The 288,358-nt window shown below is 36.4% G+C and overlaps 2 protein-coding genes, 1 non-coding gene and 1 pseudogene across 7 annotated transcripts; 3 read left to right on the plus strand and 1 right to left on the minus strand.

Annotated features, from left to right (window-relative positions):
- Window positions 1-15,085: 15,085 nt before the first annotated feature.
- Window positions 15,086-130,836, plus strand: VRK2 (VRK serine/threonine kinase 2). 3 transcript variants are annotated; one of them, XM_044264004.1, is made up of 14 exons: window positions 15,086-15,222; window positions 16,952-17,092; window positions 59,801-59,850; window positions 60,560-60,629; window positions 62,254-62,341; window positions 64,700-64,805; window positions 65,997-66,089; window positions 95,649-95,781; window positions 104,037-104,157; window positions 106,449-106,507; window positions 110,700-110,866; window positions 116,012-116,173; window positions 116,461-116,520; window positions 130,462-130,836. In XM_044264004.1, the coding sequence occupies exons 2-14, from the start codon at window positions 16,957-16,959 to the stop codon at window positions 130,765-130,767; spliced, it is 1,551 nt and encodes a 516-aa protein (XP_044119939.1). In that variant the 5' UTR covers window positions 15,086-15,222; window positions 16,952-16,956; the 3' UTR covers window positions 130,768-130,836. The 3 variants fall into 3 exon arrangements, with proteins under 3 accessions (XP_044119939.1, XP_044119940.1, XP_044119941.1); XM_044264005.1 differs by having other exon boundaries at window positions 16,955-17,092; XM_044264006.1 differs by lacking the exon at window positions 116,461-116,520.
- Window positions 130,753-222,041, minus strand: FANCL (FA complementation group L). Of its 3 annotated transcripts, none has more exons than XM_044264007.1 (14): window positions 221,900-222,041; window positions 207,151-207,209; window positions 204,976-205,036; window positions 201,851-201,907; window positions 196,459-196,559; window positions 182,078-182,174; window positions 177,340-177,408; window positions 140,447-140,597; window positions 134,111-134,194; window positions 133,583-133,628; window positions 133,427-133,508; window positions 132,493-132,609; window positions 131,175-131,246; window positions 130,753-130,874 (listed from the first exon to the last, which is right to left on the minus strand). In XM_044264007.1, exons 1-14 carry the CDS (start codon window positions 221,993-221,995, stop codon window positions 130,839-130,841), a joined length of 1,128 nt encoding a protein of 375 aa, XP_044119942.1. In that variant the 5' UTR covers window positions 221,996-222,041; the 3' UTR covers window positions 130,753-130,838. The 3 variants fall into 3 exon arrangements, with proteins under 3 accessions (XP_044119942.1, XP_044119944.1, XP_044119943.1); XM_044264009.1 differs by lacking the exon at window positions 221,900-222,041 and adding an exon at window positions 220,635-220,857; XM_044264008.1 differs by lacking the exon at window positions 221,900-222,041 and adding an exon at window positions 220,359-220,465.
- Window positions 154,144-154,931, plus strand: LOC122915834 (annotated as a pseudogene).
- Window positions 171,129-171,234, plus strand: LOC122916638. Its single transcript, XR_006386264.1, has one exon. It is a non-coding gene; the product is annotated as a U6 spliceosomal RNA (small nuclear RNA).
- Window positions 222,042-288,358: the final 66,317 nt, after the last annotated feature.

Raw genomic sequence — 288,358 nt, forward strand, 5'->3', positions numbered from 1 at the left:
GCTAAGAGACACTCAAAAACCTTTCTCCTGCCCTTTGCAGATCACTGGCTCCTTGCATTAGCCTATGCAAGTTGTGCCTCCTTTATCTAACTTTTGCTCCCATATCCTGGTCCCTTTTCATCTAATTTATAAGTTGCACAAAATATTCATCAGTTTGTAATGGTCCCTGTGATTTCAGTATAGATGACTACTCCTCATGCATTAAATAGTGCTCAATAAAACTATGTGTAAATGAAATAAAATAAGACTCTACCGGGGGATTTTAATACTTCAACTATTGCAAGTCTTCCCTCTTCCAATGTACTCTGTCTCACTTGTTCCATTACATCACGGAGATGTGCAAAGTGAAAATTGCCTGGTACATTTTCCCTTCTGAAATAGTAATGGAAAATCTTTGAATTGCTGAGATTATTGGAATGTCTATTACCTAAGAGCAGGTGCTGTCAGTGAGACCAGTAGGGTGTGTGTTTGAGTGAGAAGGGGTGTGGGGTGGGATGGTTTAGTGTCTAATTTATGTAACTAATTTCTATAATATGAAATCATGCTATATATTAGCTAAAAATTTTTGATGTAACTCCTGAAGGTTAGGGACCCACAATACTCTTCCAATGAATATAAAACCATGAAAAATAGGCAGGTTCTATAAATAACTTGGAGGTCATGAGCACAGCTTGTCAGTACTGGCATATGCAGCATTTTAGAAGAGTGAGTAATGTTCTGTCTTATTTTTAGAATTTATTGACTTCAATGGAATAAAAGACTATTTAATAACTTTTCTTGTAGGCTGATGGGAAAAAGGAAATCTTTGTTGACTACAGAAGAAACATGAATCTGCGCATTTTAATGAGTTTAGGTAACCTATGGTTGTATAGTTGTAAACTTTTATTTAAACAAAGTAATACTAAGTTAAATAATTGTACCATTTTATGCAAATTAAGGGTGTCTTTTCCTTCCTAACATTTTGCCATCCTAATTGTCTAACACCGTAATTCCTTCATACTAAAAATGTAAGGGCACCAGTCTGGGATGCCCAGCGACTCAGCAGAATGAGACAAAAACCTTTATATCAAATCCAAGGTATGATATAAAGATCAAATGCCTCTCTATCCAATCCCACAAACATAAATGATATCCCACAGTATTCAAATTACATCCAGAAAAGGAACAGAAATGAGTAGCAGTGAGAAGACTTTTATTGAGGGAGAGCAACAGGTACAACTGATAGCAGAACCTCTAAAATGACTGAATATAAATCCAAAGTAGTGTCTTAAACAACAATAGGGGCTTCAGAGTTAAAGAAAACAGTCAATTATATAGCTAGTCAACTATATAAATAATTACTTTTTGTACATCTGAGTCAATGGATATAAATAGGGACCCCAGTACAGACAGAAATATTGACAGAACTTTCTTACAAGTGTTTCAGGTGGAAAAAGAATACTGGCTCTAATCTATGGGATTTATAGAAGTGTAAGTATCCAACATGGGAGGGTGACCAAAGACAGGATAATAGAAATGGTTATATTGATAAATAGGAAAAAAAAAAAAATCTGTGCTCTGAACAGAAATATGCTTGTATTTTCATGAATATGGTCAATATTTTTAAATAGAATCTAGGAAGAGGAATTGAGTGTGGCTACGTTTTAGCAAAACATGACCAGTGCTACAGTATTTGTCTACTTGGTGGAAGAGAGAAAAATACCATGACCAGGGATTTCAAATGAAGAACTGTCTAGTAAGAAATTGTTATTAAACAGAGCTCAAATAACACCATAATCTAGGTCTTTAATCTAAATGGGAAATGTCTCACCAGCTATTTTTAGAACTCAGAGTGGGGGAAATTTTTTTTTATTCTTGAGACTTCTATTGATCCCGATTTAGTGCTTTGTACTCCAGGGCTCCCAGAGAGAGGTGACACTTAAGAGTGACAAGTAATGACATCATCTCCTGGTGGTGTTGTAGTTCCTATTTATTATAACTCTATATCAAGGGTTAGAATGATATATATATATATATAATTCCCTTAAAATCCTGACAAGCTCTATGGAAACCGATGAGCCATTTTCTATTCCCTATTACAAACCAAATACAGGAGAAAAATAAAAGGCAAACCTCCAGGTATGAGGTTATTACCTAATTTGCATTTCCAATTTTCTTTCACCTTCAATATCTCTTATCTATTTGGTCCACTTCCACCACTCTTCTCTGTCTTAGTTCATCCTCCTCACAGTCAACACTGGACTTAAGCTCTTGGAGGTCTCTGACTTTCCTCTCTACCATTGCTTAGATGGGACCATTTTGCTTTGTATCAATTCAAGTAGAAACTGACTTTTACAAAGGGAGTTTTTTTTTTTTTTTAAGATTTTATTTATTTATTTGACACACAGAGAGAGATCACAAGTAGGCAGAGAGGCAGGCAGAGAGAGAGAGGGGGAAGCAGGCTCCCTGCTGAGCAGAGAGCCTGATGTGGGACTTGATCCCAGGACCCCGAGATCATGACCTGAGCCGAAGGCAGAGGCTTAACCCACTGAGCCACCCAGGTGCCCCAGCAAAGGGAGTTTTAATAACAGTTAAGAAGAGGGTATTTTTACATTGACCAAATGTACGGTTGACCAAAAGCAAATAGTATGGCTGACAGAGCTTGCAGGATCCGGGCCTTATTTTCTTGTCTTTTACACTCTTTTCTTGTGACCAGATTAAATATTTGTATTGCTAGGCTAAGGCAGATAAGACTTCCTCCCTTTTTATATCCTCCTTTTTTATATAAGGTTCTTGAATTTTTGCTTGTTTGTTTGTTGATTTCGTATCAGAATGGCCATTTCGGTTCTGGGCTTTGCTGATCTCCTGGTCTACAATTATCTTTTACTGTTGACTTTTATTTCTTACAGTCATCTGACTATTCCTTGACCATCTGGATAGAGAAGGCCCATCCCCTATCTGGCCCTTCACAATCTTTCTGTGGTTCTGAAAGAAACACCCCACACTTATCATTGTTGTGTGAGTTTTCTAAATATTATTTGGGTTCTAGAGTCATTGGTCTGGTCTTCTAGTCCAAACACGTGAATAATCAAACCTTCAGAGGTACTCAGTACTTCAGTACTCAAGCTGGGAGTCACTCCCAGCTTGCAAATCATCCGTTTCTGATGTACAGAATGTATGAGCATAATAACATAGCTGTGGTTTTATGCCACTAAATTTGGAGTGGCTGTCACTCCAAATGGTAACTGAAACAACAGGGGGCAAAAATTTTGGAGTTCCTAACACATATATTGCATTTAAAGCTTTGGGACTAGATGAAATTTAAAAAAGATCAATGCCTGTGCCCTGAGTAGAGACTGAGCAGAGACAGACTAAGTACATTGGATTTAGAAGGAATAGCCAGGGAGCTAAAAGAGCATTCTAGTGTCGTAAAAGTCCAAGAAAGAGAACTGAGATAGGAAGTGACACATTTTTTGGTAATGAGACTGAGAACATGATTGTCAATTTCCTCCCTTCCATCAGAGCGACTGACTTCTGCTGGTTGGTTTCAATGATTGACTTCAGTAGGAGTGGAGAAAAAAAAAAAAAATCATTGAAGTGGAGAGGTCAAATAAAGAAAACTTTAAACACATTTTGAACTGAAGTAAATATTTAAAATAATTACTTAGACTTCAGATCATTAATGCTCACCACCGTATCTTCAAGCTGTCATTTCCATAATCAACAGGCAATCCAAATGATAGCCAGGTACATCCCAATTTTTCCAGGCCCTTTCCTAAATTTTCTACATATTTGCTCCATAAAAGCACCTTGTGTTTATATTCTCATGGCTACCTTGGACTGCAGCTTCTTCAAGTGCCATCTCTGATCTGAGTCATATATGCTTGGATATGGACTCTTCAGTTTACACACTCATTCATACAAACTGAAAAAAATTAGAAGGAAGGTAGAAGAGGAAATTAGATCATAGCAACCAAAACAATTTTGAGTAGAACAGTAGACATCGGACTTGATTAATCCTTTGTCCATTCGATAACCAATGTCTCCACAATGACCTCTTACCCCATCCACTATCCAGTCTCACACCATCTTTCTTGATCTCTCTTCCACCCATTGTCTTGCTTTCTCCTCTTTCCTCCTGGAAAACTCTAGGAACTCCACATTATTTCTCAATTCTACTGAGCAACTGTCCCTTCAAGGTGTTCAGCAAATGAAATTCCCTTCCACAGGAGGTGGTATGGTCATGAATAGATAGAAACTTTGTCCTTACTTTTGCTTCATTTTAATGTTTTTATCCCCAGGTTTTTGGTTACTTTACTCAGAAAGTTTTCCTGGTGTATGTTCTGACTTTTGCATATTTGAAAATATTGCTATTTTTGCCTTCATGCATAAGGATAACTTGACTGTTTTAGCATTCTAAAGTCACAGTCATTTTATTTACAACTCTGTGGTTGACACTCCTTTCCTTCTTTCACTTAGTGTCATAGAGAAAAATCTCTGAGGCCGATCTAATTTTGCAAGTAAGTAGATTTTTGCACTGATATTTTTTGAATGTTTTCCCTCATCATTGAAGTTCATTATCTATCCTTTCCTTTGAATTTTCAAAGAATTTTATAAGTTTATCTTCTACATAACTAATTTTGCTTTTTCAGATATAACAGATTGGGTTAATTTCATCTTTGGTTTATAATTTAGAAGTATGTTTTTTAATATCGCTCTCTCTCTCTCTCTCTCTCTCTTTTTGGTATAAGAGATTTTTTTTTCCCTAGAATATTTGTGGTAGTCAGAATGATGACCTCCATTCCCAAAGATTCCAGGCTCTAATCCCTGGAAACCAAACTGAGAATATGTTACTTTATGTGGCAAAAGGTACTTTGTAGATAATGATTATGTTAAGGATCTTGAGATTTGAAGATCATCCTGGATTATCTGGGTGAGCTCAATTTAATCAAAAGGATCCTTCTAAGAGGAAGCAGGAAGATCAGAGTCAGAGAGAAACATTGAAAGATGCTACTACACTGCTGGCTTTGAAGATGGACCATGGGCCACAAGAGGATTTGGAGGCAGCCTGTAGAAGCTCAAAAATTCAAGGACATGGATTCTTTCCCTAGAGCCTCTAGAAGGAGCAGAGACCTACTGACACCTTGATTTTAAAATTTCTAACCTCCAGTCTGGTAAGAGAATACATTTTATTACTGAACTCATAATTTTGTGGTAGCTTGTTAAACAGTAACAGGAAATTACTACATATTATCTTTAATTTCATAGGTAAAAATATCTCCTTTGATCTTATGGTACTTATGAATAAAAACATTTTAGAATGGTTTTCTGTTTGTTATAATCACTTTATTTTTAAAAGAAGGTAGTTTTGATTTTTCAGAGAAGGAATGGAGTCTAAATTATAGGATCTCTCTGTAAGTATGGTAATTTTTCTCAGTTTGGTCATCTACAGATGACCTAATCTTATAAGGAAAATAGTAACAGAAATAGTTTTTGTTGACCTGATATGATTTCCTACTAGTGATAAATGAAAAAAGTTACAATATAATAGTGTAATTCTGAAGTCATCCCAAATATCAAGGTTTCTGGAATAACTTTTACCTCTAACAGAGAAATAAAGTAATTCAAGCTCTGATCCAATGTGAGTGTAGATAATGTAGTTGTTTCCCAAATAATTTCTGACGATTCCAAGTTAGTTCTTATAAATTTTATTGACCACTGACCATCTATCACTATGAACCATTTAGAGAATAGTAACTCAGTAGCTACGGTGATCTTAAAACATAGATAGTATCATGTCATTTCTTTGTTTAAATTCTTCAGCAGTTCCTCATTTCACTTAGGAAAAAGACAAAAACGTTTAGCTCACAAACTGTAGCATTATTTGTCCTCTGCCTACGTCTCCAGGATCATCCATTGCTGTCGTCTCTTACCATTGTCCTTTTGGGGCCCTAAACACACCTACTTCCTTCCTACTTCAGGACTTGGCATATATCCTTTCCTCCATGAAGTGTTCTTCTTTCCCTTTTCTGCCTCCTAAAAACCCTTCATCCTTCAGGTCTCATTTTAAGTGTCATTCCCTCAGAGGTTTCCCATGACCTTGCCTGCCAGTTGGAATGAGCTCCTCCTATTACAGCTTCAAATAGAATCCTATAAATTTTCTCAATGATTATTTAATAACTGTCCCCTCCAAAAGGCTATGACTTTGAGGAAGGTAAGCATTCTGCCTTTTGATACAATCCGTCTCCTGAGCCAAGCTCAAGTACTATCTGAGTAAGTAAACGAATCTGCATTGCTGTTTCTGGCTTCTCCTTGGGGACTTCTGGCCATTTCATTTCACCCTCCTTTTATTCCATGAATTTGTCTTTGCTCCAGGGCATGAACACCACCCCTCATCTTTGTTTTTCATTCCCTAAGTCAGTGCTCAAGGAAGACTGACACCAGGTGGCAGGTTTACTGGGTTGTTTGTTTTTTTAAACTTCATTTATTCATTCAGAATATTCACTGAGCAGTTATCCACCAGGCACTATTAGGAATGTCTGGTGGTTCTCTCTTTGTGTGGGGAGCGAGGGCTAACAGTGCCAGCTCCCTGCTCCATGAGGCCTTTCAGCACCAGTGATGTGGTCCAAATGTTTTGTTCCACATGAGTGAAGTTGTGCTCCTGATGAGGCAATGCATGAATTTCACTTTTAACCCTAATACTTCTAAATTTCAAAGGATGGTGGTGTTAATTGACCAATGTTTCCTTTATGGCATGATAGATACACTGCTCTTTTAAAAGGATGTTTGACATTGATACTCCATGCTCTCCTTCAATATAAATCCATCTGTATAACTTCGAACAGAAATGCCTCCAAGTTTCTTTATGTGGCCAGTATTCATTTTTACTTTCTGGTGTTAACGTAGAGTTGTTTTTCCTCTTTCCCTTTTGTAAATGTTGTATTGCAATCAGAATTAGAGAGCAGGGAGATAAAAGTCTGCTCTTGTCATTACCTTGCCCAGAAGCTTCCAGTGATTTCTTCACCAAACTATGGTCTCCATACATTCTCTCTTCTCCGTTATCTATTTATCAGTTTATTTTTCTTATGAGTAGGAACTGCGTTCTAGGTAATTATTGTGTATATTAAGAATTCAAGAGTATCCACATGGCATAAAATATCCTCTAATAGATTGTCCAGATAGCTGCAGAGGAAGATTTCATGATGCTAGCAACATTTGCATTTCATAGTTGATTGAGTACCCTTGTGAAATGAAGGAGCACTGTCATGAATACTTCACACTGTTGGTTCACTCCAATATATTGGCATTTGAGTGTTCATCACCCTTATCGAATAAATTCAGCATTACTAACTTCCCTTCCAGTGAATGGGATTTTTGTGGCCTTCTTCTCCATAACTTGGCAGAAGAGAAGAGAGAAAGCTCCCTGAGATATAAAAGTGTGGTAGAATTCTTCCATTTTATAAGTGAATTCAGGTAGCATCGAATGAAACCCAACCGCATATGTGTGGAAATATGAAACACCAGGTATGGATAACATTCAGGTATAAAATGACATTGCTGTGTAAAAAACACTCTCCTCAAAATGGACTTTTTCTTTTGAACTGAATCATTGGAGGATAATCTTTTAAAGAAGAACTTCTGACACTGGTTAGGGCTGTTTTCCATTAGAATGACTTCATAGGATTGGCTTATAAATATCCTCTTAAATATCCTTGATGCCAGACACAGCTAAATAAAGCATGGTCCTTCCAGAACCAAGACCAACACAATATATCATTAATTTGTGGTTCCAATTGTTACTTTTTCTCACCTACTATAGATCATAAACAAAAAGTAGAATATACGTAACACTACATTTCATTTTCCACCAAGAAAAGTGAATATCTTTGATTTATTATTTTGACCCTTCATATTGAAAAAGAGAATATGTATCCCCTTTAAGTGCTTATATTCTACTGGGAACCTAATTATCTTCCCTTAGAACATTTTAAAAAGCAAGTGTGGTAAGGCAGTGGGTATACCATTAATTTCATTTTATAGAGATAACAGGCGTCGAGTTTTCTTTGTTGTAGTAGATAAAACACACCATAAGTCTGCAGTGAAATATTAATCTACTCCTGGCTTTCCTATTCCACATGCTGAGATAACCCAGTGTTATCAGTATCAGGATGGTTTCTATCCTCCATACCTATTCTATGTTCCTACCAATAAAATTAATACAAACTTATATACATATATATGTGAAAGTATATGTGAAATATGTGAAAATATCTGAGATAAGATAAGAAATGAACTAAACCTATTATAAAATTACTATAATCAAAAGAATGTGGTACGGGCTGAGGAATAGACCTTTTTCCTACACACCTCTCTAAACTCTGGGTGGCTAACACGCATGAGCAGGTAGGGTTAGGCTCTTGCTTGAGTTGCCAGGGATTCTCCCATTTTCTGTAGGAGCACTGTCCAGCAGAATTTTCTATGATCATGGAAATCTTCTATAACTGGTTCTGCCCAACTGGTTAGCCACTAGCTCCATGTGGTCACTGGGCACTTGAAATGTGGCTCATAAAACTAAGGTATTGAATTTTTTATTGTGTTTAATTTCAATTCATTGAAACGTAAGTGGTTGCAAGTGATTTGTGGCTATTTTTTTTAAAGATTTTATTTATTCATTTTGACAGAGAGAAATCACAAGTAGACAGAGAGGCAGGCAGAGAGAGAGCGGGAAGCAGGCTCCCTGCTGAGCAGAGAGCCCGATGCGGGACTCGATCCCAGGACCCTGAGATCATGACCTGAGCCGAAGGCAGCGGCTTAACCCACTGAGCCACCCAGGTGCCCGATTTGTGGCTATTTAATGGGACTGCACAACTCTCTAACTTCAAACCCAAACTCTTGATTAAGCATTTAAGATCTTCCATACTCAACCCGCGCTCAAAGCCTATAGGACCTAAGAATCCAAACCGAGGATGGTAGGGCTGCAGGTATGTGAAAAGCCAGCCTAAAAGCATGCTTACATCACACGTGGGAAAACTGTCCTCACCTCTTCGTTGAATACATCATCGACTCTATTGTTACTGAAAACACAGCTTCTGCTTAAAAATCATTCAGCCAGTTCCCCTTCCTCTTTTTTCAGCCCATATTTGTGATTACTGCAGTCATATTAGTTAGAAAGAAGGATGTAAAGTGTGAATATAGTCTTGTGGCTAGTTAACATTTTATGATGTTTGCATTAGGGAATGGAGAGCGTAAGGCTAACATCATGTTGGCTAGCCATATCAGGTTTTACCACATTTAATTGTTTGAGAGATAATTTGGTGCATATTTACTTCTGATTGTTTGGCAGCAGGGCCCTACTAATTAATATCTCTGGAAAACAATTTATGAAGCCTGTTGACATTCTGACAGATGACATTTTAAATTAATTTTTTGTGTCCTTGACTTTCACTTATATGGACAATCAAGAACTATGATTTGGGGTCAATAAGTTGAGACCTTGTAATGGTGTTATATGGAAAGAATGCAAAAGACATAGATATTTGGTATGATTGTATATCTGATAGCTTTGAGATTCCATTTATCTGAATACTATTATTTTCCGAATATCTTTGTCAGTAACTGGTTAGCTCTCCAGGGATTGTGCGTTTATGAGTGTGAATGGCCTCCTGATTTTTATAAAACAAAAACTAGCTCTTCTTTGGCAGGCAAAATGCTTCCAGTGAAGTGATCTCTTTTTCTCACATTAAATTACAAAGATTGGATTTTTCTAAATGTTTTGTCTATGCAACATCTTTAACACTTTAATTGATTTGAAATGATCTTGGCCTTGTAAAGCATGCTCACTGAATGGCTAGGTTTTTCTTTTTTCTTTGAACCAGTACAAGCATTTCACAGCACCTGGTTCTTTGAAAAGCAGAACCCAAGCCATACCTACAATGTTGGCATACCGCCAAGAAAGTCCTTTTGTGTGTGTGTGTGTGTGTGTGTTTGTGTGTGTGTGTGTGTGTGTGTGTGTGTGTGTGTTTGTGTTTATGGTGAATCACTCATAGTCTCTAAGATCTATCAAAATAGCCTTGTTTGAAAACCTTGTTTTACCTATTTTTTCTTCTTCAGATGACTCACGCTTAAGTGCTTCATGTCTAGATTCTCTTTTCTTTCTTGTTTCTCATCGTGTTCATTCAGAAGACGCTCTTTCACTAGTTCCAAAATTTGTATTTCTATATTCTGTCAGTTTTCATCTTGAAACATACACACAGCAATATGCTCTGAATCATAAAATTCTGCATTAAAACCTAACACTTAAGAAAACCCCACATATTCTCAATACAGGTTTACCTGCACTTCTGTTCCCATTTTTATTTATGACAACTTTATTAACATTTTAAACTCATTGCTGCTTGAAACTTTATTTCATCTGTTAGGAAGATTTTGGCTGCAAGAAACATGAAAATCAATGCTAAGAGGCTTAAGCAATAAAGACACTTAACACTTCTCGGAGGAATCTGAAAAGTATGGTGGCTTCAATGTCAGTTGAATGAGTGATTCAATGAAGGTCTCAACAACTCAGATTCTTCCTGTCTTTCTCCTCAGACATTCTTTTAAGTCAATTTCGCTGTGGCATAATTTACATGTAATAAAATTTATAAATCCTAAGTGTACAATTAGGTAAGTTTTTACAAATGTATACTTATGGAGTCACACGACAGTCAAGAAATTAATCATTTCTGTCATTCCCAAAAGTTCCACAGCCCCTTTGCCATCCATTTACCCCTTCAAACGAGTCCCTGGGAATTTCAATAGAATTACACAATACGTACTCTTTTGTGTCTTCTTTCCTTTCTGTAACATCACACTTTGGGGATCTATTCAGGTTGTTGCTTGTATCAGTAGTTTATTCCTTTGTTATTGCTGAGTGATATTCCACTTTTTATTGCTGAGTGATTATCTGTTTACTACTTGATGGGAATTTGAGCTGTTTTCAATTTTTGGCTATCACCAAAGAAGCTGCTATAAATCGCTAAGAAAAGTTTTCATGTAGATACAGGTTTACATTTCTCTTGGGTAAGCACCCACGAACATGAATGCTGGGTCATATGCTAATTTTACATTTGATATGATAAGAAACTGACAAATTGTTCTCCGAAGTGAATTTAACACTTTGGAGCCTCACAAGCGAAGAGAGTTCTTCTTATTCCATATTCTTACCAAAACTTGGTATTTTTCTTTTTTTAAGATTTTATTTATTTATTTGACAGAGAGAAGTCACAAGTAGGTGGAGAGGCAGGCAGAGAGAGAGAGAGGGAAGCAGGCTCCCTGCTGAGCAGAGAGCCCGATGCGGGACTTGATCCCAGGACCCAGAGATCATGACCTGAGCCGAAGGCAGCGGCTTAACCCACTAAGCCACCCAGGCGCCCCAAAACTTGGTATCTTAACAGGGCTTTTGAAGAGCAAACATTTTTAATTTTGATTAAGTTAATTTAGGAACTTCTTTTTTTAGGCTTTCAGCTTTTGGGGTACATTCTAATTACAGAAAGTCAAAAGATCACAAAGATTTATAAAATCTAAGAGCATAAAGGATTTATCCCAGGTTTTCTTCCAAAAGTTTTATAGTTTTAGCTCTTGCATTTAAATTGAGATCTATGATCAATTTCAAGTCAAGTTTTAAATGAGGTGTGAGGTAAGGGTTGATTTTTTTTTTTCTTTTATTCTTCCTTTCTTTTTCTTTTGGATATGTGAATAAGTATTCTAACCTTATTTGTTGGACATTCTTCCATTTCTGGTGTATTAAATTTGTAATTTGTACCCTCATGGTCATAAAATGACTGCAGAAATTTTAGGCATCACATCCAGAATGATAACCAGAAGAGAACATCTCTTTATAGAAAGTGTCCAGAAAACTTTTCTTTGCCTCTACCTATACTTCACGCATACATACATACATACACCCAAACCAATCACTGGGAAGGTAATGGTACCATGATGATTTGTGTATTCATTTAATAAGAAAATGATGTGTTTTTTCTATTTGCATCATAGGGACTGGGAATACAATAGTGATTTTCAAACTTCCGAAATGTTGCCTGTTCTCATGGAACATACAATTTGCTGAGGAAGACTATTTGTCTATTTTCTAAATAAATAAGTTACTTGTATAATATGTTGTTGTACAATGCTAAGTACTAGGAGGAAGAAGGAAAGAGGGCTATAAAGTATTGTGGGTAGGTTAGAATTTGAGATTGGGTGGTTAAAAAAGGTCTCCCCAAGTTGACTTTTGAATAAAGACCTGAAGAAAGTGATAGGGTAGTCCATACAGATACAGACTGAAGAATGGTCCAGGCAAAAGGAAAAGTGCAGAAGTCCCAAGAACAGCAAGGAGACCACGGGTGGTTGGAGAAAGTAGTAGGAAATGGGGGAGATGGGGGGCAGAACATGTTGATCATTACAGATAGCTCATTCTCAGCCAGGAACAACTCTGACATTTATAAAAATTGGTAATTGTTGATTTTGGCCATCATAACTGGGTGGGGTGGGACTGCTGGGGAGGCCAGATAGATGCTAAATCTCCTGCAATGCTGAATATCCTAAAGGAGGTAGACCGCCTCCTGCCCCTCCTCCCCCTCTCGATAAAGGATCATCTGGCTCACATGTCAATATGGCCAAGGTTAAAAAACACCATTTTAAGTCATAGTAAGGATTGGCTTTTATTGAATGACTCAAAATGACACTAAAGTGTTTTCAATAGAAGAAAGATCTAATTTAAGCTCCTAAAGAGATCATTTAGCTGTTTTCTATGATATTCAGACTGAAGGCCTGGAAGGGTAGAAAATAAGACAGCATTTAGGAGGGTACTATAATTGCCCTGGAAAGCCATGATGGTTATTGGACCAGGATGGTAGCAGTAAGGATGGGGAGGACGGATAGATTCTAGATATATTTTGAAGGTTTGAAGGCTAATAGATTTTACCAACTACTCTAGACTAAATGTTTGTGTGCCTCCAACATTTCTGTCTTGAAAACTAATCCCCAATGTGATAGTCTGAGGAGATGGAACCTTCGGAGTTGATTATTAGGTAATAACATTTCCAGCCTTCAGAAGTGTGAAAAATAAATCTCTGTTGTTTATGAGCCACCTAGTCTATGGTATTTTGTTACAGTGTCCTGAATAAAGACACAAATGTACTCCATATATAGGTGAAGACCGGAGCCATGTATGACCCTCCAGAGTAATCTGTTGTAGCTGGTGCTGGAGCTGCATCTTCCCAAAGAAATTAACCTGGGGAAGTGGGTAGAAACCTGAACAAATTTGGAATGGGAGAAAGAATGTCCATATGGATATTTGGCTAAACAACCAATAGCATCTGTCACATATGCATTTTACGGAAATAAGAATGGACATTGTTGGATTAGTGAATCACTACCTTAAATGATGCAATTATTCCACACATAGACTACTGAACTTCTTTAAAAAGTTCAGTATTTATTTGTTTAAAGATTTTATTTATTTATTTATTTATTTGAGAGAGAGAATGAGTGAGCAAGCAAGAGAGAGAGAGAGAGCGCGCGCACATGGATACGCAGATGAGCCAGGGGAGGGGGCAGAAGGAGAAGAGGCTCCCTGCTGTGCAGGGATATTTTTCCGCACTCCAGGACTTCATCCTGGGGATCATGATCTGAACAGAAGGCAGCCGTCTAATCTACAGAGCCACCGGAGTGCCCCTAAAAAGGCTTTTATATCCACAGCACTAAGTGCTTTAAAATGTTTTCTCATGCCATCTTTCATTTAGTGACAGATGTAGGAAGTCCTAAAACCTTATTCCATCAAACTCATTAAAGGACTTTGATTTTCCTTTCAGTTTGCATTCCAAGTATTTACTCTCTTCCTACATAGGATGTTGATATATTTGATTATTGCTTTTGGAACATTTGTTTTGTCTACCTGAAAATATTAGAAGCTCACTATGAGTCTTTATTACGTGTTAGAAAACCACTTAATAATTTCTCTCACGTATCATCGTAATGTTTTAACTAATAACCTGCTCAAGAGCCTCCCTTTGACCAAATTCTACTCAGGCTTCCCAGAACTCTTTTTCACCGAGGGATGGCTATTGACGTCCATGTCCTCTCCACATTGTCAAGTTTCAGTAAGAATCCTCTTAAGTCAGTTTAGCCCAAATCCCGACTAACCAGAGCCCTCTGTATCTAATGGAGCTCCTCATCCTTCGCCATCCCCCGGGTGAATTCTGAACACCTGGCCCTGACTTCAGCAAGATTTCTGTTAACTCAGTTTAGCCAGAATACTCCCTATATCTCTGACATTTCTTCTTAATAATTTTCCATCCACGGACCCCCACCCCTTGGCTATAAAGTCCACTTTTCTTTGCTGTCTTTGGCACCGAATGCAGATTTCTCCCACTGCAACAGTTTGCAATAAAGTGTTCTTTACCATTTTAATGAGTGTTGTTATAAATTTTTTCTCTAACATACCTTATAACCTAAGAAACTGCGGTTATTTCCAGTTCACAGACAAACAAATGGAAGTTTTGTGAAATAATTACGTTTAGTCAAGATTATCCAACCAGTCAATAGGTCTTGCGCCAGTCTGTGTCTGAGACCTGGAACAAGGAGGTCTCAGGCCTCCGGGCTCACACCAGGCTTCTTGCCCTGGGAGGGCCTGACTAGTGCGACGAGTTGCGGTAAGTGCTCAGTAAAGACTCGCCCACTGATTTGGAAACTTTGGGGACTGGGAGAGTGCGGGAGGCCATAAACTCCTCCTACACAAATGCACGGAAGTGGTCTGGTGGCTCCTTGTGCAGACTCTGGAGGGCCAGGGTGTGTGTGCGGCAATCACAGAGCCCCCTTTCCCGACTGAGACCCCGCTCGCTCTTCCCCTGGGCGTCCCGTTCGCGGGCCTTAGGCCTGCGTCTCCGGCCAGAGCCTGACGGCGCCGGGCTCGCCGCGCGCAGGCGGCGCGGGTGCGGGGACGTCCGCCTGGGCCCTTCCGAGAGCCGGCTCGGGCGGGGCCCGCCTCCCCGCGGGATTGGAGGCCCGTGGCCCCGCCCGGCCCTCAAAGCCCGCGGGAGACGCCTTGCGCGGCCTGGCGGCAGGGGAAGCCCGGGGCCGGACCTGGGCGTCGGGCCGAGCGGCCCTTCTGCGTCCCGCTCTCCGCCTGCCCCGCCGCGCCGCGGGAGGAGCTGCCGTCGGAGTGAGCGCCGGAGCCTCCCCGCCGAGGCAGGCCCGGCTTACGCGGTTGGTCGCGCACTTTTTCCCCAACTCGGAGCGAGAAGCGGCGCCCCCTCCAACCCGCGTTCGCCCCGAGCGCCGGCGGGCGGTGTTAGGCGCGGGAGGGGGTCGGGTTCCGCGTTCCGCCGGTGCAGGGAGAGCCGGGGGCGGGAAGGTGGTGCAGACGCCGGCGGGCTTCGCGGCGGTTCGGGCCGGAGCCGCCGAGAGGAGAGTCGGGGGCAGGCGGGTGGTGGGCCGCACTGTGCCCCCCGCCCGTGCCACGGCCCGTCCGAGCCCGGGCCTGGCACGTGTTCAGGCCTCTGGACACCGGTCTGTCCCGGGCAACTCGTGTGGAGCGATTAGCATCGTAGCCCTGGGAGGAACCCCCAAGCAGAGGGGCTCCCTGCTGCGGCCGGCCTTGGGAGGAGGCCGCCGCTTGCCCCTGGGAACCCCGCCCAGGATGTGCAGTTTCAGCTCTCAAGTTCTGATGCCACGGACTTCCCTCCGAAACTGTGTTTATGCCCTGCTGCAGAGTTGTTCTTTGAGGACTTTGGGTTTTAAGTCCGCAGATGCGTTTTGGACACCAGTACGTATAAAGTATTGGCCAAGGGGAACCACCAGAAAACTACTTGAGGCGTAGTTCACCGAGTAAATTCTCTGCTTCCCTTGTGGCTGTGTTAGGAGGGCAGGTGACTGTGGTTACAGGTTTCTGCTGTGTTCGTTTGCTCTGAGACACTGATGCTAAGTTAAAGAGAGCAGGACATTGGATTAAAGTCAGTGAAAGAGGGAAGCCTTATTAAAAGGAACAGAAACTTTATCATTCAGAAAATGGAAAAGATTATACAGCGAAAACTTTACATTAACTTTAAAAGCACTCACCAGTTGAATTTTTTTTTTTTTTAATACTTAGAGGATTGTAATTACCTTCACATGTAGATCAGTTTCAGGAAGATATGCTGCGTGTGTGTGTGTGTTTCCCTATGCAGTTCTCTCTTCCAACTAAAAGTCTTTCACTGTGAAATCCACAAACCTTGTACACATGTAATTGATTAATCTCTAAAGCGGGGCAATTTTCAGTTTGGTGAGGGTGGGGAAGAAACAGGGTATAGAGAAAGAGAAAGACAGGATCTAAAGAAACAGAGACTAGTGTGCTAACCCTGAAACTGCCCCGTGGCCTTGTGCTCTGAGAAGTTATGTATCCACGAAAATTCTGGGCTTACTTAACAAATATTTCCTGAGTACCTGCTCTTTGTCCGTGATTTGACTCCCTGGCTTGGTGATATTTGTTGCCGTTGTCCATGTTTTCCTAATCCAAAGCTGTATTCTCTCCTAGTGACCAAAGACCTCATCTTTGATGCTTAACATTCTCAATGAAAGGAGTATTTGCATGTATATGATATTTATTTTCTCCTTGTCATTGGGAATTGTAAACTCATCTCTTAGAATGTATTCTGCATTGTTAGTGGGTATTATAGACTCCCCTAAATGAATTTTGGACATATTAAGTTCACATGTGAAGTTCACAAGATTTGTTTGTTTTTTAATATCAGTCTTTCTTGGATTTCAGCGTTGTAACATATGTGAGATTCCGATTTGAATATAGTATGTGGGTTTTTTCAAGTCCAGCTGATCTCATAACCCTAGTTTGTAGGAACCTGGGAAAGTGCCCTGTGGAAGACATTTTGAGAAATGTATTTTAGTTGGACTTTTTGTTGTTTTTATTTTTAATCACTTATCTCAGCCTTTCTGCCAACAGAAGTGATGCCACCAAAAAGAAATGAGAAATATCGACTTCCTGTTCCACTTCCAGAAGGCAAGGTTCTGGATGATATGGAAGGAAAACAATGGATGCTGGGCAAAATGATTGGCTCTGGAGGATTTGGATTGATATATTTAGGTAAAGTATAAGTTACCAGATATTCTTGTATATGTGACTGCAACTGTGATCATTTAGTATTTTGACAATTGAAACTTTGAATTATAATAGAATTCATAAATGTATTTTATTAAGTAACTGAGGATCATTAAAGTTTACCAGAATGTCTGGTTTAAGCCATGATTGAGCCCATTTCTTGCTGTGCATGACTTCTGGAAGTCCTTCCAGAACCTAGTTAAACAAAGTCCACCAGACAAATGCTAGTGTTGTTTTTTGAGTGTGTCTTTTCCTGGAAACATTGCTTTTTATAGCTCAGAAACTACACTTTATAAATCCAGACACTCTGTGAATCTTTATCATTAATATTTAAGTAATAGAGGGTTGTGGTCATTTCTTAACTAGGCTTCACTAGAGAATTGAGTCTTAATACCTCAAGGCATCTGTTGTATGCAAGGAAAGAACTTCTCTCCTGTGCATCTAGATGGTACTAGTTATTTGCTATCCTTCATAAATGAGAAAATAGACACAAAAACAAAAAATTATTTTTTGTGTTCTTTGGTATAGGTAAGGAATTCTAGTTGAATATATTTTTACACTACATTTAAAAAGGTTTAAATTATACTGAATTTAAAAGGATCGTTCAGGGCTACCTTACAACTGTAGTTTAATGATCAGAACACTCCATTACATGACTGGATTTAATGAATAAAATAAGATAAATATTAGTGATTAAAAAAATTACCCTCAAGGATAAATTCTCCTAAATGGATTGACTCATTACATCTGTTCTTATAGGAGTTTAAGAAGCTGGTAAAAGACCTCCACTGGGGGAATCTTGGATTCCTCCCTCATTAAACATTTCAGACAGTAGGGAAGGAAAGACTTTCCCTCTACTCTTCCTACGTTCGAGAGCTGGATTTATAAAATTAACTGACAGCAGGAGAAAAAGCTACATGAAATTACTAATTTTTGATGTTATGCATGGGGATATGGAGAAAAAAAAGTGAATACCCCAAAAAGCAGTGAGATATGAGAACTTATATACTGTCTTAATAGGGGAAAGGGACAGGGGATGGAGGTCACTTAAAGGACCGTAGATGATCTTTAGGAAAGATGAATGGGCCTTTAAGAGAATAGGTGGGGGATTTGATAGTTTGTGACAAAGCTTGTCTGGGAGTGGTGTTAATTTCTAATCTCTTGTGATAAGAGTTTTATCTGGTTGATGAAACTTCCCTGGAGGGAACTTAGAACAATTGAATCTTTTTTGGAGGATCTGTCTTCACGTAAATAAAGGGAGTTCAGAGAAAGCCTTTCCCTGTACTTCTTCCTCCTTGCACCCTCAGCCCCAAATAATCCTTACGGAAGAGGCATAGTTTAGAATGGCGTATTTCACCACAGTTCGCAAACATGTTTCATGTTTGGATGGATAAAGCTCCTTTTTTGATATAATTGTCATTTTCTAAAAAAGATTTTATTTATTTACCTGAGAGAGAGAGAAAGAGCAAAAGAGCATAACAGGGGAGAGGGTCAGAGGGAGAAGCCGACTCCTTGATGAGCAGGGAACCAGATGTGGGACTTTCCCCGGACTCCAGGATCGTGACCTGAGCTGAAGGCAGTTGCTTAACCAACTGAGCCACCTAGGTGACCCGTAATTGTCATTTTGAACAAATGAATGAAATTCAGTAAAAAGATAACTTATTAATCATCTCAGGGTCTAATCAAGTTGGCAAGATGAGACCAACACACACAAAATTGTATGGCTTAGAGAAAAGTTTCCTCCTCAAACGAGTCTGAACTTGCTCGAAAATTGCTGTGATTCTGAGTAGTAGGTTGAGAGTGCCATAAGCAGCACTGTTCAGGAGAAAGGTTATGTAAGCCACTTATGTAATTTAAAATTTTCTAAGAGAACCATTAAAAAGAAGAAAAAAAAAGATGAAATTTATTTCAATTATATATATTATTTAATCCAATATATCTAAAATAGTATTCCAATGTTATTAATATTTTAAAAAAGAAATTATTTTAGTTACAGTCTTTAAAATCCAGGATTTACCCAGTCACATTTCAAGAGCTCAATGGCTACATAGAGCTAGTGGCTACCATGTTAGATGGTATAGGTAAAGACCATAAAAGTGTATGTGGAGTCCACAGAGAGTAGATTCTTCATAGAGTAAGTGTGGATGGAGACTTTGAATTAGAGAGTTCTCTTGTACAGCAAAGAGCTAAGATCTCTGGTATACTGTCTTGACTCAAAGTAGAGATAGGAAGTTGAATAAATTTTTGTTGTCACTGAGCTATAGCCTTGGAGCTCAAGGCTTATCAGTTATACTTTTAGATTTCTAATTGAATTATTTGAGTGATTTCAAAGAAGTACAGAAAAGCATAGATTGTAATGCTCTTATTCCTTTCCTTTTTTTAAAAAATGGAAATACATAAAATTTTAATATGTATTTAAGTGGTATTTTAAAAATTAAGTATAGGCCTATAAATGTGGTTCCTGTTGTGAAAAAGAAATGTGCTCATGGGGCACCTGGGTGGCTCAGTGGGTTAAGCCTCTGCCTTGGGCTCGGTCATGATCCCAGGGTCCTGGGATCGAGCCCCATGTTAGGCTCTCTGCTCTGCAGCAAGCCTGCTTCCTCCTCTCTCTGCCTGCCTCTCTGCCTACTTGTGATCTCTCTCTGTCAAATAAATAAATAAAGTCTTTAAAAAAGAAAAAAAAAGAAATGTGCTCAGGCATGTGATCTATTTGTCCCTATTTAAATATAAAAAAAAAAGTCTTTGCTGCTTTTAGTCTATATCATGTATCATTTACTTATTTTTTCTTACTACCAAAATAATATGTTTTACAACAATGTTGATTTTAAAATTTATTTATTTATTTTAGAGAGGGGAGAGAGAGAGAGAGCATGAACCAGAGGGGAAGAGAGAGAGGGAGAGAGAATCTTAAGCAGACTCCACGCTGAGCATGGAGCTCAACACTGGACTAGATCTCATGACCCTGAGATAATGACCTGAGTCAAAACTCAGAGTCCTATGCTTAACTGACTGTGTCACCCAGGTGCCTCTGTTTTAAAAACAATTGTTAAGACTCCATATATTATACTGGACCCTCTACTACCTGAATGTTAGAACCTGGATCCTGGGAATGCAAGCAAGCGCACAAAACTGGGGAAAGATTTGAAGAAATGTTTAGCTATTTTGAGGTAGAGGCTCCATACTTCAGAATATATAATAAAACTGCGTGTTTCAGCGTGCCATCTAGAGTGGCACTTGTGAATCATAGGAGCAGCTCTTTAATGAGATACCATCAGCAATCAGTTCATTCAACTTAGTTTTTACTATTTTCAAAGCCATCTAAGCAAATGCATATGAAATTATGTCACATTTTTGCACTTTACCAGGTTTCTCATCATTTCCTGTACATAAGTGAAGAAATTTAGGTTTTCCTTAAGAACACCTTTGTGTGCAGCTACCTCCTTTCCATATGTTCTTTGTAGATAGACTGTTTAGGTAGACACTTCCTCAGGGTTTGTTGCCTGAGGCTGGGAAGAAACTGGCCACCTTGTCTAATTCATTGTGCATGTTCAGCTGTCTTCTAGCTTTGAGATCAGGAGTCATCCGCTGAGAGTCAAGGGGAAGGGATGGGAATTTTGCTATTTGCTCTTGACTTGGACAAATGTGCCTATAGCATTAATAGAAATAGTTATAAGAGGGAAAGGGAAAGGTCTGACTATAAGAACAAAGCCAAGGTTCTTTCTTTGTATATGAAAAGAATCAGGGGAGGAAGCTGGTTCAGGGAATGGAAAAATTGCTGTCATTTTAGTATCAATTAAGTGAAAAAGTTTCTAAACTTCCAGGGAAGGAGAGGGAACGGAGTTTGAATTCTTCTTTACTGCGAGGTGTGACACAGAAGCAAGCAAAAAAAAAAAAAAGGGGGAGAATTGTATAAATGAGGACATGGGTTTTGATGTTAGGCAAATCTGGATTGAATTCTGACGTCAGACTGAAGAAACTCAGTGACTCCCACCTAGTCACAAGACTTTGTTTCTATTCTGTATCACTGAGATAGTAATAATTGTGAGGATTAAATGAAGTAATATTTTTAAAGAACTTGGAGCTTAGTAAGCCCTTAAATATAATTTATTTTTTTATTTGGAAAATTCTATCCTAATGGATTACCTGAATCCTAGGTTCAGTGTCTGGTGCCACAGGGGTTTAGGAGGTGACAAGGACACCCACTGGACGGATTTTCTATTTATCCTGCCATGGATTGTGATAGATTTAGTTACCAAAGTCATAAACTAAGAACATCAAAAATGCCATTGGAAGACTATGACATTTTACTTACTGACCTAAATATTTTTACCCCTAAAATTTATAATAGTGGCCATGGTGACATAGTAAAAAGTTCTCATTTAAGTTGTATCTCATGTACTTCAGATAGGGAAGGTACTGGGTTTCAGAAATTAGTCAAAACAAATCCAGAAAAACAAAGTTATATGTAATAAACTTAAGCTGAATTCCTTTGAAGGATTATATGAGTAAAAACAAAAATGATTTATCTGTGGAAGTTTTAGTTTTTTTAAAGTGGCGCATAGCGATGACCAGTTAGCATCTTTGGAATGTCACACACAGAGTAGATGTTCAGTAGTTATTTGCCTGAGAGATTGAGACTGAGGTTGGGATATTCAACCTACACAAGCCAGCCTTCTTTATTCCCTTCCATAATTACAGATGTCACCCCTTAATTCCAGCCTGTAATTTTACAGAGGTACTATTAGTTTCAAGAAAAGCCCAGACAATTATTATATCATCTGACAGAATCTATATATGTTTTTTTCGCCATAAATCAATAGCATTATTTTTATAAAGAGTACACATTATTATAACTAAAATTAAACTCTGGTGAGGCCTTAAGATCAAATCACTTATCCATGGATAAATGTATGTACATTATCTAGGTGATAGTCATACATTTCTTGGGTCATGTTTTCAGCTTAGCTCTATTTCATTTTAGAAACATAGAAGAAAAGCTTTTTTTGTTGTTGTGTTTGTTTTTTGTTTTTGTTTTTGTTTTTTTTTGAGGGGAGTGAAGAACCAGAGTAGCCTGAGTAGGATTTTTAGAAGTTATCAAAGTTTAACTTACTTTTTGGTAAGAAAACAGGCTTCTATTTTTGAAGAAATAGAAAAGATAATTTATGCATGTGTAGTTTTTACTTACTTTACTTTTTTGTCTGTAGTAATGGATTCATTGTGAAGATACGTAGAATAATGTTCAGAAGAGTCCAATGAGGGCTGCCTGGGTGGCTCAGTGTGTTAAGCCTCTGCCTTCAGCTCAGGTCATGATCTCAGGGTCCTGGGATCGAGTCCCATATCGGGCTCTCTGCTGGCCAGGGAGCCTGCTTCCTCCTCCCTCTCTCTCTCTCTGCTTGCCTCTCTGCCTACTTGTGGTCTCTCTCTGTCAAATAAATAAAAATCTTAAAAAAAAAAAAAAAAGAAGAAGAAGAAGAGCCCAATGATAATGCAACAGAGTGGAGTAACTGGAATGCTTAGTGCTTTATTATACGTCGCTATATTAAGTGTTATTTTGGCAGTGTCTTATGGAGAAGGCTTTGGGATAAGCAGTTAGTCTTCTCTGACGCAACACAATGTTATGGTGGCACTAGGATTGTAACTAGAAAATTTTGCCAACAATACTGTGGGGGGTGAAAAGAAGGAGGAAATAAGCAGGAACACTGGAAACATGGTGTAGAAACATAGTATATATGGTAAAGTAGTTATCAGACAAAGGTGTGGAGAGAGATACAAGAGGAGAGAATCTCTGGGATTTTCGAATTCAGTACATTTGTTAGACCTTTATACAAGAAGTAAGAGTCTGTAGGAGACATTTTAATTTTGTATTTGCTATCCATATGCTATCAATTTTGAATTTTTAGAGAAAGAGGAGTGTTTATGTGCCAATCAGTCAGGAAATCTAAATATTTACAGAGGTTTGGGTTCTTTGTATGAAAAGAGAAAGTTCTTCTAAGGCTTAGCTTTTGCTTTTTCATTTTGATAAGTGTCTGATCTTCTTTTTATCATATATTATGGTTCTTCATTTTTAGCATTTTTACTGTCAAACTCTTGTGCCTTCAGGGAAGTTTTACAAACTGCTGCATTCTTCATTGATTTATATATTATGTTTCTTCTACTGCACCTGTTACTATCTTGTAACTGTTTATAGTGGTCAAGGTTTTAAAATTTGAAACCTATTGCTATAGGGAAATTTCTTCTTCATGAAATGAGCTCACCTCTATTGCCACACAATAAAAGAATCCTCAGCTTTTGAGAGCTTCTGGCTTCCTTATGAAATATGGATAGATTTTGCTTCTGAAGTGTTTGGTTGCTTGTTTTTTTTTCCTTTCGACATGGAAGAAGAGGAATAAATAGTAGATACGGTCTTTCTTTTAAGACACTGGGATATCCATGTTTATAAAATACAGGAGAGGAAAATTAAACTCTGAAGCTCTAAGCATGAGAATCCACTAGAGAACAGTTATGGGATGATGGAAATTTGTCCACCATTCACACTTAATGATACAGAAGTGTTTATGGATTTTAGTACTTCTTAGGTTCTTGGTTTTGCAGTTAATCCTTCTTCAGAATGTTTGTCCCTTGTAACTCCCATACATGGACCGAATATACTCTATAATATTCTACACGAAGAAGTGTTTTAGGAGAAAAGACAGAAAACCTGGCAATTATTTCAAGACAGTTGTTGAAGGTTTCCTCTGTTTCTTTGAAAATAATGGACTTCAGTCCGTTAGACTTTGCTGTAATGTCTCCAATCAAGTAATCCTTGAGGAAAATGCTTCTGTAGAAAGACATCCATCGAAGGCCAGAAACATCTACAGATGCAATGTGATCCCAAGCAATGAAGCATGTGGCCCTTCATTGGCATTATCTGATAACAGGAGGATCTTCTGGCAGAAGAGCTGACTTTTGCTGCGTTCTGCATGCTGCCCCTCCAAACCCATCTTTGATTGGCACCTATGCCCTATTGAAACTGGCATCACACCTTCTGAATGGGCACAGTGCCAGGCTAGCAGATGGGTATGGGCAAAAGCATGCCAGAAACCCAGTATGTGCATCAAGTTTAAGTATTAGGGGCCCAAACTCTCATCCAGGGATATAAAAACTGCAGTCTGTTGAGAGCTTTTTGTGCTTAAGGTTAAAGGACATGCCATTTCTATTCCAGCTTAGAGGTTGATTAATTTTGAAAGTCAAACAGGAGCTCCTGTGGCTGTGTCAGCCACAATTCTATCTTTGGTGAATGAGAATGACTACTTCATGTAGGGAAGCGAAAGTATTGTAATGAAGTTTCCAATGAGAGTTTCTCTCCTGCAAGTGCCTCCAGCACTTAAGCAGCATGCATTCAGTGGAGATGAATATTTCTATTCTCCAGCAGAGCCAGGTGCAATCAAAGCCAGATCTTCAACCTGCTGCAGTAAAGAACCCTAAATTTAGAAAGGGCAGGCAAAGTTTGGAAGAACTCCTTGGTGGCAGCTCTCACCGTGAGTTGATGAAGCTTCATCTAAAGGAGATGAAGGAAAAAGTCCAAACAAAAAACCTTCGGAATACTTGGGCCTGAAACCAAGAGATCTTCAGCAAACCCAAGGAAAAAGTTTAGTCCTTTATCCTCAATGCAGAAATGCTCCTGAATTTTATATCAATAAAAACTTAGTTTACCAAAATGTTAGAATCAACTTAATGCATAAGTAACAAAGTTTTCTATTCTAACATTTATTTCATTGCATGTCTATCATGTATATAAACTTCACTTCTTGAATAATGGATTTTGCATAAAATTGAGTTCTAAATATCATATTCCTTATGATCGTCTCACACCAACTACGGAACTGGGCAAAAAAAAGTGGGGGGGCCATCATTCCTTGTGATCACTTTAATCCTATCCCCTAAATGCTCTTAAATTTACAGGAATGCCTCTAAGGCCAGCTGTGGCCAAGAGAAGCTTTTCCTAATCGCCTTATCGCCATTGCTTTTTCTTTTCCACTGTGTAAACTTTATCTATGGAACAGATTCCATGAGACCGTTGTGAATACTTCAACGTATTCAAAACATATAACTGCCACAAATTAAACTACTAAAACTAAAGCTGGTGCGTTGTAACTGCCAAGGAAAGCTGGCACGTCCCTCTGTCAGACTGCGGGAGAGTGTGCCATACAGTCCTCAGAAAACACAATTCATCCAGAAGCACTCTTGTCACTTGCTCTGATATTAAAACAGAGAAAGTGACATTAATTAAAGAAGTGACACGAGCCAACAAAGGCAATGAAATTCTAAGCTTTGGCTCATGTGCAGACCTTATTCCAACTTACTCCGCTTAGGTATTGTGGCCGTTTCTGGAGGAGCATGGCTACTTTCCCCCTTCCTCCTCGCATCTCCCGGTTCGGAAACATCATTTGCAAGCAACTAAAATTTTATACCCAAGGTTGGACTAGCCAATCGGTGCACTGGTAGTTATTGCAGGGCTTCCCAAAATAGGAGTGTGATGGCATGTGCTGCATTTACTGCACTGGTAACTGCACAAGGAGAACAACAACTAGAGGCAGAGGAGAGCTGGTCTAACAAAAAGGCAAGCCACAGCTAAACGGAGCGGGGTACCTACGTTTGGTAGGCTGGGAGCTGGGCAGTCTGGTGCTCGGATGTCTGTGAAAACAAATGGTGGCTGGTGGCCCTTAGGAAAATGCTAACATGCGGAAGAGGCAAGCACAACCTTCCTCTCTTTGTTTCCCTGATGTGTTCTTTCACAGTGCCTAACTTGTGTTCATAGGTTTCATAGAACTCTTCATGTACTCTTGTATTTGCCAGGCCCCCATTCTAGATTGTAAACTCCTTCAGGCCTTCTCTCCGAGTGCCAAAGTGAGGCCTTGCATCCAATAGTTTTTCAAAGATGATTGGTCAAATTAACTCTAGAGCTAGTCTATTTTGGGGGGAAAAAATTGGCCCACAAACTGGTTATCGGAGATGAGATTTTGTATATTGTATAGACTATAACATGCAGTATGTGTGTAAGGCCTGGACTTTTAGATTTAGAGACATTATTTTGTATATTTTGGCAGGCAGAGAAGTATCTGTTCATTTTTTTTATAAGTATATTTTTAAAATATAAGGAGCCAGGTGCTTAATCCATAGATTATAGGATTTATTAGAAGAAGTCTACTTTGCTAATGCATAGTGTCAGGAGTCAAAAAATGGACCTCGTATTGAAGACGGTTTTGTATCTAGACAAAACAATTCTGAGTAGCACTTAATTGAATTCATCCAGAAGCTCCTAATAGCAGATCTAACAGCAAGTATAAACTTTTGTGGAGGAAATGGATGGATGTTGTTTGTTGTTAAATGGATTGATTTGTAGGCATGTAACATGCATAAGAAATCTGCTTTTCAAAGAATGTAAACACAACTTTAACAGAAAATAAATTATTGGAATTTCTTCTAATTCAAATGAATGAAAGGTTTGATTAAGAGTTTTGTACATAGTCAGAAGCTTTTGTTACTGTTTCTGGGTATAGGCATTTTATATTTGAGATCAGGAATTTTCTGTCTGTGTAATTAGTCATGAGGTTTAATGTACATTTTTCATATCAGGCAGACAATGGCTTCAAAGAGACAGCAATGCTGCAAAGGAGCAAGAAAAGAAGGCCAAAGTTGACACACACAGAGGCAAAACAGTGTAAGAAAAATCAACACGTTTTGCAAAATCAATCATTGAAAATGTGTCAGTGTTCAGGAGACTGCCTTTAATTTGCAATCCAAGTGAAAAAGAGTATTTAAATATGAGAGGCAGTATTATTGAGCCCAGCATGCCTGCTACCACTTGTTTGACTAGCTCAGAATAGAACACTGAGAGGCAAGGGCTCAAAGTTAAATGAACATTTATACATTTTAAAATCAAATGAAAGATTCAGAGTATATTCATGAATTAAATTTTTTTTCAGAACCCTAAATTTAATCAGCTGGAATTACTTTTAAAGTGTCATTCTATTTAACTTTTGGGAATGATGAATTTGCCTTCTAATAGGGATGCTGTATTTTATCATGAAGATGAAACAAACTGTCTTTTGTTAATTATTCCCCAGAGACACTGGCCATTTTTCTCATCTATGCTTAATGTGGAGTTAAAGCAGCTTTCCCCAAATTTATTTCAAGCAAGAGCATTTGGAAGCTACAACATGTATGAAAGAGGTTCATGGAGAGCATAGCTTCCATTGTAGGTGTTCTGAGTGCCACCTAATGACATTCTTAGAGGTAATGTTACCAAAGCCTCACTCGGCAGAGAACATAGAAAAGTAGAAAGAAAGAGCGAGCAAATCTGCAGCAAAGAGTATCAGATGAGTCCTAATGTGTCTGTGGCATCCGATAACTGCCATGGATAGTTCTTGAAATCCTTATTAGGCAATCATTGTCAACATCAACTACTACTGAGATATCTCACGTAGTGTGTGCCAAGCTCTGTGTTAAATGCTTTACATGCATTATTTAATTTAATTCTCCCAATAAACTAATAAGGAAGATAGGGAGGCTTAGCGGGAGGTTGAGTAATTTACTTGCATGCCACAGTTTTAATAATTGTCTCCATCTGCATTTGAACCCAGGTCTCTTTGCTCTACTGATTGATGTCCTTTGTCAAAGAACACTTTGAATTTATGCTAGCCAGAGAAAATAGTTGCAAACGACATGCTTTTGACATACTTATTTCTAAAATAACCGTGAAATATCTAATTGATAGTATTGGCAGCTAATTTAAGAAATCTGTTAGTGGTGATGCTGATAATGGTGTCATTTTCATTCAGATTGACAACTTGAGGTGTAGAGCGTCAGTGATATGTTTTTAATATTAAGTTCACAAAATCTGTGGAAGAACATCTGATATTTATAGTAAATCTAATCCTAAGAACTGGAAAAATACATTAAAAATGTCCTATACTTAGGTCAAACAATATTTTTGGGGAAAAAAAAGTGAGGATAGTCAACCAGTAGTGCATACAAATTAGTTAGAAAGATTTGGTGGATTTTTTGCTTTTTGACAAATGAGTAATTTTATGCATTTATTTTGAGTCTAATAAGCAGCAGGAAAATCAAAAGAAGACCCTTTAAATCCCTGTGATACAATTTTAAATAGCACCATGTAAAAATAGATATTTTAACAAATTATTCATGACCATGTCTCTTCATTGGAATAATAAAGATATGGTATTGAGAAAACTATGTCTTTTAAGAGTAAAACAAGACAAAAAAATAATATTTAGAAGTGGAATCTTGATAAAGAATATGTTTTCATATAGAATTTGTTCAGATACCAAAATATGTAATTTATAATAGTTTTTAGAAAATTATTTAATTCCTTCAAGATATTATTATATGATAGTGATTTATTACAAATCTATAAATGACTTTATTAAAAAATTGTAACATTTCATGCAGTGTCTTATCTTTAGGTATTTTTGGTGGAAAAAGGTATTTAAAAAGTATTGCAATGCTGTGTTTTTATGCTAGGATCCCCTTTTCTTTGGAGTATATACATAGCAAGGGAAAGAATGAACAAAATATAATACTACATTAGAATATTTGTTTTTGAGCACTTATGGTGATAGGGGTTATTAATTTCAGTTTTTTGAAAATGTGAAGAAAAGCCATTTATCATACTTGATCTTGTTTCTATTAAAAGATCACGTGTTCCAATGCTAGCATAGATCTCCAGTGTCAAATGTATTAAAGTTGAGAATGAGTATTTGTTATGTAAACCTTTCATCTTACAATGTGTTAGGAAGACGGTAAAGGAGAAGTAGTAAGACCCATTTAAAAAATCCCTACATGATACATTTCAAGAAAAAAAGCAAAAGAAAGTTGTATATCTAATGAGCAAATTTTGCCATGTGATGAAAAGGGGAAGAAAAAAGTTATGTAGACTCTATAATATCAGAATTTCTATTCCAGCAGAAAACTTCTGAACAAGTATAACTGTTCAGAAATTTAGTGTAACATAAATTGAATGCATTATGGAATATTTGTAAAAATAGAGGTTTTTACTGGGAGAAGGACATTTAAGTTCTTTCTGACCCTGGAATTCTGTGAGAGCCTAAAACATGGATAGAGGCTTTATAGAAAGAATTGACTTAACTGAGCAAAAATTAGTTGTACTATTAATGAACAAGCAAAGCAAATCTGTATTAGACAAAAATGACCTAAAGAGATCCTCAAGAAGAAAAAATAATAGCACTATTATCTATGTAATATATCTTTGGATGATAAGTATCACATGAAAAGGTAAAGACCTGCAAGATAAAGACCATAATTAAAGAAAAGATTTCCCTTATTTGAAACCTAATTTCAGCATGAATATTGGAAAGTGTTTCAAAGGGACACCTGGGAGGCTCAGTCAGTTAAGCCACTGCCTTCGGCTCAGGTTATGATTCCAGGGTCCTAGAATCGAGTCCCGCTTTGGGCTCCTTGTTCTGCGGGGAGCCTGCTTCTCTCTCTACCTTTGCCTGCTTGTGCGCTGGTGCATGGGCATGCTCTCTGACAAATAAATAAAATCTTAAAAAAAAAAAAAAGTGTTTCAAAAAGTGAGGGTGGTTTTTTTACATAGTTCTTACATAGGTTTTTAAGCTAAATACAAATTTTACAATATGATTTTAGGAAAGGAGGACAAGAACTATGTTAGCCCTTAATTCATAGGCTGAAAATACAAAGACTTCATAATAACTAAGAGAAATATGGCTATCATTCCAGTATACTGTCTGGCCAAATTAAATGTCTCTTAAGAGATAAGAGGGAGCATTTGAAATCTGAGAAAATCTGAAATCATTTTATAACAGGTTAGCATGAAGGTAAACTACACTTGAGAGTATATAATTGAAAGAGACTTATAAGAGGTAAATGAATGAAAATATTAGATTTGATGATACAAAGTACAACCAGCTTAGTAAAAATCGTTAAAAACATAGAATTTTATAATGTAATCCACATTTCTAAAGTAGCTTAATAAACCACAGTTAGGAATTGTGGAGTTAAAAGTCAAAGTTAAATTGCATCTCAATCCTTCAAGCAAGCTCAAAATGTATTTACTTAGTAATGATGAAAATATCTCAATTAGAGTGTATCAGTGTTGGGTATTTGAGAAATAGGTAAATGTATTGAAAAAAAAAATCTCCCGTAAAATATGAAGTATGTACCACTACCAGTAAGGAACTGGCAAAGAAGCACAAAGTAGAGTTACGGAGCATTGGATTGTAATACAGTTGCCAGTTACTATATTAGATAAAAAATAGTCTGAAATCCTTTACAGAGTATCATTGCCAGAAATACATTATCTGTTGTCAAAAGAGAAGTACTTTTTTTTTTTTTTTTTAAAGAATTTACTTATTTATTTGAGAGAGTGAGTGAGCAAGCGGGCATGGGGAGGGGTAGAGGAAGAGGGAGAGGGAGAGAGAGATTCTCCAGCAGATTCCATGCTAAGCGTAGAGCCTGATGTGAGGCTGGATTTCATGACCATGAGACTCCATGAGATCGTGACCTGAGCTGAAATCAAGTCAGGAGCTTAACCAACTAAGCCACCCAGGTACCCCACTCCAAAAGAGAAGTAAACAATGAAATATACCTTAAAAGATCAAAGTTTTTCATGCACATGTAATTAAAGAGTAAAATAAGCAGGTTTTTTGTTTGCTTTACATTCAGTAGTAAAACCACTAAAAGAGCTAAACAAGGACGTTATAGAATGGCAGAAGTTGGGGCTGCTGGGTGGCTCAATTGTTAAGCATCTGCCTTCGGCTCAGGTCATGATCCCAGGGCCCTGGGATGGAGCCCCGCACTGGGCTCCCTGCTCAGCAGGAAGCCTGCTTCTCCCTCTCCCACTCCCTCTGCTTGTATTCCCTCTCTTGCTTCATCTCTCTCTGTCAAATAAATAAACTAAAAAAAAAAAAAAAAAAAAAAGGCAGAGATTTAATAAAGCCAAGTGAAAATGTAATGATAGAATTTAATATGACCAGAATTCTACTGTTTATGCTTAAACAAAAGAGAGAAAAAATATAGCAGACATTTAGTAAGACATTATTGCAAATGTAGTTATGACTGATGGTGTTCTAAACAAACTCAGGAGATGACAAGTCAGTTACCAGTGGGTCTTCACAGTTATCTGTAATGGAGCCCCGTCCACAGATGAGATGGGTAGGGTCTCTGGTCCCTCCACACATGTTTCAACCTGAGCATTTCTGCTTTGATCTGTGTGTCAAATTTTTGAGGAACATTCTATCACTAAAAGAGTTTGAAAATAACTGTGCTATATAATATTTAATAAGCTATACTGTTGAATATGCAGTTAATAATTTATATTTGAAGGAAATTTAATAACCTTATAAAGAATAAGCTTTTTTTTTTTTTTTAACCGACTATACAGGAACTCATTTAGAAAATTAGGTGTGTAGTGATATAGTAAGAATTTTAAAATTTTTATATGTCATAGTCTTGGGATTCACTGCTGAAAATAAATACTAAGGATCAACTTGTTTGTTCTGTTTTGTTCTTCTCACTCATATTGTCTCCAGTTTCTATATATTCAAATTGTGTTTATTTGAAGTCTCACCTTCCACATGAAGCCTGCTGTTGTTATCCCTTTTGTATTTTCTGCCAATGTTGTACACTATATATTTGTTTTCAAAATCATCTTTTGCCTCTTTTTGTCATTAAGCATATTCTACTTCATGTTATGATTATACATTGTGTCTCTTTTTAAATATCATTTTAAAATTGATATAGAGAAAAATTGAAAAAAATTTCACTTGTGTACATCTCTATGGATTTTACCATTCCACAACAGGGTAGAGAACAGGTTCATATCCCTAAAATCTTCCTTCAGTTACACCCTTTCCTTAACTCTAACCAGTGGCAACCAATGATCTTTAAAATTTTGTCTTTTGAAGAATGTACAGAATTCCTACCAGTGGGATCAAACAGCATGTAACCTTATTTTTTTTTTAAGATTTTATTTATTTATTTGACAGAGATCACAAGTAGGTAGAGAGGGAGACAGAGAGAGGGGGGAAGCAGGCTCCCCGCTGAGCAGAGAGCCCGATGCAGGGCTCTATCCCAGGACCCTGAGATCATGACCTGAGCCGAAGGCAGAAGCTTAACCCACTGAGCCACCCAGGCGCCCTGTAACCTTTTGAGATTAGATTTTTTTCACTTATCTTAGTGCCTTTGAATTCATCCACATTGTGTATATCTGTACTTCATTTCTTTTTTTTTTCCATTTTATTTTTTTTCACTCTTCCAAAATTCATTATTTATGCACCGCACCCAGTGCTTCATGCATCACGTGCCCTCCATAATACACATCACCAGGCTCACCCAACGCCCCATTCCCCTCCCCTATAAAACCCTCAGTTTGTTTCTCAGAGTCCACAGTCTCATGGTTTGTCTCCTATCTCCCTTCTCCTCTCCATCTCCCAGTGTCTTCCATGTTATTCCTTATGCTCCACAAGTAAGTGAAACAATATGATAGTTGACTTTCTCTGCTTGACTTATTCCACTCAGCGTAATCTCTCCCAATCCTGTCCATTTTGATATAAAAGTTGGATATTCATCCTTTCTGATGGAGGCATAATACTCCATTGTATATATAGACCATATCTTTTCTTTTTATTGCCAAGTGGAATTGTACTGTATGGATGTACCACAGTTTGGTTATTCTGCCATTGAAGGACTTTTGAGTAATGTGATTCCTTCAACTTTGTTCTTTTTCAAAATTATTTTATCTCTTCTAGTTCCTGCCTCTCTATATACATTTTTAAATCAATTAACCTGTATTTATTTTAAAAAAATAATACAGAACTTTGCTGTGATTTTGGTTGGCATTCAGTAAAGTCTAAAGATAAATTTAGAGAGAATTGACATTTTTAAAAAAGATTTATTTATTTGACAGAGGGAGATCACAAGTAGGCAGAGAAGCAGGCAGAGAGAGAGGGGGAAGCAGGCTTGCCGCTGAGCAAAGAGCCCAATGCAGTGCTGGATCCCAGGACCCTGGGATCATGTCCCAAGCTGCAGGCAGAGGCTTTAACCCACTGAGCTACCCAGGTGCCCTGAGAATTGACATTTTTACTCTGTGGAGTGTTCCAATACAGTATGCTTCTCCATTTCTTTAGGTCTTTCATTTCTTTCATCAGCATTTTATAGTTTTTAGCATAATTGGTCCTGTACATGTACTGCTAGGTGTATATGAAAATTTTGTTTTTCTTTCTAAATTTTTGGTTCTTTAGAAAGTGGCATTGTTTGTATAATTTTGGTTTCCAGTTGTACATTATTAAGATATATAAATAGGTTTCGCACATTGACTTTATCTGTCCCTCCCCCCCTTATTTATTCTAGGATTTTCTTTCTTTTTTTTTTTTTTCAGATATTTTTTGGATTTTCTATATGGATAGTTGTGTCTTCTGCAAATAGGGACCACTTTATTTCTTCCTTTCCAATCTATATGTCTTTTAATTATTTTTCTGGCCATGACTTCTAGTACTTTATTGAATATGAATGATAATAATGGCTGTCCTTGACTTGTTCCCAGTTCTGGGGAGGAAGTTTTCAGCCTCTCATCATTTAATATGATGTTAACTATAGGTTTTTTTGTAGATAGTCTTTATAAAGTTGAGGAAGCTCTCCCCTAGCATAAAGAAAGGTTTTTTTAAATTTGTTTTTTTAAGGTGAATGGGTATTAAATTTTGCCAAATGCTTTTTCTGCATTAATTATTATTGTGTGGTTTTTCTTATTCATATGGTGGATAATGGTAGTTTGCTTTTTTTTTTTTTTTTCCCCTCCATCAGTGTCACTTGGACCTTTGGTCTGTAGTTTTTTTCCTTCTTTCTACTGATTTTGTCTGGTTTTGATTTCAGGACAGTGCTGGATTCATAAAATGAATTGTGAATTATTCCCTCCTTTTCTGCTTTCTGGAAGTGAATATTTGGAATTGGTATTATTCCTTTTTTAAATGTTTTATAGTATTCCGCAGTGAAGTCATAGGGCTTAGGGATACTTTTTTTCAGAAGTGTTTTTTTTTTTTTTTTTTTTTTTAACTTGATTTTACTTGCACTAGTAGTGTTAGCAGTAATTTGGTTGTTTTCATCTCAGGTAACTTTTGGTAGTTGGTGGTTTTTAGGGAATAGCTCCATTGAATCTAAATTGTCAAATTTATATCTGTAGAGTTGTTCATAATTATACTTTAATTTTTAAAATTTTATTTATTTATTTATTTATTTGTCAGATTGAGACAGCACAAGCAGGTAGAATGGCAGGTAAAGGCAGAGGGAGAAGCAGGGAGCAAGGAGCCCGGTGTGGGACTTGATCCCAGGATGCTGGGATCATGACCTGAGCTGAAGGCAGCTGCTAACCAACTGAGCCACCCAGGCGTCCCATAATTATACTTTTTTTTTTTTCTTTAAGATTTTTAAAAATTTATTTATTTGACAGAGTGAGACACAGTGAGAGAGGGAACACAAGCAGGAGCACTAGGAGAGGGAAAGCAGGCTTTCCACTGAGCAGGGAGGCCAATGCGGGGCTCAGTCCCAGGATGCTGGGATTATGACCTGAGCTGAAGGCAGACGCTTAACGACAGAGCCACCCAGGCGCCCCACATAATTATACTTTTAATGTCAACAGGTTGTATAGTGATGTTCCCTCTTTCCTTCCCTATATAGATTATTTTTATCTTTTCTCTGTTTTTTTTTTGCCAGTCATGATATGGGTATATCAGTTTTACTGAGCATTTCAAAGAAGCAGCCCTTGGGTTCATTGATTGATTCCATTGTTTTTCTGTTTAAATTACATTGATTTGTTTTTTCTTTATTATTACCTTCCATTTGCTTTGGGTATAGTTAGCTCTTTTCCTAGTTTGGTTAGATAGAAACTTATTTGAACCATTCTTCTTTTGTAACCTAAGTATTTCATGCTACAGTTTCTTTCTAAGCCCTTTGTTGGTGGCATCCTAACATTCTGATACTTTGTAATTGTCTTATATATTACCACTGTATTCACTGAAAATCCTCCAGACTATAATATAGTTTTTATTTCAACTATGAAATATATTTTAACTGAAGAGAATCATAATCCATTACATTTCCCCAGGTGTTTACCAATTTTTATTTTCTTCTTTTCTTAGTAGTGTACTTTTCTTTGTATAATTGTCTTTTCTCTGAATATCTTTCTCTAGCAATTCTTATATAGCAGTTCTGTTGGCTATGGATTCTTTCAGTTTTTCTTCACTTGAGAATGTCTTTATTTTGCCTTAATTTCTGAAGAAGTTTTTGGTGGATATTGGAGTGACAGCTTTTTTTTTTCCCCCCCCGCAAGACTTCAAACGTGTTGTGACACTTCGTTCTGGTGTTCATGGTTTCTGATGAAAAATCCAGTCATTTGAGTCATGTTCCTCTCTACTTAATGTACTGTTTTACTCTGGCTCCTTTCAAGAGTTTTCTTTGTTTTTAGCTTTCAGCCATTTGATTAGATGTATCTGGGCATTGATTTCTTTAAGTTTATCCTGTTGGGGATTCACTGCACTGTCAGTTTTTGTATATATAAAACTTGGAACATGTCAGCCATTATTTCTCAAGTATTTTTTCAGCACCACACTCGTCTTTATGTCTGGGACTCCAACACCATGAATGTTAAAATGTTTTGTTGTGGGACACCTGGGTGGCTCAGATGGTTAGGCGTCTGCCTTCAGCTCAGGTCATGATCCCAGGGTCCTGGGATGGAGCCCCACATTGGGCTCCCTGCTTGGCAGGGAGTCTGCTTCTCCCTCTCTCTCCCAACTGCACCCCCCCCCGCCTTGCGCTCTCTCGCTCTCAAATAAAGAAATAAAATCTTTTTTTTTAAAGAAATAAAATCTTAAAAAAAATGTTTTGTTGTTGCTACCTACAGGTTCTTGATGCTCTGTGCAATTTTTCTGTGTTCTAGCTTGCTGCTTTTCAAGTTGGATAAATTTCTATTCATCCATTATCAAATTCAATGTTGTTGTTGTTGTTTTTTCACTTGTCGTCTCCATAATCCTATTGGGCCCATTCGTGAATTTCTTTTTTCTTTTAATATTTGGTCATTATGTTTTTCAGTTCCAAAAGTGCCATTTGTCTTTCCTTTGTATCTTCTATGTTTTTACTACACTGGTATATGTCCATTTGTGCCAAATGTGTTTGCCTTTACTTGGTAGAGCATTTTTGTAACAGCTACTTTAAGGTCTTTGTCAGTTCCAATATCTGTGTATAATTTTGGCATTTATTTGTGGTTTATTTGTTAACTAAAGTCCATAATTCACATTAATATTCACTTGTACAGTTTTATGGGTTTCGACAAATGCACAGTTCATGTATCTACCATTACAGTATCATAAAGAGTAGTTTCACTGCCCTGAATATCCCCTGTATTCCATCTATTTATCCCTCTTCCAGCTGCCCCTAAAATCCTGGAAACCACTGGTTTTCTTACTGTTTATAGTTTTCCTCTTTCCAGAACTATGTATATATGGAACCATACATTATGTAGCCATTTCGAACTGGCTTCTTTCACTAAGCAATATGCATCTAAGTTACCTTTGTATCTTTTCATGGCTTAGTAGCACGTTTCTTTTTATTGCTGAATATTTCATTGTGTGGCTATATCACAGATTGCTTATCCATTCACCTGTTAAAGGGCATCTGTGTTGTTTCCTGTTTTGGGCAATTACGAATAAAGCTGATATAAGCATTCATGTGTAGGTTATTGTGTAGATATAGTTTGCAGCTCCTTTGGGTGAATATCTAGAAATGTGATTCCTGGATCATGTAGTAAGACTGTGTTTAGCTTTGTAAGAAACTATTAAACTGTTCTCCAGAGTGACTGTACCATTATGCATTTCCACCAGCAACGAGTGAGAGTTTTTCTTTGGTTTGCTTTGCTTTTTCCTTGTGAATGAGAATTTCTATTGCTCCATATCCTTGTCAGCATTTGATAATGGTTAGTGTTTTGGATTTCAGCCATTTCTAATAAATGTATAATTTTAATCCTACTGTTGTTTTAATTTGCAATTCCCTAATGACATATGATGTTGGTCATCTTTTCATAAACTTGTATGCTATCTGTATATCATCTTTCTGGAGATATATTTTTCAGATCTTTTGCCTATTTTTAAGTGGATTGTTGATTTTCTCATCATTGAATTTTAAGAGTTCTTTGTCTATTTAGGTTATGAGTACTATTTATCAGGTGTATGTTTTGCAAATATTTTGTGTCAGACTGTGGGTGGTTGTTTCATCCTGTTAATGGTGTATTGCAGGGCAGAAATGTTCAGATTTAATGAAACCCAGCTAAACAGTTTTTTCTTTCCTAGATTATCTTTTGGTGTTGTATTTAAAAACATATCACCCTAGTTCACCTAGATGTTCACCCATGTTATATTCTAGAAGTTTTATAATTTTGTGTTTTATATTTAGGTCTGTGAACCATTTTGAGTTAATATTTATGTAAGGCCAGTGTCTACATTCATTTTTTTGCTTGAGGATGTCCAGTTCTAATGCTGTTTGCTAAGACTACCACTCCTCTATTGAGTTGCCTTTGTTCTTTTGTGAAATCAGTTGGCTGTATTTGTGTGGGCCTATTTCTGGACTCTTTATTCTGATCTATTGATGTCTTTGATTTTTCCTCATATCAATATTGTACATATTTTGTTAGATTTATACCTAAGTATTTTGTGGAGATTTTTTTCAGCTGTATCTCAATACAGCTGACAAAATTATAATATATTTAAAGTGTACAATTTTAATGTTTTGATATTCATACAGATTCCCACAATTGAGTTAATGCATATATCACCTCACACATTGCTTTTTTGTTTTTGGTGAGAACACTTATGTTCAGCTTTCTTGACAAATTTCAATTATACATAAGGTGTTATCAACTATATTACATATATTATATATAATATATATTATATGCTGCATATGTTATATACGACCGAGTTATATATATCACTGTATTATACATTAGATCCTTAGAACTTATTCATTTGTAACTGAAAGTTTGTAATATCTTGCCAGTCTATCCCTACTTCCTCCACTTCTCAGCCCCTGGCATCTCTCATTCTACTTTCTGTTTCTGTGAGTTCAACTTTATTATTATTTTTTAAAATTACACATATAAGTGATAATATGTAGTATTTGTCTTGCTCTGTCTGTCTTATTTTACTTAGCATAATGCCCTCCAGTTTCATCCAAGTTGTCATCCACGGCAGGATCTCCATTTTATAAGGTTTAATAATTTTATAAGGCTGAATAATATTTCATTGTATATATATTTTTAATCCATTCATCCATTGACAGACACTTAGATTGTTTCCATGTTTTGGCCATGTGAATAATGCCCCAGTGAACATGAGAGTGCAGATATCTTTTCAGGATAATTATTTCATTTTCTTTGTATATATACCCAGAAATGGAATTGTTGGACCACATGGTAGTTGTGTTTTTAATTTCTCAAGGAACCTCCGTACTGGCTCCATAGTGGCTGAACCAGTTTACATCCCTACCAACAGTGTAAAAGGGTTTCCTTTTCTCTATAGCCTCAGTAGCAAGACTATTTCCTGGCCATTCTAACAGGCATGAGGTGAAATCTCATGATTTCAATTTGCATTTCCCTTATTAATGATAATGAGCATCTTTCCTTGTATCTATTGGCCATTTGGATGACTTCTTTGGAAAAAAGTTTCAGCTCCTTTGCCTATTTTAAAATTGGGTTATTTGGTTGAGTTGTATGAATTCTTGTATATTTTGATATCCCTCTTTGAATATGTGGGTTTAAAATAGGTTTGCAAATGTCTCTGCCATTTCATACCTAGCTTTTCCATTTAGTTGATGATTTCCTCCATTGTGCAGAAGTTTTTAAGTTAGATATAGTCCCACTTGTTTATTTTTGCTTTTATTGACTTGACTTTTGGTGTGAAATCCAAAAAAATCATTACCAAGATGAATATCAAGGAACATACACCTATATTTTCTTCTAGGTATTTTATGATTTCAGGTCTTACACTCAAGTCTTTAAATCCATTTTGAGTTGATTTTTGTATATAGTATAAGATTGAGATTCAGTTTGATTATTTTTCATGTGGCTACCCAGTCTTCCTAACACCATTTATTGAAGAGCCTATTATTTTCCTCATTATATACATTTGGCTCAAAATATAATTTGGTCAAAAATTAATTGACCATGAATGCCTGGGTTTATTTCTAGGCAATCTGGGCTAGGTACCATTGATTTATGTGTCTGTTTTTATGCCAGTACCATGCTGTTTTGATTAATATAGCTTTGTAATGTAGTTTGAAATCAGAAGTGTGATGCCTCCAGCTTTGTTCTTTTTACTCAAAATGCTTTGGCTAGATAGAGTCTTTTGTGGTTCCATATAAATTTTAGGATTTTCTATTTCTGTTAAATATGCCATTGGAATTTTGATAGGGATTGCACAGCAATCTGTAGATTCCTTTGGGTAGTGTGGACAGTTTATTCTTCCCATCCATTAGCACATAATATCTTTCCATTTATTGTGTCTTCTTCAATTTCTTTTATCAGTGTTTTATGGTTTTTAGTGTACAGATTTTTCATGTCCTTGGTTAGATTTATTCCTAAATAATTTATTCTTTTCGATGTTATTGTAAATGAGATTGTTTTCTAAATTTCTCTTTCCAATAGCTCATTGTTAGTGTATAGAAACACAACTGATTTTTGTGTATTGATTTTTTATCCTGCAACTTTACTGTATTTATTAGTTCTAGTAGTTGTTTTGAGGAGTCTTTAAGGGTTTTTCTATATATTATCATGTCATTGACACAGACAATTTTACTTTTTTTCTATTTGGATGCCTTTTATTTATTTTTTCTTGCCAGTTGCTCTGGTTAGGATTTCCAATACTAAAATGAGTAAAACCAGTGAGAGTGGGCATCCTTGTCTTGTTCCTGATCTTAAAGGAAAGCTTTATGCTCTCACAGTTTGGTATGATGTCAGATATCTGCTTCTCATAATTGACCTTTATTATTTTGAGGTATGGTCTTACTGTACCCAGAGTTTTGAGAGGTTTTCATTACAAAAGGGTGTTGAATTTTGTCAGATGCTTTTTTGGTATCTGTTGCTATGATCTTCTGACTTTTATCCTTCATTTTGTCAATGTGTGAATTGCATTGATTGATTTGTCTATGTTGAACCATCCTTACATTTCAAAAATAAATCTTACTTGATCCTGGTGTATGAATCTTTAATGTACTGTTGAATTCATTTTGCTAATATTTTGTTGAGTACTTTTATGTATATGTAAAATATGCAGGGATATTGGCCTATAATTTTTTTTTCTTGAAGTGTCCTTGTCTGTCTTGATCTTTTCTATTGTCTTCCCAATCTCTCATTTATTTCCACTTTGATCTTTGTTATGTCCTTCTTTCTACTAAATTTGAGGTTGGTTCTTTTTCTAGTTCCTTGATGTATAAAGTTAGGTTGTTTATTTTAGATTTTTTTTTTCTTAGGGTACAAGCTGATTGTTATAAACTTTCCTCTTAGAACTGCTTTTGCTACATTCCATAAGTTATTGATATGTTTTCATTTGTTTCAAGTTTTTTTTTTAAACTAGAAAGTATACTTTATTTTTTATTTATTAAATTTTTTTATTTGAGTATAGTTGGCAACAATGTTACATTAGTTTCAGGTGTACAACATAGCGATTCAACTTCTTTATAGGTTATGCTCTGCTTACCACAAGTGTAGCTACCATCTTTCCAGATACAGTGCTATTACGGTACTATTTACTGTATTCTCTATGCTTGTCTTTTATTCCCAGGACTTAGTCATTCCATAACTGGAAGTCTGTTATCTCCCACTTGCCTTCACCCATTTTGCCCATCCTCCCACCCATATTCCTTCTGGCAACCATTACTTTGTTTTCTGCATTTATATTTTTGATCTGCCTTTTGTTTTATTCATTTTTTTTATATTCCACATATGAGTGAAATTACGTGGTATTTTTCAGTCTTTTATTTCACTTTCATATCCTCTAGGTCTATCCATGTCTTGCAAATAACACAATCATCCTTTGTTATTGCTATGTAATATTTGTGTGTATTTGTGTGTGTGTGTAAGTCTATACCATATCATCCTTACCTATTCAGCCATTGATAGACACTTAGATTGCTTCCATATCTTGGCTATTGCAAATAATGCTACAATAAACATAGAGTTGCATATACTTTTTTTGAATTGGTGTTCTCATTTTTTTTGGGTAAATACCCAGCAGTGGAATTATTAGATCATGTGGTATTTCCATTTTTAATTCTTTGAAGAACCTTCATACTGTTTTCCACAGTGGCTATACCAATTTACATTCCCACCAACAGTGTCTAAAATTTTTTTTTTTCTCTCCATCCCTGCCAACATTTGTTATTTCTTGTTTTGATTTTAGCCATTCTAACAGGTATACAGTGATATTGCATTAAGGTTTTGATTTGTATTTCCCTGATGATTAGTGATGTTGAGCATCTTTTCATATGTCTATTGGACATCTGTGTCTTTTGGAAAAATGTCTAAGTCCTCTGCTCATTTTAATCAGATTGTGTGTGTGTGTGTGTGTATTGAGTTGTATGTTATTTTTTTCCTTTTTTAATTCTTTAAGCTATTGGTCATTTAGGAGCATATTGGCCAGTCTCCATATTTTTATAAATTTTCCAGTTTTCCTCTAATAACTGATACCTACTTTTGTACCATTGTGGTCAGAAAGGACACTGAATATGTCAGTACCATTATCACATTTCTTAAATTTTTTAAAAGAAATTTAGTCTTTTTATGTCACTTAGCTTGATTTATCTTGAAGAGCGTTTCATATGTGCTTGAGAAGCCTGCTATTGGAAGGTCTGTTCTGTATATGTCTGTTAGGTCCATCCTGTTTAATATAAGATTGAAGTCCAGTGTTTTTTAATTGACTTTTTGTCTGATGATTTATACATTGTTGGAATTTAGGATATTGAAACCCCCTAATATCCTTGTATTGCTGTTTCCTCTTTCAGATATGTTAATATTTGCTTTCTGTATTTAGGTGTGCCTATGTTGGGTACATAAATATTTATAGTTGTTATATTCTCTTAATTGATCCTTTTATCATTACATTGTCTTGTTATAGTTTTTGGTTTAAAGTCTCTTTTGTTTGCTAGAAGTACAGTGTTTCCTGCTTTCTTTTGGTTTCCATTGACATAGAACATCTGTCTTTTTCATCCTTTCACTTCCATTCTCTGTATGTCTTTAAAGCTGAAGTGAATCTCTTATAGGCACTATATAGTTGGATCTTTTTTTTATATATATACTATTCAACCATTCTGTGTGTTTTGGAAACCATTTACATTTAAGTCCATTTACATTTAAAGTAATTATCGATAGTTATGGACTTAACTACTGCCATAGTTGTTTTCTGGCTCTTTTCTAGTTCTTTTGTTTCTTCTTCTCTTGCTCACCTCTCTTGTGAATTGACTTTTTTCATAGTGCTGTGCTTTGATTGCTTTATTTTTTGTGTATCTACTATAAGTTTTTGTTTATTAGTTACCATGAAATTTATGTAAAACATACTTATAACTCTGTTTTAAGCTGATAATAACTTTGAAAATATTGATAAGATGTTCATTTTACACTCCCTTTCCCCAGATTTTATGTTTTTATTGTCAAAATGTACATGCTTTTGTTGTTTTTATTCATTAACAAATTATTATAGTTTTTTTGTACTTTGTCTTTTAATGTTTATGCTACAGCTATAAGTAATTTACCATTTATTATTATAATCTTAGCATATTCTGAATTTATCTGTATTTTTTATCAACTAATTTTATACTTTCATATATGTTCACTTTGAAAATTAATGTCCTTTTGTTTCAACTTAAGCACTCCCTTTAACATTTCTTGTAAGATGAGTCTAGTTGTTATGAACTCCTTTAGCTTTTGTTTGAGAAGTACTTTATCTCACCATTAATTATGAAGGACAAATTTGCAACTGGAGGATTCTTGGTTGACAGGTTTTGGTTTTTGTTTTTTCCCTAGCACTTTGGATATATCATCTCACTCTTTTCTGTCCTGCAAGACAGGATACTATTAGATTTATGGGAGTTCTCTCGTACATAGAAAATTGTTTTCTCTTGCTGTTTTTAAGATTCTGTCCTTGTCTATAACTTTTGACAGTTTAATAATAATGTATCTCAGTGTGGGTCTCCTTAGATGCATCTTGTTTGGTATTGTGGTACTTGGGTATGGTGTCTGTTTCTTTCCGCAGGTTAGGGAAGTTTATGGCCACTTCTTTGAATACGCTTTCTGCTCCTTTCTCTTTTCTCCTTCAGAGACCCTTATAGTGCATGTAATTGTCAGCTTGATGGTATCCCATAAGTCCCTTAAGCTATCTTCACTCTTTTTCATTTTTTTTTTCCTGTTGCTTCTCCAATGTTATGACTTCAGTTGCCCTGTCTTTGAGTTCATTGATCCTTTCTTCCATTTGATCTAGTCTGTTGTTGAACCAACCTCCCTATTGAATTTTTTCGCACTTGATTTTAGCCAAAAGGCTGAGAAGCGATGTCTATTGAAGTTTTTGTTGTTATTATATTCTACAGCTCTATAATTTGTGTTTTGAAATTTTTTTTTGTTTTTTGTTGAAATCTTACTTTATTCATACATTGCTCTCTCTTGAGATCATTAATCATTTTTATGACCATTATTTTGAACTATCAGGTAAACCACTTATCTCCTTTTCAAAAAGATCTGTTTCTGGAGACTTGTTTTTTTGTTTGGAAAGTTTTCCACTGTTTCTTTGTTTTCTTTGATTCTCTTTGTTGGTTTCCCTATGTTAGACAGAACAGCTATCTCTTCCAAATATGACAGAGTGGTCTTGTGTAGGAAATGAATCTTGTTAGTCATCCCTGCTCAGGTTCCTACTTTATTGTTCGTGCTGATGAACAATGTCCTAGCTGCTGTTTTGTTTGTTTGTTTGTTTGTTTTTAGTAGCCCCCAGTACTTGTGAGTGTGCCAAGACCTGTCAGTGTTCCAGAGAGGAGGATCACAGTGAGGGTCCCTTATGATACATTTTTCTCATTACCCTGATGTGTAGGAGTAGCTCAGTGAGTTTCTGAATTCTATACATTTGCATTCTTGGGTGGAGGGGAGCTCAGCAGCCTCCTATGTCACCCTCTTGGGTACTCCTCCATTTTCTTAAAGTAAAAATTTAATTTCTTAAAAAAATTTTTCTTCTTCCAAGATTTTATTTAGATTCAAGTTAGTTAACATATATTGTAATATTAGTTTCAGGAGTAGAATTTAGTAATTCATCACTTATATAGTAACACCTAGTGCTTATCACAACTGCCCTCCTTAGTGCCCATCCCCATTTAACCCACAGTCCCCAGCAATATTCCGTTTGTTCTCTATAATTAAGAGTCTCTTATGGTTTGCCTCCCTCTCTATTTTTATCTTATTGTTCCTTCCCTTCTCCTGTGTTCATCTATTTTGTTTATTAAATTTCATATCTGATTGAAATCATATGGTATTTGTCTTTCTCTGACTTATTTTGCTTAGCATAAAACACACTAGTTCCATCCATGTTGTTGCAAATGGCAAGATTTCATTCTTTTTAATGAGTAATATTCCATTTGTGTGTGTGTGTGTGTGTGTGTGTGTGAGAGAGAGAGAGAGAGAGAGATATCTTTATCCATTCATCAATCGATAGACATCTAGGGTCTTTCCATAATTTGGCTATTATTATATATTTGGCTGCTATAAACACTTGGGTGCATGTAGCCCCTTTGAATCAGTGTTTTTGTAGCCTTGGGGTAAATACCTAATAGTCCAGTTGCTGGGTAATAGGGTAGTTCTATTTTTAACTTTTTGAGGAACCTCCATGCTGTTTTCCAGAGTGGCTGCACCAGTTTGCATTCCTGCCAACAGTCCAAGAGGGTTCCCCTTTCTCTGCATCCTACCGACACCTGTTGTTTCTTGAGTTGTCAATTTTAGCCATTGTGACAGGTGTGAGTTGGTATTTCATTGTGGTTTTGATTTGTATTTCTCTGATGATGAGTGTCTCATGTGTCTGTTACCATTTGTATGTCTTCTTTGAGGAAATATCTGCTTCATGTCTTCTGCCCATTTCTTAACTGGATTGTTTATTTTTTGGGTGTTGAGTTTGATAAGTTCTTTATATATTTTGGATATGAGCCCTTTATCCAATGTGACATTTGTAATTATCTTCTCCCATTCCTTAGGTTGACCTTTAGTTTTGTTGATTGTCTCCTTCACTGTCAAGAAGCTTTTTATCTTGATGAAATCCCAGTGTTTATTTTTGCTTTCATTTACCTTGCCTCTGGTGATGTGTCTGGTAAGAAATTGCTAAAGTTGAGGTGAAACAGCTTACTCCCTTTGCTCTCCTCCAGGAATTTGATGGTTTCCTGTCTCACATTTAGGTCTTCCATCCATTTCTAATTTACTTTTTATTTAGTTTTGCAAAAAAGTAGTCCAGTTTTCTGAACACCATTTATTGAAGAGACTGTCTTTTTCCCATTAGATAGTGTTTCCTGCTTTGTCAAAGATTAGTTGATCATATAGCTGTGGGTCCATTTCTGGGTTCTTTATTCTATTCCATTCTATGTGTCTATTTTTGTGCCAGTACCATAATACCTTGATGATTATAGTGTTCTAATATAGCTTGAAATCCAGAATTGTGATGCCTTCAGCTTTTGTTTTCTTTTTCAACATTGCTTTGGCTATTTGGGGTCTTTTCTGGCTCCATACAAATTTTAGAATTGTTTGTTTTAGCTCTGTGAAAAATGTGGTGGTTTTTTTTTGTTTGTTTTGTTTTGTTTTTGTTTTTGTTTTGGTACAGATTGTTTTGAATATGTAGATTGATTTGGACAGACTTTTTACAATATTTGCCCTTCTGATCCATGAGCACGGGATGATTTTCCATTTCTTTGTGTCTTCTTCAATTCCTTTCATAATTGTTTGGTAGTTTTCAGAGTACAGACATTTTACCTCTTTTGTTAGGCTTATTCCTAGGTATCTTATTGTTTTGGGTGTAATAGCAAACGGGATCAATTCCTTGGTTTCTCTTTCTGCTGCTTCATTATTGGTGTGTAGAAATGCAACAGATTCCTGCACATTGATTTAGTATCTGAGACTTTGCTGACTTCATGGATCAGTAGCAATTTTTTGGTGGAGTCTTCCAAGTTTTCTACATAGGGTATCATGTCATTTTCAAATAGTAAAAGTTTGACCTCTTCCTTGCTGATTTGGATGTCTTTTATTTCTCTTTGTTTTCTGATTGCTGAGACTAGGACTTTCAGTACAATGTTGAAGAACAGTGTTTGGAGTGGACATCCATGTTCAATTCCTGACATGAGGGGAAGATTGCTCAGATTTCCCCACTGAGGATGATATTAGCTGGGGGTCTTTCATATATGACTTTTATGATACTGAAGTGTGTTCCTTCTGTCCCTACTTCGAGGGTTTTTATCAAGAAAGGATGCTGTATTTTGTCAAATGCTGTTTTTACATCTGTTGAGAGGATCATATGGTTCTTACCCTTTCTTTTATTAATGTGGTATATCTCCTTGATTGATTTGCAGATATTGAACCACCCCTGCAGCCCAGGAATAAATCCCACTTGATTATGGTGAATAATCCTTTTAATGTACTGTTAGATTCAGTTAGCTAATATCTTATGAGACTTTTTACATCCATGTTCATCAAGGTTATTTGTCTATAATTCTTCATAGAGGGATCACTGTTGAGTTTTGGAATCAAGGTAATGCTGTCTCCATAGAATGAATTTGGTATTTTTCCTTCCATTTCTAGAAGAACAGGTATTAATTCTTCTTGAAATGTATGTTAGAATTCCCCTGGGAAAGAGGGGGATTCTTACTGGGAGATTTTTTTTTAAAGATTTTTTATTTATTTATTTGACAGAGAGAGAGATCACAAGTAGGCAGAGAGGCAGGCAGAGAGGGAGGAAGGGAAGCAGGCCCCCTGCAGAGCAGAGAGCCTGATGTGGGACTCGATCCCAGGACCCTGAGATCGTGACCTGAGCCGAAGGCAGTGGCTTAACCCACTGAGCCACCCAGGCACCCGCTTACTGGGAGATTTTTGATTACTGATTTATTTCTTTACTGGTTACAGATCTATTCAAATTTTCTATTTCTTCTTGTTTCAGTTTCATGGTTTATATGTTCCTAGGAATTTATCCATTTTTCCATATTGTACAATTTGTTGGTATGTAACTGTTCATAATATTTCTCATATTTCTGTGTTGTTGTTTGTGATCTCTTTCAATTATGATTTTATTTATTTAGGTCCTTTCTGTTTTCTTTTTGATAAGTCTGCCTAGGGGTTTATCAGTTTTGTTAATTCTTTCAAAGAACCAGCTGCTAGTTTAATTGATTTGTTCTGTTTTTATTTCTATAGCATTTATTTCTGCTACTGTTTTTATTTCTGTAGAATTTATTTATTTATTTACTTCACTTTTGCTGGTTTTAGGCTTTATTTGCTGTTCTTTTTCTAGCTCCTGTAGGTGTAAGGTTAGGTTCTATATTTAAGAGTATATTTTCAGGGATCATTTCTATAGTTTCTTTTCTTGATTCTGGAGAAAGGCCTGTATTGCTATATACATGCCTCTTATGACCACCTTTGCTGCATCCCAGAGGTTTTAGACTATCTTGTTTTCATTTTCATTTGCTTCCATGTATTTTTTTTTTAACTTCCTTAATTTCCTGGTTAACCCATTCATTCTTTAGTAAGATGGTCTTTAACCTACATGTATTTGAGGCCTTTCCAAACTTTTTCTTGTGATTGACTTTGAGTTTCATAGCATTGTGGTCCGAAAATATGCATGATATGATCACAGTCTTTATTTTACTGGTTGAGAGCTGACTTGTGGCCCAGTATGTGATCTCTTCTGGAGAATGTCCCATTTACACTCAAAAAGAATGTGTATTTTGCTGCTTTAGAATGAAATACTCTGAATATATCTGTAACATCCATCTAGTCCAATGTGTCATTCAAATCCCTTGTTTTCTTGTTGATCTTCTGCTTGGATGGTCTGTACACAGCTGTGAGAGGGATGTTAAAGTTCCCTACTATTATTGTATTATTATCAGTGAGTTTCTTTAAGTTTGTTATTAATTGATTTATATATTTGGCTGCTTCCAAGTTGGAGGCATAAGTATTTACAATTGTTAGATCGTCTTGTTGGATAGACTTCTTTATTATGATTTAGTGTACTTCATCTTTTATTACAGTCTTTGGTTTAAAATCTAGTTTGTCTGATGTAAGTGTGGCTATTCCAACTTTCTTTGATGTCCGCGAGCATGACAGATGGTTCTCCACCCCCTTACTTTCAATCTAGAAGTGTCTTTGAGTCTAAAATGAGTCCCAGCGTATCAATGGGTCTTGGGGTTTTTTTTATGCATTCTAATTCCCTTTGTCCTTGATTAGATCATTTAGTCCATTTATATTCAGAGTAATTATTAATAGGTATGAATGTATTGCCATTGTATTACCTGTAAAGTCATTGTTCCTATAGATTGTCTTTGTTGCTTTTGGTCTCTTTCCCACTCAGAGGGTCCCCTTTAATAGTTCTTGCAGAGCTGGTTTAGTGTTCATGAATACCTTTAATTTTATATTGTTTTGGAAACTCTTTTTCTCTCCTTCTATTCCAAATGACAGCCTTGCTGGATAAAATGTTCTTTTTTTTTTTTTTTAAGTTTTTTTAAAAAATTATTTATTTATTTAACAACAGAGATCACAAGTAGGCAGAGAGAGAGAGGAGAAGCAGGCTCCCCACTGAGCAGAGAGCCTGATATGGGGCTCGATCCCAAAACCCTGGGATCATGACCTGAGCGGAAGGCAGAGGCTTTAACACACTGGGCCACCCAGGTGCCCCTGGATAAAGTATTCTTGGCTGCATATTTTTCCCATTTAGCATGTTGAATATATCCGGCCACTCTCTTATGTCTTGCCAACTTTCGGTGGACAGATCTGCTACTAACCTTATTTGTCTGCCATTGTAGGTTAAGGACCTTTTTTCTCTAGTCATTTTCAGAATTCTCTATCTTTGCATTTTGTAAGTGTCACTATGATAATGTTTTGGTGTTGACCTGTTCTTGTTGATTTTGAGAATTCTCTGTGCCTCTTAGACTTGAATGCCTGTTTCCTTCCCAGGTTAGGGAAGTTCTCAACTACAATTCATTCAAATAGACTCCCCACCCCCCACCCCCCACCCCCCAGCCAACTCCCTGCCTCTCCTTCTTGCTCTTCTTCTTCTGGGACTCCTGTGATACAGATACTGTGTTTAATGGATTTGCTCATTTCCCTAAGCCTGTAGTCACGACCTAATAGTTTTCTTTCCCTCTTCTTTTCAACCTCATCATTTTTTATAATCTTATCTTCTGTATCACTTATTCATTCCTCTGCTTCTTGCATCCTCATGATTACGTCTGTTCTCTTTTACATCTCAGTTATAGCTTTTTTTATTTCAGCCTGACTAGTTCTTATGTCTTTTATCTCTACAGCTGTTTTGAGCAAAGCCCTGTTTATGATTTCTTGTTAGTCCTTTTGTGGAGAATTCCTCCATCTTGTCATGTCTAGGTTTCTGTCTTTTATGTGTTATGAAAGCTTGTTGTGTTTCCTGCTCCTCTGAGTAATGGAGCTCATTACTCATTACATAAATTACTAATGAGCTCCATTACTCATTACATAGATTACTCCTCAGAGTAATTTTTGCTTTATTAAAAAGGGGTTATATGCTGTCCAGGTCTTGGCACTTTAGGAAGTGTTTCTGGTGTATGCTGTGTGTACTCTGCTGTTATGTTTTGGCTGTTATTTCCCACAGGTTAGTCATTTGCTGAGTTCCTCCTTGCAGTGGGGATGTTTGGGCCTTTAAATAGGTGTGCTTCAATTTGTTTGTTATGATAAACCTGATTTTGGGGGGAAAAAAAAAGTGCCTGTGCCTGGGTTACTGCGTTGGTTAAACGACTTGATTTCACCTCAGGTTGTGATCTCAGGATTGTGATATTGATCCCCATGAGGGGGTTCCACACTGGGCATGGAGCCTGCTTGAGATTCTCTCTCACCTTCTCCCTCTGCTGTTCCTCTACCCCTCTTAAAAAAAAAAAAGGAAGAAAGAAAAAAAAAAAGTCCTGATCCCAAAAAAAGAGAAAAAGAAAAGAATAAAGAAAATAAGCTGACAAAGACTTATAAGTCTGCTTCCAAAGAAAAAGCAAAAAGCAAAAAGAAATCCAATGCATTAAAAAGGAAGAAACAAAGATAAAACTGTAAGCTTGAGTCCAAAAAAAAAAAGAAGGGGGAAAAGAAGAAAAGAAAGAAAGAAAAGAAAAAAAGGAAAGCCTGGTCTTACTTTCTGTAGAACTGAAGCCGATGCTTTGGAACACTGTGATCAGTATACTTGGTACATGCAGGGGGCTTGTGTTGGTCCTCTGGGGGAGAGGCCTACTTTGCTGCCTCACAGTTAGACCTGCTCTAGTAAAAATGCCCCTGCAGAGCTCAGGGAGGCAGAGTTTGGTGTAAGTGGCTCCACCCTTCACTGGGGGTGCCATGTTGCTCACTGAAGTTGGACTTTGCTTGTTGGTGAGGGGTGGGTGGAAGATGGCGTAACCCTGCTTTTAGTCCTGGGGAGGGGAACTCACAGCCCCTGCTGCTCAGGAAGCCCTCACAGAAAAGCAAACAATCTCCCCTCCTGTTCCCCAGACCTCCTTCAGATGCCTACCTTCAATCTGGATGGACACATGCCTGGGCCTTCAGCATGCCCCATACCACAATTCTCCTGTGTTTTATCTCTGGTGCACAGCTGGGATTCAAAACTCCAAATCTTAAAGAACCCAGCAAGGTGTGGACCTGCTCCCCTCCCCTAAAAGAAGAACCTCTCAGTGCTGTGCCTGGAGCCACTGTCATAGAAAAGCAGTCCCATGGGCATCCCGGTGCCTGGAGTCTATGGTGAAGTTCTGGAGAAAGCTGCAACCAGGTTATCGGCTCTCTGTATCCTCTTCTTGTCCTCTGCTGAAGAATGGCCACTCAGTGGTGCCCACTGGGTCCCTTGTCCTTGGAGAAACAATATACCCTCTTCGAACTGTACCCAAGGAGAGGGAATGTTTTCTCCCAGTGCCACCCAGGACATCCCCACACTGCACTCCCAGGCCACTTCTCCCTCTCCCCAGAGTACTACTGTCTGCCTGGCTTGACTCTGGCAAATGGCATAGACTTCTAAAACCTCAGAATTTGAGCTCCAATGTTAGCAAAAAACTTGCCATAATCAGTTCCTCCTAATTACCCAGTCAGGGGTCCTGGGGGAGTTCTTCCTTGGACAAACCTGTTGTGCTGTTGTGTCTCCCCTTTTTTCTCTGTCCCCTTTCCACAAAAAGGGCTCCCAGCCCCTACCTGGCAATGTGGCTTTTCTCTCCCCTAATTCATATCTCTGAACCTTGCAGCTTCCACATTCTCTCCTTCTAATTGTGCAGACTGTTCGGTTCATCCTCAAATTTATTTCCTAGTTGCTCAAAATGTTTTGATGCCAATCTAGCTCTGTTTGAAGGACAAGGCAAGATCAGGGTCCCCCCGCCAAACTACTCCACCATCTTAATTCCACCTTAAAATTTAGTTTCTAAGTACTGCTTTCATTCATTAAATTATTCATCAAATATTTAATGAATGCTTACTAGACCCTATTTGAGGTGCTTGGGACACATCTAAACTAAACCAAGTTTTTCTTTTTGCAGTTTTCATGATCAGAGAAAAACAACTAATAAATATGTAACTATATGCTAAATAGTTTCAATATGATATTTTTAGTATTCAGTCCTGTGTATTTTCTAAATTCCTTTGTGATTTCTTCTTTGGCCTAGGGTCTAGGCAATTATGGTCACAGAATGTAGCTTAATAATCCTTATTCTTTGATAACTTGAGGAAGCCTGCTTTCTGAGTAAAATTGTGGGCAGTTAAAAAATTGTTTTATGCATAAAACAGTTGAAAAGAATGTATATTCTTTAGTTGTTATTTTATGTGGCCTTTAGATAAAAACTGTTAATTGTATTATTTTAAGTTATTTTTGTCTGCTTGACTATACATTATGGATTTGTTTTAAAATATTCCATGATTTTTGTGCTTTTTCATTTTTTCCCTGTACTTGTAGTGGCTTTTGATTGCTATATTATGAAGGTACATTATCAAATGCTTTCAAGTTTATAAATTTAGTTTTTATATTGAATCTTTTTTTTCCATTGAATTATTTTTTTTAATGATTAGGTTGGACTACCTTTATATCTAGTAATTCTTCTTTGCTGAGATTTCTATAATTTTGTGAAAATAAATATTCTAGCCTTTTTTTCACCTGTTTTGGCTAGTTTACCTTTTTATTTTCTCTGCGTCACTCGGTTTTAGTTGTGTTTCATAATTAGTATACATTTATTTATTTTTCTCATGATCTTATTGTTTCTCATCTGGTGAATTTAGTCTACTCAAATTACTGGTTTTTCACACCTAAGGTGTCCATGATTTTAAGATACATCATTTTTTTATATGTCGAGTCTCCATTAGATGCTTAAAATTTCATAATTTTCTTCTTCTTGAATCATTCTTTTTGTGTTTATGTAAGATCTGCTTTATATCTAATACCCATTAGTGCCCCTTAAACTATGACACATACTTTTAAAATAGCCTTACATATGCAACTCATAGAGCACTCAGTGTTGCAGTCCTATCTTAAGGAACATTTTTTTTTTCCACTACTATCAAGTTTATGTCCCATTTTTCTGTTTTGGGCTGGTTAACTAATTTTTCTTCATGCGCAAATCGCTATAAATGACCATTAAATGTAACATTAATACTACCAGCAATGTGCACGACTCAATTGGAGTAAAGACCAATAGACATCTAGGTCTACATGTGTGACTTGTGTGGGCAGCAAAACTGCTATGTGGTCAGCAGCAATCATATGATGTCCTCAGTTAGTAGGTGCATTCAAATGTCAGAGGTAATGATATATGAAATACTGGTGTAAAATTGTTATAAAATTGATAATTTATTTCATTTTATATTTACCTTTTTTTTTAGAGAACCTATTCTTTCCTGATCTTCTATTAGATTTTTAGGTTTTCTTTATTCTTTTTTCTTTACTGATTTTGAAGTTCTGGATTTTATGTCTATTATTTTAATGGTTACCTGTAAACTCAATGCACTCTCTTGATTTAATAAACTAAGAAGCTAATCAGTGTCTTCACTTTTCTCCTGGATAAATACATGGCATTACAACACTATACCTTTAGACACCATTTTCCTATTTTGCACATTATTTTTGTCCATTGTTTTTAGTGTACCTTATTCTAGGTTGATGGTTATTTTCTCTCAGCATATGAATATGATGTTATTCAATGTCTTCTTACTGCCTTGTTTCTATTGAGAAGTCTGTTGTCACTTCATATGTCTTTTGTATGTAAACTAATCTCTTCTACTGAGTTGTTTGTTAGAACTTTGTCTTTAGTGTTCTGCAGTTTGACTATGGTGGGCTGGAGTACAGATTTATTATTTATCTTGCTGGGGACTTATGATTCTTAAATCAGAGGATTCATGACTTTTATCAGTATTTGAAAGTTATCAGATAATATTTATTCAAAAGTGCCTGTCCTCTTCTCTCTGTCCTCTAGTTCTGGAGGTTTTTTTTAGAAAATTGTGTTTCTGTCACGTATTACATTGATGTTTTATAATTTCTTCTTCGTATTTTATGTCTCTATATTTCTGTGTGGTGAATTCAAGATTATTTCCTCAGATCTAATTTGTTTCATTGTTCTCTTAGGTTTTAAATATACACTATTATATATGTATTGCATATATTAATATTTAGAAAAGTGCATACAACATACACATATAGTTTATTAAGAAAATATATCTAATAACAAGATACAATCCCCATCTGGGTCAAACATATAATATATCAACATAATCAGCACTCTAGAAGCTCTGACGTCTCTTTTCCACCTAAGGTAGGAACACTGTCTAGACTCTTTACGATTTTTGTTTTACTGTTTTTCATTATAGTTGTGTGTGTGTGTGTGTGTGTGTATCCATAAGCAAATATAATTTGTTCGTCGTTTTTAATTTAAATAAATTGAATCTAAATATACATTCTGTTTTGTGTTTTTTCACTCAACATTGTATCTAAGAAATATCTGTATTACTATTGCATCTGTATTTCATTCATTTTTTCCTACAATGTATTTCATACTATGACTGTAATACAGTTTTTTACACATTCTACTGAAGATAAACGTGTATGTAATTGCCAGCATTGGACTATTCCAAAGTCATACTTACTTCCATATTTCTTCTTGGAGTTCTTTTTTTTTCTTTTTAAAATATTATATTTATTTATTTATTGGTCAGAGAGAGAGAGAGAGAGAGAGCACAGTTGGGGGAATAGTAGGCAGAGAGAGAAGCAGGCTTCCTATTGAGCAACGAGCCTGATGTGGGACTCAATCCCAGGACCCTGGGATCATGACCTCAGCCAAAGACAGACACTTAACCAGCTAAGCCACCTAGGTGTCTTGAAGTTCTGATGTATTTCGTGTTTTTGGTCACTGTCTCTTAGATCTCAGATGTTTTTCGAATTACAACCAGTTCATTTTTTCATAGAATGTTTTGCATTGTTTCTTATACTACTGCTACTTTGTGTCTGTTACCATTTCAAGCAGATATTTGAGCTATATGGGAGGTCTGAATTTCTTGGGATTTATGCATTTTGTTTGCTTTCTTTCCTGTTTTGTGGTGTTGGACCATTGACTCATCTTTATCCATGCTGTATCTCTGGCAATCATGTGGGTCCAGTGAGTCTCTTGAAGATTTGTTTCTTTTGCTTCTGCAAGGCTTCTGGGATCATTTGGTTCCAAATCCTTGTACCGTACTGTTTTGTAAATTTGAGCCTCAGATTCCTGAAGGCAGCTTCGGAGTAACAAATTATCAGGAAAGACTACTTCCTCATACTCAGGGTCTAAGCTTCAGAAGGTAGGGTTTTTCATAATTGTTTTTCTTTCTGTGTTTGACAGTGGTGAAGTCTTGTCTATCTGTCTTTTTTTCCCTTCTCCTTTCCTTCCTTCCTTTCCCTTTTTCCTTTTCTCCTTCTCCCCACATCTCCCCATTTCTTTCTATCTCTTCTTTAAATGTTTCATACTACTGAAGATGTAGGCCTTGGAAAATCTAACTTTATGTGACGAACATAACTTCAGATCTCTGCCTATTGAAGCCCCAAGGACTTGTTTTTTCCCCAAGAGGGCTTTAACACTAATATCCTTGGCTACCCTGAGTGGGCAGCCTCTTTGGGACCTGGAGCATGGCCTAGAACATTAGTGCTCAGGTACATTTATTTCCCTCTGGTTTTTATTTATTTTTTAAAGATTTTTAAAATTATTTATTTATGTGAGAGAGTGAGCACAAACAGGGGAGAGTGGAGAGGGAGAAGCAGGCTCCCCACTGAGCAGAGAACTGATGTGGGACTCAATCCCAGGATTCTAAGATCATGTCTCGAGCCGAAGGCAGATGCTTAACCAACTGAGCCACAGGCAACCCTCCCTCTGGTTTTTAGATTTCTCTTTGTTTTGGGCTTCCTGTTTATTTATTTAACTAGATCAACTCTTCATTTATAAGAAAGTTTGACTTATTATTTTTGGCATCTTCTTTATTTTATAGAAGAAGGTTTTCATTTATCTAGCTACTTTATTGACATTCTTTATCAGATGCCATCTGTGTTGTCTTTGGTTGCCAGTGTCAGAAACTCAAATGTATTTAAGCAAACGAGGGATTTATTAACTCTTATAAAAGAATTATAGGGCTTTTTTAAGATTTTATTTATTTATTTGACAGAGAGAAATCACAAGTAGATGGAGAGGCAGGCAGAGAGAGAGGGAAGCAGGCTCCCTGCTGAGCAGAGAGCCGGATGCGGGACTCGATCCCAGGACCCTGAGATCATGACCTGAGCCGAAGGCAGCGGCTTAACCCACTGAGCCACCCAGGCGCCCCAATTATAGGGCTTTTTTGACTTCAGGTATTGATAGTCTAGAGCTTAAGCACAGTCAACAGGGCCCTTTCTTCCTGCCTTAACCTTACATTTTTCAGTGTTGGATTTGATTCTCAGACTTCATTTTCCATTTAGCTGAGGAAAATGATTTCTAGGATTTGGTATCCTTATAGCTTATGCCCTCTTGAGTTACATAGGATATATATAGGAAATAACTTTTTGCCTAGTTGGGGCGTGCTGCTCTTTCTGAACTGGTTACTGTGGCCAGTGGGCTTGTATATTCCAATTAGCTAGGTTTGGTCATCTACCCAAATCTGAGATGTAAGGGCAGATATACTGTGTTAAGCAGCCCTACAAGATTGACATGGGTAGAGGGAGGTTTGGTTCCTCAAAGGAAAAACCAGACAGAGTTCCCAATGAATAGAAAAAAGTGCTAGGAGGACAGATTATCTTATATGTGCAGTATGTGTTTTTTAGGCAGCTCATCGGACCTCAGGTTAGGAATGTAAATGAAGATGTGAGACTGCTATAATTTCAAAACTATCCCTATCTGTGATTGATCATTCTTTTCAACCCTGAATGGATTAATTAGCAGTAACCTACCAAGCAAGATCCCTTTCCCTCCTTTATCAAGTCCTAACAATTTCACTTTCTGAAATCTCTGCGTCTCTGGAATCTGCTCATTTTTTTCTAACATTGATAGTGTGGTCCAAGCTATACTCCTCTTTCTTCTGATCTATTGAAATTAAGTCCTTACTGATAGGTCAGTATCTACTCCGGTTCCCCTTCAGTGTGTTCTCCACACTGTGGTAATGGGATCTGTTTAGAATGCAAATCTAATAATGTGTTTCCTGTCCTCCAATGACACCTCAAGTCTTTAAAACCTTTCATTTGGCAGAAATTATTAACTAGATTTACATCTGGCCCATCATCACTTCTCCAACTATTCTTGCTCAATGATCCCCTTTTATATAAATTAAATTATATATTCTCTACCTCTCCCTTTTACATTTATTATAATTACAGTTTTGCACTTGTGTGTGAGTATTTGATGAATGTCTGATTTCTCCATTAGACTATAAAAGCAGATACCATGTCTGTTTTCCATTATCTTTTAATTTCACTAGCTAGAACATGGCTTGGCTACAGTAGAAAATAAATATTTATTTCATTAATTAACTGATTGATTACCATAAAGAGATCTCCACTGTAACTGAGACAATTTATTTGTTCAACATCCATCTCCAAGAGCTTTCTAGTCAACTGATTTTGGATTTAGGCCCTCCAATATAATGTGACTTAGAAGTTTATGGAGAGTATTATGTAGTTATCAGAACAAGTGGGGGGGGGGCACCTGGGTGGCTCAGTGGGTTAAAGCCTCTGCCTTCAGCTCAGGTTGATCCTAGAGTCCTGGGATGGAGCCCCGCATCGGGCTTCCCCCTCTCTCTGCTTGCCTCTCTGCAAACTTGTGATCTCTGTCTGTCAAATAAATAAATAAAATCTTTAAAAAAAAAAAAAAAGAACAAGTGTGGGATGTTTTGAGTATCTGTCAACACATAGGTTCATGCAAAATAATGCGAAAGGCTAGAAAGGAGTAGGGCTATAAGGATTGAAATCAGCAAGGAGTAGCCCATTGCACTGGTTAGATATCTCTTTTCCCATTAGCACCCAAATAAGTTACTTATCTAGTTGAAAACCCCAATTTTTCTTTTGTGCTTTTCTGCTTGTATCTGTTGAGCTTGATGATTTCTTTCCTGCTGGGGCCACTTGCTTTTAGGCAAGAAGCAGGAAGTTTCCACCAACTTATACCTCAGGAAGCCAAGAGCCTTGCCCAGCGTCAGTACTGCAGTAAGTGGACCGGGATTGGGGCAGGGCCGTTTCTCCCCAGGCTTGGGTACCATCCCGGTAAAAATAGTTTGCCATAGGTAAGAAGAAAGGCTTTTCTTACCCCTTCTTCTTTAACAGCACTGGAACCCTTCTTCTATGTACACTCTCTTTAGTTTTTTCTTGCTTAAGATATAGATCATCCATTCCTCCTGCAGTTCCCTTGGGACTACTGCATGGGTGACAGTGGAATGACTTTACGTGCATCAAGGTGAAAAGGTAAAAATTACTTGATATAAATAAGTTTGGTTTCTTTGGCAAGAGCTCTGGGTTCATAGTTTACATCTAATATCAGCTGAGACTTGGGTAATAATTTCTTCAAATGGTTGATAGCAGGCAGACATAAAAATGTTTGGAGAACAGTTAAAGTTGTGCATGAGTTGGCACAACCATAAAGTGGGATTGGTATATTTTGGTAAATTTGTGATTTTTAAATATCTATCATGTGAAAAAGAGAAAAGCTGATGGAGTTAGGAGAAAGGAGGAAATGTTAGGGATAATCATAACCAGATAACTATAACCATAACCATAACCAGAGGACAGGTCTGGTAAGCTTACTGAAAATAAACTTGAAGAATTGATCTTATTCTCCATCTGTTAGGTGCTGATATTTAATCATATTGAGGACTAGTTCCACATTCCTTTCACTCTCCTTTAAACATCCTACTAACCCTTGTCACAGTGCCTTGCAAATTCTGGCCTCATGATAAATAACTGTTGGTTAGTTGAAGGAATGAATGGAAGAAGAATGAAGGGGTGAATGACAAGATTCTCAACTTTCACAGTACAAATAAATATATGCATCAACTTACCAAGATTTGAAAACTGTGACTTCTTAATAATTTAGATAATATAGATGAAAGGATTGATTTGATCTAAAAATTTGAACAGTGGAATTATCAGAAGTTTGATTACTATATCTAAAATACAAGGGGCACCTGGCTGGCACAGTTTGGTAAATCATGTGACTCTTGATCTCTGGGTTGTGAGTTCGAGCCCCATGTTAGCCATGAAGCCTATTTAAAGAAAAAGTAAAGAAGAAATTTTTAGAAATGCAAATAGCATATAATAAAATGAAGTTAGATAACTTGAAATGATGCTTTTTAGGAGATAATGTATTCCTTAATGTAGGAATGATTGATTGCCATGTTCAGAAAATGATTTTTTAAAGATTTATTCTCATTCTCACTTGATTTTTTTTTTTTTTTTAGAATTTTGCCACATAGAAATTGTTTTGAACTTTCCGGTTAAGATGAATCAGTTTTCATTTCTGAATGATAGATTTTAGTTTAATAAAATGGAACTTAATAAAATTGAAATTGATTAATAAAATTTTATTATTTATCATATATGGGGGTTAATGCTACATATCTAGAAAATATTTCTCCCTATATTTGGATTTGCAGGTTTAATATATGTCAGTTTTCATGTTTAAATATTTGAATATGATGTATGGCAAAGTGTGGGCTATGGTATCAGACTGAGTTTCAGTCCCCAGTTTGCACTTCTTAGTGAACAAATTACTCAATTTCTCGAACTTTAGTAGTATCTTGTGTAACATGAAGATGATACCTACCAGAAGAGGTTCTTGGAAGGATGTAGTAAATGAAGATATGTAAAGTGTTTAGCACAGTGTCTGGGATATAGTAGATATTCAGTAACTGGGAACAACTACTTCTCTACTCCACTCTGTGTCTTTTTTCTGCAGCTTTCCCCACAAATAAACCAGATAAAGATGCAAGACATGTAATAAAAGTGGTAAGTATCACTCTTAAATTTATATTATATATATATATTTCACTTTTTTGTTTTCTGCTTTATTCCTGGTATCTTTGATTTAGCTTTTATGATCTTATCAACAAATGTAGTGTTATGGTATATTTTCACATTATTAAAACGTAAAGGCTGGAGAACTTTGTTTTTCTGTGTTGGCATTTATCATTTTTGTATCCTATCTAGCTATCTCTCCTTTTCTTTCTCCCTTTCTTTCCTCTTTATTCTAAATGGTAAGGTCCTTAAAGGCAAGGATGAGGTTTTACTTTTGTTTGTATCCCCTATGCCTAGTACAATGGATGGAATATAGTAGATACTTAGTAAAGGTGTCTTGTGTGAATGAACCCCAGGCTAGTTTGTAGTGTATCTACATGTTGGTAGACACTGACTATCTGTGTATATGTGTGTATACAATTTTCATTGCTTTTAGTAAGTTTTTTCCATAAAAAGATTACTTTCTTGGCTAAGATTGTGTAGATAGCATTACAGTATATTAAATTTAAACATGAGATTCTCCAAGTTTATTTAGTGCTTTTCTGAGATTTTTTAGTGGAAATTTGATGCCTGTGTTTCTAATAAATAATTCAAGCACTATTTATATACTATAAATATATACTGATATTTTCATAGTTGAAATACCAAATCTATCCTTAAGATTGTTTTTGCCTAATAAAATTATTCTTTTCTTTTATAGGAATATCAAGAAAATGGCCCATTATTTTCAGAACTTAAATTTTACCAAAGAGCTGCAAAAAGAGACCATAGTAAGTAAATTTAGCAAAGCAAGCTACTTCCATATGCATATATATATACATATATATATGCACTAAAGTGAATGTTAATATTTTTTCTTTTTTTCTGGGCTTCTGGAAAATTATTTTCAATTAGAAATTTTATTATAATTTATATAATTAACTGTTACATAAAAGTAGGATAGATGCTTTGTAAATGTTGGTATTATATACACAGTGAGTTATATATTTGATATCAATATTATTTTTTTTTAAGATTTTATTTATTTATTTGACTGACAGACATCACAAGTGGGCAGAGAGGCAGGCAAAGAGAGAGAGGAAGGGAAGCAGGCTCCCCATTGAGCAGAGAGCCTGATGCGGGGCTTGATCCTAGGACCCTGGGATCATGACCTGAGCCGAAGGCAGAGGCTTTAACCCACTGAGCCACCCAGGGGCCCCAGAAATCAGTATTATTTCCACTACTTTATGTGCAATGTCAAGTTGTTGGTCTAAGCTACCAAGAGTTCTCTAAGTATAAAGATAGTAGAATGAAATAATTTGTAGGAAACCATTTGGAGTCAAAGATTGTAAAGAAAAGATATTAAAATGGGTGGTAGATATATAAACAAAAGGGATGTCCATAGAATGGATTAGTGTAAGATATATGGAAATGTTTAAACATTAAAATGATTTAGACCGTGAGTTAAAAGTGTTAGAAACTTGATTGTTGGGAAAGTAACTGGAGCTGGAAATCATATGTAAAAACCACCAGTTAGAGGAACTGAATGTAAAATGAATGTGAGCAAGCTGAAGAACAGCAGTAGCATTTTATAAATAGAGCTCTCAGGAAGTTAATATAAATAAAAATGACAATAGTCAAGGTCTTCTGCATTGTTTTGGAAAAAGAATGATAAGACTAGCCTCAGTAATTAACTTTGTTTTCCTTAATAAAACCTTCTAAATGTTATGACAGTAGTCTTTACTAACTGTTTAAACTATGTCAGGGTGACAAATAGAATCCATTAAACTTGATTGTTTATTGTAGAGCTGTCATACTTATTAAACATATATGGTAGAAAAGTGGGAAATAAGCTACCTGACGGTGTCAGTGGATTTGATTTTTTTTTAAACTAAATTTAATCAAAGCAGTTTCTGTATAATAATTTCATACTGAGATGATTTTTTTCTGCCCAATTTCTATTTTTTCAACTACCATAGCTTTAAATTTTTAAGTAATGGAAAAGAAAAAGCTATCTCTTTACTGATTCTTTGGTACTTAACATATGTTCTATTTCATTTTATTTTAATTTTTTGAACATATGTTATATTTTAAAATTTAACATATAAGGGAATGAATTTTTTTCATAAATAGAAACACTTGTATATGTGATGCTAATGCATTTTATGACCATGACTACTTTTGTTTTGGTTATAGTTGCTTTAATTAAAAATTTCTGTATATGTTTTTATGTTAATTATAGTGATAAATAGAATTTGAAGCCACTAGATAGATGTATTTGATTCCTTAAAATATTTACTAGAAAGGTCTGATTTCTGTTTAGGTTAGCTAACTAAGTTTTAGGATCTATGAAAAAGTAAGAAATAACATTTCTAAAAATATATATCTTTTTTCCTATTAAATTTGCCTTTATAGTCGAAAACTGGATAGAACTCAAACAACTTGATTATTTAGGAATTCCTCTCTTTTATGGATCTGGTATTACTGAATTCAAGGGAAGAAGGTAAAATGGAATTATTTTTATTGAGTTTCATTCAATGACTATGTCTTATGTGCTCTAATACCTTTGCTATGTAACAGATTACCCAAATATTTCATTGTAGCTTATAACACTACTATCATCTTAGTTTCCATGGGTAGCCAACATGGAAGTTACCCATGGAAGTTATGGTTTCCCCAGATGGTTCCAGCTCAGGACTTCTGAGGATGCAGTCAGCTGTCTTTTGGGTTGCAATTATCTCAGGACCTGATTGGGGATGGATCTGTTTTCAAGGTCACTCGTGTGGCTGTTGGCAGGTCTAAGGAAATCTGCTTCTAAATACACTCATGTGATTGTTTGCGGGCCTCGCTTCCCCAGGCCTCTCAACAGGTCTCTCAGTAGGGCTGCCTCAGTGTCATAAAGACATGGTAGCTGGCTTCTCCTAGAGCAAATAATTGAAAGAGAGTGGGAGACAAACACACACACACACACACACACACACACACACACACAGGAGCATGCATCCAAGAATAAAGCCATAAATTGAATCTTCAGAATTTAAATAAAAATTTGGAAAAAAAAAGTTAACATTCAGTGCAATATTGGTTTCAGGAGTAGAGTTCAGTGATTCATGACTTACATAGAACACCCAGGGCTCATCAAAGGCGCCCTTCTTAATCGCCATCACCTGTTTAGCTCATCCCCTGCCCACCTCCCTCCATCAATCCTCAGTTTGTCCTCGTCATTGGGCGCGTGGGTGGCTCAGTGGGTTGAGCCGCTGCCTTGGGCTCAGGTCATGATCTCAGGGTCCTGGGATCAAGTCCCGCATCGGGCTCTCTGCTCAGCAGGGGCCTGCTTCCCTTCCTCTCTCTCTGCCTACTTGTGATCTCTGTCTGTCAAATAAATAAATAAAATCTTAAAAAAAAAAAGAGTCTCTTATGGTTTGCTTCCCTCTCCCCACCCGCTTCCTCTGTGTTCATCTGTTTTGTTTCTTAAACTCCACATGAGTGAAATCAGGTGGTATTTGTCTTTCTCTGACTTATTTTGAATCTTGCAGTGATGTCACATATTTCCACTATCGTCTCTTTGCTAGAGGCAAGTCACTAAGTCTACTCCACACACGAGAGGAGATTTAATTAAGCTTTGTCTCTTGAGAAAAGGTGCAACAAAGAATTTGTAGAATATATATTTTTTTAATTGCCACATATGGCTAGTCCTCATATATAAATAATTGACTAGTGATTTTTAAAAAAGAAAAAAAATCAGTTTGTTAGGTTCCCCCTTTTAATAGCCTTTTAAGAGAGGTGACGTCTTTTTCCCTAGGTGAGGAGATAGGCTCAATGGTCAGTGCTTTGTTCAAATGGTCTTTAAATGCTGTCAATAAAAATAAAATGAATGATCAGTAATCTTGGAACAAAGTAAAGGGCTGTTAATAGAGGACTGAGTGGCTGAGTGGATCGAGGTATGTCCATATCATGTAATATTATGCAGCCCATTAAAGAAACCAGTTAGAGCTATACCAGTTGGTTTGGGAAGATTTCAGCGAAATACTAATGAAAAAAGTATGATGCAGTAAAGTGCATGTAATATCACATTTTTGTAAAACAAGGACAAAAATTCCTTTATGTCTGTCTTCATGTTTTTATACATAGATAAATGCAGACTGATGTGGGCATGTAAGTGAAAGGAAGAAAAGGGACAGAGGTGCCAAACAGAAAAGAAGTACACTTTTTTAAAAAAAGGTTTGTTTATTTATGAGAGAGAGAGAGAGTGTGTGTGGGTGAGTGTGGGAAGGAGAGGCAAAGAGAGAGGGAGAGAATCTCAAGCGGACTCCATGCCAAGTGCAGAGCCTCAATCTCATGATCCTGAGATCACAACCTGAGCCAAACCAAGAGTTAGACTAGACATTCAACCAACTGAGCCACCCAGGTGCCCTGAAAAGAAGTACATTTTTAAAAGTCATGTTTATAAGCATGTAGAGAAAGTAAAATATGATTTATAAGATCAAGAAACAAATGTAAATAATATTCTGTGTATGGGCAGATAATTTGTTCAAGGTCATAGTGAGAGGATGATGAAATCAAAATGAATCAAACTGAGGACTCTTTAATTTAGAAAGAACATTCTCTTTTCACGATCTACGAGTGAGCACGTTTCAACATAGCGTTTTCTTCTACTAGAAACTAACTGCAGAGTAGATACTGACTTGTATCTTTCTTAAAAGAACAGCAAGATTATTAATGTACATTCGTTCTTTAATGGTTCGGATTGCAGTGCTCTTCATTGTTAGGTTGGGGGTGTTTTTCCTTGTTTCAGATTCATAAATAGGCAGTTTCAAGCACTGCTATCTTAAGATCTCTTTTTGACGTCTCCTTCTTATAGTTACAGATTTATGGTAATGGAAAGACTAGGAATAGATTTACAGAAGATCTCAGACCAGAATGGTACTTTTAAAAAGTCAACTGTCCTGCAGCTAGGTATCCGAATGGTAAGAATGAATGACTTATTTCACATGCCTCATTTTCAGATTATTTACTTGTTACGATATACAAATCGTTGCCCTTTGTGGAATTATCAGAGAATGAAGGATTATTGCCCTAGAAATGTCAGTTATTTAGAGTAGAGGCTATTTTGGTGAAATTGATAACAGTGGGCTCTGTAAGTGACAGAATGTGCTGTGTTTGGCACTACAAACTCAATTAGGCATTGGTTCTACAGTCTGATTTTTTTCCCCTCACAGCTTTGTTTAACATATCAGAACAAGCTTGCATTGCTATAAGAATAACCTCTCTTTTGTCGGTTATATTTATAACAATGCAAACTATGGCAAAATATATTATTTTCCATACTAAACATGTGATGGTATAGGGGTGCTATAAAGTTTTTATTATGAGTTTGGGATGGTGGCAGTAATTAGTATGGCAATGAATAATACATACTTTGCCAAATAAGAAGCAATGAAATCTTAATAGCACCCATGCACACATTTTGTTTATACCACATATTTGTCTTATCTTGTTTGTGTTTGGTTTGCCCAAGCTCCATTTTCTTTTTTCCATTTTAAATAGAATGAAACTGCTCGCACCAGGTCAGGATGTGGCAAGTAGAACTCGTTAATTTTCCCATTCATCCATTCATCCATTTAGGCAGCCAGCACATGTTTATTGAGCACTAGGCGTAGGTAACATGCAAGGCTCCAGGGCTTCAAAGATGAAGCTAAGGTATTTTCTGTTACTGTCCAGAGGGAGAGTGCCTTTCTGTGTGTTCATGGACATGCTGTTTTGTTCTGGGGTCTCCAAAACTCGATTTATAACCATTGCTTGGGTGAGGAACTGCTGAGGGAACTTTATGGTTATTTTACTTTGCATCTCTGATTTTGTTGTGTTTCTCCTCTTTGCACAGTGTGATTTGGCCACCAGGCTGTCAGGGCGTAGGCACAGGCATTGTTGCATCTTGGTTTCCTTCTCTCAGAAGTTTAATTAAAACACTTAATACTTGCAGATCATGTTATTCAGCTTTTAAGTGACCAGTACATGTGATAAGTAGATAAATACCTAATTATGGACTATGTCAGTTTGTTATTGTTAATATGAAAAAATGTTATTCTATATTCAGAATGTTCAAAGTTGATCATGAGTTTGAAATAGTTGCCAATATATATATGTATTTCTTTTCATAGTTGGATGTACTGGAATATATACATGAAAATGAATATGTTCATGGTGATATAAAAGCAGCAAATCTACTATTAGGTTACAGAAATCCAGATCGGGTGAGTACAGTATTAAGCTTCTGTTTTCAGGAGGAATCCTCACAGTATTTTATGGAGACATTCAAAAATCAACCTCCTAACATGAAGAGTTTACAAATGAGGAATAACATGTTGTGATTTATCTTACCTTGTTCATCTCATTTAATGCACTAAACTAAGAAGTAATTCAGATGGGGAAACTGAGACTCAGAGGGGTTTAAATAATTTGTTAATGGACATATAGTTAAGTAGCTGAAATTTGAACTTCTGAGGGACTATAAATAAAGAACCATCAAATCCAGTGGGAGATGGGATGGATTTGTGCAGAGAAAACAAATTAAAAGTCACAGTAGCTCCTCTTTCACTGTATAAACACGTAGCTTTGAAGCAGAGCAGCATTCCAGTGGAACTTTCTCTGAGGATGGAAGTATTTAGTACGTTACTGTGCAGTATGGTATCCATCAGCCATGTGTGGCTATCGAGCTGTTGAGACGTTGGTTGTGCACCACCAAATGCTGAAAAAGATGTGGAGCAAGTGGAGCAACAGGATCTCTCATTCATTGCTGCTGGAAATGCAAAAGGGTATGGCCACTGTAAAGACAGTTTGGCGGTTTCTTTAAAAACTGAACATATTCATAACATATGACCTGCAATTACACTGCCTGGTATTTACCCAAAGGAGTTGAAAACTTACATCCACACAAAAATCTACACACAGATGTTTATAGCAGCTTTATTCATAGATGCCAAAACTTGAATCGATGAAGATGTCCTTTAATAGGTGAATGGAGAAAAAAACTATGGTACATCCCAACAATGCGATATTACTCAATGTTAAAAAGAAATGAGCAGTCAGGACATGAAAAGACATGGAGGAAACCTAAATACATATTACTAAGTGAAAATCTATATAATTCCAACTCTCCAACATTTTGGAAAAGGCAAAACTATGGAGACGCAAAGAAGATCAGTCAGTGATTGCCACTGGTTAGAGGGGAGGGAGAGATGAGTAGGCAGAGCACAGAGGATTTTTAGGGACGTGAGAGTGTTCTGTGTCATACTGCTCTGGTAGGTACATTGTTTTACACTTGCCAAAGTCCATAGAATGTTCAACACCAAAAGCGAACTGTAATGTAAACCAAATAGACTTCCGGTTATAAGGATGTGTTGCTGTGTCATGAATACAGGTTCATCCATTGCAACAGGCATAGTACTCTGGTGTGGGATGTCAATAGTGGGGGAGACTGTTGGAGGGGTGGGGGCAGCGGGTGTATGAGAACTCACTGTACTTTTCCACTCAGTTTTACCTAAATTGCTCTAAATTTACCAAAATTGAATCTAACACTGCTCTAAAAGAATCTTTTAAAATGTGACTAGTGTGACTGAGAAACTGAATTTTAAACTTAATTTAATTTTGGTTATTAATCAATTATTTTATTTTACCTTGCTTCCTTCCCACCAGCTTTATTGAGGTATGATTGACAAATAAAAATTGCATATATTTAGGCTGTACAACATGTACAAAATGATGATTTAACATAGAATATGTTGTGACACGATGACCACCATCAATTTAATTAACACATTCATCACTTCATATAGTTACTTTTTTTTGTTTTGTGGTGAGAACATGTAAGTTCTATTCTTAGCGAATTTGAGGTACACAGCATTATTAACTCTAGTCACCATGCAGTACATTCAACCCCTAGAACTTATTCATCTTCTAACTAAAAGTTTGTACCCTTTGGCCAACATCTCCACGTTTCTCCACCCCTCCCCACCTCCCCCAGTCCCAGCAACCACTTCCCTACTCTCTGGTGCTGTAAGTTTCACTTTTTTACATGCCACATGTAAGTGAGATAATACAGTATTTGTCTTTCTGTGTCTGGTTTAATGTCTTCCACGTTCATCCATGCTGTCATAAATGGCATATTTCTTTTTATGGCCAAATAATTATTGAACATATCTACCACATTTTCTTTCTTCATTCATCCACCAGTGACCATGAAGTTTATTTACATATTTGGGCTGTTGTGAAAAATGCCCGAGTAATGTGGGAGTGCACATATCTCTTTAATATAATGATTTCTTTTCCTTTCAATGTACACCGAGAAGTTGGATTGCTGGATTGTATGATAGTGCTATATTGAGGAACTTCCATATTGTTTTCCATTAAGACTATACCAATTTCCATTCCCGCCAAGAGTTTATAGGATTCCCTCTTCTTCACACCCTCACCAACACTGATTATCTCTTGTGTTTTTTATAATAGCCATCCCAACAGGTATTGAATAATATCTCATTGTGGTTTTCATTTTCATTTCCCTGATGATAATAAGTTTGAGTACTTTTTCTTACACCTTTTGGGCATGTGTATATCTTCTTTGGAATAGTGACTATGCAGGTCCTTTGTGTATTTTTAAATCAAGTTATTTTCTTGCTAGTTCTTAATATATTTTGGATATTAACCCCTTATCAGATCTAGGGTTTGCAAATATTCTCTACAGTTTGGTAGCTTGCCTTTTTATTTTGTTGATGGTTTCCTTTGCTGGGAAGAATCTTTTTAGTTAAATGTAATTCTAATTTTTAGTTTTGTTGCCTGTGCTTTTGGTGTCAGTTGAAAATAATCATTGCCACAACCCATGTTTATGGAAGAATTAATGGTATTAAAATAGCCATACTAAGCAAAGCAGTCCCTATCAAAATTCCAAAGACAAAATTCATAGAAATAGAAAAAACAACCCTCAAATTTATATGGAATCACAAAAGACCCTGAATAGCCAAAGCCATTTTGAGAACAAAGTTGGAGACATCCCACTTCCTGATTTGAAACCATATGACAACACAATAGTAATCAAAACAGTATGCTATTGGCATAAAAACAGACACAGACCAGTAGAACAGAATAGAGAGCTCAGAAAAAAAGCCATACATTTACTATGAACTAATCTTTGACAAGGGCATCAATAATATACAATGAGAAAAAAAAATAGTCTGTTCAATAAATGATGGTGGGAAAACTGGACAGAGACATGCAAAAGAGTAAAATGACTCAACCTACACCCTACACAAATATTAAATCTTTAACCCATTGAAGATCTAAATATAAGACCTGAAACCATAATACCAGAAGAAAATGCAGGGGAAACACTTAATTTCAGTTAATTTAAATTTAAGTAATTCCAAATGGCTAGTGACCACTCTATCAGACAGGAGAAAGTTAAAAAGTGAAAAAATTTGAGTCTATGAAAAGTATATAAATCGTAGTTGAATATTTAACAACTCTAGATGAGAAAAGAAATTTCTGAGTAATGGTACAGAAGAAAAAAATTTAGAAAATATTGAGAAATTTCAAATTTTAAAATGTCTATATTAAAAAAATTGAAAAAAAGAAAAAGAAACTGGAAAGTATGCTTATGAAAAATATTTTGGGAGATATATATATGTGTATGTGTATATATATGTGATATATATATACATGAGATATATATATGTGTATGTGTATGTGTATATACACATACACATATATACACACACACACACACAAAATATAGCACAAAGCAAAAAATTAGTAAGAAAAAACACCAGGTAATTTTCTTAAAATAATGATTGAAAGGAATGAACAGACAGAGCACAGAAGAACACAGAACACATCTACCGTCAGGAGTGGATGAGAAAAGTTTACCATCACTGGAAAGGAAGAGAGTTGCAGATGAAACAGTGAAGTACCATTTTAAAAGAACTTATCAACACAGGCGCCCGGCTAGCTCAGTCGGTAGAGCATGAGACTCTTAAAAGAACTTATCAAAGTGGAAAAGCCAAAAATAATAATCTGATGATATTGAGGCTGAAGAGGGTGCAGGCTTTTGTAGAACACCTGGGGGAATGTAAATTAAATGGGAGTAGGAGAAGAAATTAAGTTAATGGAAGGGCAATTTGGCCATGTATATTAAAATCCTTTAAAAGTCTGCAAACTTTTTGAAGGTGAGATTTATTGAAGTATAATTTACAAACAGTGAAATTCACCCTTTGCACTGTACAGTTTGATTTGTTTTGACACATGTGTGTCATACAACCACCACTACAATCAAGATACAGGGTGTTCCTGTCATCCCCAAACTTTCTCTCCTTCCGCCCCTGCATTCAGTCCCCTTCTCTCATCACACTCCAACCCCCGGCCACTGGCAATGATCTCTGCCCCAGTAGTTTTTGCATTTTTAGAGAATGTCATGTGAATGGAATTATGGGATATATCCCCTCATGTCTGGCTTCTTTCACTTCCCATAATGTTTGTGAGATTAACCCATGCTGTAGTTCATTGTAGTTCGTTCCTCTTTAAAGATAGAGTATTCCATTGGCACTACTACAGTTCACCCGTGTACCTGTTGAAGATTTATGTTATTTCCAGCTGGGGAGCAAATATTAGTAAAGTGGCCATAAGCATTGGCGTAAGGGTTTTTGTGAAGATACATGTTTTAAGAACTGCTGGATACTAACTAGGAGTGGGTTTCTGGTATCATAAGGAAGTATAAGTTTAATTTAAAAGAAGCAGCCAAACAGGTTTTCAGAGCGATTGTACCATTGTTACCCATTTCTACCAGTGATGGGTAGTTCTCCACATCTTGCCACCACTTAGTTTCATTAGTTTTAAAATTTTACCCGCTATAGTAGATATATTGTCATATCTAGTCTTAATTTGCAACAGCTATGTAATAACTAATGATACTGAGCATCTTTCATGTGTTTATTTGCCACTTTTCTTTGATGAATCAAATGTGCCCATTTTTAAACCAGATTGCCTTATTTTAAGAGAGTTTATGTTTTAAGGACAGGAACCTTCTGTCAGATCTTTGCAGATACTTTCTGCATCTGTACCTTACCTTTCTCTCATCAGTGTCTTTTCAGAAGGCAGATGTTTTTCATTATGAGGAGGCCCAATTTATGATTTTTTTCTTTCATCCTTTCTGCTACTTTCTCCAAAGCCAGGATCATAAAATGTTTTCTCGAGAGTTTTCTTCAGCAAGTTTTATAGAACTCTCATGTTTAAATACCTGATCTGTTTCAGGTTTGTATTTGGTGCAAGGTTAGGGTCAAGGCTCTTTTTTGGGGAAAGGGGAAACATACACATGTGCAGTTGCTCCAGCACTGTGTTGAAGTGAACATCTTTTTCCCAATGAATTGCTTTGGCTCCTTTGTCAAAATTATTGACCATCTAGGAATGGGTCTATTCCTGGATTCTCTATTACAGTATCAAACAGACAATATCACACCTTCATAGTCTTGAAGTTAGATAATAGGAGTCTTCCAACTTTGTTCTTTTTTTTTTTTTTCAAAATTATTTTGACTATTCTGGCTGCTTTGCAATTCCCCATATAATATTTTAAAACAAGTTTGTCAGTTTCTGCCCAAAAACATGCTAGGATTTTGACTGAGATTGTGTTGAACTATAGATTAATTTGAGGGAATTGAAATCTTAACAGTATGAGTCTTCTGACTAAATGCCAAGCTAATTCACTGGAAAATGAATGATCTTTGTAGTACTCATTTTTATTTCTTTTGTTTTCACATTTAACTTCAAAAATATTTTTTAAAAGATTTTTATTTATTTATTTGACAGAGCACAAGCAGGGGGAGCTATAGGCAGGGGGAGAGGGAGAAGCAGGCTCTCTACTAAGCAGGGGCTGGATCCCAGGACCCTAGGGTCATGACCTGAGCCAAAGACAGATGTTTTTGTTTTGTTTGTTTTTAAGAGATTTTATTTATTTATTTGACAGACAGAGAGGGAACAGAAGCAGGGGGAGTAGGAGAGGGAGAAGTGGGCTCTCCACTGAGCAGGGAGCCTGATACAGGGCTCGATCCCAGGACCCCCGGATCATGACCTGAGCTGAAAGCAGATGCATAATGACTGAGCCACCCAGGTGCCTCCAAAATATATTTTTAAAGGTTTTATTTATTTATTTGACAGAGAGCGATCACAAGTAGGCAGAGAGGCAGGCGGGGTGGGGGTCGGGGGGAAGTGCTCCCTGCTGAGCAGAGAGCCCGATTCAGGGCTCAATCCCAGGACCCCGGGATCATGACCTGAGCTGAAGGCAGAGGTTTTAACCCACTGAGCCACCCAGGCACCCTCCAAAATATTTTTTAAATTTCCTATGTAATTTGTTTTTGACCTTAGGGTTATTTAGAAATATGTTGTTTAATTTCCAGGTATTTGGAAGTTTTCAGATTTCTCTCTGCTATTGATGTTAATTTAATTCTCTTGTGGTCAGAGAACTACTCTTTATGATTTCTGTACTTCTAAGATTATTGAGAGATACTTAATGCCTCAACATAGGAGCTAACTTACTGAATATTTCATGAGCCCTTGAAAAGAATACGTTGTCTGTCTTGGGGTGGAGTGTTTAATAAATGTCTGTTAGGTGCAGTTGGTTGCTTGTTGAAATTTCCTACGTCCTCACTGAAGAGAGTATGGAAACCCCCAATTATGATTATGGATTTATCTTTTTTCCCCATCAGTTTTTGTTTCATATGTATTGGAATTCTATTATTGGTATACATGTTTGGGATTTTTATGTCTTCTTTATGAACTGTCTCTTTTATCATTTTAAAATAAGAGGTTTTTTCCCTAAGATACTTCTTGTTCAGAAATCAACTTTGTCTGAAATTAATATAGCCACACCCCCTTTCTTTTGATTAGTGTTTGCATTATATATCGTCTCCATTCTTTTAATCTATTTTTGTCTATACATTTAAGTTAAATGTCTTGGAGACAGTATGTTCATTTTGAGGCTATTTTTAAGCTTTGCTAAGATAAGTCTGTAAGTAGCCTATTCTCTATGGATATTTTATTTCTACATCTATGCTGTAAAGCTTTGTGACTTCTGTGGAATTCCATGTGAGGACTTAACTCTGATTGGTCAGAACTCAACCCCCAGAAATCCTTGTGCAGATTTTTCTGGACGTTCCTCCGCCTCACACACTACCCTGCTACCTTGTAGCTCCCTCTTCTTCTGAACTCTCTGGAATTTGGGGCTCTTTAGGAGCCTCCCTAAACTCAGTCACTGTCTCAGCGGGATTGCTGTACTCCAGTTAGGAGTTCCTACCTGTTCTTGAGTTGGGAATTATCACCAGGCAGAAAGCTGGGACATCTGTGGGATTCAACTAATCTTTTTTTCCCCATTTTCTCAAGGATCTCAGTCTTGTGCTGCCTAGTTAATATCCAAAAATATGTGTATCTTTCATTTTATCCAGTTCCCCAGGGGCAGTAGAAGTGTAAATCCAGTCATTGTATTCCCTTTTGCCCAAAGAAAAAAGGGCTGGTTTTTAATAATTTGTGTGTGTGTGTGTGTGTGTGTGTGTGTGAGAGAGAGTGTGTGAATTAGCCACTCCTGTCTTTTGCCCATTTTTATCTTTTATTTGTTTTTATTCCCTCAGTTTTAAAATGTTCTTTAAATAAGTGTTATATAATCCCTTTATCTATTACAGATTTTGCAAATATTTTCTTTCAATTTGCCTCTTGTCCTTTGATTATACTTGTGATGTTTCATTGCCACGTAGAAGGTGAAACTTCTATTTTTAATGTGGTCACATTTATCAATCTTTTATTTGCTGGATATTGAGTCATGGTTAATAACATTGTTCTACAGACAGATTCTGTATGAATTTAATTGTATAGTTTCATTTTTTACCTTTAAATCTCTTATTAATTTAGAGGGTTATTTTTTTTTTAAATTTCTTTTCAGCATAACAGTATTCATTGTTTTTGCACCACACCCAGTGTTCCATGCATGCCCTCCTTAATACCCACCACCTGGCTCCCCCAGCCTCCCACCCCCCGCCCCTTCAAAACTCTCAGTTTGTTTTTCAGAGTCCATAATCTCTCATGATTCACCTCCCCTTCCAATTTCCCTCAACTCCCTTCTCCTCTCCATCTCCCCATGTCTTCCATGTTATTTTTATGCTCCACAAATAAGTGAAACCATATGATAATTGACTCTCTCTGCTTGACTTATTTCACTTTCATATGACAAGAGGTATGAACCCAATTTTAGCATTTTCTGAATGATTTTCCAGTTTTCCCAACACTATTGGAAAAAAAAAGTTTGGTCCTGTGATACTAGATGTCACCTTTGTCATATACTAAACTTCCATATGTACTTGAGTTCATTTCTATACTTTCTGCTGAATCCTTTTGGTCTAATTATGTTTCATAACTATACTAGCCCATTAATTGCTGAGGCTCTGTAATGTATTTTAATATCTGGTGATGTTTAGTGCCTTGTAACTTTTCTTTTTCAATATTAATTGTAACTATTCACATTTTTCTATCTTCTTTTGTTTAGCTTCATTCACAAATACTTGTTGGCATTTTTATTGGAATTTTGTTAAATTTTTAAATTAACTTGGGAAGACCTGGCATCTTTATGATGTAAAGTTGTTCTTCAACAACAAGGAATGTGTCTGTATTTCGTCAGTTTTACATTTGTATCTTCTTGAGTATTTTTGCTCTTTCCTCACATTAACTTTTTCACATTTCTTGCCATACTTATTCCTTCCTACATTTATTCTTTCTATTTTATTTTTATTTTTTTAAAGATTTTATTTATTTGAGAGAGAGGAAAGCATGAGAGGAGAGAGGTCAGCAGGAGAAGCAGACTACCTGCCGAGCAGGGAGCCTGATGTGGAACTCAATCTTGGGACTCCAGGATCATGACCTGAGCCAAAGGCAGTCACTTAACCAACTGAGCCACCCAGGTGCCCAATTTTTTTTTTTTTTAAGATTTTATTTTTTATTTGACAAAGAAAGAGACAACAAGTAGGTGGAGAGGTCGGCAGAGAGAGAGGGCGAAGCAGATTCCCCGCTGAGCAGAGAGTTCGACGTGGGGCTTGATCCCAGGACCCTGAGACCATGACCTGAGCCTAACACAGAGGCTTAACCCACTGAGCTACCCAGGTAGCCTCCCACCTACACTTATTCTTGCTGCACTTATTGTCACTGCTGTTTTACTCTACTGTTTTATCTTCTAAGTGATTATTGTTTGTGTATATGAACATTATTGATTTCTCTGCATTCACTTTATATCCTGTTAATTTACTGACTTTGAAATTGCTTTAATAATAATTCTCTAGGGTTCTCACAGGAAACATTTCATATGCAAGTAGATACAATTGTCTTTCTCTTCCAGTTCTTGTATCTCTGACTTGTTTTGTCTAATAATATTGCTGGTACACCCAGTACATAGGAAATAGTAGTGAAGGTAGTGATTATCCTTACCTCTTCCTGATCTTAGTGGAAATTCCTGAAGTTTACCCCATTAAAAGTGATGCTGGCTTTAGGACTAAGGTGCGTGTACATGTGTGTATGTAAGTGTGTACATAGGTGTGCATCCTTATAGTCATATTTGGGAAATCATCAATTCCTATGTTCTTTTATTTTTAAAATTTTATTTATTTGAGAGAGAGAGAGAGAGGAAGAGCACAAGCCAGGGGGAGGGGTAGAGGTAGATGGAGAAGCAGACTCCCTGCTGATCACAGAGCCTGACATAGAGCATAATCCCAGGACCCCAGGATCATGACTTGAGCCGAAAGCAGACACTTAACCAACTGAGCCACTCAGGCACCTCACCTATGTTCTTGAATGGATTTTTTCTTTTTATGGAATGGAAATTGAATTTCATTAAAGATTTGTTTAGAATGTATGGAAATAATCGCATTTTTTCTCAGATCAATTAATATGGTGTGATATATTGCTGTGCTTTTAATAGTGAACTAACCTTACTTGCCAGGAGTAAATCCCACTTTGTTATAGTATATTATTTACTTAATATGGTGTTGAAGTATGTTTGCTAAGCTTTATGTAGTATTTCATATAGGTATTTATAAGTGAGGTTGGTCTGTAATTTCCTATTTCTGTACTATTTTTATCAGATTTAGGTATCAACATTCTGTTTCATAAAAAGAATTTGGAAGTTTTACTTCATTTCCTATGTTCCAGAACTATTTCTTTAAATTGATACCATTTGGTTTTTGAATATGAAACCATCTGGTTCTGCTATTTTTCTGTGAGGCAGTTCCTTGTAACTCAATTTTTCCCATGGAAATGTTTAAGCTTTTTATCTCTATTTGGGTCAATTATATTAGTTAACCATTTTGTCTGATTTTTCAAATTTATTTGTGTGGTGTTATGCATCATAGCCACTTGTGACTTTAAATTTCTTCAGTGGCTGTTTTCTTCTAGTTATTTTTTATTTTTGCTTCCTTTTTTCTGCCTTAGTAAAGGTGTTTATTTTTCAACACACCTGGATTCTGATTTATTAGTGAGATATATTTTCCCTTATCTATCTCATTAATTTTTTATTTTGCCTTAATTATGTCATTTCTTGTGCTCTTTTAATTTACCCATTTGTTCTTTCTTTTGGTACTCAGTTTCTGATCTGTTTCATTTATTTTCATTAATTTCTTTTTTTTTTTTTTTTTTACTTCCCTAGTGTTTAAGGCTGTGATTTTTCCTCTGGTCACAGCTTTATGTTGTACTCATAGATTTTAATATGTTGTGTTTTTTAATATCTTTATTTTTTTAGAAGGTTTTTATTTTTTCTTCAAAAAGTTGTTCAGTAGATTTTTAATTTTTTTATGTAGAAGGACCTTTTTAAAATTTTTCATTATTAAATTCTAGACCTGTGACAAGATGATCAGGATACTGTTTATGATAATTTTACACTTTGGAATGCACTGAAGCTTTTAGTGGTGACTGAGAATAACAGTTTTGTCCATATTCCATGCCTATTTGGGCCCTGCATTAGGCTCCATACTGGATGTGGAGCCTACTTAAAAAAAAAAAAAAATCTGTTATTAGTGTGGGTTTTTTGGCCTCAAGGGTTAGAATCAAGTTCTCCTGTAGTTTTTGTTTCACAAAGATCATTGCTCTGCTACTTGGTAAATATTCATTATTTATATTTGCTGCACTTCATATGTATTTTCTTTGATCTTATATTCTTTAAGGTTTTTTTTTAGGGGGGTACTATCTATGAAAGTTCATATTTTTGTTGTAGTGATTGCCTTGGTATCTGTGCTTTTTAAAGATTCTTTTTGCTCCTTTTGTCTGTATTTAATCTTTTACTTCTGTCTTTCATGGTAGTTGTTTACTTCTACCTACTACTAATTCACTATTGCTTATTTTATCTTCCTCTAATGTTGTCACCTTAGTTTTTAGTCATTCTACTTGACCTTGTCAGGACATGGATTATTTGTATATTCTTCATTTATCACCAGCCTTGTTTTGGTCTTAGATATAGTTAAATATATTAAATATTTACCTTTCTGTCCTTTTGCCAAAGTTACCCACTCATCTTTAGATTGGATGAAACTAATCTTGTAGATTGCTCAAGAAGTGCCCTTGCATGTTTAAAACTTTTTCAGTAGCCTAGATACTTGAAGAATAACTTGGATGGATGTGAAATATTTAGTTCACACTTTTTGTCCTTGAATTTCTTTTTTTTTTTTTTTAAGATTTTATTTATTTATTTGACAGACAGAGATCATAAGTAGGCAGAGAGGCAGGCAGAGAGAGAGGAAGGGAAGCAGGCTCCCCCGCTGCCTACCTCTCTACCTATTTGTGATCTGTCTCTCTGTCAAATAAATAAATAAAATCTTAAAAAAAAAAAAAGAAAGAAAGAAAGAAACCGAGAGAGTGTGTGTGTGGACACAAGGGGCAAGGGCAGAGGGAGAAGAAGAAGCAACTCCCTGATCAGCAGGAAATCCAATGTGGCACTTGATCCCAGGACTCTGGGATCATGACCTGAGCCGCAGGCACTTAACCAACTGAGCCACCCAGATGCCCTTGTGCTATATTCTTTAAGTAAAATAATGTTTTTAAATTTATGCTTCCCTGATAGATAAGTAGGTAACATCCTCTTAGACTACACAGGTTTTCTAACTTTTGTTTAGAAACCGCACTGATGTTGAAATATGATACGGTAATTGCACAGTTGATTACTGGAAAGTTAGGCTTGTTGGGTGTTGTTATGGTATTGGAAAACGAATGTGCCTTTCTGATTTCATTACTTATAATGCCATTACTAGAAATGCTATCCAGTGGTGGTTTTGCCCCTGAGTACCACACCCTTGGCTGTATCTCCCAGTGTCACTAGTGAAGAAAGGTGAGGCAGTTTAACTAAAATCAGGGTTTGTGCACCTTTTTAAATTTTCTTGTTTCAGAGGTGCATATATTCTCACCTATAAAGGCCACTTTGTTGATCAAATGCACATCATTTTTTAAATTTTTAACTTCAATTCCAGTTAGTTAACATACAGCGAGCGTAATACTGGTTTCCAGTGGACAATACGGTTTATTCAGTACTTCCATACATCTCCTGGTACTCATCACAATAAGCGCACTTGCTTTTTCAAATTTATTTATTTATTTATTATTATTATTATTATTATTATTTTTGAGAGAGAGATTAGGGGAGGGGAAGAGAGACACTCTTAAGCAGGTTTCATGCTGGGCATGACCATGAGATCATGATCTGAGCCAAAATCAAGTCAGACACTTAACCGACTGAGCAACCCAGGCACCTAACAAGGGCCCTCCTTAATCCCCATCACCTATTTCACCTATTCCCCCACCCCCCTCCCCTCTGGTAACCATCATTTTGTTCTCTAGTGTTAAGAGTCTGTTTTTTTGGTTTGCCTCTCTCTCTCTCTTTTTTATTCCTTTGCTCATTTGTTTCTTAAATTCCACATATGAGTGAAGTCACATGATATTGGTCTTTCTCTGACTGATTGATTTCACTTGGCATAACACCCTCTAGTTCCATCCATGTTGTTGCAGATGGCAAGATGTCATTCTTTCCTATGGCTGACTAATATGCCATGTATATCTGTACCACATCTTACAGCTGCTATAAACATTGGGGTGCATGTATCCCTTTGAGTTAGTGTTTTTCTATCCTTCCGGTAAATACCTAGTAGTGCAGTTGCTGGATCATAGGATAGTTTAATTTGTATCTTTTTGAGGAATACACTTAACTGTTCTCTAGAGTGGCTGCGCCAGCTTGCATTCCCGCCAATGGTGGAGGAGGGTTCCTCTTTCCCCACAGCCTCATCAACACCTGTTGTTCCCGTGTTGTTGATCTTAGCCATTCTGACAGGTGTGAGGTGATACCTCATTATAGTTTTGATTCGCATTTCCCTGATGACCAGTGATACCGTCATGGAAGTGCATCATTTTTTTACACAGCAGCTTTTATGTGAAGACTTTCTGGATGATTCTGGTTTATACTGATTTTCTTTTCCAATTTCCTTTGGCTTCTAATTCGTATTTTAAATGCAAAGGCCCTCAGTCTCAGTTGTCTTGTGTTCTGAACTAAGATGGACTCCTTGAGGCTTTTGTAGATAGGTTTACTTTGCTGCCTTCTTTTGTATTCCTCACAGTACCTAGGTTAGTGTTGCTTTTGTAATTACCCTTTAAGAAATACTTCATTGACTCAGGAGGTTAAGGCCATCTTGATCTCACTTAGTGCCCAGATTGACCTGATTGCTCAGGTCCCTCACCCCGCCACACTCCATGCGTTTCTGCCCCAAAGCTGCCTGCTAAGTCAAAGAGAAGGGCCCCCACAGGTAGAGAAAATAGTTCCGTGTGTCAGCAAATGGAAGGATAAGTCTGGCTTAGGAAACCTAGCATTTTAAAACACTTACTTGACTACAGGGAGTTGTATTGGACTGAAAGTCAGGAGCTGAGGTTCTAGACTCACCGCCAACCCTGAACAGCATTGCAACCTTCAGCGCATGTTTTAATCTGTGAGGACTTTAGTTCTCCAGTTGATAAAATATGAAACGTTGAGTGATTTCAAAAGTTCCTTGTAACTCTAAAATTCTGTGATTCTCTAAAAATGTGTTTCTGAATGCTTAGTGCTCGTTGCATAAGGTAATGTTTCTTATAATGTTTCCAAAGTGTCCGCCTATTGTTGCATAATGAAGGAACTTAAAAAGCTTAAATTTAGAAAAAATTTAATGATCTGGGAGCAGGAATTGAAGTACCTGACCTGTATCTGGTGATAAAATGCTCACTTTCATCCATAGGGTAGAGTCATAAGCATCATTAAAGCTGCTTGTTCAGTGTTTGCTAGACGGAATTCTAACATAAGCCATTTGTCAGTTACTTGTAAGATGGAGTGCGAATGTGTATTTATAAGAATTTTGCATGGTATATGCACATATATGGTTCCATTTTTAGAGGTAGCATTTCCTTTGTTGAATATATATAAAATTTAGTCCCAGTGATACCTCTGTACTGCATTATCTTTGGAGTAGTATGATATGTCTTAGCTTGATAATACCAGACTATTACTGGATGGTACCGCTGGTAAGGCTTCTTTAAAGTATTTTGGTGTCACGGGGTTAGGATTATACTGTAGATTAAATAAAGTGGTAGTGTTTATAGTCACATAACATGGAGTAATGTGTACATCATTCTTCCTTGTGAGGTTCTGATGTACACTTTTAGTTGAGCAAAGGGACTTTGAAATTTATTACTATGATTTTAGATATTTGAACTTTTAAAATGTTACGAGTTTTATATTAATAGAATTGTTTGTTAAATACACACTTCCACTGAGTTTTTTGTCTCAGTACAATTTGTCATATGAATATGATTTTAAGATTTAATACCTTGTATATATCTCTACTCATAGATCAGTTTTATAAACTTACTATTTGGGGATTCTTTTAGTATGATTTGTCAAATAAAAATAAAGTCAGCTCCGAATTTTATTCCCATCTAACATTCTTTAATGTGTTAATACTGCTATGTTTTATCGCACTCCAATTTATTAAATTACTTTAAAAATTGTTGAAGTAATCAAATGTATTTTAGCTCTGTTATCTGGTAGTGAATGGTGTTTCTGTTATCAAAATTTATTCTTAACATGTGTATATTAAAATGTCTGATTTTAAATCAGATTAGATCCATATAAAAAGGAAAAATTCTTATTCAAAATACTATGCAAATGACAGTAATATGAATATAGGCTACCAGAGTCTTATTGGAAGGTGATGATGAGTGGAAAATATTGAAGAAAACAGCATAATAATTATGATTTAGAAGCCGTGGTCTCCATATTTAAAATTAATATTTTGTGAAGCTTATTTCCCAGTGCTGGGACTCTGAGACGGGTAAGAATCTGAAAAGTAGATAATTGTGCCTCTAGGAGGATACAGTTTTTTTTAACCTTTTATTTTGAAAAATTTGAAACATACTGAATAATAGAGAACTCCCGATACCCATGACTTTGATTTAAAAATTAACATTTTGAAATGTTATGTATTTTTTGGCTGAAATGTTTTAAAACAATTATATATATCATGACACTTTATCTAAATATTTATGTATGCATTTCCAAAAAACAAGGATAATTCACCATATTATCTCCATGCTCTTACTTAACAAAAGCATCACTCCTCATTTTCAGGTACAGTTTCATGTCTTCTACTTTCTTTCTCTATTATCCTAGCATTCATTAGAAAATGGGAATACAGACAATTTGTATTCTAATTGCACTTAAGCTCTTTTTACTTTTTTTTTTAAGATTTTGTTTATTTATTTGAGAGAGAGAGTAAGAAGGAACACAAGAAGGGGGAGTGGGAGAGGGAGAAGCAGGTTTCCCTCTGAGCAGAGAGCCTGATGCGGGGCTTGATTCCAGGACCCCGGGATCATGACCGGAGCTGAAGGCAGATGCTTAATGACTGAGCCACCCAGACATCTATGTGCTTAAGCTCTTTTTTCCTTTTTTAAAAATTATTTATTGCCCAAGACTTCTCTATTATAACTTCCCTTTCTATAATTGAGTCACCTAGATCATGTGATCTCTTTGACCCCTTTTAGCTCTCATAGCCCCTGACTTTCTGGGTAGAACTGGTTGTGAGCTACAAATTTGACTTGGGAAACTACTGGTACAGAACTAGGTGAGCGTGATTTCTCTCAGTTTAATGTCCATCAGGAGAGCAAGTCTCTAGTCTTGGAGAAAACAAAGATTGTATTTTATTCACTGATGTGTATCCAGCAGCTGGCACAGAGCATGGTATATAATAAGGACTCAATAAATAAATGATGAGTGAACAATGAGTAATTGAATAGGTTAATGCATAAATGAATTGATTAATTAGCCATTCAGTGTTCAGTAGTAACAGATAAAGCCAACCAAGAGGAGCTGGATATAGCAGAGCCTCATATAGTAGTTAAGGCATTTGTACATTTCTTAAATTCCTATTGGGAGAAATCTATCCCATGTCAAGACATCAGTAGTACTTTATATAGCCATCGCCAGTGGTATTTTTTTTTTTTTTAATGGATAGAGCTCTGCCAGCATGTTCATGAAGAGAAACAGAAATAGGAAGTGCTGTAGGTTAAATTGTATCCCCTTAAAGGATGTTAAGTCCCAACCCCCAGTCTCTATAAATGTGACCTTATTTGGAAATAGGGTCTTTTTGAGTTAAGATGAGGTCATTTGGGAAGGCCAGGATCTAGTACAGTTGAGGTTATAAATAAGAAAACTTGGACATAGAGACAGACCAGACAAGAGTAGAGGAAAGACAAGCAAAGAGACAGGAAGAAGGCCTTCTACGGACTGGGAGCACCTGAGATCACCAGAAGCTAGGAGAGAGGCGTGAACAGATCATCTCTCCCAGCCCTCAGCAGGGACCAACCCTGAGAACATTTTGAGGGCAGGCTGGGAGCCTCGAGGACTAGAAGATGATACATATCGGTGATCATTTAAGCTACCTAGTTTGTGGTGCCTTGTTAGAGCAGCAGCTCGGCAAAACTAATGCAGGGACCTCGACAAATCTTCGCGTGAAGTTGAGATCATACATTTTCCAAACAATTTTAATAAAAATCTCAGGAGAATGTTCTGTTTCATATAAGTTTCATATAACTTATATGAAACAGAACATTCTCCTGAGCTTGAATACCAGTGTATTTTGGACATACGTGAGCACCAGGATAGGGAAAACAGGGTGGGGGGAAGTGAGAACAGAGGGGAGAGAAAAGTACTCTCTTTTATTGTTCCTAGGGCCACTCTGGCCAGGCCAGATCAGCTAGTGTTTCTAACAAGGTTTGTTCTTACACATGGGATCTCTGGGCAGTTAATTCTTGCCCATGTGTGGTGGGATTTTCATGATAATAGACTGTTTATTCTGGAGCTAAATGTCCTTGTTCAGAATTAGAAGATATTTAAAAAAAAAAAAAATGTTGTGGGGGCACCTGGGTGGCTCAGTCAGGTTAAGCATCTGCCTTTAGCTAAGGTCATGATCTTGGAGTCCGAGGATCGAGCCCCACGTCAGGCGTTCTGCTCAGCGGGGGCCTGCTTTTCCCTCTCTCTCTATGGCCTTTCCCTCTCAAATAAATAAAATCTTCTAAAAAAATTAAAATTAAAAAAGGGTGGCTTACTTTCTCCTGATCCCAGGCAAAAGGTTTAATGGAGAAAGATGGCAACTATTTGCATAACTTTCAATAGAGACTCAGTATAAAAATAGTTAAGGATGTGAGCTCCAAAAACCTTCCTGGTTTTGCCTCTTACTAGCTGTTTGCTTTGCCATATCATTTCACCTTCCTGTGCTTCTGTTTCCACATCTGAAAACAAGGATAATAGTATCTCCCTCACAGAGGGAGAAGAAGTGATTCAAACATGTGAAAGAGTTAGACAAATAAGTGGCACATGTTAAGCACTCAGTAAGTAATAGCCAGATGATAATTTTATTATTTTAATACTTATGACAAAAGATAACCGTATCTTACTTTGCTTTCCAGGAATTCTTTAGACATGATGAAGTTCTGGTTAGATATTAAGAAGATGGTAATGAGTTGGATTTAATAAGTGTAATTCTCCCCAGATGTGTAGGTTAATGATAGACGTCCCTCCAGTTGTAGGGACCAGAACATCCAGGGTCTGTTTTCTATGTAAGGGAAAGATTTCACATTTTAGGAGTGTATGTGCAGTGTAAATATAGGATGGCCCATTTAGCAAATTACCTATCCTCAAGAATGTGGTTCCCAAGAGAGTTAATGCTGTTAGAAAATTAGAGTTTTTCTATAATCAGTACAGGCTTATTAAGTGCCTACTGAGTGCCTACTGGTCATATCATTTCTAGTTCTGAAGGCCAGATGCGTACATGACCAAAGAATATTTGAGCACCCTGTGTCACAAAAGGCTATATATATAGGGTGTGTGTGTGTGTGTTTGTTTTTTAGTTAGTTATTATGGGAAAATGGCATTTCTGGATTCTGAATCAACTCACTAAGCTGCATAAATTGGGTGGGTTAAGATGTACCCATGTCTAGGGGTTGTTAAAAAACTGTGTGTGTGGGCTGCCTGGGTGGCTCAGTGGGTTAAGCCTCTGCCTTCATCTCAGGTCATGATCTCAGGGTCCTGGGATCGAGTCCCACATCGGGCTCTCTGCTGGCCAGGGAGCCTGCTTCCTCCTCCCTCTCTCTCTCTTTAAAAAAACAAAAACAAAAACAAAAACAAAAAAACTGTGTGTGTATGAATGGCATCGGTGCTGGAAACCTCAAATGCCGTCTCTCAAATCAGTGAACTGTGTGGTTAATATGGAACAGGACAGCTAGTTTGAATGTTGGTTAGCTGTGTTTTATGTAGATGTGACTTCCACTTGGTGAACCTCTTTATAAGAATATAGCAATGGCCATCAAATTCTATCAGCTAACATTTTTTGAGTATCTGCTATGTACAGATACACCAAACTCTGAGAATGTTTACCAACATGCTGATCAGTCTCAAGTTCCAATTTGACTTAGACAAAAAAGAAGACCATAAATTGGATGCAATTCAGATTATCCTCTCCCATTGCCTATTTATTTTGTATAAGGACAGACACAAGTTATGTGCTTTGATATCATGTTGGAAATTAGAAAGTGTATTATGGGTTCTTACATATAATTTTTGAGAACTTGTATCAGGACAGATTGGAAAGAGACTGTAGTTGGAAAGGTTTTCTGTTGTGGGTGAAAGGCATTTTTAGTAAAGAAGCAATTGCTAGCATAAGATCTGTTGAAGGAATTTCCCCCAAAAGTTTGGATAGCATATTAAGTCATAGCCCTGTCTGATCAAATAAGCTTTCACATATTGCTAAAAGAACTGGGTTGGAATAGAAAAACAGGTCATGGGTTCAAAACACAAATACATTTAGAATACTGCTAAATACCTCAGTATTTTGTTACGGTCCTTGAATCTACAGCATCATTTCAAGGAGCCATAGACTTGAGCCCAAGGGAGTAGTAGATGCCTTGAAGACATCGTGATAAGAGGCCCATCTCTTCTGTCGTTTCCTCATATGTTAACCACAGATGTATCTTTAAGTCTCTTACTCTCCGTGAATATTACGTATAAAAAAAAACAAGATAAAACTTAAGATTTGAAATCGAGTAGGTAGTTTTGAGATCTAAGAGGGGGGAAAAAACCCTCCAGCACCTAAAACAGATTTTTTTTTTTCCCTTAAGAATAACTGTATGTTGCATCCATCAGAAAACAGAAATGGCAGCCTTTTTACGGCTCAGATAAGGTCAGACTGCAGTTTTAACAAAATATATCTTCATGCTTATTCTAATAAGCATCATGTTTGAAAAGTAAGCTGGCGCCTTTTAAAAGTCACACTATTTTGTCTAGACTGTATAGCGGGAATGCAACGTTACTGGCAAAACAAGGTAGGGAAGTTGAAAAACAAAAAATGCTATAAAATAAAAGAATAAAAAGCACAGATTTATATCAGCTTGTAGTAGCATCTGTGAGGTTGCATATAAGTTTTTAACAGACGCGAGGGATGTTTGTGAACATAAACGTACTGCTTACACATCGCATGATTTACTCCTCTTCTGACATACAGTGATTTTCATTAGTAACCATTTAGTTTCTTGCGAAGATTTTCACGTTATAGTATCTTGTAGATAGAATGGGGAAATATTATACCTTATTCAATAAGATAAATACTAGCTTCTTTTAAAGAGCCTTCAAAGTTGCTGAGTAAGTCTGTACATTCTTGCTAGAGTTTTCAAAGTGTTTTCTAAATTTCCATTTAAAAAAGTCCTGAAGAGTGACTGTCTTCCTCCAGAGTATAATTTCCACCAGCCTCTGATAATGAGAACTTAACGGATAATATTTCTCGATACAACAAGGTGTGTTAAATAGAAGAATTTAATTAGGAGTGCCTGTGTGGCTCAGTGGGTTAAAGCCTCTGCCTTCGGCTCAGGTCATGATCCCAGGGTGCTGGGATCGAGCCCCACATCGGGCTCTCTGCTCAGCAGGGAGCCTGCTTCCCTCTCTCTCTCTGCCTGCCTCTCTGCCTACTTGTGATCTGTCAAATAAAGAAATAAAATCTTTTAAAAAATTGTATAAAATAGTGTAAATTACAATAAGATATGAGAGTGTATGACAAAAATTGAAGTTCTTAAAGAGTAAATCCCATTTGGGGGACTGAATATACATCTCTAATGTATAAGTAGCCTGCAAAATGGAGGTAAAGTAGTAATGTGATTTAGTGGATGGTTACATCCCACTGGCCAGTGACATTTGTTCACCTTGTGTCTTGCTTTTTTCTCTCTCATCTCCATAACCCCTTGTATCCTTTCTTCAGCTGACATATTTCCTGTCCATCACGTCAAGTGTTGAGAAATGCTTCCATTTGAGCCAGTGTGGCTGCTTGGTGCTTAGGATTCCTGGTTGCTTGGGGAGCAGGAAGGCAGCAGATTTGACCCTTGATGGGGAAGAGGTCCTTTGCCTTTTCCATCAGTTATGAGCATGTCACTCAATTTTGCATAAACTGAAAGAAGCAGGAACTGGTTGGGTTAGGGTGTTAGCCACCAATCAACTAGTTTGCTTTTGGTACAAAAATGAATAAATCATTTTCTTTCCAAACCACCTCTTCCACCTGTTTCCTTTATACACTGAATCCTCACTTAGTGGCCAGCCATACCATTTTTAGAGTTGTCATTGGTCCTCTTATCCAAGAACCATGGTTCTTCTTTGTCTCCCTTCTTTCGTTCACCGTTCACCAGTGAGCAAGTCCACCCTCCCATTGCCCTTTGTCTGGACTATTGTTATATTCTCTTAATTGGATTCTCTGCTTCTATTTCCTCGTTTTGGAGCTGCCACTACTGATGATACTGTTCCTTGCCAAAAACCTTTGGTGACTTGGATTTATATGCAAAAATTGTGTTCCAGCTTCTTAACATGACTTTAGAAGCTTTCTGCTAATCAGTTTTTCTGGCTTGTGTTAGATTTCCAATAACCTCTGTCCTCCAGCCTACACCGACCTATTCTCTGGTTTTCCTTCTTGGGTTACTTCTTTTTCCTGTCTTCATTTTTGGAAATCTTAGATATTTGTCAAGGCCCAACTTAAATGTTTCTTTGTCTAAACCCCTAAATTAGAAATAAATTCCCCTTGCTCTAAAATACTACTAAATTTAAATCTGCTATACTTTTCTCAAAGTAAATGTTATCTTTGGATCTATAGATATGCTTATATCATCTTTCCTTTTTCTGTGTGAGGCATGGAAAAAACTCATCCTCTGATAAGACTGATTTAGGTTCACTTTCAACTTTGTCCCTTGCTATATAAGTTTTGCACAGAGTACCTAACTTTTCTCATTCAATTTTCTCAACCTTAAGAAATTTTAAAATAACCTTCTTTTAGGGTCATGAGGATTAAATGATTTGACTTCTATTAAGCACTTAATGCTTTCACATGGCAAGCATTCAATAAATATGCATTCTTTTTTTTTTCTTTTATTTGTAAATGTATGATTCTCAATGGTTTATCATGCTTGGCACTCAGGTGGCTATGAGAAAGAATTTACTTCAATTTTCCCAATTATTACCATGAAGTCAAATCAATAGAAAATTATTTAAGCCTGTGCAGAAGGATTTATGAGTAGGTACTGTCCTGGATACAAAAATGTGTACATTATCCTGGCCACTTGTCCACTCAGAGCTTGCAGTCTATAAATCTGGAGCCAAGGCTTAAATAAAAGAAAAGCGAGGGGCACCTGGGTGTCTTAGTCAGTTAAGCATTCAACTCTTGATTTTGGCTCAGGTCTTAATCTCAAGGTAGTGAGATCAAGCCCCGTATTGGGCTCTGTGCTGGGCATAGAACTGCTTAAGATTCTCTCTTTCTCTCTCCCTTTGCCTCCTCCCCCCATAAAAAGAAAAGAAAAGCTAAATAACTATACATTTTTAATTAGTTAATCCATGTGGACCATAAATGAAAACCCAATAAGTTGCTTTGTGGTTAAAGGAATATACAAACCAGAATAGGATTCAAGGGTAGGTGGTAAACCCAGGAATTGTGAAGTGTGAGTGCAGGGCTGGGGTAGAAGGCAAAGAGGACTTATCACAGTGTGTTCTATAATCATGAGTTCTACCCATCCATTTGGAAAAATGAAGCAATGTAAGAACTTCCCACCTTAGGAAACGAAGGCAATGAGAAGTAAAGGTTTAACTGAGTGCAGAACTTGAGAATGTGGCACATATGGGTGCAGATCTGGTTAGGTAAAAGGGAAAGAATGTTTGAAACAGTCCTGTTCAGTATAGGAAAGTTGTGTTCTTCATGGACATCAAAGTCTAACTTGTTTTCATCATTATTTGGTTAGTGCTTTTAATGAAGGCTGATTTACTGACTACCTGTGCCAAATCCAATTCTCAGAGGGCCAATGCTGAGATAGAATTAGGGGTGCAAGTCCTTAATGGAGGAAGCAACTACATTACCTATGAAAAACAAAAAGAGAAAAAGCAAGATTGGACAGGGGAACCTTTGAGAGTAGGATGTTGATATGACCCCTGTGAGTGGAAAGGGAACAGTAAGAATTGGGCTGGGAGAGCTCAAACTGTGATAGAGTTCTGACAAGAAGCATCAGAGCAGAGAGTACACATTAGAAGAGCCCCTTGGGCAGCAATGGCCACACAGTACCCCCACTGTGATCATTGTTTGGCAAGTGTGGCCTAGGAAGACTGTGGCCTTGGCTTACATGCCATAGCTATTCCCAATGGCCCTTGTCACTCAAGGTCATCAAATTACTGCCCTCTTCATAGGTGAAAGGTCAGTTCTTTCTGGATGGGACTGGACCTCAGTGGCTGCCACACTACCTTTTCAGTAGTAAAATATCAAAGCCAAATGTCCATGCAAACCTTAGTTCAGATTTAGTGGGGTTTTTTGGAGTGGGGAAGTTGAAGAGTCTGAGCAACTCACTAAAACAGTAAAACTTTGTAGAAGTTGTACTTGGCATTGGGTGACTTGCATTATTTGTGTGTAACACATTGTTTTTTTATCTGTTAAGAATGGATAATGATGCTTCTTCCCTACCAACCTCATGAAGTTGGAATAAAACATAGTATCTAAGAAAGATGAGAAGAAAATGAATCCATGTGGAAACGTGAGAGGTAATGCAGTGTAATAGAAAGATCTATGGAATTAGAGTAAGGAGAGGCAAGCAGAGCTCTTCTTTTACTGAGGGAGAAAGGAAATAATCATTTCCTAAATTCAGGAAAGTCATTTAAAAAGAAAGTCACTAAAAATGCGTCAGGGAGGGGCACCTGGTTGGCTCAGTTGGTTAAGCATCTGCCTTTGGCTAAGGTCATGATCTCAAGGTCGTGGGACTAAGTTTTGCATTGGGCTCCCTGCTCAGTGGGGAGTCTGCTTCTCTCTTCCTCATGCCCTGTTCATGCCCTCTCCCTTTCTCAAACAAATAATATCTTTTAAAAAACCTAAAATGCATTAGGGAGCTAGATACTTACATTTTTCTATGTCTGGTATGATTACAATGCAAATAATCACTTCCTACTTGATCTTGGTTCTCTTCAGTTCCCCCTATAAGCTTGTCTTAAACTAGGGATAGTATATATATGTTTACACTTCAAGTGGAAAATATTAACTAGTTATTTTTTATTTCACAGGAAAAAGAAAGATAATATTTAAAAAGTTAACTAGAAAGCAAGTTTTATTTTAGATTAGAGGTTGGCAAACTTTTTCTGTAAAGAGCCAGATAGTAAATATTTTAGGCTTTTATGAGCTCTGTGGGCCACATATGGGTCTCTGCTGCATATTCTTTTTTTTTCTTTCTTTTCTTTTTTTTTTTTTTATAATCCTATAAAAATGTAAAAATCATTCTTAGCTCAAGGACACATAAAAATAGGACCTAGACTGCAAACCTTATTGTGGATGAAGTTTTGCTTAAACTTATTTTTGACTTCAACAAAATTTCAGAAATAGACAGAACCCCAAATTCTATACAATATTAAAAAACATGGACCTTGATGTTATATTGGCATGGGACTGAATCCTGCTTTCATCCTTTATTAGCGATGACTTAGGCACTTAATTACTGGGGTGTTTGGCTTCCTCATATGTAAATGAGACCAATACTACCTGGCTGGGAGGTTGCCTGGAATTAATGGCATAACTTGTGAAAGGTACTTTGCCCAGTGATTATCACATAAGTAGAACCTCAACAAATTTTCTTCCTTTCCTTCCCTCCTTACCTTGTTTGACAATATTTCCCAGCCTTTTTTTTCTTTCTTTGAACTGTTCTGAAAGCATTCTAGACTGTGTTTCTCTACTACTGCATCTTCCTAGAAATTCTCACTTTGACCTAATTTGTATCAAATTAATTTCTCAACATTTTGATTACTTGGGACAAATTATTGACTTTCCATATACCAAAATCTCTGCTTACCAAATGCAGTCACTCTTTTATTTCTTCATTAGTGCATCAAGATCTATAATACTGATTAGAGAATTTATCCAGTTCTCATAGAATATAAATATTTTAAGCCATATGCTGCACTAGTAGATTAAAAACAAACTAAAAAAAACAGGGGAGGTTATATTGGGTGTGGTGGGATAGATATTTGTTTGTTCTACCACTGTTTGATAGCATTCCATGATTATTTAAATTCTGCATGCAGCTCTATTAAGACCAATAATTATGCACCTGATATTGGAGCACCAAATATATAAAGCATATGTTAACAGATTGTAGACTCCACCTACAGACAACACTACAATAATATGGGGCTCCAGTACCCCATTTTCAACAAAGGCTAGATCATCCAGATGAAAATCAATGAGGAAACATTGGGCTTAAACTACATGTTAGACCAGATGGGACTAACAGACATATACAAGTCATCCCATCCAACCGCAACAGAATACACATTCTTCTCAAGCACACATGGAACATTCTCTAGAATAGATCATATGTTAGGCCACAGAACAAGTATAGTAGTGAACAAATATAGTACTGGAAGTCCTACCCAGAGCAATTAGGCAAGAAAAATAAAGTCATCCACATAGGAAAGGAAGCAGTAAAATTTTCTCTGTGGATGACATGCTATTATATAGAGAAAACCCTAGACTCCACCAAAAAACTATTAGAACTAATAAATGAATTCAGTAAAGTTGCAGGATACAAAATCAGTATACAATGATCAGTTGCATTTCTGTACACTAACAATGAGCTATTGGAAAGAGAAATTAAAATAACCCCATTTATAATAATGTCAAAAAGAATAAAATACTTGGGAATAAATTTAACCAAGAACATGAAAGAACTATGTGCTGAAAACTACAAAACACTAATGAAAAAAAAAAAAAAACTGAAGAAGACAGAGATAAATAGAAATTCCATGCTGATGGATCGGAAGAATTAAAATTGTAAAAAGGTCCATGCTATTCAGAGCAATCAATAGACTCAATTTAGTCCTTAACACATTTCCAGTGGCCTTTTTCGCAGGAATAGAAAAACAATTCTTTTTTTTTTTTTTTAATTTTTTTTTTTTCTATTTTATTTATTTGAGAGAGAGAGACAGTGAGAGAGAGCATGAGCGAGGAGAAGGTCAGAGAGCGAAGCAGACTCCCCATGGAGCTGGGAGCCTGATGTGGGACTCCATCCCGGAACTCCAGGATCACGCCCTGAGCCGGAGGCAGTCGTCCAACCAACTGCGCCACCCAGGCGTCCCCTAGAAAAACAATTCTAAAAATTGTTCGGAATCACAAAAGATCCTGAATTGCCATAGTCATCCTGAGAAGGAAGAACAGTGTTGGAGGCCTTACACCTCCTGATCTCAAACTGGGTTACAAAGTTCCAGTAATCAGAACAGTATGGTATTAGCATAAGAAGAGACACATAGATCAGTGCAACAGGATGGAGACTCCGGAAATAAACTCTTGCATATATGGTCAATTAATCTTTGATAAGAAGCCGAGAAAATATATATATATATATGTAGGGAAAAGATGATCTCTTAAATGGTGTTGGGAAAATGGGACAGCTAATGGAAAAGAATGAAAGTGGGCCCCTATCTTATACCATACACAAAAATTAACTCCAAGTGGATTAAAGACTTGAATGTAAGATTTGAAACCATAAAACTTCTGGGAGAAAACAGGGAGAAGATCTTTGACATTGGTCTTCCATTGATCTTTGGATTTGATACCAAAAGTAAGGGCAACTAAAGCAAAAATCAACAAGTGGGACTACATCAAATTAAAAACCTGTATAGTGAAGGAAATCATCAACAAAATAGGCAATTATGGAATGGGAGAAAACTTTCATAAATCACATATCCAGTGAGGGTGTATCCAAAATATGCAAAGAACTCCTGCAATAACAAAAATGAACCAAAACAACCCAGTTAAAAAATGGGCAAAGGACCTGTATAGACATCTTTTCCAAAGAAGACATCCAAATGGCCAACAGGTATATAAAAAGGTATTCAGCATCCCAAAATCATCAGAGAAATGCAAATCAAAACCACAATGTGGTATCAACTCACACCAGTGAGGCTATTATCAAAAAGAGGAGGTAACAAGTATCGGGGAGTATGTGGAGCAAAGGGAACCCTGGTGCACCGTTGGCGAGAATGCAAACTGGTATAGCCACTGTGGAAGACAGTATGGAGGTTGCTCAAGAAATTAAAAACAAAACTACCATATGATCCAAGAATCCACTTCTGGGTGCATATCCAAAGGAAATGAAATCATTATTTCAAAGAGGCGTCTTTATCATGTGTCCAGTGCAGCACTATTCAAATGAATTACTATATTCTGAGTCAAGTGGTTGGCATATGTTTTCTTTATTATACTATTAGCTTCTTGTCTTTAGCTTAACTGAACTTTAGGTAATTTAATTTGGATTATAGGACCCTGTCCTTTTTTTAAGAGCATTTACCTTAGAAAACATGAAACTGTAAGCTTTTTCTCTGTGCCTTTGAGATGTAAATCTTTTCCCAGCCTCTTGTCCATTTTGTAACCAGGAATGTCTTTTTCACGGACCTGGGAGCCATCCCTTTAAAATGTAGTGATTAAGAAAGATTGTGCCCTTATCCCCTTGACTCTTGAGAGAGGGTGGGAACCTACACACCAATTAACAACATGGACGGCCCTAGTCACGCCGACCAGCCTTCCTTTAACCTCCTGCAGTTAGTTCACTAGCTCACCCCCTGCACTTTAAAACTTACCCAATTTTTGTTTTAGCAGAATTGAGTTCAAACTCCCCACCCAGTTGCAGCAGACTCTCTCTCTTAGTCAGTAGCTTTGAATAAAGTCTTCCTTGTCTGTGTAGCTTGTCTAGTGCAGTTTCCCTTTGACAGTGATTGAGAGTGAAGACTCTGGTGTCAGACTCTGGCTCCACCTTATTACACAAATCAAATAATCTCATTAGGCTTCAGTTTGTCCTGGAGTAAAATGGAGGTGATGGTACCTACTACAAAATTTTTGGGAGGGTCAGTGAATATTAACCTCTTAGCATGCTACCTGAAGCATATTAGGTACTCCGTAAGTTTTAGGTCCGACGTGTGTGTGTGTGTGTGTGTGTGTGTGACTAATGACTACCTGAAAAACTTCTTGATAGGTCTTTTTTTTTTCTTTAATTAATTTTTTTTTAAATTTCAATTCAATTTAGTGAACATACAGAGTATTATTTGTTTTGGGGGTAGAATTTAGTGATTCATCGGTTGCATACAACACCCAGTGCTCATTACATTAAGTGCCCCCCTTAATGTAATTAAGGTAACCCAGTTACCCCATCCCCCAGCCACCTCCCCTCCAGCAACCCTCAGTTTGTTCCCTAGAGTTAAGAGTCTCTTATGGTTTGCCTATAGTAAATAGTAGTAAATTACTCTAGTGTATTTAAAATGTTTCCATTTGCTGAATTACCAGTATATATGTTTGCAGGGTATCTACTTTGCAAAGTGAAGTCTGTTTGGTTCTTGAACTAAATAGAGTGCATGATGAATAGTGAGAGCAAGCAACCAGTTACACATCTGATCCTGGAGTCTAGTTATTTAGGGCAGAGGGATCGGTTACTTCTGAGGCCATGTTGAGAAATAGTGTCTGTGGGCGAGGGAGAGAAAACTGAAATACCATGTTTCCAGACACTCCAGCTAGCTATATTCTCCATCAAATGAAGAAAACTCTCTGCTGTTTATATTTTGAAGGTCAAATTGTCTCCTCCTTCGGCTATCATAAAACCAAAACTTAGACTAAAACTCAACACTAAATTTTCTTTTAATAGGTATTATATTTTAAAGCACAAGTTGTATTGCAATACTCTGTTGTCTTGAAGCTGTATCAGGAAATGTTGCCTCAGTCCCCCTGTTTTAAAGAAATACATGTGAAACAACACATTTAAGAATTTTAAACTGCTTTGTTTTGGGAAGGAGCCTGGTAACGTAGTTGGGAACTACTCTATTCTGGCTACACATGAGGATGAATGTCTAGTCCTGTCAGTTCCCTATTCAGGGCATGCTGTATCTTAAAACTACTTCTCCCCCTTCTTTCTCTCTCCAAAAGTAATCTGAGAAAAATTCACTTGAATTGCCATCTGACTTTTAACAATCTATATTCTGTTTGGAGACCCGGCTTGCAATTCTGACTGACTTACAAAGATAACAGTGATGATATGGATTGGTCTGAAAGGCCAAAAGTACTGCATTGATGTTCTATCTTAAATACGGGCAACATGGTGGTCGTTTTTGTTGTTGTTGTTGTTGTTGTTGTTGTTGTTTTTAAAGAGTCATTACCTCTTATAGTCTGTTCACTGTTTTTATACTTCTTGTTAATGGAGTTTCCTATAACATTAGGTTTATATTTTTAGATTGTTTGCTCTCCTCTCCCCTCCCTGCTTAAAACATGTTTATGCTTAAGGGAGGGGTTATAAGCAAAGGCAGGTCTTGTAAGCTGTATGAATATGGATTTAAAAGAAAAAAAAAACAAAACAAAACCTATTGTAGTTTATGATGTCTAGATGCCCACCTAGAGGGAAGAGAATTTAGAGTAAAATAAAAAGGACTAAAATCTAAGTCAACTCAGAAACAAGATATGCCCATGATGAAGTAAGGATTTAAGCTGGAAAGTTGTTATGGCCCCCAGTTGTATATATTTTATCCTGAGGCACCATTTGGTTTAATAAAATGTAGATCTGAGGCTGTTCTGAACCTATCAGTTTCTTAAGACTTAATTATAAAGGTTATATTTTCAGAGGACAAAAGCATTACTCATTTCTCTGTTCATGTCTTCCAGGTTTATCTTGCAGATTATGGACTTTGCTACAGATATTGTCCCAATGGGAACCACAAACAGTATCAGGAAAATCCTAGAAAAGGCCATAACGGGACACTAGAGTTTACCAGCGTGGATGCCCACAAGGGAGTAGGTAGGTTTCTTCTTTTTCTTAATTTTATTTCGGAAAAATGATTAAAGAGTAATAAGGCCCATGAAATGACCTTTGCATAGTCAGTTTGAAGAGTAAGAACATTGCCAAGATTTTTATTGAAAGTAGTGAATTCCTGTATGTCAATGAATATTTCTTCTACCAGAGGGAAGAGACAGAGATTGTGAAAAGTGAGAAGGGTGTCAAGTAAGCAAAACGTGATGCTGATTTGGGGCAGTTTGTATAGGTTAAACTTGGAGGTCAGCAAGTGAATTTGTATGCTGTCACTAGTATTACAGATTTGGTAAAGGTGCACATGGGAAGAATTATTCCTGTTTTTCACCTGGTCCTTATCAGGGTTTTAGAAGATACCATTTCTCAACAATAAGGAAATCTCTTCTGAAACTATAAAGTGTTAACTTGTGGAAATCTCTCCTAGTCGCTTTTCATATATCTTACTTATTTAAACTCACTTTGATGGTATTGGAAACACATTTGCAGGTAAATTACATACATAGTCCTTTTATTGGATATTGATTGTACTGCCTTGCATTCCAAGGCAGACTTAATTCAACAATTCCCTAATTAGTTAAAGTCATAACCTATGTCTTGTATTCATTTACCATTAATTAAACCTTAGCTGTTTATTACACTGCAGTCCAAATCCAATAGTCGACCCAGAAAGCCATGGAAAAGGAAGTAGGAGGTCAATATTGAAAATATATGGTGCAGAGTCCCACTGATGGTTGCTTTGTTCACAATCAATATGGTCAATGCAACTGTACTTTCTTAGTTGCTCTGTCAGCAAGACAAAAAGTCAATTCTAATGTTATGCTAGTAAAAAAAAATGGTGATTATTGAAAAAGTTTGCCTTTCAAAATTATATTCTTTGTAAACTCTATTTATATAAGTATTTTCAAATATGCTAAACCATAAAAATAATTTAAAAACAGCTTCGAAAGGACCCCGTGTCACTAAAAGGTAATTACACATTTGCACTTGTTAATGGCTGTTGAACTGTTACCCTAAACTGATACTTTCTGATGAATTTTAGTTGGTGCAAACAACTGTATATTATTGCCTTTTCTATTAAAAGGACCATCGGCCATATAATGTGGGGGGTCTTGATCATTTTCCAGAGCAGTTAAAACCCACACTAGTGTAAGGTAAGCCAGTGAAAAAGTGAAACAGGTGTGTCAGTTGCATACTTTCCTTCCAGGAAGAATCATAGGTTAAATTTTCTGAAGTGGAAATTACTCTTTATATTCCTGATCAGAGTAACGGGAACCACTACATTATTTTTTTCCAAGAATAAGAGAGTTAGAAAAGTAATGATCACAAGAAATTTAGTAATATTGTATAATTTTTCACCATTTACATTGTTAATGAGTCAGTGAGCATTTAAAGATATAAATGGGACATAGCTTTAATTAAGAAATGTAAGAGTCGAATGCTTACTGATAGATTTTTTTCAGTTTAAAGTTCTTTCACTCCAAGTGAAAGTCAGATTTATTAGTATGGAAGAATTTGCAAAAACCCAGAAATACTTTTTTCATAGCAGTATAACTGGAAATTCATCATACAGATTCTTAAGCATTGGCCCAGGCATGTTAAATGATATTCACTTATGGTTGGGCCCCTTATTACTATAACTGATAGCTCTCATACTGAAGCTCTCTGATATTAACTATTATATTAAAAGTGCTAAGAAACAATTGTGATTGCAGAATGGGAAGTAGAATTGTTACATGTTAGTTGAATCAGTGTTTGGACTATGGTAATTCTAAACGTCCTCTACAGTCATTCCATCGTTCGGGGCAGTGTTTTCATTGTGCTGTCTTCATGAACGATTTAAACCGTTTTTTATTCTGGAGTCCATTTTAAGTTTTTTTCCTCCCTAAATAATAACACATGTTGATGAGTTGGGTAGATTTCACCATGCTAGGTCTCTGAGGAGAAGACTGAACTGAGAATGAAGGTAGAAAGATGGTATTACTTCCCTGGGAGGACTGTTCAGGGAAGTGCCTATATTACATATTTTTGGTATCTGCTAGAAAGTTGTATGCTGGAGTGAATAATTCATTTTTATCGAGGTTTCACAGGATTCTTATAAAAAGTAGATTCCCGGGCACCTAGGTGGCTCAGTGGGTTAAAGCCTCTGCCTTCAGCTCGGTCATGATTCCAGGGTCCTGGGATGGAGCCCCGCATCGGGCTCTCTGCTCAGCAGGGAGCCTGCTTCCCTTCCTCTCTCTCTCTCTGCCTGCCTCTCTGCCTACTTGTCATCTTTGTCTGTCAAATAAATAAATAAAATCTTTAAAAAAAAAAAAAAGTAGATTCCCTTACTTACTTCATTTAAAATAGAATTTACACTAAACTTCTAGGTATATTTCTATCTACTTAGACCTATATGTAGATGTAGATGTCTACATAGATATACATATATATACAGTTAACTTTGAAGAAAACAAGGGTTAGGGGTGCTGACTTCCCATACAGTTAAAAATCCATGTATAACTTTTGACTCTCCCAAAACTTAACCACTGATAGCCTACTGATAACCAGAAGCCTTACCAGATAACAGCCAATTAACACATTTTTTAAAAAAGATTTTATTTACTCATTTGACAGAGCACAAGCCGGGGAGCTGCAGGCAGAGGGGGAGAGAGAAGCGGGCTGCCCGCTGATGCTTAACCAACTGAGCCACCCAGGCACCCAGCACATATTTTTTTCCGTTATATGTATAACATACTGTATTCTTACAATAAAGTAAGCTAGAGAAAGAAAATGTTACTAAGAAAATCACAAGGAAGAGAAAATACATTTACAGTGCTGTAAAAAAAATCTGCATATAAGTGGACCCAGGCAATTCACATTCATGTTTTTAAGGGTCCACTATATACGCATACATACATACATGTATGTGCATAAACACATGTACATATATAAACACATATAAATATGTATCTTTGCTGAAGTTTTGATATGCAGATTCAGTCTGATATATAAAGTGAAGGGTTTGAGATCCTCAAATGTTTGAATGCCATTCATTCCTAACGGTTTGCATTTAACTTTCCAAAATAAAACATTTTACTTTAGGAATTTATTAGAAATGAAATAATCATTTAGTCATATCTAGACACCAGAATAAACAGGGCCATAAATCCTGTAGTTAAATGTAGAAGGTCAGATTCATAAATATTCACGTGTTTACTTTCAGCACAGTCACTATGTAGTTTAATCTCAGAAAAATCTTTTCTATAGCAGTCCAGCTGGGAGATCAAATAAATAGTGAGAAAGATAATGCGAAGGAAAACATGAAGAGCAAAACAAGTTATCTCTAGGAAATAGAACCTCCAGTTGTCAACACAGTTGCTGTATGTCAGGTCAGGCCCAGGGAAATATTTGAGACTCAGTGGAAGACTTGACTAAGGAATTAGCCACTTAACAGAGACCATTCACCGATCACATCTCTCCTACTTGCTGTAGTGCGTACTCAGAAACCAGAGCCCACTCTCGTTCTTCTGTGGGTTAGTTGGGTTTTTCTAATGAAGGAGTTGTAGAAGGTACCAATCACCAGTTTCCCTTAGCATTTTCTAGTTCAACTTTATGTAAAAGGAAGGCAGCTTGTATCATTACAAACCAAAATGTATGAACAGAGATAGATAGAGACGGCCAGATCGGGGAAGGACTGTCCCCGGGACTGTATGCCTTTTCAAAATTGCAGTTATTCTTCCAGACTCAATTCTCTTGTATGACCTAGAGGTATTTTCTGAGTGGCTGAAATGCTTCATTTAGTGTAAAATTAGAGTAATATACTTTCGGTTTATCTATCTCTTCTATTATTAATTTTTTCTTCATAAAAACTAACATGTATAAACATTGACATATTTTGGGCTTGTTGCCTGATAATTAAAGAGAATTATATCTGTGTCAAATGTACTATTTTAAAATTTGTTACATTCTTAGTAATGTTAAAAAGCAATATTTGGATCAATGTGTGGTATGGATTTTTGTAGATTTTTCTACTCACTGAGGCATGCAGTCAATACCTAATTTCTCTAGAGATATACTGCATTTAACATATTGAGCTTTTTTAAATACTTCAGACCTCTGCATTGAGTGTATAATACCTGTTTTAATTTGACATCATTGATGACCATAAAATATGATACCTAAATTGCATTTTAAATGTCCATTTGTTTGTGTAATATATTCAGTATCAAGGAAACAGATATATACTTGTTTTTTTTTTTTTTTTTGCCAGTTGCTACGGTAGATGAAATCCAAGGCTTGTGTTATTTTTTGCACAGTTCCCTTTCACTCTAATCTAGCACTCCAGCTTATAAAATATATGTGAAATAAACTGAGAGTGTATTTTCATGTTACCAAACTTGAGGAAATGATGTAGTTTACACAATATTTATCTCCTCAAACAATAATTCAAAAAAGGGTACCCATTTTTCAATTATGATATTAAGGTAAACGATCAAGCTTAGATCCTGTTAATAGTCAGAAAGCAAACCATTGATTTCTATTTTTAGGTAAATTTACTGCTAAAAATAGTCCTTGGTTCATTATAAGTAAAAAGTAGTGAAGACACTATTCATTCTACATGGCATAACCCAATTTTGACATTCAGCCATGACTTTTAAAGCCTTAATAGGGGTCTTGAACTATTTGGTTGAGATAATAATGCACATTGGCCAAATGTAAGATACCTTTGTGGAATTCAAGAAACAAAATAAACAAGCTAAGGGAAAAAACAAAAAACAAAAAACCAGAAAGAGAGGCAAACCAGGAAACAGACTCAACTCTAGAGAACAAACTGATGGTTACCAGAGGGGAGATGGTGGAGGGAGGGGAGGGCAGGAATGGGTACATAAAAGTAAAAGTAAACAAAACAAGACAAAACAAAACACCTTTGCTCTGTTGAATAACTATACCTAAGCCTCACACCATAGTGTTTCATTAAAAAAGAGAACAACTAAGTTTTAAAATTTTAAAGGTACTAAAAGAATAAGAGAGACCTGAGTTTAATGTTTTATTTGAAATGTGATGTATTGCATTCTGTTTTCCTAATATCCTTTTTGAAAGTGCAATAAATCGTGGCCACTGTGAAATTTTTCAGCTCTTTATACATCTTAAGTCACAAAATATAGTAACATAAGTTATTAGTTGGGAATGGAAGAGTAAACTAAATTGTTCTGCACATAGTCACCATTCACTTCTTCAGGTGAGCATCTTAGTCAGATGTTTTCTCCTTTCTTAGGTCATTTCAGGGCGTATAAACTAGTATTTCGAGCATTCCTGTCCTGTCTTCTTGAGGCAGAAGTTTTCAAGTTCACTGTATTGTTTCCTACCAAATCCCATTTTCCTTCATCCTTTATATTACTCTCTATAAAAATAAAACTAAACAGAAAACACTTTAGGCAAATAATTGGATCCATTTGGGGATTAACCCTTATGCTTTCTTCTCCCCCCCATGTCTTTGCATTCCATTTGGTGACCTGGTCCCAGATATATTTACTCCAGTTTGTCTTTAGAATAAAGACCCATTCTCTCAGTTAGCTTTTTTTTTTAGGAAATCTATGTGAAAATATACTACATTACTACATTACTATATACATTACTATACTACATTACTATATACTATATTAATGATTACATTAATTATCAAATTGAACTGAAGAACTTTGTATATTATAATAAATTACACAGAGACCAAATTCTACAGAAACAAAATAGCTAATAATATATTTCAACTTCCAAACTAAAAGGATTTTTATAGCTCTATATTAATCATTCTCTTCAAATATAATCCTTATTTTTTTATTTTTACCATTTTATTTAATTTTTTTTTAAATGCACAGGAAATAATAGACTAGTATAATACATATCCAAATACCCAATTCCTGGCTTTATAATTATTATCCTTTTGTCATATCATCTGTGTCTTGAGGATGTAGTTTAAAGTCAATTAAAGGTATATGATCAATTCATTGTGTTAATTACACATAAACGTAGATGCTAATATTGCCATCTAGAATATTTATTTTTAATTAGTTTAACAGGTATTAAGATGACTTCTCTGTACAGTAGATAGAAAGAAGACTAAATCATTGGTAGAGTCTTGGATTTGAACATCATTAAAACACACAGAACTTTGCAATTTGTTTCTCTGGGAGGGAATTTCAGGGACAGGTCTCTCTTTAATGGTGGGAAAGAGTGACTGTAGGATTTTTTTTTTCTAGCATTACATGTATTTTAATGGAAATAGTAGTAAGACATTTACCTAACCATAGTTATCAATATATATGGGCAATAAAAAAAAATAAAGGTTGAAAAATGTGATAATATATATTAATTAGATAAGACCAAACTATAATAGTGAAGTAAAGTTAATTCTCAAGGGGCTATTTCAGATGAAGACCAGTTTATGAAAGATTGGCTTCAGAAGTCTAAATGACTTGTCATTACTTACAGCTTCATATCCATTCATCCCTCCGTTGGAGGAGGGGGGAAGTGACTGGAAAGGTTTATTCCATTTTAATTCTGATTCTTTTTCCTCAAAGAATCTCTTGTGTGTAGCCTATGTCATCCAGACAGGTGCCAGAATATGTTTTTTGGTTTTTTTTTTTTTTTTTTGAAAATTAGAGGATGTGAATTTTTTTTAAGTGGTGGCAATCAGGAATTGCCATAATCGAAAAGGAACTTGTGCACACATCTGTGCAAATGGAGCCGTTCCATTATTAGGGGGAGATTTATTACTGAAGAAATCAGACCAAACAGCATGGTAGAGATTGTGTTTTTATTTTAATAGGAGAGCCAAGTCTTGCATTAGGACATTGTCGAAGCTTGTGAGGAAAGCAGACGGTGCCCGTGGGACTATAGCATTCTGCTAGATTGAAGGGCCTTTAATAATCCAACACTCTAATAGCAGTTAGGATAGACTCTGTGGAACGGCTAATCTTGTCTTCTGCTTTTATAATAACTCATGTGTGGTAACCAAAAGTAGTTACGATGTGCTCACATCTTCGTAGGTGACTTTTTAAATTAAAAACTAAGTTTACGGAGAGACTTTTCAGAGTTTATTTAATGAAAGATAATAAAATAGGATACCTATTTACAGCGGGTTTAATAGCCACACATTGCACTTAGATGATTTTATATCCCCCCACAGATGGACGAACATTCAAGTAAGGGCAGAAATGTAAATACCGGCCTATTGTTTTAGAACAATTTGGAATGGTTATTAAAAAATGAGTTCATTTGGTGGGATCTCATTAATGCTTTAATTGTTATTCCAATAATAGTTGTTCTATTTTGACTTTTACATTAGATTCCACTGTCTATCTTTTCAAATAAGACACCTTGAAAAAACACAAGAATCATGATAAAATTAGTCTATAGCACTTAATAGTCTGATATAAATGGCATCTATAGTGACCTGAAAATGTTCTGTATTTTTTGATGAAAAGCCATCCTATTTTGAATTCTGAAGCCTCTGTGTGGCTTCCAGATCTATGTCCAGCTACCCCTGCACACCATCATCTCACGATTACATTTTTCTGTTCAAGCTATTTGACCAGAATTTCAGCTTAGCACTATTTATATCTAAAAATATTGGTTAAAATTTTAAGAACGCTGTGCCCAAAAAACAGGAGGCATTTTTTTATCCCGTACTTCCCATTTAATTGCAGAATCTTGAGGCAGACCTGTGTTTCCATCCTGCACACTAGATGGCAGTTTTGTCATATTCTTCCAGCTTTCAGTGCTCCTTGCGGGAGTGGAGCAGGAAAGGCCATCAATGTTTAGTCTGCACTCCGAGGGTCTCCGCGTGACCAGTGCAGACCCCATGGACTTCCTGGAACATATGTTAGCAATTTAGCCGCAGACATTTATTTCTTTGTTTTACTGCTTGGCTCTTTGAGAAAGTGTCGGTGCCAGGTTATGGGTTGTCTGGATCATGTCAGAGGCCATGGAGATCAAGTTCGTGTGACAGGCCAGACGAAGGAAGGATGAAGTTGGAGGAGGCGAGGAAACTGACCCTTACTTTCAACAGCCACAAGTCACTGCCTGTCTGTGGACTGCGGCCAAAAGCCCAGGCGTCTAAGTTTTCATCCAGCTGAACAAACAAAACACGTTTGCCCATTTGGCTTTTTCATATTTCATCAGCGGTAGTTCATTCGGTGATTTCTCTACGTCTCAAAACTTGCTTGTCCCTCCTGTTTCTCTCTCCATGCTTCCTCCCCCTGCAGCCCTGTCCAGAAGGAGTGACCTCGAGACCCTCGGCTACTGCCTGCTGCGCTGGTCCTGTGGGGGGCTGCCCTGGGAGCGGAGCCTGCGGGACCCTGCGGCCGTGCAAACTGCTAAAACAAAGTACGCATTTGCAGGTATTCCAGCCCGGAGGGTAGGCCCTCAGAAGGGACACATTCAAGGGCATTACTAGCCATTCACCCAGTATGTTAATCAAAGCAAATTTCTGAAATCTGAAAAACATTTTTTGAAAGACCAAACACCTGACCAACTTCACATCAGTTAAGGTAGCACCTGTGGGGTCACCCGCACGTGCGCTGTGACGTGGAATGACAAGTGAAGTGTTTGTTCTTTTACGCGGTGTTTTCCAGAGCTAAATTCTGGGTGGTGGTGTTTTCAAGGAAGAGTCTTTTCAAATCAGCATTGTACAAGTATGCGGAGGTAGTCTGCGTTGGGTGTGATTGGTATTAACTCTGGGAAGCGACAGTGAGGCGGGACAGAGAGGGCTTGGATTTTTTAAGTGAGAGCAACTTCCCTTTTAATTCTGTGTCTTGGAGGGAGTGTGTTTTGTTTCTTCCTTAAGAAACAAAACTTTTACAGGAGGTGTTCCTATTAGAGATAATATTGCAGCCACATAATCGCTTTTAATATTCCACATTCAATTTTTATCACCTAGAATGTGTTAGCATGAGAACTAGGTCAGACTGAGAACAGATTATATTACTATTTTGCTAATTTCTCACTGATAAGGCCTACAGGAAAGCAATCACATGCAGCCCAGAATAGCCAGTTTTCATTATATACTAAGACATGCTCAACAGTAGTTGTCCGCGGATACAATACTGCAATTGGAAAAGGCAGCTGTGTTTGAAGTAAGGTGAGTCACAAGAGAAATTTACAAAAGGGGGAGCTGATCCATAGAAAGCAGTCTTCAAATTCACTGTGCTCTCAGTTCTTAACACAGAGGGCCTAGCCTGCAGATGCGGAGTCGTATAGTTTACATTTGTAAACACCGACATAGTATATGAGGTATTTCTCCGCTTGGAATCTTGATCATCCCAGCCTCTTGCCCCAAACGAACACATTTATATAAGTCAATATTAGAACCATCTAATCAGTTATTTACTGCAGTGATTAATGTGCTCGTATTAACCAACATTTTTCAATATATGGGTCAAGTCAAAGCACAGTAATGGGCATATATAAACAATCTCAGTATCCAGTTTTTCACCTCAGTTCACCTGATTTGAATAATGTGCTATATTTAAAGACTTGCATTTTAACTCTGATGATTTTATGTATTTTTCTTTTAATAAGACAACTGTGATTTGTTTTAGTCTTTTATCCATATTCACATATAGATGCATTCTGTGCTGATAGCTAAAGAATATGCCTACATGTGTATATTCAAATATGATAATAGGGTATCATGCAAAAAAATAAAATATAATGCTAATAAACATAACTTTCATTTATATTTTGGGCACCCTTACATTAATATCTTCATTTTGATTTGATTAATATAAATCTGTTAAGCAATAAAGCTAATATGTAGTGAAGTTTATAATTAAGGTAAACTATAGACATTTTTAAACTTCGGCTAGTAAGTAATGTATAATCGTAAGTCATTCAACTTCTAAGAAGGTGCACTCTGAATTTCCTCGTAAGGGCCTGCTTGCATATATGGCCGTGATACCGTATCTCCCTCATGCCCTTTATTTTCCTGACGTGGGGTGACACCAGATCAGTGCATTTCTAGTTGCAATTCTGCCTGTGCCCGAGTTTGTCAGTCAGACAGTCCTGTCAATAATTTTAGTTGCATGTTTATATACTAGTGGCTGAGGCAAATTAATAGAACTGTGCTTGTTTCATCTAAAGCACTAGAAAGGATTAGAATAATGACTTTTCTTGTTTGTTTTGTGGTTTGAATATTACTTGTTAACCCATTGAATCATAGAATAGCGTAAAACACTGCCCAATGGAGAACAGTAAACATAAATAATTAAATAATTTGCCCCTCGCCAAGGGTCAGTACCTGAGGAAGAATCTCCTGAAAATCCTGATACAATTTTCCTATGTTTTTTATCCTGTTTTTAAGAAAAACAAAATCACGATAGATTTCCCTGCTTCTACATTTCTGCATGTCCAGACTTTGAATGAAAGCATTTATACTATAAATCTACATTCAGTTTCTAGCTAATTGATATAAAACTGGCCAATGAGAATTGAAGGATCTCCCCCACCTCCACTTACCCTCTTTCCCATTCCAGGTGGGTGAAAAAAAAAATATATATTGAAAGGCATGACAAGACAGGTGACCCACCGACACAGAGCTTGAGTTTTGTTTCCTAATCAAGACAGTGAATCACAGGATCGTAAACAAATTCATTGAATCTTACTCTATTTTGTTTTAGTCTGTTGGATGAGCTTCCTGAGTCAGTGCTTAAATGGGCTCCTTCCGGAAGCAGCTGCCGTAAGTCAAATTCTACCACCTTCTCCCATATGATTTAGTGGTCACCACATTTCTACATTTGTCAGTCTTGTTTTACAGTTTTTGCTTAATCCACCCACTCCCATTCCCACGGGGGTGGGAGGAAACTCTGTACACTGGGTTACAGATAAATTGCCCGAGAAGAGAATGTTTAGATCCTCTCTTGACATTAGAACACACGAAGGCTACAAGAAAATATTTAGGCAGCCTTCTAGGCTTTGCTGACTGCATTGGGCATGGGGCCGGGGCTGGGGGAGAGGCAGGGAGAGAGGAATCCTACACAGGCTTTTTGGGTTTTTGTTTTTCCATTTTATTTCTTTTCAGTGATCCAAAATTCATTGTTTATGCACCACACCCAGTGCTCCATGCAATAGGTGCCCTCCTTAATACCCACCAGCAGGCTCACCCAAACCCCACCCCCGCCCCTCCAAAACCCACAGTTTGTTTCTCAGAGTCCACAGTCTCTCATGGTTTGTCTCCCCCTCTGATTTCCCCCAATTCACTTCTCGGTTTAATGGTCAACTGTATCTAGTGCCTATAGAGATGACATTCTGGTTTTGTCCCTTTGTATATTGTTGAAAGAAGATAAAGTTGATCTAAGGAAGGACTACTTTCGGTCAGTAATTTAAAAAAACGAAATCATTGAACACTTGAATGCTGTTTAAACCTGGGTTGTACTCTGAACAGCCAGCAAAACAGATTTTGAATTGGCAAAGTCATATAACCTTGGGATTTGAAGGTATGTTTCATTAAATGGTTTTCTCTTTCAAGTTAGTATGGATCGTTTTGGAATTCTTTAATTGACAGTATTATCAGTAAAAATAGTAAGTCAGTTCACAGGTGCCTGTCGTTTGCATATGCAGCATGGCACATTGTTCACCAATTTAATAAATGAGTTCGATTGTCTTATAGAAAAGAGGCAGCTTCTGCTGTCGGGCTCACTTTTTCTCGGAGACAGATAAGCAGAATGAATCTCGTTTTCTCTATATTGGGCAATCTCAAAGTTAGCTTTTAGCTGACTTATGAAAGTGAATGTGTACACTGACCCTCTAGATAAGGTCAAATAGCATCAGTTTCCATCTGAGAGTTTAAATGTAGAGTTAAATCGTCTTGAACTTATATTTATAGCCTTTCTTTGACAAGAAACCAAAATGTTCATTTCCATGGGAAACGAAAGAGGAACAAAGCAGTTCTGCTTTTCCTCCTCCAAGTCCTGAGCTTGTCCCCGTGTGAGCCTCCAGCTTCCCAGCTCCTGTAGTCCCTCTTCTGACAGAGGAGGGGCTCTCCTTGGCTGGCGCAGGGTGGGGGGGGGTGGAGGGGGTGGATGTTGGGAATGAGAAAGCTTTTCATTTCTGTAACTGCACTGAGTAACTTGGTCCAAATGTCAGTATTCCTTTTTGGCTAATATGCCTATCAGCATTTGGACTAAGTTATACAGCTTATGTTTTACTCAATAGGACAGCGAAAAGGAGAAATGAGAGATGTCAAAGAAAGTTTTCTCTGTGTATCTCCCTTACCTTTTCTGCCCCTCCTGCACAAAAGGAAACTGTTCAGCTCAGTAATAGAAAGGAAAGCCCTGATGCCCTGGGTTGCACAAGATAAATGCTTGTGGGCCTGTGTATATTCTGGGACCCTTCTATTACTGGAGATAAGAAGATCCGAGCAACAATGAGAGATGACAGGAAGGCCAGGTTCTCCATTTTCAGTACCAACCATTTATTTGGGTCCATCCTATTATTTTATAAAATGCAGATTTCTATTTCTAAAGTTTCTAAAGCATGGAACATTGAAACTTTAGTATTATCTGAAGATCTCTTGGTTGTACTTAGGAGTGGGTACTGCAAGCATGATAATTCAATGTGTAAAACGGTTTAGTACTAAGGCTGTTGATGAAATAAAACCACCAAAAAGTTTCCAATATGCATGTCCAGCTCGTGTTATAGTAATAGTTGCATAGGTTTCTGTCTCCTGAGGTGACAGTAATGATACTTAATATTTCATTAGGTTAAAAGCAGATGATTCGAGAATATCATAATTTCATACTACTCAAAGCGTTTTGTTTTATAGCTCCAGAAATAAGCCAGTAAATTAAAAAGTACACTTAATAAATCCAGATCTTGAAAGGCTAACATTTAAAGCAATAATACATCACAGTAGTCCAAGCTTTGGATTGATAATAATGAATTTATTAGAAGGGGCTTTTCTTTTTTTTTTTTTAAAGATTTTATTTATTTATTTGAGAGAGAGAGAGAGAACATGAAAGGGGAGAAGGTCAGAGGGAGCTCCCAATGGAGCAGGAAGCCTGATGCGGGACTTGATCCCTGGGATCACAACCCGAGCTGAAGGCAGTCACTTAACCAACTGAGCCACCCAGGTGCCCAAGAAGGGGCTTGTCTTTTTCTCCCTTTCCTACCTCACCCATATCTCATTTTTCCAAGCCCCGGACCCAAGAAGACTTGGCAGCACAGCTGCCTTCCGCTGGGAGAGCTCCAGGAATCTTGCATGGTCTTCTAACCATGACCTGCAAAAATTCTCCCACAATATTCAGCTCTCTTCTCCACTGGGGATATTTTGGTTAAAAGAACTGTGATAACATGTACCAAACTTGGTTTACCAATCTCAAAAGGGCCAAAGAGCAACAGAATATTTACATGAAAATGGTAGTAAATGTAATGTAATCTTTTTTATCCCATCAGGAATCAGAAGACTGCAATGGGCTTCTGGAAACAGGAGTTAACAAATGTGATAAAGCCATACCATTTACTAGTTAACAGAGATGTGGTTGATTGAATGTTACCTAACAGAATGTGATACACCTTACAACATTAGAGAAAGAAGAAAGTTAGGAAGGAAGGAAGAAAGTTAGGTTGCATAATTGCTGCTGTATCCAGAAGAAAAGGAAAAACAAACAAACAAACAAAAACCAAAAAACTAAAAACAAAAACCCTGGAGCCAAGAGTTCTCATTTTAGCCACAGTAGCCTTATGGTCCTAGAACATGGCTGTGGGTAATGGGGTATGAAATGGTCACTTTAACTTTGTTAAGAGGAAGGGATGGTGACTGTTCTTTTGGAATTTTTCCCCTGTAGGGGGTGAAAGTCATTGTCTGCAGTTCCCTTTTTAATGGAGATGGGCCTGGAGGGGAAGGGAAGGATTAGGAAGTCACTCCTGCCAACCCACAAAGCTTCCCAGATTTTCCCAGCCACGGCGATATATCAATTTAGTGAGAAAGTAAGAGGTACTTATGTCTGTGTGAGTGATAAGTTTTTGAACGGGAAAGCTTATAAAAACTAGTTTGTGGAGTATCTAAACATCTCTGCAAGAAAGGAAAACATGCTAGATTTTAAGAAGTATCCGGTATTGTCATATACTTTCATCTTGAATTTAGATTGAATCTCCACCTGAAAAATGCAAAACTACATTTAAGGCAGCAATGTTTATAAATTTGGGTCACTAGGTCTAATTGTGTTTAAGAGTTCATTCATATTTTGCGGGGGGGGGGATTGCTATGTAGTTCTAAGGAAGAGATTACATTAGAAAGAAAAAAGTAGCAATATCTCATCCTTCTGCTCTGTCGTTAGGAAGATGACACAAGTGAAGGCACCCCTCTGGCTAAGGATGGAGGGCTCAAGGGAGGTCTGGTGAACTCTAAAATTAGTCATGGCTAAAAACCTAGAATTCAAGGCCATTTCTAAATGTACTAGTATCATCTCAAAATCAAAGCCTGAATTAAAAGTTACAGTGATATTTTTTTCTATCAAAGTAAGGAGGTTTATAATAAGTGACACTTGTTTGTAACTGAATTTTTAAAACTTTAACATAAAAGAAGTGTGAGGCATGCCTGGTCTATCATATTACTCCTGTAGTTCTTAGCAATTGCACTCCGTAAGTCAAAATCACTAACTATAATCTTAAAAATTAGCTTCTTTTGATTAGTGAAAAATAAACATACCAACAAAGATATGTAAAAAATTACTAGTTTCTCCCATCTTGTCACATCTCCAGGTCACTGTATTTCAGTCATTTTTGGGTATCATTTGAAAAGTGCTTTTCACCAAAGTGTTCACTCATAGTTTCTTCAGGATGTGTGTTGTGTGCATGTGTAAGAGAATAGAGAGGTTTTGACAATTCTTGCCCATTATGAGTAACATTTAAAAAAATTTAACACTTCACAGGTGAAATAGCCGAATATTTGGTATGTGCTCATAATTTGGCATATGATGAAAAGCCAAACTATCAAATGCTCAAGAAAATCCTGAACCCAGGTGGAATACCTTTAGGACCACTGGAGTTTTCCACCAGAGGAGAGGGTGCAAATGTGCATATCCCAGACAATCAAAAAGTAAGTAATTTAGTCCCTGGGACCCTAGGATTACCTTCTCTGAAGCTTTTCTACCAAATGAAGTTGTTTGGGGTCTCAAAAGGAGTCTGACAACCCAGTTTCTTGCTTATTATATGTAATTACTAGTTCTCCTCACTCAGCTCCAAGAAATTTTGTTGAAAGTTCTTTTGACCTATTGTCTCCTAGAGAAAAACAGGAGGATCCATAGCCAATTTAGTGTACTGTTAAAGAAAGCAGTGACTGAGGCCACAGAGATATGACCACGGTCAGATTAAAGGCTAATCTGACTTTACTCATGAGAACCTTTATTTGCTGATTTTCTTCAGATCTCCGTAGTTACTTCCCTCTGGTTTTGCTTACCAGTTCGGTCATAATTTGGTGGCAATCATAGTGATACTCTTAAATTTAACTAGGTGACTTGTGTGTACTAATACTTCAATCTACATTTTTTTTTTTTTAAGTTACACCTTTTTATTCTTTACTCTGTAATTTTCCAACTGACTGGCTCACACCTACTTAAAACAGAACTTGAAACAATATACAAGAATTAGGACTTAACGTTTCTCGGAGGGCGGGGGCAACTTGCGACTGCTGTGAGCGGCCTGACTGGGTGGGAATCCAAGTGTCCAGTCCTTCCTCGATATGGTCCATATGCAAAAGATGTGGGTGGTGGTGGTGGGGTTTCCTGATGTGTGTACAATAAGGTAGGGTCAGGATGCCATTCATTTTTAATATTTCTTATGAACTTTGGATCATCGCAAGTGTTCGCGAGCCAAGAATGCAGGATGCAAACTAATGTGACTGATAGGCTGCGAGATGAATGGTGAGTCAAGTATCAGTGCACAGATGGTTCTGATTTGCTGAATTTTGTAGCTGCTGCAACTGAAGACATAAAATATCCTTCTAGTCATAAATTAGCTCTTTGGAAGCAAAACCTTGGCACCAGAGCTTTACAACCTTCAATTAGTAGGGAAAGAAGTATTTGAATGACTGTGGTATTGACATCTGTAGGCCTGCATAGTAATCATTCCTAATAGAAGAGAATATCTGTTTGAGGAGGTTTTGCATGGCTAATTAACTACCAGTGAGAATATGTAATTTTTTCATGATCTCCTGATTGTCACCTTTCTCTCATGATACAATTACATTTTATTGTAGCAAATGCCTCACAAACCAATTGTCAGCACTATTTACGTATTGCAGAAGGCAGAACAAAAGTTCATGTTTAATAAAAAGCCAGTGGATTTTGATCTTGGTAATTACTGAGACTTATTTTAACAGTTTTATTGACTTTTGTGTTTTTATCACTTTTGCAACAAAACAAAGAGCCATTTCCTTAACATAGTATTTCCCTTGCAATAATGGTCACCACTTAATCTACACTAATTTAAGTAGATTTTTTTTCCTTTTTCGGAGCTTTTCAGTTTCATAAACTTAATTGAAATATAAAGGAAGCCATTTTAAAAACTGATAGTTATATTCTCTGATGTAAAATTCTAATTATTATTCACCAGAATTTTCAGTTTCATCAAAAGTAAAAGATGTTTGTTGTGAAACCATTTTTATATGCAGATAATAGATCACAAAACATTTTTCCAATGTGTATTTTTCCAATGAACCTCAATCAAAAATATTTTATTCTTCCCTTTTGATTACAGCACTTTATGAGTAAAAAGAAAACACAAAGAATAATGTGCATTCTTAAGACCTTAGTTAATTTCTAACAGTATGACCAGCCCCAGTGTATAGACAGTAAGATGATTTGAGGGTGTATTCTACAGCAGATCAGTATTTATTGAATAATGACTTAACTTCTGTAGTATTTTAAGTGCACAAATGTATTTAATAGTCATAAAAATGGGTTCACCATGTGGCTAAACCCAAAGTATCTGAATTTTTATTTTTAAAGTTTACAGATTTGGTAATGTTGCAATAATCAAACTTGACAATGTTTAAAGGCAAAATATGACAATGAAAACTGTTATGTACTCAGTTCCCGTGAATGATAGAAGTATAGGATAGTTTCTGCGATTGACTACCTTCATAACAAAAATCATTTTAGGTCCAGAATGAGCACCAGTCACATGGCTCCAAATTTCTCTCTTTTTAATCACAGACAGAATCCCCTTACTAATAACTAAAAACATCTCTTGTTACTTCAAACATGGCTTACTCTAGTTATTTAATAGAATACTGAATGAATTCTGGACTTAAGATTTTTGGACAAAGACACTTAAAAACAAGTCAGTGAGCCAGAAAACATACAGAGTTAGATAAACAAAATATTTATATTATTCAGTATTCAAAAGAAAGTTATAAATGTTTAATTTGTCCAAGTTATTACCCTCAGTATAAATGTTGTGCCTTTTAAATTTAGTGTTCCTAACACAAATATGTTTTGGTTAGGTATTAGAAAATACCACATCACCATAAGAATCTTGGCAAACTTACAGCATGTTTTTGCAAAAGAAAAATGAGGTATTTTTCCAATACTGGGTTTTACTAGGCATCATAAACTGTTCCTGTAAACTGAGCTGCTGCCTTGCACAAGTCCTCAAATACTGTTACTAGAGTTAAATTGGAAATGAATTTTTGTCAAGACAGGAGAGACACTGATATTTTTTTCCTCAAAAGCAAAATCTTTTGGGGCATTTGCCTCAATCAAAATGATGGTCTATGTAGCTGAAATCACTCTTTAGCAGCTCCGACGGCTCCTGAGGTAACACTGTCAAATTAGAAGAATCTATCATCAGGGCTACCACAGTCTGTTGATGCCTTCCACTGGGATTTAATGTCCAAAATTCACTGAAGGAAACCATATTTCAGTAAGAACGCTTATTGAGGTGAGCTGAAGCTCTAGAATTCCCAGATGAGAATGCTAAGCCAAGCTGGAAAACCAGCATTATTGAAGACCTCCATTCAATCCTTGAATAAGCTGTTTCTTCAAGAGCCAGTAGTGGACCCTTTGATCAGCTTATCACATCTCCCTCGGTGTTGGGATACCCGAGTCCATGCTGTAACAGCACAGAGACCTGGGCATAATGAGCCACCCATCCTTCCGAAATGCTCGACCTAGACAGAGGAGCAACTGTAGGACAGTGAAACATTCAAGCTGTCCTACATTTCAGACAAGTGCAAGTTTGTCCTTTCATTTACCCTGAATCTGAGGCTCCTAAAGCAAATCCAGGGGTGAATATATTATTGGTTGTAGTAATCTTGCACTGAACTTAAAAATTTACACAATTCTTTCTTGAGCCTTCTCAAAATAATTCTGTTAAGCTTGTCTTCATATTTCTGTGTGAGAAAAGGAGAGTATAAATTCTCAGCTATGAGCATATTGCTGGCTTACTGAATTTTAGGCGGCCAGAGTATTCCTGATTTCTTAGAATACCGTGAAGTGCTGGTGGAAGATTAAATAAAAAATGTCTTATTTGAATAGCCACTTTCTTGAAAATGACCCAAATTTGGACAGTAGCATTTTGTTTGATTATGTGAGATGCCCAGAGTGTTTCCTGTACTTATTTATGTATTTGAGAAAAGTTTTACCTCTGTTCACAACTGAGAGTAAAACTTAATCATCCCATTCCGCTCTTACCGTTTCAAAAAAGTTTCCCTAGAAATAGAAGTTTTTCATAAACTGGATATCACTTTATTAGCTAGAAGTGCTTATGGCAGCACAACCTAACCATCTAGCCAACTGACAATCCAAACAGATCCAAGAGGCACCATCTCTTCTAGAAAGCCTCACGGAGGACTGACTATATTAGATCAAATTTTGTTTGTACAACAGAGGCTCCCAGGCCAAAAACCGTTCTACCTAGAGTGCCTAGCATCCAGGAGGCTTTAAAAACCTCAACTAGTATCTCAACTAATCCTTTATATCATGAGACACATTTTCACGATGATGGGCAAACTAGTCTTTTATTAGGATGAATGGTGTACAGCAGCCTTGGGAAACCCTTTGTTTCACCCTGTGGTATGATGAGCATTTATCACCAAGATGACTTCAGTGGGAGAGAGCCTCAGAAGATGGTTACACACATGAATTTCTCCAGTAGTTTGGGAGAGTCGAGTGGTGAAAATAAAGAAACCCTGAGTGATGAGGGAACAATTCCAATTGTCAGGTTACTGAAAAGCAATGACTTTGCTCTCCTTTGAGAAGCTGGAATCCAGGAGGAGGGGTGAATAAAGAATGGTGTTGTGACAGCTTAGACCTAGCCACAAAACACCAGCATATTTTAAAGGGAAGGAGTGAACACATTTGGCAATAGAAGCTAAAAATCGAGAGACTACAAATTAAGGCTCTGCTTGCCCAGCCAATGTAATTCATCCTCCGTTTTGGCACTGGCTACTCCATTATTTCCCCTTGTGCTGTTCCTATCTTCTGCCCCCTATTTAACCCATGAAAAAAGGTGATGGCACTTTCAGCTGCTGTAAACATGAAGCTGCTGAGCAAATACTTCACATAAGGGTCTTCACTGTGGCTTTCAATCTTCCAACTCTATTGTGGGATCTGCCCTTCTATTTCCGTGTCTACTTCAAGGTTATTGAGAGTCAGTCATCCCCCAGAAAACACCGTGGTGTGAAAAAGAAACCTCAGAGGCAGCAGGCTTATTGTAGAACTTAACCTCTGATACTGGTTCACAGTACTAGGTGACATGAACTGTGACTCATCTGCTGAAAGGTTAAATTACCTGTATAAAAAAAGTAAGCAACATCATAAGCTCCTTTTATACGTTCACATTAATTAGGCTCACTTCAATGGTAGAGAACTAAGATTCTAATTAATAAGAATTTAAAAAGATGTATTGGATCCACTCCCAGCAAAGGTTAATAATGAATTCATGTGCAGTTTGAGAATGTGACAGTTTTCTGTAAAAATGCCGTTTTCAATAAGATAATTTCTAAAGAGCGTACAACAGTGACACTAATTTTAATTGGTCTTGTACTATTGATGAGAAAGGTCTGGATCTTGCCAACTTCTATATTCTTTCCATAACATCCATTTGTTGGTTTCCTCTTTATTTCTTCCTTTTTACAAACCTTGGCAAGTTCAGAATTTTCAAGAATCTGGATGTGAATGTTTTTTTTTTTTTAAACAAGTGTCAAAAGTTTTCATTATACATGATTACTCTCTATCAACAGGTTGTTTCTCTAAAGGCTGCCACAAAGCAAGTCAATCAGATGCAAAATAGGTTAATAGAGAAAAACATCCATAGTGAGAGAAGTGCTGAATCCTGCTTAACAGGGAGAGAAGTACAAAAAGTGGAGCCAGCGACTGGATTGCTTAGCAGTGAGACAGTTCAGGTGAGAGGCTTTTTGTTGTTTCTTTTTACCTTCATGTTGCATTAGAATATGCCCTATGGGAGTAAAGAAATTGTATTTTCTCCTGAGGGCCAAGGTTGTATGGTTTTGCTAAATGAGAAAGGGCAGAAAACGATCCTATCCAGTGGATAAAATCAAAGCAGCCGACACCAGTCATCACAGAAACAGAATGACAGTGAGCCCATTTGCGTACAGATCTGATTTCTTTCTTTAGCCTAAGAATGTAATGAAGTGCACTTAAATTTTTTATGCCATCTATGATCCATCAGGGACTCTTAACATCTTCATCTCTGATGTGGGTTCCTCCAGCCTCACCCTTACAATCGAAGGTAAGTGAAGAGTCTCCCTGTTGATATGGTTGTATTTTAAAATGATGCATTTTTTAATGTTATTCCATCATTTGGTCGGGTAGTGACCTCCCTTTAGCAGAGGACTCGTCCAAGCAATAGCAAGAGTCCTTCCAGAGCTAACCTTTTTTTTGACAAGAAGAAGCATACAATATATTTATATCTTCAGTGAAAAAGAATTTTTTTCCAAAATGACCAACATTTTCTATCACTTATATACCATCATTTTCCCCCAAATGATTTGAGGTAGTTTAAAATGTGAAACAGGATAGTTTAATACCACCATCTTCAGTTTCCCACCCCCCACCCCACAAATTGGTATATCAGGCAGCTGGGATGTTAATCACTAAACTGAACACTGAATTTGGCTCTGAACTTCTTGGCAGCCAGAACGAAAATTAGACATATACAAGTTGGGCATTTCTTATCCAACCAGCAAGCATGCATGTTTATCCAGAGAATGCTCTTTAGTACTAGTAAGAATCTTTTGCAGTTATAGTTCCCATTTATAAAATTACGATACTGCTTGGAGACAAATTTTTGAGATTTCTTGAGTGTTCTTTTTCAACTGTTACTGTCCACCATAATCACTTACGTATGGAGGTAGGGAGGGACTATAAAAAAAAAAACAAAAACTGATGCCCAGGTTCTAAAGCAAAGACATTGATTTATTTTAATTGGGATAGCATTGTGATACATGTGTACAGATTTTTATCATTCCAGAAAGCTCTTTGTTCTCTTTCTCAGTTAGACCCTTTCTCCCAGACAACCACTGTTCTGATTTTCATTACTAGGCTAGTTTGGCGTCTTCTAGAAAGTCACATACCATATAGTCACACAGTATAAACTCTTGTGTCTGGCTTTTTTCATGCAGCATGTTTTGTTTTGTTTTTTTTTTTTTAAGATTTTATTTATTTATTTGACAAAGATCACAAGTAGGCAGAGAGGTAGGCAGAGAGAGGGGGAGGCAGGCGGGGTGCGTGGGGGGGAGGCAGGCTTCCCGCTGAGCAGAGAGCCCGATGCAGGGCTCGATCCCAGGACCCTGGGAACACAACCTGAGCCAAAGGCAGAGGCCCCGACCCACTGAGCCACCCAGGTCTCCTCAGCATGTATTTTTGAAGTTCATCCACATTGCTGCATGTATTAGCCATTTCTTCTTTTTCTTGTTGAGTAATACTCCATTGTGGAACTACATCATAATTCATATATCCAGTCTCCCATTAATAACTGGGGTGCCCCTGGCTCTAGTCACCATGAATAATAGCTTTGTGTCACAAGTCCTTCTATGGATACATTTTGTTTGTCCTGAGAAGTGGAACTGCTATTTCATAGGGCAGATGTATGTTCACCTTAATAAAAAGTTGACAAATACTTCCATTTTATACTCCCACCAGTAATCACAGATCCTCCCCAACATCTGCTATTGGTCTTTCTAATTTTAGCTATTCCAACATTTATGTATTAGTATCTCCATTGATTCCAGTTATCATGTACCTGATAATTAGTATCTTTGGGCACTTTTTCATGTGCTCACTGCCCATCCTGTATCTTCTTTCATGAAATGTCTTGATCCATTTTTATGTGGATGATTGTCTCTTTATTACTGAGTTGTAGGTATTCATCACATAGTATATATCTATACTATGGATATGTTCTAGTGTGTAGCCTATCATTTATTTAACAGTGTCATCAGTGAGCAAAAACTGTTATTTTTCTTTGAAGTTCAATTTGTCATTTTTTTTTTTCTGTAAAGAAACCTGAAAAAGTTTTGCCTATCTTAGGGCCACAGGTTACTACACCTTTTTAAAAAGGCTTATAGTTTTAGTTTTCATTTTGAGTCTCTGAGCCATGTCAGATCATTCTGGTGTATGGTGTAAGGGGTTAAGATTCCTTCTCTTGCATTATAGAGAGCCAGCTGTCTCAGCACCATGTGTAAAAAGAGGTTCCTTTTCCTAATTAAGTTTCACAGGAAACTTTTTCAAAAGTCCCCTGACATTCTAAGTAACGGTCTGTTTCTGGACTCTCTCCTCTTCTCTCAATCTCTTTGTCCTTATACCAGAGCTACACTGCATCAATTACTGCAGCTTCACAAGTTCTGAAATGAGTAGAAGTCCTTCAACACTTTTCTTCAAGAATGCACTGGCCATTTTAGATTCTGTCCCTTTCCATAAAATTTAAGAACCAGTTTTTCAATTCCCACTAAGAAGCACAATGGGATTTTGATGTGATTCTACTCAATCTAAAGATCAGTTTAGGGGCAACACACTGGAGTCTTCGAAAGCATGAAACTGATACTCCTCTCCATTTATATAGATCTTTAATTTCTCTCAACAGTGTTCTGTAGTTTTTTTGTGTAGACATCTTACACATTTTCCATTAAAATTATCTCTAAATATTTTAAATTCTATTGTAAATATAATTTTGTATATTGACCTTGAGTCTTGTGATCTTTCTAAATTCACTTTTTAATTCTAGTAGTTCTTTGATAGATTCTTAGAATTTTCTACATCATCAGGCATGTTTGTGAATGGGAGTTTTACTTCGTCCTTTCCAACATGTATGCCTTTTATATCTTTTTTTCATGCTTTATCACACCTGCCATGACCTCTAATACTACATCAAGAGTGGGCATTCTTGCTTTGTTCCTTTTCTTTGGTGGAAAATTCTTTAACCATTAAATATGATGTTAGCTAAAGGTTTTTTCCTAAATGCCCTTTATCAGGCTGAGGAAATTTCATTGTACTTTGTTGAAAGAAAGCAAAATTTAAGTCATGGATGTATATTAAGTAATTTTGGGGATCTCCTGATCATATGATTTTTCTCCTTTACTAGTATAAGGAATTACATTGGTTTTTGAATATTAAATCAACCTTTTGTCTCTGGATAAAACCCATTTAGTCATAATGTGTTGTCATACTGAATTTGATTTGCTATTATTCCATTAAGGGGTTTTTCTTATATCTACATTAATGAGAGATCTTGATCTGTAGTATCTTTCCTCATAATATCCTTGGGTGCTTTTGTTTTCAGGTCATTGTATCGGTTGGAGGTGTCTATTTTCAGGAAGTGTTTTACTAAGATTTGTCTTTCATAATTGTTTAATAGAATTTAGTAAGAAAATCATCTGAGTCTAGAGTTTTGGAAAATTTTTCATTATGAATAATGAAATTACTAGATTTTCTTTTTCTTCTTGTGTCAATTTTGGTAATGTGTATCTTTCAAGAAATTTGTCCATTTCATCTAAGTTCTCACATTTCTCAGCATTATGTAGTTCATGATACTATTATCCTTTTAACATCTTCAGTATCCATTTTGATTGTCCCTTCTTTCATTCTTGACAATGGTAACTTTTTAGTTTCTTTTTCTTTTTTTGATAGTCTAGCTAGATGCCTATCATTTTTATTGATCATTTCAAAGAACCAGTTTTTGGATTTGTTGATTTATCTACTGTTGATTTTTTTTTCTATTTCACTCATTTCCATTCTTCATCATTTCCTTCCTTTTACTTATTTTAGGTACTCTCTTCTTTCAAGCTTCTTAAGATAAAAGCTGAACTTAAGTCTCTTTTTTCTAAAATGTATAGTGGGGCGCCTGGGTGGCACAGTTGGTTAAACACCTGACTCTTGGTTTTGGCTCAGGTAGTGATTCTGGCTTCATGGGATTAAGGCCATAATCCTTAATCCATAATCCTGTGTTGGGCTCTGTGCTCAGTGTGGAGTTTTCTTTGTGTCTGTGAGTACTTTTGTAAATTATGAGACTGACGCGCTACCTACTGCGCTAACGAGGCACCTTACTTTTGTAAATTAACAGAGTTTGTCCTTTTCTTTTATACAACCTCACAAAACTTCCTTTTAATCTATCCATATCCATTTCATATAATCATCGTAGTTGAGTTAAATCTACAATCTATTTGATTTCTTTTTGCCCTGTTTATTGTCACTTTTTACCTCCCTCCTGCTTTCTTTTGGAATAATGGAGAATTTGTCTCTCATCTCTTCAATTTTTAAACTATACTTTTTGGGGTTCTTTTTTGGTTTCTGGGCTTTTGTTTTTTGTTGTAGTGGATACTTTAGCTCAGCAGGCTATGGCCTATGGGCCAAATTCAGCAAGCCACCTAATGCTGTAAATAGTTATATTACAACCTAGCCAGATTTATTTGCTAAGTCTCTTACATATTGTCTACAGCTTCTTTCATGCTATAGTGGCAAAGCTGAGTAACTGTGTCACAGACTGTCTGCCCCAAAATCCTAAAATATTTACTATCTGCCTTTCAAAGGAGAAGTCTGCAAACCCCAGCTCTAAAACCACTCTAATAGAAATATAATGTAAGTCACATACGTAATTTTAAAGAAACAAGTAAAGTTTACCTTAATAATATACTCTAATTAAATCAGTATCTAAAACATTGTAATAAAAATTGAAACATTTTATATTCTTTTTTTCATAGTAAGTCTTCATAATATGGTGTATTTACTAACAGAACACCTTAATTCAGACTAGCCATATTCCAAGTGTGCAAGTCATATGTGGTCAGTGGCTACTATATTAGCATAGCTCTAGAAATTACAGTATACATCTTAAACTTAGATACCACAATCTACCTTGATCTAATATACCATTTCATATCTAATGTAAGAACCTTGTGAAAACACATTTCCATTTATCCCCATCCTTGTTGCTATCAGTCATACATTTCATTTTTATAAAACTAATTCATATGTAATTAATTCCACAATGCAGTTAACTATGGTACTTTAAAAAATCAGTTTGTTTTTTTTTTTAAAGATTTTATTTATTTATTTATTTGACAGACAGAGATCACAAGTAGGCAGAGAGGCAGGCAGAGAGAGAGAGGAAGAAGCAGGCTCCCCGCTGAGCAGAGAGCCCGATGCGGGGCTCGATCCCAGGACCCCGAGATCATGACCTGAGCTGAAGGCAGAGGCTTTAACCCACTGAGCCACCCAGGCGCCCCAGTTTTATTTCAAATTAAAGGAAGAAGAAAAAGTCTTAAATATCCCCATTTGAGTTTACAGTTGGTTCATTTCCCTTCCTCCTAGAAAAATTCCTTTAGGGGCACCCAGGAGGTTCATTCGGTTAAGTGGGCAATTCTTGGTTTCAACTCAGGTCATGTTCTCAGGGTGCTGAGATCAAGCCATGTGTCAGACTCCCCACTCACTGGGGAATCTGCTTGTTTCTCTCTCTGACCCTCCTCCCATCCCTGCTCTTTCTCACCTTCCCTCTAAAATAAATACATAAATCTTAAAAAAAAAAAAAGTTTGATTAACATTTATTGTACTACAGGTTTCCTGGAGACTAATTCTCTCACTTCTTACCTGTCTAAACTATCTTTATTTCACCTTTACTTTTTTTTGGTGTGGGGAGAGGGGGAACTATATTTTACTTCCGAATTTATTAACATTTTAATATAATTGCAACAATAACAGAGAGCTCCCATGTACCCTTCACTCAGCTTCCCCAATGACCATCCTATAACCATAGTATAATTTTCAAAACCAAGAACATATTAACTACCTTATTTGGTCATCAGTTTTTACATGCATTTGTGTGTATGTTCCTATACAATTTTACTATATGTGTAGAGTAACCACCATAATTACTCTACAGAACTGTTCTAGAAAGAAACTCCCTTACAATGAAACTTCTGTGTGTTGCTTTATAGGGGCACCTTCCCCCTTATCCTAATCCCTGGAAAGCACTGATTTGTTCTGCATTAGTATATTTGGTATCTTCAGCATGTTGTAAAAATCAAATTATCAACTATATAACTTGTTGAGATGGGCTTTATTTCATTCACCATAATGCTCTAAAGATCCATCTGAGTTTTGCATGTATCATAGTTTAGTTCATCCCTTTTTATTAATAAGTACATAGTATTGTGGATGTAGTGTTGAACATGTGAGTTTCCACTTTTTTACCTTTCACCATTTAGTATGTTAGCTATAGATTTTGGTAGGTGTTCTTTATCAAGTTTATAAAGGTCACTTGCATTTCTAGTGTATTAAAGTTACCATGAATGGGTACTGATTTTATCAGATGGTTTGCTTTATCAGTTAATAATACAATCATATGATTTTTCAGCTTTATACTGTTGCCACGGTGGAAGACATTTATTAGCGTTTGAATAAGACACTGAACTAGTCTTTGACTCCCTGAATAAACCGCATGAGGATATGGTGTATTATTCTTTTCACATGTTGCTGGATTCAATTTGCTTAGTATTTTGTTGAGGACTTTTACATCTGTTAATGAGAACTATTGGTATTGGTATACAGTTTTCTTTTTATTCTGTGTCTTTGTCTGGTTTTGGTATCATGGCAGTGCTGACCTCCTATTTTCTGGAAGAGAATGAGTAGAACTGCTGTTCTTTTTCTTTCTTTCCCACTCTCTTTTTTTGGGGGGGGGGTGTTGTTTTTAAAATGTTTGAGAATTCTCCAGTAAAATCATCTGGGCCTAAGGATTTTTTTCCTTTTTAACTATGAATTCAATATTAAGAGTGGTCAAACTTCTCTGCAAAAAGCCAGATAGTTAAATATTTAGGTTTTTGGGGCACCTGGGTGGCTCAGTAGGTTAAGCCGCTGCCTTCGGCTCGGGTCATGATCTCAGGGTCCTGGGATCGAGTCCCGCATCAGGCTCTCTGCTCAGCAGGGAGCCTGCTTCCCTCTCTCTCTGCCTGCCTCTCCATCTACTTGTGATTTCTCTCTGTCAGATAAATAAATAAAATCTTAAAAAAAAAAAAAAATTTAGGTTTTACAGGGCCACATGGTCTCTGTTACAACTATTCATCTGTGCATTGTAGCACAAAAGCATCATACACAATACATAAACAAATGAGTATCAATGAGTTCTAACAAAATTTTATGGCATGTAAGTTTGAAATCCACAAAATATTTTCCCAACCATTTAAATATGTAAAATTCACTCCTAGTTGGTAGCTCTACAAAAACAGGTGGTGGGCTGGATTTGACTATCGACCACAGTTTACCAACCCCTAATCTATTTCATCTTGAATTAGTTTTGATTATTTGTGGTTTTCTAAGAATTGGTCCATTTTATCTAAGTGGTCATATTTTTGTGTAGAAATGTTCATAGTATTCCCTTATTTAAATCCTGTAAATGGCTGTGGAGTCTGTAGCAGTACTTTCTAGATATTGGGAGTTTTTCAATTATATTGGTGTTTTTTAAAGAATGAGCTTTTTAATCTTTTTCTGTTGTCAGTTTCACTAATCTCTGCTCTTCCTTCCTCTATGGATTTTTCTAGTTTCTTGAGATAGAGACTTAAGTCTAATTATTGAATTGACACTTCTCTTTTTTCCTAGGTATTTAATATTATAGATTTCTAGCACTGTTAGATATATTCCATATATTTTGATATATTTTCATTTACTTCAGTATGTTTTTATCTTGTGTCTCTGACCTTTCAGAAAAATGTTAATTTTTTCGAGATTTTATTTGAGAGAGTGAGGGCAAGCTGGGAAAGGGACAGGGAGAAGGAGAAGCAGGCTCCCCACTGAGCAAGGAGCCTGATGTGGGCCTTGACCCCAGGACCCTGGGATGACCTGAGCCAAAGGTAGACACTTAACCAGCTGAGCCACCCAGGTGTCCCAAAAGAATGTTTTTAAATTTTCAAGTGTTTGTGTAGATTTTCCTATTTTTTCAGTTTGATTCTTCATTTATTTTCCCTTTTCTTTCTCTAGTTTGTTTTTAACCCTTTCATTTTTTCCTAATGTAGTATTTAATGCTATAAATGTCCTGTTAAGTCCTGATTTAACTACATCCCATAAATCCTCATGTATTATATTTTTTGTTTAATTTTGTACTTTTTCATGAGACTTCTTTCGATACCCTGGCTATTAGAGCTAATTGTTTGAAGATTTTTTTTTCCATTTTCTTTGTTACTGATTTCTAATTTATGTTATTATCTGACAATACACTTTCTATACTTTTTAAATTGTTAAGGTTTATTTTATGACCCAGGGTATGATCTGTCTTGCTGAATGTTCCAATGGCAATTGAAAAGAACATGCATTCTTCTGTTTTGAGGTGGAGTTCTCTATAAATATCACTTAGATCCCATTGGTTTCTGGGGCCAGTTTTTTTCTATAGCTTAACTAGTTATCTCTCTTGTAGTCTGTTAATTGCCTAGAACAGGGTTTTCTACTTAGAAGGATGTGGGGTATTGCCTTTTCTTAATGCATGGCAATGATGGGTCAGTAGGCTCCTCTCCACATTATCCCTTGAGTATCCGCAGCATCTGGCAGGGAGGGAGAAGTACCACCTCAGTTGTTCAGGCTGGGAGTGGCTGACAGGGCTCTGTCTCATAAATAACCCCAGTGGGAGAGGATACTGCTTTGTTAGTGTGGGGATGGTCTTGCTGACAAGGCTCTGCTTCAGTCTCCTCAGTGGCGGGAGGCAGGTGTGCTCCCTGGCTAGCTGAGGGTGGCGATACATTGACAGGACTCTACTCCCCACTTTCCACACCACCTCGTGGGAAGTGGGAGGGGGACAGCTTTTCTCATGGTACTCATCTAGAGTACAACAAGTATAGTCAAAGTATTCTGAACTGTATACTTGCCCTCTGGCTGATCCATTGTTCAAAGACAGCAGGCTTTTCTTGGACCTTTTTGGTCTGTGCATATTCCTGTTTCAAACTGTAGACCACACTATAGCCCAGGCTGGGTTAAACAGCATTAAAAAGGAAGGGGGTTGGAGTTAGACTAGTGGCTGTGTCCTTCCTTGTGTAGTAAGGCCCTTATCCAGTCTGCCTTCTAGTCTACAACTTGGAGAAAGTTCTGTTAGTTGCTTTTGTCTAAAACATTTTAGTAGTAATAAGAAGAAGGAATTAAGTTGAATGTACTTACTGTCTTGTCTGGAATTAGATGCCCCTCACCTTCACTGTGAAGGGTTAACTGGATATGGGATTTTTCATTCTGAACTTAAAGATGCTGTTTCCTGTCTTCTTGTTTGCGTTTTCTAATAAGTTAACAGTTACTCTTATCATTGACATTCTTGTATGTGTCTCTTCTGGCTGCTTTTAATATTTGATTCCTTATTTTTGGTTTTCTAGAGATGGCTGTCTTTATGTTTATTCTGCTTTGGGTTCATTGAGGTTTTTTGTTTTTGTTTTTGTTTTTATCTCTGGGTTGAGAATTGTCATCAAACTGGAAAAGTTTCAGCTCTGATTTGTTTCATGCCCTTAATCCCTCTTCTCCTTCTGAGATCCAAATACATGCAAGTTAGAATTCTTTACCTTTTCTCACAGCCCTTTTCTGAGGCTCTGTTTTTTCAGTTTAGTCTTTTATCTTGCTGTGCTTCAGTCTGATCCTTTGCCTGGCCTCTAGTTGATTATTAAACCTAACTGGTGGATTTTTAATTTCATGTACTATATTTTTCCATTCTAGAAGCACTTTGTATTTCTCATTTCTCTGCTGAGTCTCCCAATCTGTTCACTAGTTATGTTTAACTTTTCATTTAAGTCCGTGAACATACTTACATAGAGGTTTCATTGTCTTTGTTTGGTAATTTTACCATCTGGGTCACATCTATTTCTCTTCTTTTCACATTTTCCTGTTCCCTGTGTGGTAAAGTTTTATTATGAGCTGAATATTGTGGATGCTAGTCAGTTCTTGAAACTCTACATTTTACTGTATTCCTTTAGAGAATACTGACTTTTGTCCTGGGAGGTATTTATTGGTGGGTCAATGTGAGTCATGTCCTGACTTCTGTTTAGGCCTTTTGGAGGCTGATCTAAGGTAAATACCATCGGAAATTGTAGCCTAAGATCTGGGCTGTTTTCCTTGCTTCAAGAATCACAGCCTTGTTTATTTTCTGTGCCTGATAAGTTGCTTCCTATACTTTGCCCAACTCTCTTATACTGTATACTTTATTTCATGGGCTTCCACAGCAGGAGGGGAGGTCAGATGCCCATTATTCATGGCCAGAACTAAAAGGGGTGTTGGTATTTTTCCTGTCTCTAATTGACTCTGATATGCATTCGAGGCTAGTAACTTGCTCAGAATTCATGGTTTCTGAGCAGCATCACTGTGGACATACGGAGCTGGGTTAAGGAGCTGTCCTGTATGTACACTGTAGCACAAAACTCTCACAGGTTGAGAAACACTATACTAGCAGAGTAGATCACTGCATACCTTAAACCCCCGCGACTGAAAGTGTGCTGAGCCAGCCAGCTGCACTGGCATTACCTGGAGCTTCTCAGAAACACAGACTCTAAGGTCTCCCTCATGTCAGACCTTCTGAATGAGATCTGCATTTTAACAAGATCCCAAGGTGATTTGTATGCGTTTTCTAACATTTGAAAAACTATGCCATAGATCAGACTTTTTCTTACAGAGCCAGATAGTAAATATTTTAGGTTTACAGCCTAATCATTGTCAGAACAATTCAACTCCACCACTGCAATATAAAGGCAGCCATAGGCAATACATAAACAAATGAGCGTGGCTGTGTTCCAGTCTTTATTCACAGAACAGGCAGCTCGCAACATTTTTACAGCCCATGCCACAGGTTCTTTTCCAAGCAGATCACTCAGTGCGCTGAAGACAACTGGTAGTTAAGACCTTAGGTGAGTGCTTTCCCATTTGATACTAGTTGTTGCGCTTACAGAGAGACTGGGTACGTGGGTTACATAGTAGACAATTCTATCTTGAAATTTTAGTAGCTTGACTTCTGTCCTTACCTTGATGGGATGTCATCCATTTCCACATATAAGTTATATATAAATGCTACTCAAGTTAGCTTACCAGTGGCCTCAGCCTTTAAAAATAGACAATTTGATGGCATTATCTCTTTTTTATTGTGGAAGAACAATGCTTGAGTCCACAGGAGTAATTATTTGCACATTTTGCCTTTAGCAAATAAAGCTGACAAAACTTTTTTTTTTTAAAGTAGTCTCCATGCCCACGTGAGGCTTGAACTCATGACCCTGAGTTCAAGAGTCACATGCTCTACCCTGGGCCAGCCAGGTGCCTCTAAAGTGGACAGAAATTTAGGAAAATTGTGATAGTGTATCTTTATTGGCTCTCGGGTAGTAAAGAGTAATTTAAAGTTAGTTATTTGACTCCCAACAGTTTCTTCTAAGTAAAAGAGCTAAAGTATCTTTAAGACATCTATTTTGTTTTATATACCTTATGTAGAAGTAACTTATCTTCTAAAACTCTGTATCCTTAAAGTGACTTTTGTGGGGTAAAAATGGCTCTTTGAAGAATGGTTGTTTAGAGGTCAAGAAGGTAGCTATCATGAAGAATGATGGTACTACATCAAATGAAGATTGAAATATTTTGTCTTGTTTATAAATTTCTTCTCTTCCAAGTTACTTGATAAATGGTACAAGGAGAGGGCAGGCCAGGACACTAAAGTAAAGCAGAAACAGAACAATCTCCAACAAGCTAAAAACAGGGAACCGATTCTCAGAGCTTTGGCCAATAGGAATGATGTTAAAAAACATTTAAGAAATTTCTGGAACTTGCATGTATCAGTATCTGTTCAGTCCATAGTGGTTGGTCTGTTCCTGGAGCATTCAAAGAGATAGGCCACAGTATCCACCCTGGGGCAGTTTCTCTGGTTAGAAATAGCCTGTTCCCTTACCCAATATGTGGCATGTATATTGAGTAAAGGGTGCCATGTCATGATAAATGTTGGGAATCACTATATTATTTTTAAATCTTTTTAAATTTTTTACTGTGGTAAATTTTGCACACATGAAACTTACCTCAACTGTAAGGTTTAGTAGTGCCAAGTATATTCATAGTGCTGTATAACAGATCTCCAGAACTTTACATCTTGCAAAATTGAAACTCTAGACCCACAAAATACCAACTTCCCTACACTTTGACAACTACCTTTTTACTTTGTTATTTTGACTACTTTAAATATTTTGTATTAGTGGAATTATGTATGTCCCTTTGTGACTGGCTTATTTTGCTCTGCATAACGTCCTTAAGGTTCATCCATATTGGAGCATATGGTAGGATTTCCTTTAAGGTTGCATAATATTCCATTATTTTTTTTACCACATTTAATTTATCCATTCATCTACCAATAGATATTTGTTTCTCCCTCTTGGCTACTGTAAAAATAATGCTATGATGGGTGTACAAATATGTCTGCAAGAAGCTAAATTGAATTCTTTTGAATATATACCCAGAATATGGTAATCCAACTTTTAATGTTTTGAGGAACCTTCTGTATTATTTCCCTTAATGGTGGCACCATTTTATAGTTCTACCAAGAGTATACAAAGGTTTCCAGACATTTTCACCATATGTTACTTTCTGTTCTTTGGATAACAGCCATCCTAAAAGAGGTAAGATGATCTCTCACTCTGGTTTTGATTTGTATTTCTCTTACAATCCGTGATGCTGAGCATCTTTTCATACGCTTTTAGAGAATTGCCTATTCAAGTCTTCCTTACATATTCTGGATAGAAGTCCTTTATCAGATAAGTGATTTGCAGAACTTTCTCCCAATCTGTGACTTGTCTTTTAATTTTTTTAAAATGATGTCCTTTGAATTTAATATATGACAACAATTTACCTAACTCTAGGACACAAAGATTTTGTTTTTTCCTAAAATTTTTAGATTCTATCTATTTTATTTAGGTCTAGGTCTACACTTTTTGCATAAAATGAGGTAGGGGTTTTTTGTTGTTTGTTTGTTTGTTTTTTTTAATCTTTCTGCAAGGATGTCTAGTTGTCTCTGCATCCTTGTCAAAGATGATCTGTCTCCACTGAATTGCCTCGGTACATTAGTTGGAAACCAATTGCTCATATACTGTCTGGATTTCTCTAGCTTTGTGGTCAGTTCTGAAATGGAGAAGTGTGTCTTTCAACTCTGTTCTTCATCAAGGTTGTTTTAACTATTTTCAGTTCTTTGCATTTCCAAAGCCTGCTAGGATTCTGAATGAGATTGTGTTCAATCCTATAGATTGGTTTGGGGGTGGAATTTTTTTTTTTTTTGCTGGACAGTAATTGCCCTATGCAGTCACAGTTCCTGGCTGGGGTTGCTAAGATCTGAGTTCACATATACTAGATCCTTGCCATGGGTCAGCTGCTGATTCTTCCTAAGAAATAGCTGCCTATGGAATTCCACAAATACCTGATTTTTCTGAGTTTACTCATTATGAAGATATCCATTAAGTAGATACCTACCTCCAGAGGTAGACCGCTTGATCATACTTGCCGTATAGTGTGTTCCAAGTCCCTACCAAATACAAGGTTAATGTTTACCTTCATGAGACTCTGGCAGAATCTCTTCACAAATTTTGTCGTATGCTTCTAGACATTCCAGCTCAACACTGTATTATTTGTAGAGCCTGCTTGTTTCCTTTTTGGCTAGGAGACTAGAATGAGCATCTTTTCTTGGATCAACTTTCAGGACAAATAAGGACTTTAACCAGCTGTCTTCTCAAGGTCTGTTATTGGAAGACATCATTCTCTGGAGCCTGGGCAGGAGACTTCTCTGAGGACATAGAGCACTGCCCCTACCATCTTGTTCGCTGTCTTGGCTCCCTTGGAATCACTAATTATTAATGACCAAAAAGCTTTCTAATTATGACTGTCTTGCCCATCGAAGATTAATAAGCCCAGTTTTTTGTCTTGCCAAGAAAATTTAGTTTTCATATTTCATCATATTTTTAGAGGATAAATTACTTATGAGACAGCCTATTTCCTGATTTAAAAGGACCAATCAGTTTAACTAGATTTCAGTTGCTTAATGTGGTATAAGTACTTTTGTAAACTCTATAATGTAAGATCCAGGACCTAAACTCAGGAAAAATATATAAAAATTTGTTCTTTTTATGTAACATGTTGTATTTAGTATTCTTACAGAATACAAAAATACTTGGATAACTCAAACCTAACAATATACGTATTTTTTTTTCTATAGGAAAGCACAAGAAGACGACAGAAGTGCTGTAAGTCTCGAGAAATTCTGAATGAAATAAAAAGTTCTCCACAACAATCCAGGAGCATACAATTCCCAAATTCATTTTATGAATCCTATCAAGATTCTGCCAGTCCAGACATAGTCAGTAATTTGAGATCTTCATCTTGGTATACTTACACTTCTACAACTGGTATGGAGATAACAGACTTTACTCTTAGTGAAGAGATGAAGGCAGACATGTATTACTATGGCTTCATCATTCTTTTTCTTTTGACTTTAGTATGTCTTGCTTTATATTTTCTATGATGATATCAAATAAAATCCTTTGGATAATTTTTAAAGTTGCCAGTTCTTCATAGAAATGTTGCATTCTTATTTCAGGATTTCCTTCCAGACATTTTCAAGGTAATTGGCTTGTAAAAAGAGAATACATTTTAACACAGTAAATTTGTGGACATTCTAAAAGTAAGATTGCTTTATGCTAGAAAATGGGTGTCATGATACACTTTGGAAAATACTTTTTTGGCCAAAGGAGCAATTTAAAAAACAATGTTATTCATAGGGACAATTTTATTTTTTTTTAAATATATCTAGAAGAACAGAAGTAACAAAATGTTTAAGATAGATATGTATGTAGTGTATCAGCTTACCTTCCAGAACATGTTACTACAAGCTAGGCACACTTTATGAAATGTGATTAATGGTTCTCTTACCTTGCTACAATATGGGCATTCACCAAATATGATGTTAAAACTCTGTCTACTAGTCGGTAGTCCTCTCAACCACTGTAGGTTTTAAAAAGAGAAGATAAAGGAAAATAAATTACAAATTTATAATTTGTAAGTTACAAATTACAGATACTCCAAGTATTTTTATTCCCAAACATTGACCTTCTTAATTTTCTTTTAACAAAAAGTAAGGGGAACATTTTCTGAGCCAATACCAGACTGGTAATATGCTGAATAACAAGGGGAGACCAGCATGGATTTCAGGGTTTATACCCCTGGTTTATAGCTAAATTACAGGCCCCTTTATGTACTTTCTCAACCCCAAAAGACACAAAAATAATGCACACAAGTCCATGGGGTTCATAGACCCCACCTAAAATCATTACAAATTAAGAACTCCTGCTGTAAAAGATACCATAGGCTCTTGAATATTTAGGTCTTAATCACCAATAGTGGGTCAATTCTCAATCCATTAATTAGAAGCATGAGGCAATCCATTTTTAAAAATTAAATGAATATTCATTATTATAAAAAAAGCACATGTTCCCTTAAGAATATCTCTATAATTAGACTTGATATTTAATGGTTTTATATAAGGTAAATTGACATCTCCAAGTTCTCCATTGTTAACACCAACTGCTAAGTGCAAAGATGGTAGGTGATATTAAGACAGGAAGCACTATACAACTGAAAGGTGCTCTATAATATCAAGTCAACCGTGCACTAAGATGAATGCTACAGAGATCAAGTGACTACACAGGAATGAAAGCAGACTTCACATATAGTAAATAACAGTAAATAAAATGTCACTGAGAGTCCTATCACATTTTTAGAGCATAAAATACATTCTTCTCAATATCAAAAGATTATTATATTTATTTTATACTTAAGTCTACTCTGAAAAGTAATAGATACCCAATAGTGCTACTTCCCTTTCACCTTATTGCCACTACTACTCCCTCTTGGATGAGTCTACAGAGTTTGCCTTGAGTTACAGGAGGCATTAAACAGTCAAGGTACCACTGATTTCATTTGTTAGCATCAGTAAACAGTCCATGAATATATTCTGGATACATTTTCTCCTTTCTTGGGATACTTTAGGACATTTCTTCACTTACTAGTAACCAGGATGAAGAAATAAAAGCACATGGGCATCTGGAAATGAACTGGTAAAGGGGCCAATGGCAAAAGAGATCACCATTCACTAAACAGAATTTAGACTCTGTATTTCAAATATGCATACTCCCTATGTCATGGTAGCAAAAAAAAAGTCTTGCCAAGGTTATTTTTATTTTATTTCTACCTCATATAAGCATATTTGATGGAAAGGCTGTCCACACTGGGAGTTATCACACACTTGATCAGGAATGGTGCCATCAAGCTGATAGGCATAACAAATCCCACAATCCATAGAAAAATCCTTCAAAAGAAAACAAATATTGATAAGTATATGTGTTTAAAACATACAGGTAACATAAAAGTGAATATAGTATATAGTATAGATAAATATTAACTTTTTATAAAGTTTTTTATAAAGGTAGCTATATGACTGTTTAACACCTTAGAAAAGCTATTGCTAAGAAGAGTGCTTCCTTTTTCATCCAGTAAGTAATGCACACAGATATACTCAAAATAGATTCTATTTTGGGCTTAGATAATTTTTCCATATTGTACTTCAGTATAATGCCACTGTAGTATGAAAGAGAAGAACTGACATTTGATTACTAAATTTCAAAATTCTGTAGCTAAAGGAATTAAAAAAACATCCCTACCACTTTAACCGTCTGCAACCCCAGCTACTTTATCAAAAATCAATTCTAAGGTTATTATTTTTACAACATAGTAATGTCTATTCATTTTTAAAAACTGTACTGCCACCTTTCACAAATAACATCTAGTTAATTAAAACTTTATTTCAATCATCCATAAGTAGATAGTAACAGAATATCCAAACATCTCATTAGCTACTTTGGACCTTTCCCCCTATTTTTAATAATAAAGATGTCTGTCATTAATCACTTTATTGCTGCGAAGACCATGAAAAAAGTATACTTAAACCACTAATCAAAGGTTAACAAGTTCTTTGATGCTACTGTTGCTTGCAGTTCAGAAGTCTGTTATAATATTCTTCCAACTCCCTCCCTTTCAGCCTCATTTTTCTCTGGTGTCTAAAAGAAGAACAGTTAACTTTCATTATGCTATGCTGTTTGGAATATCAAAGCACTGATAAAACTTACAGATTTTTCCAGGTTAGCACGAGCTGGAAAATCTATTTCTAAAACATCTTTCAAGTTTTGTAACAGACTATTTTCTGGATCCCTGAAAGCATAAAAAAAATGTGTTGTTAAATTTGCAAAATAGAAAAAGAACAATTGTATTGCAGAGATACCTACCACAAATGTATGTTTCTGCTCAGCTTAATTCCCAGAGGTTTGACCACTTCAGATATTTAAAAAAAAAAAAAAAAGTTTAATAATTTAGCATCAGCTGCTCTCACTTTGTAAAGACATTAAACACAGAATTTTTTTTTTTTTTTTTACTAAGCTAAAATTGGCATATAACACTGTATTAGTTTTGGGGGGTACAACATAATGATTAGGTATATGTACTTATTGCAATACACTCACTACAAAGGTTAGTTAACATATCACCACTTGTAGTTACAAAGTTTTTATTTTTTTGATGAGAACTTTTAAAATCTATTCTCTTAACAACTTACAAATATAAATAGTTAAATACAGAATTTCCTAATTACTTGGCTGGAAAATCCAAATCATATTTTTTAAACATCACAAAAGTACATAGTTCAGAATATTTTCATTTAAAATGATTACCAATAATTACTATTTCAGAATATCTTAACAGTGCAAGATAAGAATTTTATGACCCTGTTAAAAACATTTAAATATGAGATCTCATACCATGATCTGCTCCAAGAAAGCAGTACTCAGGAAGCATACTAGGATGCCTGGGGTCAACCTCTATATTTATTGAAACATTATTTCCTAAAATAAAAGAATATTGAAGTTTATAGAAGTAGAAAAGTTCATCAAACAAAAAATAAAGGGGCATCTATCTGGTACTTACTATACCAAATGATTAGCCAATGTTTTATAGCTTTTATGTAAGTATATTAGTATTTTACAGTCTAAGAGAAATAAATATTGAAATTATGATTATGACTAAAGATTTGGGGATCCACCCAAAGTTTCAAAATACACAGTCAATCCACTGAGTTACTATAATTTATACTAGAATTCTGGTCAGAATTCTATTATACATTAAAAAGTTACCTATAGAGTGATAAAGATCTTTAACATTAAAAGAAATCACAAGATTAGGAAATAGTTATCTAAATGACTTCCATGACTTTCTTGAAAAGCAGAACTGCGGTCAAAAATTAGAAGACCAGAAATACAATAAATGGTAAAAACAAACATGTTTATGACTTTTTATGAAGTTTTATCAAACATTTTCTAACAATAATCACTTTCAATGTAACTGGACTAAATTTTCCAATCTAACGACACAGGGTTTAAGAATGGATTAAAAAAAAAACCACAAGACCCCATCTATATGCTGCCTACAAGAGATTCATTTTACACCTAAAGATAGCTGCAGATTGAAAGAGAGGGGGTGGAGAAACACTTGTCACACAAATGGGTATCAAAAGAAAGAGGGAGTAGCCATACTTACATTGGACAAATGACTTTATTTTCTTTAAATTCAGTCATTATACAATGTATTACTAGTTTCAGAGGTAGAGTTTAGTAATATATCAATTGCATACAACACCCAGAGCTCATTACACCAAGTGCCCTCCTTAAAGCCCATCACCCAATTATCCCATCCCCATCCCTTCCAGCAACCCTTAGTTTTTGTTTCCTATGATTAAGAGTCTCTTACAGTTTGTCTCCCTCTCTGATTTCATCTTATTTTTCTATCCCTTCCTTCATGATCATCTGTTGTTTCTTAAATTCCACATATGAGTAAAATCATAACTGTCTTTCTCTGACTGACTTCACTTAGCATAATACCCTCTAGTTCCATCCACAATGTTGCAAATGGTAAGATTTCACTTTTTGATGGCTAAGTAATACTCCACTGTATTTATATATACCACATCTTCTTTATCCTTTCATCTGTTGATGGACACATCTGGATTCTTTCCATATTTTGGCTATTGTGGACACTGCTGCTATAAACATCGGGGTGCATATTCGCCTTCAAATCATTGTTTGTATCTTTTGGATAAATACCTAGTAGTTCAATTGCTGGTCATAGGATAGCTTTATTTTTAACTATGGACAAACTAGACTTTAAACCAAGACTGTAAAAAGAGATGAAAAAGGGGACAATCTAACAAGAACATCTAACAACTGCAAATATTTATGCACCCAAAGTAGAAGCACCCAAATATATAAAACAATAACAAGCATAAAGGAACTAATTGATAATAACAATAATAGTGGGGGACTTTAACACCCTACTTACATCAATGGACAGATCATCTCAACAGAACAGCAACAAGGAAACAATGGCTATGAATGACACATTGAACCAGATGGACTTAACAAATATTCTGAATATTCCATCCTAAAACAGCAGAATACACATTCTTTTCAAGAGCACATGGAATATTCTACAGAATAGATCACATATTAGGTCACAAAACAGACCTCACCAAATACAAAAAGACTGAAACCACGCCCTTTTTTAGTCAATGCAATGAAGTCAACCCACCTAAAAAAAATTGAGGAAGACCACAAATAAATGCATGCTACTCAACAATGAATGGGGTCAACCAGGAAATAAAGGAAGAAATTGAAATAAATGAAAATGATAACAACAGTCCAAAACCGTGGAGATGCAACAAAGTGGTCTTAACACTGAAGTATATATGGCAATACAGGGCTACCTCAAGAAGCAAGAAAAATCTCCAACCACCTAACCTTAAACCTAAAGGAGCTAGAAAAATAACAATAAATGAAGCTTAAAGCCAGCAAAAGGACAGAAATAATAAAGATTAAGACAGAAATAAATGATACAGAAACTAAAAAATCAAAACAAAACAAAAAAACAATAGAAAAGATCAGTGAAACCAGGTGCTGTTTCTCTGAGAAAATAAAATTAATAGAGCTCTAGCCAGACTTGTCAAAAAGAAAACAGAAAGGACCCAAATAAATAAAATCACAAATGAAAGAGGAGAAATAACAACCAACACCAAAGAAATACAATTATAAGAGATTATGAAAAATTATATGCAAATAATTGTACAACCTGGAAGTGGATAAATTCCTAGAAACATAAAAACTACCAAACTGGATCAGGAAGAAATAGAAAACTTGTACAGACTGATAACAAGCAAAAAAATTTAATTAGTAATCCAAAAACTCCCAGGAAACAAAGTCCATGGCTAGATGCTTCACAGGTGAATTCTAGCCACAGCAATCAGAAAACAAAAAGAATTAAAAGGCATCCAAATCAGCAAGGAAGAAGCCAAACTTTCATTCTCTGCAGAAGACATGATATCTATATAGAAAACCCAGAAGACTCCACCAAAAGACTCCTGGAACAGATAAACGGATTCAGTAAAGTTGAAGGATACAAAATCAACATACACAAGTGTGTTCCGTTAATATATACCAATAATGAATCAGCCGAAAATGAAATAAAGGAATCAACCCCATTTACAACTGCACCAAAAATAAGATACCTAGGAATAAACCTAGTCAAAGAGGTGAAAGACCTGTACTCTGAAAACTATAAAACAATGATCAAAAAAACTGAAGATGACACAAAGAAATGTAAAGACATTCCATGCTCATGGATTGGAAGAACAAATATTGTCGAAATGTCTATACTAACCAAAGCAACCTACACATTTAATGGAATCTCTATCAAACTACCAACATTTTTCACAGAACATAAACAACCCTAAAATTTATATGGAATCACAAAAGACTCTGAATAGCCAAAGCAACCTTGAAAAAGAAAAGCAAAGTTGGAGGCATCAAAATTCCAAACTTCAAATTATATTACAAAGCTGCAGTGATCAAAACAGTATGGCAATGGCACAAAAACAGACACCTAGATCAATGGAACAGAATACCCAGAAATAAACCTACAACTATATGGTCAACTAATCTTTGACAAAGCAGGAAAGAATATCCCATGGGAAATGATGATGGGGAAACTGGACAGAAACATGCAGGAGAATGAAACTGAACTACTTTCTTACACCAAACACAAAAATAATTTCAAAATGGCTGAAAGACGACCTAAGTGTGGGACCTGAATCCATAAAAATCCTAGAAGAGAACACCGGCAGTAATCTCTTTGTGACACTGGCCATAGCAACCTCTTTCTAGAACTATCTTCTGAGACAAGGGAAATAAAAGCAAAGATAAACTATTGAGACCTCATCAGAATAAAAAGCTTCTGCAAACAGAATGAATCCACAAGACTAAAAGACACTGTATGGAATGGGAGAAGTTATTTGCAAATGATATATCTGATATAGAGTTAGTATACAAAATATATAAAGACCTTGTGAAATTCAATACCCAAAAAACAATCCAACAGAAAATGGGCAGAAGATATGAATAGACATTTTTGCAAAGAAGACATACTGATGGCCAACAGATACAAAAAGATGCTCAACATCACTCTTCATCAGGGAAACAGAAATCAGAACTACAGTGAGACAGCACTTCACACCCATCAGAATGGCTAAAAACAACAAAAGAAACAACAGGTGGTGGTGAGGATGTGCAGAAAGGGGAACCCTCTTACACTGTTGGTGGCAATGCAAACTAATGCAGCCACTCTGGAAAACAATACGGAGATTCCTTAAAACGTTAAAAACAGAACTACCCTACAAACCAGCGATTGTACTATTATATATTTATCCAAAGAATACAAAAATACTAATTCAAAGGGATATATGCACCCTGATGTTTATAGCAACATTATCTACAATAACCAAATTATGAAAACAGCCCAAGTGTCCATCAACCGATGAATGGATAAAGAAGGATGGGTATAGATATACAATGGAATATTACCAGCCATTAAAAAAAAAAAAAATGAAATCTTGCTGTGGCACTATGTGGATGGAGCGAGAAAGAATTACACTAAGTGAAATCAGTCAGAGAGAGATAAATACCATATGATTTCACTCATATATGGAATTTAAGAAAACAAATTAGCATAGGGAGAGAGAGAGAGAGAGGCAAACCAAGAAAAGAGACTCTTAACTATAGAGAGCAAAGTGATGGTTATCAGAGGGGAGGTAGGTGGTCGAATGGGTTAAACAGGTGATGGGGATTAAGGAGGGCACTTGTGATGAGCACCCAGTGTTGTATGGAAGTACTGAATCACTATATGGTACATCTGAAACCAATATTACATAGTAGGTCACCTGGAATTTAAAAACTTAAAAAAAAATAAATAATACAGAAATAAAAAACATTTTGAGTTCTTTTGCTCCATTATAAGTTAACAATGGATTCAATTCATATTAAATCAGATACTGTTTATTCAATAACAAAACAACTTACCTAGTTTATGGAATCTAAGAAAATCTATTTCTATTTGGCAGTAAATTCCTTTATAAATTCTACCTACTGGAATACTGTACTAATTTCAGAAATGTTACTATTTCTTAAAGGTACATTAGTATAACTATAAGGTCTATTTGGATTTTTTACAGTAAAAATGGCTTGATAAAGTTTATATAGTGTAACATTAGCTTTTGGCTAAGGTTGGCAACAATATGAACACAATTACAATAGATCTGACAAAAGGAGATAATCAAGTAAAACAAAATGACTACAAATCATTCCTGAGAAAAACAAAAATTGTAAGTTAATTTACAGTCTCATTTGTTTATACATTCGTTACCATGAGCACAAATTCCGTATTAGCCTTTAGCAATGTCATGTACTAATGGCTCCAGAAAGTGCTTTCACTTAACAGTGGGTATATTATTTAATATATTTCAATTACTTTGCTGAAAACTTGGGTCTTAAAAAGACAAATCAATGCCTGAGGCAAAAAAAAAAAAAAAGAGCTAAAGTAAATATAGAGAGAGTGAATAAAAAACCAGGTTGTCTATGCTGAACAATGAAAAATATAATAAAAGGTATATTTAATCATTACCTGATCAAAATAATGATTTAAATGGAGCTATGAAGAAAATTAATTACTACACTCCTTTGAAGAAAATGCTTTCATTCTTAATATCTATTTGTTCACAAATACACCATAATTTGTTAATTATTCCAAATTAAATACCGTTAGACTTTTTAGACGGAGTAACAATACTACTTGCAGAACTGCTTGCACAATGATACCTTCCTTTTCTCATAATTACATATTACTTCTTTTCTCCCAGATAATCTACTACGCCGGGGGAGAAACTACAAAAATTGCTAATGTGGATATGATTCACAACAGAATTTCATAACATCCTTAGAAATATATGCCTTTTAACAATATATTTATTTGGGCTTTCAAGGAAAACAAGAAGGAAAGATATAAATAGGTATCTTATAATCATCTACACTACTTACTGTGAACTCAAATATAGTTTAAAACATCTAAAATATTGAGAGGTTGAACTCTAAAACTGACATATTGCTTTTTCATAATGAAAATACATAAAGCAATAATTTTATAATAAAGAGAATATGGTAATGTTACAAGGATATTTACTGTTCTATCACATCTTATTCATTAATATCATGTTATTTATAGTAAAGAAAATACCTAAAATGCTTATTATTTTGTGCTTTCTGATTATTCTTTAATGGCATGCATGGCCCACTTCAGCTTCTTTTATCCTCTAAATTTTGTCAGAAAATATTCCCAGATCTGTTCATATTAATCTTGTCTAGTCTCATGGATGAAGACTTCATTATTGTAATTTTTTCCCTAAGTCATGTAAGTTTTGAAAAATCTGTTTCACTATTTCTGTGCTAATTAAAAGCTAATTAAACAGTATCTCTGAATGATACTTCCATTGATCATCACCTTTTATAATGAAACACCTCAGTGTTTGCCCTTTTCTCCTGAAATAGTTATTCAAATACATAGTAATAAATCACAGTTCATCCCAGTAAGTTTTAATAGTTAACTTCATGCAAAAAGAAGAGTCTCACCTAAGAGTCCAATGTCCTGTTTGGGTCCATTTTCCTAATTAATACAAAGTACAAACGCACACACACAAAGTCTCCTTAATCCTTTATCTGTACCTAGTGCAATTCTGCGTGCTGTCGCACTCCGGGTAGGTTTTTCTGGCTCAAGCACCCAAGTCTTCTCATCGATTTCATCCATAACATCCCAGAATGCCTTCAGTGATTCTAAGGCTGCCAAAAACTGACCGTAAATGCTTATTAAGGAGCTCTGTGAAAGACAGATAAAAGCTACATAAGTTGCATGATGCTCTTATCAACAGCAGATAATCTTTCACTTAAAATACAATTCAATTTAGAAATTTTAAGCTCTGTTTCATTTTAGCTGAAACTACTCAAGTAAACAAGAGTCAACTCTCTCTGCTTCACCTCTCTTCACCTCCATTAGCATTGACAGAATTTTCTATTTGTCATTGGGACTGTGCATCTTGCCAGAAATTGTTTTTTAAAGACCATATTTATTTTTACCATGATGCATTCTGTACTATATTTATAGAACAGTAATTACTAGTACAACATGTATGTACTTTATTAATGGCTATACTGTATATGTATTGACTCTATACAATTTTACTACGGAAGTTATCAAGTTATCTAATATGCAGTTATCAAGTTAAATGTAGCGCTATTTGTAATTCAATTAAATTACTATTTTTTAAAAAGATTTTATTTATTTATTTGACACACACACAGAGAGAGATTGAGATCACAAGGCAGAGAGGCAGGCAGAGAGAGAGGGGGAAGCAGGCTCCCCACCAAGCAGAGAGCTCTGATGTGGGGCTCGATCCCAGGACCCTGGGATCATGACCTGAGCCAAAGACAGAGGCTTTAACCCACTGAGCCACCCAGGTGCCCCATAAATTACTATTTTTTTTAAAGACTTTATTTATTTGTCAGAATGGGGAGAGAGAGAGTAGTGAGCACAAGCAGTGGCAGCGGCAAGCAGAGGGAGAAGCAGATGCCTGCAGAGCAGGGAGCCAGATGCCGGACCTGTTCTCAGGACCCTGGGATCACGACCTGAGCCGAAGGCAGACACCCAACCATCTGAACCACCCAGACATCCCTCAGTTAAATTACTTTTGAACATTATTAACTTTACAGACTTATTTAAGCAAAGAGTATAAAAAGGTTCTACATATATTTTCCCACAAGGTTTTTATTGATTAAATTCAAATAATAATGGAGTACATTTTTTGTAATATAGATCTATTAATGAGAATAATGTGGATGGGGAACAATGTTTAATTGGGGCTAAAAGTTAGTGTTCCCTTTATCAAAACCAATTGCAAATGTTTATCTGTTAATGTCTGTAATGAAATTTTACTTGTATTAACCCTGAAAATGTTTTTTCACACACATAGGCACCTTGTGGAATATCTAGTACTGACAAATACTGATATAAATCCAGAAGCATAGGATTTTAGTAGAGACTATTCATTACTAAGAAGACATCTGTAAATTCCATGAGGTTCCACTTTTTTTTTTTTTGAGGTAAAATCGACATACGTTATATTAGTCTCACGTGTACACCCCAATTTATTATTTGTGTATACTGTTAAACAATCACAGTAAACCTAGTTAACTGTCACTGAAGTTCCAAAAAAAATTCTGCCCTTCTGATGAGAACTTTTAAGATTTACTCTTTCCAACTTTCGAATATGTAATAAAACACTGACTGGGTTTTACATATTTCTGAGAATTCAAACAAATTACAAATAAGATTTCTTCTAATGTTAAGTTTCTAGCCAACATCTGAATTCTGTATTTCAGACATTAATCTTTCATAGGAATTAACAAATACATTTTCAGTAATAAGAACAAAAGCCATTTTTTTTTAAAGGATTTTGTTTATGGGGGCGCCTGGGTGGCTCAGTGGGTTAAAGCCTCTGCTTTTGGCTCAGGTCACGATCTCAGGGTCCTGGAATCGAGCCCCACACTGGGCTCTCTGCTCAACAGAGAGCCAGCTTCCTCCTCTCTCTCTGCCTGCCTCTCAGACTACTTGTGATCTCTGTCAAATAAATAAATAAAACCTTTAAAAAAAAAAAAGAAAGAAAAAGGATTTTGTTTATGTATTTGAGAGGAAGAGAGAGAGAGCACTATTGGGGGGGGGGGTGAGAGGGAGAAGGAGGCTTGATCCTAAGACCCTTGGATCATGATCCAAACTAAAGGCAGATGCTTAACCAACTGAGCCACCAGGTGCCTCTACCATTCCTGATTTTAAAAATCAATTCATCATTACTTTCAAAGTCAACAGTTTCTTATAAAGTAGTATTTTAATGGTCACCACTATTTATTAAATATGTTATACTAAAAACAAAACTAAAAGTTTAAAAAGAACAATTAAGGATCGAGGCGCCTGGGTGGCTCAGTGGGTTAAGTCTCTGCCTTGGGCTCAGGTCATGATCTCAGGGTCCTGGGATTGAGCCCCGCATCGGGCTCTCTGCTCAGCGGCTAGCCTGCTTCCCTTTCTCTCTGCCTCTCTGCCTACTTGTGATCTTTTGTCAAGTAAATAAATAAATTAAAAAAAAAAAGAACATTTAAGGATCTTACTGGTTCAAAGAAGCAAAACATATTTTTTAAAAAAATAATATTACAAATATATTTATCCCAAATAACTGATACAAGTCAGCAATGCAGTATACCCTGAGTAACATGAAAAGGAAGTACTTCCTTAAAGGTATACTTTGTACTTAAACATGCTTAAGGCACACCTAGATGAAGTCATGGCTCAGTTTCACAAAGCTAATTCAACTCTGCAACCTTCAATAAACAGGGGCCGGTGGAGAGGGGGGGTGTGAGGGAGGTTAAGTGTAGGAATAAAATCTTGAAGGTAGAATACTTGTTTTCTTTTGTTATGCCATACTTATCTACAAATTTAGATGCCAAACAGAAATCAGAAACCAAACTCCCAAGTTTTGTTTTGTTATTAAACATGCCACCGTTCTTCAGATAACCAAAGAAGAAATCAGCTGTGATTTCTTTTTACAGCTAATACATTCAATAACTAAAGACCTTTTTTAAATTTCATTTTTAACATATTTCTTGGTAACTCTATTTACCCTAGTAATTCTATTTACTATTAAAATAACCCCCTCGCTCTTGTTTCCACATCCAGACATACCATCACTGACTTACCGCAGCATATCCTACCTAAAATGTAAACTGAACTTATCAGTCTGCCTCTGAAAACCATTCAAAACACCTTCTAACTGGATGTTTTCTTCTCTAGTCATATTCCCCTGAAGCCCATTATTTATACTGCAATTAGATTGATATTTGTGTTCTGCAAACCTGAAAGTGTAACTTCCTGGCTTACAACAATGTAAATGCAGTTCTTCTCAAAGCGGTATTTTTTCTTTGTTATACCACCACTTAATGACAGCAACACAAATTCCAAGATTTAAGTAAACTGAAGTCAACTACCTGACATAAAAGTAATTATTTATGAGCTTCATCATTTTATTTCTTAAGGCTACTATTAGTTAACAGGTAGATTGCAAACTGTTTTATGTTACTGATTAAAACCACAATTCTTTATCATGGCATATGCATCCATGCTTATGTTTACACAGAGTAAACAAATACTTCCCAACCTTCAGTAAGGATTTTCTCTAACTACAATCTCAAATTTCTATGATTCCCAAATTTCTTTAGGCCAGATAGAGAACTCCAGAACTGCTCTGCTATTACTATATAGATGATCTCCACATGGCTAACAGACGTATCATATTCCTATTGCTCCACACTGATGTCATTCCTTTCTCTAGAGAAATCTTCAGATACATCCACAACAATACAATTGCTGGACAGTATGTTGATTTATTAATAGCTTTACTGAGATGTGAATGATACACAAGAACTGTACATATTTAACATGTACAAGCTGATGACTGTGTCTATTTTTGCTTTGTTGCCTGTGCTTCTGGTGTCAATCAAGAGATCATTAGTGAGACTAAGATCAGGAAGTATTCCCCCCTGTTTTGTATTTGTAGTAGTTTATAGTTGCAGGTCTTAATATTTAAGTCATTAATTCATTTTTATTTTTGTGTACAATGCAAGGTAAGGGTTCAATTTCTTTTTTTGTTGTGGATATCCTACTTCCCAATACTATTTGTTGAAGAGACTATTCTTTTTCAAAATCAGCACAATAATGTCTCTTTCTCTCCACTTAGAGCTATATCTGTATAGAAATCTACAATTACCTATTTCATTGTTAAGCCATGGAAAAACTAACCAAAAAAACCAAAAAGTCACAAAATGTTTTCACAGTGGCATCTTTCATTTGAAAGTAAGTATGCCAAAACACAATGTCCATTTCTGGTGTGCCTGACTGTAAATGAAATCCTAAACATAGCTCCACTTAAAACTAACTCTACATTTTGAACAAATAATAAAAAAAAAAGTCATCATCAGATTTTACTACACAGTCATGTGAAGTGGGTACATTATTATTTTTATGTTCTAGACAGAGTCCAAAAAAGGTGAATACTGAGACACAGAAACATTTCTCCTGGGAATTTCAATGAACTTGGGAGGTAGACATCAAAACTAATATATCGGTAAGCTATCTGAAAAACAGGTTTTTTTCCCAACTGCTCATTTTATCCAATAAATCATTCACGAACTCTTATTTTGAACTAACTTTCCTACTGAAACTGGAAAACAAAAGCCCATTTCTAAATGTAGTTTCAAACAATGCAAAATTCTACATATATAATCATAAATGCAAAAGGAATGTACACTATATGGCCAAAATTAATATCAAAGCTAAATATTTTATAAGCAGAAAGGTTTTCTAAAAAATTTTTTCAAAAATAAAAATTGCCAAGTTCCCACTTTTTTAATATAAGGAGTTTCACATCTCACCAAAGCTACTTTTTTAAGATTTGTGGGGGGGGGGGAGGGGAGAGGAATGTAGCAGAGCAAATTTACAATGTGTAAAATGAGTTTAAAAATGAATCAAATAAAGCAAAATTCAGGAAAAAAGAATACTGACATTAAAAAGTAATACTAAAATAAAATATAAAATGTAGGCAAAGCTGTAAAACAATCTTAACTCTCATATGCTGCTGGTAAGCATGTAAAATGGCACAACACTTTTGAAAAGACCTAACACTTTCTTTAAATTAAACTAAATATACTCCTATCTTATGATCTAGCAATTCCACTCCGATAGAGGTGAAAAGAGATGTCCATAGAAAGACTTATATAAGAATGTTTGTATCAGTTTTATTCAAACAGCCAAAAATTAGTATAAGTCCAAATGTCATTTTAAAAAGTTAGAATAAACAAATTCAAGTATATTCATGTAATGGATTACCACTCAGGAATAAAAAGAACAAACAACTGATACATGTCACAACATGGAGAATTTCAAAAATATGCTGGGTGATGAATGTTTATAGCAACAATGTCCACAATAGCCAAACTATGGAAAGAACCTAGATGTCCACCAACAGATGAATGGATAAAGAAGATGTGGTATATACATGCAATGGAATACTATGCAGCCATTAAAAGAAATGAAATCTTGCTGTCTGCAATGACATGGATGGAACTAGAGGGTATTATGCTGAGTGAAATAAGTCAACCAGAGAAAGACATTTATCATATGCTCTCTCTGACATGAGGAATTTGAGAGGTAGGGCAGGGGGTCATGGAGGGAAGGGAAGAAAAAAATGAAACAAGATGGAATCGGGAGGGAGACAAACCATAAGAGACTCTTAACCTCATGAAACAAACTGAGGGTTGCTGGGGGCTGGGAGGTAGGGACAGGGTGGCTGGCTTATGGACATCAGGGAGGGTATGTGCTATGGTGAGTCCTGTACATTGTATAAGACTGATATTTCACAAACCTGTACCCCTGGGGCAAATAATATATATGTTAATAAAAAATATATATATACTGGGTGAAATGAGGCTATCTCCAAAAGATGATAGAAGTCTAAAACAGGTAAAAATAAGGCACAGTTAAAATAAAAAATAAAAACAACAACAGGGATTACTAGGAGGAGATAAAAGAACTAAGATAATGGTAACACTCTGTATCCTGAAAATGGACTGCATGAGTATATTCATTTACAGATATTTATGTTACGCACACTGGAATTTATGTGTTTCACGGTTCCCAAATTTTACAAGGAAGGTAGATATGCTGAAGTATTTTGGGGAAAGATCTTTGGACACCTGCAAATTACTTTGAAAGGCACCAAAACTCAAATCAACTTAAGGATGGAGAAATGCACAAATGGAAAGATAGGTGATGAAATAAGAACCATAAATGTAAACTCTAAAATCTAGGTGGTAGGTACATGAGAATTCATGATAAACTTTTTCTTTTTTCTTTTTTTTATTAGAAATTTTTTTTTCAATTTATTTATTTTCAGAAAAACATTATTCATTATTTTTTCACCACACCCAGTGCTCCATGCAATCCGTGCCCTCTATAATACCCACCACCTGGTACCCCAACCTCCCAGCCCCCCGCCACTTCAAACCCCTCAGATTGTTTTTCAGAGTCCATAGTCTCTCATGGTTCACCTCCCCTTCCAATTTACCCAAATTCCCTACTCCTCTCTAACACCCCTTGTCCTCCATGCTATTTGTTATGCTCCACAAATAAGTGAAACCATATGATAATTGACTCTCTCTGCTTGACTTAAACTTTTTCAATGTTCCTGTACCTTTGAAAAGTTTTAATAAAATACTGGGGGAGGGCAAATTATAGAACTTAAGTGTAAGCTATTTATTGTTAACAGAAATTGAATTCAATTAGTTGAGTTGGGTTATAGACTAATCTTTCATTTTTTTTTCAAATATTCAGTAACTGACTTTTAATTCTTTAGACCTATACATTTAAAATATTTAACAACCTCTCCCAGAACAAAACAGGAATATTTCCTAGAAAAAAGCTCACTGTATAAGGCAAGTTATAATCTTTGAAAAGTCTGTAAAAGATATTCTTAACCAGAAAAATCAGAAGTTTAGATTAAAAAAATACATCTTTATATTCTTGAAGTAAAATCTAGCATTTCCTTCAACAGATTCAGATAACAAAAAATAGTATCAATACCTGTAACTTTCTCTACAATAAAAATTATATTGCAATCACCTAAGGAACTTCAACACTAATATCTAGATTCCATTGTCAGCCTTTCCTTTTTAATTAACCTTGGTTCAATGTGGCCTTGGCCTTGATACATCTAAAAGCTCCCCAAAAGATTCTAATGTGCAGAAAAAGTTAAGAATGACTAGTAGAACAATGAATAGCCATCCCTGTTGTAGTCCAAAAGTTACAGGATCGTATTTCTAAAAGATTTAAACAATTCATGTAGCACGAGACAAAGATGAACACTACATAATGACAAAGATAAGAATCCAACTGTACATATTTATGTACCCAACAAAGGAGCACCTAAAAACACAAAGCAATCATTAATAGCCAAGAAAGGAGAAACTGACAGTAATACAAGTTGAGGACTTGAACACCTCATATACATAATTTTGCATTCAGAAACAGCAAAACACTCGTTTTTTTTTTTTTTTTTTAAGTAGTTTGCTCTATCTCTCAGAGCCAGTCAATGATGGATCTAGCTTCTTCATAGCCAATTCTACCTGATTATAAAGTGTATTACCTCCCTACCTGCTGACACTTAGCAGGAGCTGAAGAGATGCTATCCTCCCAAGACGCTGGTTAAGCACATGGCAACTCCAAGATAAATAATGTGGATGACCAAAAAAAAAGTACAGAAAGCATAACACCCAGTCCTTAAAATAAAAACTGACCTAAATAATGCCTGGGGTATAATCTTTAGAAAATTAGTATGCCGATGTCCAAATGTCTCTCTCTCAACTTTATTATCACTAGACTTCACTGTGGGATGAAAAAGGACTTGGTCATTGAGGGGAGGTTCCAAATATATTTGTGGCAGGTAATTGCTTATGTTGCCTATTCTGACGAAATCAAGAATGGTGGGGTGCAGAGGGCAAAAATGGAAGTAGAGCCAATGTTGAAAGGAAATGAAAAGCAATGTATACAGGTTCTCATACAAATTATTCTGAAGAAACAGACTGGTGAGGGTGGGGAGGAAGTGGATAATTGAGGAAAGAAAGAACCAAACTTGAGAGGACACTGGGAAAGAAAGAAAGAAACAGGTAAGAGACACAGACACTTCCAACCACTCTGTGGTGAGGAAAAGAATGCCAGCAAGGACCTCACCTCTTTCTCCAGAGCTGTTCATGGGTGGCTGCTGGCTCTCAGCAATCCATGGGAGCTGCTGGGTGGCCTAGACTGCACTTTCCTGGCATTGATTTCATGACCCCCATCCCCCCCACCCCACATTGTAACCTGGACTGGGAACACAAAGGCAGACCCTCTGCGAATTCAATACTGATATTGGTAGGAGTGATTGCACATGGTAAAGGGTGGTGGCTAGAGGAAAAAGAGTATTGATAGAAGAGCCAGCAGACTTGGTTCAAATCTCAGCTCTAACACTCCAAGTTTAACTTCTCAGGACCTCCCTTTCCCTGATTGTAAGATGGGCATGATGTGCCACCATCCTAAGGATGGAGGAGTAAATTCAAGAATGTACCTAAAACTGTCTCACAAAGCCCATCCCATGGGACATTTCCATCCTTTCCCCCCTTGCCTGGAGCCTTTTAGTAAGAAGATATCAATTCTCCCTACCTTGGCTTTAAATTATAACTAACTGCTTAGCCTCCTCCCATTAGGTTTAGGTAAAAAATATAGAGTCTTCTTCAAAGTCTATTCAAGTGCACACAGAACATCCTCCAGAAGAGATCACATGTTAGGCTACAAAAAGTCTCAAGAACTTTATCAAGCATCTTTCCTAACCACTACAGTAGGAAAGTAGAAATCAATTATGACAAAAGTCTGGAAAGTACATTATACATAGATGCTAAATAACATGCTACTCAACAATGAATCAGTCAAGTAAAAATCACAGAAAAATTTTTAAAATGGAGAAAAATGACAACACAATGGTTCAAAATCTCTGGAATGCAACAAAAGGTGTTCTAAAAGGGAAGCTTATAGCAATACAGGACTACTTAAAAAAAAAAGCAAATCTCCAACAACTTAACTTACACCTAGAATGGCTAGACACAAAAAAACAATGCCCAAAGTCAGAGGAAGAGGAATGATAAATATCAGAGCAGGAAGGAACGAAACTGAGATTTTTTTTTTTTTTAAGATTTTTATTTATTCATTTGACAGAGAGAGAAATCACAAGCAGGCAGAGAGGAAAGCAGAGAGAGAGGAAGAGAAGCAGGCTCCCCGCTGAGCAGAGAGCCCGATGTGGGGCTCGATCCCAGGACCCCGGGATCATGGCCTGAGCTGAAGGCAGAGACTTAACCCAGTGAGCCACGCAGGCGCCCCCAAAACTGAGATTTGAAAAATAGAAAAGATCACTAAAACCGGGAACAAACTCCTTGAAAACAAACAAAATTGATAAAGTCTTAGCCAGGCTCATCAACAAAGATAGGACTAATACAATTAAAATGAGAAATACCTGACCTTACAAAAATACAGAGGATTATGAGATTATGAAAAATTATATGCCAACAAATTAGACAACCTAGGAGAAATGGATAAATCCTAGAAACACAATCTTCCAAAACTGAATCATGAAGAGAAAATTTGAACTGACCAATTACTACTAATAAAACTGAATCAGCAACAACAAAAAAACAACAACAAACAAAATTCAGGACATGTAAATGCTACCAAACATTTAAAGAAGACTCAATACATGTTCTTCCCAAACTATATAAAAAAAACAAACAAACAAAACAAAAAAAAAACAGAAAAAGAGGGAAAACTTCCGAATTCATTCTTTAAGGCCAGCATTACCCTGATACCAAAGTCAGACAAAGACACTACAAAAAGAAGAAACCACAGGCCAGTATCTCTGATGAACAAAGATATAAAAATACTTTAAAAAAATTCAACACACTAAAAAAAATCATTCAGCACGATCAAGAAGGATTAGTTCAATACTCACCAATGTGATATTTCACATTAATAACAGAAAGGATAAAAATGGTATGAATACCACAATAAGATGCAAAAAAGCATTTGACAAAATACAACATACTTTTATGATAAAATCTCTCAATGAAGTGGTTTGAAAGAAAATGTATCTCAACACAATGAAGGCCATATATGACAAACTGACAAATAGCACCATACTCAATGGTGAAAAACAGAGCTCTTCACCTAAGATCAGAAACAAGGTAAGGATATCCATTCCTACCACTTTTATTCAATATAGTACTGGAAGTCCTAACTATAGGAACGAGACAGGAAAAAGAAATAAACATCATCCAAAATATTAAGGATAAAGTAAACTGTCACTCTTTGCAGATGACATAAAACTCCATATAGAACACCTTAAAGGCTCCACCAAAAAACTACTAGAACTGATCAATGAATTCAGGAAAGTTGCAGGATACAAAATTAGTATTACAGAAATCTCATGCATTTCTATATACTGAGTAGCAGAAGCAGAAATTAAGAAAACAATAACATTTACAATTACACCCCAAAAAATGAAATACTTAGGAAAAAACTTAAGAAGGTCAAAGACCAGGGCACCTGGGTGGCTCAGTGGGTTAAAGCCTCTCCCTTCGGTTCAGGTCATGATCCAGTGTCCTGGGATCGAGCCCCATACTGGGCTCTGCTCAGCAGGGAGCCTGCCTCCCCCTCTTTCTCTACCTGCCTCTCTGCCTACTTGTGATCTCTGTCAAATAAATAAAATCTTAAAAAAAAAAAAAAAAAAGATGAAAGACCTGGCACAAAAATAGACACATAGATCAATGGAAAGACTAAAGAGAAATAAACCTACGCTTATAAGGTCAATTAATCTATGATGAAGAAGGCAGGAATAAATAATGGGGAAAAGACAGTATTTTTAATAAATTATGCTGGGGAGACTGGACAGCTCCATGCAAAACAATTAAACTGGACCACTTTCTTACAACATACTCAAAAATAAATTCATATTGGATTAAAGACCCAAATGAGACCTGAAACCACAAAAATCCTGGAAGAAACAACAGGTAGTAATCTCTTTGATATCAGCCTTAGTAACACGTTTCTGAATGTATCACCTCAGGCAAGAAAAACAAAAACAAACTACTGGGATGACACCAAAGAAAAAGCTTTTGCTGTGAAAGAAACCATCAACAAAATGAAAAGGAAACTGAAAAATGATATATTCGTTAAGAAGTTAATATCCAAAATATATAAAGAACTTACACAAGTGAAGACTGAAAAAAAACAAACAAATATTCAAATTAAAAATGGGCAAGGGGTGTACCTGGGTGGCTCAGTTGGTAAATCATCTGACTCTTGATTTAGCTCAGGTCATCATCTCAGGATTGTGATATCAAGCCGCACATGAGGCTCTGTGCTAGGTGTGGAGCCTGCTTAAGATTCTCTCTCTCCCCTTGCCTCTGCACTCCTACATCCCTTTCTCATTAAAAAAAAAAGGCAGAGGACCTGAATAGACAGTTTTCTCTAGAAGACAAACAGACGGCAAACAAACACATCAAAAGATGCTCAACATCACTAATCATCAGGGAAATGCAAATCAAAACCACAATGAGATATCAGCCTACACCTGTCAGAATGACCAGAATCAAAAAACAAGAAATAACAAGTGTTGGCGAGGATGCAGAGGGGGGAAAAATCACTACTAGTCAGAATGCAAACTAGTGTGGCTACTGCGGAAAACAGTATGGTAGCTCCTCAAAAAATTAAAAATAGAAATATCATATGACTCTGTAATTCCACTACTGGGTACTTACCCAAAGAATATAAAAACATTAATTTGAAAAGGTGTGTGCACCCCTCTGTTGATTGCACTGTTATGTACAGAATCCATGATATGAAAGCAATGTAAATGTCCACATATATAAAACGGAATACTATGCAGCCATAAAAGGGATGAAATCTTGACATTTGTAACAACATGGATTGACCTGGAGGGTATTAAGTTAAGTGAAATGAACCAGACAGAGAAAGACAAGTAAATTATGATGTCAATTTAAAAAAACAAAAAAACAAACTGGTCGTTTTGAGGGTGGGGGAGGTTAAACAGATTTAAGCCAAACTTCAATTATAAAATAAGTCGTGGAGATGAACAGTATAGCATAGGGATTACAGTCAATAGTACTGTAGTAATAATAAATGTCGACAGATGGTGACTATACTCATAGTAAACACTGGGCAATGTACAGAAGTGTTGAATCAATTTGTACACCTGAAACTAATAAAACATTGTATGTTAATTATACTTCAATAAAAGAAAAAGATTTGAGCAGTCCAGTTTACGAGGAAAAAGGCATCCTTAACATTTACATCTTAATTTGACCATTTTTTAATGTTTAAACAGAATTTTAATTTTGGGATTTGGGGGGATAATACAATAAATTTTAAAAAAATGAACAAGTTCTATAAAATTAGACCTATGGAAAAAAGTTTTACCTTCAACTTATAAACAATCAGCTTGTAACCACATTCCACAAACTATCTGGATCAAGAACTGAAAAATGTAGAGAAAAACAAATATTGTATGATTTTACTTATATGTAGAATCTAAAACACAAAACAAAAAATAAACAAAAAATACAAACAGATCCATACAGAGACCATCTGATGGATGCCAGGGGCAGGGAAGTGGGGAGATGGGCAAACGAGGGAAGAGCAGGAGATGCAGAATTCCGGTTATAGAATGACTAAGTCATGGTGATAAAAGGTACAGCATAGGGAACATAGTCAATGGTATTAAATGTTGTTGTATGGTGACAGATGGTGCTGTGAGCACCACATGAAGTACAGACTTATTGAATCATTATGTTGTATATGTGACACTAATGTAACGGTGCAAGCCAACTGAACTTTAATCAAAAAAAGATGAAAGAAATTTAAAAAAAAAGATGAAAGAATGCATGTTCTTATTTACAACACACTGAATTATACAAAATCAAGTAAGCAAATACATCAATGAGTTATGTGTTAATACAATTCAATCCAGTGAAAGTATAGAAATGTCTACTAAGTATTATGCTCTATCATAGATACTGGTTGACCTAATGAAATTTAAGATGCAATACATGTTAGTTAAGATAAGACTTTAGAGGTACCTGGGTGGCTCAGTTGGTTAAGCATTGACCTTCGGCTCAGGTCATGATCCCAGGTTCCTGGGATCCAGCCCCAAGTGGGAGTCCCTACTCAGTAGGGAGCCTGCATCTCCATCTTCCTCTGCCCCTCCCCCTGCTCACTCTCTCTCTCGAATAAATAAAATCTTAAGAAAAAAAAAATCACAGACTGGTCAAATCCTGAATCTGATTCCCAGGTCCACCTCTTAAAGCTAGCTACATCTTTTGTAGCAAATTAATTCACTTAGCTTCTGCAATACGGAAATAGTGTTAATCTGTATAAGATTTGAGTGAGATCATATATACAAAACGTTTAACTGCTTAGCATATAGTATATGTTTAAAAATTGATAGCCATTATTAAAAGTCATACAGTCCTTGACCTGGAGAAGTTCACAGCCCGTGAACAAGAAGAGCAACTGAAAGATACCTGTATCATACCAGACCAAGTATCAACACTCTTAATATAAAAGGGTTATTAAAAAATCAGTTTAAGGTGAGGATCTGCCACCGCATCCGCAGTTGGTTTACTGGGCCCCTTAGTGCCCCTGCCGAGCAAAGACTCCCACTGCCGTCATGTCCCGCTACCTGCGCCCCCCCCCAACATGTCTCTGTTCATAAGGAATGTGGCCGACGACACCAGGTCTGAAGATTTCCGACAAGAATTTGGTCGTTATGGTCCTATAGTTGATGTGTATGTTCCACTTGATTTCTACATGCGCCGTCCAAGAGGATTTGCTTATGTTCAATTTGAGGATGTCCATGATGCCGAAGACGCTTTACATAATTTGGACAGAAAATGGATCTGCAGATGCCAAATTGAAATACAGTTTGCACAAGGGGATCGGAAGACTCCAAATCAAATGAAAGCCAAGGAAGGGAGGAATGTGTACAGCTCTTCATGCTATGATGATTATGACAGATACAGACATTCTAGAAGCCGGAGTTATGAAAGAAGATCAAGAAGCCAGTCCTTTGATTACAACTATAGAAGACATTATAGTCCTAGAAACCGCAGACCGGCTGGAAGACCACGGCGTAACAGAAGCCATTCCGACAATGATAGATTCAAACACCGAAATCGATCTTTTTCAAGATCTAAATCCAATTCAAGATCACGGTCCAAGATCCAGCCCAAGAAAGAAATGAAGGCTAAATAACGTTCTAGGTCTGCATCTCACACCAAAACTAGAGGCACCTCTAAAACAGATTCCAAAACACATTATAAGTCTGGCTCAAGATATGAAAAGGAATCAAGGAAAAAAGAACCACCTAGATTCAAATCTCAGTCAAGATCACAATCTAGGTCTAGGTCAAAACCTAGATCAAGGTCTCGGACTAGTCCTAAGTCCAGTGGGGACTGATAGTATAAACCTTGATATTTTTAGGCATGTATCATTCATTTACTCATAGTTTGGTTTACTTAAATTATCAGGAATACAATGTTGCAATGATGCTTAAAAAACACTTGTCAGTTTTCCCTGTACCAGGCAAATGGTTATAATTAAAATGATACACTGTTGAGAAGCCACTCTTAAGAGTCCAGTTTGTTTAATGTTACAGACAGCTACCAATTTGTGGTGTCTCTGTATATTTTTGTAAAGATTCTCATTTTTTATGCTTGAAGTATTGGTGAAAAGATGTTGGTTGACCATAATTTGCAACATTGTCTTATTAAAAATAAACTTTCATATCCATATTTGGTAGAACTGTTAACCTAGAAATGTAGCTTGCTAATAAGATAGAATGATACAACAGTGAAGTTGTAGCCACAGTACAACAATGACATTTGGGTTCAGGGTGGACCTTTTTGTCTTGTTAAGATGTCTAGGCCCATGATTATAGTTAATTTATGACAGAGCGTGGAATAGTTCTTTTGTTAACCCCACCGTCTTGGGGAATGATGCCAACTGGGTTAAGTAGCATTTGGGGAAGATTGAGTTTTTGACTGAAACATGGAGCCTTCACTGCTTTTTTCTGGTTTCTGTGAAGATTTAAAACATATAAACATCAGAAGAACTCACCTTAAAATTTAAGCAGGTCAATAATGGCAGAAATAATTTTAAGGGAAAAAAATGCTCTCAAGTAGTTCCTCTCAACTTTAAGGAGCATTGCTGGTGATACTGCTTAGTTTTCTTACTGCTGTTAAAAAGCAGCAAGTAAATTGTTTCAGAGTAGATTTTGTTTATGCATATGCATAGTGTAAACTGAATTTTGATGCTTATAGCACTTGGTCTGTGCATTTGTATCAAAATTTGCCTCCCACTTTATGAAGGAGACTTGTTCTTCACACATCAGCTTATTTCATGTGAGGCAAGTTGAAAGAGAACACTCCCATTCTAGGTGATCCTGTGGTGCCATGAAATTTAAAATATTCTGGAAAAAGAATGAAAGAGTCCCATCTCTGAGTTTGATTGATTATCAATGTAGAACCTGGCAGTACTCAACTAAAAAAGAAAACAAGACCCTAACCGTTTATAATTTCTAGCGTTTCTTTGAGAGATCGTTGGGGGGAGGGCAATAAAAGGGACTTGTCCAATCTCATTTCAGAATAAAAGCTAGCATCTTTAAAAATTTTAGATTGCGGGCGCCTGGGTGGCTCAGTGGGTTAAGACACTGCCTTCGGCTCAGGTCATGATCTCAGGGTCCTGGGATCGAGTCCCGCATCGGGTTCTCTGCTCAGCAGGGAGCCTGCTTCCCTCTCTCTCTCTGCCTGCCTCTCCATCTACTTGTGATTTCTCTCTGTAAATAAATAAATAAATAAATAAATAAATAAATAAATAAATAAATAAAATTTTAGATTGCTTGCTTGCAGGTATAAGTAAGAAATATTGTGGGGAAACGATTCCTTTTAGAGGATTACTTTTTTCCAATTTTGGTTTTAGTAATATAGGCCTTGCCTGTAAAGAACAAAAAAAAATGGTTTTTAAATACTGTTTGTGGAATGTGTTTAAAGGACTGATTCTAGAACCTTTGTATATTTGATAGTATTTCTAACTTTCATTTCTTTACTGTTTGCAGTTAATGTTCATGTTCTGCTATGCAATCATTTATAAGCACGTTTCTTTAATTTTTTAGATTTTCCTGGATGTATAGTTTAAACAACAAATAGTCTATTTAAAACTGTAGCAGTAGTTTGCAGTTCTAGCAAAGAGGAAAGTTGTGGGGTTAAACTTTGTATTTTCTTTCTTATAGAAGCTTCTAAAAAGGTATTTTTATATGTTCTTTTTAACAAATATTGTGTACAACCTTTAAAACATCCACGTTTGGATCAAAACAAGACCCAGCTTATTTTCTGCTTGCTGTAAATTAAGCAAACATGCTATAATAAAAACAAAATGAAGGAAAAAAAAATCAGTTTTAAAAAAAGTACACAGGACTTTAAAAAGGGAAGGGATGAAAAGGTAACTCCCCAAAGAAAAAAAATACACGTGATCAAATGAAAAATATTCAACCTCCTAAGTTTAGACACTACTCATCTAATTGCAAGACCTAAGAGTAAGAGAGAGAGAAGAAAGGAACAAAGCCTCAAGAATTAAAGGATGGTGAGAAAAATGAGGTAGACTGGATGGGTGGTCCACTTTCACCAGAGCATCTTTTCCTTCAAAGCTGAGGTAGCTCAGTTCCATAGCTTGGCTTCTCTTATAACACTCACATTATTAGTCACTGCTTCTCACATTATTCGTGACTGCTCGAATTTAGAACCTCACTGAAGAGGTGAGCATTCTCTAGGTCATATAGGACCATGATACATGCCCTTAATCCATTCCAGAATAATCCAGAGTGGTTCTGTTCTGATTTGGCTCCAATGACTTTGTCTAGCAAGTTTCAATGGTCCCTGGTTAGTGTGGCTTTACCCATTTTTACAACAATTTTTATTTCCTTTTTTGTATTTTTCCACATTACCTATAATAATGTGTATTACTTTTCCAATGAGAAAATCATAATTTTTGTAATCATAATCATTTTTATTTCATATGTAAAAATAAATGGTCAGAGAGCAATCTTTTCACTTCATGATGTGCACAAATCAGTGAAAAGCACACTAGCCTAATTAATACTTCAACTATGTGTCAGGTCTATGTTGGGAATCTCTGACACAAAGATGAGTATCCAGTACACAAGGTCACAGCTCTCATCTTGATAGTAATGAAGTATTTGATCTTAGCCTCTTAAAGACTTAATAAATCAATAAATATGGGTATGCAGTAGACAATTTTTTTTTTTTTTTGACAGACAGAGATCACAAGTAGGCAGAGGCAGGCAGAGAGAGAGGAGGAGAAGCAGTCTCCCTGCTGAGCAAAGAGCCCGATGTGGGGCTCAATCCCAGGACCCTGGGATCATGACCTGAGCTGAAGGCAGAGGCTTCAACCCACTGAGCCACCCAGGCGCTCAAGCACTAGACAACTTCTAAGGTGACTTCCAATTCTAAAAGTGAAGAATTCTAAATATAACTGTTTGAAAATCCATAAAGCAGATAGTTCTGTCCACTTAAAAGTACCTATCTTTCAAGACGCCAATTACTATAATGTACTCCCATTTAGTCCCAATTCATGTGTATAAACAGATTTTCTCATTCAAGTTATATATAAGTATCTATCCATTATCTATGAACAATTTATATGATTCAACATAGTCATTCCCTCTTTAATCATACCAGAATCAAACTATTTAGACAATATTTTATTCTCTATCCCCATGTATTCAAGGACAGAAGTCAATGATGCATTACACAACTACCATTATTTTATAAAATAAAGGGGGAAAAAATCAGTCTTTCGAAACTTTTGAGTTTTTGGAATAGGTTAGGAATCACAAATTTCTAGAACAGCAAGCAATTATATACCTATAACATGGCAAAGAGCCAAAAATCATACCCAGAACACTATAGGTATTAATTTACTAATCAAAGAGAAAATGCCAGTTTTTTCTTTTCTTTTTTTTTTTCTTTTTGCACATATACATAATACCATGATGAGAGGAAATGAAATAGAGGAAGGAAGACATAAGACAGGGAAAAAAAAACTAAAGAAGACAAAAATAAGCAGCAAAAAACAAAAGCAAAAGCAAAAACAACCCGAAAAAACCATCAACACACACAAAATAGCCTTAGGATCCCAAAAGCAATAATCTGTTTTACAGGGAAGAAATGTATCCCAGTAACCAATAATGATGCAGAAACCTAAACCCTAAGCCTTCCTGTGGTAGGAGAAAGGAGAAGACAGGAAGCTAAGCAAACTCCTGTCCTTAAAACATTAAAAAATAAAAGTGAAAAGGACATGTAGGTGACTCAGCTGGATAAGCATCTGCCCTCCACTCAGGTCATGATCCCTGGACCCTGGGATCTGGGACTGAGCCCGGCACCAGGCTCCCTGCTCATCTGGGAGCCTGCTTCTCCATCTCCCTCTGCCACTTCCCCCTGCTCTTGCTCTCTCTCTCTCTCTCTCTCAAATAAATAAATAAAATCTTAAAAAATAAATAAATAATAAGGAAAGGAAGAGAACTCCTGAAATATTTAGAAAATATAAAACAAGGTAGGAAAAGGACATTCTACTCTACCTGCTCCAAAGACATGCGGCAAGGTACCATGTTGAGGCATATCAAACACACTACCTTTCAAGTCTATTTCCTCATGGAGCAGAACTATAACAGAAAAAAAAGGTACAGACCAAACACCAGGAACTGGAAAACTACCTCTGTAACATTATGGGAACAGGAAGCACAAAGCTAATAGGGGTGTGTTCTTGGGTGTGAAGTCCAATCCTCCTGTGTGAAAAGCAAAGGTCAGAAGAATAACAAGCATTTATTAATCTTGAGAAGAATAGGAAAAAAATAATAGACTTCTCAACATGATTTGAAAAGAGCAAGCATGAAGATATTAAGAGATCAATCTAATCTTAGATTGACCTAAGACACTTACTGACATTCTCTGCACTGAAATCAGAATACCTGGACTATTCTGTATATGCGCTTCTCAATGGAAAGATCTCTATGTGGGATACCTGCACTGATTCATTGAAAATTTCTGGAAAAAACACAACTAAAAAGACTTCTAAGCAAGCAGTCTGGTCAGTGTGATAGATCTGGAATTTAAATCTTGAGATCATGAACCAACAGACAGTCTGTCTGATCGAAGGTCTACATGCCTTACAAAAAAACTAAAAGGTTTATTTTATTTTCTGACTAGTGTTATAATGCTAAAGCACAGCCTATTCTGGCAATGTTTGCCCACTTTTATGGGTGGCGGATGTACATGAATCAAGTACCCTGACATCTGAGCACATAAAGGTCAAGTTGGTTATTATAGTTCATGTTTAATAAATAAAATAAACCATCAGAAAAGTAGGTTTTATCATTACTCTAAATACCTTAAATGGTGTCTTTTTTTAAAGATGCATACCCAGTGAACAGGGAGGTAGATAAAGTTGTTCTTACTAGCTCTATGACTAGACAATGCACCTTTAGAGAAAAAAAATCACTTATCTGGTTTCCACAGTATTAATCGTCCACTGATGAACTGTCTGTATGCTTAAGTCTAAACTCTTTTCAAAACGTGCTAGTACTGGAGAAATGGGAACCCTCTTACACTGGTGGTGGGAGTGTAAGCTGGTACGGCCACTCTGGAAAACAGTCTGGAGGTTCTTCAAAAAGTTGAAAATAGAGCTACCTTATGACCTAGCAATTACACTACTAGGTATTTACCCCAAAGATACAATTGCAGAGATCCAAAGGGGCACCTGCATTCCCAATGTTTATAGCAGCAATGTCCACAACAGCCAAACTATGGAGAGAGCCCAGATGTCCATCAACAGATGAATGGATAAAGAAAAGGTGGCATTTATATACAACAGAATACTACTCAGCCATTAAAAAGAATGAAATCTTGCCATCTGCAATGAAGCAGATTGAACTAGAGAGTATTATGCTAAATGAAGTCTGTCAATCAGAGAAAGACAGTTATAGGATTTCACTCATATGTAGAATTTAAGAAAAAAACCGAAGCATAGGGGAAGGGAGGGAAAAATTAAACAAGATAAAAATCAGAGAGGGAGACAAACCATATGGGACTCTTAATCATAGGAAACAGAGCTGCTGGAGGGGTGGGGGTAAGGGAATAGGAAACTAGGTGACGTAATAGCATTGGGTATTATGTAAAACTGATGGATCATGAACTCTACCTCTGCAACTAGTAATACACTTTATGTTAACTGATTAAAAAAAAAAAAGTAAAAAACAAAACCAAAACCAAAACAATGCTAATTCCATGGGGAATGCTAGATCTTTAAATGCATTTAATTGAAGTCTATACAGCGTAGAAAATGCTAATAAAATCTTTCTTTTATAAAAAATGTAGTGGCCTATCACAAAGCTTCAAATTCTGCCATTAATATTTTGATCTTGCTATTTTTCTAGATTTCTTATGAATCTACATGGGAAATGTTCTGATTTTTTTTTTTTAATTATAAAATTAAAACAGGGGCACCTGGGTGGCTCAGTCCGTTAAGCGTCTGCCTTCAGCTCAGTTCATGATCCCAGAATCCTGGGATTGAGCCCCACATCAGGCTCCCTGCTCAGCAGGGGGTCTTTCTCCCTCTCCCTCTGCTCCTCCCTTATCCTCCCACCCCCTACCCATGTTCTCTGTCAAATAAGTAAAATCTTGGGCGCCTGGTGGCTCAGTTGGTTAAGCAACTGCCTTTGGCTCAGGTCATGATACTGGAGTCCCCAGATCGAGTTGCACATCTGGTTCCCTGCTCAAAACCGTGTCTGCTTCTCCCTCTGACCCTGTACCCTCTCATGTGCTCTCTCTCTTGTTCTCATGGGCTCACTCTCAAGTAAATAAATAAAATCTTTAAAAAAAAAATAAGTAAAATCTTAAAATTAAAAAAAAAATCCCTTTGGAGGGGGGAAAACATGTTAATACCTATATACATATTTTTTTTACAGTCTACAAAGAAACTATGTTAAGTACAAGGTAAGAAGTTAGTTCCTATGGTCCACCGCTGTACAGAAGTTACACAAAATTTTCAAATGGTGGTGACAAGTCAAGGAAGCTTATAGCATCTGTGAAGATCACAATGTTCTAGAGGCAAGGAAATCACCTGAGAGAAGACTTTGACTTATAAATTGATTTTAAGAAGCTCTGTCAAGTTATATTGTACAGAAAGCCCTACATGTGTTTTGTTCAATCTTTAAAAAAAAAGAGAAAAGATCAAATAAGCAAAACACATTTTTTTTTCCTTTTTTTTTAAGGAGGTAAATTTCTGGGCCATAGGTATGACTGGTATATTTGGACCTTTGTTCCACATCATCTTTATCTGTAGCTATACCAGCCAGTGATATACACAATGATAATTTGAGCTTGGGGTCTGCCCCAGAAAGTACTGTAAGACACAACTTATGTGCAGACAGTCCCTAAGATTACTGCCAATAACCTGAGAGGCAGTGGGTAGTGGGAAGAGTGAAACAGAGGACAGAAAGCCAAAATACGAGTGTGCTGTCAAGCCAGTCACTGTGGTCAATGATGACTCTTCGAAAAGTTATACAGAAAGCTGAGAATCATGGCCTAAAAAGAGAGAATCTCAAAACACTGATTCACTGGCTTCTGTTTCCAACTGGTCAAGTTGTCCTAAAAAGATTATTAATTCTCACATTTCCAGATCTGCATACATACCAGAGGCATACATACATCCCTAGTCCTGGCATTAGAAAAACTCTGGGACAAAGGAAAAAATGAGCAGTGGTTGAGCTGAGGTGAGGTGTTTTGTCAAGAAACACCACTCTGAGGCTGAATGAAATACGACTAGGTAAAAAGTTAATGCAAAGGAAGTGAAGTGGGGAGTGAGAATTACCTGATTCCTAGCTACTTGCCAACAAGGGAAACATACAGTCAATTCTCTAAAAGGAAAAAAAAATCTTTAGAAGTTTTTTCTCATGAAATCAAGTTATTTAAGGCCTTAATGGTAACAAAAGGGCTTGAGGTACACAAAATATTATGTCTATAGAAAGGTCTGCTCATTTTACGTTGTTATATTATTGAGCCTGAATGCTCATTACATAATCTAAATACAAGTCAATTATCAGGCATGTAATTTGCAAATATTGTTTCTTAGTCTGCAGCTTGTCTTTCCATTCTCTTAACTGCTTTTCAAGAATAGAAATTTTTAATTTTGGGGGCGCCTGGGTGGCTCAATTGTTAAGCATCTGCCTTCGGCTCAGGTCTTGATACTAGGGTCCTAGAATCTAGCCCTGACGCAGTCTCCCTGCTGAGCAGGGAGCCTGCTTCTCCCTCTCCCACTCCCCCGCTTAGGTTCCCTCTCTCCCTGTCTCTCTCTCTCTGTCAAATAAATAAATAAAATCTTTAATTTTTTTTTACTTGATTAAGTCCAATTTATCAGTTTGTTCTTATATGGATCTTGCTTGGGGTGTTATACTAAGAAATCCCAAAGTCCCAACACTTTCATTTTTTTCCCCCCAGAAGTTTCATTTGTCTTACATTTTACATTAAGTTTATAATCCATTTGGAGTTAATTTCTGTATATGGGCTAAAGTTCATCTTTTTTTGTATTCTGCAAACTGTTTCAGCACAACTTAACGAAAAGACTGTCATTACTTCACTGAATGATCTTTGCACCTTTATATATATATATACAACTATTTTCAGCAAACAATTTGTATGGGTATACATATGATCCCCAACTTAAAATGGCCCAACTTAATGGTTTTTGACTTTACATTGGGGTGAAAAATGATATGCATTCATTCAATTCAGTACTTCAAATTTTGAATTTTGATCTCTCCAGGCTAGTATTATGCATTATGATATTCTGGTAATGCTGGGCAGTGAACCATGCAATCACAAGGGTAAACAACCAATACACTTACAAACCATTCTGTGCCCATACAACCGTTCTGCTTTTTGTTTTCAATACAGTATTCAATAAATTACATGAGATATTCAACACATTATTATAAAATAGGCTTTGTGTTAGAGGACCTTGCCCAACTGCTGCCTCATGTAAGCGTTCTGAGCATGTTTAAGGTAGGCTAGGCTAAGCTGTAATGTTTGGTAGGTTACATGTATTAACTGCATTTCCAACTTAGAGTATTTGTAACTTATCATGGGTTTATCATCTTTAGGACTGGGTAACCCCATCTTAAGTCAAGGAGTATTTCTACCATAACGCCAAACTGTCTTAATAAGGGTAGATCTGTATCTTGAAATCAGGTCATATTAGTTCTCCCACTTCATTCTTTTTCAGTTTCTTATTCTAGGTCCTTTACACCTCCCATATGTATTTTAGAATTATACTGCCAATTTCTAAAATCAGTCTGAGGGGATTCTGACTGGGACTTCATTCTTTTTCAGTTTCTTATTCTAGGTCCTTTACACCTCCCATATGTATTTTAGAATTATACTGCCAATTTCTAAAATCAGTCTGAGGGGATTCTGACTGGGACTGCACTGGATCTATAGATCTATTTGAAGAGAACTAAAATCTGAACAATACTGAAAAGTCTAATGCATTAATGTGGCCTATCTCTCCATCTAATTAAGCCTTTAGGCAAAAAATTTGCAGATATTTCATCAAAAAGGATGTATGGATGACAAGCACATAAAAATATGCCCATATCATTGGTCATTAAGGAATGCAATTAAAAGCACAATGAATTACCACTACACTACTATTAGGATGGCTAAAACGAGAAAGACGGGCACCTGGGTGGCTCAGTCAGTGAAGTATCCAACTCTTGTCTCTGCTCAAGTCTTGATCTCGGAGTCATGAGTTTGGGCCCTGTGGTGGGCTCCATATTGGGTGTGAAGAAGGAAAAGAAAAGCAGAAGAAAGAGAAGAAAGACTGGCCATACCAAGTATGAGCAAGGATGAAGGACACAGAGAAAAAGGATCTCAGACACTACTGTTTGGAATGTAAAAATGTAACAACCACTTTCATAAGCAACTGTTTTTAATGTGAACATTTTCTTAAAAAATTAAACATACACCTCTTAAATGATTCAGCATTCCACTCGTAAGTATTTGCTGAAGAGAAATGAAAGCATATGCTCATATAATGACATCACATAATGTTCACAGCAGCTCTATTTTTAACAGCCAAATCTTGAAAGCAATTCATATGTCCATCAACAACTAAATGGACAATATGCAGTAAATCCATACAATGGAGTACCATTCAGCATAAAAAGAATGAACTGTTATTATATGCCAAAATGAATGAATCTCTATGCTGGGGAAAGAAATGTGACAGAGAATACATAGAATTATATAAAATTCTAGAAAGTAGATGAGTAGTTGCCTGGGGACCAAGGGGAAGGCCAAGAGGGCCAGAGATTATAAAGGGGAATGGGGAAACTTGGGACTAATGGAAATGTTTATTGTCTTGATTGTGGGGTTGATTTCACAGGTGTAAACACTGGTCAAAACTCAAATTGTACACTTGAAATATGTTCAGTTTATTACATATCAATTATACATTAATAAAGTTATTAAAAAATTTGATTTCTGGGTAGTAATGGGATCTACATTAGTGCTACCCTTTTTGCAGTAGAATAATCAGTAATTAGGAGCTAAAAAATTAAAAAGTAGCAATAGTTCTAACACCGAGGACAAAGGCAGAAAAGTAACGGTTCATAAACCCACCACTTAGAGAATGAAATTTTATCACTTTTATATATATAGATGCCTAAGATGTGTATATACTGAAGAAGGAAGGAAAAAGAAAAAGGATATATATGAGAACTCAGATGTTAGCTATTCCCCCATAACTGTTATTAAATTATGTTAAACTAGGAAAGCACTTAAGCAGAAAAGTGTGAACACTGCCAATCTCAAAATGTAACGCTTATTATCTTTAGAAGCATTTTGTTACTTTTATAATACCTGAAGTGATATAATAATGTCAGTCACTTAACCAGATCTTAGAGTATAATATCTTCATCTTAAGTACTATTATTTCCAGTATTTTAATAATTTTCTCACAGTCCTGGAATGTGATCTTTTGTGCTCTGATGACACTTAAATTAATAGCATAATTTTCTGGTACTTGCAACAGTTGCTTTCCCTTCTGATTTTTTTTATACTTTCCTCCTATAATATGTGCAGATAAATCCTCTAATAATCATTTTTGTCTTTATCTCTGGGGGATTCAAAAAGCTTCAATAGAATAAGGAAATATCAAGAGATTAAACTTTTTAAGAAATTTAATTTTAATATTAATTGCAATATTTCTAATCAGATATCTTTAAAGAGAGAGCAAATCACTTAATATTCTGTTCATTTGATCTTATTTGCAAGCTTCATTGGTGTTCTCCACACTTTCTCTAAGTAGCTCTATAACTACATCTATTTAATCAAATGCTATTCTCTGTCAAACAATCCACATGGAACATATCAACCCTTCCTATACTTACGTTTATTTTTACTATAACTGACCAATACTGAGGATTATTTAAAAGATCTGCTACTATTTTTAGGACATGTGAACAAGTATCTATCCATAAAGTCAAATGAAACAGACTCACTTCATACGTTCCTATGCAGCCACTACAGAATGATTATAGCAACTACCTTAAAGAAAGAAACATCTGCCAAGTTGCATGCGGAAGATTAGGAGACACTCTCATAGTGTGGTCCTTAGCTATCCTATATTACAGACCATTAAGAAAAAAAATCAACAGCAAGCCAATGAGGAGAGGATTCTGAGTAGATGGCTAAGCAGAAAGCACCAGGAAACGGTCTCCCCACCTAGACACTGACACTGATAGACCTGGATATATTTTGGGACTCTGGAGTCTACTGAAGGCTTGCAAATTCTATCAATTTCAGCTCTGAGCTTGACAGAGGCCACCCATCAACCAACCCCATATTCAGCAGCCCTGAATATGGGGCTTCAGAGAGTCTTAGGTACTCAGAAGCAATGTACACACAGCTTACTGGAGCTAGAGTAGGCAAAGGGATCAGTCTTCCACATACAAGGATCTGTGCTCTGCTCCAATGCCCCATGACTGCAAGCCTCTCCTCCTCCTGGAGAAGTAACTTCCCGAATATTCCAAGAGCCAGTTCCCTCCCCCTCCACTTCATTTTTCTTTTTTTCCCCTTTTGGGAATCAGACATTAAGGATACAAACACACCAAAGTAACTGCGCAAAGAAACATGGAAGTCACTGTGCAAGCCCAGGGAAGATGAAGGCTCAAAAATGATCAGCAGACTTTAAACTTATACCATAGGCTTATCCTTAGCACAGAGACAGCCTATAACAATCAAAAATTAGGAATAAAATTTTAAAAATGAGAGATTTTAATCTTTCTTCTCTAGGGAAAAAGGAAAATCCAATTTCTAGAGTTACCTTGCTATTAAAGTATCCAGTTTTTAAAAACAACAAAATTACAAGGCATAAAAGAACAGGAAAGTGAGGCCTTGATCCAAAGGAAAAAAAATATTAACAGCAGCTTCCTCACCTCTTCTTTGCCTTCATAAAATTGAAGAGTTAAGGCTTTGCTCTGGATTGGGCTTAGGCTTAAGAGAACACTGCAGCTGATTCCAGACCACTAAAACCTTCTCTGCATCAGCAATAAGACAGTTTTCTTTTCTTATCATTTGTTTGTTCACTGGAGTAGCACTTTCAATTTCCTTCGAGAACTTTTCCTTAGCATTCACAACCTGGCTAAGTGTTGGGCTCAAGAGGTCTAGCTTTTGGTCTATCCTGGTTTTTGCCAGGTGTTCCTCACTAAATTTAATCATTTCTAGCTTTCGATTTAAAGTGAGAGACAGGTGATTCTTCCTCTCAGAGGCCATTTAGGCTTATCAACTGGCCTAATTTCAAAATTTGTGTCTTGGGACCAGGACAGCCAAAGAAGAGGGAGAGATAGGGGGAATGTGCAGTATGTGCAGCAGTCAGAACACATTAAGTTCGCCATCTTATAAGACTGCAATTCATACTGACTCAAAACAATTACAACAGTCACATCAAAGATCATGTCACAGATCATAATCAATAATAATGAAAAAGCTTAAAATACTACAAGAATTACTACAATGTGAGACACAAAGTGAGCAAATGCTATTGGAAAATGGCACCAACAGACTTCAAGACAGACTGCCACAAACCTTCAATTTGTTAAAATACCCATTATCTGTGAAGCACAACACAGCAAAGTACAGTAACACGAGGTATGCCTGTACACCAGACCCTGCCTAAACTCTAGCAAAATGTCCAGTCTTATCGCTAACTATGACCATAGAGTACCAAATGCTGTGTAATTCATGCCTTACATCCTATAATTTCATGTATTTGTTCTTTGGCTAATGCAGTTCTCCCCTGAAGTTTCCTGTCTCCTCCCAAGCCTAACTTCTTACTCCTCAAGACACACTGAACTCAAGTAACATCTTATCCAGAAAACTTGGTTGACCGTATCAGGTTAGATCACATGCTTCTACTCTACCTTATCAAAATGGCTCATCATAACACTCAACAGATTTTACTGAAATTATCTTTTTAAATACTTCTTTCCTCATCAGACCAAAAGCTAATCCTGAAAGCCTATTCTAGCTAGGTCTTAGAACCTAATTCACTTTAACATCCTCAGAATCCAGCTCATTGCTCCACAGAAAGTGGATCATAAAGGTATGTTACATTTAAATTGTTTCCTACTGAAAAACGTTGCTCCTTGCTTTTCTGTTTATGTACTTTTTCAAGGTAACTATGACAGCTATACAATTTTCATCTAGTAAAGCTCTAAATAGGACAGAACTTCCCTAGTCGACTTTTGTAAGTTAGTTCTTCTTATTTATCTTACCCTAAGTTTTAAGAAGGTCCAAAGAAACCTGACCATTCCACACTAATACCCTCCATACTACATAAGTGGATGGGAAAACAAGAGGATTTCTTTTGTCACTTGCCTATGTGACAACCCCATTCATATTTAGCATACTTATTTAGAAATTTTAATATTTAAATTAATATTTCTCTTTAACAGCCCATTGGTTAAAGCAATGAAAAAATTTTAATATTCCTTGTTCACAACTAGTTTATACATCAGAATTCAAAGAAAGAAAGTAGTAATGACACATTTAATATTCTGTAGAAAGAGGGTAAAAGCTATTAGGGAAGGAAGGTGGATTAAATACACACATCTAACTTCAGCCTCTCCTCAAAACTCACTAAAACTGTATTGCTTCTGTTTTTCCTTTAAGGCATAATCTCAAAGAGAACAGGGAAAATTGGAGAGGCGACAAGAAGAAAATTGTGGAATCAGAAAAACAAAGGGATTGCTCACATAAGCATACATGCAAATTCCTAAAAAAATTAAAAAATGGAATCTGGCAATAAGCAATATGCACCAGAGATCACGTGTGTGAGCAAAAGAGAAATATAAGGGCGCCTGGGTGGCTCAGTGGGTTAAGCTGCTGCCTTCGGTTCAGGTCATGATCTCAGAGTCCTGGGATCGAGTCCCGCATCGGGCTCTCTGCTCAGCAGGGAGCCTGCTTCCCTCTCTCTCTCTCTGCCTGCCTCTCTGCCTACTTGTGATTTCTCTCTGTCAAATAAATAAATAAAATCTTTAAAAAAAAAAATTAAAAAATAAAAAAAAAAGAGAAATATAAAATATACCACAACCTGAGTGTATTTCAAGAACAGTGGACTGGCTTAACATTGGGAAATCAAACAATCAATTTGCCACATTAACAGATTAAAGGAGAAAACAAACTGACTATTTTAATATATAGAAAGAATATATTTGACAAAATTCAACTTTTCATAACAAAACTCCTAGCAAAACAGAAACAGAAATAAATTCCATTAATTGTTAGAGGATTTTAGTAAAAGAAATACATATACAAAAATCTACCTAATAATAAAAACGCTAAAGTTTTATGTTTTTTGTTTTTTGAGATCTGGAACAAAAATGTTTACTATTTCACTTGTTTTAGAAAGCCTAGCCAAAACAATATGGGGGTGGGGGGAAAGGGAGGTATAAAGATGGGAATGGAGGAAATGAAACTGTCATTACAAATATTATGTTCACAGAAAAATCCAGATGAATTTACTGATAAATTATTAGATGAGAGTTTAACAAGGCTACTGGATAGAAAACCATTAAAAAAAAAAAAAAAAAAACCAGAGTTATAGGGGTGCCTGGGTGGCTCAGAAGGTTAAGCGTCTGCCTTTGGCTCAGGTCATGATCCAAGGGTGAGGGTCCTGCAATCAAGCCCCGCATCGGGGAGCCTGCTTCTCCCTCTCCCTCTGCAGCTCCCCCTGCTTGTACTGCGGCTCTGTCAAGTAAATAAGTAAAATCTTAAAAAAAAAAAAAAAAAAAAAAAAAAGTACATACATCAGCAACAAACAAAACTGAAGGGAGAAAAAAATGACTACTACACACAACAAAGAATGGCCAAAATTACAGTCTGAAAAAACCAAGTGATTGACTAGGATACCATTTTTTGCCTCTTAGCTCAAATCCACCCTATTACCTGCTCTGTGATAATGGAGGTTTACCCTGTAAGCATGTCTCTTTTACAGCTACACTATGTTCAGCCCTATCAAGTAGAAGATGGCATCAAGTTACATGCTTACTAATTCAGGTTGTGGTTTCCTGTCCACCAGCCTGGTCAATTTACACCTCAGAGGAATGTTTTCTGCTTGCTCAGAAACAGAATGTTGGAAGAGTCTTCTCCAAGAAATCTGAGCGACCAGTCACTCAAAAAGACCTGAAGGTATTGACATTTGGCATTCCTCATTATGAGATCTAGTCAGATGACTCGGAAATAAAGTTCACAGTTGACAAGCCTCATGCATGCACTGAGAGCTTCCAAACAGCTTTTTTAGTTTTTTTTCCCAGCTTTTTATATCCGACTTTTTTAAAAAAGATTTTTATTTATTTATTTGACAGACGGAGATCACAAGTAGGCAGAGAGGCAGGCGGGTGGGGGCACGGGAAGCAGGGAAGCAGGCTCCCTGCTGAGCAGACAGCCCCCATGCGGGGCTTGAAGCCAGGACCCTGGGATCATGACCTGAGCCGAAGGCAGAGGCTTTAACCCACTGAGCCACTCAGATGCCCCTATATCTGACTTTTAACCACGAGCAGATGAGCAAAGATTTCAAGTGCAGGAAAAAAAGAGTAACTGAAGGAAAAAGAAACTACTTAGAGGGGAAAAACAGTATTTCTGGGGGGAAAAGTACATACACTTATGAAGTAAACTCTAAGAAATTAACATGACAAAAGTAAAAAAAAATTTCAACAGGAAGGTTATTAGGTAAATCGCATGAAATTCCCCAGAAATAGAGTCAACAGAAACCTAATACAGATGACTAAGAAGAGATCTAGATGAGTGACGGGAAATTGGAGGTTAAAGGAGTTTTAAATATAGAGAAAACTACAGAAATGAAAAACTAAGATAATTGTTAACTCTAGGAATAACAAAAACCAGGTAACAAAAGAAACATAATAGTTATTTTAACCACACGGCTTATCTCTGCATAGCATATATACATGTTCATAATGTGAACACTGAGTACTGATATAATCAAAATTAAAAGACAACTATGTGGGGGCTCACTTCAGCAGCACATATACTAACAATGGAACAAGACAGAGAAGACTAGCAGGGCCCCTGTGCAAGGTGACATACAAATCTGTGAAGTATTCCATATAAAACATTAAAAATTAAATAAAAATACAAGATAACTATTTGAGAAAAACAGGAAGCTAGGAAGTATACAGGTGTGTGGAGTGGGAGCAGGTAGAAGATACAGCAAACCCACCAAAAGGCAAAGTTAAAAGATAATGCCTAAACCAAGCAAACCAAAGGCAGCACAATTACAAGAACACGCAATAACATAAAGAATACTGTAGCACCAAAAGAATCAGCTAACACTCAAAAGTCGTTGACCCTGCAGAAGGAGAAAAAGGTGGGAAGGAGGCTAGGAAATGCTCTTTGATCGAAAAAGAAAATGGCACCAACAAAAAATCCTGTAACCTAACTCTTTAAACTATGTTCTTATGTAACTTTAATAAAAGCAAAAGCTTTAAAAAAAAAAAAAAATAGCTTGCCCACATTCTCATAGTAAACTAGAAAATATGACTTTTTTTAAAAAAGCATTCACAGGGGCACCTGGGTGGCTCAGCGGTTAAGCCTCTGCCTTCGGCTCAGGTCATGATCCCAGGGTCCTGGGATCGAGCCCCACATCGGGCTCTCTGCTCAGCAGGGAGCCTGCTTCCCCCCACTTCTCTATCTGCCTGCCTCTCTGCCTACTTGTGATCTCTCTCTGTCAAATAAATAAATAAAATCTTTTTTAAAAAAAAAGCATTCATAGTAGCAAGAAAAAATTTTAAAATACTTAGGAATAAAGTCAACAAAAAAATGCAAGTTTAGACAAAGAAACTACTGCTACTTAACTGAGGGACCTAAATAAATGTAGATATAACCAGTTCCCAGAATGTGAACACAACAGTTCTTAATCTGATGGATAAAAGTAAACCTAATTATAACTAAAAATTAAATGATTCTAAGGAATACTTGGAATATTACAATATTACCAGTGATGTTTTAAAACTGAAATATTTTAAGTGACAACCCTAGTTTCAAAGCTATTATCTACTGAGACCACCATTCTAAATAAAGACATTTCATTTAGATTTTATATTTTAAGTGCAAAATTTGCACTTCTGTATTTTATATTTCCCTAATTTTGCTCGTTTGTATTTGCTCTATTTGTTTTTTTAAAGAATCAATACAGGGTACTTTTAAAATAAGTTACTGAAGAAAAAGAAAGGTGGTTAATAGGTTACTGAGTCCAATAGATCACACGGATAGTTCTTCTACCATATCACATAATCTCAATAATGAATTAAGTTTCTTTGTTTTGGTCTTTTTAATGTCTTTTTAAACATACTGCTAGAGCAACAATAAAAGGCAAAAGTGTATTTACTTAACTAATTTAAGAGTGAACAAAAATCCAGTACTAAGAGTTCTCCAACAAAGGCAGCAAAGAGGAAAAATGGAAAGAACGATAACCTAGTAGCAGGTCAAAAAGGGAGAAGTTCCACCGGACCCTTAGAGTGGATTTTGACGGTTCTTCCCCTGACAGTTTATTTTAAATCAAACTTATTTTTCTTAACATCTCTGTGAAAAAGTTCATTATTTCCATATAATATGAACTGAAGCAAAGGGCAGACATATGACTTGTTTGAAATTATACAATTAAGGCAATGACTGAACTGTAAACAGAACCTAAGCTACCCAACTGCTAGTCTGCTGCTCTAACTAATGGATCATGCTCCCTGCTATGTAACAGGACTGTTTCCTTTAATTACAAATTCTTCATTCACCATCAGCTTATCAGCCAGAGGCTTCATCATTAGTTTTGCTATTCTTGCATTCATGGACTTATTCTAAGAATATGAGATTTCCGTAATAAAAAATATAAAGACCACTGCTTATTGTATCCTACCAAATCTGAAAATTCCAACTGCCATGGCAAGGATACTTCACCAAGCCTGCACTTAATGGCACATTTATAGGCAGAACTACCATTTTTTCCTTAAAGATTTATTTATTTATTTGAGAAAGAGTGCGCACGCACACACACACACACGTGGAAGGGGGCAGAGGGAGAGGGAGAATGAGTCCTAAGCAGACTCCGAGCTGAGTCCAGAGCCTGACATGGGGCTCTATCCCAAGACCCTGATATGATGACCTGAGCGAAGCCAAGAGTTGGACACTTAAACGACTGCATCACCCAGATTAACACCTATTTTGGGCTGGTCAGTGACCTAGAGAAAATGAATTTTGTTCTTATAGACCCCAATATCAATGCACTTAAAATCTTACATTAGAGCATCCTATGGACTCATTAGTCAACAAAATTCACATATATGACCTGTATGTAAAAGTCCAAAAGGCAGCAGGCTATTAAAGATACATGGAGCATCTGTGATGCTAGAAAGTAGATTAAGATAAAAATGAGATGTTCTTATATTCTATGCCAAATCCGTAAAAGAAAATTTACTGGGTAAGCAAAGTAAATATCTGAAAAGAGGTATGCAGTCACTCGTCTTTGAGAAGCACTTTGTGTTTCTTTGGCACAGATCACCGCAGCAGTAGTAGCAGCAGCCTTGCCCTTGGTGCTGATTTCTTACTACTCTAAATGTCTCCTCTGAGCCAGAATACACTGGCTGTTGCTGATCATGCTGTGAGACACCTGCACTGGCTACTAGGCTTGTCATGACGCACAAAACCCTACCATCTTCAGCTTGACATTGTGCAAGTTATAATTATTCATCCAAATGAATATGTCAGAGCAGCAGCAGCAGACCTCTCATCAGAGCAAAAGAAAAATACATCAAAACATTATCAACCCAGCAGGAAGACAGGGACCATAAGGAAAATTACCCATTTTTAATATGGATGCCACAAAGCCATGCCTATTATTTCACAAAAAGAAAGGAAAATAAAGATCTTCCAAGTTTAAAGTCCAGAAACACTGAATCCAAAGAGGAAATAAATGTACAAAACAGAAACAGACAAGGATTATTTTTTAATGAATTATCTGGAACCCATGTACAATCACTTAAATATAAGTTTGCTGCTAGACTGCATTTATTTTGCTTAAGAACCACACTGTTTAAAAGCAGTTAAGAAAAAATAATTCTCACAAGCAGAATTATTTCCAACAAATCAATGAAAAAAGATCATACACAGCAAAGTGGTCTGATATTGCTTACTTTTAAAACATAAACTAATATTGCCAATACTCTCATCATGTCTAAAAGACTCAAGAGCTCATACCACTGGTAGTATTATTACCAAAATATTTATGATGTACTGCTAGACTTTAAAATAATAATGTATTTTGAAACATTTTAATAGCAAATTTAAAAGAAAAACTGAAATTAGCCCCAGATCTAAACAAACGAAGACACATCCAAATTCTCAGTGCATATATAAAATAGGCAAGGGTAAATTAAAAATATGAAAAAAAATATTAATTTTAAGAATGATAGGAAATTATCTTCTCAGAACAAGATATGAAAGGTTTTTTCATTCAAGACACAAAAAGCAGAAATCACAAGGACAAGACTTGGGACAACACTGAAAGTTAAACTTCTGACTGACAAAATAGATTACATACAAAGGTAAAAGGTATACCACAGAAAGAAAATACATCTGATATAACCAATAATCGGTATCCAAATTAAGAAAAATTTTTAAATAAGCAAAGATTATAAACCCAGTAATAATAATTTCAATTCTTGTTAAGAATAAAGGTCAGGCTAAGTCCTGGCAAGAATTTGGAGAAGTAGATATTACATGCATTGCTGAGTAGGGAAATAAACTTATACAACCAATCTGAGAAGGCAATTTGGCAATATTTAGTAATCTCAAAGAGGTACATTCCCCTCAATCCAAAATTTTCTCTGGCATAAGCCACACTAAGAGTCTCATACACATACAAGGAAATGTAAGGATATTCACTAGGGCACAACTTAAGAAATTGTGAACAACTTTATCAGTAGGACAAAGAATAAATTAACTGGTGGATTCGTACAATGTAACTATATAAAGCATTTAATGTATTAAACATGCAAAGATCACAGGTAAATCTCAAACACTGTATAAAAAAATTCAGACAGCCAAAACTATAGAATATGGCATGAACAAACATAGCAAGAAAGATGCATGGCTAGCACATGCATCAATTTCAGAGGGGTGGTTACCTCAAAAGGGAGAGAAGGAAAGGGAAAAGAGGAATAAAATCTTAGTTGTTAGTAGAACATTTTATTCCTTCAAGAGAGAGAGATAAGAGCTAGAAATGAAATGAATGTGACAAAAAATGAACATCTGTCAAATCTGAGTTGTGGACAAAAAGGTATCCAAATTTTTATCTGTGATTTACTAAGAATCTTAGTATATTCTTTAATTGGAAAAAAAATAACATTCCAGTTACTACTAATTAGGGTCTGTTCTCTGGGAGCTAGTATAAAACAGAAAACTTGCTGTATGACCTAACTAGATCTAAAATTCATCCCATGCGTAAATGTGCAAGGCATTGAGCTGGTGTTAAATACAGATAGCAAATTTGGAAAGAAATTACCCTCAAAGATTTCCCAGTGTGTTGAAATCACAAAATAATTTTGCTAAATGACAGAATAAGGTAAGCGCTAAACAGTCTTCTTGTGGAGATGCAAACTTTTTCACAGATTTAAGGCTGGAAAAGCTTGTATGTAAAACACTACAAATTCATCAAAAATACATTTTCTGAATTGGGATTCTGATACATATTAAAATTTAATCTAGAGATAGGATATCTGGAAAGAATAATATAACCCAGGTACAGCCCTATCTCATAATCTCACATAAAACAAAGTTTACAGAGCCAAATAGGAAATTCATATTTTAAAAAGAGGAAAATGTTTATTTTAGAAAGAGGAAAGCCAAACAGAAAATGTATATTTAAAAAAGAGGAAAAGTGTCTTTAAAAAAAAATTTAAAAGTGAACACAGTGACTTAGATTTTTATAACCTGTATCAGAATATCAAAAGCAAATTACAGGGTTTTTCCTCTCTTTTCTTTTGCTGCGTTTTCTCAGTTTCCATTTAAAAGAGGGAGATTGCTTTTAAAGAAAAAAATACAAAAAATAATTTTTTAATATATATGTGTCATTAATGTAATAAATGAATGACATTTGAACCTACACGTTATTTAAATCCTGTTAGGTCTTTTTAAAAACTACCTTCATACACAATTACTGTATATATGTACTTTAAAAATTAGGCGTAAATTTTCACTTGACCCCATCAAAATTTCCTAACAAAAATACAGGTAGCCTCTACAGAATATTTGTAAAATGTTAATAGGAATTTCCCCCTGCTCTTTGGATAAGAAAAGAAATGTTCTCTCCATTTTGCTACCAAACGGCACAATTTACTTGGTGAAAGAAGGACCATGCCTGTCATGACTCGATTGTTCTCTGAATCCAACCAGCACTCTGCCAGATCTTTAAAAACCACACACACATAATGATGGGTGTTCATACAATTAAAAACCTTACATCTACGTTGTGTTACCATTTCCAGTGTACTTCTAATTTCATATTCTTCTTAGGTATCAATATTTTGAGAAATTAAGCTGATAGAAACAGAAGAAAGAATTTCCTATATTCTTTACACAAGTACAAATGTCCCAAAGCCCATACAAAAATATAGCCTATGCTGAAGGATGAATTACGGACAACCACTTTAAAACAATAAAAACTCAGTGCAAGTGATTTGTATTGTCAGGCATAACTCTTTCTTCTCTGAAAAAGATCCTCTGATATTATGCCATCAATATTAACAGTTTCAGCAATCTGGAAAATTCACCCAACTTTCTACTTACTGCTCACTGCTGTAGAGTTCTTTATGATTTAAATTAAAATTAAATTTCTGTGAATAGAACTTCATCTTTATCTACTATGAGGCATAAACACCTAAAGACTGGATGGTGTGTTTATGTGGGAGGGGAGGGAGAAACTGGACATTAACTACTAGGGAATACAGGGAAAGAAAGCACTCTGAAAGTTCTGTTTATAAATAAATGCTTACAAAAATAAAAACAAACAAACAAAAAAACACTTTATAACCTAAAATGTAACCTATAACCTATATTTATTATATATATATAAAAATATATATATATTTATAACCTATAGCTGTAACCTATAACCTATTGTTTTAATAGAATATGCTTTTCAGCTACTTAAAATAAATCTAAGAACTTACCTGTGGTGTCCAGGAAATAGAAAATGACACAGGAAAATCCACGAAACAATCTGGAGATTCTGCTGGGTACTATGAAAAGGCATAAAATTAGGTCATATTTGCTTCTGTCGTGACAACTTCACATGAACTATTTTAGAAAAACTGAATAGGAAAAGTCTTATAAATGCAAATGTATTATGTTAATATTTTGATTCTATTATTGTAGAAAATGTCAAGAGCTGACTAATAAGTCAACTTATGCTCAGGAGGTACAAAGTTTGGTGATTTGGGGTGCCAAAGCAATAGGTTTTGAGTAAAGAATTATGAATTAAGTCAGTATCAGGTCAGCTACTAACTGTAAATTGAGGGGTGAAACGCACAGGATCTCAGTTTCTTTACCTTTAAAATGAGAGATCAAACTGGTTAATATTTAATTTCCTTTCAATCTAAAATTTAATCTCCATCTCAGGCACCACTTAAAAAAGTTATCTGTTAAAAGAGCCAAGAAGTGTAGAAAAATGTATTTTTCACAATAAAGCAATTACTCCTAGCAAATATATAATAAACAAAAAGAAAAAAGTAATAGTTTTAAGAAAAACCTTTTCATGGTCAATAAAAAAATTAATTCAACAGCTTCATACAAAAAGTGATAGTCATTAAGGATAAATTAGGTGTCTAAGTTAAGAAAGACAAAAGGCAGTTTTTCTTAAAATCAATTTTGTTATTAAAGAATTGTACTACATGACTTCTGTAAAATCCAGTTCTGGATTCTCGGAAGTCAGATGTAATTAAAGAAAATTCACTTATTTTCATTAAAAAGCAAAATTTACCAAAAGAAAATTAATTTTGGAAAACTCCTAGCTCTCATTCGACAAAGTCTTAAAATAAGTTTTAGATTTTCACTTTCTTCAGCCTTTTATTTCTCACAACTTTGCCGAATAAGCAAATGGGTTCCAAAAATTATCACTATAATATTTAGCAGACATTAGCCCATCTGAAGTCAATGTTTTGAAAAGAATTAACATTTAGTTACAGTAAGCAATTCGCTAAAAAGAAATTTATCAACTTATACTCTGACTGATGGTTATCTGGCTATGCAGAACTGATAACACAAAGGCAAATACACAGGAAATAATAAAAATATAAAATGCTTTCATTTGGAGAAAAAGAAAAAGGTCAAGCTGAGATTTAGGAAGGAACTCTTATTACAATTCAAAATATGAGTTGATGTACTTCTGAGTAAACTGCTATAGCCACTATAGAAACAATCTGTAAGCCACTTTACAAGTCATATAATTATCTCAATAAGTGCAGACAGAGACCTTAATTTCTCTGGTTTCCAATTCTGCTGACTTATGTGATCTTGGATAAGTCATTTAACTTCAATAGCTGTTTGATAGGTAAAATTGATGGAACTCAAGCAAAAGTGTTATCAAGTCTCTTTTCCTTCTAACATGTTAAGATTCTGTAAAAATTTTAATGCACACTTGAGACCTCTGTGGTCAAAATGGAGTATTTACTTCATTTTGAGTTTTTTTTTAATCTCCTACTCATGTTGACAACGAAAAATATCAACTTAAATCATCAATCTCAGTAAGAGTATGAAGTTAATAAGATGTTCACTGTATTTAGAGTAGATGAACAAAGAAAAATATCTGTGACTTTGGAAGTCATTTAGTACATACAGCACATTTTAAAAGAGAAGATGATCTCCTACATTCAAATAGGGCTCAATATAGTGAATGGTACATATATACTGATTAAAAAAAAAACCTACAAATAGTTAAACAAAAAAGCAGATTATAAATTCCATATGATCCCATATATATATGGAGTCACAATTTCTGAGATGATGTATTCAAATACATTTTTATGTGTAATTATACAGACATACAAATACGTAATAAATTAGACTGATCTATAGAGGTGGCTTTACTGTATATCTATTATAAATTAAATGCAAATATATTATATATGTTAATTACATCCATGTTCAAGATCAATTCTGTTTATACAATAAACTTTATATAACTGTACAGAACCTAATTAAAAAACTGATATACTTCTGGATGATTTAATGTCCATTAGTAAGTAGCATCCTAGATATTTCAGAATCTTTTGTATTATAAAACTATAACATAGGTAACTAAATGCAATACTGTACTATCGAAATTTAGGTAGTTTTCAGTAGTAAGTTGTATAGGTATATAAAAACCAGAGACTAATTGCCAAGTTTTACTTTAGTAGTCCAAATGACAACGATGAAAGCTCCACATAAAGGAATATTAATTGAACAATAAGTAATTCTTGTTCTTAATTAACATACAGTTTTTCAAATCTCATGTAAAAGAACCCATCAAATCAATAGCTATAAAAGAATACAATTGTCATACAATATTAAGTAACTATTTTTGTCATATATGGTATTTTTTAGATTCTATAGAACGTTGTTCTAAGGAAAATTTTAACCCAGTCTCTTCTGTGATTGGACCACCTAAGCAGTAAGGCTTCCTTGAAGTAAACACATACAAACGATAGCAAATTACAAAAACGGCCAGCAGACAGAGTGCCCAGCCTCTGAAACACATCTGTGTTTTTCAGGTAGTTCTTGGATCTTGGCCAAAGCTGAAGAAGCCCTGATCTCCTTTTTTAAAAGAAAAGATAACAGTTCCATCCCATAGTTCAGCATGTACTTTAAATATTGCATAGAAATACACCTGTAAAAATGACAAAATTCAACTATTTCCCTTACTGTATTTCTTTTTGACTTATATATTCACTTTTAATAAGGACTGTTTAATTAAAATTGGCATTGTTTTCTTTGAGAGTTGGAGACAGTGAGGGGAAATGGCAGAATTGGGAGAACAGGTATTCAACAGGAAAAAAAAATGAAACAAATGTGTTCCTTTACTGTAAATCAAAAAATACCAAGTAAAAGAAATAAAGGTTTGTATATTTACAAAAACAAGTCTGTATTAAGGTTTAAAAAAGATCAGCTTGACCTTTAAAATTTAGTTTTAAATGTGATTTTGCACTACATACTTTTAATATACAGCTTCAGCTATCACTGTTTTTAACTGACAATTCCAGAACTAAATATTCCAGAAGAAATTACCACAACTAAAATACAACTTCGGTCTATGTAACCTGAACTCAATATACAATTAAAGATTCTAATAAATCATACCAATATAAAAATCATTCATTTCCACTTTTTTTTGATACAAATTTATTTCTCGATTCCTTCTGAATTTAAATAAAGCCTTCTCTTCTCTCTTCCCAGAGAATCCATAATAGTGCTTCACAGTTATCAATGCTGCAAAAACTTAGAAACATTCTTCACAGAAATATTAAGTGTCACCTTATCTACCCTGAAAAGGTATAAGAAAAAGCAAAAAGGATGGGCCATTCTAATGGCTACATCCTTCCTCTTGATACTACCAACTAAAGTCATTAACTGGAATAATAAAATTTTATAGATGTAGTTCTAGACAGAAAATCTCCTTAGTAAAGTACAGGTGTAAAAATAAGGCTATTAAAAAAACCAGCACCACCACCACGAGTCAAGACAGGATGCATTTAAAATTTTTCATTTTGGTCTTCACAACAGCAAAGCAATTTTTATAAATGTACAAAGTACAAACAATTAAAACTCTGAATTACAGAACCCACGTGATCTTTAGAGAAATAAAGGAAAATTTCTCCCTGACCTTAAGGGTAAAAACAAAGCTCACCTTTAAAAATTAAAAAATAATTTTTTATTCATTTTGACAAAAATATCCATGTGACTTCTTTCACAAATAAATTTCTATCCCACTAATATTTTCAATACTTATCACACATGAATCTTAAAATTATACCTGAATATTCTGTGTGTGATTAAAAGAGAGAATGAGTCATTTCTCAAATTGCCTGATAAAGAGGCACTCTAAGATACCAACTTCTCTGTGTCACCCAGCTTTATGTATTAATTTTCTCTCATGGAAAGCTTAAATGCCAGACACATTTTTAAAACGGACAAACACAATTGATCTTTTCATACTACAATCTTCTGAACCAGAGTTGATTGATGATTCCTGGGAACAATAAAAAAAGTTAAATGTCCAGGTTTTCTCAAATTCTAATGTGTCCCTAGTGATTACTAAATAAATGATTAATATGCTGAACTTGCTTACTCTACTTATTTTTCAAAATTCATAACCTAGAACTAAAACAAAGACATAAAGACAGCTATGTTTTGTGCCAACAGAATTAGTAATTATAGATCACTAGCCTGTAAAGAGTCTATAAATGGAGGCATAACCTTTGCAAGTTCTTAAAATACAGAATTAAAATTTTAGCCAAAACAAAGAATAAAAAGGTATACATATGGATGTGTTTGGAGAGTGTAATTCATAGTAAAAGTTGAAAACAAGACTTCAGTGAAACTTTACTTGGGATAGTGGAAACTTTCAAATTTTTTCTTTGTACAATGTTACAAAAAGGACATCAAGGTCCTCTGAGCCTGCCCAATCTTATTTCTAGTATTTCTTCACTATGAAGTCTATATTTTGAGCAAGTCTGTAATAAAAGAGCGACACAAAATCATGTCTAGGCTTTTGGAAACCTAGTGGGTAAATTTTTTGAGCTTTCCAAAATAAATTTTTTAAAGTACCAAATACCTTTTCAGAAGCCATTAGCACTTCCTACATTGAAAACATTCAGAGTTCATTTCACAGAGTATTTCCTGACTATAATAACAGTTTAATGAAGCACATACCTTTGCCTTCAACTTGAGAGTAATTAGATGCTTTCTACCAGAAGCATCTTCAGCTTTTAACTTGATGGTACTGAGACAAGTATCCACATATACAAGTCTGGTGAACAGAAGGAAATAAAAAATGATCATACTAGGGAGGGCAAAGATGGGGGGAGGGGAAGTTGGAGGATGGTAGGATTCAAAATGAAAATATTTGCTGTATTCCTATGAATCCATTACAAAAATTAATCAGAGGAATTTCTGCATGCCAGCCCTTTATGCAGCTATAGATTTACTGCCGTTAATACACCAGCCTGGTGCTTAATGCAGTCATAGATCTCTGGATTATTTACAATGTGTGTCAAGGCTCATGCTGTGGTCAGTGAGCACTATGTTTCGGTTTTCCATCACTGGAACCTTTGGCACACACAGCATGTTGCTGTCAGCCTCTGCTTATGTACACATTAAACTTCCTGTCAAACTCTTTGATCCATTTCTGTAGTTTCATACAGTAGGAGACTTTTATGCTTCCTTTATTTGTTTTTCCCTTCAATGAACTTCTCCTTTATTATCAATAATGTTAGTGTACAAAAATCTGGCTGATATTAGTTCATATACTCAATTGATCCTCTAAGGAAAATGTTATATAAGCACAGGTACAGTCTAATCTGCTAACAATAAATTTTCTTTCCATGCAATATATAGCTTCTGACATTTAACCTGGACACGTATTCAAAATGACTAATAATTTTAAACCTATAGCACAGCACAATTGTTTTTGGCTTTAAGTTGCTCTAAATGTATGAATTTTCTACAACGGAAACCAATACCCTTTGAAATATATCAATCTGTAAAAATACGGTCCCTTGAGTAGCATAAGCTACTGCCAAAAAGGTTCAAATTTAGCAGTATATTTACTAGCAAACTGGGCATGTGGATTTTTTTTGACATTTTTACAATACTATTCTCTTGTAAAGATAAAAAGTAGCCTAAGAGTATTGCACAACTTATCACCCAGAGTAATGGTGAGACCCATTAGAGTTCAGAACTAACATTAGCCTCCTAACCTAGGAAACATTTCTTTTAACATCACTATATGCCACTTAGTCACTGGCCAGATATAATGGTTAAAATGGGTCAATTTCAAGAAATGGGGGGCAATAGCTGTGAACACTGCTTGTAATGAAAAACAGATCTGAATCTGAAGAAGATATGTATCTTCAGTAGTAAAATCAAAAGCAAAACAAAACAATCTTTATCAACAGAAGAAATTTGTATCAGAAACTATGAATAGTCTAGAGTCCTGGAAAATAAAAAGTAAAATTATTCTAGAAAAAAATATTTACATTAAAATATCAATGGCTTCATTCATATATATATATATAGATAGATAGATATCATTTTCCTACAGCTCTATCTGTAAACATCTCAAATCCCTCTCCTCCCAAAAATTTAGAACATTAAGACTTTAAAGGTTTTCTTTATTTGACAGACAGAGATCACAAGTAGGCAGAGAGGCAGCTGGGGGGTGAGGGTCGGGGGTGAGGGTGGGGGGTAAGGAAGCAGGCCTCCTGCTGAGCAGAGAACCTGATGCAGGGCTCAATCCCAGGACCCTGGGATCATGACCTGAGCAGAAGGCAGACACTTAACGATTGAGCCACTCCAGTGTCCCAACAAAACAGATTAGAAGAAAAAGAAAGAAGACTCCTGGAGGAATATAGTGGACAAAAAAATCTGTAGAATATATAGACTAGAGGGTAGGACTTATATATAAGACAAAATTAATATAAAAAATACAAGAAACCAAAAGGGATGAAGAAATTTTAAACTAAGTTATAAACAATAAAGCTATGATGAAAGTGCAATTGCTCTACCATTAGCTTTTCAGTGAAAAGTATTTATGTAGTCATTAAAAATGTAACTGCTTACTAATCACAATTTTTAGAATCCAGCAACAGACAAAAGCTAAAAGACTTAATTATAGCTACAGAAATTAATGTAAATATATTTGACCACAGCAATTTAAAAAGTAGAGATGACAAAAATTGAGAGGTAGAAGGGAAAAGATATGAGGAAGGAAGATAAGGAACACTAAAATTTGTAATTGCTAATTTTAGAGGAAGACATAACATCTTTAATTGAAGGAACATGAAGGAAGTTTAAGAAATTTTAAGGTGAATAGAAGAATAATAGTGAAGAAGGGAGAGAAAAGGTGGTATACGAGCCGAATCCATTTTTATTATAGTAATCAGTACAGTATTTCTAAGACTGGTAAGTTACACTGAAAAAGCCGTATTATTTAGAAATATCGAAGTTGTACACATGAACATTTCAGAGTGTCTGTCTAAAAGAGTCAGATAAATATGCACACAGAAAGCAAGAATGGATGACAAGAGAAGGAACAACTAAGTCACCACCTAGTACTTCTCATGCTTCACATTTCTGCTCAGCATCAATATACTAGAAATCATTATTGAACACCTATAAGATAGAAATAAACAAAAGCTCTAGTCTTTACACAATCATACAAAAAAATGAACTTCCCACAATATTTTTTTTAAGATTTTATTTATTTATTTGACAGAGAGAGATCACAAGTAGGCAGAGAGGCAGGCAAAGAGAGAGAGGAGGAAGAAGGCTCCCCGCCGAGCAGAGAGCCCGATGCGGGACTCAATCCCAGGACCCTGAGATCATGACCCGAGCCGAAGGCAGCGGCCCAACCCACTGAGCCACCCAGGGGCCCCTCCCACAATATTTAAGACAGAAATAATACCTTAGAGATAAACACTGTCCTGCTCCAAATATGGCCTTGCAGTCAAAATGATCATAATGTTAAGCTTGAACTTTTAAGAATTAATTCAAATAAGGCAGCAAAAAATGTATAATTATGAGTTAATCTCAGCACAGTCATTTAAAATTAAACATTTTACTCATGCTGACTCCCTGTCTACTTTGTATGAGGGACAGGAAGAAACCTTACTGTAATTATTGACACTTTGGTACACCTGACCTAGATTGCAAAATGTCCAGTGCTATCTCTTCTCACCTCCTTCCTTTTGGTAACAGGATCCCTGCCTCCACAGCATCCCTAACTAAGCCAAATTTTAGCAGGGTACATTCCACTCAGCTAACAACCCTTCCAGCTGCCCTTGGGTGTCAGCATATCAATAAATCTTGGTCAAAGAACTGTAAGCGGCAGGGATGTGTGCATCTCTTATCCATTTATAACAGAACTGTGCCTTCTCCCCACACCCCTCTCATCTTCCCTACTACAGACTAAAACTTGGGCCAATGAGAGCCAGCAAAGACCATGCAGACAAGCACAACACTCAGAGCAGCTCCGACCAACAGAACCTTCTGCAGTGATGGAGGTGGTCTCTCTCTGCACTGTCCAAAATAGTAACCACAGCCATGTGTGGATATGAAGAACTTAAAATACAGCTGGTATAGACCCTGAATTGTTAATGTAATTTAAATATAAATGTCAATGTCAATAGCCACATATGGCTAAGACCTATGTACTTAACAATGCAGCCAGACTGGATGATTGAGAAACAAAATAAACATGGATTCTTAGATGACCCTGTGGAACAGAGCTGCCAACTCATTCCTGACCATCTGCCTACCTCTCAACTGTTAAATGAGAGAGATGAATAAAATTCTAACCTTGTTTGGAACACTGAGAATTTAGGGTTCTCTTTGTTAATGGCAGCTCAGCTTGTATCCTTACTAATACAATGTATTTCTATCCACAACAGGAAAGAGTATCTTAGTGTTTGGTCTATGGAAGAGATTATTAAAGGAAGGGGGGAAAGTGATAAAATCTTACAAGTAATATCAAAATCAATTTTTCTGAAAAAAGTCTATTTCAAATGCTCTGCTTTATTATAAAGTTGGGTCTCTCAATTTAGACAATATGGAGTAAACAGTTTCATTCATTTAAATAAGATATAAGTTCATGCAAGTAATAAATTTAGGAAAATCAGTGAAAAGCTCAATTTTTGAAAAGTTATGAAATCACATTTAAAATTTGTATTTATTAGTTTTGGTGTTATTACTTAAATAGGCATATTCTAAAATTGACTAAGGAAATAGAAAAACACATATATAAAATCTAAAGAATATATATTTTTGGCACTTAACTTTGTATTTATCACTTGCTGCATTTCTTTATAAGTTACTGCTTATAATAAAATGGCACTACACTTGAGTTAAAATTTTTAAAACCTTTGAATAAGGATACTAATACTTAAGATACATAGAGGTTTCCACTGTTCCTGTTAAAAGCTGAATGGTATCAGTACAGACAGGCAAAACAAATTTGCTTTGTTTTTCTTGAAATACAGTATTTACTTTCACTAAAAGCTTAGGTTACATAGTTTTTCTTTAAATACCTAGAGGCATAGATGTAGCAATAACATCAAAAGGCAGGCGCCTGGGTGGCTCAGTGGGTTAAGCCGCTGCCTTCGGCTCAGGTCATGATCTCAGGGTCCTGGGATCGAGTCCCGCATCGGGCTCTCTGCTCAGTAGGGAGCCTGCTTCCCTCTCTCTCTGCCTGCCTCTCCATCTACTTGTGATTTCTCTCTGTCAAATAAATAAATAAAATCTTTAAAAAAAAAAAAAAGGCAGACTAAAGATCTTCATCTTTTAATAAAGCATCAATTTCATCTTCATTATCACCCTCAGGTTTAAGCATTAACTACTTCAAAAAACAATCTCCCTAATTGGTGTCTTTACTTCTTGTATCTTCTGTACATCAATCTATTCTGCCTCTCATGACTAAATTAATCGTCCTAAATACTTTTTTTTTTTAAGATTTATGTATTTTATAGAGAGAGAGAGAGCATGAGAAGGAGGGGCAGAGGGAAAGGGATAGTCCCAGACTCCCTGCTGAGCGGGGAGCCCAATGTGGGGCTTGAGCTCAAGACCCTGAGATCACAACTGAGCAAAAACCAAGAGTCAGGTACTTAACCGACTGAGCCACCCAGGTGCCCCAATCTTCCTAGATACTTTTATAAAATCCTATCAACCCCTTGCTCAAAAATAATCAGTGAGTCCCCATCATTTGCATATACAGAATCCTTAGTCTAGTAGGAAAGACCTTTCAGTCTGGCCCTGGTTTCTATCCTCTTCTGTGAGCAACTGATCTACTACAAAGTCCAAAGATGAACTGCACATTTCCATCACTACAAACTTACTTCCACCACTGCCTTTTAAGGCTCTCTACATTCCTTCCAAGCTTATCCCAATATCCACCTCCTTTAGGAAGAATCTTCCTAAATCATCTGCAGCCCCAAAGGACTTCATCTTCCTAAGGGTGCCCGGGTGGCTCAGTTGGTTTAGTGTCCAACTCTTGGTTTCAGTTCAGGTCATGATCTCAGGAGTCTTGAGACTGAGCCCCACCAAGGTCTCAGAGTCTGCTTAAGATTCTCTCCGCCCTCTCTCTCAGCCCCACTCCCCACTTGCATATGCATGCACAAGCAGGTGAACTCTCTCTCAAATAAATGAATCTTCAAAAGGACTTTCTCAAAACTGTCACACTGTTCCTTTTCAAGTTTTTGCTTCCCAGTCAAATCAACTTTTTTCTAAGGAATATTAAAGTTTTAAACTATACATTGCATCAATGCTCTATGCATTACATGACCATGGAGAAGTTACTATCAGACTGGTTCAATATTTGATTTCATATGCAAGTTTCAAACAACTGAATGCAAACTGTTTAAATTACATACTATAAACATATTACCAATTTAGAAAAACAATTTTTTCATTATTAGATAATCTCCACTTTTTCAGTGATTTGAATATATATGAGAAAAAAGCACTCTATGATAAAGATAATTTAGGATGAAAATCATACTCATTAACATCTATGTTCTTATGCAATATGCAATGAAAATTATCATTACTGGTTATAATGAAATCATAACACTAATTAAGAGCTATAAAACTCATATATAGTCTGACATTTTTAGGTGAACTAGTAGCTCAACTTTATACCTATTTTATACATGGCATTCTTTGAATCAAATAACACGTTTCTTTTTAACCCTTATTATTAAGTATTATTAGTTTCATTTGAAAAATAAAACGTGGCTCAGAGAGGTTACATTACTCGCCCAATGACACATAGCTGATAAGCCAGAATTAAAGCTCTTGTCCAGTTACTGGAATTAATTTCCTCCTAACAAGTATCTCCATTTCTCTCAATACAGTATACAGTTCTTTGAAATGCACTGGGAGTTATAGAAAATATCAATGGATTAGTAAGTTCATTACCAAAATAAGATACTTAATTAAAAATTCAACTTAATATGTATTTACAATCTTTCAACAGCACAACAAATTTAATAAAACTTAGCTCTTTCCCTAGACAAATTTAAAAGGCCAAATAGTTGAATTCTACTCACTCTAATTGATATATGTGCTGTCTTAAAAAATGAATAAAACCATCAGATCACACTTGCCCTGTTAGAACTATTTAATCTCTGAATTACCTAGGGCCATGTGATTACTAAAACAAACATTAAGTATCTTCTAAGATGACTACATATTTCTTCCAAAAAGACACTTCTGAGACTGCAAGAGGCCAGGATAAAAGGCATAAACTAGGATTATCCTAGGTAAAGTGGAATGTAGATCAACCTACTTATAACAAAAAGTATTTAGTGCTTTCAACACCAGGACATTCTTGATATCCTTAACATCCTAATGTTTCTGAACAGAAAATCCTGTTAAACCCCAAGGACTCTAATTCTTATCCTTTTAATGAGCCCTTCTGCAAAACAACACAAGCAGAAGTGAACAGAAACCTATCAAGACAGCTTTTTGCATCACTTACCTTTGTGAATTGTGTAACACCCAAAATCACTGACTTACCATCATCTTTTTACACTTCAGACAACTAGCTGTTTTTAGTGTGTTTTTATACAAGTTGAAAACAAGTACAGAAATTACAATAGCAATCAAACTTAAGGTCAGTTACTAATTCTCAATACCATTTCCATAAAAAAATGTATGTGAATAAAAGAAAAAAAGATTTCAATCATATTCTAAATATTTCTACTTTTTCCTAATTTTTTATAAAGCCTCATCATATAGAATTGATTGGATATGTCAGTTATGTAATTCAAAAACACAGCAAAGTCTTCATTACCTTAAAAAAATATATATTTTTCTTTCATTATCAGATTTTACCATTATACTAACAAATCTACAAGAATATTAGAGTGTAAGAAAAACAAAGACATACTGACATTGTCTACAAATCATTAAGATTCTGACAATCCATTCAAATCAATTTGTCATACAAATTACTGTCTGTGTCATTTTAAGAGATATTTTAAATTAAGAAGCTAGCCAGCTATCTAGGCAAGGCCTCAAAAGGTAGCAATTCTAGTATGTGGATAGCACAATTCAAGTCTCAGTGTTGGCTCTGATGGTCTGAAACCCTATGCCAACATTGCCAGACCTGATTCAAGAATTAAAACACAAAAATAAAATTGATAGATTTTCTTACTTCAGAAAGCACTGAATAAATACTGACAAAATCTTACTATCTGGCTTCTGACAATCCACGCAAGCAATTTCTCTTTTGCGAACACATTCTTCATCTGTAAAGACTGTGAAACAAGTGATTTGGTAACAGCAGCTATATTCTAATTCAATCACGCACACTAGTCACTATAATTAAACTTTGATCTCTCACAAATCTAAACAACAGATTTCATAACTATCTCTCAGGATGGGTTAATTTTGCATGTGGCCAATTTCATCCATGATGAGACAGGCACATACTGAGGGTGAGACTAATAAAACCTATCTCCAAGTATATGAGGGCACTTTAGTGAAGGATCCTTACCAGAGCTACTCCGTAGCACAATCCAAGGCAGCACCATTCACATAGAATGCCAAAGGACTGTTATGCAGCCAGTCTTGGCTACATACACATTTTATATATAAAGCTGAACATAAAAATATGTATCTTGAAATTTATTCAGAGAATTAACTAGGCATTATATAAAGTGGCTATAGCAGTCAGTGGCACAGGACAGAAACTTCAAAAATGTAAGTCCCTGTATAAAATAATTTTAGTCTAAGGAAGAGACAAGCATTCATATTGTGATCAGTGCTATGATAGAGGCATTCATAACCTTCCTTTTGGCTTCATCTATTATCCAAGCTAGACATCTGTTCCTTTTTATCCCACATCAGAACAATAGATATAATGCAAAGCAAAACTCAATACTTTCTTTTTGTCCCTAAAAAACACTTATTCCATAAGATATTTTAATACTTCCACTATTTCTCTTATACCTTGTTAATGGCTCTCAAGAATCCCTATAATTATATTCTGTAGTACTTATCACAGTTAGAATTAAATACTACTGCGATCATCTACTTAAATTCTGACTCTCCCACTAGACATAAGTTCCTTGAGGAATCTTTAATAAAGTCTTGCCTATGGTTATCCACGGTCTTACATACAGGCATTCAATAGTCAGGTGAGAAGAAAAAAATGAATGATTCACAAATCTCATATTTGCATTCTCAGTGCTTCAACTAGTTCATTACTAGAGTTCTTCCAAACATGTCACAACTTTGAAAAGGGTTTCCCCTTCCCAAGTCCTTCCTACATGCCTAAGTATCCTCTAAACACTAAGATCTTAACGTTTAAGCATCTGAAAGTAAGTCAACCTGATTTTTCTATAACACCTTAAATCCAAAGAATGACCAGGTCCACGATGTCAATGCCTCAAGACAAATCTTCATACTTCCAGCCAAACTGCTATTAGTTCATCTCAATTCATTACTTGTCTTTTGTCTCCTCTCTCCTGGTTATGCTAAATTTTATTTAAAAGTTCCATCTTTTAAAAAAAAAAAAGTTCCATTTTTCCCAAATCCTATTCAGGAATGGCACCTTACCAAATAATGCCTAATCACATGAATAGCATTAACCCGTCTTAAGATCACCACAACAGTATATTTTAAGTTATATGTAACAACAATACCTGGCTAAAATGGAGTATCCTGCTACAGACCTACACTTTCACTGAGAATCATCAGAGTAGCCTGATGCAATAGGGGGAAAAAAAAAAAAAAAAAAGGTTGGAGACATCATAGAATTGCTAAGGCAACCAAGACCTAAAAAACCAAGGTCCTGAAAAGGGGGAACAGAGGAGAGGTAAGCCAACACTGCAGCCATTTTTCCCTCAGCTTATTTACCAATTCTGCACACAGGGCTAGAGAAGAAGAATTTGGGCAAAGGGCACAAACAGAAAGATGCTATTAAGAAGCAAACCAAAACAAACAAAAAAACCACACTGCAGCATTTCTGGAACTCTCTTGAGGTTAGAGATAAAAATAACGGACTTTTAAAGAGCCAGAATCTACTGGAAAGGTAGGGCCTGGGAACTTTCCCTAAACTTTCAGCACTCTTCCATCAAAACTTTTGATAAATCCTTGAACTGCAAGTGATGAGGATAAAAAAAAGAAGAAAAAAAAACTAAGCGGAAAGCCAGTGAAAACCAAGGGGAAAGGGAGTATTTAGAAATCCCGTAACACTGAGGAGAAATTAATTAAAATTTAGAACCTACATGAGGAAAAGCCCCAGTGAGCACCCCCAAGCCCTCAGTGGGAACCCTGGAAGGGTTACGCCTAAAAGTAAAGCAAACAAGAGGCAGATGAAACATTGTCAAAAATGGACCCCTGACTCCAACTGAGAGGTAAACTAGCCCCGTGAAGAGACACACACAAGAGTTTAGGATCTACCAAGGGAGAAATACCAATGAACACACCCAGCTCTTGCCTAAACTTTCTAGAGGGTTATGACTCAGGAAAGGGAGAAGAGCGGTAAGAAGTACATTGAGTCTTAAAAAATCTATAGCCCAAACTCAACCAGGATTATAGCAACCTACCCCTACTCTATTTCTTAGCAAAGGAAAAAGTAAACCCTTTTAAAAGAAAGTATCATTTAAAACCTCTGAACTTTTTTATAGACAATTTCTAACACTCAACAAAAGATCATTAGGCATAGCACTTCAGCCTTAATGAACAAGGGCAAATACTGAAGAACAGTCAGCAAGAGAAAGTGAGAAAAGGTGTATTAACTAAAATATCTGGAAATTAAGTTAGTTTCCGCATTTCTCCCCTTTTGCCAGTTTTTCAGAGTTTTTGTTTTGTTTGGGTTTTTCTTTTTTAAAGAAAGAGTAGTCAGAGTCATCTTGTTAAGCACAAACCATGAGAGTTCAGGTTTTACATTTTTGTTGTTACAGAGTACTCAATTTGCCACTGACTCAATTGTGAAAATAAAGAAAAATCCCTTACCTCTTACTATTAGAAAGTAGTAGGCCCACATGAAAAGATGCTCAGCATCACTTGTCTTCAGGGAACTACAAATCAAAACTAAAATGAGATACCACCTCACACCTGTCGGAAAGGCTAAAATCAGCAACACAGGGAAACAAAAAAGGGAACCCTCCTGCACTGTTGGTAGAATGCAAGCTGGTGCAGCCACACTGGTGAACAGTATGGAGGTTCCTCGAGAGGTTAAAAATAGAGCTACCCTATGATCCAGCAACTGCACTACTAAGTCTCTCGCCAAAACACAAAACTACTAATCCAAAGGGTTACTACACACTCCAATGTTTATAGCAGCAGTAGCCACAAGAGCCAAATTATGGAAACAGCCCAAGTGTCCATCCACTGATGAATCCATGAGGAAGTCGTGGTATATATATATATGTTGCATTGTATATATATATATAATGTTGCATTGCGTGTGTGTGTGTGTGTATATATATATATATGTAGATATATATATACGTGTATATATACACGTGTAGATATATATATACGTGTATATATACACGTATATCTACATACACACACACACACACACACACACACGCAATGCAACATTATTCAGCCATAAAAAAACAATGAAATCTTGCCATTCGCAATGACCTGGATGGAGCTAGAAAGTATTGGGCTAAATGAAATAAGAGAGTCAGAAAGACAAATACCATACGATTTCACTCATATGTGGAATTTAAGAAACAAAACAAACAAGCAAAGGGGGTGAAAAAAGATGGACAAACCAAAAAACAGACTCTGAACTATAGAGAATTGGTGGTTACTGTAGGGGCGGGACAGGGGCGATGGGTTAAATAGGTAATGGTATAAGGAGTGTACTTGCTGTGATGAGCACACACAGTGCTGAATCACTGTATTGTATACCTGAAACCAATATTACACTGTATGCTAACTGGAATTTATTTTTTTAAAGATTTATTTGAAAGAGAGAGAGCGAGCACGCGTATGTGTTGGCGGGGCAGTAGGGGAAGGGGGGGAAGAGGGAGAGACAGGAGTGTGGACCTCAACGAAGGGCTCCATCTCATGACCCTGAGACCACAGGCTGAGCTGAAACCAAAAGTCAGACCCTTAACTAACTGCACCACCAGGCGCCCCTTACAAAACTGTAATTTAAATAAAAACTTAAAAAGAAAAAAAGCAGTAGGCCCTGGTATTTATCAATGTGGATAAACACACACGCACGTGCACGCACACACACACACACACACACACACACAACTTGCACACAGATGTTTATAGCAGCTTTATTCATAACTGCCAAAACTTAGAAGCTAACTAAGATGCCCTTCAGCAAGTGAACAAATAAACTTATACAGACAATGGAACTATATTCAGTACTAAAAACAAAAGAATTAATAAGCTGTGAAAAGATTAAGAAGAAATTTAAATACATATTACTAAGTAAAAGAAGCCAATCTGAAAAGGCTACATAATGTCCAACTAAACGACATTCTGGAAAATCCAAAACTGTGGAGACAGTAAAAAGATCAGTGGCTGCCAGAGGCTAGGGAAGAGGAAGAGGGAGGAAGCAAGGTAAAGGGAGAGGAAAGGAGAAAAAGGGAGAGAGACAGACAATTTGCAGGGTGCGGGGGGAGTACTAGAAATGCCAAGATCCAGGACTAACTATATGACTGAAAACCACAAGAAAAAAAATTAAAAACAGACTCCAGTGGATCTAGATTATGGAAGTTAGTACAAAAATATTTTTAAATAAGATAATACAGGAAAAGGCAGAGAATTCTAAAAAGCACTGAAATCTAGTGTAGTTATACTAATCTAACAAAGTAGACATTAAGGAAAGAAATATTACCAGAGATGGAAAGAAACATTTAATGATAAAAGGAAAAATCCACAGGAAGATACAGCAATTATAAAAATGCATACACTCTAAAATTAAAAATGGAACTGCCATATGATCCAGCAATTTCACTTCTGGGTATATACCCAAAGAAAACAAAATCACAATGTTGAAGAGGTATCTGCAACCCCAAGTTCACTGTTGCAGTATTTACCATAGCCAAGACATGGAAACAACCTAAGTATCCACTAACAGATGAATGGAGAAAGAAATTTTAGCGTGTGTGTGTGTGTGTGTGTGTGTGTGTGTGTGTGTGGGTATTCACCAAATATACAATGAAATACTTACTATTCAGCCATAAAAAAGGACATCCTGCTATTACAACAATATGGATAGACCCTAAGAGCATTACACTAAGCAAAACAAGTCAAAGAAAGACAAATACAATATGATGTGACTTATATGTTGAATCTAAGGAAAAAACAAATGAACTCATAGATACAGAGAACATACTGGTGGCTGCCAGAGGCAGAGATGAAATGAGTGAAGTTAGTCAATGGAACAAACTTCCACTATGTAATGTACAGCATAGCCACTATAATTAATAATATTGTAATATATATTTAGAAGTTGCTGAAAGAGTAAATCTTGAAAGCTCTCACCACAAGAAAAACTGTGTAAGTATGTGTAATGATGGAGGTTAGCTAGCCTTATTGTTGTGATTTCATAATATATACATATACCAAATCACTACATTGTACATCTAAACTATGTCAATTATATCTCAAAAAAATATTAAAAGAATTCTGTAGTGAGGAAGAAAAAAGATTCCAGACAGAGAAGTAGAAATGCAGGAAGGAAGAACGAACACTGGGAGAGGGGCGCCTGGGTGGCTCAGTTAATAAAGAATCTGCCTTCAGCTCGGGTCATGATCCCAGGGTCCTGGGATCAGGAGCCCCACATCATGTTCTGCTCAGTGGGGAGTCTTCTCCTACTCCCTCTGCCCCTCCCCCACTTACGGACTCCTTCCCTCTCTCTCTCAAATAAGTAAATAAAACCTTTTTAAAAAAATAACAAAAATACGGAGCACCTGGGTAGCTCAGATCGTTAAGCATCTGCCTTTGGCTCAGATCATCTCCAGGTCCTGAAAACAAGCCCCATGTCACAATGGGCTCCCAGCTTAGCAAGGAGTCTGCTTCTCCCTCTCCCTCTCCCCCTGCTTGTGCTGTCTCTCTTGCTCTCAAATGAATAAATAAAAATCTTAAAAAAAAAAAATTAAAATAAAACATAAAAAAACCTGGAAGAAATATACAAATTACATACAAATTATACATACACAATGTATAACAATATATTTACACATATAATCATATATATAAAATATAAATTTATATTATAAATATTGACTTTAAAAACAGTTTGCCAATTTTAAATATAGAATTAAAATGCATGATAACAATAACACAACAGGTAAACAGGTAAAAAAATATACTGCATTTCAGATCCTCCCGTAAGAAAACTGGTAAAAGTAAAAATGTATATTTTGCTATATGTATGCTGAAATCTCCAGGGCAGTTCTAAAAAAATAATAAAAGGATGTATAATAACTTAATTCTTGATTAATTCAAATAAAGGCCGATGAAAGTAGATAAAGTGAAAAAACACAAAATGCAGAAAACATATAGCAAGAGGTCAGTGAAAATGGCAATCAGAAATTCCTAAAAAGTCTCCATTCTGTAACAGTCAGAAGAACAATGACCCAAAAACATCAAGGAAAAAAGCTAATATGTGAGGTGATGAATATGTGAATATGTGAGCTTATGTGAATCCTTCCAAATGTACATGTAAATCAAATCATATTGTACATGCTGAAAATACTATAATCGTGTTTGTCAATTATACCTCAATAAAACTAAAATAACATGTTTATGCTCAGTAAAAATATGGTAACATCTTACTTCCTATATAAAAATGTTGGTTTTTTCAACATTTTATTTCACATTTTACTTTGTAGATCAGTTTGTTAATGATGCTATCCCTTTAATTCATACCCACAATAAGGATCAGTTATCAATTATAATTAAATAAGTTCTAATTATAATGAAACACTTTGACTAAACACAGGTACAAAATAAATTGCTAAAACTGCAAATAAATTTAAATGTGTTTAAAAAAAAAAAAAAGAAGAAGAAGAAGACGACTTTTCTGGAACATTTTAAAATAGACATACTTATCCCAACCAAGAGTTCCTATCTCTTCAATAAGGCTGGAGTAGAACTGGGGAGGCGGAGGTGGTGCACACAACTCTTGTTTATTCTTTAAAGCAACTTCCTGTTTAAAAGAAAAAAACTTGAATCAGCTGTGTATTGCTAGACAGCGAATTATTACTATCTGATTACAAAACAACTTCATAATCTCCTTTGTGCATCACTCAAGTGTTTACTGTTTTTACAGAAATTCCAGCTGAATCATTCCCCTTCTCATATAAAGACAGGAACAAGCTAAAAGACTGCCCTGAAGACTATTATGTGAAAATGTCAATTATTATACCAGCTAAAAACTTCAGATTTTAGTATTTTTCTAGACTATTATGCCCATCAGGTATGACAAAACTTGAAAAATACCCTCAAGGCTTCACTATTCTTCTATTCCTGTGGATAGGACTTTGATATAAAGAAAATGTACCTTTAAGAAAAGCCTGAACTCTTAAGTCCATTATTTAGACAGACATATTTGTACACAGTTATGAATCACACCCTTACAAACACAAACCCTTTATTACCATAGTAAATACTCGCCTGCTACTTTCTTTCACTGGCTTACATTCTATATTACTTCCAGACCAGGTTAAGTATTTTTCCATCTATGTGGAATCACAGTTCCTTTCCCTGCTAGGCTCACCTATGGTATCGTCAAGATGGTTTATGTACCCCGCCCCCCAAAAAACTAACATTTCCTTTTTTTTCTTTTTTAGTTTAGAAGCAATACAAACATCACTATAATTGTGGAGGCTGAATATTACCAATTTCTTCAAAGGTTCTAACCCAGACAAATATTTTATTTGGAAAGCAAAAATAAATGTATCTGCAATTACACAGATGTTCATATCAAAAGAGATAAATTAAAAAAGTCAGATATAGTAAATGATAAAAGCAGATGAAAACAAGCATAAAAATTATGTTTCTATTAACTGTAACCCTAATAAAAGGTATAATTTTTTTTCCTTTAAGTATCTATTTACTCTATTAGTCCTTATACTTTGTTTTTAAACAAGGGTAGGATACCATTAAATTGAGATAATACTAGAAAGAATAGATTTTACAAAACAGTATTTTAAAATCAGGACTATTAACTGAAACTACTTTCTAAATCTCCATTAGAATTAAAAACAAAAAAACTGTGAAAGCAGGTTTGTAAAGCTCAAAATGACAGTATGGATTTAATTAGAAGGTAAATTCTTAGAAAACAAGGAGTATACTGCTTTTTTAAATAAATACCTAATGTTATCTGTAAATTGCCTGATAGTCCACAGAACAAATTTTTACTATTAAGATTATCCTATTTAAAAAAAAGTCAGTACAGCTCCTATACTTATATATAAAACAGCTTCAGCAATTTTTCTGAAATTTTTTAAAATCCAGAAATATTAAATATTGCTATCCACCTATGCAGATGGTAAATTTGGATAATAAAAACTGCGTCTTAATCTTAAGTTTATGACATTCATAAACTCCACCTTCCACCTTGGGTCAGACAAGGTATTCCCATTCCAGAACCATAACAGAAAAAAGGGCAAAGGCAGAGAGTCAAAGCAGTCTTTGTGAAGAAGAGGCAAGATACCCAGTGGAAAGAACACAGGCTTTACAAAGGCTTTAAATCCTAACTTTACCATTTCCTAGTTTTAAGGCCTTAGCTTAAAACTACATCAGAGTTCTTTTAAAATACAGGTAACTGTGGGGCACCTGGTAGCTCAGTCAGCTAAGCATCTGACTCTTGATTTCAGCTCAGGTCATAGTCTCAGGGTCCTGGGATCGAGCCTCGAATCAGGCTCTGCACTCAGCTCAGAGACTGCTTAGGGTTCTCTCTCCTTCGCCTTCTGCCCCTCTCCCTGATTGCATGCACAGGCATGCTCTCTAACAAATAAATCTTTAAAAAATAAATAAAATACAGGTAATTGTTCACTTATTAAATATATACTGAACACCTACTATATGCTTAGTTATTACTAGGAAACTGTGGAGATTTACCAAATCTCCTGAAAAGGTTCAATAATTACTGATTTCAGTTGTACATCATCCTCAGTAATTTCATGGGTGATTACATTATAGAAAACCCTGTTACTGACTACACAGCCCAAAAAACTGATATTTTTTGATACATTTTGATACACTTATTTTTGATACACTGTTCATAAATGTGCAATAGTTTCACCAATTCTGTCAATTTCTCTAGAAAACTAAAATACAGCATGTCATTTTATTCAGAAATGCAGCAACAAATGTACTAAATAGAATACTGTTAGAGATCAATGTCAATATTTTATTTTAAATTAATGACAGTTTCTTCAAAATACAAAACAGCAGTTCTTACAACCTAATAAAGTCAACCAGTAGTAAGAGCTAATGGGACATGGTGTATACGGTTTTACTCTGGTCCCTTAGTCCTTTTATTTGTATAGCTTATGAAAATTATGATTAGAACACCTTTTTTCTTTTAAAGATTTTATTTATTTGACAGAGAGGGGGAGAGAGCACAAGCAAGGGGAGTGGGAGAGGGAAAGCAGGCTCACTGCTGAGCAGGGAGGCTAATGTGGTGCTCTATCTCAGGACCATGAGATCATGACTTGAGGCCAAGGCAGATGCTTAACTGAGTCATCCTAGGTACCCCAATAAAAAACTTCTCAAATTTTTTTGCAATCTCAAGGTAAACCAAAATATGCTTTACTTCTTCACCTACCTCTTTGAAGCTTATCATGAAATCTGGCCTTTGATGAAATTCATGATCAATTTTGACAATTCTCGTTCGAGTTTACAAATTTGTAAGTCAAAATTCAAACTTTAGAAATTGACTTTAAACTATTTATTCTGATCCCAAACATTCAGAGGGTTGTTATGAGGATTTAAAAAAAAAAGGACTGAGAACAACTTGAGCAACTAAGCTCTTAGTATGTGGCAGCTGCTGCTAAGAATAAAAAACTCAAAAAGAACTATAAAAAATAAACTGCTTTCAGTTGTTAGTAGCAATATATTGGTACTGTAATGCTGTAAAATATAAATAGAGACATAGGAAAAGCATAAGTAAAACATAACAAGTAAAAAATAAAAAATAATTATGTTAATATTAGAAACCAAGATTTTCAGAGTAAAATATAAGCATTAAAATCAAATTAAAAGTGTTATAATGCCAAATTTGAATTGGAAATGTCAATATGAACTCATAATGAATTATTCTCTTTCTAAACAGCATTTTTTCCCAGCTCTGTCCACTGAAGAGGCCTACCAGTAATAGTAACAATCCACAGTTTCCAGATCTGTGGCATCAAAACACCATTTCCTACAAAGAAACCATGGCTCTTTAGAGAAGTAACTAATTATAGTTCTGCAAAAGGATGAGTACATTAAATTGGGGTAACTGGTCTCAGAAAGCATAGTTTGGCCTGTGTTAGAAGAACTAAGGAGCCAAATGAAGGGGCATACACTGACCAAAAATGATACAATTTAAGCATTAACAGGTATAGTGACTGCAATGGATTTAAGTCAATATATAAAAACTCAGGAGTTCATAATGATACTTAAAAAAAAAAAAAAAAGATCATTATTTTCCTTTGACAGTTGCTAGGCACTAACTCATTACTCTAAAAATTGATTTTTGTTAAAAAAAAAAAAAAAAGGAAAAGAAACAAGCACTTAACCTATTTCTCCAGCCTGAGCTATACCTCAAATAAACCAAACAACTGATGAAAGGAAGTTCTCTAAAAAAGATAGCAAGATAACAAATGTAGATGATGGAATTTTAAAAATCACCATTTGCAACCCCTAACAGTGGATGTAGGCAATGATTATCACTGGATGCTATAATCATTAGGTGATAAGCTGATAACATACTTTATACCTGATGGATCTAAATCCATTGATCAATCCTAACTCTACTAAGAGAGGGACTATCAAATACCATGTGCCTCCTCATGCAATGTAAGTACACAGCACAAAGTATTCTTACCAGAACAAATGAGACTAGGTCACAAAAAAGGTAGAAAAATATGTTAAAAGATACTATGAATATTTAATAAACCAAATCCAGAATGCAAGAAATGTTACAGGACACATAGTTCATTTAACTAGCAGACTAAAAGAAAAAAAAAAGGGGGTATGACAAAGACATAGCAGTGCTAGAAATTAAAAGACTTAGGAGACATATCAACATTTAATGTGTGGACTTTGTTTGCATACAGACACAAACAAGAAGCTGTAAGAAATTACCACTAAGTCTGTTAGGGTTATAACAGCATGTTTAAAAACAAAACAAAGAAACACTTAGCTGTTAGAAGTATACACCAATACATTCATGGAGGGATGGATACAAAGTTCAGAATTTCGTTAAAATGCTCTAGTCCCAGGGCACCTAGGTGGCTGAATCCGATCAGTGTCCAACTCTTGGTTTCAGTTCAGGTCACGATTTCAAGGTCCTGGATTGAGCCTTGCAGCTGGATCAGCACTCAGTAGGAAGACTGCTTGAGAATTCTTTCTCTCCCTCTGCCTCTCCCTTCCCTACTCAGTGCATACTCTCCCACTCTCAAATAAATCTAAAAAAGAATACTCTAGTCCGTTCTCCTTAAGGAGTAGGAGAAGAAAAATGGCAAAATGTTAAAGGCAGGTCATGGGTGCATGGGTATTCACTATACAGTCTTTCCTCTTCTGTTTATATTGAAAACTTGCATAGTTAAAAATTTCTTAAACAATATGATGTCTATAGGAAAAACTAAAAACTCAAGTATTTTATGCATAATTAACTGAGTAATCAATTATTATATATAGCTGTATGTATATAATGAAGCCTAACAAGTTCTTCAGAAATCTGCAGCTATAAACAAAATTATTTATACACTGTATTAGATCTTTAAGTGTGGGTACCTAATCTCTCCACAGATGTTAAATTCTGACAGACCAGGACTACATTTTATTTCACCATCTGTCCATGACTAGTGTCCAGTATACTCGGTTTGACACAATCAATTTGGTTCCTCTACACACGTTCTGTTCCTCAAGTAATTCAAAAGAAGCATCATCCACATTTACACACAGTAAAATAAAACACTGAGTGACTGGGAGTAGAAGTTTTAAATTCTAATCATGTTAATTTTTATAGGAATTTTTAAAAAAGTCAGGGGCTCCTGGGTGGCTCAGTGGGTTAAGCCTCTGCCTTCGGCTCAAGTCATGATCTCAGGGTCCTGGGATTGAGCCTCGCATTGGTCTCTCTGCTCAGCGGGGTACCTGCTTCTCCCTCTCCCTCTGCCTGCCTCTCTGCCTACTTGTGATGTCTCTCTCTGTCAAATAAATAAATAAAATCTTTTAAAAAAAAAATCAGGACTTACAGAATATAAGCATCAGAAAACAAATTCTTACCAAAATCATCTTCAACTCCATCATAAAGCTCATTAGATCAGAAGAGTGCTGCATTCTCTAGATAGAAACATTTCTAATTAATTTTATTTGTACAATGAATATTCTATACACTGAAATTGAGATAAAATATAAGTCCATGTGAATGTGAAAAAAATATCAGATACATCTACATCTTAAAAGTTTAAGAACTGAAGTACCAGTCACCATCCCTTCTATACCTACCAATTTCAAAATTCTGAAAGAGTAATTACTGCCCTCAAATCTGTTTTGGTGAGCTAAACTGAACTGTACCAAAGTCTCTTAAAATCTCAAACACTCCTTTGTTCCTTCAGCACTGACAACTGATCAAGTTTAGCAAATCTACCAAATCACGTTATTTAAAAAGAAGCGGGGGAGGCGTTAAAGCCTCTGCCTTCCGCTCAGGTCATGATCCCAGGGTTCTGGGATGGAGCCTGGCATTGGGCTCTCTGCAGGGAGCCTGCTTCCCTGCCTCTCTCTGCCTGCATCTCGGGCCCACTTGTGATCTCTGTCAAATAAATAAAATCTTAAAAAAAAAAATTTTTTTTAAGTGGTATGGGGGGAAAGATGAACATAAAATATAAAATGAGGCAAATCTATGCAATTAAAAAATCTAATCGGAGTGATGTCAATTATTAATCAACACGTTTTTATTTTTCCCCTTGCCTTAAAAACTACATACAATTGTTAGTTTTGTCTTTTCACAATTAACCTTATTAGTTCAAAAGAAGTCAATCTTTAAACAAGATAAAACCATTATAATGAAATGGCAAAAAGGAAATAACTTCTAAAGTTGAATAAATATTTAAGGGTTATAATTCTGTTTCCTAGAAATCTTTGATTCTTAAAATACCTACAGAATAAAGGAAAGCAAAGCAAATTCTCAAGTGTCACATTTTTTATTTGATGAAACTCTACATCACTTCTCTGCTTGAAATCAAAATATTTTATTTTTGTTACTTTTTGTGATACACTGCACTACCACCACACAGTTCTGAACAAAGCCAATCTGTGATTTTGCTCCCTCTTTTAGAGGAGAAAAATAATAATCTAAAATATTTCAACAATACATGAGACATATGAAGCACATCTTAACACAACTTTAGGTGGGCCAATCTGTAAAACAAACCTTGGCTTCCCCATCTTCTATACAGTATTTTCCCTGTTAGTTTACCAGTAATGAGCAATAAATTATATCAGATTTTTGTGAATTACAGCCTCAGGGTTAAATCCAGCCCAATGCCAATTTCTGTAAAGAAAGCTGTACTGAAATGCAGCAATGCCCATTCATTTACCTCTTTATGGCCGCTTTGGCTCTACAAGTGAAGTAGTTGTGACAGAGATTTTAGGGACCACTAAAGCCTAAAAAATTTACTAGTTGGCCATTCACAGAAAAAGACTGCTGATTCCCCTGACCCGTATTTACTCAAGTTAAAATCGAAACAAGGAAAGAACAGTAATATTAGAATAAAACAAAGACAAACTAACTCTGGGTTCTATATGACCAACTAGAGGACACGAAAGAGATTAGTAAGTAATTGGGACTTTTTCTAGGAACCCTCTCGGTGAACTGATAGAGAAAAACAGCTATAGATATTATTACACTTAGTCTTTATTAACAAGTTTTTTCCAGGATATTTAAATATCTCAATAGATTCATTTCCCAAACGCTAGAATACAATATAAATAGTCACACTGGATGAGGAGGCGGCAGTGGAGAGAAAACAGAAATAATTTAAACATCCCCTTAAAAACACGGCAGTAATTATGCTGCCAGCAATGACAGCCTACATTCTACAAATCAAATAGTTTATCTCCTATATTTCTTTGTGGCTCAGTAATGCTTTATGTGAGTGACTGTCATTGTCAGTTATCATACATAATAACCCACTTTTAAGATGAAAAAAATATAGGAATATAGGAAATCGGGAAAAACATAAAAATGAATAAAGCATTGAAAATTAAATAAAGAAATGCAGTTCTACTTACTTTTTTTTTTTTTTCTACAAGAGGCATTTCATTACTTTGGGTTTCTTTAGTAACAGTAATTTTTTTTAAGTGTTTCTAATTTTTAAAGAAATTTTCAGGTAGAAGAATCTAAACTTTAAGAATAACTACATTGGAGCTGAAGGTGAAATGGATGAAGGCGATCAATAATACAAACTTCCAGGGGCGCCTGGGTGGCTCAGCTGGTTAAGCGTCTGCCTTCTGCTCAGGTCATGATCCCAGGGTCCTGGGATGGATCTCACATCAGGCACCCTGCTCAGCAGGGAGTCTGTTTCTCCCTTTCCCTCTGCTCCTCTCCCCTGCTCGTTCTCTCTCTCAAATAAATTAAGTCTTTTAAAATAATAATTATACAAACTTCCAGTTATAAAAATCCTGCCTATTTGTATCTCTGCGGTATTAACATCTATGTTCATTAAGTACATATATATGATCCTAAGTGATCTCCACCATACCTTTTCTGTTACTAATCTAGAACTACATTCCAATTTTTGCTACAGATACTCTAAAATACCTAGATGGTTCCTGGATTTCTTCTATCATTATTCAGTCTCAGCAGAAAAACTGCTCGAAAAGTGATGGATATGGGTAAGGGTGAGTACATTTGAAGACCCTCTCCAGGATGGAAATTCGCTTCAGAATACTGCCCAGTAATGTGCTGAGGATTCCAAGACAGAAAACATTTTATATAATGCATGGACCCTTAAAATATTTGAGATGAAAGCTATAAAATTCAACAACTACTATACCAGTCTGTCACCACATTCTGCAAGAAGTCCTCTAAAAAAGTTAATGTAGCGATTTTATTTAATTATTTTTATTAACATATAATGTATTATTTGCCCAAGGGGTATGGGTCTGTGAATCGTCAGGCTTACACATGTCATAGCACTCACCATAGCATATACCCTCCCCAGTGCCCATAACCCAGCCACTCTATCCTTACCCCCTCCCACACCCAGCAACCTTTATTTTGTTTTGTGAGATTAAGAGTCTCTTATGGTTTGTCTCCCTCCTGATCCCATCTTGTTTCATTTTTTTCCTTGCCTACCCCCTAAACCCCCCACCCTCCTCACTTAAAACAAATCTTTTAAAGGACTTACCTGTTGTACTATGTGATGGTATCCATTAAGTATTGCTCTCAGTTGCCAACTACATAATAATCTAAAATTTTAATGGAACAAAATGGTTTGTTCATTGTTCAGAATTAAAAAGAAAAAACTTATTTGTATGCTAACACAAACATGCACATACAAAGAAGAGAATGACATAAATATAATTCTGACAAGTTAATAAAATTTTTACCACTGATACTGTTGAAAGTCTTGTCTTCAGACTGTCGGTACTAATTTTATTTCAAAATATAAATAACTGCAATCAGTAAATGACATGCAAACAGTAAATCTTTCTTTAACATTGAAAGCAGAATTTTCTACTTAATTCTTCTCTAAGGTAGGTTAAATAAACCAACAGCTCTGATCATAATATACAGAACTTGTATTTGAGAAAGCATATGTAGCAATATAATCTTCAAATTCAAGACTAACGTAAAAGATACTTTTAATTGTGTAAGTAGTAGTTAGTGTTCATCTATCCAGTGACTCACCTCAGCTGTGCTCTCAATATTGCTTAGGTGAGTAATTCTCCTAAGAACTGCTTTTCCTTACCTGGAAGTAGGAAGCCCCTCTGATTCCCCAATTACAACCCTTTCAGACCACATGAGTCTCTTCCATTTTTGCTATGCTAACCCCCATTTCCACCCTTATTTTTTCTCTCTTAATTGCAAAGTAGTTCATTCAACTGCCCATGGGGAAACCCCCTCCAAATGTACTTTCCATCCCTTGTCACCAACTTGGTCATATCAAGTAATCAATCATCACTTTATTGTGATGGTTTTATTTCCTGCTAGTTTTTTCAACAAGCATATTAACTTGCTCAAGCAAATCTCAAAAAAACAAGATTATAACTCTGCCTTGACTGCCCACCCTTCTCTACCACTCCTCTTTTTCATAATACAGTTGATCCTTGAACAACACTGGCTGCACTGCCCAGGTCTACTTACACAGATTATTTCAGTAAACATACACACGGTACTGCAAACGTGTTTCCTCTTTTGATTTTCTTAACAAAATTTTCTTTTTAATCTATAATATATACAACATACTAGCACTAGGTGTTAACTAGGTGTTAACAAGCGTTAAACAGTTTGTTCATGTTATCAGTTAGGCTTCTGATCAAAAGCACTGTTAAATTTTTGCAGTCAAAAGTTACATGCAAATTTTTAAGTGCACAAAGGGTCAGTGCCCCTGACCCCTGGGTTCTTCAAGGGTCAATTGTAGTTTATACCGTTTACGTCTCCTTTCTACTCACGCCCTCCGAAACCCAATACAATCTGGCTTCTGCCACTACATGAAACCTAATTTAACCTGATCCCTCTGCAATACTCAGCACTAGGAACCATGTCCTCATTAAGCCTCTATTTGGCTTCAGTGACAACTGCCCAGATTTTCCTCTTACTTCTTTGCTCAATCCTTAGTCTTCTTCCAAGTTCCTCTTTATCAGTTCTTTACATGTTGGTATACTCTCAAGTCTTTAAAATGTTGGCCTTCTTTTTTCACCCCACACTTGCCAGCAATGTTAAGTATCCATACTCACAGCCCCATATCCCATCCCTACTGTAATTTCCGTGTTTCACACTTGAGTTCCACACTAATACATTAAACATCTCCTCTTGATATTTTACATCTAATATTCTTAAAACGATGGCTCTCCTACTTCTCCACTGTGACCCATTCTCTAGTTTAGTGATGTAAGCCAGGAACTTAGAAAGCAAACTTCACTCCTCTTTCCTTTTCTTCTCCTACTTCTAATCAGTCACAAAAATCCTATCAATTCTAATGAGTATCTCTGGATTCTTCCTCCACTCTCCTTCCAGAGATATTTAAGAGGGGAAAAGAGGTTCTAGGTGCTATCTAATTTCCAGTCTCCTCTCTTGACATTCCTTGATGGGCGGTCTATACCAACAGATAACTTACACAACTGCTAATCATCTAAGCTTTCAAAGGAAAAAAAGAATAAAAATAGAGAATTAAGTGTTACCTTCAGTACTTCAGCACAAAGCATAGTAACTCACAAATGTACACTGATTTGGAAAAAAGTGGAAATATTTCTGGTTGACTAATAGGCACTTTGGGCAAAACTAATAGAATAAGCTTTTCCTTGATTAACTGACTGCCCATCCCACCAAGATGCGTGTATATGACCAAACACTACATCACCTTGCATTTTTCATTTGTAAATCTTCAGGCAACACTATTCTAAGGTGAAAATCACGTCCCTGTGGAAAATATTGAGAAAATTACAACGTTAAGAAAAAGTTAAACAAAATTATATCAAAAAAGCAATGTTTTTCCTTTATTTTCAAAAAGGTATCAACTTTATTCAAATTTTTTCATTTGTTAAAATATATGCAATAGAATATTACATTTGAAGGAAAATAACGTAAAAATGCCAGAAACTTTGTAATTATTGGGAAACCAAAACAAAGACAAGACTTCATTTTTAAAGAGATTCAATTCACATAACAGAATGTTGAGACTGTTAGTACAAACAAAGAAATTCAATTATTTCTTATAAACTTGGGAAAAAAGAAATTCTTTCAATTGCTTTGACTATGAAAGAAAAAAACCGAGTGTAATATAAGAATATTTAATCCATTACAGAATTCATTTTTAATTTCCTCATTTTAATAAAATGAAAGTATACTTAGTTACACAATCTGAACACACAGACATGAAAGAAGTATTTTCAAAAAACAGAATATTTAATTCTCCCACATTTGTGGGCCTTTAATAAAAAAAAAATCACTAATATTTATTTTAATTTAAATATCTACTAGCTATACATTTGAATATACCCAATTTTACTCAAGAGTTTTTCTAAGGAAAGAACTGTTCTCTGAGAAATATATTCAGTTTCACTTTCTTGAGAAAGTGAATGGGTAAGCAGCTTAAACTTTATATCTTAAATAGAATAATACACATGATCTGAGCAAAGGTAAGCAGAAAAAGACAAACAGAAATATAATCTTTTACTCCAACAATATAAAATGAAAAAGAGTAATAAAATTCTCGAAAAATAATCACCATGAGAATTTTAGCACAGGCTCCCTCAAAGCAGATTCAAAACTAAAGGAACACAATTAAATGTACCCCATAACCTTTACTTTCATGATAATATTACAGTTCTGACTTTCATTACATTTAAATGTCCTTTAAAAAAATGAAACAAAATGTACTACTGACCTTTTCAAAAGGTCAAGTAACAATAATTCACTATTTCATTAAAGCACTAGAAGGTATTATGTAGTAACTTTAACCTAACTTTATAGACATCCCACACATAGATGTAAGAACAATCTGGAATTCAGAATTTACATGAAAAATAGTAAAACTACTCTGATCTGTTATCTGAAAGAATAAAATTCCAAAGTCCCTTATTTGCAAAATCCAGCCATTTTAAAAGGTCAAATGCTATGTTACATGCCATAATATTTTTCTGATTCAAGAAAATGTCCAAAATTAGCTTTTTTAGTTAAAGCATATAAAAAAATGTTAATTGCTCTCAAAAAGAATTCTTCCAGGTTGTATGGAACAAAGTAATGACAGTTGCCTAAATCTGAATCTCTCCGTATATCCTCCCAAATAGATCAATATTAAGAACATCTAAAACGGGAGCACCTGAGTAGCTCAGTCAGTTAAGTATCCAACTCTTGGTTTGAGCTCAGGTCATGATCTCAGGGTCATGAGATCAAGGCCCACGTTGGGCTCCATGCTCAGCACAGAGTCTACTTGAGATTCTCTCCCTCTCCCTCTGCCCCAACTCTCTCTCTTTAAAATAAATAAAATCTTTAAAAACAAAACAAAACAAAAAAAACTAAAACTAAAACCACAAAAAACCCATGTCTCCACCAAAATCAGAAAACAGAGAACACTATAAACTTCAGACTACCTGTAGGAAGAAAAACAAACCACTTTCCATTGGTTTTCACTCTGGAGCTCCTATACCAACTCCTTTTAAAGAACTATGAGGTTCAGAAAAAAAGTGCATGGAAGAGAGAAGAGGAGACTGAACTAAGTGTTAAGATAATAATAAAGAGTTTAGTAGATCAGAGCACTGACTAAGGGGGGGAGAGCTTAATATGAACATAAAAGTCAAGAAGCTCACCTTGTAAAAGAAATACACAGGGAGAAGATGATAAAAAGGCAGGTGGAGACATCCTTTGGAAACTGGGTATTAGGAGGAAAAGTAAGAGTGGAAAACTAAGGCTCTTTAACAAAATAAAAATACTCAACTCCTCCGTCAGCACTACTTAAAAAATCAGCCATTAAATAAACCACACTTTGCTTCAACTACAGAAGAAAGTATTCTTAAACTAGTAATTTTATAAACTACTGCCAACAACCAAATTCACAAAGATGTTTTCATCAATGCCAAGCTACTATGAGTCAAAATCAGAATAAAAGAAAATATTTCAAGTGATAATGATCCCCCATGCAAATAAAAAAACACAAGGCATAAACAAATTACAATACTGAATTATATTATCATTAGTTAAGTGTCTGTACCCAGACTCAGAAATTCAAAAAACTATGAACAGAAATTGCAAGGAAAAAAATTTAGTTCAAAAAAAAAAAAAGAGAGATGCTACAGTAGAATAAATTAGTAAGTGCTCAAGGAGGAATAGAGTAAAATAAAAATTTCATTAGAGGCACTGTGTTGGATAATTCAGGTAGTAGAGCACATGACTCTTGATCTCAGAGCTGTGAGTTCATGCCTCAAATTGGGGGTAGACAATATTTAAAATAAAATGGTTAAAAGTGGCATATGTTATGGGTACTTTACCCCAATAAGAATTTTTAGGATTTGGGGCACCTGGGTGGCTCAGTGGGTTAAAGCCTCTGCCTTTGGCTCAGGTCATGATCTCAGATCCTGGGATCGAGCCCCAAATTGGGCTCTCTGCTCAGCAGGGAGCCTGCTTCCTCCTCTCTGCCTGCTTGTGATCTCTCTGTCAAGTAAATAAACAAAATCTTATAAAAAAAAAATTTTTTTAAGATTTATTTATTTTAGTAAGAGAAAGAGAGTGAGCAGGGAGAGGAGCAGGAGGAGAGAGAGACAGTCCTAAGCAGATTCTGTGCTAAGAAACTCAAAGCAGGGCTTGATCATATGACCCTGAGATCATGACTTGAGCCAAAACCAAGAGCTGGACACCTAACAGACTATGCCAGCCAGGTGCCATCCTCAATAAAAGTTTTCTAGCATTTTCTTTGCCATTATGAAATTTTTTTAAAAATTATCAAATCAGAAAATAAAAATAAAAACCATCAGAGAAAAGCAGTTGAAATGGAAACAGGTAATGAAAATCCAATAAAAAAAGAATTGGCGACCTTGAAAAGGAAAACCAAAGAGAAGAAAGAATATTTTGAATTATAATCTAAGCATACTTTCTGGAAATTCACATAATGAAAAAAACTGACCGTGTGAGAAAGAAGTCCTAATAACTGACTCAAATGTATCTTAATATACAGACTTTAAAGAAAAAGTCCATTAACTTATGAGACCAAATAATATATGGGAAATAGAATGAAAGTAGCATCACACTTCTCAAAGCAAGATTTTTTAAAAGCAACAATAGAATAGAACTTTTAAGAAACTGAGAAGATCTCTGCTTCTAGCTATGATGGAGAAACAGCAGCAGGATTTACCTTCCCACTTTAACTAAAAACTGGACAAAATATATGAAACAATGAAGTTCAGACATCAAATAAGCAGCAAAAAAACAGTGATTACTGAAAGAAGGGAAACAAATGAGAAAAATATTTATAATTATCCTGTCTTACTACCTGGAGAATTTTTCAGACTTCACAGCAAGGATGGAGAACCAAATGGAGCCAGACAATTCTCCCTGATTTGACAAAAAGGGGTGAGTTGGGGGAAGCAAAGACATGTATAATTCACAATGTACAGTACCAAAGAGGAATGCCATATAAGTCGAGACAATACACAGAGAATGAAAGTGGACAATATCAGTGTATTGTTGTAAAAGTCATCAGCTAAGTATGATTGCTGTGTATATGTGAGAAAACTACCCAAGGCCTGGGAATCATGAGACTGGAACATGCAAAACAATCTCAGAGCTCACACGAGGCTGGGAGCAGTCATGTTTCCTCTCAGAAGAGTAGAAAACCTTATACTATAAAGGTTATCATTAAAGAGAAGTGGTGGGACTTCTCTTCTGGGAGTGCCTGAGTGGTGGCTCAGTCAGTTAAGCATCTGACTTTGGCTAGAGTCGTATTCCCAGGGTCCTGGGATCCAGCCCCATATCAGGCTCCCTGTTCAGTGGGAAGCCTGCTTCTCCTTCTCCCTCTGCTGCTCCCCCTCCTTGTGTGCTCATGCTCACTGTCAAATAAATGAGTAAAATCTTTAAAAAGAAAAAAAAAGAGAGAGAGAGAGAGAAAGAGAGAGTACTCTGAAGATTACTGCCTAAGTGGTAGAGCCAAATTAATCTAGGCTAAAGTCTGTTTTGATTCTGCTAACAAAGCTTAGAAGCAAACTATGAAAAGCTTAAACTGTTTCCAAATAATTTAACTACAGTTTAGAATAAATCAAGAAATTTAAGAGAATAAAATTATCTAGCACACAATAGTTGGAATGCACAGTATCTGGCATCCAACCAAAGTATGCAAAGAAACAGGAAAATAAGATTCATAATGAAGAGAAAAAAAAAATCAAGAGAAATACAAAAATGGCAGATGATAGAACTGCTTAAAAAAATTTCAACAGTGATAACTACATATGTTCAAGAAGGTAGAGAAAAGCATGAGTATGCTAAATAGAACAGGAAAGATAAAGACAGACCCAAATCAAAGAGATGAAAAATACAATGTCTGAGATGTTATAAAGTATTAACATCAGATTAAGTATTGCAAAAGAAAATATTAGGGTACCCGAAGGCACAGAAAATTCAAGAGAAAGACACTGAAACAAGCAATGAAAAAGAACAGAACCATTAGTGAATTACGGAATGATTTTTAAATGGCCTACTATACATATATTTTAAGTCCCCAAAACGAAGAAGAAGGAAAAAAATTTAAGAAATAATGGCTGAAGTTTTGCCCAAATTGAAAATATATACTCACAAATTCAAAAAGCTGCACAAACCCTATGGAGGAAAATCATGAAGAAAACTACACCTAATCTAATCTAATCTAATCAACATCATAATCAAATCAACAAAAACCAATGATAAAAAGAAAAATCTTAAAAGCAGTCAAAAACAACACACTTACAAAGGAACAAAAACAAGAAACAGAAGAGATTTCTCATAGGCAATAATGCAAGAGAATTAAGCAACATCTGAAAAGTACTAAAAAGGAAAAAAAATCTAGAGTTTTATACCTAGAAAAAGTATCTTTCAAAAGGCCAAACACCATGTCAGACATAAAACCACTGAAAAAATGTATCAGTACAAGCTATGCACTACAAACAATGTTAAATGAATAACCTAAGAAAGAAAGTAAATGAAACAAGAGAAATGTGGATATACAACAAAAACTACCAGAAACCGTAAATATACAGGTAAATATAAACGACCTTTTTCTTAAATGTCTTTAAAAGGATCACTGTGCCAAACTGCACAATCTGAACAAATAAATAAGGCCTGGATTACAAACCAAGGTATAAGATACAATATCTATGAGTCCATACTGATATAAATGATTTAATAAATGAGCAAGGGGCTCCTGGGTGGCTCAGCATATGCCTTCAGCTCAGGTCATGATCCTAGGGTCTTGGGATCAAGCCCCACATAGGGCTCCCTGCTTGGTGGGGAGCCTGCTTCTCCCTCTCTCTCTGCTGCTCCCCCTGCTTATATACTCACTGTCTCTAATAAGTTAAAAAAAAAAATCTTAAAACAAAATAATAATAAATGAGGGAGTTAAGGAATAAACCTTAATCAAAGAAGTTAAAGACCCATATTCTGAAAACTATGTACTAATGAAAGACGAGACCAAAAGAAAAAAGAAAACAGAAAAAAAAAAAAAAAAAAAAGACAAGACAAGACATTCCATCCATCCTCAAGGACTGAAACAACAGGTATTGTTAAAATGTCTATAATATGCCATGGGAAAAAAAGTCTCTTCAACAAATGGTACTGGGAAAACTGGACAGCTACAAGCCAAAGAATGAAACTGGACCATTTTCATACACCATACACAAAAATACACTCAAAATGGATTAAAGACCTAAATGTGAAATGAAACTGTAAAATCCTAGAAGAGAACACAGGGATTAATTTCTCTGACATCACCCACAGCAACATTTTTCTAAACAGGTCTGCTGAGGCAAGGGAAACAAAAGCAAAAATAAACTATTGGGACTACATCAAAATAAAGATTGTGCTCAGCAAAGGAAGCATTCAACAAATCTACTAAATGGGAAAAGATATTTGCAAACGACATCCCTGACAAAGGGTTAGTATCCAAAACATTTAAAGAACTTATATGACTGAACACACACCAAAAAAAAAAACCCTAAATTAACCAAATAAAAAATGGGCAGAAGACATGAACAGACATTTCTCCAAGACATACAGATGGCTGAAACACATGAAAAGACAGAAGCTCAACATCACTAATCATCAGGGCAATATAGACCAAAACTACAATGAGATTATCACTTCATACCTGTCAGCGTGGCTATAATCAACAACACAAACAACAAGTTTTAGGGAGGATGTGGAGAAAAAGGAACACTCTTGTACTGAGGGTAGAAATGCAAACTGGTGCAAACATTCTGGAAGACACTATGGACATTCCTCAGAAAGTAAAAATAGAAGAACTCTATGATGCAGTAATCACAAACATTTTTAGGAATATACCTAAAAATTACAAAAACACTAATTCAAAGGGATACATGCACCCCTATGTTTATTATAGCATTATTTACAATAGCCAAGTTTCAGAAGCAGCCCAAGTGTCCACTGTCATATGAATGGATAAAAAAAAAGATGTGGTACATATATACAATGGAATATTACCCAGCCATAAAAAGAAATGAAATCTTGGCATTTGCAGCAACCTGGATGGAACTAGTGAGTATAACACTAAGTGAACTAAGTCAGTCAAGAAAGATAAATATCAGGCACCTGGCTGGTTCAGTGGGTTAAAGCCTCTGCCTTCAGCTCAGGTCATGATCCCAGGCTCCTGGGATCAAGTCCTGAATCAGGCTCTCTGCTCAGCAGGGAGCATGCTTCCTCCTCTCTCTCTCTCTCTCTCTCTGCCTGCCTCTCTGCCTACTTGTGATCTCTGCCTGTCAAATAAATAAAATATTTTTTAAAATAAAGATAAATACCAATGAATTCACTCATATGTGAAATTTTAAAAATTGAAACAAATGAGCAAAGAAAAAAATAGAGATGAACAACAACAACAAAACAAAAAACTCCTAACTACAGAGAACAAACTGATGGTTGCCAGAGGAGAAGTGGTAGGGTAGGAGGGACGGGTAAAATAGGTGATGAGGATTAAAAAGTACACTTATCATGATGAGAACAGAGTAATGTACAGAATTGCTGAATCACTATACTGTACACCTGAAACTAACATAACACTGTATGTTATCTATATTGGAATTAAATTTTAAAAACTTAAATAAATATGGGAATTAAACTAACCTTCCTTACAGAAGAATTCCAGGTAAATTATACACTCTACCTTAAAAGAGGGGGAGCATAACCCTTCACTCCTTAAGTGGGAGCAACTCAGAGATTTCCTTCCAAAGAGTAAGTATGGAAAGAGGAGAAGAGTTAATGCTGCAGTAGAGAAACCTGACAAACAGTATTTTAGCCAACGTCAACATCAACAGTGGCAAATCATATTGTTGGTTTCCTCCCTTTATATCATGTAATGAAATGGTACTTAAATTCTCAATGTTCCCCTCAAAAACCAATAACCAGTAACATAAATCAATGGAATAGGACAGAAAAACCAAGAAATAAACCCACTCTAAAACTGTCCTTAAAAAATAAAAGTGTCTTAATAAAGGAAGATAATTATTTACAGGAAATAAAAATTTAAAGGAAAATAAAAATATACTGGGAGGGTTAAAAGATAAATAGAAGTAAAAGATATGACAACAAGTACACAAAAGGGAGAGGATGGGAAAGAGTCATTGCATGATTCTTGTAAGTGGTATACTTGAAAGTAGATTGTGGTAAATTACAGTAGCATACTGTAAACCCTAGAACAAACACTAAAAAAGAGACAAAGTGATATACAGCTGATAAACCAATAGCGCATATAAAATATAATCCTAATATTATTTATGTGAATCATGACAAGTTTAAGTTGTATACTATAAACCATAAAGCAACTAATTAAGAAGGAAAATAGCTAATAAGCTGATCGAGGAGATAAAAAATATACTATACAGTGTCTAACAAAAATGCAGAAAAAATATGAAAAAGATAAAAAAACACATAGAACAAAAAAGCAGCAAAATATTAGCTTTAAACTCAATATCAGTCATCGATTAAATGTAAATGGTCTAAACATCTCAAAGCAAAAATCAGTTGATTTTAGATTCAATAAAAAAAACAATGTCCAGAAGAAATCCTCTTCAAATATAAGACACAAATAGATATCAAATAAATGGGAAATGATTAAGCCATGCCAACACTAACCAGAAGAAAAAAAAAAAAAAAAAAAAAGCTAGAGTCACTATACTAATATCAGAAAATAGAGATTCTAGGACAAAGATTACCAGGGTTATTTCACAGTCATTAAAAAAAAATCAGTTCAAGAGTGCTCAACAATCCTAAAAGTTCATGTACCTAATAAAAGAACTTCAAAATATACAAAGCAAAAATTTACAGAAACAAAAGTAGAAACTGAACAATAATTATAGTTGGAGATTGTCAATACCCCCTTTCACTAATAAAATGAGTAGACAGAAAATCAGTGAGTATATAAAAAACTAAAATAGCATTATGAAGCAACTTGACCTAACATTATAGAACAATCATCCAACAGCAGTAGAATGCATTATTTTCAAATAGACATAACATTTACCAAAATACGTCATATTCTATGCCATAAAATAAGTCCCAATATATTTAAAAGAATTTCAATCCCCCAAATTCTGTTGTACCCAATATGAAACTAAATTATAAATCAATATCAAAAACATATCTAGAAAGTCCTAAAATATTTAGAAAGGTATACTGTTGTTCTAAGCAACCCATGGATCAAAAGAAAAAAAAAAAAAAGAAAGAAAGAAAAGAAATTAACAAGTATTTTGAACCCAAAAAAATAAAAAGAAAATATAACATATCAAAGTATGTGTGATACAGCCAAAGTAGTGTCTGAAGAAAAATTTACAGCACTAAACAATTATATTACAAAACAGAGGGGTGCTTGGGTGGCTCAGTGGTTAAGCCTCTGCCTTTGGCTCAGGTCATGATCCCAGGGTCCTGGGATTGAGCCCTGCATCAGGCTCTCTGCTCAGCAGGGGGCCTGCTTCCCCACCCCCCCACTCTACCCCCCACCTGCCTCTCTGCCTACTTGTGATCTCTGTCAAATAAATAAAATCTTTTTTAAAAATATTATAAAATAAAAAGTTCTCATTATCCATGAGCTAAAATTCCACCTGAAGATACTAGGAAACTTAAGATCAGGAAACAAAGAAATACACACACATATACAGAAAGCAAAGAAAGACACAGAAAAATAAGTGAAAAAAGAAAATCAGTAAAATCAAAAGTGGGTTCTTTGAGGAGATCAATAAAATATTTAAGCCTCTACCCAGTTGCACCAGGGAAAAAAGACACAAAATACCATAAGAGTGGGGACAAGAAGTATCTATAAAATATATCCATAATTTCTTTGATATTTCAACCTTTAAGAGTTGGTGCCTCATTTCTCTCCTTTTGAATATGGACGAGATTTGGGGCTTGCTATAAAAAACAGAAAAAGCAGAAGTAAATATGTGTAACTTCAGAGACTGGTACCTTTTCTCCAAAAGTACCATGCAGCCTTATGCTTGATTTATCACGCAGAGGGAAGCTAGTTGCCATGTTTTGAGGACCCTATGGAGGTCTATGCAGTTAAGGAACTGAGGCCTCCCAGGTCAAAGAGAAGCAGAAAACAGGGGGCTCCAGCCAACAACCATGTGAATGAGCTATCCTGGAAGCAAATCTTTAAATTCTAACCAAGCCTTTAGAGAACTGGCATACTGGCTAACATCTTCATGACAAGTCCATAAGAAACAGTGACGCAGAACCATCCACCTAAGTAGCTTTCAAACTTCCGATCTATAGCAAAGGTAAGATAACAAATGTTTGTTGTTCTAAGTCACAAAGATTTGGAATAAGTAGTTACGCAGCAAAAGATAACCAATATAGGGAACATCATTACAGTTCCTAAATACATTCACTAAAAGGATAAGGGAATATTATGAAGTAAAATTTAAGCCAATAAATTCAAACATCTAGAAGAAATGCACAAATTCCTTGAGGGAAACAAACTGCCAAGCTCACCCAAAAGAAAAGGAATAACCCAACTGAGAAAATAACTTATTTAAATCACAGAGATCGTTCATATTCTCGCTCTCTCTCACACACACACACACAAACACACACACACATGCGCGCACGCATGCACCAAGAATCAGTAAGTTTCACAGACTATAATTTTTAGAAACAGTATTATCTAATTGTAAAACTAGAAATAACAAAATTAATAATCAAAAAAAGATTTTCATGAGAAAAATTTTTAAATCTTCTACTAAATAACTCTTGGGTGCAAGGGATCTACAAAGTAAAATTATGTAAGTACTAAAAAATGATTATGATAAAACACTACATGTCAGCATATACAGACTACTTTAAAAACAGCGGTAAGAGGGAAAAATATTATAAAATAAAAAGTATATTAAAACTTGTATCAGTAAAAATGTGCTCTCACAACCAAATGTGGGAAAATTTAAGCATCAAAATAAATAAGGCAAGTAAAGATTACAATCCATTAAATTATTTTTAAAACTTCTGATACAAATAAGTGGGGGAAAAGAGTTTACTCCTTATAATAAAATGACAATAAAGAAGAAAATAATGGAGTTAGAAAAATCATCATTTGGCAACCACCAAATGATGGTGGCTCAATTAAGATACTAAAACTGAGGGCGCCTGGGTGGCTCAGTGGGTTAAGCCGCTGCCTTCGGCTCAGGTCATGATCTCAGGGTCCTGGGATCGAGTCCCGCGTCAGGCTCTCTGCTTAGCAGGGAGCCTGCTTCCCTCTCTCTCTCTCTCTCTCTGCCTGCCTCTCTGCCTGTTTGTGATCTCTGTCTGTCAAATAAATAAATAAAATCTTAAAAAAAAAAAAAAGATACTAAAACTGGTGTGTATACCTGAAAGTTTGATGCGTCAGAGTAGCTCTCTAAAAGTACTTATGAATTACAAAAGGAAAATCTGGCACATGCCATCTTAACAAGGTGATCAGAGGTAACATCATCAATGAGAACCACTGACTTCACGTGCCCTAAAAAGGACACAGCATTCTTTGTGTCATCTGTGCTGAAATTATATAATCTGAATTTAATGATGAGGAAGTATTAGTCAAACCCAAACTGAGGGACATTCTTCCTAATATCCAAACCATAGTCTTAATAAATGTCAAGTTAATAGAAAACAAAGAGCCTAAGGAACTATGCCAGACTAAAGAAACAGAACAACTAAATGCAATGTGATACCTTAAAACTAAATACAATGTGGTATCTTCATCTCACTCCTGTAAGGAGGCTGGAAAGGGGGGTACAAAATACGTAATTGCAACATTAACAAAATTTGAATTTGGCCTCCAGATGATGGCATTATATCATGATGAAACTTCGCGATTTTGATAACTGTACTGTGGATATACATGAGTTTTGTCCTTGTTCTCATGAACTATATGCTGAAGTATTAAGAATAGAGAGACACTATGTCTGCAACCTAATCTCAAACTTCTCAGAAAAATAATGTATATATACCCACCCATATATATACACACAAAGTAAAATCAAATGGGGCAAAAGTAATGGTGAATCTGGGTAATTTTCATACATACTTGTTATTTTTCTGTAAATTTTAAATTATATACAAGACAAACATTTCTAAAGAAAACCAGTCCCATCAAACATTAAATAATGTGTTTATGTTAAGAAGTCAGAATTGTAGCTACAGCAAGGGTCACAAGAAAATTCATCTAATCTCAATTCTGACGTTTACACAAGTTTTTCTCACAGGCTTCAGTAGAGACACACATATAAAGTACTTCCCTTAAAATGCCTAAAATTAGATATAACATGGCTCCTGATAAAAATGTAACTTAATCTCTCTTTAATTTTTCTAAACATTACCTGAAAATGAATCAGGTTTTCAGCTAGATAATTCAAAAACTGATACTTCCAATTCAGGGGAAAAAAAGTGGATTACCTTTATTCCAGAAATACTAATGAAATTTAGCCTCTACTTTCTGCAATGGTCATAATGAATTTAAAGAAAAACTAATAAATCCATATGTACCCTCTATAATCTTTCCTTAATCACAGTGCACTCAGATTAGTTCTACCTTAATATTCTAAGGGGTGGGTAAAAGGTTCATTTAGCAAGTAGATTTCATAATTCACTCAATATTTTTGAGAGACTACTATAGGTTTTGAGTAAACGTCAAAACATATGGCAATTCCTAGGATATGGCCCCAACTCTCAAAAAGTATGTTTTCTGGTGGGGTAGAGGGCGAAACAGGTGAAGTTTGTGTTTTTGTAGGCACAAACTCCCAGTCCTAAGTTAAAGGCATGAAAAGTACCACATGGAAACTATAGTTAAAACTCTATTACCTACTTGAAAGCTGCTAAGAGACTTATCTTAAAAGTTCTCATCATAAGGAGGACACTTGGGTGGGTCAGTGGGTTAGGAGGCCTACTCTAGATTTTGGCTCCGGTCAGGATCTCAGGGCCCCGGGATCAGGCTCTAGTCCTGCTTGTCACTCAGCAGGGAGTCCTCTTGAGGATTCTTTCTCTCCTCTCTCTCTCTCTCTCTGTCTCCCTGCACCTCTGCACCCACAGGATCTCTCTCTCTCTCTCTCAAATAAATAAATCTTTAAAAAAAAGTTCTCATCATAAAAAAAAATTATAGAACTACATATGGTGCATCCGATGAACTAGACTCAGTGATCATTTCATGTCATATACAGACATCAAATCATTATGTTGTACACCTGAAACAAATACTGCATGTCAGTTATACTTAAAAAAAAAAAAAAAGAAACAGGCTTCTTTTTAAAGTTAAATTAAGTATCAAGTTTTCAAATACCCAATACTCAAACACTTAAATATTTCTGAAAGTTGAAACCATTCTCTTAATCACTATAATTAAGAGTTAAATTTTACCTCCATCCCACTCTTTTAATGCTGACAATGTTTTGATGAGGATTGTTGAATGGAGTGTTAATCAAGGTAAGGTGGAGCAATGCAATTATTCATTTTTCTTTCAGAAAATAAAAATAATTCTGAGAACAGAAATTTTTACTCATCACCATGATACGTTTTCAAATTATCTGGTTAATTACTAAATTTTAAATTTATTATGACAAAATTGAATAATTTGTGTTTCTATATAACTGAGTTCAAATACTGAAAATGTGCAGGTCTATAAAAGATTCATACATATTTTTCCAGAAAATACAGTTGATTCAATGTTAAGTTGTTTAAAAATGACCACTTTGTTTCTTTCCTCTTCCGAAATTTCTCCTTATTTCACATAGCAAATTAAATCTTCAGGTGTAGTTGCGTGTTACATTTAATAGCTAAAAGGTACTGCTGGTAATCTAATGTATTCATGATCCATATCAAAAGTTGCAGGTCATTAATTTGTGTGTAGTTTCAACAGTTTTTCCTCAAGCAGAATCTGTTAATTTTAAAAGACCAAAAAAAAAAAAAAAAAAAGAACAAGAAAGAAAGTATTGTGCTGGTGAGAGAGGTTGCACAATGTTGAGTATACAAGTCTGGGAGCAAAAACCTATACTCAAAAATCTAACCCAGTATCCTGGTCCAATGCAGAGAGGGGCGCAAAACGCGGGAGTGGAATCTGATTGCCTCGCTTTCAGGGACTCTGGCAATCATGGACAAATAACTTAACCTGTCCACTTTCCCATGCCCTGATTTACTTAACTATGAAGACTGAGAAAGATTTCTTTTAATTCTGCCTCAAAGGGCCTAGGATTAGTGAGATAACGTACTTGGAAAGCGCTTTGTAAACTTCAAACCTGTACACGTGTGTGTTACCATGTGTCATCAAGTGCACCACAGAATTAAGAAGCCGCCTGGACTCAGGAAAGGTAATTAATTCTGCTGTCAAGATTTCGTACAAAATATCGCTACAGGAAGCGCTCAGGGACACAGGACTTAGTTGAGAGCCAAAGGGTGGTTTTTCTCCAAAATACATTTTTGCAGGAAAAACGAGCATAATCTGCAGGGATCCCCTAGTGAACGACTGGCCACCAACCTTTGTGGGGCTCAGGGTGGGGGGGGGGAGATGGGGGGGTGGTTAGAGACAAGGTAAAAATTTGCAAAACTATCAAAAAACAGTTCAAGGTGGGGCAGACGCGGAATCAGAAGGGAGGTCAAAGTCAGGAAGCGCGCGCGAGGGGGCGTGGCCGTGTGCCCCGCCCCCCGCTCGCGTCCCGCGCCGGGCTCCTCTCGCCCAGTCCCTGGCCGGACGCTAGCCCAGGCAAAGGCGCGGTAGCGAGTGGCGGGTTGTCAACCACCGCAGAAGTCCTCAAGCCTCCAGTCTCCGAGGAGCCGTGAGGCGCCTCCCCTCCTAACTCCCCCGGCTAAGGGCCCCTAACTGCCCCCGTAACTGACTTCCAGGGGCGGAGCTGCGCCGCGAAAGAGACGCCCTCCTAGCAATCGGGCAACAAGCTGGCGGGTACCTGAGCCGAAATGAATCCTTCGTACACGGTTTTCGCCCGGTTCTGAGGCAGAAGCAGCGGGCACTGGCGCAACAGGCTCGCTTCCATCTGCGCCATGGTCCGCAGTCCGTGGGGCCGCGGAGGGGGGGCTACCCGTCGGCCAGGGCCCCGCACATGCGCAGTCCCGCCTGCGCCCGGGGCTTGGAGGGGCGGAAACCTGGCCTTTGGCGGGAAAAAGCCTCGAGGACCTGGCGGAGTGAAATTAAGGTCTGGTGGTAGTTGCAGCACCTGGCAGAGTAGATGTGGCTCTGTAGGAGGCAGCACTGGCCCCAACAGGAGACAGGAGGGAAGATTGTTGTCAGATTCATAGCTCTAATTGAACACGATCATTCCAGCCTTCTCTCAAGAACCGTTTTGGTACTTCTGTTTCATTTTGTTGAAAGACTGCTACAATTTTTATGCAGTTGTACTTCTTCCCGCATGAAATGGGACTTCTGCAACTTTGAGATTGCATTTCTTCCAGCATAAAATGGTTTGTACAGTCTGGGTGTTGTAGTATCTCTTTTATTTACCCAGAACCTGCCTCCACTCCCCTTGTTCACTGCAGTCTGTCTCCTATTGGTCTGTTCTACAGTATCTTCTGTATGCCCTCGGAATACGGAATAATGTATTATTCTGTATATATTATTATACAATGTACTATAATCCATTCAATATATGCGACGTAATTCTATGGTTTGCCAAGTTTAGTCAGATACTATTCGAGAGATGCACAAATGTGTGTGCGTGTGTATACATATGCATATACACACACAGATAGATCTCCAGACTCAACACTGTAGTCAGTTTCGGTGCACTGCACTCACAAATATCTAAAGGCAAAACATGAGGGAAGATTGCCAATTAACTTGATGAGCCAAAGTTAATTTTTCTTTGACAGCCCCTTCTCTACATTTTTTAAACTCAGGAATGGTAATTACCCATTTTCTTTTACTAAGTGTTGATTAAATAAGTAACATTACTATTTCCACAAAATCATTTGCTATCCCAATCAGTGTTCAAATGCATTATATTTTTGAGCACTAGTATTTGCAAAACATCACTGTAATATGCCAAGGCTATGTAAAGATGAATAAGATGTATTCCCTCCTATCTTTATTGCCCTCAGAATGGAATCTGACTTCTTGAAGATTAAAGTTGCACAACAATTTTTACGGTACTCTGGATACCTAGGGAAAAGCAAGGATACTGCTGCAGGGGATAGGTTTAAATTACACTAAGGCAGTGGTTCTTGAAATGTGATTCTAGAATCAGCAGCTTCAATAACACCTGGGAAGTTGGTAGAAATGCAGATTTTCACTCCATCTCAGATCTAAGGAATCCCAAATTCTGGGAGTGAGGCCTAACCATCTGTGTTTTAACAAGCCCTCCAGGTGATGGTGATGCACAGTGAAGTTTGAGAATCTCCTCAGGGAAATGACCTACACACACTCAATTATGCAACTCATTCCTTAAGGATGATACTGTGTTCAACCATCACAATCATGTTAAACTATTTACATAGATGCCCAGGCTAGATCCCTGACTAGTGGTTCTCAAAGTGTGATTCTTGGACTGGCATCATCAGCATCACCTGGGACCATGTCACCCCCAAACCAACTGAATCTCTTTAATTCTAGGAGACAAGATCAGCAATCTATGTTTTACAAGCATATGTTTAAAACCTCTGTGTTTTGTTTTTAAAGATTTTATTTATTTATTTGACAGAGATCACAAGTAGGCAGAGAGGCAGGCAGAGATAGAAAGGGGGAAGCAGGCTCCCTGCTGAGCAGAGAGCCGGATGCGGGGCTTGATCCCAGGACCCTGGGATCATGACCAAGGACCCTGGGATCATGACCTGAGCTGAAGGCAGAGGCTTTAACCCACTGAGCCACCCAAGCACCCCCAAAAACCTCTGTGTTTTAACAAGAGATTCTGATGCAAACTGAAGTTTGGAAACCATTACCCTAGACTTAGTGGTTATATTTCACACCTAATTCTGTTGTGCACGTAGTTGAAAGTCATTGCCCTAATCAAGTGAGTAATTGTCAAAGTTCTGAGCTCAGTAACCTAGCCACATTGTGACTAACTGAAGTGAACATTATCTAAAAAAGTATTAATAATTAGTAATCAGATTAATAAGTAACATTATAAAAAGCAATAAAGAACCAATTTTACCTTTTGGAAACTTGGTGTAATCTATATAGTAATGAAACGTCCTGCAAATTAGAATAAGGAAGCCATGAAATTACAAGGATATTTTCATCCAGAAATGTCCTTCAGCTATGAAAGATAAATAAGATATGGTTGTGGTTTGTGACATTCCTTTAAAGAATCCTTTGTTGATGGGGATAAGATTTGCTAAAATAGCAATTTTGTTTCTATTAAGTAAAAAAGAGCAAGTAAATGAATTATCCATAACATGGAAATAGCTGATTTTATAAAATTTTGAGAAATAACTAAATTAACAAAAATAAATTAAAATTTACTCTAGGGGTGACTGGGTGGTTCAGTCAGTCTATTAAGCGTCCCGACTCTTAATTTCAGCTTGGGTCATGATCTCAGTGTCCTAGGATGAGACGCCCTCTGGCGGGGGGTGGTCCAAACTCAGTGGGGAGTCTGTTTAAGGATTCTCTCCCTCCCTCCTCTTCTGCACCTCCCCCCATGTGCTCTCTCTCTCTCAAATAAATAAATCTTCAAAAAATTAAATAAATAAAATTTGCTCAAAATTCAGAAGTTTAGAATTTCATATGTATATAATCATTTCAAAATAACAAAAACATTTTAAGAATCTTGATCAAAAAATTAGTAGTACCCTTTTTATTCTTTAATATCTTATCTATGTAAAGTGAATGTTAGCAGGTCTACAGGAAACAGATATAATCATACATTACTGATTATTATGCATAACTCACAAAATGTTTCTAAAAAGCAATCTACTTATGTACAACAGAAAACATAAGAATTACTTTCTTTTGAACAAATACTTATGGGAGTATATCCAAAGAAGATAATCCAAAAATGTTTAAGTAGGAGACAACTTAATGTCCAATAAGTTAGAAATGGTCAAGTTATATAACATGATAAAATGTCTAAAAGCCAAGGGTTCCTGGGTGGCTCAGTGGGTTAAAGCCTCTGCCTTCAGCTCAGGTCATGATCCCAGGGTCGTAGGATTGAGACCCATGTCAGGCTCTCTGCTCAGCAGGGAGCCTGCTTCTCCCTCTCTCTCTGCCTGCCTCTCTGCCTACTTGTAATCTCTGTCTGTCAAATAAATAAAATCTTTTTTTAAAAATGTCTAAAAGCCATTAAAATGGCATATGTGAACTTGCAATATTGGTACATAAAAACTATATATGAAGTCTCAATATGTGAAAAGAACAAAACAATGTCAAGAGAAAGAGAAGGAACTTACATGATTAGTTGATATTTTAAGGATAAAAGGTCTTTCATTTTTCTGTGTAAAGCAAATTACTTAAGAGACCATAAATTTTTAAAAGAAGGCATTAGCTAAGATTTTTATAAATGTAAATGCTGTCCAACTTAAAATCATCTGTTGAGTTAGAGGAAGCACAGTATAATGAAAAGAGAGTCAAGAAACTTCAAATGTTTGTTTCTGTATAAATCATATGATGATTTATAGGGTCCTTTGCAATTTTAAAAATGTATTTGTAAGAAATGAATGGGCTTAAAAACAATAATTACAGTTAAATATGGATTATCCAAATAATAAATCTGAAAATACTCAACTTTGAAAATTTCATTCACAATGTCATTCTACTTTAGTGAGAATTTGTGAATTCTAGGGTGGAATGCTGACATCGGATACTTCTGCAATTTTGTCAACAATTGTAACAAGAAGATAATTTAGTCTTGTTCACTTTTAGTTGGACAATAAATGCTTTCAGGAAATGATGGAAGAAAGTTATGAACCAATTATTGTAGCAGGAGATGAAGTTCATGTTCCATATGGAGTGAACAGCAAGAAAGAATTGAAACAAGCATCTTTACATATGATTTTATTATTTTTTTGATGAATCAAAAGGATTCATCCCTTGAATGTTCATGTTCAAATTATTAACTAAACACCTTACAAATTCAAATGTACATAATCTCCCTTCTATAGAACTTACCATTCAGAAATTATTATGTATCAGTAGTTCAAAATTCAAAGCAATTTTATATACACCTATAGCCATTCTAAAATAACAAAAACATTTTAAGTTTATAAAAAATTAAGACTTTTGGGCACCTGGGTGGCTCAATTGGTTAAATGACTGCCTTCAGCTCAGGTCATGATCCCCAGAGTCCCAGGATCAAGCTCCACATCAAGCTCCCTGCTCAGCATGGAGTCTGCTTCTCTCTTTAACCCTCTCCCCTCTCATGCTCTCTCTCTCTCTCTCAAATGAACAAAATCTTTAAAATAAATAAATAAATAGATAGATAAATAGTAAATAAATAGCAGGGCTTTTAAAATATTCTTCAAAACCTTAAGTATATAAAATTATCTTTTGTAAAATACATTCTTCAAATAGTCTGTCTGAGGAGGAGACGTTTTAATCTCATTTTCCTTTATAGCCTAAAATAGGTACAAAGGAAAAGATATTGTGAAAGAAAAAGGGCACAAAGGAACAGAAAGTCACATGTCAAAATTGGCTGGTCCAAGTTTTATAGCTGGAACTCCATATGAAAACATAACCAACAAAGGTAAAAGATGAAATCTCAAATTTTTAGGACTCTTTAGAGCACCAGTATTTATTTACTAGACATATATTAATATAAATATATTTATAGTTTTATACTATCATGTTTCATATAAATTATAACAGTATTATAAAAGTTATTTTCTTTTTTTTTTTTTTAAGATTTTATTTATTTATTTGACAGAGAGAGATCACAAGTAGGCAGAGAAGCAGGCAGAGAGAGAGAGAGGAGGAAGCAGGCTCCCCGCTGAGCAGAGAGCCCGATGTGGGACTCAATCCCAGGATCCCGAGATCATGACCTGAGCTGAAGGCAGCGGCTTAACCCACTGAGCCACCCAGGTGCCCTAAAAGTTATTTTCTGTATTTAAAATGTATCCACCTTTCTGAGAGTATCTTACCTAACTTCAGTGCATGTTTTGGTAGAAGTCACAACCTAAATTATGTCCTCTTCCTCAATTGTCTGGAGACTCTAAAACACAAATGTAAATTTGGAAGAAAATTGAATAGGCTTGTTGGATAAGCAGTTTCATTCAACAAAGGTAAAGCCTCAGAGGCAATCTGTTCCCAGGAATAGTCTTGGCTTGTGCTTTATTTAGTTGATTTTCAACAAACCTAATTTGACTCAAATACAACTTTATGTACTGTAAAGGACTTCCTAATGAGCAGAATGAAAACAGAATCAAAAATACTTTCTGCTGCTAGGGCAGGGGCTCCTTATAGTCCCTAACCTGCAGAATTTCCTAACCTCCACTGACAAGAAATTGCTTTGTATTTTCTACTATTCTTTCTAAGTGGGTAAGCTAATTGTATTTATCCTGTCCCTGGTCCACCACTGTATTTTGCATCTGAATATTTGTGTGTGGTGGGGAGGTGGTGGCAGTGACCAGAGGAATCAAAATCCAGATCCTGATAGAAAGGATGTATACCCCTGGGAAATCCTGGAGTTAGAAATGAATATAGTGACAGATGAAATGTTGGGTTATCTAATCTGGGAATGGGGTGGGGGAGTATGTTTTATGTGTGAGAAGAGGAAGCATATTTGGTCATCAGAAGAGTAAACTATAGTGGAGACTGTTACGTGTGTGCTCTTCTAACCCATTTCCTCTATCTCCTGGGCCTAAAACTAAACTACATTTCTACCCTCTCTTGCAGGTTGATGTGACCAGGTGACTGAATAGTAGCCAATGGAAAGTGGGTGGCTCATAAAACTTTACTATGCTTGATTCAACATTCTCTTTCCTTGTTCACTGACTTGAATCAAAGTATTTTAAAGCCCTTAGGAATGGTGGAGGCATGAGGTAGAAAGAAGCTGTGTCTGAAATGTTTTCCAATTGACATGTGTGAGGGAAAAATAAATGTTGTTATATTAAGGCACTGAAATTGGGGATTTCATTTGTTACACTAGCATATAGCATGCATTACTCTAATATGGTGGGTATGAAGTTGCTTTGGTATTTAGATTCCATTGGAATGTTTAAAAGAATGAAATAATAGCTTTATTATAAAAAATCAAATATTTACAACATGTCGAAATCATATCCTTTGGATCTATTTAAACTTATGATAAAAAATTTTAGATGTCAACAGAAATCGATGTAATTAGAAATTTAATCTGGGTGATATGAGAGTGAAAATGTGTAAAGACTGCTGCTGTGAGGATTCACTATTATTCTACTTATTATTATTCCACCTTTTTCTATTTATTTGTATGATAAAACCCCAGTGATACTATGCAGTTTAAGAATCCACATTTAGGGGCGCCTGGAGGCTCAGTGGGTTAAAGCCTCTGCCTTCGGCTCAGGTCATGATCTCAGCGTCCTGGGATTGAGCCCCGAATCAGGATCTCTGCTCAGCAGGGAGCCTGCTTCCCCTTCTCTCTTTGCCTGTCTCTCTGCCTACTTGTGATCTCTGTCTCTCTCTCTCTGTTAAATAAATAAATAAATAAATAAAATCTTTAAAAAAATAAAGAATCCACATTTAAACACATTCAACAGATATAAAACAACTACCATGGGATAAATATTTTAGCAAATTATCAAAGTTTTTTTTGTTTGATTTTTGTTTTTTATTTTTGGGGAGGTTTTGTTGTTGTTTTTGCTGAACTTCTGTTTGAAACCCTTTATTATCCTCCTTCCACTTAGGAGTAAAATAAAGCTGAATATCTTTAAGAATATCTGGTGCCATTTATTATGCTAAGCAAATAAATCAATCAGAGAAAGACAATTATATGATCCCACTGATATGAGGAATTTGAGAAACAAGACAGAGGATCATAGGGGAGGGGAGGGAAAAATGAAACAAGATGAAGCCAGAGAGGGAGACAAACTGTAAGAGACTCTTAATCTCAGGAAACAAACTGAGAGTTGCTGGAGGGGAGGGAGTGGGAGGGATGGGGTGGCTGAGTAAGGGACATTGGGGAGGGTATGTGCTATTGTGGTGGGGGGAATATATATATATATATATAAAATTCATACTGAATTTCAGTAACTCTAAAAGACAAATTTGATTATACATTAATTTGCTCTTACCTTTTCTTGTCCAATCAGGTTAGCTGAGCCTTTTTGGCTTGGTAGACCTATTGTCCTGGAAAGACTATATATAAATTAGATATCTTTTTGGAGTCACAGAGTGATACCATTCCTAATGGTAATGATGTCCCAGGACAGTAGATCCAGGATCACAAAAAGCAGACTCTAAACCAACTGTGCTTCTGGAATTGCCACAGGGAGGTGTTTTGAGTCCTATGGCCTTAGAAGAGCCAAGATGTAAAAACTGTGACTCTGGGCGCCTGTCAAAGACACACCAGCAGAACCATGTTCTGACAGAGTAACATTTCTCTCTCAAACATCTATAGCAGCCTTGAGTAGACCGGAGCATCAAAAGCAGATGTGTATTGCCTAAAGCACTGGTTTTCTATTAGGGTCACTTGTGACCCCCAGTGGGTATTTGGCAATACTTTACATTTTGGTTGTCACAACTTGGGTGTGGGGGTACTACTGGCATCTAGTATTTGGAAGCCGGGACTGTTACTAAACATCCTACAATACAAAGGACAGCCTCCTCCAACAAAGATTTTTCCAGGCCAAAATGTCAAACATGCCAAGGTTGAGAATTTCTCCTCCATAGAGATATGCAGCAAGACTTCAGCAGCCAGGCTTGGTTACCAGCTTTACTGACTAGAATCATCAGACTGTATACTCTTCCTGCTTAGTGTATGTATCAGCCTAAATTGGCTACATTGTTCGGTGCTAACAAACAATTCCAAAATCTCGGTGGCTGAATACACAAAAAAGCTTATTTCTTGTTCATGCTACATTCCAACACAGATTGAAATGCTTATCACACAGGGACCCAGACTGATAAAGACTCCATTTCAACATATGCTTCCCCAACCACTACAACAGAGGGAAGGGAAGAACAAATCAAATACTAGGCCTTAAAGCCTTCTGCAAGGAGGGGAAATATGTCATTTCTACTGACATTTCATTGTCCAAGCGAAAAACATGGGAGTAGAAAAGTACGTATTTACTATATGCTTAGAAGGAGAACCAGGATATTTTTTTAATAGCTCTAGTGACTATCATAGCTTATCTTCCTACTTACCCTTTTTTAGACTGTGTAAGCCTCTAGAACTGTGGAAAATTTGGGGTAAAGAACAAAGAGGGGAATTTTTTTTTCCCCCTAGTGTATCATTTAAGGTATACTCTAGGTAATCAACTGGAAGGAAAATAAGTGATCATATTTGTGCTCAGTTTGTAGAGCAGTGCATTAAGGTCACAATTTGAGACATACACACCCCCACACACTATCAAATAATAGTGGTTAATTACACCTTGCTGATGTCAGGAAAGGTTTCACAGTTGCCTTTAACTTAGTACCAAAACATGAATCAGATGAAACAAGTGAAACAAAGTCTCCCACAAAAAATGTTGAATAATAGTTAGAGAAACAAACAGTTTACAATGTTTCAAGAAACTGCCTGGCCCTGTGTACAGGGAAAAGATGGGGAATGGCAAGACCTGATCTAAACAAGCAGCAAAGATACACGTCAGGAGTCATATGGTGAAAGTAGATATTTGGGCTTTATCCTAAAGGCAATGCAGAGCTTTTAGAGGGTTTTAATCTGAAAACTAATAAAGCCGATAGATTTAACTTTCAGACTAATTTCTCTGAAAGTCCTGTGGAGCATGAATTAGAAGAGGCAAAACTAGAGGCAGTAAGATCAATTAGATGATTACCACAGTCCAGAGAAGATATCAAGAAAAAAGCCATGAGAAATGATATTAATGAGGTAGATCCTGCCTCTCAGTCCTCTTTTGGCTACTTCTCTTCATCCACTTTTAACAGTCGGGGTGCCTGATTACTCACTACGGGACCCTCCTCTCCATCCTCCCTCTCCCTTTAAATACCTCATCCAGTCTATGAATAGTAAGTGTCAGCCACATACTGATGACTTCTAAGTTTATCTTTCTGACACCAACCTTCAGATTTGCATACCTAATTGCTACATTGACATATTCACTTTACATATGTAATTGCCATCTCACTTTGTATCAAAAACGGATCTCCAGAAAATGACCATCTATTACTCGTAAATCAATAACCATCTGGGCAATAAGCATCCATATGTGCTTAAACATTTATGTGAGAAGTTAGGGTGAAATGGACAATCACATGATGCAAAATTATCAACTTCATAATGGTGGAGTCAAGGGTATCACCACCTGATAGCTCTTTAGCCAGGAGTCGGACAGCCTTAATTTTGTGCCAGCTGATATATAACAATATGAATTTCAGTACCCAAAATGTTTCATATGAATCTAATCAAGCTTTGGGATGTAACTTCTGGTTTACTGGTCTGGTAAAACAGGGATGGACGAACAAGCTAAATAAAGTCAAGATGGACCAATCAACCAACTCCAGGATGTAAAGGACACCATAGGACAACCGAACCAATTTCGTTAGTCAGTGGCATGTAAAAAAGAAGGGGGGAGTTGGCAGGAAGGGAAAGAACTGTTCAAGTGAGAAAGAGATTTAGGAATCATGACATTCAAGAGCAATATAATACTACGAATTTTGAATACTGGGTCCCTGGATAAGTGAAGTCTTGATAATGGTACAAATATCCAAGACCAGGAGCAGTGAAGAGAAAATTACTACTCGGGATATAAAATATTAAAATGCAAGTTCTTGTGAAACCTTTAATGTGAAGATGACTACAGACCAGTTGTTCTCAGCTAAGGGCAATTCCAACCCCCAGGTGACATTTGGCAATATCTAGCAGGGAAGGAGTAAGATGCTACTGGAATCTGGTGTGTAGAGGCTTGAAATTCTCCTTAGCCCCCTACAAAGCACAAGAAAGCCATCCTTAACAAAGAGTGACCCATCCCAAAATGTTAGTAGTGCTGAGGTTAAGAACCCCTGAGGCTCCTGAGTGGTTCAGTTGACAAGGTGTCTACCTTCAGCTCAGGTCATGATCCCAGGGTCCTGGGATCAAGCTCTGCCTCAGGCTCCCTGCTCAGCGGGTAGTCTGCTTCTCCCTCTCCCTCTGCCCTGCCCCTCACTCTTACTTTCTCTCTCTCTCTCTCTCTCCCTCTCTCAAATAAATAAAACCTTAAAAAAAAAAAAGACAAACCCCACAGTAGGCAACCAAATGTCTATACAAAGAAGGCAAAGACTAGAATTTATATGTTTAGTCTGATCATAGCACTTCCTGGCACAGAGTAAACAAAAATGTTTCATAATCTCCTGTACATTTTATAAGCCTTCAGATTCTTTGGAACCTGGGGGGAGACGCAAAGAGAGAAATATTGTTTGAGGGGACTGAGGCTTAGAAGACAGATCTTAAAAGAATTTATAAATGTCCCTTGTTAGCATCAACATGGTGATAGAAACCTTGAGAGTGAATGAAAACTCCCACAGCAGTGGTCCTCACACCTCCCAGTGGATGGCAGTCAGTTGGGCAGTTTTGAGAAAACGTAGAGGCTTGGTCTAAACCCAGAGATCCTGATTTAAATGTCTGGGAGTGGAAGGTATAATAAGCATCCTATTTTTTAAAGACTCCTCATATTATTTTAATGTGTAGCCAGTGTTGGAAAGCTAAGATTTTTTTTTTTTTTCTGAACAAACTGAACCGTATTCATTATGATGGGTTTATTCATAAAACATACTGCGCTCAGTGTGGTAGCTCAAAAAGTTTTAGCAGTTTTCGCGGGTTTGGCAAAGCAAACAGGAATCCACTGTTGGTTGCTTTTGGTAAAAGAAAGGCTAGAAAGTCCTTGGCACAACAGAGAGGAAAGAATTTAAAGACTGTGTGAGGTCAGAAAGTAGGTTAAATGGATCATGTGTCGTATTCCTATATTCTGCCAGGGCCCTGAAGATTCTTTTCCCCTGGCAATAAGACAGCCAAAAAAGGGAATACCCAAATATCTAAAAGGGCTCTGCTGGCTTTTATTTTTATTTTATTTTATTTTTTTCTGAGCTGAAGATGCTTGTGGAAAGAGCTGCAATCAACATGGTATTCCTGATCTCAGTGAGGAGCCAGCTGAGACCTGGCCCAGGTGATGACTGTTAACAGTCGGAAGCAAAATGGGTATTGTTTTAATAGCCAGATGCTACACTCGGGGATCAGGGAATGGCTTCAGTAGCAGAAATCTCTGGCTATGGTTAATTAATCATGGGGTCCCCAGGAATGAAATAGAAAGACAGCCAATTAAGGTGTGTCTTGATTTATTTAACCAAAGCTATTCTAGGTCTGGTGAACAGAGGCCTCACTGGAGCCAGGGTGCTAGAGAATTTTGGGTTCATAGACCCAACAACACCCAAGGAAGGGGAGGCTCGTGCCTATGAGAAAAGTTCTTGCTGTAACCTTCTGCTTTATCTTCCTTAATGGGGCCTGCTGTTGTTAACCTGAATACATGTGCATTGAGGAAAGGGAAATACCTAAGCTCAGGAATATTGGATATAGGCTCAAATTTATCACTGATTCCTGGGGACCTGTAATTCCACAAGAGTTAGTTGGTTAGGGTTTGGGATAGTTATAGAGCCCAGGTGATAATTGGAGTTCTGGCCTGAATTTTCTTCATGGTAGGCTTCATGGGATTCCCCAAAACATCTTGGGATCATTTTCTCAGATCCTGAGGGAACTGTTGGAATGGATATTTTAGGAAACACTCAGAACCACACACAGTTGCTCACTTAGACCTATAAAAGGGGCTATTGTTTTAGGAAGGGCCCAGTGGAGGCCATTTGGCACTGTCCTCCCCTGCCAAAACAGAGAATGAACAGGAACACTACAAGAGATTGTTTCCCAAAAGTGCAGATTTGGTGATTAATTTAATAGGCTGATTTGGCTTTCACTCTTCCATAAGTCATGAGGAATGACAGTAGATTATTGAAAACAAAATGAGTTGAGGTTCCTGTTGTGGCTGCTATTGTGATTTCTTTCCTCCTTACCAGAATAAATTAATGTATCTTCTAGCACTAAGTGTGCAATTATGAATCTTGCCCAAAACATGAGGTTTATAGGTATAACATGGTTATACTTATAAACCAAAATTATCCATTTTGGTTTATAGGTATTACCAGAAATTTGCCTTCATTGAAATAAACACCAGTAAATCTTTCTTGTTGTGCCTCAGGAATACATCAGCTTCCCAGCTCTGCGCTACAGTCTAGTTTGTGGGAACATCACCTCTTTGATCCAAGTGGTACATCACTTTGATCCAATACCCACAAAACATCATGCCGATAGCACACGAAGATCAGAATGTAGAAATGTTCCTTGTTGCTCTTACAAGACATATGTGTGAAATTCTATAAAAATAAAAATCATAAAAATTCTGACATGACACTAGAGGTCATGAGGATTTATGCATTCCAAGATATTCCTTTCAAAACGATTATCTAAATTTGGGGTGCAGCCTCTTTGTACACCTTACTCTGACCATTAACAAGATGATCTGAATTTTATTCATCTTTAATTGGGGTCCATAATAAAAGAAAGCTGAGCACCTTGTCCAGAGTTTCAGTGCAAGCAACTGACAGTTGGTCATTATGACCCACAATATTTTATTGTGCTTGAATTTTTGTAGCTGACTGAGGTACTGAGTGGACTGCCTCACTCCAGATAGGAGATACTCAGAGAAAGATGCTCAAGTTTGGACAAAGTCCACGCCCCTTCCAGTAACTTTCTATTAAAAAATTCCTGCCTTGATAGTAGCTCTGGAGGAAACTGACCATGGGGTTCCCTTTGGTTCATACCGTCAATAATGAACTGTGTGCTATTCAATGAATCCAGCCATAAAGTTTGTGGTACCAAATAGTTTAATAATGGAATAATTAATGCCTTCTGCAAACTCTCACACTTGCTTAAACTCACATCTATAGCCTAGAGGGAGTTTTCTATGAGCAACTGACCGATGATGTGAAAGTCAATTGTACATCTCAGTTTAAGTACTAAAGGGAGTGGAGCATCTTGGTTTAAAGATGGCTCCACACAGTATGCCCATACCAGATGAAAGAAGATTGCTGGCTCTTAGGACAATGGAGAATAAAATTCATATTAGTAGGCAGAATGTGGGCTTTACATGTTAGACATGTTTCATGGAAGAAGATCTGGCTTGAGGTCAAGATATATACTGATTCCTAGGGAGCAGCTAATGGTGTAGATTCTTTAGGATTTGGAAGGAACAAAATCAAAGATTTGGTTTAAAAAAAAAAAAAAAAGCTTATGAAATGGGTAAAACTATGGGACGGATTACTGAAAGCAGTCCAAGAGCCTGAAAATGTTTGTCTCTCAAGCAAATACTCAGCAGAAGGCCCATAATGGAGAAATGCCTCCTTACTCATCAAGTGGACAGGATGACTTCCTGGCTTAGTATCTGATCAATGCCTGGGTGGCTCAGTGGGTTGGGTCACTGCCTTCGGCTCAGGTCATGATCTCGGGGTCCTGGGATCGGGTCCCACGTCCGGCTCTCTGCTTAGCAGGGAGCCTGCTTCCCCCTCTCTCTGCCTGCCTCTCTGCCTACTCGTGATCTTTCTGTCAAATAAATAAATAAAATCTTTAAAAAAAAAAAAAAATGATCTCCATCAACAGAGCCATTTGGGGGCTAGGCGACCTAAGGAGGGCAATTAGAAGGGAGTAAGGGAAAATGAGAGAGGACAATGCAAAAGACAGGAGGCATAGAATTTTTGCCAAATGGTTCTGGAAGCCTCAAGGAAACCCGAGATGATGGATAGGAGGCTGCAACATGAACAAGTCGGAGTTTTTCTTTACCATCCTAGATTTAAGAACAGCCAGGCTAAATTACTGGGAGGTATATCCGAAGTATAGCTTGAAGGGCGAGTTGGATAGGAAGTAGGGGAACTGTTGCTGTCCCTGAGGAGAGTCTCCGCCTTCCAACATAGTCAACTTTTACAAAAAAATTTTTACAGTAGACACAGTTTGACATGAAAGATGTTCAGATTATGATGAAAAGGCACAAGAGGAAGCAGCGTGAGAGCAGGACTGGGAGTCACGATAGAAAGATAAGGCTCATTTGATCACCTTTGTTCAGCTCACTAGCAACCCCGGCACAGGCCTGCCTGCAAAGCTTGCTCCTTGATTTCTGAAACCGGCCATGCCTGGGCAATAACAGAACCAGACAGGATCCAAGGCACTGAGCCTTCTAGCCACAGTGTGGCCACACGGATATACCATAGGTTCTACGCTGAATAGGCAAAGACGTGATAAGTGATGGGCTGAAAGAAAGAGAATTAACAGATTAAAGAAGCATGTGGGTCAAAAGCAGCATATTCTGGCAACCTGCCTCTACTCCGCCATTAGTATTTTCTCGACAATCCTACAATTGCTCCTTTCCATGTCTTTGCCCTACTCTTCTCACTGGAAAACCTGCTCCCATCTGCCAATTCATATAACTTTTTCAAAACCTTGCTCAAAACTCATCTCCAAAAACTATATTTTTAATCACCCTAATTACGGCTTAATTTTAATCCACCCTTAATCTACATCTTGATTTTGTGCTATTTGAAGACAGTGCATTATAGTAATTTGCACCTGTTGATGTTTCTCTGAAAGTGTTTTCATTTATTATGTGTGCATCTGTTCTGTTTCCCTACCCACACTGAAAAATTGTTAGCGAGTACTGGATCTTCTCTTTTATATTTGGACATGGTGGATCTACCAGTGAGCTTATTGATACAAAAGAGATGTTTAAAATGTTTACATTGATTTGGATCATATGGATGGGCTCTGAATTGTTAAATCCAAGATCTTACTAGTAAATCAAAATGTTATGTTTTTATTGGAGATGAAAAGTACGAGTTTGAATTTTAATTTTGTTTCTATTTTTTGTTTTTTATTTAAAGATTTTATTTATTTATTTGATATAGAAAGAGCGAGAGAGAGAACATGAGCAGGAGGCAGAGGAGAGGGAGAAGCAAACTCCCTGCTGAGCAGGGAGCCCTGTGCTGGGCTCAATCCCAGAACCCTGGGATCATCATATGAGCTGAAGGCAGACTCTTAACGCCTGAGCCACCCAGGCGCCCCTCTGTGTTTCTGGGGTTTTTTGGAAAACATTGACTAAATCTTACTGTAAAGGCATTTTTGCCAGGAGGCAAAAAACTGAACTTTAAAACCCAGAAGTGAAGGAATCAGGAAAACACACCTTTAGAGTACTTTACTTCAACTTGCAATTCAGTAAGGGAACAAGAAAAATATACAAGTGAGATCATACCTTTCAATGAAAAAAAATTCAATAAAACTAAAATAAAATAAAATCAATGAAAAATAAAATTTAAAAATCATAGTGATAGTAATCATTTTTTTAGAGGAGCTTTCATCCACAATTAAAAATTATATGGAAAAATACTGAAATTGTTACTAAAGAAGAGAATACAAATTAATCTATGGTATAGATGAGATAGTTTGCACACCAGAAATTTTGTTATATTTTAATACCAATAATGTTAGTTAATACAGCACTTGCATTTTTCCTTGGGTCCTCTTTCAAACTAAACTCTTGAGTTCAAATACATTACATTTTGACAAAGTCAAAATAATTATAAGAAACCTATTTATTACAGAAAATATTTCCCCTGAAAAAAAATCTTTGTTTGCTCCATTCAGAAAAGATATTGTCAGGGTTTGATAAATGTTCCTTTTTTTTTTTTTTTAAACCCTCAAAATAACATGCTATTTGCTTTAGGCTTGTATCTCTTATGGAATATGTCAAAGATTCTGAGCCTTACATTTTAAAAGATTTGTTCATTGACAAATACATATGGATTTAAAAATGATTTGATATCCAAGAAACTGGTTCTAAATATTATCATTTAAGTCTGATCTATAACAATGTTTTTTTAATGATTATTTAATATAATTTAAATGGCTACTTACAGATTGTGAATGGATTGTTCGGTTGTTATGGGTCATGCGAAGGAAACTCTCCATTAAGGGGAAGATTTGACAAGATAGACGATTTTTCTTACCCATTTATTTTGGGGTCTATAAATGAGTGAGAAGAAGCACCAGGACAGAAGTCATAAGATCCAGTTAGGGTCTTAAGTTAGGACCTTTCATATATAAAGATATATATAGTGTATATACATATACACATGTATCTGTGGTATATACATTCATTTTTATGACATGGTTTGGGCTTATTATGAAATTTTCTATCATACCAAATTCTAAAATGAGATTACAAAGCACTGTGATCATAGGCCACTGACCAAAGCTTAGAAATACTTTCATTATTTGGCTTCTATTAAAATTTGACATTTATATCAAATTTCAGCTATTTTAAGGTTTTTAGGACTTAAATGTTAAGTCTGGAAATTCATAATGAATTGCTTGAAGTTGTTACTTCAGGTGTGTCTGGGTGGTTCAGTGGGTTAAGGGGCTGCCTTCAGCTGAAGTCATGATCCCAGGGTCCTGGGTTCGAGCCCCACCCATATCAGGCTCCCTGTTCAGCAGGGAACCTGCTTCTCCCTCTCCCTCTACCTGCTGCTCTGCCTACTTGCGCTCTCTATCTCTCTGTCAAATAAATAAATAAAATCTTTAAAAAAAAAGTTTCACTTTAGGTTTTTAATATAGATTTTGTTTGGTTTTTATTTAACCTTTAAGAAAACATCACAAAGAACATTTGTTTTTATAAACATATAATGTATTTTTATCCCCAGGGATACAGGTCTGTGAATCGCCAGGTTTACACACTTCACAGCACTCACCATAGCATATACCCTCACCAATGTCCATAACCACACCCCCGTCTCCCAATCCCCCTCCCCCCAGCAACCCTCAGTTTGTGAGATTAAGAGTCACTTATGGTTTGTCTCCCTCCCAATCCCATCTTGTTTCATTTATTCTTCGCCTACCCCCTTAACCCCCCCATGTTGCATCTCTACTTCCTGATATCAGGGAGATCATATGATAGTTGTCTTTCTCTGATTGACTTATTTCTAAAGCATGATACCCTCCATCCACGTCGTTGCAAATGGCAAGATTTCATTTATTTGATGGCTGCATAGTATTCCATTGTGTATATATACCACTTCTTTATCCATTCATCTGTTGATGGACATCTAGGTTCTTTCCATAGTTTGGCTATTGTAGACATTGCTGCTATAAACATTTGGGTGCACGTGCCCCTTCGGATCACTACATTTGTATCTTTAGGGTAAATACCCAGTAGTGCAATTGCTGGGTCATAGGGCAGTTCTATTTTCAACATTTTGAGGAACCCCCATGCTGTTTTCCAGAGCGGTTGCGCCAGCTTGCATTCCCACCAACAGTGGAGGAGGGTTCCCCTTTCTCCGCATCCTCACCAGCATCTGTCATTTCCTGACTTGTTAATTTTAGCTATTCTGACTGGTGTGAGGTGATATCTCATTGTGGTTTTGATTTGTATTTCCCTGATGCCGAGTGATGTTGAGCACTTTTTCATGTGTCTGTTGGCCATCTGGATGTCTTCTTTGCAGAAATATCTATTCATGTCTTCTGTCCATTTCTTGATTAGATTATTTGTTCTTTGGGTGTTGAGTTTGCTAAGTTCTTTATAGATTTTGGACACTAGCCCTTTATCTGATATGTCGTTTGCAAATATCTTCTCCCATTCTGTCAGTTATCTTTTGGTTTTGTTCACTGTTTACTTTGCTGTGCAAAAGCTTTTGATCTTGATGAAATCCCAATAGTTCATTTTTGCCCTTGCTTCCCTTGCATTTGGTGATGTTCCTAGGAAGATGTTGCTGCGGCTGAGGTCAAAGAGGTTGCTGCCTGTGTTCTCCTCAAGGATTTCGATGGATTCCTTTCTCACATTGAGGTCCTTTGTCCATTTTGAGTCTATTTTCATGTGTGGTGTAAGGAAAGGGTCCAGTTTCATTTTTCTGCATGTGGCTGTCCAATTTTCCCAACACCATTTATTGAAGAGACTGTCTTTTCTCCATTGGACATTCTTCCCTGCTTTGTCAAAGATTAGTTGACCATAGAGTTGAGGGTTTATTTCTGGGCTCTCTATTCTGTTCCATTGATCTATGTGTCTGTTTTTGTGCCAGTACCATGCTGTCTTGATGATGACAACTTTGTAATAGAGCTTAAATTCTGGAATTGTGATGCCACCAACTTTGGCTTTCTTTTTCAATATTCTTTTGGCTATTCAGGTCCTTTCTGGATCCATATAAATTTTAGGATTATTTGTTCCATTTCTTTGAAAAAAAAAAGGATGGTATTTTGATAGGAATTGCATTAAATGTGTAGATTGCTTTAGGTAGCATAGAAATTTTCACAATATTTGTTCTTCCAATCCAGGAGCATGGAACATTTTTCCATTTCTTTGTGTCTTCCTCAATTTCTTTCATGAGTACTTTATAGTTTTCTGAGTATAGATTCTTTGCCTCTTTGGTTAGGTTTATTCCTAGGTATCTCATGGTTTTGGGTGCAATTGTAAATGGGATTGATTCCTTAATTTCTCGTTCTTCTGTCTTATTGTTGGTGTAGAGAAATGCAACTGATTTCTGTATATTGATTTTATATCCTGACACTTTACTGAATTCCTGAACAAGTTCTAGCAGTTTTGGAGTGGAATCTTTTGGGTTTTCCACATATAGTATCATATCATGTGCAAAGAGTGATAGTTTGACTTCTTCTTTGCTGATTTGGATGCCTTTAATTTCTTTTTGTTGTCTGATTGCTGAGGCTAGGACTTCTAGTACTATGTTGAATAGCAGTGGTGATAATGGACATCCCTGCTGTGTTCCTGACCTTAGCGGAAAAGCATTCAGTTCTTCTCCATTAAGAATGATATTTGCAGTGGGTTTTTCATAGATGGCTTTGATAATATTGAGGTATGTGCCCTCTATCCCTACACTTTGAAGAGTTTTGTTCATGAAGGGATGCTGTGCTTTGTCAAATGCTTTTTCAGCATCTGTTGAGAGTATCATATGGTTCTTGTTCTTTCTTTTATTAATGTGTTGTATCACATTGATTGATTTGCGGATGTTGAACCAACCTTGCAGCCCTGGAATAAATCCCACTCCATCGTGGTGAATAATCCTTTAATGTACTGTTGAATCCTATTGGCTAGTATTTTGGTGAGAATTTTCGCATCTGTGATCATCAAGGATATTGGTCTGTAGTTCTCTTTTTTGATGGGATCTTTGTCTGGTTTTGGGATCAAGGTGATGCTGGCCTCATAAAATGAGTTTGGAAGTTTTCCTTCCATTTCTATTTTTTGGAACAGTTTCAGGAGAATAGGAATTAGTTCTTCTTTAAAAGTTTGGTAGAATTCCCCTGGGAAGCCATTTGGCCCTGGGCTTTTGTTTGTTTGGAGATTTTTTGATGACTGTTTCAATTTCCTTACTGGTTATGGGTCTGTTCAGGTTTTCTATTTCTTCCTGGTTCAGTTGTGGTAGTTTATATGTCTCTAGGAATGCATTTATTTCTTCCAGATTGTCAAATTTGTTGGCGCAGAGTTGCTCATAGTATGTTCTTATAATTGTCTGTATTTGTTTGGTGTTAGTTGTAATCTCTCCTCTTTCATCCATGATTTTATTTATTTGGGTCCTTTATCTTTTCTTTTTGATAAGTCTGGCCAGGGGGTTATCAATCTTATTAATCCTTTCAAAGAACCAGCTCCTACTTTCGTTGATTTGTTCTATTGTTTTTTTGGTTTCTATTTCATTGATTTCTGCTCTCATCTTTATGATTTCTCTTCTCCTGATGGGTTTGGGTTTCTTTATTGCAAAGAACATTTTTAATCTCACCTACTAGCGTTAGACACTCTTTAACTGCTGTGTCTTTTATTTTGCAAGAGCAATCTCATATCTATCCCGAAGGTCAATTTCTGTTGCTACATATGATGATTAGGCATGAAATCTGGTGAAATTATTTGTTGCAACACAATATGATTGCTGTAAATTTTAAAATATAAAATTTCAGGAACCAGGCTATATCATATCATAAATACATGATATGTTATTCTAGGTTAGGTAATAAGTCTGATTCTGTCTATAAAAATTGTTCTATTCCATTATAATCATACTCATGAAATTAATTATGGTATAAATAAGTTGCTTAAGGCTGGGAACATGTATATTTCTTTCTATCCCCTAAATCAACTGATTAACTATCTTGTGCAATGATAGGAATTAAGGAAATAATAACGTAATGAATTTATGAAGGAATATCACAGGTTCCTGAAGTATCTGAATAGCATGATAAGATAAAGTGACTCTCTGCACTCTACAAAACATGGCTAGGTACTTTCCCCAGTAGTGTCTGATTTTTACCTGCCAGGGAACTGCTGTGAATATTTCTCACACTCCGCAAGCAAACTCTCCCACTTTTACAGATGGAAGAACAGTTATGTGGAACCTATTTAATTTCTTTTTAATGTTTCTCTACCAGGTCCCCAGCTGTATGAAACATAAGAGTTAAAATTCATGACATTAGCACAGCTTACTTAGAATTTTTACTGGAGACATGTAACAATCTAGTCAGAAAGTCAGTAAACATTGCTCTCTAACTAGTCTCCTAACTGATCCCTGCTTCCACCCTGGGTCCTCTACTCCCAACATAGAAGCTTTGAAGAACTTCTTTAAATGGAAATCACATTGTCCCCATACTGCTCAAATACGTCCAACAGTTCCCCATTTCAGTCAAGTAAAAGCCAAAATCCTCAAAATCATTTATATGGCCCTACAGGATCTCTCCTGCCATTTCCTTTCTAATCCTATCCTCTGCTACTCTCCTGTATGCTGCTCCAGCCACATTAGTCTTTTTGCCGTGCCTTGACCAAAACACGCACCTGTCCCAGGAGCTGGTTATTCCCACTGCCTGGAATGTTTGTGCCGCATGTGGCTTCTCCCTCTTTCCCCATCTTCACTCAAGTTTTTGCCCAAATGTCATCTTTTCAGAAAGACCTCTCAGTGCACTCTATTTAAAAGTGTAGCCCACCACTGCATCCTATGTCCCTTAGCCGTATTTTTTCCCTTAGACTATCTTCTAGCAAATTAAACTTGTTTATTTCCTTTATTGTCTGTTTCCCCCTCCCCAAGAATGGTATAGACTACATAAACAGGATATTGTTTCTGTCTTATTTTCTGTTGTATCTACAACACCTAGGCTACTACCTGGAACATAATAGAAATTCAAATAAATATTTGTTGGGTGAGCAAACAAAGACACAAGTTTTTCCTTAATTTTATCAGTTTTCAGTTATGTTAGAATCATAAAGTTACTAATGAAAAGATGAATAAATAAGCTACAACTGAAAATGACCTAATATAAATAAATACATTTTATAAATGAAATACAATCATAAAAATGAATAGCACATTTTCTTTTCTTCTCTTTTTTCTTTTTTTTTAAATTTACTCATTTGTCAGAGAGAGAGAACACAAGCAATGGGAGTGGCCAGCCGAGGGAGAGGCAGGCTCCCCACTGAATGAGGAGCCCGATGTTGGACCTGATCCCAGGACTCTGAGATTATGACTTGAGCCGAAGGTAGAAGCTTAACTGATTGAGCCATCCAGGTGTCCAAATTTCTTTTTTTCCTTTTTATTTTTTTAAAGAGTTTATTCATTCTTTTAACACAGAGAGAGAGAAAGAGAGAGAGAGAGAGAGAGAACACAAGCAGGGGGAGCAGCAGGCAGAGGGAGAGGAAGAGGCAGCCTCCTCACAGAGTAGGGAGCCTGACACCGGGCTCAACTGAGCCACCCAGGCACCCCTCCGGCAATATGTTTTTAATACAAGTAGGTTCTCAATAAACACTCAGAACAAAGAAATAAAGTATTGAAGGAATGAGTAAGTAGAGCGTGCCAGGTGCTGGTGATACAGAAGAATCAGCAGGATGAGATTGCTTTGATTTCTATCCTACTGATCACCAAACTCGATTTGACTGATGTGGCCAAATATCCTTCTCCCCCATCACTCTCCACGTGAGTCCCCCTAAAGCTAAGGGCTTCACTGGATTCTGGCTTATGATATAAACAGAAGTGCGTGTGGCCAGGACCTGCTTATCAGTCCGTGCAATGGCAGACTGAAGTGCTGGATAACTTTATCAGATAATTTGGTTAGTTAGTACTTTACCAAGTTAGTACCGTAGGCCAACTGCAGGGATTGTTTTTGTTTTTGTTTTGTTTTTTTAATTCACAGTAGTCTAGATCTGGAGGTCTTTCATCCTATAGCCAGAACAATGTCCACTTCAGCTGCAGTTTGAGGCAGTGTGGGGATGGATTGGACTTTGTCTTAGGACCACAGGGGACAGGTACTGCTTAGAATGGGTGATCCATTCTGTTGACTATATTCCTCAAATATGTTCAAGGTCTCAGTATATTATAAATTATAAGAAAATGTGATGTTTGGGATGCCTGGGTGGCTCAGTCGGTTAAGCATCTTCCTTTGGCTCAGGTCACAATCCCAGGGTCCTGGGATTGAGTTCTGCATTAGGCTCCCTACTCAGCAGGGAGCTGGCTTCTCCCTCTGCCTGCCACCCCCTCTGCTCTCTCTCTCTCTCTCTCTTTATTAAGATAAACAGAATCTTAAAAATAAAAGTACAGCTGGAGCTAATGTAGTAAACAAAACCAACACAATCCTTGCCAAGATAGAGTTTACATCTAACAGATGTAGCATAAGACAGTCAGTGATGGTATCTATTACAAAGGAGAAGCAGACATTGAAAAAGAAAGCACACAACCTAGATCTGATCTAGTTTGAGATGCAGGATACAAAGTTTCATAGGAAGGGATTATTTCAAGAGCCAAAGGATAGATACGAGGTAATAAGGCAAAAGAGAAGAAGACAATGTATACAGGGGTGGCAGTCTGAATTAGGAAGGTAAGTGACACCTTCAAGAAATTAGAGTATAAAGGATAGGAATGTAATGAGGAATAAAATGACTCTAATGTGTGAGGCCGGAGACAGTTCTTAGAATGCCTTGAAGTCAGTGTAAGGAATTTTAATTTAATCAAAGAGTTTGGAAGAGTCCATGGGATTTTAAGCAGGAGGCTGACATAAGACATGATTAGAACCTGGTTTTCAGAAAAATAAATCTACCCCAAGTATAGAATATAACATTGCTTGGTATATAAAATCTCAGTAGCTGCCGTGTTGATAATAGAAGGGGCAGGGTAAAGTCAGGGATTAGTTAAAAGGATAGTTAGATAACTTCTTTTGTTAACTTCTAACAAGGTCTTTGATGTCTCTAGTAATAATCTGAAATGAGCTTTTCTAGGGCTATCTTTTAAGTTGTGCTTCTCATACATTACAGTAGACAGGGAAAGACCCCAATTGAGAGGCTATTGAAGTAACCTGTATAAACTATGAGGACACTTGGCCTGGCTGGGGGGGGGGGGTAGTGGTGATGGAGATAAAAAGAATGGAAAGATTCTGAAGACAGAAAACAGAATCAGTAAGCCTTGCTGATTAATTGGTTATGAGGTAGGCTAGGCATAAATGGAAGCATAGTTGATTTATTTATGAGGCTCATGAACAGAGAAATAGTAGGAAAAACTGTGAATTTTGTATTGAACATATAAAGAGTAAGAGGCCTGGGCATGAAATGCAAGTGATATACAAAATGGTGCTGGGTGGCTCAGTGGGTTAAGCCTCTGCCTTCGGCTTCATGATCTCAGCATCCTGGATCGAGCCCCACATCAGGCTCTCTGCTCAGTGGGGAGCCTGCTTCCTCCTCTCTCTCTGCCTGCCTCTTTGCCTACTTGTGATCCCCCTCTCTGTCAAATAAATAAATAAAATCTTTTAAAAAAATGGTGCTGGGTATATGGGTTTAAAGCATGGAGGAAAGATCTGGGCTAGAGCTAAAAATGGGAGTGGTTTGCACAAAGATGTAACTGAAGCCACTGGGATGATAAAGATGGAGTCTAGATAATACAATGAGAAAAGAGGTTGCATAAAGGAACTCAAATGTTTCAAGATTGGATATAGGAAAAATGGTCATCAAAAGATACTGAAGATAAGTTACCAGTGAGGTAGGATGAAAACCAGTTAGCATCAACCTACATGTTTATGAAATGAATGTGTACAGGAGAGACCCGGGAACATAGTGCTAGATTCCTCCCTTACCAGCAAAACAAAATGTTTCCTTATTGTGCATCTGGGTATCACAGATGATATGCAGGTATCTATTCCTGCTGGGAGCATCTATTCTTGGCTGTAGAAAGTACATTATCACTACCCCAAATAAATGCCATCATTGCCCTGGTGCTTGGACTTGGGTGTGGTTGGCCCACACTGGTCTCATATTTAGGGGATAGGCATGAGAATGATGAGCTGGCGTTTGTTGGCATGCCATTGTCACCACCTAGTCAGGCTACATGCTTTAGGCATTTCAGCCAGCTTATCAGGAAGAGACCTAGGTCATGGGAAATGACATCCTAGGTTAGGTACCATGCTGACAAGGCAGGAAACCCAAACCTTTCCTTTCCTCCCTTAGATATACATTCTTCACAAACGGATGGGAGTTGTAGGAGGGTTGGGGGCAAAAAAGGAGTAGTCATATACCTAGAGTGTTTAGAGATAAAATGCCATAAAGGGTACTTCTCAACTTCTCATGTGCACAAAAATTGCATGGGGGTTCTGGTTAAGATGAAGTTAAGATGAAGATTCTGATCAGTTCATCTGATTTGCTGCCTGAGATTTTGTATTTTCAACAAGATTCCCGGATATGGGAATGCTGCTACCCAGTTTCAGTAGCAGGGTTTAAGTTATATTTGTAGGCTAGCAAGCCAGAAGAGAAATTCACCACCAAAGCAGCTGAAGCAGCAACTGATCAAGAGAGACATGGCATGCTGTGTAAAGCCCACATCTGACCTTGACGTTCAGGAAAAAGTCCTCCAGAAGGTGTATGGATTGATGGTGGCGCCCAATTGATGGGCATTGAACCTGGATACTTAAATAAAGGGCTCCACCGTTGTGGGCTTCATTCTCCTTAGGTGCCTCTTCATGCCCTAGGTCCCTAAGTACTCCTTCCAGGAGAGTTCGAAGCATGATGATGCGTTTGTAAACACAGATATAAAGCAAAATTTTCATGGGTCAGCAGCATCTTCAGCTATGATTTTCCTTGGGAATGTAAAGAAGATTCCTGGTAGTAAAAGCAGTAAAGAAATATTTCTGGTAAGAAAATTGAGTCTATTGGGGCGCCTGGGTGGTGTAGTCAGTTTAGTGTCTGACTCTTGATTTCAGCTGAGGTCATGATCTAAGGGTTGTGAGAGTGAGCCCCACATCAGGCTCTATGTTGAGCTCAGAGCCTGCTTGAGAGTCTCTCTCTCCCTCTCCCTCTGCCCCTCCCACTCCCTCTCTCTCTCTCAAAATATGAATAAGTAAATCTTTAAAAAAAAAAGGAAAATTGAGACCACCTACTTTTTGAAAGTGCAAATTTATAAGATATATATTACACTTTTTGTGCATGAGGGAACTTGGAAGAGCTGTCTTTGGATCAGTAGTTAACTTCTAAAATGATGTAATGCTTCTATAACTGTACAACTTTTCCTTCTTAAAGTATGTTCACAGTGAAAGAAACAACTGGAAAAAAAAATAATACTGATGTTAAGAGAGAGTAAAAGGAGCTAGAGAATATATAATATAAAGAAAAGCAGATAAGGAAAATTAAAGGAGGATTTTTACAGGGGAAAAACAATTTCATTTTATTGTAAAGACCTAAATGAATAAAAGAAGACTTTGAATGTGAAGATGATTAAAAAGACAAAATCATTAGCTAAAGATATTTACAAGTTTAGACTCTTTCATTTTGATTGTAATTTTAATTAGCTGGACACTGGGGGGGAAGAAAATGAAAGCCTACATCATCTACTTACTCTTTAAATTGCATTCCACCTTAATTTTCTGCTCTTCAGTTCTTAATTTTCTCTATTTTTGTTCTAAGTAATCCGGTTATCAGGCTAAAGTGATTTTCCCTCAGCCAGGTTTAGCATTCAGTATTTGCTTTGCGTCTGTAAACCAAAAGTTCACCCCATCGCTTTAGTTTTTATTCTTTCAATAGCAAAAACTCTCTACAGGTAATTTTTTTTTCCAGTCCTTTGTCTATACAGCAGGGTTCTTTGTATACCCATGACAGTTAGATGACTAATAACAAAGACTTCTATTTTTAAAATAATTATGCTCTATTTACACAGCTTTCCACAAAATTTACTCATAAAATTTAGAAGGCAGAAACGCTTTAAAAAATCTGTAGTTTCACTATTCATTAAAACAATTTTTTTCCTGTGCACAGGCAAGTTGCTTGTTTCCATTTCCCTGATAGAGTAGAAGCCAAAAAATCAGTATTAATCAAGTCTAGGATTTATGTCTGTGTGCACAAAATTTTTTAAAATAACATTGATATAAAACAAAACACATCTGTTTAGAATAACCTTCTTTAGGGAGGGTTTATCTTCAAGATATTATCTGGCTTTTTAGTAGGCTATTTATTTTGCATTTGTTAAAGAAAACAAAATTAGCATAGCTAACCATGTATTATGTGTCTCTCAGTTTGCCCTGTCTTCCAAAAGAAATTCTCTCAAATAATGCGAAGTAACAATGTTGGAGTGCCCTGAGGTCTGTGAATGAAAGGCACTATTTAAGTGGTGACAATTATTATTATTATTCTGCCATGGATAAAGAGTAACAATTGGCTTTAAAAACCCATTGTGGACAATTTCATTTTGCTTCCCCATACCTCAGATACAATCAGAGCACAGACTTCTCAGCCCATGATATAAACTCAAACCAGGACAGCACATATAGAGTGATGGGGAGTAGAAACATAATTATCCTAGTAATTAAATACCTAAAAAAATAGCACTGTCATTAGCCATTCAGTGTGGTATAATTTAAGGAGCAACAAAAAAAGAAAAAAAAAAAAAAAGAAAAAAACCCCCAGCCATACATCACCAGTTGTCTCAAAATTTCAAAATTTAATTTGTATTTTTAAAGGCTTTCCTTACTTTAAAATACAGATATGCCTTGAGATGAATGATTCTTTGAACCTTATTCATTGTTGCATTATTTTAATGAGTTCCAAATACTTTCCAGATGCAGTGTGGAGAAATGGGTGTAATAAGGAGGGAACTAAGAAGTTGAAAGAAGAAATTACAAGAGCTGTTGAAGGTGAAAAATGCAGAAAATGAAATATAAGAGCCACAGAGCTCAAGTTCTTCATTTTTCCCAAGAATGTGATGATAGTTAACATTATAATCATTAGAAAGTGTTGTCAGGGATTGCTATAGAATCCTCCTACCTGGAAGTCTTTTAAAACAGGATACTTGGGTCTTTCTGGCCTGGTACTACTGTACAGAGGGCAGTGACATTGATTCATTGTCCTGTCTAGGATAAACCTCTTTGAAATGCACTGTACCTGAAAGGTCTTTTTCTTTAATGCACTAATGGAATGCTGTACGAATTTGCTTATAATTTGGATATGCTGCAGCAGCACTGAGGTTCTATTCCAGTATTTCTTTCCTTTCCCATTTGCTTAAGACTAATGGCAAAGTGTCTTCCAGACTCTTGCATAGAAATCAACTAGAGTGCTCTCAAAGTATTTGGATCCCTGAGGCCCTGTCCTTCTTTGGGATCAAATAAACCCAATTTGTGAATCTGTAGATACCTCCTAAGATGAGGGAGGAAAGTGTTAGGAGTTAGAGAGTGGCCAGGCATGGTATTCTCCAATAACATGATATCACTGGCATCTGCTGGGGGTTCCTACCAGGTGCCTTCCCCAGACTGAGCTGTCCGGACAACCTCGGGCTCCATGCCACCCCCACCACTCCTACCATAACACTTAATAGCACTGCCTTGTAATGCTTGCTTCATTGGGAAGCCCCTCCCTGAATCTTAAGACTTAAAATAGGGCCATATGCTTCTCACTTGCTCCTAAGTCTCCAGAATCTAGTGTGTTTCCTGGAACATGACAAGTGCTCAAATAATACTGATTGAATAGAAGAATAAAGTAAAGAATAAACTTCTTAAAGGAGAGCTGCTTGGGTAAATTAAGTCAAAATTTTTAAAAAGAAAAGGAATTTGTTAATGACACTGGAATTAAAATTTAAAAATTCTTAAAAAAGGAATGTACCTTCCAACAAAATGAGAGAACAATGATAACATTAGGAACTAAGCATGTTTAAATTCTCACTGTGTCAGAAAGTTCTAAGGGCTTTAACTGAAGTATCTAATTCGTACAATCCTACCTTTGAAACAGTACTCTGTTATGACTATTTCAGAATGAAGGAAGGTCCAGTGGCTCGCCCAAAGTCACATATCTAGTAAGACACAACCAGGTCTGAAATCAGCTATTGCTCTGCAGAATGTCGGCAACGATGAAGGTGCTACCCCAGGAGCCTCAGAAGATGGAGGACGTTAAGAACAGGCTCTTGCTTTCGAGGACGCTTCCAATAATTAACAATACATGTTTAACTCTCTTGCTTTTTTTTCTTTGAAATTTAAGAGAAGATGAGAAGGGGTTGGGGGAGAAAGAGAGACGCGAGAGAGGACAAGGGAGAGGGGAAAGGACAGAGGATGTGGGAGGGAAGCAGCCTTAGTTCTTAACTAGCAAGTTTGTGACCCATTTTATACATGTTTGATTCTGTTCCCAACAAGCAACAATGAATGGAAAACTCTCAAACGAGCAGTTCACCCGTAAATGTTTTCACCATTCTTTGCATATTAAAATATCTGAGAATGATTCTTCACTAGAAAAAGAAATCTTTTCTTTGAAAATAACTTGAAAATTTTTCTGCTGTCCAAATACCCCACATAGCCTTTATATGTCTTTCTCTATATATACATAAATACATATATGTATATAAAATTTTTCCCAAGCCTTTAAGCTCACACTACCATTTTAATACTACCACCATAGTGTTTATATATAGTCTAAAACTATCCAATGATGGGACATAAAATAACCAATTCATTTTTACTGATGATCGTAAAACCTTAGAAGAATTTAGGGTTATCAAGTTTTTAAACAAAAATAGCAAAAATAATATATGGTATAAAAAGAGAGACATAACTTTTGACTTGGTAAAGAGTTCAGGTACAAGACGAAGCATATATATCAAAGGCATAGGAAATGTCATTACTTTGAAAAGAAATAAAAGAATAACAAGTTTAGAAAATTAACTATCAAATTACATTTTTTTTAAGAGGGGCAGTTAAAATGTTGATGAACAAATATAAGTTGATGACTCAGGGGCACTAAAAATACGAAATGTGTGGGTTCTTTTAGATAATACAATAAGTACTGGGAGTTTCACTTTATAACCCATTGTGATTAAACAGCATATTGCTGAAAATGCAGACGTGATACTGCCATAGTAAAACCAGCCTTTTAAAAGATGTTTCTAATTAAATCATGAAAAATCAAAAAGAAAATGTTGAGAGAAGCCATTTTGAAGATTTTATTAATGATGCATTCATGGAGAGGGCTTTATTAGACTTGAACTAGCAAATGCTTAATGCTACTGCACAAAACGATGGATAAGCATTTTTCCCCTAAAAAGTTCTTTCTTCCAGAGCAAAAACTTTCTTGTAATACAAACACCTTTTGATTCAGTTAAATTCTAGTAATACGAAACTTTGATGTTTGACTTAATAATGCTTTAATTAATCTGTATCTGCATTTGACTTAGATGTATTGATTTCTATCTTTTCTTCCAGAGCTTCCTACTTCTAAACAAGGTTCCTTTTAATATTCAACAGTTATCTCAGGAGGTATAGAGAGCATCAACTTTACTGGAAATTGATATCAAAGCATCCAGTGTAAATTGTTCTACTGCAGAAGCTCTTGTGAAATGTTTTCTGAAGAAACCCAGGGAAGATCCAATTTATGATTAATCTATGGAATGTATTAATAATTTCAGAAGGTGACAAGTATTTTGAACACTATTACCTTCCCATGCACTGGCTAACCATAACTGGGAAACTTCCTAATTCCTCTCTTTCTTTTTTTTTTTTTTTTTTTAATTTTATTTATTTATTTGACAGAGAGAGATCACAAGTAGGCAGAGAGGCAGGCAAAGAGGGAGAGAGGAGGAAACAGACTCCCGGCTGAACAGAGAGGCCCAATGCAGGGCTCGATCCCAGGATCCCAGGACCTTGAGATCATGACCTGAGCTGAAGGCAGAGGCTTAATCCACCGAGTCACCCAGGCGCCCCGTCCTCTCTTTGTTTTTTGACTCCTATGTGCTCTCCTATCAAACTGTGGATGGCCCACTCTATAAAATTATAATCCCTTGCAGAGCCTGGGTGGCTCAGTCGGTTAAGGAGCCTACTCTTGATTCTGGCTCAGGTCATGATCTCAGGGTTGTGGGATCAAGCCCCATATAGGGCTTCATTCTCAGCGAGGAGTCTACTTGAGATTCTCTCTTCCCTCTCCCTCCGCCCCTCCCCCTGCTTGTGTTCTCCCTTTTCCTCTAAAATAAATAAATAAACTAAAAAAAAAAAACAACCTATAATTCCTTATCTATAATTTTGAAATTTAAAATTCTGTAGAAAAAAAGCTTTCATGCTTATGCAAATTTATTTGAAGTCAGGACTTATGAGGTTCTCTGCAGAAATAGTAATATGCTTGTGATTGTAGGCGCACTTCCCCAGAGCACACTAGGGCCTTAGCAGGATGTATGGCAGAAGCACAATACTACTCTTGTAAAATCTGAGGAATTTTGAAACACATCTGGCCCCAGGAGGTTTAGGTTAGCAACTGTGGACCTGTATTACTATATCATACTGTATTTATTGCTTAACTGTCTGGGAGGTCCAGGGACCAAGTACTGTGTTTTATTGACCTTTGTGGGGTGATCTTGATTTGGCCAGGACAAAGGGATTTTCTGGGATAGAGGACTTTCAGTGCTAAAACTGGATAGTTCCCGGACAAATAGGGACCTTTGACTTTCAGCCTCTAGCACAGTATAAAGGATATAGTAGATTCGAAATATTCAAAATACCCTTGCTGAATGAATCAATGGTCTTCAAATATTCTCTGGTCAGGAGTAAAAAGCTTAAAAACATTCCATCTAAGTGAAATATTCACCCAGGTCAGTTTAAACTGCTCCCTACCAGAATGAGACCATTAAAGTGTTAACTTCTAAATGTTTTAACATACACCTTTTAATTAATTCTTGTAATTTTCCCAGCTATCCACTTAGTCAAATCCAAAAACATATGGTCCAACGTGAGTCAAAAGTCCTTATTGGTATGTGCTGGAAATTACTCATATTTACCTTGATACTTGTAGTAACTCTAACACCTATGACGGAGATAGGTGGATATTAAAATGAATTTGCCAGTAAACTTTTGTGGGGGGTTTGGGGGTCTGAGGCAAATAATAAAGCACTAACATATTCCAGGAACATCAGAAAGGTATTTCCATATCATAAAATTATCATAAAATGTTATTCTCTATTTAATACTGATTTTCCTTCTTATTATAACCTGAAAATGCTATGTTTTAATCTCAGGATGGGGTATTCATATAAAGTACTTCTATACTTATAACTGATGGTGGAGTTTAAAAACCCTCATAAATTATTTTTTTAATAACGATACTAATACAAACTCACTGTAGACATAGGACCACTCTTACTATAGCTGCTCTTTGATCTGATAAAAATCCCTTAACTAATCAATTTCTCCCTAATCTATGAGCCCCACTCTGACCCGGCCTAGACTACACGGATCATTCCCTGACCTATTTTCTCTCCAAGCTCTTCAAGCATGACCCTTGTAGCCCCTCCCCTTTGCAACATCGTAACCTGGCTGCTCTGACAGACCACGTTCTCTGCTAGGCTTGTGAAGCTGAGGATAGCCAGAGAAAAGCCTCTGGACCATGCAGACTGGCACAGTTACACAGTTAATGTTTCCCACCGTGGGGCCTCAGTGCCATCCCACAATCCTTAAACTACGCCCTGTTAGTTCCCTTTCCCATTCGGACTCAGTGACTCTTTAGCCTTACCATAGTTTACCATATTTTTCAATTTCCTTACCCAAAAGAGCTTGCCTCGTACTTCACAGAAAAATCAAGCCTATGCGGTTGGAGACCTCCACTTATTCTCCCTCCACCACTACCCTCCCCCCGTTTACCTACACCCACATTCATAATAACTTGCCCTTCTCAAGTCTCAAAGCGTGAAGTCTACTTTTTTTTTTGTTAAAGATACCCACTTTCTCTGCTGGAGGTCTCAGTCCTTGCTGTCTACTCCAAGAATGTACTGTCCTTTGTTAGTTTCCTGTTTTATTTTCTCGTGTTTACTTTTTCCTTATAAATATGTTCGAGTGCCTCCCAAGTCTTAAAATGAACAAAGGAGTTACAGTAGTCACCCCGCCCCCCCAAAACACACCCCCTCTATTCTCTCCTGCCTGCCTCCACCATTCTCTTTTATTCCTTAATAATCTTCCTTTAAAAGGAGGTGACTCTTGCTTCCTGGAACTCTCCAACACTTGAACTTCCTGCAGTTAGGTTCTGCAGAGACTGGTCCTGGGGGAAAAAATTTACTAACAACTCTCAGGCAACCAAGTCATGTTTTGGTCCTCATCTTAATATCTTAACAAATCCCTCTACTTCATTTACCACTACTGATCAGTAACATGATCACTACATGATCAGTACTGATCATGACCCTGGGATCATGACCTGAGCCGAAGGCAGAGGCTTTAACCCACTGAGCCACCCAGGCACCCCCCCCATTATATTTAAATATCCAACTCCCTTTAGTTGTTTTATAACAACCATATATGTGTTATCTCCTTAACTGAACTCCTCTTCTTCTATCCCCCTGCTTCGTCCCATCTATTCCTATTGTATCTGTAGTGTGCTATTGTGATTTATAATGAGAAATGTGTATTTGGTCTTCAACATCTTCCTGGCACAGACACAGAACTTCTAAAACCATTGGAGGTTCCTAAGCAATAAAAGTGATAAAGATGAAAGGAGCAAGGAGAGTCTTCAGTTATTCACAGAAAGTCCCTTTTAACCACACCTGAGTTTAGGTGAAGGAGGTAGTGTTTGGAAAGTCCCTAAAGGTGGGGACTGGTTGCCAGGGGAACCCATCCAACGATTAGAGGGTTAAAACTTCAGCTTCACCTACTGACCTCAGGGAGGGGAGCATGGCTAAATGGTTGAGTTAATCACAAGCACCAACGATTCAATCAGTCATGCCTACATGATAAAATTTTCATAAAGAAAGTTTAACCAAAGAAGTTCAGAGAGCTTACTGGTAGATGAAGATGGAGATGCCGGGAGGGTGGCATCCCTGCATGATGGCAAGGAAGTTTCATGCCCCTTCCTCCATACCTAAGCATCTCTTCCATCTGCCTGTTCCTGAGTTGTATCCTTTTGCAAGAATGAGTCCTAGAACTTAAGAAGACCATTTACTGTTCTATAAACCATTCTTGCAAACTATCAGATCTGAAGAAGAAATCATGGGAACCACTGACTCATAGCCTGAAGTTCAAAAGCATGGGTGACAACATGAACTTGTGACTGGTGAATAAAGGTGGTTGAGGGGAGGGGAGGTGGGACTGAGCCCTTAACATGTGGGATCTGACATTATCTCTAAGAAAAATAATGTTAAAATTGAGCTAAATTGTAGTACACCCAGTTGATGTCCACTGGAGAGTCAAATTGCTGGGTGTGGGAAAATCCCCACACATTTCATAACCAGAAGTACGTGAGTGTAGAGAAAGGAAATACTTTTCCTTTTCTTGTGGCAATGGTGATGTATCAAAACGCAATCTGAAATTGTCACTCCTCTGCTTAAACCTTTTCATGGCTCTTCATTATCTGGTGTCAAAACTTCCTAGCTTGGTGTATTAGAAGACCCTCCTTGACCCGGCACTCTCCTACCTACCTGCCTGACCTCATCTCCAGCATCTCCCAGCTTCATGGTTTAAGCATTAGGAACTCCAAGCCACTCAACTCCATAGTTTTTCATGCCTTTTACACACTTTTATGCTATTGCACACTTGCTCTTGCTCTCTGGGCTGAGAACTTCTAACTTATCTTACTCTGTTTAGCTTTTATTCATCCTTCAATCGTCATCCTAGGCATAATTTCTTCCAGGAGCAATTTCTATTGACCAACTTTTATCTCATAGTAATTGTGAAAAGAAAAGACAAAACAATTAACTTCCAAGTGTAGGTTTTGCAAAGATAGTATTGGGGAGATCTTGAACACCCTCAGCGATCCTTTGTGGCTATTTCAGAAGTGCATGCTGAAAAGTGAGGGCTCGTTTAAGAACAGCTTTTGCAAGGGCAATATTTCACTCTTTTTACAAACACCATTGTGATAAGATATTTGGGCACCTCTTTCTATATTTTGTTGGAATTTCCTTATATCTTCCACCTAGATGAAAACAAAACAAAATCACTAGGCCAAACGTCCATTTTTATGTCTCTTTTCATATACATATTGCCAGCTATTTTCAGAGTTGTAAAAACATATAATACCACAAGCAGAGTTTTGCTGTTTCCTCCCCAGCATTATTCTTATTAAATTTTTTTTGTTTGCTTTTGTGAATAGGTAACAAAGCAAGCATTTTGTGCTAATTTGCTGAATTTACATACTTGCCATGCTGTCTCTTTTTCCATATATTTGTTTGCTAGTGGTAGTTCTTTGTTTAGCCATCCTATTTTAACTTCCATGAGTTTTTTCCCTGGTCTCTGATTGACCCTCCTCTTTTAATAGCATCCTGTTTATATTTTATAAATACAGTATTTTCTGAAATATTCATGAGATGTTATTAGATTGTTTTTTTTTTCTTAATTTATTTCCTTTAGCCTGAATTCTGTCTTTCTTTGAAGGTTATTTCTGCTCGTACTTTGCAATCATTCTCTTTCATATTATAGGCTTTGCTCTATGCCAGGTGATTTTTTTTTTTTAATCTGTTTGTGTTTAAGAATGTGACAGTAAAACTAAATGACTGTGTGCTTTGTGTACATGAGCACAGTTTATCCACTGGCATGCTTTGCTTTAGGGTGAGTAGGGTGGGAGCCAGCCACCATGCTGGGAAGCCCTAAAGCAGGGAAAGAAGGCTTTGCTATGAGGCAGTGTTATCACAGTCCTGACTTCTCCCCAGAGAAGTGGTTCATTTTCTTTAGAAAAGAAGTCTCTGATTTTCTTTTCCTTTTTTAAGTTGGGCAATAAATGCTTGACTTCTGGGGATGTGGTGTGCATGTGCATGAAGGAGGGAGTGGGATGGCTGGAGAGAAATGGCAGTAACGGAATTCTGCGTACATCGTGTCTACAAGCCCTTTCTTTCCAGCCGCAGGCCTCACTCTCTGATGTTTCAGGGTCCAACTATGGGGCTCAGGAGGGCAGATCCATCAGGCCAATCCCCATGTTCTAGGCTCCACCTCCTTCTCACCCTGTGCCTAGTCACGCCTCCAACATCCACCTGCCATTATGCAATGTCCCCTTTGGACAAATTATTTTTGGACAAATGATTTTTTTTCTAAAATCAAGATCTTTGTCTTTTAATTCATTTAATAACGGCTTACTAAGATTAAGAAACTAATATGTTTAAATTCACATGATACAATTATTTCCTTACTTTCTTCTTACTTTATTTTGACATAGAAAAAGTTTTAAATTTTTATCTAGTCATCTCAGTCTTTCCTGTATTTCATTCCATTGCTTCTGTGTTTGGAAAATTCTACCTATTTCAGGTATTTACTACTAGCGAATTCTGTGCTCCCTTGGATTGTCAGTATTTTATTTTCAATAATAAGTATTTCATCCCTCTGAATATAACTTGGCTTATTGCAGATTTAAAAACTTTTGTTTTCTTTTAGGTTAAAAATTCTTTCTTCAAACAAAATCTTTTCTGGAAATTCTATCTGTAAAAATGAGAAAATGGACAGGTTTAGGTGAATGGATGTTGTGGGTGGGGGTTATTTACCTCAGTCCTATCTCACTCTTCTGCTTTCTTTCATCTCTGGCTAAATTCAGAATTCAGGTTAAAGGAAATAAATTAATAAATTAAATTATATTTGAGAGTGTCCTGAATTTTTTGAGAAGTAGATTAAAAAACACTGAGATACGATGTAAAATGAAAGTCAAAATTTATTATATTCCTAAATTCCAGAAGCTAGTCTCCGGTAACCCTTTCCTTCCCGCACTGAATTTTGAACCCTTTATGATACATTAAATAATTATACAAAACACACTCTAGTTGGAGGCCCTCTTTCCGTTCCACTGACCTAACTGTTTTTACACCAGAACTCTTACTGCTTTACTTAGTATAGAATTGTTTTTATGTACAGTAAGGCTGACACCCAGTCACTACCCGAATTACCAAAAAAAAACCACAAAAAAACAAAAAAACCACAAAAAACAAAAAAAACCAAAACAAAACTCTTACCTTTTTACCTTTGCCTTATTCCAAAGGGTCCTGAGAAGAATTATATTATCTTTGGGTGGGATAATTTCAAAATGTTAGAATTCCAGCCTGTTAATTTTTGTCTGATTCTCTGAGATCTTATTAATGTTCACCAAGCTGCTATCTTATGTTGATAGCACTATATTAAAATATCTTAGCATACTTGTGTTCCTGTTCTTCTCTTTTTGGTTCTGTAATAGATTGTGTCCTTAGGTATTTCATTATTCTAACTCTGTTATTTGGCACTCAATATTAGTTCTTATGAAATGATGAGCTTAAAATCCATCTGTGCAGCCCGTCTGTAAGATGCAGACAGAATGCAGTCAGAGTTTGAAGACCAGCAAGGAGATCGTTTGCTGAGGATGGAATGACACCGCCAAAAGCTCTCATAGATGCCAAGGCTGTTAGAACGAAAAAGGCCTCAGTGCCAGAGAGTCTAGGAGGAAGGCAGGGATAAAGTAGGGCTTGGGGTGGGTTAAGTGGTGGGTCCCAAAGAATAAATAGCTTGGAATGAGAGCTGGCTGTGTGTTACAAGAGAAAATAGGAGGATAGGAAGTTTCAGTAGCTTCAGAAGTGTGAGGTACGATCAAGAATGTATTAGAAAGGTACAAGGGAGAAATAACCCGGGGCTTGCTCTGCCAAAAAGCAGAATCCTGTCGGAAAAGGAGGGCCCTACTACACTTTCAGTTCAATTTGGGTCTTCTTATTTCTTTGTCACAGGAAAAAAAAAAATGGGCAAAAAATAACATGTCCACTTTTAAGTGACTCTTATTATAAATTCTACTGCATTTGAAATTAACACCACCACTTTCATTTCCATTTGCTTGGGTTTGCTTCATCTAAGTCCCTTTTACTTTATGTTTGTCTGATCTGTATTATTTTCTTTAAATCGTAACTTTCGTAATCAGAAAACAGTTGGATTTAAAAAAAAAAAAAAAAAGAATCCAACGCTGGAATCTTTGCTTTTTAGTTAAATGAAACCACTTACACGGATGGCTGTGCTAGAGACGGGGGTGCTGGTCACTGAAGACCTGTGCTCCTCTCCCATAACGTAGAGAAAGGCTGGGTAGCCAAAGGTTCAATGTCAGGGAGTCATAATGTGAGCCAAGTGGGTGTGTCCTCTCCCCCCTCATTCCTCTGCCATATTCTGGCTGGATGTCAATGCCCAGGGTGACATTTGAAACTGGAGATCTCATACCCTTTCAGCTAACTCCCTGAAAAAACCCAGTATAACAATCCCCTTTATTGCTAATAATGCACGTTAGATAGTTTGGTGAGCAAAAACCAGACTTTTATTGTGTAAAAGTGGTGAAATCTTAGAAATTATTTATTATAGCAGCTAGTGTTACCCAAACTTATATGATTATTTAGATTTTATTATTTTAGTTTTATGTTTTATGTATATAAATAAGGATATATTTATATTTTTATGTTTATTTTTATGTTTTATGTTATTTTTATGTTTTTATTATTATGTTTTTCAATTGTTGTTTATTGGCAAAGGTTCCTTTGTGATACATGCTACATTCCGTATTCTGTTATATATGTCAATGTTTTGTGAAACAAATACCTTGTTTCAAAATATACTTTTGGCTTAAAACTAAACCTAGGGATGCCTGGGTGGCTCAGTTGGTTAGGCCGCTGCCTTTGGCTCAGGTCATGATCCCAGAGTCCTGGGATCGAGGACCACATCAGGCTCCTTGCTCAGAGGGGAGCCTGCTTCTCTCTCTGCCTCTGCCTGCTGCTTTGCCTGCTTGTGTTCTCCCTCTCTCTGGCCCTCTCTCTCTCTCTCTCTGACAAATAAATAAAATCTTAAAAAAAAAAACAAAAATGAAACCTATAGTTAGTACCAAAATTGAAATAATGAGTTACAACTTTTTGCGGGGGAGACAAGGAACTTCATGTTTCATACTCCACTCATACTCCTCATTTCACTTCTACAGGTTTTTGCTAGTTTCATCTGGAGTCACATTGAAAAATGTGTTATTTTTCTAATTTTTTCCTTCTATTTTTGTAACCACTGTGACAAACCATTTCCTGATTACTTTTCTTGTCTCTGCTTACTGTTATCTCCTTGGCTGATTTTGGTTCTTGTTTCTCGTCTCTATCTGACACAATTTACCGTTGATTCACTTTCTAGGGAGAAGAGCATCTTTTAGTAACCTCTCCAAAGTTATACCTGACTGATGTATTTTCTGTGGCTTCTGGCATCTGAGCATGTCTTCTTGTCACCATTGCACATGAACAAAAACTTAATTATGGGAATATTGGAATATTGCCTTTTCTTCTTTTTCTCTGGAACTCCTATAGAAATTTTCTCAACTGCCTTTTGATATTTATTTTTTCAGAGGCCAATCTAATTTTAATTATTTCCAAAAGCAAAGGTGTGTGTGTGCATGTGTGTGCATGTTTGTACCAATAATGCTTACCAGTTCCTGCATAAAGCAAGAAATTAAAGCTTTACCAGGCTCTAGGTATTAATCTTTGTTCCTAATTTTTGTCTGCTACATGTTTAGCCCTGTTAATGTCCAGGTTCTCATATTCGATCTTGAAAGATTTTTATATCTTTGCTTATTATTTCTGATCTTTTTGCTCTGTTCTTTATAGCTATTTAGATTTCAATTCATATTTTCTCTTTTTATGTTATCACTTACATGTCTGGGGACATTTCTCAAATTTAGCCTCTATATCATTGATTGGAATCTTTATAGGCTTAAACCTTATTTTTTGTTTTTCTCTCTTTTTCTTTTCTTTAGGTTTTATTTATTTATTTTCACAGAGAGAGAGCGAGAACAGGAACACAAGTAGGGGAGGGGTTGGGAGAGGGAGAAGCAGGTTTCCAGCTGAACAGGGAGCCCCATGCGGGGCTCAAACCCAGGACCCTGGAATCACGACCTGAGCCGAAGGCAGACGCTTAATGACTGAGCCACCCAGGAACCCCAGCTTAAACAGTATTTTTTCTGTTACTAAGGAAGTTAATATTATTTTGTTGAGTGTGTTTTTCATTTTATTCTACTTTCTACTCATCTCGTCCTGCTAATCTCAGGGGGGTTGCTTGGGGTGCCTGGCAAGGGTGGAAGTTTAGGCACTCCGTTTGGCCTTTGCTAGAGGAGATGAGAGGTGAGGAACTGTAGTTTTTTCTGTGGTGTTTACTGGAGTAAGCTGTTATTGTCTAAATATTTCTATCCTGCTAGGCTCTCTCTTTCTGTTTTGTTTCTTTTTGCTTTGTTTTGGCAAGACTGAGCAGGTTTTTACTGGACCTCTGTGGTCTGCTCCCACTGTTTTCACTGCCTAGTCTGGAATATAGGAGGCACAAAGAAAAACAGGTCTCTCACCACTGGGTCCTTCTTTTGGTCCCCAGGGCTCTAGCCAGTCCCCTTCTTCTCTCCATCTTTGTCTTCTTATGTTTGCTTTACTCTTTTTTAAAACATTTTATGTATTTGAGAAAGAGAGAAGTGTGTGTGTGTGTGTGTGTGTGTGTGAGAGAGAGAGAGAGAGAGAGAGAGAGAGAGAGAGCATGCCCTGGGGAGGAGCAGAGGAAGAGGGAGAAGCCAACTCCCGGCTGAGCAAGGAGCCCATGTGGGGCTCCATCCTGGGAATCCAGGATCATGACCCAAGCCAAACGCTGACGCTCAACCGACCGAGCCACCCAGGTGCCCCTTATGTTTGCTTTATACATAAGCTTCACAGTTTTTAGTTATAGTCAGTGGGAAGAATAGGGAAAAGGGCATCTACTCCATACTCCAGAAGCAGAAGTCTTTAGCTGAAAATTTAAAGATAAATTGTAAACAATGGGGGGGGCAGTGAAGTCCTGTCCTTTTTCCTATTCTCCAGTCAAATCATCATAATTTCCACTGTCCTAGAATGGTGCTAATTTCCTGGGTTGGTCCACCTTTACTAGCCAGATGCACAAAGAAAGCCAGGTCACCTCTGCATAATGTGGTGAAGCCGTACAATTCTAGAGCAGTTGATATTTTAATTCTATAGTTAATTTCAGAATCATTTTTACTGCTTTCCCTACATTACAGCATTTGACTCATTTGTCTTTCAAAGGACTAGTAAACCTTGATTTGCTTTAGCAGCTTTGAATGGATTTTTATTGTTTCTTACCACTGCCTTTCAACTCAAGTAATTTGAAAACTAAATGCAAACTGTAAAACTCAATCAATCTGGTAGTATTCCTTTAATATCAATTTTTATATAATTAGCCCCCAAACTGTGTTCAATTACCGACAATTAATCTTATGCACTTTGAGGGACAACACTAATTTCACACTTAGTAGCATTTAAAAGGAAGGTGGTGTGAGTCCTATAGGGGAAAAGTACCTCCCTAAGGAGTTATGCTTTATTATCACTGCCTGGAGAATAAAAGTGCTTTCCCATTGTACTCCACCATAGGTGCCCACATTTTCTGTAACTCCAGACCAGTAGAATTGTGTAACAAACACACAAGCAGAATCACACATACCTTAATTACAGTTTTCAGTGAGACTGCCAGTTTTTTTTAAAAAGATCCTGAATTTTTCATGTTCTTTTGACAATTTTCTTGAGTTAGTATTCTTAATGCTATATGGTTAATTGTTCCATTGAGACTGATTGTGAGATGCCAAACAATGGAGCCACAATAGAACAAGGAATGAGAATGACAGCTGGTGGAAAGGTAGAAAATTGTGGAAAACTCCTTACTGCAGAAGAAATGTGCGTAAGAATTAAGAACCTCCAAAATGAGAATGTATTTAGTCAGTACTTAATACATGTTATAATGTACATGACTCTTTTTATATATTCTCGTTCTTAAAAAAATTATACCAATTTTCAATTGACAAATTAGATCTTATTATTGACTTGGATGTACATAAGTACTTTCCCCTAATAGTCGGTGTCTAAAGATGATATCATCAAGTCTGAATCATATTAAAATAATTTTTAAATACCATTTTAATGTCTCCTAATAATTCAAAGTCAACTATTACGAAAAAGCCAAACTTTGAACCATCTCTTTGTGTCAAAAAAATTATGAATACATGTTGTATTGTATGCATGGTGTTTAGCAAAAGGTGCACACATATCTGTTTACTTTGGTCTTTCATGACTTTGACCTTTTAGGCGCTTCTTGTTAGTAATTGGGTGATGAGGAGTTGTAGCCAATTTTAATGTTTGTAATTCATACTCAGATATGCAAATTGATGAACACATTATAAATTTTTAAAATTATAGGGACAATTTATAGTGCAAAATGGCATTGCTCCAGGGGCTGAGCAGTGGCCTGGGAACTCAGAGCTGTGCATTTTAATTTCCATTAACTCTCAGTGTGATCATAGGCGCAGTACTTTAATCTCCCTGTACCTTAGAATGTTTGTCTACAATATATATGAAACAATTTCCTTCCTGTAGTTGAGGTGAGAATTAACCACAAAGCAGGGTGGCTTAAAACATAAGAACACTATATATACATACCACATAAAAGACCAATATGAAGCTAAAGATTATACCAGCTCAGTGAACATTGCTTTGTGTCATTTACACAAAGATAAGACAAATGACCCATTGTCACAAGATGTCACCACATCCCAATTTACAAATATTATTAAAGTTCATGTAATGTAAGAAACATTTTATAGTAGCCATCAGACACTCATGTGGGCATCGATTACTAAATGAGCTTTATTCTTTATGCTGTGTTTTCTTCAATGCTATATACATCTTTCAAATGTATAACAATGCATTTAAAAATGCTTTTTTAGATATAGTTTTAAAGGAAGACTTTTTCCCCTCTCCCTAACAATGACTAGGTTTCCATTAAGTACTTAAACTTTACACCAGGAAAACAAAAAATCATACAAAGGAATTCAACTTGAAAGTAGAACATTATGAAATCACACTCCAATTCATGGTAATTCACAGCAAAGAGTAAGTCTGTATTTTTAAACTTCTCTGGTTGTCCTACCTGTTAAATGATACAGTGTATCCTGGGATCCACAGACTATGTAAGTGCAACTGGTGAGTTGATGATGGAATTTGAGCCTCTTTATTTTTCCATATATTGAAATATCCATCTTTTTAGCTTAATAAATAGCTCTGCAACATTGGCTTTCAGCAGGGAGGCCATTCTCCAGTTGTGGAACAATTCAATTTTGAGTCCTAGTGTCTTCCTGAGGCTCCCTTGCATTGTGAAGCTCATATTTAGAAAGCTCTAGCAAACTAACACCTGCTAAACATAAATCACATGCAGAAATCTACAACGGACAAGCTCAGGAAGATATAATAGATCAAATCCATGAAGAACCTCACAATGAATTAAGAAAACCTTAAACTTAATCCTATAACCTGACAGGCAGTCAGCAGACTGACTTATGGAGAACTATAATAATGGGAATTAGACTGAATGCCAGATGACTTCTAGAAGTAAAATTTAAAAAAATAAATAAATAAACTGCAGGCAATGATAAGCACAGGTAGGAAGTCTGACAAAGAAGACACAGTAACTACATTGTGAAATAACACACACTAATATTTTACATTATAGTCTCTTTCTTTTGTTTCTCCCAGCCAGCGTGACAGAAAGTAGTCATGTTTGACTAGTTACACACCTAATACCAGATGCCAGTTTGAACAGGTGCAAAAACAAAGAATAGGACATTTCCATTTGGAACATCATCAGCCTTCCTCTTTATATGTAGTCTCTGGAGCTCACCTACTAGGTTTCTTATTGTTATTCCCCTGTTTGGGAGAAGTTCTATTTGCCAAATGCATAACATGTTTCCTTAGCCAATGGAAAGAGTTAAATAGACGAATGACCAGCTAATTTATCTGGGACCTGGTCTAGTTCCAACAGTTTCCTGTGAGAGGATGCAGTGCTGGAATTTTGAGATCACCCTGAGTGAAAATGTGCCTGTTAACCTGTTTCCACTTGCTACATAATTGTCAAGGACCATGGCATACCAGTGAAAGACAGTGGAAATTAGCACTGCCAGTTATCAATGTTAAATGTATGGTCAGTCAGTACTAGTGTCTCAAACAAACAGGCAACTTGTTCCATACAGTCAGTTGGTAAATTGGATGCAGGCAGACAGAGGAACACAATATCCCTTCTCTGTAGGTGGTCTCTGTTTCATTAGGTTTCCAATTGATGTTGCTGCACAGTAATCCAAAAATGTGTGATGGGAACATCACTCTCATTTTTCATTAACACTCCTTCGCAAACATATTGGAGGCAGGTACAAAACAGATTTTGCCAGGCTTACTTTTATCCTTTTGGAGACTACTGTGTATCCAACATCACTGTGGGGTGCTTAGTTTCTACTTTTTAGAGTCGCTGTTTGATATGATCAATTTCCTTAAAGATGTTGTGGAAGTAGTGGGAGAGCTGCTGATCATTAAGAGACAAGTGAGTTAGGAAAATCAGCTTATATATAATAATGAATAGTAATACGGCTACTGAAGTTCGGTGGGATAAGAAAAAACAGAGATGGTGTTTATTGTCTCAGGAAAGCTACCGGAAATGTGTAAACCATGAAATTTTTTGAGAGATCTTAGAGATCATCCAGACTTTTCTTCATTTTCATTTCATAAGCAAGGGAATTGAAGCTTAAACTTGTTCTGGCTTTCCCAAAGCAAGGCAATTATTGGCACCAGCTAAGACAGGAATGACTTGTGTTCTATCCAATATTCCACATTCAGCCTATAATACTTAGGTGCAGGTAACTACCAAGAACTACATAATTCATACCTCCTGTTTCCATAAGCTTCCATCATAGGTTCTATTTATAAAGTTATATCAACACATCATCTAAAATATTCTCCAATTTCTGGCTTTAGGAGAAATCATTCAACATTATGGTTATCAGAAGCAGCGTTCATTTCCTGGTGTAAAAGGTAAAGTGTTACATATTTCTGGTAGATTTCCTGAGACAATAGGCATCATCTCTGTTTTTCCTTATGTCACCTAACTTCAGTACCCACAGTACTGTTGGCTTGAAAGCCTGCCCTGAATCCCCACCCAGTGTTAGAGAGAATGCCATCCTCCCTTGACTGTATCCAGGAGTGTCATTCCCAAGATGACGGCAAACACTTCTCACATGGCCAGCTCCTTTTGTCTGACTCCAGAAAAATAGCTGCTTCCTGCATTGCTGGGTAACTGTGCTCCGTCTACGTGATAGGACTCTGGTTGAAGTGTGTTTTGGATTAATGGAAGGAGACCCAGTACATAGGACTTACCCAACCTGGTGCGTCTCAGAGGCAACTCTGACTAGATGGGTCCCATGTTTTTCTCTTCTGCTTTCATTAAACCATATCTTTATTCCCTGTGCTCCTGGGAATTTCTTGCTTCAGTAAGTGGGGAACCACTATCCCTCAGTCATAGGTTTTGACAAACACCCAGAATATGGAATCATAGCACTTTCCCCCCACCTCAGGATTATTCATCTAACTAGTTTAAAGACAATGCAATCATTCCAGAATATGAATATCAAGGAAAAGAATGACTCTATTCAAACTGTCTGAAATGTTTGAGAATATATGCATAAACACAGACTCCTTTATATACATCACAGACTTTGCTCAAATTTTCCACCATGTGTTGTATTCATCTCTTTGCCACAAATGTTAGGAGTGAATTGATACTACCTACTGTGGTTCATCTTTATTCTATTGTAAGACCATTCAATCCTCATCATGCAGAAGAGTGTTATATAGGTAACAGTAGCAAATAAAATAAAAATGGATGACAGACTTCAGTTGCATTATTTTATTATAATTGAAAGTCATGGAATTAACCTATTTCTTATGGTATGAGTAAATAAGAACATACTAATCAAATAATCAAAACAAATGGTAAGTATACTAAGTGCGTCATAGTGCCTCCAGACATACATTAATTTCATGGGTAAAATTCAGCTGTCTCTTGCAGATTTATCAGCAAAAGCAAATAAATAAAAATGATTAGTAAGCTGAGAAACTTAAAAATATATGTAATAGTCACTCAGGTTCTTTGGAAAATTATTTCCTTGATTCATATCAATACAAATACTTTCTAAATATGATTAAATGGAATTACTTAATCACAGATATTTGTTATTATGACACTTTATGACAGTTATTATATGACTTTAATGTCATATATGTATATGTTAAAATTCACCATAATGAGAGCATATAAACATCACTGTTTCAGGATAATGTTCAAGTAATTTCACTCTGTTCATATGCCTTGCTTGAGTAAAAAGATCCGTTGGGTTTCATCCGAGTGTACGTGGTACGGACAAAACCTTCTGTTCTCATTAGAAGGTTTCTCTATCAAGACAGTATCTTTCAGAAACCTTCACGTACCCAGGTTCAGAGTCACTTGGGAAGTAGTCACACCTAAAACAGGTGTTTTTGTAATTTGGTTTCCAGATGGATTATGATGTTAGAAACACTGAAAACTCCATTGAGGAAATGAATTAGGAATTTAAATATCCAACTAGTCGAATTTGGGATATAGCTATATTGTCACAAGGAAACCATATAATTTGCCACAAATGGTCTATGTTGCTTTGGGCAATGACAAATGGCAAAGAAATATACTAAAAAGTGGGAATTTGGAGTGTCAGTACCTATAATGCTGCAAATAAGAGAAAACCTAACTCAATACAGCCTAAATAATAGAGACTGATTGCTCAAGCAAGGGAAATAAAGAGGTAGGGAAGACTACAGAGGTGCTTGATCTAGAGACTTCAGCATGCTGTCAAGGGCCCAGTGTTCTTCTGCCTCTCTAGTCAGTCTCTGTGGGTGACAGTGGGGACCTCCTCCCAAGGTGCAATGATGCTGTGCAGCCTCCCAGAATTCCATGCTTCCTCTTCATTGGACAAAAAGTCGTCAAGCAAGTCAATGAGATTCTCCTAGAGCTGGGAGGCTGGGAGTAGGGTTAACTTAACCTAAAAATATGAATTATGTAGGGAAAGAGTAAATATATATACTTCCACCCACTCAATAGAGGCAAGGGCCTCTATTATAAAAATATGTATATCAAGCCTTACAAAACATGAGGTTTTAGGGAAATACAGGGTCACATTTTTATTAGCAATAACATTAAGGAAAGGTATATGAAATTTTTAAAACTTTATTTGTTTATTTATTTATTGCTGAGGTCACTTTTAATTTTCACATCCAAATAACCTCTACTGCTTTTTTCTTTCCTTCTTTTTAGGCCTTGAAAAATATGGAAGTTTCTCAAGGACTAACAATCAGAGCTGCCTGATTGACAAGGGAGGTTTCCGTTGCAAGAAGACCTGAAACAAGGATTCTAAATCAAACATTCTAGGGCAATTTGAGATTGCATTTAAGATTCTCTGCCTATAGCAGTAGCTTATCTGTTATGTTCAACTGATGTATAAGCACTGTGCAGAAATACTCTATTACACTCCCTCATGACATTAGCACTGTACCTCATCATATACTTATAGATAGAAATTTGGTCTACTTAATTCAAATTATGACTCTTCCCCAAAAGCTGAACTTGAAAATTAAATTTATCTACACAATTGATCAACTTAAGTCTTTATTGAATACCTACTTCCTATCTAGCAGTGAGCAGTGTTATAAAATAAAACATGGAAAACTAAGTCCCTTTTCATCGGCTAAGCATTTCTCATTTCAAGTAAGAAATTTTATACGATGTCCTGAATAGTTGTTCAACTTATATAGCAAATATCAATACTTTGGCTTGATGGTTTTATCAATAAAGAAGGAAGCAGTGAAGAATTGTCATGAAAAGGAAGAAAGAAGGAAAGAAGGAAGGAAGGAAGGAAAGTCACCTTGACCTCAACCCTCCCATCTCAAAATAAGAGAATTGACTTGATTAATCTGAAGAAAATTAAACCCTTTAGGGTCTGTATTTCTGAGGAGTTGCAGTTGGTTTTGCATGTAGTACTTATTCTCCCTTAGAAAATGAGCTTGTATGTTCAAATCTGTGACAAGGGAAAAGCAAACTTCTCCTTCAGACAAACAAAAGTTCACAGATAGGAAAGAAAGTAGAAGGAATCTGTAAGTCCTTACTTCTTTGTACTTAAGGAATGCACGTGCATTGCTGTAGTAAAGGAGAAAAATGAAAGGAAAACATTCTCCTCAAGAATCTCTCTTTGAATTTCCTATATAGACTTAAAAACAGAATCACAAACATTGTTTACTCGGAATAATACTTTTCAGTCACATGTAAGCTATTTTATTTGGGAAATACATTTATTTACCCAATAAAGAAATTTTGGTAATTTAGGTAAAAATTTTAAAAGAATAAAAGAAAAGTGACTCATGTACTTCTGGACATATTATTGCTCATATGGTCAAATATTAGATAGAATTTCCCCCAATTTTCATTTTTTTCTTTTGTAAATATCTTTACAAATCAAGTACAGTTTGTGAAAAACTCTTTCATTTATCAATTTTGCTAGACAAACTCAAGTTCTAATCTGGGTCTAACACCTCACCATTTTAATTTCTATTCATTTCCTTTTTGATATGTGGGCCTTCTTGTTTAATTAGTGGAATGAGTGGTAGAATCTGAGGTCTCAAATTATTTGCCAAAGTTACTGAGTTCTCTCCTTAAAGCTGATCAGATGGGCTTTCTTTCTACCATCCTATTATAGGAGGTTTTTGTAAACTAGTGTTATAAACGATTATTTTTAGTTAAGAGAAGCCCCAGGAAAGATTAAAAAAATGGATATAAAGACATTCCAGTTCTTGATCTTATCTTTTTCTCATCTCAACCTTTAGAGATTCTTGCTGGAAGAACACAAGGAAAGGCAGGAAGGCTTCTTACAGATCTTTGAGACCTCCTTCCACTCAAATCCCAGGGGAGCTAGAACGCTATACCTCTGTGGTTCAAAAAGTCTTTGGACCAGAAAAGGGGCCTTTATCTGCCAACATTTCAAACATATTCAATCAAATATTGATCTAGAAAATCAGCTACTTTTTCCTCTAGCAAAGAAATTAAATTAGTACTACCTACTGAAGGCCTCTACATGGTCCTCGGGAAGATAATGATGGTACCCTAGGCTATTCCTAGGATCAAAAGTTTATATGGACACCAAACTGATTTAACATTTTCTGTCATGCATGGAGACAAAAGGGTGAAAGATCTGCTTGCCAATAGTAATGTGCTGGAGATTATCTCATGTGGCGAGTCGTTGCATCAAGAAGCCAGGTTATGGTTTTCAAATCCATCTCATCTCTGAAAATAAAAGAAATGGAATGTGGCCTGTTTCACCTCACTGAAAGGTTTTCATCACCAGAAATATCTGATGGTTCTTATTCAAGTTGGCAGTGGCACATGTTTCTCTGACTCATAAACAGTCTCTCTCACTCTCTCTCTCTATTGTGTCCTGTTTCCAAGAAGTACCTGATGTTATGTTATTAAAGAACAGGAGCTTTGTCTGACTATTCTTCCATAAATATGAGGATATCAAAAAATAACAAAAAGCTCCCCAAATTCTAAAATCCCTTGAGATTTCAAGCCTCACTTATGAAATAATGTGTTCAAGTTGGTGTGTAGTATAAAAGATAATCTTTAGACACCACAAACTATAAGACTGTGACAGCCCGATTTTAATTAGAAATTTTAGGTTGCAGAGAAACTTGTCTCTCCCAATAGTACCTATGATTTATTTTCAAGTTACATTTGTACTTTTAAAAAGCTATATTCTTGGGCCATATCTTTGAATTTACCTTTCCTTAATCAAGGAAACAAGAATGGATTACATACCTCACAAATTGTATTTGCTTGAATCAATATTTTCATGAGTTAATAAAATTAGGAAAATAAATAAACATCACCCTTTCTCCTTTGAACCTTACATATGGTAACATTCGCCATGGGCATTATGAACCTATGAATTATAAGGCAGCATTTACTAAGTGTGAACAGCCACTTGGTAAAAATAATGCTTCTCAAGCTATGGGATTGTTACTATTTGACAGAAAGGTTAGGCATCTAAGGCAAGATGGGGCATAATTTGGAAATCCAGCACTAACTTCGGGTTTTTAATGGCACTGACCTCAGACCTTTTGTTAGGGAGATTGCTTCAAACATCGTCAACATAGGTCACTCAGTTAACTGTTTTGACTGAGTTGACTGATGCTATAGCCTCACTATTTCTCTGCATTGACTTGTTTTCAACATTATGGCAATGCAGTCAAAGAATTATGGGCAGATACATGCTCTTGAGCAACTACTGCATGTCAGCCACTTTGCTAAGTGAAAAGATTAATTGCAAATTTAAGAACTAAGGAGATCTAACTTAACAATTCATACAGAAAAAATATATGTAAGAAGAGTCAGGTTATGGGAAGCTTAGTAAGAGTCTATGATATGATGTGACTTTCAAAATAACTCAAGAGTTTTAGAATGATTAACAGAAGACCAGGTAATAGATTATGGAGGGAAAAGACATCTGTATGTTTGACACCACTCCCATATTTTAGGCTTCTTCTCTGGAAAGTTGCATGTTAAAATCGCTATTGAAAATCTGGTAGTATCCCAAGGAGTTGAATCCATATGGTGAAAGGTCCAGAAATCATGTCTATGAGAAACATTTAAATAAAGTGGGATGCTCTGCAAAGAGAAGACAAGGGAGATTGTAATGGTGTCTTTAAATAATTAATATGCTGTCATGGAAGATGAATTAGATAATGTTGTGTAGCCATACGTGACAGACCTTAGACAAACCAAAATGTGGAAGTTACGAGATTATCTGGTTTAACATTAATGATTAAACTCTCAAAAATAAAACCTAGTTGAAAATGTAACAAGCCACCTTCTGAAGTGTGGATTCTGTACCATTAGAAATGTTCAAACAGTGACTTGCATAAAGCATTTTTCCAAGAATGCTATGGAAAGATTTCTTACATTTACTGAGACATTAGACCAAAATTTTGGCCTCTCAAGTCTGAATTTCTAGGATTTCTTATTATAATTGCTAGAGAATCCCATCTTCTAGAATGCCCAAATGTAAAATTTTATCCTTTTTGCAGAAAGGTAGTGATGGTCTATCACATGGAGAATAAGAATAAATACCATTTTTCTCTGATCTCTAGGTGCTACAGTCTACTAGAGAAAGCAAACATTTGAAAACAGAAATGACTCAGATGAAATCAATACTGTGATGCAGTTGTATGCAAAGTTCTCTGAGAAAACATGATAGTATTTAATCCTAATGGAGGTGGAAGTAAGGGAGAGGTAGAAAAGCTTAACAGAGAAACCAGCAGAAAATTCTCCCTGTTTTTGCTTTCTTTTGGAGATATGGATAAAAAATAAAAACCCAAAGCAGAGAACATATTTTATTATCCTCCACCAAGGCATTTCAGTTTACTATGAGAAATATAAGATTAATACAGTACAGTTCTGCACCCAACATTGAGTACAATATCTAATACAGAGGATAAAGAGGTGGGGATAGGCTCTGCTATGTTTCATATAAGAGCTACAGGGCTTATATACCATGTTGGGCATAATATGCTTTACAAACATATAAACAAAATTGCATAGATCCTAACACTTATATAACTTTTGCACCCAAAGTATTTTATTTGTTTTTACTAAATATTTATACCTGGAAATATATGATTTCCTTTCCCTATCATGGCTTTAATTAACACACACACACACACACACACACACACACTCTCTCTCTCTCTCTCTCTCTCTTTATTTATTTGAGAGAGAGAAAGGAGCCTAAACAGCAGGGAAAGGGAGAGGCAGATTACTGCTCAGCAGGGAGCCCGATGCCAGTACGATCCCAGCACCCTGAGACCATAACTCAAGCCAAAGGCAGATGCTTAACCGACTGAGCCACCCAGGCACCCCATGAACAGAAACTTCTCCAAAGAAGACATCCAAATGGCTAACAAACACATGAAAAAATGTTCATCATCATTAGCCATCAGGGAGATTCAAATCCAAACCACATTAAGATACTACCTTACACCAGTTAGAATGACCAAAATTAACAAGATAGTAAATAATAAGTGTTGCAGAGGATGTGCAGAAAGGGGAACCTTCTTGCACTGTTGGTGGGAATGCAAGTTGGTGCATCCACTTTGGAAAACAGCGTGGCAATTCCTTAGGAAATTAAAAATAGAGCTACCCTATGACCCTGCAATTGCACTACTGGTTATTTACTCCAAAGATACAGATGCAGTAAAAAGAAGGGCCATCGGTACCCCAACGCTCATAGCAGCAATGGCCACAGTGGCCAAACTGTGGAAAGAACCAAGATGCCCTTCAATGGACGAATGGATAAAGAAGATATGGTCCCTATACACAATGGAGTATTATGCCTCCATCAGAAAGGATGAATACCCAACTTTTGTATCAACATGGACAGGATTGGAGGAGATTATACTGAGTGAAATAAGGAAAGCAGAGAAACTCAATTATCATATGGTTTCACTTACTTATGGAGCATAAGGAATAACATGGAGGACATTAGGAGAAGAAAAGGAAAAGTGAGTTGGGGGAACTCAAAGGGGGAGATGAAGCATGAGACTGTAGACTCTGAGAAACGAACTGAAGGTTTTGAAAGGGGGTGAGCCTGGTGGTGGGTATTAAGGAGGGCATGTATTGAATGGAGCACACCAATAAACAATGTTTATTGTTTATGTGGCACATAAACAATAAACAATTGGAACACTGAAAAAATTAAATTAAAAACAAAAGCAAAACACTTTATCGAAATTTAATTAACATACCATACAATTCACACATCTGAAGTGCATAATTCAACTGCTTTTAGTATATTCACAATATGTACAACTATTACCATAGTTAACTTTAAAACATTTTCATCACATCAAACTTCATTTATTCCGTTTAGGTACAATCCCCTAGCTTCCCATCCCCCACAGCCCTAAATGACCACTAATTAACTTCATATATTTGTCTATTCTGGACATTTCATGTAAATGGAATCATATAATATGCTGTATTGTATGACTGACTGTTTTCACTTAGCACAAAGTTTTCAAGGTTCATCCATATTGTCATATGTGTCATTACTTCATACCCTTTTATGGCCAAATAATATTCTGTTGTGTGGATATGCCACATTTTTTTATCCAGTCATCAGTTGATGGGCACTTGGGCTCCTTCTGTCTTTGGCTATTATGATTAATACTACTATAAACATTTGTGTACAGGTTTTGTTTTGATTTACATTTAATTCGGGTCTATAACTGGAAGTGGAATTAGCGAATCATAAGAAAATTAAATGTTTAACTGAGAAACTGCCAGACTGTTTTTCAAAGTGACTGCACTGTTTTTGAATGGTTGCTAACTCTAGTAGACTGCAGCACCTTGAGGTCACAAACAATGTATGGTATTTATTTATATATATTCTTATTCTTATTCTCTACAGTGATAGACTTTCACTAGTCCTGTATGAGGGTACTAGTTTCTCTACCTTTTCATTAACAGTTGTCACTATTTGACTTTTTACCTCTAGCTATCTTAGTGAGTGTAATGTATCTTGTAGCAATTTTGATTTGCACTTCCCTAATGGCAAATGATATCAAGCATATTTTCATGTCATTGTTGGCCATTTGTTTATCTTTGCAGAAATGTCTACCTAGACACTTTGCCCATTTTAAAGATTTAGTTATTTTTTTATATTATTAGTTGTAGATTTTTCTTTAAATATTCTAGATAAAAGTCTCTTATCAGATACATGATTTGTAAGTATTTTCTCCCATTCTGTGGTTTGTTTTTCACTTTCTTTCCAGGGTCCTTTGAAGTACACATTTTTAACTTTGATGAAGTTCCATCTATCTATTTTTTTCTTTTATTGCTTCTACATTTGTGTCATATCTAAGAATCTATTGCCAGACCTGACATCATTAAGGTACATCCTATGCTTTCTTCTAATAATTTTATAGTTTTAGCTCTTATCTTTAGGTCTTTGATCTATTTTGCATTAATGTTTATATATAATGTGAGGTGAAGATCTTAGTTCGATCTTTTGGGTGTGGCTCTACGGTTGTTGTCCCAGCACCATTTTTTGAAAAGACAGTTCTTTTCCCATTAATTAAGATCTTGGGACCACTCTCAAAATAAGTTGACCAAAGTTACATGGACTTATTTCTGGACCCTTAAGAATTCATTGATCTGTGTGCTTATTTTTGTGCCAGTACCACTCTCTCTTGATGATTATTTTGTAATGAGTTTCAAAATTTGCAAATGTATGTCCTCCACCTTTGTTCTTTTTTAAGACTTTATAGCTACTCTAAGTCCTAGGCAATTCCCTATGAATTTTAGAATCAGCTTGTTAATTTCTATAAAGAAGCCCATTGAGACTGTGATAGGAATTCTATTGAATCCATAGATTAACATTGGGAGTATTGTCATGTGAACAATATTAAGTCTTCCAATCCATGAATATGAGATGTTTTATTTAGGTCTTTAGTTTCTTTCAACAATTCTTTGAGTTTTCAGAGTATAAGTTCTGCATATATCTTGTTAAATTTATTTGCAAGTGTCGTATTCTTTTGAATGTCCTCTTAAATGGAATAGTTTCCTTAATTTCATTTTCAGGTCATTTATTGCAGGTGGGTTGAAATACAATTGATTTTTGTGTATTGATCTTGTAGCCTGCAACCTTTTTGAGTTCTTTTCATTTGTCTGACAATTTTTTATTTTTTTTTATTTTTTAAAGATTTTTATTTATTTATTTGAATGAGAGAACAGAGAGGGAGAGGGAGAAATGGATTCCCCACTGAACCTGATGCGTGACTCACTCCCAGAACCCTGAGATCATGACCCAAGCAGAAGGCTGCCTGTTAACTAACTGAGCCACCCAGGCATTGTAATTCTAAAATTTTTTAGTAAGTTCCATAAGATCTCCTAGGACAAGATCATGTCATCTGCAGATAGAAAAGTTTATTTTCTTCCTTCTGATTTGGATACCTCTATTGTGGCTTTTTAGAAACTGTATAATAGAGAGGGAAAAAGAGGTGCAGTGCCAAAAGATGCCTAAGTGACAAAGCTGGAATCAAGGAGTTCATGACATCCACTAACAGCTGAATGATACTGCACTACTTACAAAGGATTTTCAAATAATCCCTATTATTTGAAATTATTCGAAATAATTTCCTATTTCAATTTCTTCTTACTACTTACAAAGGGTTTTCAAATAATTCCTATTATTTGAAATAATTTGAAATAATTTCCTATTTCAATTAATCCTCAACATAGCTAAACAGGAAATGTTCCCATTTTACAAATGACAAAACTGAGTTTCAGAGAAATTAAATGATTTGAAAAAGGTTGAGAATTAATCAGGAAAAACCAGAATTGAAGTTCAATTTTGACTTCTGACAGGCTTTATTTATTGTATTACAGCCACATTTCTGAAAGCCTTTTCTGCATATTGGAAATGGAGGATTGAAAATGAAGGAGGGAAATCAGAGGGAGAAACAAACTAAGGGTTTTAGGGGGGTGTGGCGAATGGGTTAGCCCAGTAATGGGTATTCAGGAGGGCAGGTGTTACAATGGGCACTGGGTGTTACATGCAAACAATGAATCATGGAACACGACATCAAAAACTAATGGAGTACTGTATTGTGACTTACATAACATAATAATAATAATAATAATAATAAAGAAATGGAGGGGCGCCTGGGTGGCTCAGTGGGTTAAGCCGCTGCCTTCGGCTCAGGTCATGATCTCAGGGTCCTGGGATCGAGTCCCGCATCGGGCTCTCTGCTCAGCGGGGAGCCTGCTTCCCTCTCTCTCTCTCTGCCTGCCTCTCCATCTACTTGTGATTTCTCTCTGTCAAATAAATAAATAAATAAATCTTAAAAAAAAAAAAAAAAAAAAAGAAATGGAGAATTTTCTGGAGCAGCCCAATAGCTTATATACAGGCTAGAAAATATTGCTAAACAGGGTAGAAAATACTGCAAAGTATTTCAGTCAGGGTTCTTTGAATGCATAGAACAGAAAGCTTTTCTGGCTAATCTAAGCAATAAAGAAAAAAAGGGAATTTATTGGAAGTGTTTAGAATAGCTCATAAAACTAGATGAAAAGCACACCTATGAAGCCTTGGAAAGTCTGATCTCTGGATAGGCATTTGGATCTGGTTTACAGGAACTAGTGAATAATTTTTCCAGGACTTTGTGATCAGAGTCAGATCTAGCAATTTTCTATTCAGGTGACACTCTGCTCAAGATTCTAATTCCAAGAGTCTAATTGGGTCAACTTAGCTTGGTCCATGGGCACACTCATTGGCTTCCAAGTCCCATAAAGATTAAGTTCTATGGAGGGTAGCAAGGAATTGGGATGTTATTATCAAGATGAAGTAATGGACCTCGCACCAGCCCAGCTCTTCTGTTTATTATGTGAATGTGTGTAAACCACTTTTCCTGTCTTTGTCATAGGTCACAAATCTCTAAGGTAAATAAAGTAAAAAGTAATCAGTAGGTATGTTTTGGAAATTAACCTTTTAAAGGATTCCTTGAGATCTATGTAGGGGATGTATTCCATGAATATGAACCCTATTATTATGGCATCTTGTCTTATAGTCTTATAGTCTCTCCAAGGTGTGTGTGCGTATGTGTGTGTGTGTGTATACATATATATGTATATATGTGTATACATATATATGTATATATACGTATACATATATGTATATGTATATATATGTATATACGTATACATATATGTATACGTATATATACATATATATGTATACACACATACTTTATTATATATATATTACAAAGTATATCACATATACATTTAGGATATATATATATCCATGTTGCATGCCTATATATGTAAAGCATACACACACACACTAAAAATGACAATTTATTGTGCATCTACAAAGGAGTACATGAATTTTTCCACTTTTTACTGGAAAAAGAAAAACTCATTATCAATTTACTTTGATTTTTTATTTTTCTCTCTTATCCTCACCTTAGGACACAGAATAGAACTATATTATAGGGGAGCCATTATGAGTGCACTCTAGTTCAGTAGTTTATCACATAAAAATGTTCCTTAGTACAACAAAAGCTTTTCCTATAGATATGACCAATATTTTAAATTGCCTTTATTGCTTCATGCAGAAGTGTGCCATGGACTGCTTAATTATAATTTTCTCCCATTAGTTTTGTTTTTCTTCATTAACTTACCCTCACGGTAAGATTCTATAATGGAACTTACAAAAGAAAGCCACAAGATGCTGGGGATAAAATGAGAAAAATCAAGAGGTAGAAGGACAGGTAAATGAAATTATTCTTATGAATGGAGCACTGCAAGATTTCTGCACTGTACTTTTATATATAAATGCACAGAGCAATTTTTTAAAGCTGCATTTTTAAATATGATGAAAGAGCAGGTTAATTGGTTATAAGTAAGTGTACATTACACAGTGCAGTTGGGTTGCTCCTAGTGAAATCAATTTGTATTCCAACATTTCTTAAGAAAGACCTTTGTTTTCCTGGATGGGCACTTCTATTGGTTTATCAGTGAGGATATTTGTGAATTTAGCTCAGAAGGTGTAGACTGGCTAGTGAGCAAGGTGCAAAGAATGTGGGCTTTAATAAATAGGAATTCCAAAGGATTTTGCAGGTTTAGTTGAGTGGTGACATCTGCTCTCCTCCCTGCTGCCACAGCATGGAAAATGATTTTTGCACTGCCATGTCACTTTGGCTCATGATAAACAAAGCTATTTATTTTATAAGAAACAATAGCAACATGATATGACAACTTGAGCTGGCCCAGTGCAATTCAATTGTGTTATTTTCTGATAACAGGAGTATAGCTTGTGTCATCACTGTATATCACTTTCTCTGTGTAAATTTGGTGGGTTTTTTTTTCAAGTCTAAAAGACAAATTCAGCTTTTATTGTTTTTATTATCTTTGATAAGTAACATACAAAAGCTTCTGCTCTTTACATTAAAAATTATATAAAGAGACTTGAATTAAGAATGAATATGATTGCAGTCTGTAATAAACAATTAGGCTGCTTTCACATAACAGAATTGTCTACCCCTTGACTTTTCTTTTTTAGGGGAGAGAGAAGACATGTCTACCTCCAAAGAAACAGTAGTTTCCAGCTCTGTTCTATCTTGCAAAACTCATATCACTTGAGATGCTTCTGGTTTAGGTAATCTGGAATAGTAATTTGCCTTTGTAAAAAGTTTAGAAAGCTTTTGTTTTGTCATGAAAATCACAAATGAGCACACCTAGATATTCAAATGAAAAAAGATGCATTTAAGTTTCACACATTTAGAAAATTATTTTACTGTGAAGTTTCCGTGATAGAAGAGTAGACTTTATCAGAAAGGACTTACTGAGTTTTAATCTCTTTTGCCACCTGCAGAAAAGTACAACGAATGTGTATACTAGATTTTGAAAATATTATAGCCTGCTTTCATTTTCAAAATTCTGCTATAAATTCTCCATGCCCTTGTCTTGAGAAATACCAGGTGCCCATAAAAACCAGAGAGTATCTATGTCTTCGATATTAACAGACACTGTGTGTTAAGTGCACAAACAGGCACAGACATTTGAAGAGAGAAATAAAACACACAAAGTAAATCCATGTTGTTGCTGATTACTTATCAATTAACAATCCTTTACAATCATCTAACCTTGTCAAGGGTGTTAATGAACTTTGTAACTTGATCAAGGTATGGCCTTTTATGTTGGCCTTTTAGTAACATACATTTACCCTTTGGAACTTTAATTTTAGGAGGATGGGAGCTCTCTTGTGGTGATAAGAGAGGTTTTAGAGAGAGAGAGAGAATCCTTCCAAACACCCCAATTCAAGTGAGGAGGATACCATATTGTAAGGAATTTAGAGCCATAAGAAGTACATTTTACTTGCCCCTTTGGCTTCAGTGAGACAAAAAGGTACTTGTTTGCAACCATGAAGAATTAACATTGTTGACAAAGAAACCAATTTCTCAGATTAAATGAGATGATGTAGATGGTGTTTGTTTAATGGTAGGAAAATAAATGATCAGTCTCATTATAAGGAGGCAGATTACATGAATCTAAGGTTCTTTCTAGCTCTGTGTCTTATAGTTTTATGACTTAGTACACTGTGTGTGTGTGTGTGTGTGTGTGTGCTTCAAATATACAAGGCTTAAAAAGAAAGTAATGAAAATCAGGAGGGGTGCGTCGGAGGCTCAGTGGGTTAAGCCTCTGCCTTCAGCTCAGGTCATGATCTCAGGGTCGTGGAATCGAGCCCCACATCAGGCTTTCTTCTCAGAGTAGAACCTGCTTCTCTCTCTCTCTCTCTCTGCCTCCCTCTCTGCCTACTTGTGATCTCTGTCTATCAAATAAATAAATAAAATCTTAAAAAAAAAGAAAGAAAGAAAATCAGGAAAAGGCAGAGTAGGTGTTGTTATTTCTAGTCACTACTATTCTAGTTCCATCTTTGTGACTACCCAGCTTTGTGACCCTTAAACCTTCTATCCCTATTTCTTCATCTATCAAATAACACATGAAACTAATATCTGTTCTGCTCTTGTCACTGGTTATCATCAGGCTCAAAATAAAAATAAAGAGTACTTGAAAGCCCTATCTTATATAAACCTCCTGGATTTGTGTTCAAGCAAGTCCTCCCCCCACTACACATACCTCTTTCCCTTAGGATGGCCTCTGTTACCAGAATTTCTTTTCCCAATGGCATGGGCTAAAATACTGTTGGGGAACTTCATTCATTCATTTATGCCCTCATTCACTCAACAACTGCTTATTGAGAAACAACTTTTTCTGCAAGCCACTTTGACAGGTGATTGGGGATATAGAGAAGAAAAAATCAGATTCCTGTCCTCAGAAATTTTTGTCAAAATGAGGCAAAATGTGAAGCTTGACAAAATGATAGCACGTGAAAGTTACCAGAAGAAAGGTGGGTTCTAGCTGTAATGGGCGCCATGGGAAAGAAATGCCCAGTATGAATAAAGGAATCTTGGAAATATTCACAGTGGAGGAAAAAACTAAGCCGGCCCCTAAAGAAGGGATAGAAGCATGCCTGTGGTGAGAGGTGGAAGGGGAATGCAAGGGAGTAGAATGACCATGTGTAGGACTTGGAGGTGTGAAAAGGCACAGTCCATTCAATGCATAGCCCATACTATGGCTAATAGAGCAGGGGGCACGAGGGGGATATGTTATTGGACAACACTAGAAAGTTAGCCAGAATCTTTGTCCAGGAGTACCTTCCCTGGATGGGAATTTGAACTTTATCCACTAGGTGATATACTGCAATGGTTGAATGTTAGGTAGTTATATGACTGCATTTGCATTTTGGAAAACTAACTTTAAGGATGTAACTACCAGAAATAATAAGGGTGAATGATAATATTGCTGCATAAAGATATTTAAGGGATATAGGAATGTGTTTTTGTTAAGGTAAAAAAGAGAGTAACATCGTCCTAAGGTAGTTGCTTAGATGGTGTTTAGGGTTGTTTCAGAATGAGAATGAGGGCACTTAGGGGCAAAAACCTGATGGGATCTAGATGGTTGTAAAGGGTTTATGGAGAAGAAAGAAAGAAAAAGGAGAGGGAGAGAATGTTATCTCATGGGGTCAATGGGGTCAAGCTGGCTGAGATTGAATGGATTTATTATAAGTTCTTAAATGCCTGGGTGGCTCAGTTGGTTAAGCCGCTGCCTTTGGCTCGGGTCATGATCCCAGGGTCCTGGGATCGAGTCCCGCTTCAGGCTCCTTGCTCAGTGGGAAGGCTGCTTCTCTCTCTGCCTTTGCCTGCCGCTCTGCCTGCTTGTGTTCTCTCTCTCTCTCTCTCTCTCTGACAAATAAATAAATAAAATCTTAAAAAAAAAAAATGAGCTTAAATATACCTGGAAGGACCTTCTGCCCAACAGGAGGAAACAAAGAATCTGTATCTTTATATTGTGCTTTATGTTGTCATTACAATGTCCTTGATTATGTCAGGGAGTAAGTATTCCTGTCCCCTCAAAGGTCCTTCTAACTGGACTAAGAATCAAATTGACAGGAAACAGATCCACAGGAGAAAATCAAATTTTATAGTTTATGTACAGGGAATCCTCACAGACATGGGAATTTCAAAGACAGTCAGGCAAAATGAAGTAGAAGTGTCATCCTGAACTAAGGAGAATGGGGTAAGGGTCTGGGATTTCAGAGGAAAGAAATATATTTCATATGGTGGTAAGATAGATGAGCAGATGTTTGGTAATTAGATGTTTGCCCTACCATACAGATGGGTCACTCACATAAAATTTATCTCTGGTAAAACCCTTAATCTGGGAAAGACTCGCAATTTAGATTCTTCTGTGTGGTTAAGGTAGAGACAAAAGTTTCTCTTGAGCCCTCAGGTCTCAAGTGCCTTCAGCTCAAAATAATCCACATGCCTAAGTGGGACATTCTGAGAGGGCTGTTCTGAACCCCTTCAATTATTTGAGAGAACCAAATCTTCTCAGTATAAAACAAGCTAGGTTTTGTTTTGTTTTTGATTTTTACAGTCATGTTACCTCTTAAATTTAAAGTCTTTTATCGTCAGTTTGGTTGAATACTAAGTGGTGAATACACAGTGGTCTCTGATCCTATTTAATTCAAACTTTCTGTCATTTTTGGCAACTTTTGCTATTTTATATTCCCCAAATCAAATCCTAAATAAAATCCTGATCTTTAACTGTCCTTTAGATTTCCCATAGAGTCCCTCGACTATCTCAAAGGACTTGTTCTTTCACTTTGTAAAAAGAGATATTTTTAAAAATAGGTTTATTTTAGGGGCACATGGGTGGCTCAGTTAGTTAAGGGTCTGCTTTGGCTCAGGTCTTGATCTCAGAGTCCTGGGCTTGAGCCCCCTGTCAAACTCTCCACAGAGTGGGGAGCCTTCTTCTCCCTCTCCCTCTGCCGTTCCCCCTACTTGTGCTCTCTCTCTCTCTCTCAAATAGATGAAATCTTTGAGGAAAAAATACAGGCTTATTTTTTATGTTTAATTGCATAAAAGCATTACCAAATAGGAGAGGTACTTAACCTTCCTTGGACTGTATTGGTATGGGTATATGTCGTTAATATATTTTAAAACTATATAAAATTCATAGAAATTGGTCAGCTGCCCATGATATCTTGATATTATGTTTTTAATCATAATTCCAGTTATTACCTTAAAATGTTGTATGCTAGGAAACAACAACATTCCTTTGTCAATTGCATTATCTTTATAATAATGAATTCTCATCAAATTGTTAACGGAAGCAATTTTAAATCTTTTGCTGTTCATAAATCGTTATTGTTTTACTCTAGTGCTTTCTTGAAAGCTCTTGCAATCAGCAACACACCGGAATACTCTGTCCACAAGAGACTGTCTCAGAGATCCATGGAAAAGATTATGATAGGTACTCTGTGGTATAAGGTTTTGATGGCATTGCTTAAATAACTTTAAGATCATACCATGGGACTGAGTAAGAATTTCCAGAACACTAGTGGTGAAGCTCATGGATTCATAAAACTGCTAATCCAAAAAAGCAGAACAAGAATTAATTACATGGGACTGAACGAACTGATAAAGAATGATTATAATTTTTATGGTCTTTTGCTTGGAACATTGTTATTTCTCCACTGTTCTATTTTTTGGATTAAAGGAATCCCTTTCTCTTTTCTCCTAAGTTATCTATAACTTCCAACAATTTAGCAGATTAGTAGATTTTCTTTAGTTAAAAAAAAAGTTTATGTATTTCTCCACACCTTATTCTTCCAGAATTCAGAAACTCTTACTGAACATATTTTATTTCATGGCCATATAGTTATTTGCATAAGTTCAATAAGAATCTATTCTCCCTTTAATAGAGCGTAGTTGGAAAAATTGGTTGTATTACCATAGTTTGACTAGAATGTCATATTTGAGAATGATGTGCATAAATCAAATATGAGCAGACAGTTTTAAGGAACAAAGTTTGGCTTTAAGGAACCAATGTTTACAAAGCTCTCTTGGAAAAATCAATCTGTTACTTTATTTACAAATTTCCCAGAATTATAAATGAGTAAGGGGGGGTCAGTTCCTGGCAGGCCCAGGAAACTTAAGCTATTTTGGGTACCCTGAGAAAGAAAGAATTCACCCAAATCTGTAGGTACTGCAGGTGAAATCTGATGGCAAGTTCTTAGTTTGACATATTAGTCTTGAGACTTTTAAAAAGTCCAATCTGAAATTCCTTATAAAATTTCCCCAAAACAAACTTTAAAAGGCCCATGTGGTCAATTATCATTCCTGCTGCACACATGTAAATGTTCAGACCAATTTTTGTGTTTTTTTTTAAGATTTTATTTGGGTACCTGGGTGTCTGTCTTTGGGCATCTGCCTTTGGCTCAGGTCGTGATCCCAGGATCCTGGGATCCAGTCCAGCATCCAGATCCCTGCTCAGTGGGGAGTCTACTTCTCCCTCTCCCACTCCTCTGCTTGTGTTCCCTCTCTCACCGTCTCTCTCTCTCTCTTTATGTCAAATAAATTAAAAAAAAATCTTTTTAAAAAAGATTTTATTTTATTTATTTGATAAAGAGAGACCGCGAGAGAGGGAACATAGCAGAAAGAGTGGGAGAGGGAGAAGCAGGCTTCCCAATGGAACAGGGAGCCCTCCATGGGGCTGGATCCCAGGACGCTGGGATCATGATCTGAGCAGAAGGCAGCCACTTAATGAGTGAGCCACCCAGGCACCCCCCAGGCCAAATTTAATGAGACTAAATTATTTTGTAAACAAGAATTATTTTACTTTATCTTTGACCAACATGGTGGTGATTGTAGAGAGAAATTTGTGTTCCAATGAAAAACTATAACCCATTCTTAAGAGTTGTCAGATTCTAGTCTTGTTCATTGTCTTTGAGCTATTTTTCACCTCTTTGGAAACTGGATTCTGTCATCTTGCACATTTTGTCAGTAATTAATGCTTCTGATTTTTTTTCTCACTCTCGTGACTTGGCATCTCTGAGAACCACGGTGGCCTTTTTCCTGAATCCTGTTAAACTGAAGTTGGATGACTTGACATAATTTCAAAGGTTTTATCATCACAACAGTGTGCTCACAGAAAGCTCACCCAACGCTTGCATCTTCTAATCTCTGCTCCAGGAAATGACCATTATTGTGACATTACCACAGCTACTCTCACTAAAGATGCTTCAGTCCCAATGTCTAGAAATTTTGACTAGCTGCCCTCTGGACATAAAAACCAAGTTTATTGTCTGCCAAGCATTAATGTTGTTTTCCTCTCCCTTTGCAGACCTCCTACCTCACAACCTGTAACCTGCATCTCTCTCCACAGCAATCAACTCAACTTCTTTTTCTGTCAAACTTACAGTAAAATTTTAGATAGGGGAAATATGGAGACACACTTGGACCCCCAGAGTTGACATAAAGATTACTTTTAAGTGAAAGCATTTATACTAAAAAGATGCAGAAAGGAGTCTTATCTGATCTTCTCTTATCTGACTAAAACAGAAAACAAAGAAAATAAAGCTGCCTATAACCCCCACTCTGACAGAGCTTCCTGTGAATTCAGTTGGCAAGGAGACAGACCGCCCATTACCATTAGGATCAAAAAGCCCAACAGAACCTTCCATACCTTTTCACCGAAACCTTAAATATCTCCCTCATATCCACCCCCACTTTGTCAAGTTTGGAATGTAAACCTTTTTTTTCTGACTGTTGAGTGAAATCCTCATTGCTAAGCACTCCTCATGCACGCAGGACACACATCAGATACCCTGTTTTGTCTCCTGTTAATCTGTTGTCAGATTAATTTGCAGGCCCCCAGTCACTGAACTCAAGTTGGAAGAAGAAAAGCTTCCTTCCAACAGTGACACAATAGATGGTGGAATCTGAGTAAAAGTATGACACAGGGCAGGCAGAACATTTTAAATGTATAGCATGTCAAAGGAAAATACACATGATCCATAGAAAGGGCAGAAGAGAAACATGGAATGAATGTCAGCTGGTATCCAGAAATGGTTCTTCATGGGAGTTTTCATGATCCATTCTTCACCACTTAGGATTGCTCTTCAGTTTCAGTAGCTCCCATGTTCAGAGGGGAGCCAGTTCTCACAGGTGAACTTAACCTTAAGTAAACTCACTAGACTGATTTATAAAACCTGAGGGTCATGATTAATTTATTATAAGAACCAGATACCTTAGGTATCAGCAACCCAATCCTAAGACTCAAGAGAATCGAAAACAAATCCACACACACAAAAAATTGTACATAATGTTCCCAATAGATTTAATCCTAAAAGCAAAAAAAAAAAAAAAACAAAAAACAAAAAAACTTCAAAAAACCCACGTTTGGTGGTAAAGCCATACAACAGAATGCTATTTAACACTAAAAAGAATGAACTATTGATACAAACAACATGGACAATCTCAAAAACAAGCTAAGCTAAAGAAGTCAGACAAAATTCATACTATATGTTTGCTTTTATATGAAGTATGGGATCAGAAAAAACTAATCTATGGTGATCGAAACCTGAAAATGCTTGCTTAGCAGGAAGTATAAGCAATTGCCTGGAAAGGTGCTTCTGAGAACTCTCTGGAATGATGAAAATTTCTATATTTTGATTGGGGAGGTGATCAAGATATCTATAGCTCATGTACTATAAATTTAAAATCTGGGGCTTCTGTAAAATGCAAATTTTACCTCAATAAGCCGATTATTACCAACAAAGAAATAAACATGAGGGGAGGAGACACCACAGTGGAGTGAATGTAGGGAAGCCAGTCAGGTAGGAAAGATGATTTGCAACTGAATTCCAAGATTCAAAGGACAAAAGGAAGAAACTGACTGGAGAAAAAGTAGGCTGAGTAGGAAAACAAGACAAAGGAAAGGAAGCACAGATCAAATACTGAAGGACTCGGTGACTAGAAGAGTTTGTGTATGGTTTATTGTCTTAAAATTATAAGCATGAGAGACAGAATTAAGCGGCCTTGAGGGTGCCGGAAATGGCTGAGGCCTCCTGGCAGGGTCCTTTTGGGGTCCCTGCTGGTTTGCCTTTAGTGTCCTTGATGAGGGAGCAGAAGACAAGCTGAGGACAAAGCAGAAGTTGACACCACACCACACCTCCCCACCCCCACCATGGGGTATCTCTGACATTCCTCAGGTACTCCTGGCTGACCTAAAGGAAAAACAGTTAACTTGTAGGGATCACAATCCAGAAAGACTTGAGTCTCCCTCAGTTTACTAATGTCCTAGTGATTTACAAGGAAGAAGCTTTCTTATCAATAACCTAACTTCCAGAGACCCATAACCCAGTTTCCTGAAGCCCTAACATCACCCTGCCCCCATAAGATTGAGAGGGTCGGAGGCAGAAGGAAATGTAAATAAAACTGAATTTCTTTTAAACCCATTGATAAGGATGTGTGACAGGAGGAATGTAACATTCTTCCAGAAAGCTCCCAACTACCTTACTGTTAATGCCTTATTAGAAGGAAGAACAACCTTAATCTGACAAATAGCAAAGCCTCCAGTATCCTGTGTATCTTCTTTAATACATGAAAGATCTTTCTTTTTTTTTTTTTTTTTTACATGAAAGATCTTTCAAAACTTCCCTTTTTCCTTACCTCCCCCAAACCCACAGTATATAATCAGCCACTCCTCACAACCCTGGGTCAGCACCTCTTCCTGCCCACGAGTCCTGTCCCCGTAATTTAACAAACCACCATTTTGCACCGAAGATGTCTCAAGAATTCTTTCTTGGTTGAGGTCTCCGGACTCCATCCCACCAAACCTCACCCATATTCCCAAACCACATCATCCTGATGTCCACATGCAAAATACCAGTGGCTGTTTGGAGTCATAGAACATTCTGTCTGGACTGTGATGTCCCAGGAACCACTGGGGTCTGGCTCCCGGGTGGAGGTT

Source organism: Neovison vison, chromosome 8 (genome assembly GCF_020171115.1).
Source record: "Neovison vison isolate M4711 chromosome 8, ASM_NN_V1, whole genome shotgun sequence".
NCBI lineage: Eukaryota > Metazoa > Chordata > Mammalia > Carnivora > Mustelidae > Neogale > Neogale vison.

Coding starts and splice junctions, on each gene's coding strand:
- VRK2 (XM_044264004.1), top strand. CDS start 16,957: ATGCCACCAAAAAGAAATGAGAAATATCGACTTCCTGTTCCACTTCCA. Junction 106,508..110,699: donor TCCTTCCGGAAGCAGCTGCC/GTAAGTCAAATT, acceptor AACACTTCACAG/GTGAAATAGCCGAATATTTG. Junction 110,867..116,011: donor ATATCCCAGACAATCAAAAA/GTAAGTAATTTA, acceptor CTCTATCAACAG/GTTGTTTCTCTAAAGGCTGC.
- FANCL (XM_044264007.1), bottom strand. CDS start 221,995: ATGGCGCAGATGGAAGCGAGCCTGTTGCGCCAGTGCCCGCTGCTTCTG. Junction 207,210..221,899: donor AAGGATTCATTTCGGCTCAG/GTACCCGCCAGC, acceptor TATTTTCCACAG/GGACGTGATTTTCACCTTAG. Junction 201,908..204,975: donor ACCATCACATAGTACAACAG/GTAAGTCCTTTA, acceptor GTTTCTATCTAG/AGAATGCAGCACTCTTCTGA.